General features: G+C 55.4%; 2 protein-coding genes and 4 long non-coding RNA genes across 10 annotated transcripts; 3 read left to right on the plus strand and 3 right to left on the minus strand.

Annotated features, from left to right (window-relative positions):
• Positions 1 to 39548: 39548 nt before the first annotated feature.
• Positions 39549 to 182392, minus strand: SMOC2 (SPARC related modular calcium binding 2). 2 transcript variants are annotated; one of them, XM_074367953.1, is made up of 13 exons: positions 182067 to 182392; positions 136608 to 136779; positions 127721 to 127827; positions 126558 to 126657; positions 112852 to 112899; positions 109937 to 110020; positions 108322 to 108396; positions 81393 to 81579; positions 75536 to 75618; positions 51062 to 51161; positions 48745 to 49019; positions 43174 to 43211; positions 39549 to 41047 (listed from the first exon to the last, which is right to left on the minus strand). In XM_074367953.1, the coding sequence occupies exons 1-13, from the start codon at positions 182148 to 182150 to the stop codon at positions 41030 to 41032; spliced, it is 1371 nt and encodes a 456-aa protein (XP_074224054.1). In that variant the 5' UTR covers positions 182151 to 182392; the 3' UTR covers positions 39549 to 41029. The 2 variants fall into 2 exon arrangements, with proteins under 2 accessions (XP_074224054.1, XP_074224055.1); XM_074367954.1 differs by having other exon boundaries at positions 109937 to 109987; positions 182067 to 182391.
• On the plus strand, positions 141821 to 157728 carry LOC141578306 (uncharacterized). Its single transcript, XR_012508435.1, has 3 exons — positions 141821 to 142330; positions 152823 to 152983; positions 153269 to 157728. It is a non-coding gene; the product is annotated as an uncharacterized LOC141578306 (long non-coding RNA).
• A 58985-nt stretch (positions 182393 to 241377) lies between the features above and the next one.
• On the plus strand, positions 241378 to 264949 carry LOC123619986 (uncharacterized). Its single transcript, XR_006728673.2, has 3 exons — positions 241378 to 249835; positions 250109 to 250863; positions 251122 to 264949. It is a non-coding gene; the product is annotated as an uncharacterized LOC123619986 (long non-coding RNA).
• A 204-nt stretch (positions 264950 to 265153) lies between these two features.
• On the plus strand, positions 265154 to 275885 carry DACT2 (dishevelled binding antagonist of beta catenin 2). 2 transcript variants are annotated; one of them, XM_074367955.1, is made up of 4 exons: positions 265154 to 265607; positions 271498 to 271630; positions 272655 to 272897; positions 273673 to 275885. In XM_074367955.1, exons 1-4 carry the CDS (start codon positions 265371 to 265373, stop codon positions 275283 to 275285), a joined length of 2226 nt encoding a protein of 741 aa, XP_074224056.1. In that variant the 5' UTR covers positions 265154 to 265370; the 3' UTR covers positions 275286 to 275885. The 2 variants fall into 2 exon arrangements, with proteins under 2 accessions (XP_074224056.1, XP_045380861.2); XM_045524905.2 differs by lacking the exon at positions 265154 to 265607 and adding an exon at positions 270129 to 270254.
• Positions 270135 to 272015, minus strand: LOC141578307 (uncharacterized). Its single transcript, XR_012508436.1, has 4 exons — positions 271874 to 272015; positions 271537 to 271767; positions 270896 to 271130; positions 270135 to 270269 (listed from the first exon to the last, which is right to left on the minus strand). It is a non-coding gene; the product is annotated as an uncharacterized LOC141578307 (long non-coding RNA).
• Positions 273184 to 277152, minus strand: LOC123619994 (uncharacterized). 3 transcript variants are annotated; one of them, XR_012508439.1, is made up of 5 exons: positions 276893 to 277152; positions 276702 to 276826; positions 276459 to 276627; positions 275709 to 275824; positions 273184 to 273443 (listed from the first exon to the last, which is right to left on the minus strand). It is a non-coding gene; the product is annotated as an uncharacterized LOC123619994 (long non-coding RNA). The 3 variants fall into 3 exon arrangements; XR_012508438.1 differs by lacking the exon at positions 276459 to 276627; XR_012508437.1 differs by lacking the exons at positions 273184 to 273443; positions 276459 to 276627 and having other exon boundaries at positions 275688 to 275824.
• Between the last annotated feature and the right edge of the window lie 5949 nt (positions 277153 to 283101).

A 283101-nucleotide genomic window follows, 5' to 3' on the forward strand; every position in this document is an offset into this window, starting at 1 on the left:
CCAGATGCCAGAGAGGCTCTCCCTGGGCGGCAGGAGCAGAAGTCATCGAAATTTCCCCTGTGTTCTCTCCTGTGTTTGCTTAATTCTCTGCAGTAGATAGAAATTGTATTTATACAGAACAAAAAGCCAGGAAGCATTATTTCAGAATAAATACGGGTTATTTTCTGACAGCCACCAAAAGAAAAAGAACCGATCAGAACAATTTTGGGTTTTGAGGGGTCTTTATAACAACCGCATGTGTGACTACCCCGGGGTGGAATGGCTCCGAACCCACGCAGGGGAGGACAAGTTCAGAAAAGTCAGCAGAAAAAAGGACTCCGGGGCATCTTGAAACATTTACCTTTGTGTGTTCAGTTGCCTGAGTGAAAGGAGTCTTGGGATAGTGACGGTGACGCCCTCCGGGGTGGATGTGACCTTGCCAGTCCAGGATCCGTCTCCACTCCTTGCATTTCAGGAGCACACATCACAACGCCAGGACGCTGCCCGACCTGCGGTGCCACAGGCCGTGGCGGTTTTCCCCGCACGCACACGGAAGGCAGAGCGACTCGGAGCCCCTGGGCACCAGCCCGCTGTCGCGTGAGGTGCGTGGGCAGCAGGTACAGAGGGCGGAGGGGGTCCGGGCTCTCTCTCCACGCGCCCTCCTCTCCCTGCCACCCTGCTGGTCACTCCCCTGATCTTCTGGACAGTGTTTCCTCCCCTCCCCTTCCTCTCAAACACCCCACTTGCCCTGGGGTCCCGCTAAACCTCAGCTGAGGACCTCTCCTCTGACCCCCACAGTCCGCCATCCCCTGATGCAAGGGAGTGCCCTCCTCCAGCCCGTGTCACTCCAGCACCGACGGGAGAATCCCACTGGCCACCCCTCCACTCATCCCCCTCCTTGAACCGGGCGTCAGAGTTCACACCCTCCCTTCCGGGCTCCCGTCTGGCCCAGGGCTGCCCTCCTCCTGGTGGGAAGCCCAGTGGCTTCAAGCACGTCCCCCTGCCCCCGGCTCTCAGGCTTGGCCGGCTCCAGCCCTGGCTGGCCCCGACTTCCAGACTTTCTACCGGCTGCAGGTCTGCTGTCCCGCGGGGGTGTCATGTCTTTCTCCTCCAAGTCTGCCTCTCCCAGGTTCCCCGCCTCCACCGAGGCAGCCCGGCCAGCTGAGGGCATGGCCACACCAGCTGGGCCCCAGTGCGCCCCTTCTAAGCTGCAGGGCCTGGATCTTATAGACCCTTCGCCGCCTCTGGGTCTGGTGGTGAACTACGGGTAGATAAAGCTTCCTTGAGTAGTTGTGAGCACTAAGCTGAGAAAATGCGTTTAAAGCTCTTAGAACTGTGCTGGCGCACAGCAGGTGCTGCGTAAGTGCTCGCTGCGATCATCGCTGTTATTCATCCAAGTCCTCTTAGCAAAAGCCTGAGTCACCCTTGTGCTGCAGCCCTGCCTCCTCTGCGCCCACACCGCACATCAGGACACGCCGAGGCTGACCGGGTCCCCGCCGGTGCCCCATCTTGCCCAGACAGCTCCGCCGCCTCCCAGCGCCTCCTTTGTCTCTTCTCTAACTGAGGGTCCATCCTGAAGACAATACCCAGTACTTCGCTCGAATGCATGAAATGGATGCTGTGATCAGCACACCCAGGCTCCCGGAAACTTGAGTTGTGATGAGACCTGAAGTCCTGCCCACGGACGGGGCACCTCCTCCTCCACGGTCACTTTGTGACCCCCGCCCCCCTCACACCTTCCAGCCACCCTGACCCTCTCCCTGCTCCTCACTCGCCGCGGTCTCTCCACCTGATGGCTTTTGCAGCTGCTGTTCGCTGCTTGGAGCCACGTCCCCAAATTTCCACATGCCTCACTGCTTTCCAGAACTCTGGGGTCAAGCCAGGGGCCCCTCCTCAGAGAGGCCCCTGGCCTGACCCCTCTAGAATAGCCTCTGCCCCAACCCGTGGCTCTCCGTCTCAGCGTGGTAACTCCCACCGCAGCGTCTGACATCTTGAGATTATTGACTGTGTGTTTAGTTCCGGTCTCTTTCCACTGTAACGTCAACTGGCTGAGGACAGAGGTCTCTGGGGCTTGAGGTGCTGGGTCTCCGGCCCCCAGAAGAGTGCTTGGCTGAAGATCCTTGTCGGATGGGAGGCTGGGAGGGGGTTGAGGGGTGGGGGAGGGAAGGAGGGAGGGCAGGAAGAAAGGGAGGGGAGGAGGTTGGGGGGCTGGAGGGATGGGGGGTTATTAAATAGGAAGACGGAGCACCATGTGGAAGGGGGGTCTCCAGCCACCCCCCACCTATTCACCGTCCTCGCGTTGTCTGAAGAGGACGCCGGCCCGCCCGCTGCCAGGGCTCCGCTCACTCCGTCCAGGGACCTGAGCTCCATTCGCTTCAGTCTGAACACATGCCAAGGGCTGTCTCAGTGAAGAACTTTCTAAAATCAGAACCGATTTCTTCAACCCTGATTTGAGAAACACTTCATTCTGTTTTAAAACGTACATGGTTTATAAGCACGGGTTTTATTCCAAGTCTTCCGAGTGTCACACACCTGCTTCGGCGAGAAGCCAGAACTTCCCTGTGGGCTCGCAGCCCGAGTCTGTCTCCGAGCATCCGGGGGAGGCATCGGTCTGCAAGCGGCCCAGCGCACATCTCCAGCGTCGATGTCTGTTCTGTCATTTTCCCTTTGGAGGTCTCTCACCTCTCAACCTTCCCCTCCAGGTAAAACCCTTTGTAGTAGAAAAAAGTCTGCTGCTCCTGCATTTATGAGCTGGTCGCCCCTTTACCTCTGCAGGTAAGAGGTGTCTTCTAAAAGAGTAAAAAATGGACAGTTTGGGGGGGGGGGTTGAGGGATTTTTTTAAGAGAAATTTTTCAATAGATTCAAAGGGTCCAGTGGTCACAACACATGTGTCAGCAGAGCACTGGCTGCTCCTTACTGCACCTGTGGGCCTCGCAAACCCAGGTGTTGAGACACATGCAGGCTTGGGCGTGGGCAGACGGGAGGGGAAGGTTGGAAGGGGCAGCTCTGGTCAGTGGATCAGTGTCCAAACAATGCTGAAATCCCCCCCCCGCCCCCCTCTCTCTCTGTTAAAAAACAACCCGGACTCTGGTCTCTTCCATGCTGGTCACTTATCACTACAAAAACGGGTTATGGACACAAGTAGACCACTGAGCTGTTTTAGATGTGAGCAGATAACCCCGTTCTGAATTTCAGACTTGTTCTCAGACCTCTGTGAGAGAAAGGCGGTTTCCTGGGATTTGGGGACCCAGAGATTTGGGCCAGGGGCCAGGTGACAGGGTCTTTTTCTTCAAGAGAAACCTGTCTCTAGTCTTTTTCTACCAAAATATATTTTCTATTCACATGTTTTTGCCTTGGCCATTATTACTGAGAAGCATTCCCAAACACCTCTAGATCAATGGGGTCAAAAACCTAAAACCTCAAAGTGAAAACCAGAGTTTTTGGTTCTAAAAAGGAATTTATGTGCCCTCTTCATTTTTCACATTTGATTTAAAATAATGACCTCACACAAGGAGGCTACGAAGTCTAAAACCCCTGCCAATTCTCAGCTTTTCCAACTTCTGTGTCCCAGATCTGTGATGGACAGTATAGGGTACACTGTCCCAGTGATCCCGCGAGTGGCCCTACTGGACATGGTGGGAAACTGAAAGAAATGCGTTTGTAGCCTCCACCTCCTCACCTCATCATCAGCGTCCCCTTCACCTCCAACATAAGCATCCCCCTCACCTTCATCTTCAGCATCATCCTCACTTCATCATCAGCATCATCTTCACCTCCATCATCGGCATCCTCCTCACCTCCATCATCAGCATCCTCTTCACCTTCATCATCAGCATCCTCCTCACCTCATCATCGGCATCCTCCTCACCTCCATCATCAGCACCATCTTCACCTCCATCATCATTCTTCACCTTCATCATCAGCATCATCTTCACCTCCATCATCAGCATCCTCCTCACCTCATCATCGGCATCCTCCTCACCTCCATCATCAGCACCATCTTCACCTTCATCATCAGCATAATCTTCACCTTCATCATCAGCATCATCTTCACCTTCATCATCAGCACCATCTTCACCTTCATCATCAGCATCATCTTCACCGTCATCATCAGCATCCCCTTCACCTCCATCATCGGCATCCTCCTCCTCACCTTCATCATCAGCATCATCTTCACCTTCATCATCAGCATCCTCCTCACCTCCATCATCAGCACCATCTTCACCGTCATCATCAGCATCATCTTCACCGTCATCATCAGCATCCCCTTCACCTCCATCATCGGCATCCTCCTCCTCACCTTCATCATCAGCATCATCTTCACCTTCATCATCAGCTTCCTCCTCACCTCCATCATCACCACCACCAACACTATCATTGCAGCAAACATTGACTGAGTGCCCAGTAAGTGCCGGTCACTTATTTATTAAGGGCCACAAAGTTCTGTGTGATGTGAACACCAAAGCTCAGAAAGAGTAAGTAACGTGCTGAGGATCTGCAGCTGCGAAGACCTGGCCGGCCTCACTCCTAACCTAGAAGGAACCACTCTGTGTCCCCGCCACCCCGAGAGCCCCGCCCATGCTTGGAGAAGGAAGTCTTACGTTTCCTTCCTGCCCAGCTGTGCTTCATGAGCACAAGGATGTATCCGAGGAAGGAAATGCCTCCCCACAGTGGTGACTGTGCGTAGACAGTCACTTGGCCAGGCTGCTGTTACGGAGACGGTTCCAGCACTGGCTCGAGCTTTAATTCAGAGCGGTGGTTGAGAACCGTGCTCCTCCAAACCCTGGGGCCTCCCTGGGGCCACTGTGAGGCCAGGGCTGCTCGGGGGGGAGGCAGAGAGCAGGTGCGGGGGGTCCAGCCCCCACCCCTCTGCCAGTAGTGCAGCCCGGCGGGGGCGTGTGTCCCACATCCTGGCCTTCCTCACTAAACGTGGTTTGGAGAGAGTATATCAAGGCTAAGGTGTTTGAGAGACACGGGAACTGATGACTTTTAACGCTGTTTCTGTGCTGTGGGAGTTGATGACTTCGCCGTTGGTTTCCTGGATATTCACCATCAAGGATTAGTCATTCTGCCAATGCCAGCTCCCCTGCTGTCCCTCAGGCAGCGCAGTGGCCAGGACGGGTCAGCTCTGGGTGTCGCTCTGATCTACGCAACACAACAAGAAGCCACACACCTGGCAGCTGACCCCACAGGCGACCAGGTGAGGGTGGTGACTGACGTCTTAACCCAGAGGGAAGAACTAAACCTTCCCCTGTAGAGAAGCTGCAGAGAGAAAATGTAGAACTTCAGGTGGTCTTTGAAATGAAAGATGTGCTTCATGATTAAATGAGAGTTAGAAATGCAGATTTCAAAGAGACCAGAAGTCGGAACGCACGCCTCTGCGGGCGCAGGGCTCCGCTCTGCTCCCGGGGTGGAGGGGCCTCTGCCGGCCGCTGCGTCTGTTTTTCTGTTTCTGCTTCAGAAGGCAGGTTGTTCACTTGGGGCCCCTCGGTGCTAGGTCTCCTGGCCCTGACCGCTCCCGGCCTGGTTACGGGGTGCTGTCTGTGTGTCCCTCCTCTGCTGACGCGGCAGCCTCTGAAAGACACTCGCGGATGCCACGTGCCTGAACGTAAAGGAGGAAGGGGGGCCTGTCCTCGCTGATGGACCCTACCCTGGGAAGCCTTCAGGAGGGTCCGGCTCCCAGAAGGGCCCCGAGGCTGACGCCGGGGGAGCTCCTCCCGAGGGCCGACCCCTCTGTCTCCGTGCGTGGCTGTCCTGCAGGAGGTCGGCGCCATGCTCTGTTTGCTGAGAAGACAGACGCGCAGGCACGGAGTCCAGGCGCCCACTCGGCCAGACCTGAGTCCCACCCCCTCCCTCCACCGCCATCAAGGCACCTCGTCTCTGCCACTCACCGTCCCCGGGTGTGCTGGGGACCTGCTGAACCTGCCAGGGCCCCGCCGCCCAGATGGGGAGGGGGATGCTAGAGAGTAACACACAGTTCACTGCCCGTCCTTCCTGCTCCATACTCCTCACGGCACTGCCGACAAAGCCGCGCGGCTGCGGGAAGCCGCGGCCGCTGGCGGGGCATTGGGAATGTAGACATTTACCTGCTCTGAGATTTCAGATCATATTTATTCAAAATCTGTGTCTTCATGGTCGCTTTTCCCCGGGAAGATGGTATCAGGGGCCTGACCCCCTCCGCATACCCCGTTCTCCACCAGGTGCCCCCGTGGGCTCCCTCACGGGGGGACCTCATGTCCCAGGCGTCCCAGAATACCAAGCAGAGGGGGTGGCCGTGGACCTCTGACCAAGGTCCTGGAGGAACCATCTCTTCCCCTCAGAAAACCACCACCGTCCTGGTTACTGAAGCCAGAGCCTTCCCCCAGCCTCACTGTCACAGATGCCCCAGGCAAGCCGCTCCTCCCACCCTGCCTGGATCAAAGCCTCTGTTCTGACCCTTGCCCCTCCCTCGGTCTGGCCTCCTGCAGCCAGAGCCATCCCAGCGAACGCTTAAGCCCTCCTCACGGTCACTGCACTGGGAGAGACCTCGAGGTCCCCCATGGTGCCTCCTTTGGGTCTCGATTTCTTGTCGGACACACCAAGCTGCTTGCTGCTCCCAGGTGGAGCCAGGTGTGCCCTGCCTCAGGGCCTTTGCACAGGCCATCCCTGTGCCTGGAGCACACCTCCCCTGCAAGCTGCAGGAAATCTCATGTACCTCCCCCTGGGAGCTGCCCCAGAGTTTGTATGAAATAGCACAGTGAGCCCCACTCCCCCAGATGCTCCCTGTGGTTCTTACCAGCATCTGATCACTTGTGTGTGTCAGTCAACTGTCCTTTATGTCGAACATTTAAACCCCTGACGGGAGACGTGCTCCCCCCCCGCCCCCCCGACATGGAGCAGGTGTGGCCCCCGCGGCGTGGAGTTAGTAAACGCAGCGCCTCAGCAGGACTCCCAGCCCGTCCCACTTTGCCTTCCTGTCGGGCAGAAACACTTCTCCTTGTGCGTGTTAACTCCCAGAAGGGGGCTGCGGGAGAAGCAGTTCCTAGAACTAAGAGGCACTTGGTGCGTTTATTATCAGTAACAAGTACCAGGTTTCCACTGTGAAAGGAAAATGTTCGCAAGTGAGAGACCCCGCGTTGCGCCCGGGGCGGCCGGTGGGCAGCGGGGCGCGAGGGGCAGGAGCGGGGCACACGGGCGGCTCCAGCCTCCCCGTCTCTGCAGAAAGGGGTGATTTATTTTTTTAGTGTCCAGCAAGCCCCTGGCTCTTGGTCAAGGCTGTAACTCAACATCTGACCTTCGGCGTGTCTGGAATGCTCAGAGGGACGCTGTGTTTTGTACCCGTTCTCTTTTCAAAGTTTGTTTTTATTTCAAAAACTTAAAATTATTAAAAGCAATTTAATTGCTAGATTTAATGTCTCATCTAAGCAAGCCTGCAAAATTTTAGACTAAGCTTTTCCATCTTCCCTGACGGTTTAGCTTTAAAGCACATTTGGCGCCTCTGGACAGACATGAATTTTTCCTAGACAAGGTTTTCATGGTTTCATTTTGTGACATTTAACTACATGTTTGATGAAGAGACCACAAACCTCACGGACTGCGTGCAGGGCTGTCAGAGGAGACCCGCTGATTTCGTTCTAGGTCTCAGTGTTGCCAGATGACTTCAGTCAAAACCACACAAATTAAGACAAAAGCTAACCCAGGGGCCAGATGAGGGGTTTGGAGGCTGCACCAGCTGGTGGGGGGGGGGGGTGTCACCCAGGGCCCCAGGTGACACGGTCACTGCGGCACTGCCCTTTCTAGAAAGGAGCCTGTCCCCAGCCTGCCGCGCGGCCCACCGCGGGCTCGCAGGCTGTGTTGAGAGACGACAGAAACCCTGGTTTAGTAAGTATTCCGAGAAGCAGGAAAACCCAGCAGGCAGCGCTTTCAGGCCCAGCAGCGTCCCCCACCCGCCACATGTCCCCTGGAGACTCAAGGGCAGGCTCTGCCCGCCCGGACCCCTCGGAAGTGGGGACAGCTGTTCGCCACTGCAGCGGAGAAGAGGGACACTGACCCCGATGCCGCGCTCAGACAATTGGGCAGACGCTTCCCACAGGCAGTAGCGTCATAGGAAAAGTCACCTTTGATTAGTGGGGCTGAGGTCACCCATTCCTGTGAGGAACTGGAACCTGGAGCAAAATGTGGTCTCCAAACACCTCAGCCAGACGGATTTCTGTGCGCAAAGCCTCAAACACCCCGCTCAGGGCTGTTACAAAAACAGTGACCCTGAAAGGACCATGCACCCTCCCCTCTCCTGCTCCAGAGAGAGAAGGGCGGACTCTGAGTCTGCAAGGGTGCGGGCGTCCCGCACTGCGGCTTCTGGTTAAACGAGGCCGGGACGTGGCCGGATACGGGAGGGGAGGCCCGCAGCCTGCGTCCGGACTCCGGCTGCGATGACCTGTCACGCCCCTCCCTCCGCTCCCCACCCACCGCGAGGGGTCCCCCAAACCAGGCGAGATTCAAACTCAAGCTCCTCCAGGTGGAACTCCTGCGGCAGCTTCTCTCCCTGAACCCAGAGACTCCCTAAAGGCCCCTGCCGGCCGCCCTGCCCTCCCACCTGCGCCGCTGGAAGGACAGTCTGAGCCAAGGAAGCCGCAGCCCGGGGCGGCGCAGCGCATCGGAAACCGACCGAGCGGCCGGCCGCACGGCGTGTCCCCCGTGGCACGGGGGGCGACGGCCGTCTGTCTCTCAGGCTCGGGGGAGTCGGGGAGCCACGAGCCCGCAGCCCGTGCTGGCAACTGGGGCTTCGACCTGCCAACAGCTAGGACACGATGAGCAAACCAAACGCAAAATCTGACCTGAGCCGAGCCCAGCTCGGCAGAGGGCGGCGTCGGGCTGGGTCCCTTTGAGGGGGTGGGGAAGCAAGGACGCAGGGACCCCAGGAGGGTCCACAGGCAGCCCGGGTGCTGCGGGCGGTGGTCGCAGCGCAGGCCCGGGGGCGGCGCGCGAGGACGGCCTGCCGGCGCGGCGGTTCCTCCGCCCCGGGAGGGGCCTCGCCCCCCACCCGACAGGCTCTGCTCTTGAGGTCGCGTGTCTGGTCCCGGTTCCGGAACACGTCGTGGTGTTTCTCAGCCACCCCTCTGACCGCGCGTGCGGCCTCCGGCCATACGGCGGGCCCGTTCGGCGAGGCGGCCGCCGGTCACCGAGCACTCGCCGCGAGGCAGAAGGGAGAGCGCCTCTGCCGCCCGTCCACAAGCGCCGGAGGCGGCGGCTCTGCGTTTCCCAACGGGGGTGGGGTGGGGGCGGCAGCGCCCCCCACGCACGCGCGCGCAGACCCAGGGCTCGGCAGGGCGGCCCCGACGGCCCGGTCCCGCGCCTCTCCGCCCCGCCGCCCCGCCGCTTCCTAAGCAGCTCCACTCCGCCGCCTCCGAGAAGACACGCGCTTCCGACGGAGCCCGCCGCGCCCCACCCCGGCCCTCACCTGCGCCCCCTCCTCGCCGGCTCAGGCCGCTGCGGGACGCGCGCGCGGGCCCGGTTCCTCGCGGTCGCCCGGGGTCCGGGCAGGGTCTTCTGAGCTGCTGCGCCCACTCCCCGGGCCGCGGACACGCGCCTGCTCCCTGCGCCCCCGGTGGTGGACACGGTGGGGGGGGCTCTTCGTGAAGGCACTGCTCCCATTCACGAGGGCCCCACCCTCATGACCTCGTCACCCCCTAACTAACCATCACGTGGGGGAGGGCTTCAGTGTGCAGATCTGGGGGGCACACGAGCATGGAGACCAGAGCCCCTCTTTCCCTGATTCCGCCGCCGTCACGTTCTCCCCGAAGGGCGTAGCCTGGAGTCCAGTCGTTCGGTGACGCGTCTGCCGCGCACTCGTTTCTCTTGTCAGCCCCGCCTTTCTCTCCAGACCTCACGTTATCACAACACTCCGTCTGTTCTCCACGCAGCCTTCATTTACTTTCTGATTTTGAACTGATCGTGCTTTGTTTTCTTGAAATAGCAGTCATGGTTATTTATGACACAAAATAACAAGCCTAGACTTTCAAAATAATGATGTCAAGCACATAGCCACCATTCTAACAAACGTCGAAAAAGAAAATGCAAAGAACGAGACACACAGCCGTTTCATTTCGCAATTGCAAGAGAGTGTTGCTGCCGGGGTTCTGGTCCAAAAAGCGCGGCCGTCCGCCTCCCGGGCCTGGGCTTATCAGGTACTGTTCTCAGAATTCTTCTGGCGGCCCTGCGTCAGCCAGCGCGGCTTCTTTCTCGTAACAGAAATATCAAATCATAAATATAATTCCAGACAGGCATGTAATAAATAAACAAAAAGCCCACGGCAAGTGAAATTAGAGGATGATTTAAGTAACTGATATTATGATGAATTTAAACGATGGCTTGGGAACTGTTCTTGCTAAATTTATAACTAAGAATATGTTCATATTCTAGACATTGAAATATTAAAAATTAAAGAGTATATTGAATGTGTTCTTTAATTTTTTTCCAGTTCAGATTTTCTTATTTTCTACATAGAAGTATAGCTGATGTATAATATTCTGTAAGTTACAAGCGTACAAGGTAAGGATTCACAATTTTTAAAAGTTACACTCCATTTACAGTTATTATAAACCATCGGCCATGTTCCCTGTGGTGCACAGCACATCCTTGTAGCTTGTCTTACACATGGTGGCTCGTACCTCTTAATCCCCTGCCCCCTGCCCCTCTGCCAGCCCCTCCCCACTGGTCACCTCAAGTTTTTCCCCCGTATCTGTAAGTCTGCTTCTTTTTTGTTATATTCACTAGTTTGTTTTATTTTTCAGATTCCACATATAAGTGGTAAATACCTTAGTTGTCTTTCTCTGTCTGACTTACTTCACTTAGCATAATGCCCTCCAAGTCCATCCATGTTGCTGCCGGTGGCAACATTTCATTTTTCATGGCTGAGTAGTATCCCCTTGTGTGTGTGTGTATACCATATGTATACACACCTCATCTTCTTTTCTTTGTATTTTCTAACTGAAGTGTGGTTGATGCACAGTGTTTCAGGTGCACAGCAAAGTAGTTCAGTTATACACATATATATGTTCTTTTTCAGATTATTTTCCATTATTGGCTATTAAAAGACACTGAGAATAGTTCCCTGTGCTGTACAGTAGGTCCGTGTTGCCCACACACATCTTCCTTTCCAGTCATCTGTTGATGGACACTTGATTTGTTTCCAGGTCTTGACAATTATCAATAGTGCTGCTGTGAACATTGGGGTGCTTGTGTCTTTTTGAATCAGTGTGTTTATTTCTTTCGGGAGTGGGACTGCTGGATGATATGGTAGTTCTGTTTTTAGTTTTTTGAGGAACCTCCACAATGTTTTCCACAGTGGCTGCACCAATTTACATCCCCACCAGCAGTGCAGGGGTCCCCTCTTCTCCACACCCTCGCCAGCATTTGTTATTTGCAGTCTTTTTAATGACAGCCGTTCTGACAGGCGTTGGGTGATGTCTCGCTTTGGTTTTGATCTGCGTTTCCCTGATGATTAGTGATGTTGAGCATCTTTTCATGTGCCTGTTGGCCACCTGCATGTCCTCTGGAAAAATGTCAATTTAGGTCTTCTGCCTATTTATTAATCAAGTTGTTTGGTTTTTTGATATTGAGTTAAGCTATTTATGTATTTTGGCTATTAACCACTTATTGGTCACATCATTTGCAAATATTTTCTGTGTGCTCTAATTTTTATAAGTCAACATTTTAATAGCTACAAACATACTAACTAACATTGGTTAACACACTTACACTGTGCCAGGCACTCTTCTGGATTTTACGAACAATTTCATCTTTATTAAAAGTTTAATATTACACTTTTAACCTTTAGTTGTGTTTATTAACTATGTAAGCTTCACATCAGCTTATGAAGCACGCTCTGTTATGACAGATGAACTCAGTTTCAGTCAAGGTATAAATTTGTCAGTGAGGGGTTTTTTTTTTTTTGGCCGAATCACTCCTGTATCCTTGTGCTCCATACTTGGCAGCAAAATTGTCTCCAATTCCCACTCTTTCCTTGTGATCACCCAAGACCATTCCAGCATTTAGTTACGGGGTCACAGAGTTGACAAAAGGAATTTTCCAGAAAAGCCCATGGCATAAAATAGCATAAAATGTTTTCCTTTCAGTTACTTTCTTAATTTTGCTAAAATTATTATATCGTTGTAATCATTTTACTACAGAAAAAGGCCTCCCCCAAATTCTTTAGGGAGAGAGAACCCTGACGTCACTTTGTTTAATATCCAGCAAGTCTTCAAGGCAAGAAAGGAAACTTGTCCGGGAAACAGGCAGCATCTTTGAAGCCAGTCCTGTGATTTTGTGCTTTGGTTCCTCTTGTAAAGACTTACGGGTGAGCTTAGAAGAAACACTTTTCATACAACAAAGGACAGCGTTTGGAGGCACTCTTGCACCTGTCTGCTTTCCTTCCTTACGTCATCCTCCGGGGATCAGGATGAGATCCCGTCCAGAAAGAAATCGAAACAACAGCTGCCTCTAGGCGTTTGTGTCAGACTCGCAGGTCAGAGGCGAAATTGCACTCCTACCCCGGGGGTGAGAATGCTTTGCTTCTGAAACTGCTGCCTTGGAGGGTATGAAAGGGTTAAAATCTGCAGCCTCCTTCCAGGAATTCGAGGTGGGGGAGGTTTGGTTCCATCTGTGTTAAGAGAAACGAGAAAATGTCTAAACACAATCCTGTGAGGTGGTGACACTCTAAGGACACACGTGGTCCGCGGCAGTCCTCGCCCCTCCTCCTTCACTGTCCGAAGGCGCCGGCTAAGCCCGTGCCGCTCCAGCCGGCAGCGCGCATCTCTTCACGTGGGAGCTTTAACACCTCTGTGACGGTGTGTGTACCTACATAAGAACTCTCTCCTCCATCTCAGAACTACCCTTTAGGATAATTTTTGAATGACTGATACAGAACTCCCTTGATGTTTATAAAGCTCCACTGAGGACAATTTGAAAGTTACAGAGATCGAGTAAAAGCCTTTAATGAAATTACCACTTTGTGTCTCGGAAAGTAAAACAGCAGCTCCTAATATAAACTCTGTTCTTCATAATCCATCAGAAAATTCTTGCCCACAGCAAGCAGCAGAGCGCAGGAATGCAAGTTCAAACAGACCCACAAATCACTTTAGACATACTGACCTTTGCTGGGTCTGCAAAGAGTGATTCCAGATTTGGGCTTGAAGGTCCCAGGATGCACGGACAGACTTGGCAAGGAGAAGGGCCATCCTGAAGGAAGACGCAGTATCGTCCAAGAGCTGCCCCAGCAGTTCCTGTCACCGGCAGTCAGGTGACCCTGACATTCAGGGCACTGGGGGCGGGGGGGCGATGAGCCCAGAGCCGGAGGCCCCCACCGTGGCTGGAGAGAAGCACCCAGACGCTGGACATCTGTGGAAAGCCAGCTGTGTGCCATGATTTGGCTATGTGGACCCCGGGGCCGACTAATGCTCACAAAGGAAGCTCCTTTGCGTCACGTAAGAGTGGAGAACACGCAGACGGGAGCTCTCCAAACTGTCGCCCTGGGTGCCATCATTCTCAACAAATCATGCAGCGTGAAAGGAGGGTGCCAGCCATTCAAGGGGCCCGGGAACATATTTTGGGAGGAATAAGACCGAGAGTTTGCTGAACTTCTCACTACAGGCCTTACCCCTTCCTGTCCCCCAGGAGCGTCCTGCTGGGCCACCTCAGCCGAGACCTCAGGACGCCTTGACCTCTGTGTCCAAAGCGAAACCGAGAATTTACAAACAGCAAGGCCTCGTTTTAGCCCCGACCCCTCGCTTACCACCGGGGTCAGGCTCTGTGAGGCTCTGGGGCAGGTTAGGTGAGTCTCCACACTGTAACCACAGGCACAGAGATGAGTTTACGAAACCACGACACCCACAAGCCGCCAGAGCGCTGAGTCCTCACCAAGCGGGGACATCTCCTGGAACAGCTACCTAAAAACACAAACCACGGCTCTCGCCATGCTGCCTCCCGTCCGCAGCCCGTGTCCTGCCTCCCGTCCGCAGCCCGTGTCCTGCCTCCTCCTGACACCTCTGTGAAGAGGTGACGGTCACGCTTTACGGGTCCAGATGCTGGAGTCTGGAGATGCTGTGTAGCCACCCTGGGCCTCACGCAGAGATACGCGCCCGCGTTCACCCCACGCTGGCCCTGCTAGGAGTTCTTGGGGACCTGGCCACGCAGAGCTGCTGCTGCCGTGCTGTGTCACCCGTGGGCCATGAGCTTCCCGTGACCATTTGGTTGTACTACTTCTTGTGTCTTTGTTAATCTGAACCTTTAAAAACTAACCACGGTCAGGATAAGCCAGTCTTTTCCTAGCAGCATTAGATGGTAGCAGTGGGTGTCATTTTGTGTCTGTGAGAGGACGGGGCCCAGGCAGGTCCCCGAGGGGCCACGGGAGTGGCAAGAAGTGGCTCTGAGGTCTTGGCACTTGCATTTGATTTTCAAGACCACTTACCTGCCTTCATGATATAAATCTACATGTCTCAGAGGCTCTTACAGCTTTCTTACCTGCAGAACACAGACAATCATACTCATTCTGGAGGTGCGTCCTGAGGACGGCGTGCCCTTCCCCCCCCGGGCCCTCCGGGCTGTCGCTTGCTGTCCTCTGCTGCCATCCTGTTTGATTTTTTCTTGCCCCAGAGGGTGGTTATCGGTAGGGTTTCTAAAACGGAGTTGAGCGCAAACAGAAGGTCAAACTGTTATTGTGCAGTTAGGCAGTGTAGACAAATACGGATTAATTTGGACTAAGAAAGCCAAGGGGGCAGTTGACTGAGAAAGGCCTATAAATCCAGATTGTGAAGCGCTGGTCACGCTTGCGGGTCCAGGGAAAGCTGCCCCCTCCGAGGTGCTGGCAGCCTCGTCGGAGACACTGGGGGGGGGGGTCTTCACTTTCCTGCATCGCTGATCACGCTGCCCCTGACGTCTGGAGACCTGACTGTTGCAGAGGCCAGTGGACCTGCCTTTCCCGCCCATCCTTTCTCTCCTGGCTTTTCCTTCCCACCTCCTGCCTCCGCTTCCCTGCCCGCCTTTCCCTGAAATCAGGCTTTTTCTCTGGTGTTCCTCTCAGCCCAGCATCGTCCCGGGGACATGCGCCACAGCAAGAAGCGGACGAGTAACAGCACGTCCGCAGGCACCGCGCCGGGGAGGGAGCGCGTCCCTGCCCTCCTCCGACGTCCGTGTGGACGGGACGCGCACACAGAGAAAAATGCGGGGTTTTGAACCAACACGTGAAGAAGACGTTTCACTCGGCCACACGTAAGCTGAAGTAAAAATGACTCCTGAGGCGTAAGTAGGAAGCTCGCCAGGCGAGCTCAGAGCCGAGCCCCACCCAGCCCACTGCCCGGCCCCCCGGAGAACCCGACCCGGGTCGGTCCTGGACGCCGTCTCCTGGTCCGCAGCAGAACCGAGTCGTGGTTTTCACTGATTCAGAGGACACGAGCTGTTTCTGAGCCTGTACATCTGACTTCTCCGTGTTTAGGGCTGGCCTGAAGACCGACTGACTGCACCCGAAGCCCTTACAATTCGGTGAAAACAATCTGCCCTCTCTGCTGGTGGTGGCCCAAGCTGGACCTCTTCGCTGGCTATGTCCGTATTTACTGGTAACTTGACTAGTTACTGGAAATGTATATTTGAAAAAGACACAGGACCAAAGATACACCATGCTGATGCAAAAAAAAAAAAAAAAAAGAAAGAAAAAAGAAAAGGACACAGGCTCAGCCCTCAAGGAATTTGCCTCCTGGTTGGACAAACGTACGCCAAAAGCACCAAGCGCTCTCACTCCAACCCGCGAAGCAGGGTGGTCGCCATGGCGGAACAGGCTCCCCGGAAGGCCCCTTAACCAGGGCTGACTGCAGAGAGATCCCCCCTCCAGCTTCGGGGAGGATGACAGTCTTACATTCAACTAAGCTTCAGAGCATTTTAATATCAGAGAATTAAAGCGTAGACACCAGGCCCAGGGCCTGTGGGCCATCTGCCCATGCGGTCCTGCCTGGAAAGGTCAGGGCGTCCGCCCCAGAGTCATGACCTCAGGACACGGCGTGGACCCACACAGCTCAGACCCTCGTGGCTGGTGGCCGACTGCTGCCACTGTTGGTGGTTGCAGTTCAGGGAAGGTGAGCAGGAAGTGGAACCAACATTAATTAAGCACCTACTGCATGCCCAGCACCTCAGAATTTCAGGTAAATGAGCCAAGGACCCCACCAGGCAGACCTGTTTCGTGGTGAGGAAATGGAGCAGAGAGACACAAAGCGGTTTACGCAGCGACCGCAGGGACTGCGGCTGGGGTGGGGACTCCCGCTTCACCCCTCCGCTTCCAACTCCCTTTCGTTGTCTTCTAACCAGACTTGTTCAGAGGGTGGATCTTGGAGTCTGTAGAAGACCCGGCCAACACGGGCCGTTGGTGGACTGATTCAGAGCACGTGGAGGCCCGGCCACGCCACCGGCCCCAGCGGCACTGCGCCCGAGCCACAGCACGTGAGGCGTGTCCATGTTAACGCCTCAGACCGGCCGGCCCGGGCTCTCCCTGTCAGTGTGCGGGCCACTGGGCCGTCACTGTCACTAGACCAAGCACAGCAGAGACAGCCGTCCCCTCGGCTCCAGCGCAGTGTCCCCGCAGCCTCTGCAGCTGCTCCTGTGTCCCACCTGGGCACCCTCCCACCTGGAGGCGCAGGTGCAGCCCACGGGGAGGGAGGCGCAGGGCCGCATCCCGGGCTCCAGGCTCCACGTCCGTCTTGGCACTGGGTGTGCTGGGTGGACAGGCACGAGGGAGGAGGACGCACGGGCTAGGGAGATGCAGGGCTGGAGGAATGTGTCAGGGTCTGGACTCCGCCTGCCACCCGGGCAATGCTGTCTCCAACAGGAAGCTGGCTCAGTGGAGCTGCAGACTCCATGTAGGAGCCCTCCTGCCCCTTGAGGGGAGCGTGGAGTCTGGGAAATGGCTGCTGTGCTCAAGGCATGTCTGTATGTTTGCAGGATCGGGCGGGGCAGCCAGCATCTCCGCAGACCCTAACGCACATCTCACACGGGCTGTGGGTCTGTGGTACCCACGGTGGACGGTGGGGCCTGCTCCCAGCTCCCGCCCCCACCGCTACCCCTCAGACGCACCACACGGTGGTGTGTGGTGCGACCCCTCCCTGAGCACTCCCAGCCTCCCCTCCCTCGGTGCGTTTGTAACTCCCGTCTTATTGTGTTTTGGGACTAAACGCACAGGCATGAAATGCTATGGTGTGGCGGCCTCTCCACACTTTCACGGATCATTTGTCTTCACCTCCTTGGAGGACAGAACTATGGTTCCTGTCAAAACCTGAAAATAAGTGGAATGTTAACTCCTCATTTTACATGAATTTAAAAAAGTACTTTCTAAAACTTTTACGAACCGAGACGAAAGAGAATAGGCGATCGATCCCGCCTCATGGTGCCATCCCTACGGTCTTGCCTGCGAGCTCTTAACGGTGGCCTTGTGGACGGGTGGGCGGGCGGGCGGCTGCGGCTCTGGGCTCCCCGTCCCTCCGGGCTCCCCTGGGGGCCCCCAGCCCAAGGAGGCGGCAAGAGAGAGCCCGTGCTGTTCTCCAGCAGCTGGGGCGGCAGCACGTGGTTCTCATTTGGGGAGGCTGAGAACCAGCCCTGTTCTCCCCGGAGCTCTAAGTAAAACGCTCTCCCGGAAAATTGGGGAGTACAGTGCGAGGCAGTGTCCCCGGGTCCCCGAAAGCCAAGAGCCGAACAAAAAGACACATTGATTCGAGCTCGGCTTCTGATGGGTGTCGTCCAAGGAGGCTCTCCGCTAAGCCGTCACGCCACCTGGAGCCACCCCAGCACCAGCCCAGGGCCCCCAGAGTCAGAGACATAAATGCCGAGTGAAAGTCAAGGGCATTCAAAGTCTTGGGAAATCGTGAAGGGCTGATTGAGCCTCCACTGCCCGCGTTTCCAGCCCCGAAGAAACACTAAGCCAGTATTCATCCCGCGAGTGCGGACCCACAACCGTGGAAAACCCCACCTCCGGGGCCGCAGGAAGCGCGTTCCAGGGCTAGAAGAGGTGGCCAGTACTGCGAGGGCTCTGGCCATCTGCCGAATGCACTGTGCTCTCTGCTGTGTTTACGAAATAACTACCTTTGTGAATATGTGAAGAGTCCCTTTGAATAGAAAAGAGATGTCGCCTTCTCTGTGCTTTCCTAATGTCTGTCACTCTGCTGAGCGAATGTGGGTTTTAAACATGTGTCAGCCTCTCCGGTTCCTCTCCTGAGTGAAGGGAGGTGCCGGGGCCTGGGGCATTGGCTCTGGTCACCCGCCGGCAAGCGCAGGGGGCAGGAGGCCCACAGGGATCAGCCCCCACCCCCACCCCCCGGGGTGCAAGCTCCTCAGCCCCGACCTCCGGGACAGGATCTACGTCGCATCCTGGGTGTCCGGACCCCTCGTCTCCCTCCTGTGAGGTCCAGGCTCCCATTCCCTGGATGGAGCTGGACGACCAGCTAGGTGTCCCGACGTCCCTTCATCCCTGGCCTGCTGGAAGCAGTCCAAAAAGGGTGATGACTTCTCCCCAGCACAGGGCCTTCCTTCTAGGACCGACGTGGCCCGGATCCAGGAGTGATGCTGAGGTTCGGGGTCTGCGCAGCTGTCAGCTCCCTGCTGGGGCACAGGAACCGTTTTCTGATGGATGGGAACTGACTGCTATGTGCAGCCTCCAGCAGGATGCTGCCTGCGGGTCCTCACTGGACTGTTTCCTCGGGAAGTGCCTGACACCACTAGCAGCAGAAGGGGTCAGTGGTGTTGGTGGTGCAGGGGGCCCTCGGGAGCGCCAGGCTAGGAGGTTCTCTGTGTGTTTTGCAAGAGGAGAGCTACGACTGTTATTAGCAGACGCGGCTTTAGGAGCTGCCCCGGCCCCCTCCCGCCGCGACGGTGGTGCGGGGTCTAGGGCCCTGCTGTGGCGACAATGCCCCTCTTCTGTCAGATCATGGCTAGAAGAGGGTGAACCACTGCTCAAAGTCACACAAACGACAAGTGGCGGCTCAGATTTCCACCTGGACAGTGGCATTAGGAATACACATTTTTATTAAAAACTGTAACTTGGTGAGTTTACCGACGGTCGTTGCGCGTGTCTAAGTCTCAGCTCTGCTGGGCATTTGACCAGAGACACACGTGTCCTCTGAGCAAGCAGGATGCGTTTTAGGGAATCTCGCTTTTTAAAAAGTGCTTTAGAAAAAGAAACCATGCGCCAAGTAAAATTGGAACTGAAACACTGGGGCAGAAAACGCTACTGGCAGGGCTAATTCCCTGCAGCGCTCCGGGCTCCTAAAGCACGACAGAAACCAGGCCAGCAGCCCCCAGCTGTCTGATCAGCTCGCAGCCACGAAAGGGCAGGCCCCAGGGGCGAGGCTGGCGAGGTCTGGAAAACAAGGCTTTCCTCAACTGAAAGACTGAATTGTGACGCGTCTTATTATGAAATATTGTGCAGCTACATTTGCAATTCTCAAATTTGGAAGTGAGTGTAGACCGACAGGAAGATGCACACAGAGCAGAGAGGACCCCACGTGCCGTCACAGGGACCCCAGTGGTGACGTCCGCCGTGACTCACACGCGGCAGAAAGCCCGGAAGGCCCCCGGCTCAGGCTGCCGGCTGGACTTAGACCTCACTTGGTTTTTCCAGATTTTGCAGGTGTTCTCTGGAATGTTCTGTGTGTGATCTAGAAAGATCCTCTATCACAAGTGCCGATCCAATGCGCAGGCTGTCTGTCTCGGCAAAGAGCGCTGCTCACCTTCAGGAGGGCGTGTCTGCGCTTCTAACGAGAGACGTGAGGGGAAACGAGCCTCAGAGGGACGCAGACCTGACGCTCAGGACAAGAGGAGGGGCGGGCACGTGTCTAAGAAGGGCGAGCAGGCTGCGGGAAGGCAGGTGGCTAGGAAGGAGATGCTACACCCTTTGCGCCCTCTGTTGTTTAACTTAAAATTACCGTCTTTTATTTTTGTGACTGAAAAATACTTAAACCCAACAAGTCAGTCAGTGAAGCGCAGAAGAATTTTGCAAGGAGTGAAAACTCCCAGGTGGAACTTCAAAGGTGGCGCGTGGGGCAGGCTGTGGAGCCTGCTCGCGCCCCTGGGACCGCCGCACACGCCTCTAACAGAAGGTCCCCGAGGGCCCTGGGTTCGGGATTCTGGAATGCTCCAGACAGGCATCCGGGCTCCAGAAGAAAACAAAGACGGAGAGAGCGCTGCGTGACAGCGCGTGGCCCCGCTGCTGCGGGAACCGGGGGCTGAGGTCCCCGCCGCCGATGGCGCTGGAGGCGCGAGGGGCCCCGCCTCCCCGAGCGCAGGACGCGGCGCAGGTCGGGCGGCGGCTGCGGGGTCTGCGGGGTCTGCATGCGTGTCCGCGCTGAGGCCGCGTCCGTTCCCGCTTCGCCGCTTTTCCGACCCCGCCGTCCTCCTGTCTCTCAGTCGGCTGAGCAGCTGCTGCTCATCTGTTTGCATCATAGTGTCTAACGTGACCGAGACCCTGGCGCCGCTGGCCTTCAAGTCCCCAGGCCTCCCCTCCTCCCAGCGCCCGCGACCCGCCCGGAAGGCCTCCAGGCAACCGCTCAGCGGACGCAGGCACCTGCCGTTGCGCCCCGCGCGCCCCCGCGGGTGGACGCTCAGCCGCAGCGCTGCGAGCGTGACTGGAGACGCGAGGAGCTGTTTCGTTTTATTTTTCAGAGTGAAATACGATCAATACAGAGACTTACTCAAGACAGATTAACTAGTGGCAGAAACGAGGCCAAGCTCCCCCGTCAGCCGTCTCCCTCCGCAGTTTACTTCTGTGCGTGGGCGTTGGGGAAACTTCAGTGCTTATGCAGGAAAAACAGAAAATATATTTGAAAAAACAAATTCTTGCAGGCCAACAAAATGAAAACATATTGTAAATAGTAAAGAATTTTATTTAAAACATGTGCTTACTCATTAAAATTTATATCGATAAATGGAATCCCGAGTCCCTCTTCATACCCAAAATGTATTTTAAATTCTATCCAGAAAGCTCCTAATATCACCATTGTTAATGAACTTTTTCGTTCTCTTTTTCTCTTCAGTTTTCAATTCTATTCCTTTACCCTTTGCCCTCATGCCTGTTTGGGCGGCAGCTGGAGGGGGTGGGACTGAGAGTCACGGCGGGGGAACGACAAGGGGAAGGTGAAGTGCACCTGCGTGGGTGGCGGGGGCGCTCAGGGAGGCTGCGCCCTTCGCACCTGGGGCTCCGCCCATGGGAGCAGGTGAGGGCGGGCGGCTTCAGGGAGGGAGAAAGGGATTCCCTGCTTGCAAACCAGGGCTGAAGGCGTCCCCGACACCGGAGCTTCTGCAGGAGGAAGACGCCCCTGAAAGGAGCAGTGAGACACCGGAAGAAAAGTTCTGAGCAAAGCGATGGGGGAGCCTCTCGGCAAAGTTGCCTCTGTGTGTTTTATTTTCAAAGGGGACTTGACATTTAGAGCTGTCACGTGCACGGGCATTTTAGAAGACTGTGAAACTGTGTTAAGACCCTTTTCCCAGAAGAGAGCAGAGATACGGGAAAACTCAAAATCGGTCAGATAATACCGAGTTAAATGTTGCAGTGAAAACGCTTAGCACGGCTTGGGAGGCTGTGAACACTGCCTGGGAGCACCCAGACCAGCAGGCGGGGAGGAGGGGGTGTGGAGCAGGGGTCTCCACGCCGCACACGCCGGGAGCAGGAAGTGGACAAGCGTGGAGCGGGAAATAAACCAACTCTGGTTGCGTCAGGAGGCGCAGCACAGGGTGAACAGGGCTGTCTGACCGCGTACAGCTCAGGGAACATATTTTGAAAATTTGAAAAATTGAATGACATTTTTATAAAACTTGAATTAAAATTGCATCTTTGTGCAATCTCTGAGGGACATGCTTGAGACCAAGAAACAAGGTAATCTGAAACTAAGAGGAAAGAAAACTGTGAGAAAACTGACAGCGAAAGTCTTGTCAAAGTAAAATAAAAGAAAAAGTAAAATAAAAGGCAAAACCATGTAGTAAAGAGGGTGAAATGGGTTGAAAGTGTCCATCCCCCAGAAAAGGAATGCTGGGAACTCCTGACCCCCAGTACCTCAGAAAGCAGAAAGATCTCCTTTGTATCATTTGCAAATATTGTATAATTTGGACATAGGGGTTTCACAGAGGTCAGTGAAGTGAACGGGTGGCCTGATCCAGTCTGGCTAGTGTCCTTGTAAAATGGGGACACGGGGCACAGACACGGGGACCAGGGAAGACACAAGCAGAGCTCCGTGTGGAGACGGCAGAGTCAGGAGAGGGACCTGGAACGGCCCTCCGGGAGCCTCCGGGGGGCGGCCCGCTGACCCCGCGACTGGCGCGTCTGGCGCCCAGGCCGGGGGAGAGCGAGTCGATCCCGCAGCCGGTGTGCGGCGCTCTGCCACAGCAGCCCGTGCTGAGCGGCGGGCGCCACGGAAGGAGAGCGTGAGCGCCCTCCTCCGCCTGCACCGCCTGCAGACGTGGGAAGCAGAGCCCACGGGGGCCACGCGGGGCCGTGACCAGGCGAGCAGGCGTCCCTGCCACCTCCACGGACACACGGATTGCAAATTAGGCCGCAGCAGTAAAAAGGTGAGGATCCAGAAGCTTCCAACAGCATGAGCGTGAGCTGGAGTGATGGCGCACGTCTGGGAGTGCCAACCCTGCGGGAGGGAGATGGCACCTCCTTTTCAGGCCCACATGGTACGTGTAAGACACACTTGGGCCTCCATCAGGATGACCGTGACATGGACGAGGGCAGTCGGCGGAGACAAAATCTAGGGGATGAAAGCGGGATGAGAAACGAGATTTCAAAATGGTCCCAAACCCCCTGCTGGTTACTCGTGCCATGGGAGCCCTGGAAGGCACCATCCTTACCACACGACGCGGATGCCGCGTACTCCTGGCATGATGCTCTGGGATGAGGCACCGCTTACCTGATGCTCCTGCCAGCGACGCACACCCAAAGTCGACGTCAGACGGACCCAAACTGAGACGACACCTACACAGCCCCCAGAGATGGCAGGGGCTGAGTGCGTCCGCCGGCTCCCTGGACTAGAGGGAGGTTCTGTGCTGATGTCAGCTTCACGGGTGTGCTGTGCCGGGGGGCGTACGTCCTTGCTGTAGGAACGTCGCTTACGTGTTTAGGAGCGATGGGACACTGAACCTGTGCCTGTGGCTCGAGTGGCTCGGGAAGAGTAATCAAGTGCAGGGTGGCGGGGTGGCGGGGTGGCGGGGTGGCGTGGTGGCGGGGGGGGGTGCGATGAAGGACACAAGCCGGCAAGGAAGCGAGGTAAGAATTTAGAATTTAGGAGTTCACGGCTGGAGAATCGGGCTGAAGGCACGTGGGTGTTCTGTGTGCTGCTCGTTCACCTTTCCCGTAAACTAGAAATCATTTTAAAGTGAAAAAGTAAAATGCAACATGAGTATTAATGTAAATGGAAAAAGAAGCAGCCTGGGCACAGGGGAGTCCCCCAAATTCCAGAGCTGCCCCGTCTGCCCCGCCTGCCCCGCTGTGCCTGCTGTATTAGAAATGGGTGCTGACATAGCACTGCCGTCTGTCTGGAAACTGAGAGCCCCCTCCTTGGTCCGTCACTGGTCACAGGAGTCACACAGGGGGCCACAACGCTCAGGAAAACACTGCTTACCAAGGTGTGTGGGATGCTGGTGCACGGGGCACACACTGGAGAAGAAGGAAGACGGGGTGCACGATCTGATTTCCATCCTGACAGATGAGCAAAAAGAGGGCCTTCCGTCGATCACCAGACTCACTCTTCCCAGCAGTCCTGGGAAGAAACAAGCCTGGGTGGGCGAGTGCTTCAGTCCTGTCCCTCTGCTGGGGACGGAATGCGAGGACCCACAGCACAGCCCACAGCCGCGTCTCCGCGCAGCGCTCGGGCCTGGGAGGCCGTCTCTCCGGCTGGGCGGCCTGCGCTTCTCTGCCCTGACAAAGTGCCACGTCTCCCTCTGCCTTGCTTGCTAGAGAGACCGCGTCTGTGGCCAGTTTTCCCCTGGGTTGGGTCCGTCTGGATGCCTCTGGTCCCAGCTTCATCGGAAGCTTTTACTCTGTTTCTTCTACATGTGTGTTCTGTCCCCACTGACATGCTAATGCACCATCTTTCCCCCAGTACATGGGGTGGATTTTGTCAGCTGGGAGGTGGTTTTACGTTGGGCTGCCTTGACTGAGAAAGAAAACTGTGCTTTGCCCGAAGGAAGAGTGCCCATGAATGTTTATTAAAGCTGAATTAGCCACACTCACTTGTCAGGAAATGACAAAAGCACTGCCTCGCTGTGTTTCATTCTTCAGCTTCAGCACCTTGAGTTGCCGCCTCTGAGAATCTTAACAGAACTTTCTAACCGGAAATATGGAAAGCAGCGTGGAGGGGGTGGACGTGTCCATGAATCAGGATTTCATGATTCATTATGGCCCCAGTGAGGTCGCACGGAGCCATCAGTGATTCTGAAGAACTCCCTAAACACGAATGTGCTTGTGTGGCCTCGGCGGGGTGGGGTAAATGCAGTAACCATTTTTCTCCCTAAACGTCTTCACTGGGTTTTGAATGTTCTGGATTCAGTAAGCACTTGTACACATTTGGTTAATCAGTACCTCTCTGCCCTTAATCTTTAAATGCAAGTGGGGTTTCAAGGAAATTATGACTCATACGTTTCTAATTCCTTTATTCTTGCTGAAACTTATCTAAGGGTGCTTTGTGACACTTACCTGATGTTCGAGAGTTTTTGAACCCTTAACTGTTTGCCCAGAGCCAGGACCTTACGTTTGGAAAAGCAATTAGCTCAAAACCCTACATATTTCAACTCTGACCTCAAAAGGTTTGAAATGACTTTTAGACATGAACAAATGTTATTCTCAACCAACAGCTGTGGATTAAGTCACCGAATTCTGTTTTCCCTCGCGGCAGGTCGGAAAGGACCACGGAGATTCTGTGGGAGTGGAAAGCGTGGCAGCTTTGTGTTCAGATGTTGAGATGGAACTTGGGAGGCTTGAGTGTGAAGCTCTGTCCAGCCTCTCCGGGCCCCGGAAGGGTGGCTGAGGTCCAGAAGGGGTCCAGACAGGGTCCAGATGGGGGTCCAGACGGGGTGCAGGTGGAGCTGGGCCAGGGAGCGGCCTGGACCGGTGCTCTGATGTTCAAGAACTCCATGAGTCCTGCTCCTTGTGAGGCAGGAGACGCACTGCCTGTTGGACTGAGTGTGTCAAGTATTTGTAAGCACTTATTTCCATTGCCCCCAAACCCCACCCCAGCCATCAGGTCTGGACGGTTTCTGTGAGCTCAGAGACACCCCAGATGCACCAGCATCCAAACTGGACAAATCCTGAACAAGGTGAGTGACGCTCTCACTCTGTGAGGAAGGCTGTGCTCCTCGGCACGCGAGCACCTTCGAGCCCATCCTACAGAAACACGATGGGTGGCCAGGCCCTCAGCAGAGCCATCTCCTGGAAGACGTGTGACACTCACAGCTAAAACCGTCATCTTAAGGACGACGCCCCGGGGTGGACAGGCGCCCGACCATGAAGCTCACGTGCGAGTCCCAGGGGCCACCGTGAACAGCGGTGCCTTTTAGGGGAGCCAAGTCTTTTCTTCTTAGCTTGAGTTTCTATGTTCAGCTGGAAGCGAATCCTTCAGGCACCATCCCTAACACACTGGCACCACATCCGCCATGAGCTGTGTGTGATGCTGCAAAACGCTGAAAGGACGGCCGCGTTAGCAATCATTTCTCTCTGCGACGGCCTCAGAGGGGCCTGAAGAAGGAAAGGGGAAGAGTTTGGGCGTGTTTCCTCAGAGAGTGTGCCCCCCCCACCCCGCCCCGTGCTCGCGCCCGCCCGGAGACCACCCCACCCCCCATGGACGGCGAGCTGTCAGAGGGGATGAAATGAAGGAAGCAGTCAGCTCCGAGCATTGTCCCCAAGCTGTGCGTGTCCCACGTGTGGGCCAGCAGCCCCCAACTCCACATTCAAGGAGGGGGATGCCATAGGGCCGCCCTGGCTGAGGAGGCCTGCCTTGGGTTCCTTCAGTGACACGTGGGTCTGAGAGCTGTGTGCTGCCAGTTTGAACGCTGGGTCCAGGGCCGGGCACCCAGCCCACAGAGGGTGCAGCTAACAGATCACAAACACCCTCGGGTGCAGTCGGTACAGACACGGAGCTGCCAAAGGTCCCTCGTGGCAGCTTCTGGGAAGAGTCCTTCACAGGAGAGTCCAAATAACTGTGCACGTGTGGCACGCCGGAAAACCGTCTTCCTCTGCAGACGCTGCACGCCCGGGTTTCCACAAGGGACCCGCAGGTTACATGAGGTGCAGCTTGGGGGACACACACCATTGCTGGGCCTCAGCCTCCTGGCAGCGAGCAGGAACCAGGTGGACATGGTCACTGTCGCCTCTTGCTCTGAGCTCTGTGACCCTGTGCCCAGGACTGGGGCCATCGGTGCCGTGGGCGTCTTGGGCCAGGAGGAGGCAAAGGAGGCGACGCGAGAACCATGGTGCTGTTTGGCAACACTGATCTTTGTTTCCGCCTGGAGCCTTGAGTGCTCTGCGTCTGATGCATGGATGATTGAAAGTGAGGTTAATGTTATGTGTCCAGTTGGCCAGGCCATGCTACCCAGTTTTGAGTCAAACTTCGGCCTAGATGTCAATGGGAAGGAATGTTTAGATGAGACTAATGTTTAAATCAGTCGACTTCGATAAAGCAGATGACAGCCATAATACTGGTGGGCCTCATCCAAGCAGTTGAAGACACACAAAAAAAGACTAAGATTCCCCAAGGAGGGCGGAATTCTCCTCCAGACGGCGGTAGCAGACTCCCTACTCCTCCCTTAGTCTCCAGCTGCACATGCATGCAAGCATACATACACACACACACATGCGTGCATACACGCACGCGCACGCGTGCATACACACACGCGCACACACACATACACAATTGGTCTGTTTCTCTGGAGAACTGTGACTAATACAATGAGTAAGAAACAGATTAAAATCTCCATGGAGGGGAGGACGGCTCCAATTCTGGGCCTGGACGAGGCGCTGGCCCACCTCTGGTCTAGATCTGTGACGGGTGCGTGGCTGATACTTGATAGAAACCTGTGACTGAACGATGGACAAAGGGTGGACCCCCTGCCTGGGCCCGTGATGCCTGAAGCAGACCACGAAGCAGGGACGTGGGAGCAGGGCATCGTCTGAAGGCTCGTCCCGGGAACCGCGGGCCGGCGCGGGGCAGTGACCACAGGAAGGCAGGAAGGCCCACAGGGAGTGCGGAACTCCAAGGACGCTCCAAGGACCCTTGTAAGACATTCCTCCAAATCGCCCCGGGCTGAGGCGAGGAGGCTGTGGTTCACCGCCCCCACGGGAGCCGCAGGTCTGCTCCGGAGGGGCTGGGCCGTTGCGTGGGTCTCGGGGCCAGCCCGGAGCCGAGAAGCAGGAGCCGCGTCGTTGGTGAGGGAGCTGGGAGCTCGTGGGGACCCGGCTCTGCCGCAGGACTCAGCTTGGCCAAGGGACTTGGGATGAGAGACACACGTCAATGCAGCTGCTTCTCAGGCCCGTGAGACCCGGAAAGTCCCTGCTTTGACACGTGGAATAATGTGACACAAAAATGCAGACCAGCAGGACATCCATCTGGATGTGGAGGAGGCAGAAACTGAGGGCCAGACCTGGGCTCACTGACAGTACATGGCGCTTCTGTAAATGAAGGCCAAGCGGTGGGAGGCCTGGTGAGGGGAGAGTTACTCCTGCGCTCCTGAGGGGTGCCAGCGCCAGGGACCCGGGGGGACCAGACCCAGCCTCCTCCTCTCTGACCAAGCGTACATCCTCGGGGGCAGGACACAGACCCCTGCATCTCCAGGCGGGGCTGCTGGCTTAGCCCGGCCGTAACTGGCGAGGCCGGGCCCCTCCCAGCTCGGGGAAGCAGGTGCTGATCTCAGGAAGACCTTCGAAAGCTGTTCTCCCACCTCAGCCCCAAGCACAGGGTCCTGATGGATGGGTGAGTCTGCTTTACACAGCTGCGCGTAACCCTTTGCCACGTAGATCCTAACCTCGGCTTAAGTATGTGTCGGATCCAAGACGTGCTTTCCAGATAAATCCCAGAACAACGGAAGAATGGGTGAAGTAAAGCTGACTCTTCCCATCACCAGTTCCTTTCATCTCTTTAAAGAAACAAATCGCAACCTTGACTCTCGCCGTCCAACGGGAATTCCGTATTCCGAGCGCGCAGTCTGTGCAAGAAAGCCAGTGGGAAAGGGACGGTCTCGCTCACGCTCGTTTGCCCTCAGCCTGGCTTAGACCTTCTGGGATACTGGTCTGTGCCCTCCACGTACGTGTTTCAAGAGCACGTCAGGCAAGAGAGGCCACTATTATCTCACCTCTGCGTCTTCAGCAGAGCATGAGAGCGTTTGGAAGAGCGTTTGAACATGCAAATAGACCTCAGGGAATATACACTGATGCCCAGGGATAATTTAAGCCGCATGCGCCACGTTGTGCTCATGTGACTGATGCTCACCAAGGGCAAAGTCACGTGCAAAACAGCCAAGCGGCCCAGGAACGCTCGCCCGCATCAGCGTGTTCTAAAGGGCTCCGGGGCAGTGACATACGGAACTCGTTGTCCTGTAGCCACTTTCTCTTGTGACCCCAGAGCGCTAGCTTTTGAAATGACCCCAGGGAGTCGGCTCCGGGCTGCCTCGCCCTGGCCTCCACCCGCGCACTCGGTGAGCGGCCTCACTGAGCCACAGGGGACCTGCATCTGGGGAGGCCTCCCAGGACGACAAGGGAGTCAGAGCCTGAGCCTGGTCGCCGTCTCCAGAGAGGACAGGAGGGACAGATGCTTGCAAACCCGCAACAGCATGTGCTCCTGACAGGCCTCCCGTTCACCCGGAGACAGATGGCCTCACTCGGTCCAGCTCAGAGCAAGAGACACGGTCCATGCGAGACGAGGCAGGGCCACATGGGCCCCCCAGCCCCCACCGCCAGCAGAGACGCAGGGAGGCGGAGGCCCAGGTTCCCGGGCACAGAGAGGACTTGGACACACACGTCCGCGGGGACGCGTGGCTCAGCCCCGACTGCTGAGACGCGCCTCTGGTCGTCTTCTTGGAAACTGGGCCACACCAGGTGGGGGGAAGTCACGCCGGTCTCTGCTTCTCTGTCTGGAATTCTCCCAGCACAGCTCTGACTGGTTTTCCTGAACCCTCCATGGCAATGAAACAAGAAGGAGCCCCCTGGGTCCCTCAAGCATTGAAATAATATATAGAGCGAGGTAACCGGAATCTTATTTGCATTTTGCTGGAAATACGAATAATTCACAATTGTTGAAACATGAATGAGAGACTAGAAACAGCAGGAGCAAGAAGGGGGCTCAGATGCGCGTGAGGAAACCGAAGGAGGCGTCAGGGAAAGGCCGAGGTCGAGCAAAAAAAGCCCCTTCCTTGAGATCAGTTTTCTAATTAAAACCCCAGTCTGTCTGCTGAGTGACAGACGGGCACCTGAGTGAGAGGCGGGACCGGATGCTGGCCCCGCTCCAACCGGCGATGGGACCTGGGGGGGATGCCCTCCTCCGTGCAGCCCGGGCCGAGGTGTGACATCACCCACAGATGACGCCAGCAGGGCTCTGGGCCATAGGGACAGCGAGATGAGAAACACCGAGACGGGTCCAGCAGATTAAAAATGGAGGCGGTCGGCCCGTCCCGGCAGGGTCCAGGCTGGAGGCTTCCAGAGAGACGCCCCGCGGAGGTCTGGTCGTAACAAGCAGGGTCCTGAGGAGACTCCCAGGAGAAGGTGGCCTCTGGATTGGTGGGAGGTCAGCAAACCAGAGGAGGCGGGAGGGCCTCAGACACCCAGAAGCTGCGGCTCTGCGGGCGTCACCCCGTTTCTGCCTCCGTTCCCCTAGTTTTAATTCCAGGTTCCAAAGACTTGTTGCATCCTCTCCTCCTCTGTAGTCCAGCTCCTCCTCCCCGAATTCCCTCTTCTCTGCTTGGTTCCTTTCCTGTTCAGGAACTAAGCTTTTCTCGGGACCCCGGGCCGTTCCCTCCGCCGGGAAGGCGGCTGCTGCTCTGGGGGGGGGAGGGGGGTCCAGCGCATCACGGGTCGGTGGAGCCCCCTCTCGCGCCAGTGCCGGGCTGTGAGCTAGGGGACCGGCAGGGAGGCCTCCCGGGGCGGCCCCACAGGGAGGCGACCGTGTGGAGCTGGCAGCTGAGTCCCGGCGAGCGGTCTCACCTGCCGTGTCCCCAGCTCAGGTCAAGTTCCCGCCAGGCAGGTGCTGCTTCCTTTTCCAGACACAGCCAACAAGATCCTAACCCATCAGGGATAATTTTGACAGACAGACCGGACTTGAATTCGAGTGGCCGCGTGAGCCAGTGGACACCACAGTCACCATGCACACCGACCTCCTGACCCTCAGATGCCTTGTTTACCGTGAGCGTTTGGACAGTGTGACATCTGGGGCATCTGAAAAATGGCGAGCCGGCCACAGGCATAAGTAAGAATAGCTGTTTTTAACTGAGCAGCTACCAAGCGCCCAGCACTTTGCTAAACGCCGTCTGTATCACAGCCAAGTGACTCCCCCGAGCCCTGCTGATCGTGGCTCAGCTTACAGACGCAGAAACTGAGGCTCAGACCCCGAGCGATGGGATTCCGGAAAGGGGTGGGCCCCCCAGGCTTCAGTCTCTGGGCTTTGGTGGTGGCTCTGGAGGAAGGCAGGGAGCCGACAAGCAGAGGAAGGATGATTAAGGACGAATTATTAACACAGATGACATCTTGCTCTGCTCTTGGAGACGCCGAGACCCTCGAGTGTCTGGAGCTTCAACACAGCGGGGCGCTGGGAACGTGGCCGTTCGAGTCCAATGAGGCACCAATGAAAGGGGCCTCCAGTGGTATCTCTGATAAAAACGAGTGATGCAGGAACTTCCTTTAAGAAAGAATCATTTTTTTTAGCTGCTATAGACCAAAGGCTTCTGGGAACCACCAAAAAACGACGTTTAAATGGGCACTTTGCTATTTCCTTCTCCATCAATATGTTTACAAAATAAATAAGTGAAACATGATCAGTCAAATCTTCAAAAGTTCTATTGGTATGGGGAACGGAATGTAAAAATATATATGGAATTAGGTTCTGCTTAAAGCCTTAGTATATAAAACTTACAAAGAGAAATCTACCTCGTGTGGTTCAGATTTCCTCACTCTCTTGAAATCTGCTATTGATTTGAAATATATGTTGGTATGTCTTTTAATGTCTCATTAAACGTTACCTCTCCTTTGTGTGTATTTTCTGGGGACCAGGAGCTGGCCTTGCGTGTAGGCAGTTTGTTCCTGCGAAGGGGAGGAGTCCAGATACATGAGTGGAGGGAGGTCTCGGCTCCTCAAGGGTGTGCAGTGGGGGGTGGTGAGTGGTGTTCGATGCAGGCGGCCGGTTCCAGGCACACGCCTGACCCCACGGAGTCTGGCTTCCACCCTCCCCACGTGTCTGCCCCCGCTCCAGGACTCCCCGCTGGTCCTCACCCACCACCATCACGACCTGCAGACCCCGTTCACCTCCCTTCTTCTCAAATCCGCTCTTCCTGCAGGGTTTTGTCCAAGGGTCCCACCTGACCCTCTCAAGGTTGCCTGTGTTTCTCACTTCTTGATGAGTTGACACCCTAACGGTCCGTTCTGAGAGCCTGCCATGGACTGGATGCCGGTGGCCTTCCTCCCAGTTTCCTGTGTGGAAGCCCTTCCCACAGTGGGACAGCACTGGGAGGGCTGGGCTAGCTCCAGGTGGTGCCGGAACTGAACTGAATCGTGGGACACCCAGGTGGGGGTTCAGAGAAAGGGAGAATTTGTTGGTGTTGGGGACACCACCACACGCCTGGTGCCAGGAGTGAGATGGGCTGTGACCGTGCGGAGCGAGGTGTGTGTTTTCTGTTTGTTCTGTACTTTCCTACCTCATCTACAGTAACGCAGCGACGTGTGGAAAAGAGCCAGAGAGAGTGGGCAAGAGCAACAGTCATGGCAAAAGGAGGGTGTGGGCGGCCAGGTCTTCCCCGACCAGCTGCAGGGGTGGGAGCCTGTGGGTAAGGGGCGGGGCGCCTAAGGAGGATTTTCTTCATAAGAAAAAGGAGCTACCCATCCCAGGATGAGAAAACCGGGTGGAAAAGAAACAGAGCTGTGGGACGAGGCTGGGTTTTCATCGTAGCCCCTGTTTGGAGAACACCTGGGCTCCACCAGGCATGGAGTTCGCCCTCCCAAGTACCCAACCCGGCGGACACGCACCTGTGCACCCAAATCGCTTACAACGTGCTGCGTTTGGAGCTGGAAACGCTCACGGGCAGGAGGGGAAGAGCCTCTGTCCTCCCTGCCTTCTGAATGGGGGTGTGCAACAAAAAGGACACACAGATGACTTGGCACAAGGATGCACTGTTCTGAGGAGGGTCCAGCTCCGCACCCCAAGATGCTGGCAGGAGCAACTAGATCATGGGGTTAAAAACATCCCCTCCTGGGGGAGGTGGCAGTTAAGTAAGACCTGACGGCTCTGAAGGATCCATGGAAGCTCCAGGGGGGCGGATGGTGAACAGTAGGAGAGGGCGTGGCCATGAGGAAATCACTGCCCAGAGTCAGCGTGACAGCTGAAGCAGGATGGCCTCACTCGGGATGGAAGTATTTGCATGGAGTGAAGATACCTGGGTTTGGAATTCGAAGCCACGGGAGTGCGTGAGGGCTTCCTTGCAGCACTAGGTCTGAGGAGGTGTGGGCTGGGTTCGCGGCCAGTGGAAACGGCTCACAGACCCGGGCCAGTTCCAGGCTTCACAAACAAACACCTGAGAGAGTGGTGTTTCCTGGGTTCGGTTCTGATTCTCATGCGAGGCCCAGGGAGACAGGAAAAGAACATCCCCAGGGCTGTAAAGACCCCAGCTGGGGCCAGTGTGCCGGCCTCAGGCAGGAAGGCCCGCCACCCACACAGCAAGCCCTCCCCCCTCCCCCCATTCCACTTTTATGCCCAAGTTCCAGCCGACGCTGGCGTCCCTTATTGGAGCCCAAAGCTCCATCTACAAGCACTGTCTCAGGACAGGACCCTGAGAGCTCCAGAATCTTATGATTTGATGAGCAGAGGGACAGGGGCCAAGAAAGGCTTTACCAGCTGAGAGACCTGAGAGCAGAAAGAGAGGTGGTCCATGGTCGTAGGAGGAAGGGACCACGGAAAGCCGAGTGACAGACAGGAGGAAGGGAAGGTGTCAGAGCAGGCGAGGTCATCGCCCGTCAAAGAGGAGGAAGGGGTGCGTCCCCACCGAGCATGGGAGAGGGACGTCACCCCGAGGAGGCCTGTGCGGCGGTGGAGGAGAGGAGCGACGCCCACCAACGGCCTAGAGGTGAGGTGGTGGCCGGACCAAGGTGTGAAAGGCGTGCTAGGAATCGGGGAAGGAGGGGGACAGGTGGAGGGGATAAGGTGGACCCAGAAAAAGGTGTAGAATCATCCTGGAGAAAATGCGAGGCTGAGCGGAGAGAGGACAGTCCAGTATCATCAGACGGTCATGCTAAGTGGGGCAGTTTTGTCATTTTCCTTCAGCAGCGCCTCACTGCTTGGGTGTGAGGGTGGAGGTAAAAGACAGTGGGGTCCACTCAGTGTCGGGGTCCACTCAGTGTCGGGCTCCGCCACACGAAGTTCACAGAGGACTTTCCCAAAGGGTGGAGGACATTTGCAGAGGGGCAGTTCTAAGGGCAACCCAGAGACTCTACCCTGAGTGGAGAAGAAAGCTAAGGTCCCAAGAGGTGAAAACAGAATGAGTCTGAACTGGCCGAGGGTAGGATTTGTTCATGGGACTGAAAGGTCACTTCCCAGGCTTCCTCGATTTGGAGGGAAGAGCAGCTGTGAAGGTGTGGATTTAGGGCTTTGGAAGAGAGCTCTCTGTAGGCACACAGAGTCTCTGCTGTGTCTTAGGGGATGATGGCTAAAGTGAGCAGAAAAAGTCCCTGCAGAAATAACCAAGGAGGCTACAGACGTGGAGGAAACCGGGAGGAGGGAACACTGAGCCGGGGGCTAAAAAGTCTAGGGAATGAACGGTGACCAGGAAGGGGTTGGGAGACACAGGGGTAGGACCAGGCGGTAGACGCCTCAGGGGTCTCCTTCCAGGAGGGGGGGCAGGGGGAGGTAGAGACGTTAGCAAGGACAGTACCAGTGCTCCCACCCCCCACCCCGGACATGGCTGTCCATCATCCAGCAAGACTGGTATGAATGTCCTCCTTTTCCAGGGAGGAGGCTGCAATTCAGAGGAGCTAGAGCTCCTGCCCGAGGTCACAAGCCGCAGGTTTAACCGCCCCCCCCAGCCGTGAGTCAGTGGTGGGCCCGCAGGGAGCAGTCAGCACAACTCCTGCTACCTTCCTCTTGAAAACGGCGTTACTCACGCACCGGCCTTCAGCAAACACGGATAGAGCCATGCAATATGCTGTATCGCTATACTAGAAATGCTTCAGAGAAGGAAATTTTGACTGCATAAGAGAGAGGCAGGCTGGGAGCACACCCAGTACCCAGTACCCGAGGTGCGTTCAGGGGACCCTGGCAGCAAGCCCTTGGAACAGTGACCAGAAAAGGCGCCCAGAGGCCGTGTGACTGGGGTCCACCTCGGCACATATGAGCCGTTCACAGAAGGGAAAACTTCCAAACCGAACGTGCTTTAATTGATTGAAAATGCGTCCAACTTACAATCAAATAAGGATAGTCTGGGCTCACTGCCAGAGGATATTAATCTACGGGGCTTTTCAGCACCCTAAAGGTAACGAGCTGGGACAGTTAAAAGGTCTTCCTTTCCAAGTTCTATTCATACGAATGATTTTCCTTTTAATAGTCAATGTGCATTTCATCAATAAGATGGAATGCCACCTCCGCACCTCATTCTCAAAGAAGCAGATTCTGTAAAACATGTATGTTTAGCGTTTAACAAAAAGATTAATTCTTCTACACTTTTTTCAGGCATGAAATACTAAATATGAAAAACAGCAAGTCCACTGTGAATTTATTAAATGACCTTTCTGTGTCACAGTAAGAATATGAAAAATAGAAAAATCAAAAGCAAATTGTTGCTGCTAACTAAGAGCTGTAATAATTGAAGGTAAGGGAAATAAACACGTTGAGAAGGAAATATTAATTTAATTGTGAAGGAGGTTGTTACTTGATGTGAACTGTAAACTGTAGACAGTTCTTTGGGGAGTCTGAGGTTATGGAAATGGCGGCCATCACAAGCAGATTTAATGACATAATTGATGTTATTACAAATATGACCTAAGGTGTCTAGAACTACGTCTTCTGTTTGGCATGTAGGTTTTAAAACTTAAAAGAAGGAATAATAGATGGCTGTAGTCATACCAAAATTTACAAGTGAAGGAATCCTCAACAGCCCTGAGAGAGCTGCAGTGAATCAGCTCAGCTCCACCAACTCAAAAGCCAACAAAGCCAGCAAGTTTTGCAACGATTGGTTTTAGGTTTAGAGGGAAAAGGTGAAACTGTTCACAATCTGGGCGGCAAAACAGGCAAACTGACTGACGTGGAGAACAGCTTCCGTGGTCGGACTTGACACCACAGTCCACGGAATCCGTGATGGAGCGGGGACGCTGTGTCCCTGGAGCTGGAGCTGCAGCAAGCACCTGCTCCCCTCCGGCCGAGCCGTGGAGTCGCTGCTCTCTGAAAACTTTGTCACCGGACCTTCCAGCTACCTTCTGTTACTGTTTCCCTTTCTCTGGAACATGTCGCAATAATTGTCGTTAATGACAGGATATAGCCCATTTCTCAATATTTCATTTGATGTGTGTATCTTTGAAGCAAATGTATTTGGAAAAGTGAAAAATAAGTGTGGCTGAATCTAGAGAGAAAGAGATGAAATGGAAAGCACAATCTTATGATAAAACCCATCTGTCATTTGAAATGTTCACGGAGTAACACGTCCACTGTCATCCACCCAAAATGCAGCTCCGAGCGCCTCTCTCATGTGCTCGCTGCACGCTGTGGGGACAGCAGTGCTACAGGTAGGGGGTCTGCTTCAAGGGCAGACACAGCTCGGGTGTGCGGGTTTAGGAGCGGGCGTGTCGCCGAGGAGCGGTTTCCGGTTTGTTCCGGGTAAGGGAGGCGTGAGGGCTTCAGGGCCACCAGGAGCAGCAGCCTCTCAGTACAGGTCTGGGCCTCGGAAGCGGCACGCTCTGCTCCTACGCCACCCTCTCCCCCAGGCGGGAGGAGGGCCTGAATAAGGCTCAGCGAGTACACGGCCCCGTGTCAGAAATTCAGGAAGCTACTGTCCGCAGAAGCCTCTGAGACACCCCGCTCCCTGACGAGCCCACCCCCGGTTACACCTGCCTGGCTCAGACCACCAACCAGACTGACGCCTTCCACCCATTTAAAACACGTTTAGATTATCAGTTTTATCTTACTTCTAGAAATGTGGGTTTTTTAATTATAATGGGGCTCAGTTAATAAAATGCCTACCAAATTAGAAAGACAATTTTTCTGAGATGAAAAAGCAAACAGTTTGACACATTTTAAGTAATAAAAGTCAGCTCTTCTGTTATAGTACTCAGAGAGTCATGAATACGTAGATTTAAACTGGAGCAGTCAAGGTGGCTCCGCCGGGCACACGTACAAGACCCTAAGGAGCAATAAAAAGGCCCCTTTCCTCTGAACTACGGCAGCCTCAGGAGACAGGGAAGGCTGGTGGGGAATACAAAAATCCGTCTTTTTAAACAAAGAAACCATCTGTTTACTAAGCATAATTTTAGATTTAACTTAAGGAAACCAAACGTCTGTTCTGAAGGTAAAACATGAACGACAAGACGTCGGAACCCTTTCCGCTGTGAGACACACCTGGGCTGAGTTAGCTGGCCGGCCTCCCCAGCACTGAGCAGGCGTTCAGGCGCCCAGCGGAGACAGGCAGGAGAAGGCGTCTGTTCCCCGTGAAATGTGTCAGGTGGAGGAAACGCTGTGGTGTCGTTGGTGTGTCGTCACGTGTCAGAGGGCAGGTGTGGCAGCCGCTGTGGCCTCCCCAGGGCCGCTCTCTCCGGCCTCCCTGGCAGCCCTCCCGCCCTGGCTCACCCTGTACTGGGCCACAGGTGTCCAGTTAAAACTCTGAAGCTAGAGCCTCAGAGAGGAAGTGTCAGTGGCCAGTGAAATTCTGCAGCCGTCCACTCGAGGGGGCTCAGGGCAGCTATCACAGAAACGTGCCGGGCTCAGCCGGTCTTCGGTCTTGGCCCCCGGCCCTCTGTCATGTTTGCTCACTGGTGAAGATGCGGGAGCCTCCGGCCATGCCCTGGACGAGGCCTCACTCTAAGGACGGCAGGACAGGGCCCACGACCCCGGGAGGCTGGAGCCGGGGCTGCTGGACGCATCCACCCTGAGCGGTCTGATTCCTGTTCCACCTTCCAAGTGACAAAAAAGGTTCTTCTGCCACCGTGATGTGGCTTCCTAGTCTCCATCCCTCATGAGTGAAATCGGTCCCCAACAACGGGCGTGTCAGAATGAAGTCAACTCACTCCCATCTTTGAAGTGCTCCCTCCTTTAGGTGAAGCCCGGCAGCTTCCACGTACCAGACACGCAGCACTCGGGGTTTGGATTCGAGACTCCCCGTCCTCTGTGCTCTGAGGAGGAAGATGCAGACCCATGTGACAGAGCACCGTCCCGACACACGTGGCGCCACAGCGCTGCCCGTGCAGCGCCTGCTTTGTGCCAGCGCTCCTGACGCGTGCTTTCCCCTCCTGGTCTCGCGGCTCAGAGAGGGAGGGGTGCAAGCCTCTTTCTGTGGCTGGGAGGCTGGAGTCAAGGGCACGCTGCTACTACAGGGAAGCCAGCTCCATTCCTCTTTCCCACATGGCTCGTGCTTCCTTTACGTCTGGCGCGGCAGGCAGACCCGCACCCCTTTCCTTCCTGCCCGGCTGCACCACCAAATGTGGGGCTCTGGCCACCCGGAGGCTCAGCATACACCTCGTGCTGGACTGCAGCTCGGTGGGATCTCCATCGCTCAGTAGCTTCCTTCATACCCCAGCTGCCATGGCCTCCTGCTGGGCAGCGTATGCTTCCCCACCCACGACTGCTCAGAGCCTGGGATGGTCACCAGATGTGAGCAGGCATGTCACGAGCTGAGGCTTGAAGTGTGCTTGTGCAGCGGGACAGACCACCCTGTGCCTCAGTCACAGGCCTCAGACACACACCCCCACTGGCCTCCTCATCCTGGGCCAGGTGTGAGGCACGGAGGCTACTCCAGCCACACCCAGCCAACCCGGCCAACGCCAAAGGTGTGAGAAGAACAGACAAGGGCGGTTTTAGGCCACGGAGCTTTGCGGTGGCTTGTTCACAGATTTACAGTAATATGGCTGATACAGCTTTTTAGAATGAAGAAAGAGCAAAAAATGCCTAAATATCTAATTAGTCAAAAATGCCTTACAGGTTTACACCACCACCATCAGCAGCACCATCATCATCACCGCTGTCCTCATCATCACCACCATCATTACCATCATCACCAACATCACCACCATCACCATCATCACCACCACCACTATCATCACTACCACCATCATCCTCATCACCATCACCACTATCCTTATCATCTTCATTGTCTCCGCCATTTCCACTACTACCACCATCACCAGCATCACAAGCCCCCAAGCTCAGAACTGTCTGCATTCTGACTTTCTCTCTGGAGTAGCTCTGTTGTTTGCAAGATTCGGGGTCCACACGCAGTTTATGTCAGTCATCTCTGCACATTGATTACAAAAAAGTTGACGCCTTTCATGTTGATAACTCAGAAAATTCTGGATGTGACATGCGTGGGCATGATTTATGAGTTGGTCAGTGAACTTCTAAATAATCTCCAACTTGGAGACTTTTGGCAAGGATGCAAGAGAGCATTTTTAAGCATGAGAAGGAGGGCTGCAGGGGTAGGGGGGCTTGAAGACTGAGGCATCTATCACTAAAAACAGCTGCGCCAGGTACGTAAGGGAAACAATTTCTGCTTTAGATTTGAAATCTTAATACTCCGCAATCAGAACCATCTGCTCCAGCCCCAGTGCCTTGGCCCGCTGCCTCTGTGGCTCCACCTCTTCCCTTCTGTTTGTCGCCGTTACCCAGGCTCTCAGCCTTCTCGGACACCTCATCCTCCCCTACCTGCTCCAGAACTGTCCACCCTCCGCCCCCTCGAGGACTGTTTCCTCACTGCTTCCTCCTAACTCCGTTCCAGTATCCTCTCTACTGCAAAATCGAAATGCTAAGACTGGGGGTGGGACTCAGCAGTGGCACTCGCTTTGATCACAAGAAGCTCTTCTGTTTCTTCTGTGGTCCACGTGGGAAGACCCAGCCCACAGGAAGATGTGCAGGAGGTCCTCACGGCTCTCAGGACCCAGCGGGTGAACAGCTGCTTCACAGCAAAAGGAAAATCACTCACGCCCTTTCCATCCGTGAACACACGCAGCCTTCTCAGGGTGCGCGCCACGCTCAGCCCTGTTTGACAGAGCAGGGGACTGAAGGCCCCCAGGGTTCAGTAACCTGTCCAAAGCCCCACAGCCAGAGGGGCAGGGCCAGGGTCCAACTCCAGCCCAGGGCCCCCGCCTCACCTCCCGACACTAAACACCCTTAGAATGAAGCCAAAGGCAAAGGACGGTTCTGAAAGCGTACTTTATTTCCATCTAAGAAAAATGATTAAATTCAAAGTTCAGAATATAAAAGATTATCCCATAAACTTAGGATCGTAACTGCTCCTTAAACAAAGATGACACCCACTTGAGCTGGTCTTGTGGCTCCACAGTTTCCGTTTTCAGTTTCATGCAGTTTAAATAAGGAAGACACCTCGCAAAACGTCCTCATGCGGGTTCACAGAGCATTTTACAGGTTGGTGTTGGGGGATTCGGGGCCAGGGAGACTTTTGTTTTGCAACCCAAAGCTAGAGCTGAGACAGCATTGCAACTCGCCCCTCAGCTCTGGGGCCGTCGCCCCGATGCTCTGTGGAGCCGGTGGGTGCCTGCTCGCTCAGGGATGCCCAGGTCCAGCTCTGAGGGGGCGGTCGGCTCCCACGCGGGCCAGTTCTGGTGTTCACAGGTCCCCACCCGTCCCTCTCAAGCCCTACTCAGATGACTTCCAGGAGCACGAGGGGACGCAGGGGACCACGGGCACTTGTTCCTGGCGGCCAAGACCAACACCCAGCACAGCTTATCCTGGCTGTGCCTCCTCTGAGGAGGCTGCTCAGAGTTTGCTCAGGGCATAGTTTTACCTCCCAGCGGACCCCCGGGGACCACGGTAGGATGGGCAGGGGCCGGGCGTCCAAGTGAAAGCAGGCTGACAAGCGCGTTTAGCTGGCTTGGTCAGGTCATGATTAAATTTGCTTTTCTGAACGACAGGCCGCTTTATGCTGCCTCCGGATGCAGAATTAATTCTGGAGCATTTTACTGCATGAATAATCTGCGCCCAAGGCACAACTCAAACAGAAGCCTGAAATGGAAAAGCCAGCACCAACTCTTCCAAAAACAGTTTGAAAAATACTCTTCTCTACCAGGGAGCTCCCTGTAAAGACCGCGTAGTGGTTGGCCAGCTCACGGGGGGAGGGGGATCTTGGGAAGGCAGAACAAAACAAGTCAACATGGAACCCCAAGAAGCAGACAAACCCATGCACGTGTGAACTGCGTGATGAGAACGGCTGTAGATCCCAAACTCCTCCGGAATCAACGCTTCCAACACCCGTTCAGCAATGCTGTCGGGACAGTTGATTCCGAAGCAAACCTGGCGGGACCCCTAGTGGGAGGGGGGGCTCAGGGCTGGAGCCGGAGCCCCTGAGGCAAAGGTTTCTGCTACGTTAACATGTGTAGGATGAAGAAATTAAGCTTAAATCCATTTCAAATACATCTCCACCAACTACAGATTTTGAAGGTCAAAGGAGGACACATACATTGTATGTGATTAATTTTCTGAAGCCAGCCCTTCCGTTTTCACAGATGAAAGCAGTCTGTTTCAATATCTCATTTCTACAAAGTGAATTTACAGTTTACAAAGTGCAAATACTCTGTGTTTCGTTTTTGGTTTTTAATTGCTTTTTGGTGAGGGAGTCTCCCACGTGTCGAGGGACCGCCGTGGATGTTCCAGCCACTTATCCTTGCTTTCTTGGCTGAAAAAAAGACACAAAAGAGATTGGTTAAGATGTTTGCATCACTCACCTCTGAAGACCAAGGCTCGCCTTCTAGGAATGAGGTAAGCCTAACTAGTAACAGCGAGGGAAAAAGCAATATATTTAAAAAGATATGAAAAGAAAGAGCTTTATTTGGGGTGTAAGAATAAATTAAAACACCGGGGGGTAGGATGTAGCTCAGTGGTAGAGCACATGCTTAGCAAGCATGAGGCCCTGGGTTCAATCCCCAGTCCCTCCATTAAAATAAACAAACAAACAAACAATTAAACAAACCTAATTATCCCCCCAAATTAATTTTTAAAAATTAATAAAAAAGAATAAATTAAAAAAACACTCTAGATACTTCTTAATTTCTAACACTTTTCTTCCACTCAATGATCAGGAAAAAAATAGTTGAGAAAATTGGCATTTATTTCAAATATTGTTAAGTGGACTTAATATATTAAGCATCTGCAGAATCTCCAGTCACCACAGATTTATCCTACAAAAATCCTTTTAATAATCTAATTAATGCCTCACATTTGATAAAGGCGTTGTTGTTTTTTAATTATTTTTGTGTACAAATTTTGGGGTTCACTTTTCTGCACATACCCATTCCAACCAGTACGAACCAATCTATTTGAAATAATCACACGTTAACGCTTGGGAGGCTCCCTGAGGAGTTTATGACTAGGAGGGATGTAGAGAAAGTGTATGCGCAGCTGTAGGCGACAAGAAGTTCCGCTTTAATTAGCCGTGGGTACCGACAAGTCGTCGAGGCCGGTCAGAGCCGTGGGGAGAAGGTGGCACTGACAGGTCACCCGCGTCACCCCCGGCTCGACGGTCTGGTTCTCATCCCTTCTGAATCACAGCGGGGACTGGAGAAGAGGCGTGGAGGCTCACTTTCTGGTTAAATATCAACACCGTCCATCCCATCTGCGCCTCATTTAACGTGTCTTGCCTTTGGTCGACCACACGGGGAAGACCTGGGTGGCTGCTGCTCTGCTCTTCAAAGAAATCTTCATGGTCTTCGAGTCCGTAGCCGGTGCCAGCGCAGCGGGACGGACTCCCAGGGCCGCAGTCCGCGGTCCCTGCCGTCAGTTTGTCCGTTCCAACACCGTGAAGAGCTGCCTTTTCCACAGAAAAAAGCCGAAGAGTGAGGCTCGGGCAGAGGCAGCACACATGCGCCAGTCACGGGCTTCACCTTATGAAAACAACCGTTGGGGAGTCTCTGGAGCGCAGCCGGGGTAATTGCTTTCAGACCAGCCTTGTTCTAAAGTGCGAGTGATTTGCGGTAGGATTTAAAACGTTGAAACCATAAACACTCGTTAAAGAAAGACGACGACCTGATCACACATCCTTCCTAACGAAACGGTGCTCAGTTCCATCCAAGGTGTGCACTGGAGGCCCCCACTTAACCCCACGGCAAGCTGCAGGGCCTGCCTCGGGAGGCGTCTACCGGACGTCAAGCAGGTGAAGACAAAATAAACAACAAACTGGCCAGCGGCTGGAGGGGGGCGCGGCCCTGGCTCCGAGGGAGGGAGGAATGGCCCCGCTCACGCTTGTCTTCTGGAAAATATTCTGGACCCTGGAGATGCTGAGGCACGGGGTGTGGGGAGAGAGACCACGAGATCTCCCCAAGCCTCGCAGGCAGAGCCGCGGATTCAGAGACACAGAAGCACGCTGCCAGGCACGCACGGCGGGAACCCAACACCCCTTTGGCGCTGCCCCGGACTCGTCAGGATCGAGGTGAAGAGAATGCTCACCTCTCCCTGCAGTTCCCTCAACGAAACGTAAGACATAAGTCACACATCCAAACGCTGAAGACTTGGTTTTTTTAAAAAAATAATCCACGAAACAAGGAGACTCAGAAATTTTCCTAAAAATACTAAAAGAATTGAAATTTCAAGGAGTTAAAACAATTAGGGCAAAGTCTTTAAGGTGATGATCCAGCAAGTTGATGCTTCGGACAGAGCTTGCACGGCGGACATTTGGGCGTCACAGGCGAGCCCACGGCACGCTGCTTTCCGTGGACGGTGCTCACTGTCCAGATCTACAGAACCTCCATTTTTATCGCCCACAGTGAAACCAGCAGATTATTAAGGCTCAAGTGTGGACACACTCACCTGTCTATTAGAAGTGCTGTCAGCATTACCTCTAGGGGCTAGGAGGGGAAAAAAAAAAAGATGTTAAAAACCAAATATTCTTCATTTGATAAAAGGTTAACTATAACTTTTCAGGAAGGAATACATTTCACTTTAGGGAAATGTCATCAGCTGGCAAACTTATTTATGCAAGAAAATATGTGTATCTGCTGACACTGAGCATAGACTGTAGACGTCACGAGTAAACAGCTCCCAGCAACTCAAACACTCCAGCCCAACTTTAGAAGACTATTCCATTTTACCAGAAATTCCAAAGGCATGTCGTCTGTGGAGACCTCCTCCCCCGTGTTCCTCAAACCCTCCCAGAGAGAGAGGGTACAGGCAGCGGGGAGTCAGGGAACCAACACTGGCTCTTTGAAATCTTTTGGTTTTATATATAAATCGCAAGACTCATTTAACTTGTTTGGCTGAAGATAATTGTTCCCAAATCCAGGTTTGGTTCCGTCGGCACCTCCTTCAAGACTGGGACCTGGGACAACACTATGGAGACACCTTTCCTACCCCAAATTTCCACCGAAAATTCCAGCCCTCCCCGCGGCCTGCCCCTTCTGCCTCCTTGGCAGGCATCACCGTTGCCCACGGAGTTTTTCTTATTTATCTCACTTCTTGCCTCCGCACTAAAACGTGACCTCTAGAAGGGCGTGGGTTTGGTCTGCTCTATTTCCTGTGGTTTTGCCATTGTTTAGAGCGGGGAGCACCTGATCAGTATCTTCGGAATGAATCAGGATGGAGGGCAGCCTTCCTCGTCCCCAGTGCCTTGGTTAACCATTGATGTCTATCCATTCGATTACAAAAGAGTGTAAAGCAAACTTACTCCATTTTCCAACCTGCTCTTCTCTTGCTATGCTGAAGCAAGCAGCAACAGCAGGGACACGACTGTGTTAACTAAATTGCAAAATATTAAATAAATGGTCGCTGAGTGGACTTTCTTTCAGCTGTAGGCTTGAATGGTCCAAGTACCCGGATAATTGCTGGTGTCATTCTTTACTCTGCCGGAAATGACTGCCTTACCGAGGAAGGAGGCTTTGGGGCCAGTGGTTCGAATTTAAAGAATATTAAGCTGATGCTTTGAATCTGTTCTAAACCAACTGGGTTGCCAACTAGTGCCCGATTTTTCTTGGTTTCTTTCGTGGTAAGTACCAGTCTACCAGTCACTGGAGGCGGCTGCAGATAAAAGCTAAGCTTCAGAAACATGAACAACTTTAAGCGTGTAGAAAAAAGGCCTTCGCTGTATAGGTGAAAAGGGTGTGCATTTCATCAAGGGCACTGAGGGGAATAGTCCACTCAAGACACAGAAGGGAGAAGCTCCACTTAAATTACATGAAGGGCAGAATAACAACCTGGTCACTAATCACGAGGACACAGACTGTCCATCGTCAAACTGAACATGAGGCCGCGTCACATCCACAGAAGCACTTCTGGGTGAGAAAGAGCGTGAGCGTCCCAGCTCCTGACAGAGTGCAGCACAGGCCGGGGACTGACGTCACCAGCACCAAGTGACAGCGGCTGCTTCCAGGTGACACTGCAAGTGGCCATTCGGCTGCAGGGCAGTGTGCCCAGGAGAGACGTGGCCAGAATGGCAATTTGGCTGGAAAGGATAATCTGGTCGAAAACGAGTGCTTCCTAACTGCTGAGTTTCTGTGTAATGGTCATTTTGGAGAATCACAAGGGCACGACGTAATCCTCTGCAAATTTTTTTCTGAATCTTTCAAACATGTTTTTCTAGGCTCTACTGTTTCTCAATAGCTTTCAGTTTTTTTTCATTCTTGCATTTTTTGGTAAGACTGAAAATTAGGATCAAGCTCCCAATAATAGGGCTTAGCTGCAAAACTTTAAATGCAAAAATCTTGTGTAATTGTTTAAAATAAGTGTGATTAATATACATATTAATATATATAGCATACATATCATGATGCCATTTTGTACTGAAAATCAGTGCACAGATATATGTATGTCTATATGCACAGAAATATATTTTGGAAAGCATAGATCTGGTCTGATATTGTCTCAAAATAAAAGGTCACATGTTATCTATGTTCTTTATCTAATTTCTAATATTTTTTAGAATAAAAATGTACTGTTAAATAGTGAGCAAAAGCAATGGAAACAAACCGAAAAAAAAAAAAAAAACTGTAACAGCTTAGATACTCAGAATGTTCCAACTTATCCCCTCCTGCAACTTTAGGTTTTTTGGACTTTTCACTATTTCAAATCACATAAGGTAGGAAAAAAATAAATGATAATAATTAAAAAAAAACTTACAGAAATTCTGCAAGGAAAAGAAAGGGTTTCAGGATCAGCTAATTTTGGATCCAAATCCCCAGAGCTCTTCTTTGACCAAACTGCCACTTTAACCAAATTCAGCTTATTGGCGGGGGCGGGGGTCACATGCGGTCTTCTCGGTTACTGGTGAGACCTTCAAGCTCAGACACGTCGGTTTATTCAGAGGGACGCGAAGAAGGCCACGCGAGATTCTGCGGCAATTCAGACACCGCTGATGAACGGTGACACCCAGAAAGGGCTGTTCTCCGTGCCCACGCCCCTCCTCCGGGAGCAGTCCTGCCCACCCTCTCTGTGTCCCCCGCAGGGCAGGACAGACGCCCCGGACCCTCTCAGTGGGAGGACGCGGCCTGCAATCCCTCGGCCCCTCTGCTCCCGCCTCTCGTGGCCTGTCCGTCCTGGGTGACGAGGAGGTGTGGAGCCGCCCCGGGAGCGGAGGGCAGCAGCAGCGCCCCCCGCAGCCCCGGGTGGCCCAGCAGAGGCGGCGCCCCGTCCGCGGGCACGCGGCACGCGGCACGCGGCACGCGGCCGGCCCCGGGAGCCGGCGGGCTGACCTCTGCGCACGGAGGCGGCGGCAGCGGTGCGTCCACGCGGCCTCCTCCCGCCGCTGGTCAGGACCCACGGGGTCCTCCGGCGCCGGTCCCCGCCCCGTCTCGGCGAGTCCAGGCACCCGCTGCGCAGGACGGCCCTGCAGGCTCGCGACGAGACGCCCCCGGGGAGCTGGGGCTCAACCGGCCCAGGAAGGGGTCCAGTCGGCGGGCCGGTTCCGCTCCCGGCCCCTCCCTCGGCCTCCTGGCCGGCGGGCGCGGCTCGGCGTGGCCCTGCCCGGCGGCGCGTGAACAGCAAGCCGCCCTCTCCCGGCCCCGGCCCGGCCCCGGCCCCGGCCCCGGCCGGCCGGCCTGGCCTCGGCTCACGCGCGCGTCTGCTCTGTCGGCTAGGAGACGAGGAAGCCCGAGGTGCCGGAGGCCCGGGGACGCCCTGCGGCCCAGCGGTAGTGTTTACAGGGAGGGGCTCCGAGGTAATTCTGGCTACAGCCAAGGGTGGGTATCTGGGTACGTGACCCGGCGGTGCTGGCCGCGCTTCAGCTCCCGAGGCCTCGTGCGGAGGGGGACACGTGACATCTGCCGTGTGGTTCCCGCGGCAGAGCAAGGCCGCCAGCATTCCCAGGAAGACCAGCCTCTGTTGTTTCCTCTGTTGAGCCTGCACTTAACCTGCTCTTTAAAACCACAAAACTGGACTCTTTCAGAAACTTAGACTGGTTTCCATAATGGAAGAAGGGCCACTGTGGCCCCAGACAGTGCCAGGAGGTGCAGGGGGGGACATGGCACCAACTGGGCAACAGCAGAAACGAGTCACCGGTGGGTGTCAGCCCCCTCCCTGGAGAACCATCAGGCCCACGGGGCGGGGAGGCCACCATCGCCCCACCTCCAGCTCCCCGGCCACTGGCTCCCCTGGGCTCCCCGTGATCCCCTGTGCCTCTGAGACGCCTGACTGCAGGGGTTTCTGTCTAAAACTGCAATGGGTCACTTGTTTCCTGGGACTACACGGGGGCCCAAATTGAAGAAAAACACAGGACAAGTGAGGACGACTGTCCAGGCCCAGGAACCACAGGCAGTGTCAGATGGCGGCAGAAAGCCACCCTGAGCCCCCAGTAAGGGGATGCTGGGGGGAGGTGGGTGCCTGGCTGGGTGGTCAGGCTTCCACCCCAAGGACCACGGGGGGCTGCGGGGGCAGTCAGGGCCGGCGGAGGCGGCAGGGCAGACTGTGAGCCCAGCGGGCGCTGGCTTCTGTGGCCCGGCCCGTGTGCCTGGGCAACCGTCCAGGGCAGTCCTGTTCACGGCGGGGAGTGGCCGCGTTCACGCGGGGAGTGGCCAGAGGGCTTTGGACCCCCCACCATGCCCTTGGGTTCCCGCCTGCAAAGGAGAATGAGGATAACCTCACCCACCCCACCCCAAGCCTGGCTGGGAGAAAAGGGACCGTGGGACCGTGGGGCAGGACTGTTACAGGGAGGTGGGAGCCCGGTGCAGCTGGCTCAAGAGGCTAGCCCACAGCGAGGATGCGCTGGCCCGTCATCCCCTGACCCCTTGCTCCGGGGGAGGCCGCCCCTCCCTGCCCGCCACAGACACTCAGCGGCACGCCCTGCCACACACGCGTCCCCACGGTGAGGGGCTTCTGAGTCTGACCCTATCTGAGGGCAGCAAGGACCCGCGTGCGGAGCGAAGGCGGAGAACCGCTCCCCCGCTGGAAGCGTCCTCATCCTCTCCCCGGGTAAGCTGTGTGAGCACGCGGATTTCTGCCGTTGCCCCCAGTCCAGACACTTCCAGGGTAACAGGAAGGGCAGTTAGTCTCAGAGACCCTACATGGAGGTCTTCAAAAGAATACTCAGCCCCTCGAGGTTAAAGTCTCACAGAGAAATCACAGGCGTCCTTTCACAATCTCACAGACCCAGCCTGGAAGCCGATTCAGTGGTTATGTTGAGTTTTATGACACGTGCTGGGGGACACAAGCAAGTAAAAGACGTGGTGGCTGCCTTCAGGAGGCCCACGGTCTGGGTCAGCCGCCAGGGTGCCACGTCCCAGCCGAGCCGCAGACACAGGGAGGCGGGAGACCACCAGCTCCTGCTGCTCTAGCACCCACCTCCGGACTTGTTTTACCTCCAAAGGGGCGACGAGTTTGGTAACAGAATAATAGAGTCATGAACCAGAGTCGATGGCCGAGGCCTCCGCACACCCCGCCGGCACCGTGCGGCGGGAGCCAGGAGCGAGTCCGCACGCGTGCAGCCAGCAGGCAGGTGGCCGTGCACGTGGCCCTGAGCGCGCCGGCTCCCCGAGGTCGTGGGCCCCGCTGCGACACAGCCGACACTCGGCCCCACCCCCAGAATAACCGGCTGGCTTGGGTGCGGATTATCTAGCTGCTTGTGAACTGGGCTGAACGTTTGGTGGGGGTCCCCGCACGGGGTCCCCGGGTCACTCCCCCGGCTCCCAGGTTTCTACTGCGGCATGGGAAGGTGGACGCTTGGGAAGGGCGGCCACCCCGACGGAACAGTGAGGCTGGTCCCAGACATCACTCAGGTCTCGCCTTCCCGGCCCGGCGTCCTTCTGACCCTCACGGAAGGTCTGCGTGTTTCTACAGACAGGTGACCGCAGTTAAAAGACACCTCAGGCTGTAAGGACAACCCCGACACTTGAACGGCCGACAGACAGCAGCAGGGACAGACGCGAGAGAGAGCAAAGCTAGGAAGAGGAGCCTTACCGGGACGCCGCTTTGCGGGGGTCCTGCCTTCTTCCCTCGCCACGCCCAGGCAGCCCATCAGCTCCTGCAGGGAGATGGATCTGTCGTCGTTCACGTCACAGTACTCGACAAACTTCTTCACACATTTTTTGGGTTTGGATTTTTTCCGAAGGAACCTCTTGAAGGGCTTCATCTCCTTCTTGCCGATGTCCCCGCTGGCATTTTTATCAAGCAGTTTGAAGTACCAGTGGACCACTCTCTCCTCTAGTGTGTGGCTGGGGTCCGGTTCGGAGAGCCTGGAAGAGCACACAGGTCGTCAGGAGCCTGGCCCCACGGCCATCTCTCCCGGCCCTGGCCCTGGTCTGCGCAGCGAGGTCTCCCCGGGCTCCAACTTTCCCAAAGGATGACCCTCTTCTCGCCCTTTCAGTCCTGATGCCTAAGGCTGTGTGGATTTGCCATGAAATGATTTTTAAAAGTAGCTTAGAAAAAGAGATTTAGCAAAAAGGTTTCAAGTTGGTTTCAAAACTGCAGATGGCGCAGTGAACACGTGCACGTCCATGACGCGCTTGGCATTGGCAAGTCTTGAGGAAAAGCCCTGGGGAGGTGGACGGTCAGCTCATACACCCCACCTGCAAAGCTGGGACCCCGAGGTTTGCTCCTCTTTCCACTGTGACTCCTAGGCCACAGGTAAGCTGACCGGTGCACACCAGCATACACCAAAGTCGTAACCAGACGTCTTTCCTTGGATTAAAAAAAGAAAAGCTTGACACTTTGAGAGAGAAATAAAAGCTCTCCCAGAAGGCCTGGCTTTGAGGCAGGTCTTTGAAACTGTCCCCATCACCCCAATGTGCCTCCTCACTAAGAGGAAGACGTGGGCGGGGCTCCCACACCCGTTAGCCCTCCCTCCTCGGCTGGCCGTCGGTCTCTGTGTCCCCGTGAGGGCAGAGCGGCTTAGACACCGAAAGTCCACAGGCACCAGGGCTACTGGATGCTAAGGAATACTTTTCAGACGTTCAGAGGAGCTTCTCAAATAACAATTCATTTACTGCTTTCAATTGTGCTTTTACAGATGAGAGCCATCTTTCTAAGTGTTCAAGACATCAGCTTGACACTGGGGTGAAGCTGGCTTGTTTTCTGGCTTGTTTTCTTGTTTGACTTGCATCCTGATTCATCAGCACTGCCTTGTTTTTCTTCTCTTGTCTTAACTCTTAAGCAGACAGAGAGGACATTGAACTATGGAGACCAGAAGGCTTTAGACCCACTGGAACAGATGAGATGATGGAGGCCTGGGGTGGGAGGGGAGGAGGGCCGGTGCTCTGAGGAAGTAAAGACAGTCGGATTCTCCATCAGAAACTGTGCTCTAGGGGCGGGGAGCGTGTGCTTAGCATGTACGAGGTCCTGGTTCAGCTCCCAGAACTTCACTAAAAATAAATAAATATAATCCTTGCCCCCCCCCGCCAAAAAAAAGGAAAAGAAAAAAATTAATGCTGGAGGTGCATTTTTAGAAAAAGGAAGAAAATGTGCTTTAAAATAAAGAGATTAATATTGCTGCTAATGGACAGGGGAGAGCCAAAGCTGGAAACGCCACGTCTGTTAAACACTGGGGGCTTCCCGCTCAAGAAGGGCCCACAGAGATGGAAGAGCTTCGGGGGATTTACAGTCCGTCTGGGAGCCAAGCGCAGAGGCTTGGACCCAGAGCTGCAGAATGCCTGGCAGCATGCGGAGCAAGTGTCTAGAGTCAGAAGTGAGGTTTTGGGGTGGGAAGGGTATAGCTCGGTGGTAGAGCCTGTGTTTAGCATGCACGAGGTCCTGGGTTCAATCCCCAGCACCTCCATTAAGAAACAAATAAAAGATAAATAAACCTAACTACCTCGGCCCCCCCAAAAAGTTAGATTTTGAACTGTGTTAATGTAATGAATGCCACTGGACTGCAGATTTGAAAGTGGTTGAGATGGTACATTTTATATGTATTTTATCTAAAGGAATTGAATTTTGAGAATCTTAAACTGAACATTTTTATCACTGTATTTAAAATCCCATGCATAGCTCTAGAGTATGATTCCAAAGTGGGAAGCCCTCTGGACTGGGGCTCTTCCTTCCCGGTCTCCTCCCGCCCACCACCCCCGCCCCGCCTGAGGGAACTGGGGGAGATCCCAGGGCCGGGGCCCTGTCCCGTGGCGCTGAATCCTCCCTGGTCTGATCACCTCAGGAGAAAACCTGCTAAAGGAGTCTCCTCCGGACACAAGCAGTGGCCTCCCATGCGGGGAGGGGACTCCTCTTCCCCCAGGCCCGCAGGCGCCTTGAGGCCGAGCTCCCCGCCCTGGGGCTCGGCGCGCACCTGCTGGGGGAGGCGGGGTCGGAGACAGCGTGGACCATGTCCGTGGACAGCGCGTCCAGCACACTCGTCAGGAACTCATTCTTCTTGGCTCCGGGGCAGCCTGCAAAAAGCAAAGGGCGGATAGCTGTTCGCACTTCACAGAGCGCAGGGAGCGGCGGGCTCCCCGGGACCGGGAGGGAGGCTCCGCAGGGGCGGCCCCCCAGGCTCCCCGTGCGGCCCGACGCCGAGCCCACCCGGCTCCAGGCTGCGGGAGGACGCGGCGGCGGCCGGGCCGAAGGCTGCTCACAGCCCTGTGACCGTGCGACTGCGTCTGTGTGCGGAACACACCGTGGGAAGGAGGACACCGCACTCCCCCCTCTGAGCTCCCTGGACGCCCCGCCCCGCCGTCGCCCCTCAGGACGACACGGGGGAGGCAGGCAGCCGGGGGTCCCCCTGGACTCTGAGAGCAGGAGGAGCACCAGGCGTAGTCGGGCGGGTGCTGGGACGGCAGCCGGTCGGTCAGAGGCCGGCGTGTCTACGCAGTGACAGAGCCCTGGTTTTCATGCATTTCCTCCTGACACTGGAGTTTTCGTTTTCATCACTCACGCACACGATAGTTGCTTATAGCAGGAATCCACTAACTCCAGGTCCCACTTGGTTACACACACATGTGAGAAAGCAGCTGCGCGTCCCTGTGGGTGGGGGAACGCTGGAGGTGGAGAGTGAAACCAGAGCTGTGTACCCCCTCGCCCCTTTGAACAGAAATGGGAAAGCCGATTCTGATCTATAGAGAAACCCCCAGGATCACTGCGAGAATGCCGCTTTTCAAGTAAAAGGTAATTATCTCCTTAACTCTTCCCTTGGGAAGAAACAGAAGACTTGAGGCTGCAGGTGTGCCGGGGATGATCGGCAGGAGCCGGGGAACTTCCTGCAGCCCGCCCGCGGCAGCTCCAAGCAGGACCCCGCCCGGTCCCTGCGTTGCGACTGTCCGAGAGCGGCACTCTGACCACGAAGAGGAAAAGGAGCAGCGAGCAGGCCTGCGAGTGCCCCTGCTCCCGGCCCAGGAGGAGCACGGCGGCCGGGGCACTGTCCTCCAGCTGACTGCAGGAGAACGTCATAGCCCCTCAGCAGGGATGTCCCTGGGGGGTGCACAATCCACCCGTTCCTGTTACCCCAGGGCCTGCGAATTCCCACACCCCCTGGCATCCAGATGCCCAAGGAGGGACGTGGTGTAGATGCAGAAACACACAGGTGTCTGGGGAAGGACTGAGCTGATTAAGCACTGCTCAGGGCTGAACAGCTGAGTGTGACTTCAGCAGGGGTCTACCCAGGTTACGTTTTGCTGTTAATTTAATCATATCCCCCAAAAGAGGTAAAATAATACAAGATTTTTAATTAGAAAAGGATACATACTCATCATGAAACCCAAGGCTAACAGCATCTAAAAGCTTTAGAACACTTTAATGCAAAAAAGTTACCGTAAGAATTTAATCTACTCCTAAAACAAGAAATATGAACTCAATCCTGCTGTCCTGGTTTGTTTTTCACTGCGGTGTAAATTACAGACTGAAACACACCATCTTCCTGCTAAGGATCGTATTTCACAGCTGAGAGGTACTTCAGCCCCAAAAAGGATCCTTCTCATGTTTATTGGCAAAGACACTGAACTTCATTTGAGTAAAGAAAAGGAAAAAGTGATTGAGGCCCAGAGAGACAGATGGCGGCACCTCCAAGACCAGGGGACCTCCGTCCCACACTCCGTGGACACACAGACTTTGGTATGAATAATCAGGAATCACACACCCCAAGTCGACTTGCTGATGAGTGTTGTTTGCTCCACAAGTGCTGGCTGGGCCCCAGAGGGAGGCGCTGGGATTCGGTGGTGAGCGACCCTCCCAGATGCACCGGATCCCAGCTGGCAGGCCCACGTGCTCGCCTCCCTCGACGGGAAGGCAGAGGTGCCGGGGGACCTCGAACTTTGAGAAGCATGCCTGCTAGTTTCAAGTACAACCACAAATGGAACAGGGACACCAGGGTCACTTCCAAGCAAGTGCAGGAATGAAGGGGGACGGGGCGGCGTTCATTACGATGACATTCCTGGAAAACAGTCCCCAGGCATCCAGGGTCTGGGTGGGAATCGGAGGCCAGCGAGAGCCAGCACGGGGGTGGGGGAAGGACCCCAGCTCTGCTCACTGACTCTACTTCAGCTCCCAGGGCTGAGCACCTCTTGGGGGGGCTTTTCCCAATGGGAATGCGAGGTTCCCAGTCATGTTCATCCTGACACGATGTTTGGAAAAATGAGGAGAAATCAGAAAGAAAACTTAGGGAGCTCATTATTAAGAGGAGAGTTTTCATAATTGGAGAAATGACAGAAGGAAAGTGAAATCAAAATTCCTCCCTAGGAAATGCACGCGTCCTCTCAGGAGCGGCAGAGCTGGAGGTGAGAGGGGACTCCCCCCCCAGGCCACGGAGGGAGGTGCAGCCTCCCCCCCACCACGCCCTTGGCTGGCAGACGCCGTGGGTCCGGTGATGCCCGCAGACCACGCCTCGTGACCACACAGCCTCCCACAGCCTGGGCTCACCTCAGCGAGTCGTCCACCAGGACCCCGAGTGTCCACCTGACAGGACCCCGGGCTGACAAAGGCGCCGGGCCTCCTCCCAGCACCCCACCCCCCGTCTGCCGGCACGGCCTCCTTCCCACACATCTTGTGTCCTTGAAACCGTAGCCCGCAGGCTCTGTGACAGCACAGAGGCACTCTTTATTGAGGGGCAGCTCCACCTGCAAGCTTGTTCCCTCCCGGACGAAGAGCAGAGCTCGGGCCGGGGCAGGCTCCGCACAGGGACGGCCCCACACCTGGAACACCTGCCGCTTCCACCGAGACCGTGTAGAGAAATGTCTGCAGAGGGAGGAAACCGGGCTGTCCTTTTCAAAGCTAGCAGCTGCATTACTACCACAATTTATTTACAAACCCGTGGCGACATAAAACACACAGCTTGGCTTGAAGACGCTCAGTTGATTTCATTCACCTGCAGAATCCGAGTGACATACTGACACCCTGTTAGGTTCCCGTGCCGGGTTTGGCCCTTGGTAGGCGGGCGGCACGGCCCCGGCCTTGTGCGCTCGGCCCCAGCTGCTCATCGGAGCAGGCTGGCCCTCCTCGGCCCGGGCACAGGGCCTCCCGGGAGCCTGGGTCACAGCCGATGTCTTAGGAAGCTGACTTGTTATCTGTCCGAGTGCAGGTGTCCTGCAGCGCCGAGGAAGCACCTTGTTGTAAAACACAAGCTTGTCAACAGGAACGACTGACTTCAGCAAATTTGCTCATATAGTTCCTTCTTTTCCCTTTTTCTCTCAAATGCAGGTTGAAACCTTTTCAGGGCTGCTGCCTCAACCACATCTCGCAGCTCTCCTCGGTATCTTAGCCAACACCCCCTTCCTTCGCGGCACCTGGCACACTCCCCGTCAGAGGCAGGGTGGCCATTTCCTCATCAGGTATCAGGGAAGACATTAGGTGATGACCGGTCTGGACCCATGTTAGCCAGCATCAATGCACAGCTGCGGCCTGAGCATCGCACCGGGAGAGGAGGGGGGTGCCGGGCAGGGAGACGGGAGGGGATCCCACTGGTCGACTGGGTGACAATGGGGTGAAAACTGCTGAGGGACGAAGCCACTAGTTAATCTAGCTCTAAAGCACCTACAGGGGGCAGCTTACAGTCTTTAAGTGCCTGGCTCATTTCAGATGTATAGAAAACTAGCGTAGGTGAGACACATGTTAAAGTGAAATGGAAACTCAAACACCTTTCTCTGATTTTCTCACATCCCTCTGAGGGTTTTTGTGTGTGTGTGCACCTGCGCACTTAAGTCACTCCACTATAATCATCTACTTCTCTTTTCATAGTTTTAACTCTCTAAATTTGGAAGTCAACCAATGGGGAACAAATTTCTCTAAATTTTGACCAGGTATGTGTCACATGTCTGTCAAAGAACTGTGGCATGGCATCTTAGGATTCCCTGTGAGGAGCAGCAGAGGGGCGGCTGGATGGGGGAGGTAGGAAAGCAGGAGGTGACGTTCAGGGGGTGAGACGCAGGAGGTGAGACGCAGGAGGTGAGATGCAGGAGGTGAGACACAGGAGGTGACGCAGGAGGTGAGACGCAGGAGGTGAGACGCAGGAGGTGACACAGGAGGTGAGACTCAAGGTGAGACTCGGGAGGTGAGACGCAGGAGGTGAGACACAGGAGGTGACGCAGGGTGAGACGCAGGAGGTGAGACGCAGGAGGTGAGACTCGGGAGGTGAGACGCAGGGTGAGACACAGGAGGTGAGATGCAGGAGGTGAGACACAGGAGGTGACGCAGGAGGTGAGATGCAGGAGGTGACACAGGAGGTGAGACTCAAGGTGAGACTCGGGAGGTGAGACGCAGGAGGTGATGCAGGGTGAGATGCAGGAGGTGAGACGCAGGAGGTGAGTGAGACGCAGGATGAGACGCAGGAGGTGAGACTCGGGAGGTGAGACGCGGGAGGTGAGACGCAGGGTGAGACACAGGAGGTGAGACTCGGGAGGTGAGACGCAGGAGGTGAGACTCAAGGTGAGACTTGGGAGGTGAGACGCAGGAGGTGAGACGCAGGGTGAGACGCGGGAGGTGACGCAGGACGGGGGATGCAGGCGTCCACTCTCCCATGGCCCAAGGCCGCGACATCTGGGCTGAGCGGAAGCCTGCGAGGGCTGTACTTTTCCAGACTTGGTCAGAACTTTAGTGGAGGAACTGGACACGCAAAGGCCTGTGTAGTGTCTTCGGTGAAAAATACGAGACAGAGGAACTTGGGTAGATTGAAAATTCTCCTTGCAGCCTGAAATCTCTGAGGATCAAAGTTTTATGGCAGCAAAGCCAGGATTTTAAACACACACATAAGACCAGGCCTTCTCCCCAAATTTTCAGAATTTATCAGAAATTTTCAGGGAAGCCTAGTTTGTGCTCTTTCCGCAGAGGAATGTGAACACATTTTCCCCCAGAAACGAGACCCACCATTTGCTGCTTTCAAGGCTTGTGAGCAGCAGCCGGGAAGTTACAGCTGCTCCTCTAGAAACAGAAGGAGGGTGCTGATGACTGCGTCTTGTCGAAGGATGAAACGCACTCTTGCCTGAAGACTAACAGAACCTCAAGGTCAATAACTCTACGCGAACCTCAGGCACCAGGATATTAAACCCCTTAATTTCACGTACACTATTTCAAACTACAAACAAGCAGCTAAGTGGTTTGTAAATTTTTTCTAAATCACCTTTACCTGAAAGTAAGTGTTAATCACAGGTTGCTCGTGCGCTTTGCTCTCTCCCCACGTGTTACTGGGGCCTGGGACGGGGCCCAGGCGCAAACCACGTTCCTCCCGGACCCCGGACGTCACCTGGGTCCACACGTGCAGATAAAGCGGGTTAGTGCCCTGGTGGGAGGCCCTCCTCGTGCGGACGAGGAGGGGAAGTGAGGCATCGAATAAAACCGTTCACGGGGCTGATCGTTTACAGAAAAGGGAAATAAAACTGCAGCCATTCTCATTCTTACCGTGTGAAGCACCACCATCCGGGGAGAAAAGAAGGCAAACATCCACAGCCACCGAGCCGCCACTAAGCCGGGGCTGGGGGGGCCCCCGCGAGGAGTGCGGGGTGGGGGGGGCTGAGGGGAACACGCAGTGGGGGACCCTGAGGGGAGCGCACAGCAGGGGACTGCAGCCCAGGAGCTGGTGGCCACACCCTCTGCCCTCGGCACCCACACCCCTGAAACAGAGATGCCTGCTCCTGACCTTGCCACCTGCCAGCAAGCAGCGCGACCCCACCGCCACCCCCAGCCAGACACAGGGCTCCTTCCGAGTCCAAAACCCCTCGGTGAAATGTTGAGCCGTGTGTCGTCTCCCGAGCACTGACTGTCCTCAATCACGTCCAACACGCCCATCCCAGCTGGGGCCCGCGCACCCCGCCTGGGGCCCGGGGCTCACAGAGGAGGTCCTCGCACCTGGGGTTTGTGTGAAATCCACTAACTTGCACCTTCCAGCCCCTACACTTCCACCTCACACAGCCAGTGCTTTCTCTCATATCACCTGGGGACTTGGGCCCCAGAGCCGCTTCCCTCGGGCGCGCGGTGAGCTGGGGCTGCGCGGGCCTCCCTCTGCTCTCCGCGTGGACGCGGGACGGTGGGGCCGTGGGGGGAGGACAGCACCCAGGGGAGGGGCTCTGACCACCGCACACGCAGTCCCCGGAAAGTCGCGGCCACCGTGCCCAAGGACTGTGCGTGTTCACATAAAACAACAGAAAGCTGGGCTCCTGCACCGGGTGTGGAAGCACCCCTCCTGGTTTTGGCCCCGCAAGCTTGTTTATTCACTGCCCAGCCACCCCCCACCCCAAGTGGACCATCAGTGCAGGCTTGCGTTTCTGGGCATGTTCCTGGAATAGTTCCTGAGACAATGGGCCACCTTCCTGCAGGACTAAACCAGGGCTGTCCCTGTAAGTGCCAATTACCAAGTGTTTCAGGTCTGTGAAAACAAAATAGCAACACTGTTCCCACCCCAGCCCCAGTGGTAACCGCCCCGCGGCCGCTGCACGGGGGACACAGGCACATGGACTGCCCAGGACCCTGCAGCGGAGGGGCCGCATCTGTGCCCCCACCGGTGGGATGTATCCCAGCAGGATGTCTGATGGACTCTCAGCTGTGTAGCAAGACACAGCCGGGTACAGGGACCCAGAGGTGCAGGGAGGTCTCCTCTGTCTCAAGAACTCGGTGTGAAAATCCCGCAGCCCAGCGCACACCCACTGCGCAGGCCAGGAGAACGGACTCGGTCCAGGTGCCCACACACAGCAAGGCTGCTTTCTCTCCTTTCCTCCCCCCAGGTGTAATTTAAGGAACATCTTCCGTTCAAACAGAAATCCTTCTCTCCAAACTCCTGGTTCGTTCACTTTTACTTTCGGCAGTTTGCTCTGACAGTCTCTTGTAAGTGCAATGAGGAATTCAAGAAAGAACACGGGCTTAACAACAAGATAGATGGCCCGTACATTCAAACCACAGACCAGTAAAAACCCATTCGTCTCTGTCAAAAAAAATAAGCTTGCACTCCACGATGTGCTTGTAAATTATATTTTATAGCAGCCATGACCTGGGTTTGATTTCAAGTGAGGCTGGATTTTACTAAACTCTTACAAGATGAGCAGTGAGCAAGCGTTTTTGGACCATCCCACAACGTCTAGGGGACCCTGACTTCCGCAGCTTCCTAGCGGCAGTCAGCACGCGACTCACGGCGGGCGCGCGGGCCCCGGGGTGGGTGTGGCGGGGGAGCTCCGGGCTTGGCCGCTCCGTCGAGTCAGCGGAGGCTCCCGGCTTGCCCGGCCTTCACCGTCTGTTTTCCTTCCTTGTTCATCCGGCTGGGTCAGACCCCTCCATCACCCACAAACACTGCCATGGAGATGGGGTGGAGATCCTTCCAAGAGTCATGAACCACAGAACTACCCTTGGCCCACAACGAACCAGAGAAAACAGGAGGCGAGGGACACGGCCGCAATGCCCGGTGAGCCGCAGCCAACGTCACCCGAACGTGAGTCTGAGCCAGCTGGGGTTTTAATTACCCAAAGGCATGCAGTGCTCCCCTTGCAGAGCCCCAAACACAGAAACAAAGTGAAGGTGACGGGCGGGGGGAGTCTGCACAAAGGCTGGGGCTGCCCCGCCCACATTTCTGGGGAACTCCCCCACCAGCATCCCAGTGGAACAGGGACCTGGGCCATCTCTGAGCCTTTGCCGTCTCATGATCTGGGGGGAAAGTTAAAACAGACACGAGGGGCAGGAGGCGGCAGGGACGCCACCTTCAAGGAAGTGCCCAGGTGCTTGCTAGGACGTCTACATCTTTGGAACAAGTCCCAGTTTTAGTCAGTTTTCAATGCGAGGGTTCACGTAAACCTTCCCAGATGACTGCAGCAGGAAAGAGCTGCCTCAGTGGCTTTCTCTTCCTTCCCTGTGGAAGGAAGCAGCTACAGTCTTGGCAGGACTGGGGCAAGTCACCCAAGACTGGGTCTTGCAGAAGCAGAAGGTCCGGCCACATTTTGGAAGTGACTCAAGCAACATGTTTTGATTTTTTTCCTCTACGTCTAGACCTGCCCCCACCCCGAGCCAAAAATGGTGCACTAAGTCGACAATTTGATGAATGAGATGAGAAACTGGGGCTGAATCTAAACAAAGAAGACTCTCTACACCGGAAATGTCAACCTTCTGAAACATTTCTGGGGCAGTGGAGCCAAGCCGTCGGGATCCCGCGGTCCGCCAGGGCCCGCTCCCAGGAAGCGCGTGTGAGCAACAGCCCATGGGAGCCGTTTTCTCCTCTGCAGGAAAAAAAGTGCTTCCTCCTCACATCACTGCAACTCTCTGCCTACGTTTGGAACTCTTCTCTTTGTCTGAGGTACAAACAGAATGATTCACAACAACGCAACACTGCGGACTGCAGGACCGCTCGGACGTCGGAGACGGCAGCTCCTCCAGCCCTCCTCTGCGGGCTCCTCCTCCCGCCCCGCCGGCACCGCCTTCCTGACCGCATTTCCGCAAGGAGGTGGGGAGTGACCGGAGGGCAAGAGGTAGAAGTGGCCCCACCCTCGAGGAAACGCCGGCAGACTCTGGTCAGCCGACTCGGGACCTGGACTCACCCCAGTATTTGCTGGAATGTCCACATCTTAGGAAGAAGTCCCAGTTTTAATCAATTTTCAATGCAAGGGTTAAGGTTAAGGCCTCAGGGCCACACTGATTGTAACTTGGCCCCCAGCCCCCGCCCCGAGAGAAACCCACCACTGTCGTCACCAACCGAGCATCTCTGCAATAAAGCCTCCAGAGGACGAGGCCCAAGACGGCCGACATCCGCGCAGTGCGTAGGGTGTAAACGCACACCCCCCTGCAGGGACATCCCCAAGCCGTCAGGCTGCCTGGACATCTGGCAGTTATCTGTCTAGTGGCTTGACCTTTGGGAGTCAGCTGCAAACGCTGACCTCCCGCTTCGGTTACAGGCCCTCTTTTAGAAACACATATTCTAAATAGCTCTACAATCTAAGCAAGTCCTTGCAAACTGGTGCAGCTACTATGGGGCTAGTACGGAGAGGCCTCAAAAAATTAACAGTAGAACTTCTGTATGATCCAGCAATCCCACTTTCTGGGCATTTATTCAAAGAATATGAAAACACTAATTTGAAAAGACACATGCACCCCAGTGTTCTCAGCAACACATTTACAACAGCCAAGATATGGAAGCAGCCTAACTGTCAAAAAGAAGATGACCAGATAAAGAAGCTGTGGTGTATTTATACAGTGGACTACTACTCAGCCATAAAAAAGAATAAAATAATGCCATTTACACCAGCATGGATGGACTTGAAAGGTATTACGTTAAGCGAAATAAGTCAGAAAGAGAAAGTCAAATAGCATATGATTTCACTCATACGGAGAATCTAAAAAACAAATAAACAAAAGCCAAACAAAATAAATTAAAAAACAAAACCAAAACAAACACCTAGCTACACAGAAGTTACCAGTGGAGAAGGGAGGGAAGAGGGTGTTAAATAGGTAAAGGGGGTCCACTGTGTGGTGACAGATGGAAACTAAATCTTGGTGGTGAGCACACGGCAGTGTAGACAGAAGTGAAATATAATGCAGTACGTGTGAAACTTATATAATGTTATACACCAATGGTAACTCAAAATATTTTTCTTTAATTAAAAAAAATAAAACCATGATTCTTTTTGGTGAGGTCTAAGTATCCAAGATGTCCAGTACAGCCTGGGAGGAAGTGGCGGGGCTCTGAGACCCCCACTCACTGGGAGAACATCCCATGGACGTGGCCGTCAGCCCGTCTCAGTCAGCATGCACCATCGCAGCCCCGAGCCTTGTGCTGAGCAAACCCACAGACACGGCCTCAGCTCCGCCTCGGGGAGCCTGGGAGGTGGGGGGCTTTACCCCTTCCTTCTGATGAGCAGAGACTCAAGGGACAGATTTCAGGACTCGCTGCTGGACAGTGGCCGCACCGAGGCCCCCAGGTCCCCAACCTCTGACCAGACCGCACCCTCTTCATACAAAAGCCCAGCCAAGACCAGAATGGCGTGGCCGCGCTCAGAGAGCACTTCTGCACCTCAGCCAGCCTTTGCCACTTGCCCTACTCAGGTTTTGGAAATTCATCAAATTAAGGAAGCCCTGGCTATTGGTCTGGAGTGTTAATACGGGATGTTACGTCTCATGATCCTGGGCTCAGCCATTAACTATTAACCAACTCAATCAACCATCAATCAATGAAGTATCAGACAGCCTCCTGCCACGTGAAACGCTCCCATGAAGGTGTGTTAAGATTCCAGAACTGCAACTGTGTCTATGAAGCATCGACTCTGGAAACGCTGCACAAGGGGGTGGTGGTGGATCGTGGCCCTGGCGATGAGCACTGATCTCCTGAGCCTGCACGTGCAACCTAGAGTCCACTCTGTAACCAGCTGAACGGCCGGCAGCCCCGCCCTCCCCTATTCTGCCTTCGGTGCCCGAACAGCGACAGGGATGAGCCTGACTCCGGGAGCCGAGGCCCTGGGGGGCTTCAGGAAAAGGGCGGGCTCTCTGAAGACAAGCTTACAGGTGTGTCTCACTTGGATCTACAATCAATGACAGTAACTGGACACCCCATCCTCCTTAGAAAAGTGTAACAATATGATTAAACGTAAAAACAAAACCAAAGAAGCCCCATCAACCTCCTCCTTGAATACGAGCCCTTCCACACACTCTCAGGGTGACCGATTGCACAGTTCCTTGTCTGCTTGGCGCCAGGGCGCTGGCCTCACCTGGAGCATCATCTCGGCTCCGCCCACCCCGTCTTCCTCAATACTTGTTCTCAATACTTTAGCTCAAAGCCCGTTTTCTCCAGGGACGCTCAGCGCCTCGCTCGGGTGGGGTTCACCCACTTCTCCTCCAACTTCCTGACACCAATAGCCCCGTACTTACTGGAACCAGCTCGGGGCCAGATGCTTCCCACAGGTGACTCCAGCGCCTGAGGGATCAGGTTTGTTGGGAAGGACAGATTTTTGCTGAGTTTGGGGAATCAGACCAGGCTGTGTACGACTGGTCTTCCTGCCCCACGAATCTTTTTTTTCCTCCTAACACCAAAATCTGACACACTGTAGCTGACTACCCTACAAACCTTTGACAAGGCAGCGCCAGTGAAGGAGACGGAGCCCCAAGCTGGAGATAAGCAAGACACCCCCACCAGGAGTGACTTATCTGGATCCTGACCCAGATCCTGAGCAGCAAGTTTTCCCGGGAGAACAGGCGCAGATGTGGTGCATTCTCACAGCATAACAACCACCTCCCTGTGGTCGGCCTCTGCCAAGTCTCCCCGTTTCCAGCAGGTGCCTGAATGCCGGAGGGGAATATGGGTTGGGGGATCAGCAAAGGCAGCCCTCAGGCACTGGGAACGCCTACACTTCAGCCGACGGGGCTTTACAAAACCGCTTACATCAAACTGCAGAAAGACGATGCCCACTGGAACACCCCACACCACACACACCGCAGGGGGCTTCTGGGCCTGCTTCATCCCACTGCTCCACCAGGTAGTCTGCTCACACGTGGAGCTGCACACGCAGCAGTGCGTCTGTTTACTCAAGGGTCTGAGCCATCAGCTGACCTGGATGACACGCAGGTCCCCGGGCCGTAGCACACAGAGTGCTGTTAACCATAAAAGGGGGTGGAGGTGCAAGGATGCCTTCCTGTGGAAAGTCTGGCCCAGTGATTTGAGTACCAGCTGGATTAAACTTTCCCAGCTGACAAAACACCAGTTAAATTAAATCTTCAGGAACCACAGCTCAGGTAGCCCATGCACACCAGATCAGCCTGAACTGTCTGAGGACGTGATGCTCAGGACCCACGGCCACCTGACGGTGGGGATGCTGAGCGCAGTGGACCACGTGGGAGAAAGCGATGCCCGCGTGTCTCAGGTGCCCTTTCCCAGCGTGGCTTTTACACGGGAAGAGTCAGGACAAAGCTCGTAAGGGCAACCAAAGGCATGTCGGAGACCACGAGGTTGGAACTTGAGCTCAGAGGAGGGGCTCCTCCCTACCGTGAGTTTTCAGAGGATGAAGATCACACCCTCCGGGAGCAAAGCCGGAGGGAGCAGCCAAGCGAGGGTTCTAGGAACTGAGATCTTCCTTTCGAGGCAGCAGACTGAGCTGGGAGGTCTGTTCACCCTGGAGAAAGAGGTGGCAGGAACTGTGAGTCCCCCTTCCCTGCCCATCAGCCCAGCAGGAGACAGATGTCTCCACCTGGGGTTTGTCCTGGGCGCTCGCTGACTTCGCCTCGGTGATGGGCTCACCCCAGCCCCACGGCGGCCAGCAAGAGCACAGGGGGCTGGGCAGCCCTGGAGTGAGCGCTCTGGGTGGACCAGCCCCTAGGGATGGCAGAGCCGGTGACCCCATCACAGATTCCAAGGGCATCTCCCAAGTGCGGACGACACCAGTCCGCAGGACCCGCCCAGCGCCCTAGCCCAGGGCTCTGTCCCCGACCCTCCGGATGGAAACCCCACTGAGTAAACACATGAAGTGTGGACGCGCAGACCACGATGGGCCACGGCGCGTGGTCCTGGACGCACTGCCGGTTTCACGTTAGCAGACTCAGACGACGTCTCTAAATTACACAATTTTTTCCTCACTGCTGAGACTGTGTTTATTCTCTCTGACAGACTACCCATAGGCCCGCTCCTGACACTCTAAACAGACTGTCACAAACTGGTCCTGACACGGAGAAGCTGAAATCCAGTTTCATTTTGGAATGAAACACTTTCCCTCAACGTTGCGATGTTTATTTAAATTTTTTCAGGGTTCTATTAACTTAAGGCAGGAATATTTTCCGCAACCCAGTATTTTGCCTGGGGAGGTGGCCACAGAGCAGCTCACTGTTCGCCCAGGGGTCCCGGGGCCGCACTGCTGCCTTTCCAAGAGCCTCAGTCTCCTCTCCAGGACGGCGGCCCCGCCCGCCCCCGCGCCGTCGGGGAGGCGCCGCCCGTCTCCAAGCGCACCGGAGCCCGCGGCTGCCCGCGCCGCGCTCCACTCCCACCCGTGCCACGGGCCGGACAGGACCAGGCAATCAGTCCAGTCGGGAAAAAGGAGAATCCGCTCCCTGTTTGGATTTGATCCCCTTGAACAGCGAGCATAAATCACTGGGCTCTCTCCTTGTCAGGTGCGTCGTCGCGAAGACACGCATTGCCCTCCTCGGTGTGCGTCCACGACCGGCGGACGCAGCCGCGCCGGCGGGGCCCGTCCCTCCTGCGGCCCCGGGGGCCATCGTCGCCCCGCGCGTGCGCTCCGAGCCCGCCCCGCGCAGCCGCGCCCCCGACGGCTTGGAGACCACGGGGCGTCCGACTGCGGGCCTCGGGCGGGCGTGCGCCTACGTAGCCCCGGGAGGACGGCTGAGAACGTGCCCTGCGCCAGAGTGAAACTAAATTTAAAATAAAGGGGAGGGAAATCAACACGGAGGGAAAGTAAGGGTCAAGTAGACACGGAAAGCGCGCGCGAGGCCCCTCTCCAAGCCCGCCGCCGCGAACAGGGAAGGCTGATGAAGAGAACAGGCGCAGTGAGGCCTGGGCGACTGGGGCTGAGGGACCTCCTGGTCCTGAGCCGAGTGAGAACCTTCCGTGGCTCTGCCCCGCCGTTAGTGGCAAGGAAGCCCAGCGCGCCTGTTTCCTCTGGGCCGCGAGGAGCTTTCCTGCCAGCGGGACGGCCGGGGCCAGGCCGCCTGCCCGGGGCCCTGGGCCCTGGGCCACCGGCCCCTCGCCCGCCTCCGCTGCGTACACGCCGTAGCAGAGCCCAACAGGAAAAGGACACTTCCCCCGAGGGGATGCGCAAAACCTAACGGCAAACGTAGGGCTGGTAACTGCTTCCGAGGTTCGATCCTACCTGATCTGTGTTTAATAAGGAAAGCGAGCCTGAAAGATGAATCCACCAAAACTCAATGCCAAGATGGAGGAAAGGGAGCCCGGGGCACGGGCGCGAGGGCAGGACTGATTTTAGTCCCAGATCGCGGAACTGCAGGTCTCAGACACCCCCCGCAGGGTGCAGAGTGGACGGCGCCCCCGCGGGGCTCCAGCGCTCGGATTCTAGCTCCTGTCTCTGTCGGGCTGGAAATGGGCACGGGGGGAAGGTGGGCGCCATCCTTCCCGATGTGCCCTCACCCTACAGCCGCAGCCAAGCCGCAGAGGGCGAGTTCAGGCAGGACCCCTTAGCATCTTCCGCGGCCGGCGGTCAGGCGTCGGGGAGCCTCTGGGAGGAGAAGTGACACAGCACTGCCTCCCAAGACTGAACGGACGAGGGGGTGGAGAAAGATTCCGATCACCTGTATTCATTCCGGTAACCTGAGCCTCATTCAGACTGGACACAGATGGTGTTTGGAGGGGGGGGGGTGTCTGTGTGTGTGTGTTCCGTGACATGGGACAGCAACTTTACAATAATTTACTTCTGGTTCCTTTAACAGCAAATCACATTCAGTACAGCCCACCTTATAATGAGAGCATCGTAAAGAGAATTTTGTTCCAGTAAGATTCTTGTAAACGTGTACATGTGTACACGGGTATGTTCCTGTGTACCTCTGGCTTCAGCATGACAACTGGCTTCACTGTGCTGCTGTGGTGACACCTAAGCTACATAGACCTGGCACATTTAGCATCAAGATGCACATCTCTAAAGCACAGAGACAACGGCCCCTCCTCACAGGGCTGCAGCGAAGATTAAGTGAATGAATATGCGTGAAACATCGGACTGATATGCCTTCCAAGCTCTCGGTAAATACTGACCGGTATGAATGCTGCGGTGGTTCTCAGAGCTACTGCGGTTTTGTCTTGGGCAGACATTGTCCACAAGCCTGTCAGTGAGTTTTTTAAATTAAAAATTAGCTTAAAATGGGCAGAAGACCTAAACAGAAGACACACAGATGACCAATAGGCACAGGAAAAGGTGCTCAGCATCACTAATGATCAGAGAAATGCAAAGCAAAACTACAAGAGGTACCACCTCACACCAGTCAGAAAGGCCATCATCAAAAAGTCCACAAACGATAGATGCTGGAGAGGCTGTGGGGAAAAGGGAGCCCTCCTACCCTGCTGGTGGGGATGTAAATTGGTGCAGCCACCTTGGAGGACAGTATGAAGGTTCCTTAAAAAACTAAAAATAGACTCACCGTATGATCCGGCAATCCCACTCCTGGGCATCTATCCAGAGGGAACTCTAATTTGAAAACACACCTGCACCCCAGTGTTCACAGCAGCACTATTTACAACAGCCAAGACATGGAAACAACCTAAATGTCCACTGACAGATGACTGGGTAAAGAATCTGTGGTATATCTATGGAATGGAATACTACTCAGCCATAAAAAAGAATGAAATAATGCCATGCACAGTGACGTGGACAGACCTGGAGATGATAATACTAAGTGAAGTAAGTAAGACAGAGACAGACAAATATATGCTATCACTTATGTGTGGAATCTAAAAAAAAATGTTATAATTGAAAATATTTACAAAACAGAAAAGACTCACAGACATCGAAAACAAACTTATGGTTACCAGTGGGGAAAGGAGGGATAAATTAGGAGTTTGGAATTAATATATTCACATTATTATATATAAAATAGGTAAACAGCAAGGTCCTACTACATAGCATAGGGAACTCTATTCTGTGTTTCATAATAACTTGTAATGGAAAAAATCTGAAAAAGAATATATATATGCATCTCTGCAGACGTACAGATACAGACACACACACACAACTGAATCACTCTGCTGTGCACCTGAAACTGACAACAGTGTAAATCAACTCCACTTCAATTAATTTTTTTTAATTTTTAGAAATAAATAAATGAGTCATAAAAAATTAATTCTCTAAGTCTCAGACAAAACTCCTGCAGGACACAGATCACCTTCCTTAGCAGGACCTGACCCGAGTCCTGCCCGCTGTCCTCTCTCTTTCCTGCATAGTGACCTGCTTGCTGCATGAGTCTCCACTCGCTTCTTTGGTTTCATATATTGAAAGAGTTCATATAGAAATGCCCTCGATGGTAGAGTCATAAGATAAGTAAAGAGATCATTTCATCCATATTCATTTAGGTAAAAGTAGAGCTAAGTCACTGTCAGCTAGATGAGCTACGGAATTAAACCTTCTCCATAGGGAGGCGCTGCCAAGAAAGACCACTCTTTCCAGCACTTGCCAGGCTGGCTGCCAAGAAACTCAGCCTCATGCACCAGCTGAAGAGGTCCTGCCTTCTCAGCGGTCATGGGCCTCAGAGTACCAGCCCTCCAAACCCTCGACTTTTCTCTTCTACGGACTGCATGCGCCAGGGCACAAAAACAGTCCTCTTCTGCTGAAAATCATTTTGTGTCTCAGCTTCTCCTTCCTGGAGGATAGCCTCTGCAGAGCTGTTGACACAAGAAACAACGGCACGCGGTGGAAAGGGCTTTGAATTCGTGGTGGGAGGACGAGGATTGCAGCTGCAATCTGGACACAGGGCGACCTCCCCATGTCCACTGAGTTAGGTCTTAAGTGGTCAACCAGACATCACACGGAAGTGGACTCTAGGGCAGGTGCATTCTGGGAAAGAAGGATGTGCAAGAAGAGTTGTTTCACTCAGTGATAAAGAGTGACATCAGCAAATGACACGGTGTGACCAGGACAAAGGGAGGGTTGCTGGGGACGGGGTGCGCACAGCATGGACTTTCTGGTACCTATTTTGTTCCTTTCTTTTCTTCAAAGATATTTCTTCATTAGAGAAGTTACAAAGATAGAATTCCTATTCTGTTGCCCTTGAATTAACAAATTTATCCCTGTGTAAGGTAACAAGTGGGTATCATTTAACAGGGTAACGTGTTAAACGAAACACTGACTCCAACGGCACTTTTTAAAGCCTGTCAAAGGGTGCTCCCAAAAGTGCTGTTTCATGGCAGATGCACATGTTTCTCAGGAGATTTTTAAAAAATCAGAAACTAACACTTTCTGAATGTAAGGAATCTCTGATGACAACACCATTCTGCATCAGTCAGTCAGACTCTGAGGTGTCTGAACAGAGAACGGTACCTCAGAGTCTCTGGAAATAAGGACATTACGCATTTTAAGTAAGTTAACTAATTTAACAAGCAAAAGCACAGAGGAAAGATGGATAAGTGGGATGGGAACTCAGAACTCTGAAACTCTTCTGCTGAAAATCACTCTTGAACGACTTATCTCAGGAATTTCTGAAAGATAATTAACAACCAAAGAACAGTCAATTTATCTTTTTCTGTCAGAGGGAGAAACCCTTGATTTTTTTGAAAAATCGTTCTGGATTTCACAAGTCAGAGGAGAGCTAAGAAAAAAACCTAAATCATCCTGTCAGGGAAAACATTCTAGAAGTTTCCATGGCCTGCTGTTCTTCATTATAAACCAGGTTTGGAGAAGTTTCCTACCATCATTGGTCATCCGGGAGCCTCCGAGCAGCCTGACACACAGTGATGTATTCGAGCCTGTGGTCTCGGTCTGTCCAGTTGCATTCTTGGGGGGTTAAATCAGGAAGAGCAGCGCTCAGTTGCCACCATCGGCTGCCCCTGTCATCAGTCCTGCCTCTGCTCCAAGAGTCACAACCCGGTGCTCTGGCCAACATCCAGCTCGGATAATTGGATCTCGCCTGTCTCTGCTCCCCTTGGAATTTCTGGTGGGGGAGTGATTTTTCACCCACTCCCCAGCACTGCGCCGGGCGGGGACCACCGCACACTGCCAAGGGGGTCCTGACCCAAACAGCACCGTCCAAGGCACGGGCGAAGTACTCCTGACACTGGCACAAAACCTGGAAAGGAGCTTTTACGAGTGACATCATGGCATGTTCAGATATAAAGGGAAACCTGTTACGCTCCAGTCTCCATTTCCTTCATTTTTCTAACTTCTTACAAGTTTGCTCTCTTGTTTACGAGCATCAGTCCTGGGACCAGAAAAGTGCGGTGGTCACTGTTGGAGCACAGGTCTGGGTCGTGTCTCCCAAAGTATCTGGCATTGGGCCAGATGCTCAGTGGGCTAGAATTTTAAAAGAAGAAATTCTCAGGTATAAGAGGAAGATAAAACAGAGAAGGCAGAGTGCCACCGAAGTGTTCTGATGGGTCCTGGGATTTGGACGCAGTAGAACCAGGAGGTGGGGGGAGATGGGATGACTCCGCAGAGGGCTGGAGCGCGGATGGCAGACGGCGGTGGGGGGTGGGGGCAGCTGCTTCATTTGGGGGAGAGGAGGACCACGGACACTCCTCTCAGGCCTGTGTGCCAACCAGCCCTGGGGGATCTGCAGATCCTAGAAGCCAGACCAAATCGGGGACTGTCAGGGGTGCTGAGGAAAGGCTGGGGAAACAGCGCGTTTACAGTGAAAGGACCACAGATGGAGAAGATGTAAACGTGCAGCTGTGGCTCTGGATAAAGAGGTTTCCAACACGACGGACGCCGTCGTGAAGGCCGGTCCCCGAGGCAGATGCGACCCCCGGCAGGACTGGCCCTGACACGCACGTGCCTGCGTCAGTCATGAACGTGCGTTATTTAAATGAGTCTGTAGCACAGAAAGGCTTCACGGCCTCAGTAAGTCCAGATTAGCTCTGAGGAAAACCTAAACTCACACAGATGGGTGCAGGCCAGTGAGAAGCAAGTTCATCGTTTTTTCAAGCGTGCACTGTACTTGGCGAGTTTTCACAGTGGTTATTTCAGACAAACTGCTCTAATAAAGAGACAGGAATTATTGTCACAGAATAACAACTGTTAAGCCACAAATTTAACATATTTAACTGAGCTTGAGAACACGGTGTCCTCTGAAGTTATTTAAACTGTCTCTGAAGTACTGCTGACACTATCCATTTGCCTGGGAGACGCTTTTTCACGATTAATTGAGATCTCAACTGTCTTCATCTCTCTTCTGCATAGTCGTAACTTTCCGAGTAACAGAGGCCAAACTGACCGAGACTTTATTATGCTAATGTAACTGATATTACGGCCTGCCATCTTAAAGAATGTTTTTAACTTGGCCCTTTAGATTTAAAACCTGGCTGTAAAACAAACAGTAAAACCAAAACAAGTCGGACTCCTTCTAAAGTGCCTCTGGGTGGTGTGCCGCTGGCGGGGAGTGGGTGTCGCCGTGGACCCCACCCTCAGATTTCCTGGGGCACATTGTGTTGTGGCAGATGGTTTGTCTACCTACCTTAGAACTATGCAAAAAGCTAACCTGCTTTTTTTTTTTTTTTACCATTTGTGCATGTACTTCTGTTTCACCAACCCCAGCTTCCTGCTGTCTGTCTAGTCGAGGCTAACTGCATTCTCACTGTTTCTACCACCGCGGTTTCTACCACTGCGGTCCCCAACACGCACAAGCCTCTATCCCCCCTCTGCCGTAAGAGCCCCATGTCTACCAAAGTGGGAGCCAGCAGGCCCCTCATCCAGTGAGACTGTGTGGCCTACGTCCCTGAGATACGTCGTGTCTTTTCCACTTCTCCATCTTTTCTCACCTTTTTGTGAGGTCTTTCCCGGCCCCGATCCCCAACTCAGCGACACCCTTTCCCCCACAGATGACCCTGTACCCTGTCCTCTCAAGGCCCATGTGGGTGCTCACGAGTGGACGCAGGTGAGTCATGGGAAATGCCATCATGCTGGGCGCGCCCAGCTCTGTGTGGTCCCGGCGCGAAACTGACAGTGGGGCCCCTCGCCCAAACATGACCAAGAAGAGATCACAAAACTGTTTTCAAAAACGTCCTGATGGAGACAGTGGACGGTTAAACCAGTGCAGCCACCCAGCCACTGCCAACCACAGGCTTCTGCAAACACAGCCGAGCCGCCCTGAGAAGGGAACCTGCCATCTTCTCGGACAAGAAGCAAATGCATGGGACAGAGACAGACCTGCAGACATGGTGACAGGCTACGGTTACAGGGGAAAGGGGGTGGGAGGGGATACATCTGGGAGTTTGAGATTTGCAAATGTTAGCCACTATGTATAAAAATAGATTTTAAAAAAAGTTTCTTCTGTATAGCACAGGGGACTGTATTCAATATCTTGTAATAACCTTTAATGAAAGAGAATAAGAAAACGAATCTATGTGTGTACATGCCTGACTGGCACATTGTGCCATGCACCAGAGATTGACACACTGTAACTGACTGTACTTCAATAAAAATTCGTTTTTAAATTTAAAAAAGAAAAAAAAAAGCAGCAAATGGGTAGATGAGTTGCACAGGAATCTCAGAACGTCCTGTCCCTGGTGGCTCCAGGGGAGGGCAGCCCCTCAGACACATGCGTCTCCGTTTTTAGACCAGATGGGTCACTGCAGCTGAGAGGTGGCTTCGTCGGGGGAGAGGGGCCAGCAATGCGGTGGCCTCGATGGCCACTTCCCCGGGACAGGAGCTTCAACTCGACCTGGCGGTGATGGCCGTCACCATCAGGATGGACACCTGGCAGGCCTGTGATCCCACGGTTACCACCGCTGGTGTGACCCGGGGGGCAAGAGTGAGAGAATTCGACGTGCCGCCTGCCAGCCGCGAGCAAAGTGCTTCTATTAATTAGGGTCGTGAACGCTCCCTTGGAAGAATGTGGAAAAAAAAACCCCTCTGCACTTCCCTGCCCCCTTCTCTTGCCCCTTTACCTAATCCTGAAGGTCTTCCTGAGTTTGCACCTCTCAGCCCCAGCAGGGCCCTGACGCCCGGGAAGTGCCCCCACCTCGTGCCTCCAGCCACCTCAGAAAAGAACCTCCACGCTCGCTTTCCATCCAGCGGTCAAGGTTTTAATAAACGGAAAAAGGGCCAGGCACCTTCTCGTAAGTAACGTAAAACGCTCAGTCGACCTTCATTGTCCTTCCCTCCGCCCGCGCCTCCTTGCCTTTATTTGCCCTCATTTCATGGGGGATGAGTAATTCCCACAGTTTCCTCCCAGCCTTCTCCAGTTTCTCCTCATCCCCTTAAAATGTTCTAGTAAAACCTCACCGGCTCCTGCCAAGTGCGGTGCGTGGTCAGGCTTTAGTTCTGGCCTCAGAGACGCTTGCTGCAACGTCCTAGTGTCTTACCGGCTCTTTCTTAAAGCGACACTCAGTGCCGAGCAGAGGTCTGTTCCACACACACCCGCTGCATCTGTTCAGACTTTTCCCAGTTCCCGCGACACGTCTGCGAGGCAGAGCCACAGCTCAGGACGGCCCTGCAGAACGTCGCACGCCCCCCTGGGGCCCCCGGCCCCCTCTTCCTGGGGTTCCTGTCTTACGAAGTCTTGAGCATGGAAATGACATGGCGCTTTTAACTGAGTTTTATTCACAGCATCCTTTCCTCAATAAAGCTGGGTTTAATGGTCTGTTTCTTTGCCATGCTTTCTATACAATGAAATTTTCTTCTCTGGGATTAGTAATCTTATTTAGGTACAAGTTTAATTTCACATTTAATCATCATGCTCACTGGTCAAGAAATAAAATAATGGAGCCCGGGTCGCTCTCCGAAGCATCGCTGCTCAGAATGGCCTCCTCCACATCTGGAATCCAGCCCAGATGCTGACCCTGAACAAGCACCGATCTTCAGCAGCAAAGTCATCCGACTGCTCTTAAAAGCAAAGCACTCTCTTTCAAACCCTCTCCTGCGCAAAGCACACCTGTGCCCGCCTCCACGCCGCTTCACCCGGGCGCAGCCCTGGGGAGGCGGGTGCCAGGGAGCCTCTCCGAGCCGGGACTGAGGAGAGGCCAGCCCTGGAGAGGAGACCTCCCCGGGCGGAGCACGTGCGGTGTGTCTGCAGGGGTGGAGAACCCCACGTCTGTTCCCGGCTCCGCTAAAATTGAGACGGTCTGTGAGGTCGGGTCTTGGCCGGACACTGAAATCTCAGAAGCTGGCGTTTTTAACCCGTAAAGTACCGACACCTCACGTTGTCTCTGAAAGAGCCTGAAGGCCCAGCCCGCGTGAGGGGAAAGCAAAGCCTGGCCTCTGAGTGCCACGGCGTCCCCTGCACAGACTTCAGGGGCGGGGTCTCGTCACCTCTGGGAAAACACCTTAAGCCACCCTGAGGGCAGGTAGGGGTCATTCTTTGCCGCCTCGGAAAATCATAGTTAATTTCGACAGCAAGCAGAAGGGTGCTGGGATCGCACAAGAGCAGCTCAGGGGCGCTCTTCAGGGTTTCTAGTGATTCCAGGGTCCCGTGGTGCCTGCGACCCCTGGGCCCCCAGAAAAGAGACTTTCCTCGCTGTTGACTTCAGAAGCTCAGTGTGGTGGCCTCACCCCCCGAGGGCCTTTGAGGGAGGGGCCTTCTCTCTGCTGACGACGGCGAGGACCACGGAGCTGCCGGGGACGCTGTGAGGCAGGGCTGTTTAACCAGAATGAATGTGCTCCCCAGATTTGGGCGCCAGCACTGAGGAGCTTGGGGGCCAGTGGGGGACGAAGCAGTGAAGTGAGGCGCACGCTTTCAAGTCTGCCAGAAAACCCGAGACCCTGTTCATCGCTCACCGCCGCCCCCTTGCGGGTGCTGGCGGGGCTTCAGAGTGTCAGTGTTGGGTCCCCCAAAGCCCCGGGGAGACACCAGAGCTTCCCCCAAACTGATGGAGGAAAGACAGGGTAGGAGAAGGGAGTGAGATTTCTCCCTGTCGACACACCTGCTCTCAGGCCTCTTTCCGTCCGTTAGTGAGAGCAGGAAAAATCTGCCCGAAGCCCTGCACAGGATGTAAATAAACATCTGGCAGTGAACAGACCCCTTAAAAATGTGAATGGTGTGTGAGGGTGTTGTCAGCTTGGCTTGGAAAATAAAGGCCCCGTGTGGGCTGAAACTTAGGAAAGCTGCTTAAAATGCAAACCATGCCTTTTAAGAAGAAAGTGCACTAGACTTTGGGTGACTTCAGTGTCCGCCCACCAGCACGGTGCTGGGTTGCTCTGCAAGCTGTTCTGCCCTCCCTGCAAGAACAGCCTCCTCGGTCCAGGAGTTATTTTCAGACCTCCTTGTTCTTCCCTAATAAGGATAATTATCTCCAAAAAGGCAGAGTGATGAAGTGGTCCTGAACGGCACACTCCCAAGCATCTACAATTGCAAAACAAACTGACCTTTACAGCATTGCACAAAACAGCCCATGTGCCTGAGGACGCCAGCTTCGTCTAAGGATGAGTGGCGGTCACCTCCCGGCCCTCCCCTTCCAGCGGGCGGGCGCTTTTCCACAGCCCCCGCGCGGCCCAGTCTCCCTGCCGTGCTGGATGCTCCTTCTTCAAGCGGTAAACTGACTCCCAAACAAACCAGCACTGATGCCACGACGTGTTTCTCAATATCGCACATCAGCCTCTCCCGGAAGGTGAATGCCCGCTCCAGACTTCAGTCCAGTCCCAGCCCGGGCTCCCTGTGCTGGATTCCAGCACAAAGCAGCTTCCTTCCCACCAGCGCGGCCCCCGGGGCAGCCCAGAGGGGCTGCCTCTGCCATAGCACCTCTGATGGATGAGGAGCAGGGCTTGAATGGCACTCCTATGTGCAAAAACCACACGCAGCTTGATTTAGAAGTAATGCAGTTTGGGATTATCAAAAAACAAAAATTGAGAGTCTTGGACCTCAGAGACAAAGAACAGGTTGTTTGGTGTTTGTGCAGCATGGTTCAGATCAGCTAAAAAGAGCAAACAGGCATGGAGGCTTTCCAGGCACCAAGCAGTTGCTAAATCCATTCTTTCCTGTTAGAAAAAATACTGTCCACCAGTGTTAAAACCTGACTTCAGAGGCAAGAGACGCTGGATGGGCACTGGGGTGTCCCAGGGATGGTCTAGCCGCCTCCGCCTTTGCTCATAAGCAGGGAAACGGCTTTACATTGTGGAACGGGAAACCCCTTTCATCAGCGGCAGCGCTAACGATGCAAGGACCACAAAGTGTCTCTAAACAGGAATTTACCCAGATTTTGTCTAAGACCAAGGTCCCACACACGCTCTAAAGCAAAGCCATTAGAGAATGATTTTCATGGTCGTTGAGGCTTTGGCTAAATAAATATACACAATCCGGGGGCATTTAAAGGAGAAAAAAAAGGATCGAAATAAAACAAAATAGCAAGTAGCTTTGACGCATCGTACGGATGCCACCGAATCCACCACGTGCTGCAGGAATCCTGTCTCTAAACTCCCCTGTTTCATCAGGTGAACCTCATGGCCGAACACTGAGGGGTCAGCGGCGGTGCACGGCGCAGACCACGCCGACTCCTTCAGCCCCACGTAAACTCCTGGAAGACGTGGGTCCAGGCAAGGCCTTAGGGTTAACTGTCGAAGTGATCATTTCTGTTGGACCATAAACCACTTACGGGTTTTTTGATGGAGGAGACCATCCTGAAGACACTTCTGTGTGGGTACTTTTAATAATCATAAGACTGAACTCACTGCCTCTGTGAATTTAAAATAGTTCTTTGCGGTTAAATTCACTTGACATCCTTCCTTGATCCAAAATGTACAAGAAAGCTCAGAGAGGTGGCCGGCGCACCCGAGCAGCCCCCCGCGCCACTCACCCTGGAGCTGGCGACCCTTGTACAGATCCCGTGTCCTGGCCGGATGGGCCCTGGCCGTATTGTCGCACTTCGGCTGCTCGTACCTGCGGGGAGGGAGGGAAGAGAGAAGAGTGGGTGTCTCCTCCGGGTTGTCCCATCCTCGGCCCCAGGCACCTGGGGCACCAGGCATCACAGGACACCGCTTGGGAGGTACGACCTCTGGTGACCTTTGCGACAATTAAATGTCGCCTTCCCGGCCTGTAGGAAGAAAAAAGCTACACACAGCCCTCCCTCCCCACCTCGTTCCTGAAGCACCTCGCACAGCAGCCATGCCCAGGACGGGGACGGGTGCGGCGCGGGGTGGGGCGGGGGCTGAGGAGGGCCGCGGGGGGCCTCCCCCCACCTCGGGAGGGCGTGCGAGTCGGGGAGGCCCTCAGCATTCCAGACGGACATGTCGCTCAGTCTAACCCACGAGGCTAACTCATGAAGGCTGTCTCTGTGTTAAAACAAAGAGAGAGGGCTGGGCGCCGGCCCCACAGAGCCCACGAGGACGAGGTGCAGCCCTGACGCCGGGCGGGCAGGGCCTGTGCGGGCTGCTGGTGGCTGCACGGCAGGGACTCCAGAACCGGTGACGACTCCCGACCAGTCTGCCTGCGGGGTTCCAACCCCAGCCCAGGCGAACAGCCTGGGGCAGCCCCAGCCCGGCCCCCTTCACGGTGCTTTACATAAGCCCCTTGGGTCTGGGCGCTGGGTGTGGGTGACACGGGGAAACCCACGTCGACACGGGGAAACCCACGTCACCCCGAGGACGGCCCCGTCTCGTGGGGACACCGACCACCCAATCGGGTGCGTGGCGGCTGTGAGAACCTGCCTCCCAGGGCAACAGACGTGGTCTCAGGGGTCCAGAAAGATTCTGCGAAAATGCGGGCGACACATCAGAGCCAGCGAGGGCGGGGCGCGGGGCGTGGCACTGGGGGGGACTCTGGGGTCCGAGGCCGCCAACTCTCAGCAGGTGAACAAGGTTCCTTCGACGCCTCACCCTCCCCTGCTGCCCTGGTGCCCTGCTCGCGCGCTGAGAGAGGGGTGGGAGAGCGTGTTTACTTCAGAGGGATCACTTCTGAGCCTTACACTTTTCATTATTTCTTCTTTTCCCACCATAGAAATGAAAGAATGGGATTTCTCGCCCCAGGAATGCTTCCCCGGGCCCCTCCACTGGCTAGAGGGTCGGGTCCAGCCGGGCTGGAACCAGCCGGGTGACCACCAGCTCCTCCGGCCCCTCACTCCCTCAGTAGCCGCTTTGATACCAGAGAACTTAACACCCCACTCACGCAAACTTAATATGTCTTTTCAAAGTGTTGTTTTTGAAATGAAAGCGTCTCGGACACAATCCGGCCAACAGTTAAGCGCTCATGTTTTATCCAAAGCCATTAACTCGTACTCTTGAGATGCAGCGTGGTTCAGTGCAGATGGCAGTGGAACCACGGTCACCGGGATGAGATCGGCAGGTAAAGGGACCCGTTCTCCCACCCGGGTCTCCTCTCCCACCTGGGGCTGCACCGGTGGCTGGGAGCCGACAGCCCACCGAGGGAGCTGGCTGAGGGGCAGCCCTGCGCTCACCGGTGCTGACGTGCACTAAATTCGGGGCGCCCGGGCACCTGCTCATGACCCACAGACCTCATTTCAGACTCTGGGTCAGCGTCCGTGGGCCACAAGTGACACCTTCACAGACGACTGCCCGGGAAAAGTGAGCTGTGAAAGCACAAGCAAAGGGCCCAGCTCCTGACCGAGCAGGCAGAACCAGGACGGGACTCCCAGGGACACGGGCGGCCCCAGACACTCTCAGGGACACCTCGTCTGTTGACAACGTCGGAGCACGGCTCGGGGAAGCCCGGGTGCCCTGCCGTGTTGGGAAGTCGAGCTGCTGCTGTGAACTCCATGCAGGGTCCTGCAGAGGCTCGGGTCGACACCGGTGTCCTCCGCGTGGGGATGGGAGGCCACGTCACTGCCAGCCCATTCTGAACATTCGACCTTGGAGCAGCCTGGAGGCAGCCCCACGGCACGGCCCCTCTGGGTTTGCTCCCAACCTGGGCTGGAGATGCCTTAAGAGTCCAGCACTGCCGCTGATTTGAGAACGCACGATTACACGACACCGCGTGCCCCTTGAGAGGAGCACTGAGAGATGCCCACACCTGGCAGGGACAGCGAGCTCGAGAAGCAGAACCGACGCCTTTGAAGCCTCGAGTGAAACAGCTGAGGCTGTGCTGACGCCATCCGCAGTCTTTTCAGCCGTGTTTATTCTAACATATTTGTACAAGAAAAAGCAGTGAACATCCCTTGATGGTCTGGTTGCCCATCAGATAGCAGACCCCTTGCCAGGCAGAAATTCGATTTCGTGCTCACATGGCCAGTGAGACACACGGGCCCTGCAGGCAGGCAGCGGGCCCTCAGCCTGCAGACTGGCGGCAGGTGGGCAAACCCTCATCGGCCGTCAAGAAAGGGGGAGAGAGCTCCCCATGCCGGGCCTAACACAGCCGCTGGCAGTCAGCCTGAGCCACGCTTAACCCGATAGCTCCCCCGGCGCTCCCCGCTGTTAATCGCGACCAGGCTGGCTCCGGCCCCTCTCCTCCCTGATCCTACACCCTCCACGCTTGGCCTGGGCCCCCGCCTGCACGGCATGCGGACCCCTCCAGCACCAGGAGGTCCAATTCATGATCATCCCCTCTCGAAACTCTGTGCTGGGGCCACTCTCTGCCTGTCTGTGCCCTGTCCTTGGCACAGGTTCATAACACAACTTGTGCTTTTGAGTCATCTTGCATGGGGACACAAGGAAAGGGAACCGGCTTACAGTGCTTAGCGTGAAATTTTATATTTGTGGCTTCTTCCTGGTCTCAGGTTTCTAAATTATTCTTCCCCATCAGAAGATATAAATATAGAGAGTGACTGGGGGAAAAAACTTGAAACCATCTACTCAAATATAGATCAAAACTATGAAGTGTCTCCTAGAAACTGCTTATTCCAGAAAATCACAAGGAAACAGCATTTATGTAACTGGGTATTGAAACTGTAACGCAGACGACCTTCGGCGACATCTCCACCTGACCGCAGAACCAGGAGACATCCGGGCAGGTGAGGCCGACCTGCGGCTCAGCAGGCCCCCCTAATGTGGATGATTCTGACGATTTCCTAGCATCCAGGTCTCCCTGGAGATCACTCGGATCAGTTCCATTTCTCTTGCCAGTGACGGGTTAGCCCTGGTCGTAGGACCCAATTATGGCTAATGACCCCTGAATAGCATCTGCAAGGGGGCTTCCTGAGAGAGAGACGGAGGGGCTGTGTGTCCTCTGAGCATGCGGTGTGTGGATGAGAAGCCGGATGCCTGAAGCCATCTTGTGACCATGAGGGGAGTCCGTCCAAGGGCAAAGACAACAGAGCAAGGATGTCAGAGGAAAGATTTGGAGATTCTGTGTCTTCAGTGACATCTCCAAGTCACAGTATCAACTGCAAGGGCGCGTCCCCATCTCTGCGGCTCTCCTTCAGACAGCACAGCCCTTCACGGCTAAAGCCCGCCTGCCAACGCACCGGAACTGAAACGGAGCACTTCCTAGTAACCGGCACATCCCGCCTTCTGGCCCAGACTGAACTCGACCTGGCTCTGGGGCCGCACTGTGCAAGGGGGGGCACGTTCGCCCCCTCTGTCTGGACGCCCCCATCCCACAGACGTCACTGGCTCGCTGCCCCGCCTCGTCAGGACTGGACCCCGACGTCCATGTCAGGAAGTGCACCGACCGTTCCGTTCAAGTCGCACCCCCGCTCTCCCCGCCCTCGTTCTCATCTGCTTTCCTCCAGGGCTTTGTCATCCACTCGTCCTTGGCTATCGTTTCGTTCCTTCCGTCGGAACGTAGGCCCCCCGGCGCTGCAGACCTCTGTGCATTTCGCTCCTGCGCCTCCCCGGCCCTGGAACTGGGGCCGCACCATCGAGGGAAGTCAGATGTTTCCTGAGTAAGACGTGAGCGGTCAGGTGCCAGGGCGTGGGGCATTCAGAGCTACTAGGAGATGGCATCAATTCTGTCATTCAAACAACCTGCTCTGCGTGGCCCCGGGCGTCAAGGGGGTGGCCGGGTCCAAGCCTGGGAGCTCAGCGGTGGGGCCCCTGTGGCCCTCCCCGCACCGGTGGTGGGCCTGGCCAGAGGTGACATTCTGGCCAAGTGGAGTGAGGGGAGGTCCACCAAGGGTCCACGGGGAAGGCTTTTCTTGCCGTCAAAAAAGCCAAATTATGTTGTCATGGCTGCGTGAGCTTCTGGCGCCAGGAGAGGAATGGGGCGCGGAGTGAGCTGGTGATGAGAGAGGCAGGGCAGGGAGAAGGAAGTAGCTCATTAAAACCACCCCCTCAACTGCTGAGAGATGCGAACGATTCTCCAGGGACCCTGGGAGTTGGTCACCTGGAGGCTGGGTGGGTGTGGGGACCGTGGTGGCCGCAATGGACGGCAATCCTGCGGGTCAACATGCTGTTTCCCCAACATCCCCAAACAGGACTGGACCCCGACGTCAGCGTTTCTGTCCCCAAACCCAGCATGGAGCCCGGACAGGACCCCTTCTCTGCCCGCCCTGCATGCCTCTCAGTCCTGACGGTGTCAGGGTGCGGACAGTCAGCCTCGGTGAAGAAGGAGCAGGGGGGAGAGACGCACGTGGGGGCCTGGGGGCCTCCCCCCGGGTCTGATTTAACGCCCTTTCTTGAAACTCGGAGAGGAGGGGTCACTTCCTCCCGTCGGGAAAATGAGACCCCGGGACTCTGCTCCCTGGCAGGAACGCCCAGAAGGTCTGGGCAGAGTGGAATCAGGGCGGGGGAGGGAGGAGGGCGTCTTCTGTTTCTTGTCCGGCTGTAATATAGAAATGCTCACAAGCTCCGCGGGATCGACGCGGTGCGCTCTACCTCATCCCTTCAGAGCCAGCGAGGAGTCGGGGTCTGACAGCCCAGGACGCACCTTGGCCGGCGCTGAGACCGAGTCTGGGGGACGCCCCAACCGTCCTAGAAGCGGAGTCTGGGGGAGCCTGTGGTCCCCACTCCCAGAGCAGGGCCCCTTAAACCAGCCAGACGGGGCTCCAGGTGTGCTGGACTTCAGGTGGAAACGCCGGCTGGCTTCCTGTCCTCCGGCTCCCGAATCCACCTGGGTGTGTTTCTCCCTTCTACGCGTGTCATGGTCGCACTTGAGAAACTGGGTAAAATCTAGAACGCGTCACAGTGCTCGCGCCTAGGTGAAACCAGTGCCTCGATCTGATCACACTTGAGAGAGAACATTTTCCTATATTGGTAAACGGTTTTTACACAAATTTATGAAAAACCAAAGGGCAACTCATGTAACAAAGAGCCACAAAACCATCCTCACTCGCGTTCACTCGACTTCCAGGAACGGACGGCAGGTGCTCCCCTGGGGCTGCCCTGAGACCGCGTGCTTTGCTGGAACTCACACAAAACGCGAGTGAGCAGGGAGGCTCATGTTTCAGGCCCTTGAAGGCCTGCTGCTCCTCCTGACTCTGGGCTGTCCTCCTTTTTAAGTGGTGATTTCAGGGCACACACAGCTTTGGCTGTGAACGGAGAGCCATTCTGGGCGACCGGTTCTTGTGGAACGTGGGCCTCCCTTTGCCAAAACTGGGGTCAAGAGAAGCTGCTGTTGGCATGGGACACATTCCGAGCGTCACCCCACTATCAGCTCCGGATGATGTCAGAGACTCGGTGCCCCCAGCTCCCCGGCCCCCGCCATCAAGACCACAGGCACCCCACCCAGAGAAGTGGGGTGAGGCCTGGGCGCAGGGATGCCGAGGGGCTCTGCCTTTCCGGGTTTCGCCACGCCTCTCCCGGCCCCACTGAGAGCGGCTTTACCTGGTGGACGTGCCGGGGATGGGGCGTCCAGTGTCCACCAGGACGCACCAGCAGTAGCCGGTGGAGGGGTGGCACTGCACCGGCTTGTAGAGGCCACCGTGGGCGCACTCGGGGATGACCACATTGTCATTCTTCGGCTGCCTGGCTTCCTCCAAGGCCGACTGCTGCTCCTGGTCACACGAGGATGCTGCAGGGAGAAGGAGACAAGGGTGAGCCCGCGGCTGAGACCAGTCCACACAGAGCCTGGGGAGGGACGGGACACAGGGAGGGCCCCCCAGGAGGGGCAGGGCGGGAGGGCTCTCACGGATCACAGTGACGGTCACCGTGGACATGTCCACAAGTGGACCTAATGCCCTGTGGACTGAGGCCACAGGTGGGACCCAGACCCCAGGGACGGCCACAGTCCTCTGCTCTGGGTCCCAAGGTGGGGTCGCAGTCAGCAGATACGGGGTCTAGTCCCACTGAGCCCTGCTGGGCCCTCTGGCCACAGCCCCGACCTGCTGTCCATCAACCACACGCCCCCATCAGGGTCCGGGGAGCACAGCCACCCTCCCGCCTTCACCTCCGCCAGGTCTGGTGAGGTTAAGTGTGGAAGCGACCAGTCCAGACGTCTCAGCTGCAGTGTCTCTGAAACAGGCCGTGTGCCTGGAAATCACTCAAGAAGAGGACGTCTTACTGAGAGCCGCGTCCAGGCGAGGAGCTACGCGAGTTCTCAGCTCATTCCCACGACGACAAAATAGTCACTTTGAAAAATTCCGGCACCCAGTACTTCAATGTCTGAAGGCTTCTGTCTTTTTATGTTAATAAACTCAGTCTCTTTCTCGTGTTTAGACACGATCTAACAGATCCATCTTCCACCCTGAATGGACTGAGGATGCCTTAGAATGTGTGGGTTTAGACAGACACACGCACTTAGACACACCCAGACACAGACACGCAGACAGACAGACAGACAGACGTGCGGGGCTCCCTCCCGGGCGAGCTCTAGGAGACGGCGGGCGGCTAACTGCTGAAACGCCAGGTGAAAAGCTGCCCTAGAATTCTCTGGGAAAGCAGAACAGAGACGCAGAAGAACGTTAGCTGAGGGCACGATGCACATCAGCCCCCGGCGGCTTCTGCCTTTCAGTTAAATGTTCGCACAACTTTCGACAGCAGGGAGGTCACGCACAGCAAGGTGACCCCCGTCCGGGATTTCAAGTGCAAAGTCGGCTGGTGCAGAAATGGACCCTGGGCGTCGATGCGCTGACCCCCCAACCCCACTCGTGGGCGCCTACGGCCTCGGGCCACATGTGACTCCCACCATCCGACTCACGTCGATTTAAATCTGAAGCCACCCTGGGGTGTCACACGCCTCAACCTCATCTCGCGGGAAGCAGGGCTCTGACCTCGGGGCGGAGGAAGCTGGCACCACCTGCACGAAGCCTCACAGGTGAGTCCGCTCTACGCAGTGATCCGCAGAAGCTAGTGAATTTGAGTCAGATAAAATAAACTGTGCAGAACACTTTACCCTTCACTAGACATCCACGTGAGGCTTCAAGTACCATCCAGAAAACACTCGGTGGAGAGTATTCCGAACGTTCCTGCTCTAAATCCTTCCAGCCTAAATGCATGCCATTAAAAATTCATACCAGCAAGTTAAACCTCCTCCCCACTCGTGCTAAAAAATCCCAAATGCGGGCGCTTGCGTTTAGTTCGTCCTTGACGTGGCACAGGGTCTCTCTGGGCGTGGCCTCCGACCCTCGGCTTAGAGTCACCTCGAAGGAACACCCTGCTCACCCTGGGACCAGGAGGCTCGGAGGTCAAGCTTCCACCCGCCAGTCCACGGAGCCCTGAGTCTCGGGGACGGAAGGGCCAGCGGCAGGACCGGGCCGCCCTCTCGCCCCCGGAGGCGCTGCGGGGGCTCAGCCCGGTGGTCGGGGGGCAGATCCCGGCTGAGACACAGCTGCCCTTGACCCCACACGTTCCAGAGCAGGCCCTCCCTCACCTGAGCTGTCTTTGGGGTCAAAAAATCACATTCTTTCACTTTCACATTTCTCCTTAAAAAGGGAAAGAAAGCAACAAATACATTGGGCGAATCTATTTTAAGTAAAATCTTTAGTTATTTTCTGCTTAGAAAGTAGTTTTGTTTGGAAACTAACTACAGTTTACAGGGGTTTTATGACTAAACGTGACACCAGACAGGTGGGAAGACCGGGGACCTGGGAAGGCATGTGCTTCTGTGTCGCGGCTGCCAGGCCAGAGGCGAGGTGGCACTCGGAGTAGGACGCCCGGCTCAGGGGGTGACGCGGGTGGTGTGGCAAAGACTGAAGGAGGCTCGGTGGGCGGTGCGGCCCAGGGACCCTGCTTCATGAACTTGACTTCCAGGTTCATTGTTTTTCCAGCACTAAAAAAACGCCTGGAACGTAACAGGCACTCAGCACATTTGTTTTGCAACAGTAACTCGTGCTTATGATGTTAAGAGCTGGAAGACCACCTGGATTTTACTTCTCTGGTAACTCCATTTGCAACGTGAGGATAATCAACCCGCTTAATGACGTGACCGGCCGTCTACGGGCCGCATCGCCAGCCGCCGCTCTCGGCGGGCTGGGCGTGGCCGCCCCCGCGCACGCGCGGGAAGAGCGCAGAAGGAAGCCCGCCCGCGGCTCCCCGCTCCCGGGGGAGGCGCTCACTCCCCTCTGCGGCCCCCAGGCCGGCCTCGGCCTCCTAAGACGGGCGCGGAAGGTGGAGCCACCCTGCCCTGTGCCCGGATCGACCTTTGGTAGGATCGTTCGAATCTGACCATCACGCCACTTTGTGTAATGACAGAGAGGGGGGAGCGGTGGCCCCTGGGCCCAGGCTCACGCCCCTGTCCCAGGCAGTGCCCGGCTCCCGCCACGGCGACGGCAGACCGCCAGGTGCGGGCCCAGCAGGTCCCCTCTCCGACGGCATGAGGTCCGTGAGCCTCTGGACCCAGGAGCCCACGCAGGGCCCCGAGCTGTCTGAATGGCCGTCCGCTCTCAGAGGCAAGCACGTAATTCCAAGAAATTCCCTGTGGCTTGAATTATCCAGAAGTAGATTTTTGATTTTTGGTGGGGTTTTTTTTTCTTTTTTTTTTTGATTTGTTTGGTCTGTAAGTTAAGAACGTTAAATGGCCAAGTTATGATTCTACAAGCGTCCAGCGTCAAGATGGGGCATTTGGTTTCCATCAGTGGCGAGTATGCTCTGGGAACGTGGGCGGGGTGGCGCTCCGGGAGCTCACGGGACAAGCACGGAGGGGGTTCTAACCCAAATCCACCCCAATACACAGAAATAGTTAACGGCCGCTGCATTGTTACAACGGCAGCACTCAACTTCGTGAAAATTTCACACTGACTGTCCCCTGTCGGTTGTACATTGCTTTAAACTCTACATTCAGTCAGCAAATAGAGAGGCAAATAAACCCACTCCTCACGCATCTTAAAGAGGCATCTGCTCCAACTGCAACATCGAAACCGGCATGGCACGGAAATGACAGGGACGCCGCTCTCTCTGAAGTGACCAACACGTCACCGTAGGTCACGGGAAGAAACGGAGGGGGAGGGGGCGGAGCTCCAGCCAGCCCCGGCTGTTTGAAAGCCCCCAAGCCGCGCATCTGTTCCCACCCGAGTCCCAGACGCAGGGGGACTGGCTGCAGCCCTCCTGGAAAGCACACTGCTCCCTTGCCTGTTCTCTTGGCCCCTTTTCAGCTTTATTAGTGAACAGAATTTATGGTGTGACTGTCTGGGCACAAAATGCCTCACACTCGCTCCAAGGACATACTGTAGCTACAGAAGTGGGTCTGGAAAATTCTCGAAATGTCCCTTCTGAGGGTTTTACATCATGTTTGAAAGCTCATCATAAGCAAAGTAGGATCGATTAAGTCCACCCACCCTTAACATTTGCTTGGAGGGCTATAAAATGTGGAAGCGTCATTGCCAAGCAGGAAGAAATTCCATGGTTTGTTTATATAAACATCCTGGCTGAAGTGAGAACTGCTAACTCACATGATTGTATTTGGTAAACCTGGCCCCATGTGGGACATCCAGTTTCTCTTATTGGAAAAATGCAGTTACATTTGACAGTAAGTAAGGGCCACTCTGAAGGAAGCAGATCTCCTTTAGACAAACTCACAATGGCCCCGAGAATAGACAAAGGGCCGTCTGATGTGTCCCTCTGAAGGTCACCCTCCCTCCCGAGACAGCCCAGCCCCCGGAAGAGACCACCCATTTCTGCCCCATCCCTGGGACCATTGGGGTCAAGGAAAGAGGTGACTCCTGGAGTGGGAACCTCCCCAGCACAGACGCCCCGGGATCTGTGGAGGACGTCCATCGCACCTGTAAACGGAGAAGAACAGTGAGCGAAGGACATGAGCCGGCCGATGTCCCCACGACACTGGATGCGTCCCATCACCGAGACACAGGCAAACAGGGCTCCAGGACGAAGCCCAGGGAGACAAGTCTCAACCACATTTTAGAAAAATGTCAGTGAGGTCTCGTGATGCGGTAGAAAAGGGTGCAGGGAAAGGGGCTTTTCAATGAAAGTAAAAGCATGGAGGACCCAAGCAACAATGGTGGGGCCAGGAAAGCGGGAGGAGGGGACCAGAGAGGGACTGGGGAAGGCCAGGGCACGGCCGGCTGAAGGCCAGGCGAGCGTGGGTGGGAGCAGAGACATCTGCGGCCGGCGGACCCAGTAGGGTCACACAGGGGAGCGAAGGCAGAGCTGCACGATCGTCATCTTAGCAAAAGCTAGTTTTGACTCTGTGCCAAAGGAGCATTCATCGGTGGACAAAAAGGAAAGTTTGGGATTCTGGAAAGAATTCAGCAGGAAAATAGAGCAACTGATGCTCACAAAATTCACATGAAAAACGTCCACTTTAATACATTAGATGAAAATGTTTGTTTTCTTTCCTATTCAGGAGGGTTTTAACTATGTAGTTTGTGTTGAGGAGTTAACGTGAGAAGGAAGGAGGACTGAAAAAGACGAGTGAATGGAGGGCTTGTGCTATGAGTGGCCGGGGAATAAGCCACTGAGTTTCTCCAAGAAAAACCACCCAGAGAATCTCCGCTTGGAAGGACACTGGGGGAAAAGGAGAAGCTGGGAGATTATTGAGAACTGGTGATTGGGTTGAATACAGATTTTTTTCCTAGTGGAAGAGGACTGAACATAGTTTGAGGTGAAAGGAAAGAGAAAAGCCTTTGCCATAAATGAGGTTCCTGTGTCTGGAGAAGCGGGAAGGGGACGGACAACTCCTGGGCCGTCATCACAGACGGGGCGGCTATGTGAGGCGGCGTCCCTCGGAGGAGAAAGGCAAGTTCTGGGCCAGGAGTCAGACGCTGGGTTGTTCCCTGTCCGTGGATCACCAGTCTGACGACTCTACGAGGCTCTCATCTCACAGACTCAGTGTCCTCTTCCCTGCCTGGCCCCCCGCCGCGCAGGCTCACTGGGCGAACGAAATAGCGCACACAAAGCCGCAGGGCCCTCAGCGAGTTCAAAGGATGATCCCCACTGAGCAGAAGTGTAACCCGGCCCATTAGGCACAGACGGAAAGGTCCTACAGAGAAAACCCAGTCATAACCCTAAAGAGTTCTTCACGGACACTCAGCATCACAAATGCGGGTTCCTCTAAGACCACACAGCCAGCACCAGGAGGGGAGACAGCAGGGTCTTCTGTAACCTGCAGATTCGCTAAGGCTCAGGCTTACGCTGCACTGTCCTCATCACCCGGCCCATCGAGCCAAGAGACGACCAAGGCTCGAGTGACAGACAAGGAGGAACTTAGGTCAGGATTCCAGCTACAAGTTCTCTGTTTCGGGGTCTGGCAGTCGAGGTGTCTGGTCAGTTTCTCACAATTACACATGTAACTTGTGCCACCAAACCTCAAAACTCCTTACAGAAGAGCAGCCTCCCACTCAGCGTATTAACCCCTCGGCCCCCAGGCCACCGGCTTGACCGCAGCCTGGATGGCTCTCCCGCCTCGGCTTACCCAGTCCGCCTGCTGGCACCGAGCCCACCGGGAACGCGCTGACTCCCGACGTAGCTACGGTGGCTGCACTGTGCTTTCTTCCACGGCCAGCTCGCCGCAGGCTTTCCTAGGCCCAAGCAGCGCGTCTGCGCCGCTCTCGCTCCACGACCTGGGGGAGACTCGTGGCTCGGAGACCCCAGAGCTGTGAGCGACCTCTGAGAAGTGATCAGCACTTGGGAGGCAGTCTGCCTCTGTGTTTTTCCATTAACATGTGAGACTGCAAACACGAGTACAGTTCCAGCCTGCTTCCGTCAACGTTACCTGCCACAATCATGCAACAACTGTGTTTCTAGAAAGTCACCTCTGGAGACTCGTAGCGTGTCCGTTAGAATATTGGCCTGTTTCCCACACTGGCAGATCTGGGCGACTTACAAGGTGCCTGACAGTTGGTTCAAATAATCTGACCGCCAGAGTGTCTGCCAGACATTTAGGCACTGGAAGGAGAAGGCCCGTACGCAGTGACCTCGCTGAACGGAAGACACCTGATCTTAGTGTGATCACGCCAGGGGCAGTTTACGGGGAGCAGCCGTGAACCACATCCGTTCTCAGACGACAGACTTCAGACGGGGCCGTGCTTCGGGAGGACACAGGCTACTCCCACCAGCTTTGCCGCCAGCCCTCCTTCTGGAGGACTTCCCACCGACACCTAGGGCGGTGCTGTTCTCTTTCCGACAGGAATGAAATCTTGAGAAGCTTTTTTAAAAAACGAAAATGCTCAAAACTGTCTGCGTGCCCATCCCCACGCCCCTGGCTGTGGATACAGCACTCGGCCGCCCGCAGCCCCTCGGGCCCTACTCGCTCCCTCGTGGGCCCCGCCCTTGGGGGCCCCGCACCATCTGCGAGGACTGCCCCCGAGCCCTGCGCGCGCGCTCCCCGCTGCAGCGGACGGTGGCGCCGCGCCGTTACCTGCTAAGACATCCTGTGTCCCCTTCCTCACACAGTCTGCTCTGCGAACAGTCTTCTCTCCCGGACAGACCTTGTTTTTAAAGACGTGCGGAACATTGCGATTTCCCAGCAGCCACCCCTGACAAACTCCCCAGAAATTACTGCAGGTGTGGACAGCATGCCCTGACGTGCTGACAACGCTGGACCATCACACACACAGCCACTCACGCCTAACTCACCGCTTTCTGTTTACTCTCATCTCGCTGTTCATTTCCAGGTTGAGTCACGAAGAAGCAACTCAGCAAATTTAGTTTTCAAAGTCAAAGCGTTTTGATGGAATCCTCTGGTAAACACGGCGGACGGCGTGGTACGAAATGGGCACGGCGAGCCCAGGCTCAGGCCAGCCCCCCTCCACCCTGGCTTCAGGGAGGCCATGGAAATGGAGAAACCCGTTTGCCAAACAGACTCACCCCATCTCACTGCCCCTGAGGTGGGCAAGACAAGTGTGTTGAGAGAGAAGGATAGTGTCTTGCAAATTTGAAGGGCAACTTAAAATACTAGAAAAGATACTCATAACACTTTTGGACGCTGTCATAACAGCATGCCTTAGAAGCACATGCTTTCAGTGACAGTCACACTGTTTGGTTCTAGACGAAGAAAAATTAGGTTCATTTTTTTTATTAAGGTGAGCTACTTCATTAATTAAGTGGCCAAGCTCTCAGAAAACTAGGATTGAAGGAAGCCTTCTCTATCTGCTAAAAATGTATTTACATGAAATCTGCGGTACCCCCCCGTGCTCACTGATACAAGACTGAGTGCCTCCACCCTAAGACTAGAAAGAACCTCACGCCTTCCACGCGCCAGTACACCGGAGGCCCTGGCGGGCGCCAAACAGGCAAGAGAAAGAACAGTATGAAGACTGGAAAGAAAACTGTAAACTGTCTTTAATTACACACGACAGGAGTGTGCACGTGAAAGGAACTGAAGCATCTACAGAAAAAAACTGCTAGGAATAATAAGCAAATGCAGCAAGGGCTCGAGATAGTCAGTATGCGAACCACCTGAATTCCTATGGACCAGCAGTGACGACCGGAGGACAACAGTTTTAAATGGCGTTCACGGTGCCATCAAAACCACACAATACCTAGGAATGCATTTATGAAAGGACCTGCAGGATGTGGAAACCTGAAAGGCATTACTGAGAAAAATTAAAGGGACTCTACCGAAGCAGAGAGGAATAAACTAATGTCAAAAAGTTAATTCTCCCCAGATTCACCTACGGATTCAAAATAATTCCTGTCAAAATCCCAGGAAGCTTCTTTGTAGAAATTGACATTTTAGTTCTCAAATGTACGTGGAAATACGAAAGACCTAAAATATCCAAATCACTCTTCCAAGACAACGAAGTTGGTGGACTACTGTCACGTTACTTGAAAAATAATTATAAAGCTGCCTATTGAGACAGTGTGTTGTTGGAATGAGGGTAGTTAAATAGATCGATGGGAAAGAATAAACAGTTCATAAACAGACACAAAAACACATGCTCAGTTGGTATTTAAGGCGCCCACGCAAGTCGGTGGAAGGGACCGTCTTCTCGCTGATGATTCCAGAACCGTGGGCTCGCTGCGTGCAATTCTTAAAGCCTTCCTCAAACCGTACACACACCTTTGAAATGAACTAAGAGACCTAAACAAAAAGCTAGAAGTATGAAGCCTGGGAAGGAAATACAATGGACTACCTTTGTGACGTCGGCTTAGAGAAGGATTTTTAGGGCAGACACAGGAAGTCCTAGTCACAAAAGAAACTTCGGTAAATGGGACACTACCAATACATTTTAAAACTTACATGTGCCGAGAGGCACCGTGAAGGAAGCGAAAAGACAAGCCCAGAGGCAGAGAAGACGTCCCTGAGGCGCACGCCCGACAGAGATGCAGGCTGTGTCAGCAGCCCAGCAGCCCCACGCAAGTGACAGTGATCTACGTAAATGGGCCAAAGAGGGGGACAGACAACTCAGAACGAAAGGCGTACGACTGAACGACACGCACATGACAGAACCGCTGGGCCTCCCTGTCACCAGGGAAACGCAGCGTGGACCCCAGGAGATGTCGCAGGCTGGTGGGAGGGGCCCTGGTGAGACACGCCCAGGCGCCGGTGACGCTGGAACCTGGGGCTCGCCTGTGTTCCTCACACGACTGTACGATGTACCTGGAAGCGTTAACCCCAGAGTAATTAAGACACGTCCACAAAACCCCGGGGGCAGACTGCACCTGGCAGCTTTACGTATAACAGCCTCAGCCCGGAAACAACTAAATACCCAGCAGCTGGGAGACGCACAGGTGGGGTACAGACGTACAATACAGCATCGTGCACACAGAGTCACTGCGTAACAAGTGTGGCCGACCGGGCGGATCCTGAAGCCATTCTAATGCGTAGGAAAGGCAGAAACCAGGAGTCATTCCATTTAGACAAAACTCTAGCCTGGGGAAAAGTAAGGCAAGTGGTGCAGATCCGAGCAGCGGCGCCCTCCGAGAAGATCCCGCCGGGGAGCAGCTGGGAGAGCATCCCTGGGGCGCGGCTGCCCGTCCCGGGAAGGCGCACTGCCCGCGGACACGCGTGCCAGAGCCCGCCTCAGCGTGTGCCGAGGGTCCCAGCGGACAAACCAACGCCCAGGTGCCTCCTGCTGGGAATAAAACAGGAGTCCCAGGATATGAGAAAGTCTCAGCCACATCGTACTGGGCAGCGTTTTCTGTTCCCGTGGTGAGTCTGAGGACGGAGAGTAACAGACTCGGCGAGGAAGCCAGTACAGGCGAGAGTCCGCCCTCAGCTCCCACGGCCCGGCGCCCAGCAAATGCTCAGGGGTCTCTTCCTGCTTGTCCAACGAGACATGCGACCCACCGAACAAGCAATCCCACCACGACCTATGATGCACACAGACGGGACGGGAGCCCGACTGGCCACGCTCGACTTCACGCCCCTCAGGCCAGCGCCGCCCACGAGGAGGGTCTCGGGCCTCCGAGTCCTGACCTAAGTGGGTAAAGGAGGTTTTTGCCACAGTGTGAGTGACACCATGGGAACATCCCACATGGCGTTTGTGGGTCCACGTCCCCCAAGTGAGCCTGCCTCCCAGGAGCACCTAACCTGCGGGCAGTGTTCACATCCCCAAGTCTGTCACAGAACCAGCCTGGCGTGTCCGTCTGTGCCCTCGCTCTGCTCGCCCTGTCCTGCGTACAGCCCTCGCATCCTGCCTGGACGTCCTCGGCTGGCCTCACGTCCTGTTGCGTCGGCAGGCCTGCTGCATCACCGAGGCCTGCATGGACTAGTCTGTTTGCCTTCGATGGCCTCCGCCAAGTCCAATTACAGTGGCAGCCGCAACCCGGAGGGCTCGGAAATGCACTGGTTCCATAACTGACACTCACACCCACCATGACAGTGCCTCGGCAGGGCCCTCAATCCCTCCCACTCAGGGTAATTACACCCTGAGCCCCACAAGTAAATGGTGCTGTGTGGGCCCAAGCCTTCCTCTCTCCCAGTCACCAGGGTTTGTGCAGCTCTCCCCACACTAGCAGTGTCTCCCCTATTCCATGACGCTGGGCTCTGACATGGGAACGTCTTGGCTTGGGGGGTGTCTGTAAGTGTGACACAAGCTGGGGCTTGCAGTCCGCAGGTGTTTGGACCACTCTCTTGTGCCTTAGGTATTGCTAGGAGACATCCCCCAGTCTTCTCACTCGAGCCAGGAGGATGAGAGGTGCATGGAGCCGATCCAGGCCCACGAGCGAGGTGGAGCCTCCCAGCAGAACCCTGCCAGAGGTAATTGGGGGCCCGGGACCCACAGAATGCCATTATTCTCAGATGCCTGAGAAGTGAACGCTTGTCTCTGATCACTACTGACAACCTGAGGCTATTTGTTATGAAGCGGTCACTGTCAGATACAACAGTCATTTGGGTGTAAGCTTCCAGGGGCAAAACTACATCTTCTATTTTCTTTGCATCTCCTTACAGTATTTTCAGAAATCCCTCCCAAAACATCTCTGGTTAGGGCACCAAGCACCTAGCTCCTCCTGGGGCAGTTTGCCACACGCCCTCATTAGCACGTGGGCCTTGCCTTTCACGTGCGCGTTCACCTGTGCTCAGCAAACACCGCACGGGGGGGCCGGCTTCTCACAAGGAAGCTGGGCTGCAGAGGGACAGTCCATGGTGGGTGGACTGCAGGACAGCGGGGGCCAGACCGGGGGCTCTGGAGCCTGCAAAGGAACTTCCACAAGCAGTGGAGAGCCTCGTAAGGGTTTTTAAGAGCACCAGGATCATATCTGTGCTTTAAAGATCCTGGTGGCAAGCTTTCAGACCCAGGACCGGTTCGAGGCTGTCTTCAGTACCTACAAGGGACAATGAGGACTTAATCTGAGGCCCCCAGACACTCATGATATAAAGTGACCAACCCTGCGGACGTCAGTGAACCCACATGAAATGCACAGGTAACTCAGCACCTGGCGGTGACTGCTCGGTGCCAAATTAAAGGTGTGACCACTGTTTCTGTGGGTCCCGGGCCCCCAGTTACCTCTGGAGCCCTCAGGTGTGCACGCCATGAACCTTGTCAGTACCCTGTACCTCCTTCTGCTTGTTTTAAAACGTATTAAAAATATTATCAGGATTCATAAAATGTAGCATTTTTCCCGCAGACACACCACTGCTCTGTGGTCAGACGTTCCCTCACTGGCGGCTGCTAAGCGCTCACCAGCTCCGTAGAGCGCAGCGGCCGGTGAAGCGCCGTGAGGCTCACAGAGGACCTCACGTGTAAGAATGTTCCAGGGGTAAAACGATAAACAGTCTGTCAAGTAGGACCCACTTACAAGAAGCGTGTGGGTTTCACACACACACAGCAGGGGCCGGAGACTGGTCAGTACAACGGCACCGGTCAGCAGCCACTTGGGACCACACGCCTTTCACGGGTTAACGCACTTAATCACGCGTTACTTCTGTGAGGTGGGGTCACTGCCGTCTTTTTACAAAGCCGGTGACTGAGCCCGAGAAGACAAACCCCGTGCACAGGCGAGGCCGTCAGGGACGTGAGCGCAGGGCCACCTGCCCCAGAGTCCTGCTCCAGCGTCTCAGAGCTGGAGACTCCACTTCTACACACGTCGTCTTCGTCGCTCATGGAACTGGCGGTGGGTTTCTTCCTACCTGCACAGCACAGATGGTCAAAGAAGGGAAAACACAGAACGAAGAGCTGCCCCCTTAGAATCTGATTTTGTAGAAATGGCAGCGGGTGGGGGTGGGGGGGGGCTTGAAACGCACAGTTTTACGGGGGTGTAATTATTCACGTGTTCACTTCCTGCAAGAAATCTAAGTGGGACCGATGGTGCCACGGCTTTGCCCATAAGCGACACATGTTTATGACTTACTAACTCCAAGGAAGGTTTTTGAATTAGCTTCTTAATCTGGGATTGTTGCCGTAGTTTTCAAGGGCACAGCGGACACGGAGCCCAGCCTCCTGTGCTTTGCCCTTTAATCCTGGCAACAACAGAGCGAGGCGTAGGCACACATACTAGCAGGTGTGTTTCTCAGGTGAGGAACCAGAGGCTCTGAAAGCTTGTGTCTCACTCAGGACGGCAGAGCGAGGAAAGCACAGGAGCCCCGGGGCGCCCCCGCCTCCCGCCGCCTAGGACGGGGCACCAGCCCTGCCCGGCAACGCCCACAGGACGGTAAACCGGGAACGCGGGAGGTCCACAGTCAAGCTTGTATTTCCACAACATAAAGACCTGCAGGGGATTTGTGGATCTAGTTTCTTTGGAAAGAAAATAGTGACCACGGTCTCCATCCTAATTCATTTCTTCCTGTATTTACTCTCACGGCAAAGACCTGAGTGACCGTAGCCCTAAGCCGTTTCCAGCCAGAACGCGAGTCCCAGGCCCCGGGAGAGGGGGTGACCTAGCGCGTGAGCCCCGGCAATGACAGCCACCCCAGAAGGACCTCAGAGCCCCCAGTCACACCCTCTTCCCGTCCTAACCTCTCTCTGCAGCTTCCAGAGGATTCTGTCAATGGCAGTCTCACCAACATCACTCTCGAAAACCCAAATCCAAGTGTCCGTACTCCAGTCTTTCCCTTTCCTCTACACGGACCCTCGTTCTCCACGATGCTTCCTAGACACCCCCAGCACCCCCGTCACCGCACCGGCCTTGGCGCGTCTCACCAAGGGGCGCCCCCCCCCCCGGGGAGCCTCTCCCGCTGCTGCCCCCACACAGGGGGCGTTAGACACAGCAAGACGCACTCCCGTCCCGGCACACGGGGCCCCAGGAGCCCCCGCCCCGCCTCCTGCAGGCGCAGGACGATGAGAAAGGACCAGGCGACCAGGTCACGGAGAGTATGCTGTCCCGCAGGCCTTATTTCACTCTCGGAGGAGGGGCCTGCACTGAAAGGTCTTCAACTCCCAAAACCAGGAAGAGATGACAGCCAGCTCCTGGAAACCAGGGCAGCAGACGTCAGTGATTCTCGGAGGCCTCGCGGCCATCACGGTAGAATTAGGACCCAGCACCCTTCGTTCCCCCACCGGCCCCCGTGAGCGCCCTCAGCACCAGGCAGCCCCCCAGCATCCTCCTTAGCTGTGCTGGTGCCAGGCACACAGGTCACCCCCAAACTAGGGCATTCAGCCCCAGAGACCGTGTCCACGGAGGGGGGCTGCAGGGACAATGGTGACAGCTGGGTTGGGTGTGTTTCCCTCGTCCTCCAGGGCCATGGAGCCTCTCCCCACAATGGTCAGCCCTTGTGGTGGGCGTGAGGCCGGCATCCATCCACCCCGACTCCAGGAAGGGTGTGTGACCCCGGCGTGGCCAGGGAGCATATCCCGTCCCTCTGGCCCGTGACTGGTCCAAGGGTGGACGAGTGACCTAAGAAGGTCTGCTGAAAATAACTCCTGGGACTTCCACCCACTGTGTTGCCAGCACGGCAGATGAGAAAGCCCGGAGTGCCGCGTCCCACCGGTGGGGAGGGGCTGCCTGAGAAGGAGGGGAAGCAGATGAGGCAGGGGCTGGGGTCTCGGTGACTCGGGCGGGCCTTGAAGGCCCCTGAGCCAGAAGCTGGGACACGCAGCCAACAGTCAGCACGCTCTCTTCTCTACGTGGATTATCTTTCAGTTGTGATGCAGGCGCTTGCAACCCAAAGGAAATGACTCCCTCCCGCCTCCCCGGCCTGGGCCTGGCCACAGAGCCCATCAAAGGGCCTACCGACTGGGGGCGGGGGCGTCAGAAGCGCAGACTCCTGCCCCCGCCCCCCCCACCCCGTGCAGATGCTGCATTTTAACGAGGTTGCCAGGTGACCCCAGCACACACCAAGGTCTCAAAGCCTCTGCTTTGCGGGGGGGGGGGGAATGGAGGAGGTTAACGGGTGAATGTAATGCTTAACAAATGAACAGATGGGCCAAAGGCTGTGTTGACGGGTCCAACAGAAGCTTCAGAAACACGCACCTCCTTCAGCCGGGCCTCAGCACTAGCCCCAGGGAGCTCATCCACGGACCGGGCCCGGTGTGCCCAGGAGGCCGCTTTTTCCCAGTGACCCGAGAGGGTGTGTGGGACACCCTTTTGAGACAAGCTGCCGGAGAATAATCTCGGGTAACACGGGACCCACTTACAGCCCTCTGCCAAGTGCAGGAGGAGAGGCCGTGTGCACAGCGGGGCGCAGCAGGGCGCGGCATGCCCACCAGCACAGGTGCCAGAAGTCTCTCCGGATTGTCAGTTCACAGGGAATTGTATGTTACTTTCACTGGTTGTTAATATTTCCTACTATAAGCATGTGTCATCTTTGCACCCCGGCAGGGCTGATGCTCAGGTTCTCACCACGCAGCCCACGTCGGGAGCGACAAGAGAGCTGAGTTTTTGCAGAGGCTGTGCTTCCGGCCACGGCCTCGACAAAGGGCTGCCTGGGCCTCTGCGCTTCCCCTGTCGGAGACGATGCCTGGGTACCTCATCAGTCATCACTTAATCAGTCATGAACTTCGCTGCAAGTGATGTGCCCTTGGAAAAGATGAAGGAATGAAAACCGGAAAGGAGAAAAAAATGTCCAAAAATAACACTGCAAAAAAGCAAATAAAGCAGAAATCGTTCCAAAGAAGGATCAGAAACATTCCCACCAATTGTAACAGCCTTCCACTCTCCATCCACGACAGAGCACCTACAATACACTTCTTAGTCATTAAAATCACGTTATCTTGGAATCTCCCCAGTTCTCAGTTTTCTCAAATTATCTCCCAAGTCACACGAGCCTTTCCCGCAGGCTCGTCGATGTCCCAGCCGTCTGGTCGGAAACAGATGTTGTTTTAAGCTCTTCTCTCCCAGGACTGCCTTCAGTGCCTCTGTTCAAAGAGGGGCGCTTCCCAAAGGAGCAGCAACATGACCGTGGAGAACCCAGACGTGGCGGGAGACTGGCTTCCTTCTGGCTGAGACTGAACGTCCACAGCAAGGACGTGAGTCGTGCAGAACGGGGAGGGGTGCCCGAGACCCACACTGGCAGCTGTGTCAAGATTCCTCTGGTTGCTCCTGGAGAGATTCAGCCAAGAACTTGCGTCTTTTCCGTATCTCCCTGTACAATATCTGATCTCTCATTTCCTTGCTTTCGAGACATTATTTCTGGTCACTGTTAATTCTACTCTCAGTTGTTGACTCGCCCACAGCCAGTTCCGAATATTTTTAAGTCTTCCCACTGTTTCACAGCCATGAATAGACCCACACAAACACAGTAACTGATCTTTGTCAAAGGAGCAAAGATGCTTCAATGGCATAAGGATAATCTTTTCAACAAGTGGTGCTGGAACAACAGGACATCCACATGCAAAACCAAAAAAGGAATCTAGACACGGACGTCACATGAGGAATAGCTGTGGCACGAGCAGATCCCATGCAAATTCTTTATTTTTTCTTTTACATTTTCTCATATTCTTTCCTCATTCAGACTTGCTGTCGATGTAACTTTTAGCCAGTTTCATCAGCTTGGAGAAAAAAGTTCAAGGTGGAGGGAAGAACTTCTCCAGCAAGATTACCTCCCAATTCCACTCTCAAAGCTCAGGGTAACCCATGGAGGAAGAAGGTATAAAAAGCATATTTTTGCAAAGCAATAACCTGCTGGGGGCACGAAGACCTCCATGTGAGGCTCTGGTAGTGGCAGCAGCAGCCAGCTGCCCGTCTTCCCTGAAAGGGGTCCCAACTCTGGGTGACAAAGGGGACCTTGGTTGGGCAATAGCGTCTTAGATACAGCACCAAAAGCACGGGCGACAAAAAAAGACAACGTGGCTCCATCAGAACTAAGCCCTGTGACTCAAAGGGCATCGCGAGCGAAAGGTAATCCACAGATCGGGACAAAATACTCGCAGGTCCCATGGCTGAGAGGGACCTGCGTCTAGAACGTAGACAGAAGTCCACCAGCTGCGTAACGAAGAGGCAAACGGCCACACGACAAGACGTGCACAGGCTTTGAGCAGACGCGTCTCCAAAGATGACGCGCAGAGGACCAGCGAGCACAGGAAAAGGCTCCGGGCGCCCTCAGTCGTCAGGGAGACGCAGGCACCGCCACAGCGCACCGCCACGGCGCACCCACTGGGACGACCGCCGTCCGAACGGGGAAGGTGGCAAGTGCCGGCAAGGACATGGAGGAATCAGCGCCTCACACGTCGCCAGTGAGGCTGCAAGACGGAACGTCCGTTTCGGAAAACAGTTTGTCAGCCCGAAGAATGTTCAACGCAGAGTCACCGTGTGACCCTGCAGTGCTACCCAGGGGGCGTGAGAGCGTGTGTGCTCACGGAGCCCTGCACGGGAAGGCGCGCAGCGGCCGATTCCTGCTCTGAGGAGTGGGGCCACCCAGACGTCCGTCAGCCGATGGAGAGGTGACTCACACGTGGCCCGTGCGCACGACGAACATCACGGAGGCACAGGAAGGGATGAGGCCCTGACACACACCGCTACCCGGGCGGTCCTGGTAAACATCGCCCTAAGTGGAAGAAGCCAGTCGCCAACGTCCGCACGCTGTCAGACCCCACGTGTCTGAAACGACAGAGCAAGCCCGTCTACGGGGACTGAGGCCGATTCCTGGTTCCCGGGGCTGGGCTGTCCGCGGGGAATGGCCGCTAGTGACCATGGGCTTTGGGGTTAAATGAGGTCATGGAGTGATGACCGTGCTCTAACTCTGAGACTCTGTGGAAACTTCTGAACTGTCCGCTTCAAATGGGTGAGTTAGTATTGTTAAAACGGCCGCACTGCCCAAGGCAGTCTGCAGGTCTAATGTGGCCCCTACCAAACTACCCGGGATAGTTTTCACAGAACTAGAACAAATAACCCTAAAATTTATATGGAATCACAAAAGACCCAGAATTGCTAAAGAAATACTGAAAAAAAAAAAGAATGAAGCTGGAGGAATAACCCTCCCAGACTCCAGACGACACGACAGAGCTGCCGTCACCAAGACAGCCCGGCACTGGTACGGAAACAGACACATGGACCAGTGGAGCAGAACAGAGGGCCCGGAAACGAACCCACAAACTTCTCGTCAATTACTCTTTGACAAAGGAGGCAGGAGTATGCAATGGAGTAAAGACAGTGGATCCTATTCAGTAGAGCTCTTTTGAGAATACAGAGTGCGGAGTGTGGGTGTGCAGGGGTGGCTGAGAGGCAGCGAGGGTGGGGGCGGCCAGCCTGGGGCCACCAGGGGCCGTGGAAGGGACCTGGGCCTTATGAGATGACCTGGGAAACCACTGGAGAGCTCTGCTCAGAGAGGTGGCTTTGCTTCCTAAGGATCAACGTTAAGGAAGCTGCAGTGGGAGGAAGGACGGAGGCAGAAGCACAGGCAGGGAGACCCCGGAATCTGCAGTAGTGACACAGGCGAGCTTGGTGCCGCGGTGGGGAGTGGGCGGCGGGGACACATGTCGGTGCAGAACCTCAGGATGTCCTGGAGGGCTGAGCAGAGGGTGTGAAGGGGAAGGTGGCACTGAGGGAGACCAGTATTTTTGTTGCCTTGGTCTGATACCCAAATGCCTTCAAGAAACTTAGTGCTTTGTTTTACATAAACTTATAATGACCAGAAGGAACTTAAAGATGTCCAAAACCTTGTGGATAACAGTTAACACATGTTGGAAGCAGGACTCAAATTCTCACATAAACAAAAATCACCAGAGAAGTCGCTTCCAGGGCAGAGGCCCCAAAGGGAGTTTTCAATGTTCTGATCGAGGGCGAAACCAGGAACACGCACTTTAATAAGGGCTGCAGGTCTGGTGACGCAAGACGTCTGTGTGGTTTTAACCGGCAGCCCAGTGCCCTGGGGGAGGCAAAGGGACCAGCCAGCAAAGGCAGCCCTGCCCCAGGGCGTGAGTGTCAAGCTGGGCACAGGGCACAGCTCACAACCAGTCCCCGCAAAAGGCGGGCACGTCTGTGGGCAGCACGAACACACACTCACCCACACGTGGGTGTGAGGCCACGCAAATGGCGAGCGAGAACAGAGAAGCTAGCCAGTGAGACCTAACACAGGGCCATCGCACAGCAAAGCCCGATCATATTCGCTATTGTCCTAAAGCCAGACACAGCCCAGTCAGTCCCTGGCCCGCCGAGTCTCCAGCATCCCCGCACAGCCAGGGAGGGCGGAGCAGAGGGACCAGCATCCCGCAGCGGCGCGGACGAGAGAGGCGGCAGCAGGTCCAAGTCCAGGCGGGGCTGTCAGGAGGGGTCTGTCCCTCCGTGTGATCTGTCCCCTCCTGAACTGGATCCACAGACTGAGGCCGGAGAGCCACAGAGAGATGGTGCTTGGGTCCCAGCACAGCCAGGAGCACCAGGGCTCACCCGGGATGGTCACCTGAGCAAAATGGTGACCACCTCACCATCCTGTCATGACACGGACCTGAGGGTGCATTTCTTCTAACATTTACACCCAGCCCTACTGATAAACCGTGGCACATAATTTACAAACTTATGCACCAATGATCAACGTGCAAATTAACAAGTTTAGGTAAATGCTTGCCCTCTTTTCACACGCCTGGGGCAAGACAGGTGGGTGCAGAGTGACTCACTCTTCTTGTCTTCAGTTATCTAGGTAAGTAGTTCAAGAAAATATTATCTTCTTCCATGTCTTAGTACACAGAACTTGAACATGATTTGAATATTCTGTGTTTTGATGCAGATACTTCATTAAATATGTAACTTAGATGAGATCTTTTTAAGCGACTTCCGCCGCTGCTGTTTCTGAAAGGCAGCAGCCTGGTGTACCCGGGTTTCAGCCAGCCATGCAGCTCTCAGGCAAACACAGAGGCCCACATCCGCCGGTGCCAGTGCTCACCCGAGACAGAGCGTAGGATGCAGGCAAGTTAGAGGAGAGATGAGAACCATAAGGACGAGCAAAGGTAAGGGAAAAGGCTGCATCTTCTTAAAAACACGAGGGTACTTTTCAGATAAAAGCAATTAACACACGCTTCTTTGCACATGGACACTTGGGCACACGCAAACCACACCACTCCCAGGACTGGACGAAAATCCTTAGCAAATGGATTAACATTTTCTAAACTCACCGGCCGCACAGTCAAGTCCGGCAGGTCATTATAACCGGGCACGTGTGATGCTGGCCCAGTGTGGACGGCGAGGATGACGAGACGGCCGTCGGCGGACCGCCCTCCCGCCGCCCTCACGGGTAGAGGCAGGAGTTCTGGTTTAGGTTTAACTGTGCGAGTCTTTTCCAAAGAGACCCTCCGTCGTCTATGAGCCGTCCTCAGCTCTGACTTAGTCTCTGACCCACCCGACGCTCCAGAGCGCTCTGTTCTCTCAGCTTCTGCTCCTACGTCTGACAGCAAGAGACTCGGCATTCAGCTCATGCCGTCAACCAGACCGCGACGGGAGGTGGCTGTGACCTTCACCGCGACCGGCAGGCCTTCCTCGGCCCCAACCCACAGTCTCTAGCACCTGAATTCCCCAAAGCGGGTGTCTGGTAGGCCTCGTAGTGAACACACACGCACGCACACACAGACACACACGCGCACGCGCGCACACACACACGAGATTCACAGGAAATGTCTTCTTTTATTTGCAAAGCCCAGGCCTGACCTCGCACGGGAACGGGTGGAAGCTAACCCACTCCCGTTTACCGACCGGACACAGATGCCCCCAGCTGGCTCGGGCTTCCGTGGACAGGCTCCGACTCCCGCGAGGTCGGTCTCATCCCCACCCCTGCAAAGACGAGATGCTGACGGGCACTTAGAGAGGTGGGCTGGGCCGGCAGGGGCGCGTGCGGGGACCCAGCTCAGCCCTGCTCCCTGACCACCCTCCGCGCTTCCCGGAGGCCCGGGGGCTCCAAGCAGCAGCAAGGGTGACTCGTGTTAGGATAAAGGCTGCCCTGGCCTCCGGCACTGGGGGAAGGGAGGTGGGCCCAGAGCAGCTCTGTTCACTGTGCTCAGTGCATGCACCCTCCCCCGCCGCCCCGGCCACCACCGCCTCCCCTTGTCCCCTGCGCGCCCTCCCACGTAGCCAAGAGGCCACGGCCTGGTGTGCAGGGCGCGGACCGGAGACTCTGCTGCTTCCGCAAGCCTCACACCTGCGGCCAGGCCACCTGCCCGAGGCTGCTTCTGCCCGATGTCGCCCCCATCACGTCCCTTCTGGAGCCAGCCTCCCTCCCTGGAGGACAGCGCACCCGGGGGAACGGGCAGCACCGCCCAGAGCTCGCAGTAGGTGCGTTCCCGGCGAGGCGGGCTTCCCCACCCGCCGTCAGCAGGAGAGACAGACGCCCCGGCAAACCCGGACCAACCGCCACACGAGGTCCGCGGCTCCAGAAGTGGACACGTGTCGGGCCCGCAGCGGGGCAGCAGGGCGTCTGGAACCACGGATGTCGGCTACACCCCCGGCTCGGCCACTTCGAGATTCTGAAAAGTGTGCTCGTCCACAGGACGGGAAGGGCTCGGCTCTGCTGTGCACGGGAACACTCGGCCCCCTGCCCGGTGCGCTGCAAGCCTCCTGTAAACCCTGTAAACCGCAGCTACGGTTCTACAGAGGCCACGGCTTAGCATCAGGCCTCGTTAATTCCACGACGGATTAAACCTCATGTATCCTGAGAGAATAAAGCAAGGCGAATGCCCCTGAGTTTTCACACAGTGAGCGTACGAAGGCCTGTGTGCGTCCACGGCTGGTGTGTGTCTTCAACCAGCTTGGCTGTAATCTGCTTGCTTCCATTGCTGTTTGTCTGTTGAAATGTTGCATCTCGATTCTTTAACCAGAGTCTGAATACTGAAACCCCCCTTTTATAACTAGGAAACTTGGATAAATTGTCACGTACATTTTTAGATAAATCAATATTTGTAAATAATACACTTCGACAGTTCACATTTAAAAGGAGCTATTTGATCTATTTCAATATTTTAACCTTTTCAAATGACCAGCACTTCATAAGCTAAGAATCTAGCTGGTATCTTGATGTTTTGTGGTGCAACAGAAAGGGGCCTGGGGAAGTAGTGTTTTAAACTTAGACATGAAGAAAGAAAACAGACTGTGTTATTTGCTCCCAGGGGATGCAATTTACCAAGATTTAAAGCAGAATCAAAAGATAATCATCATTTGGCAGTAACTCTAATATGTGCAATAAAACAAAAATTATCAACCTTGAATAAAGCAGGAAGATGTTTCCACCAAGGGGGCCCATGAGACTGTGGTGCATCCGAGACACAGAACATCCTTGGACGTAAACCAGAGCCGTTTTTAATGGCTTAGGGAGGAAGGAGTATTTTTCTCCCAAGTGGGAGGAGGGTCTCAGACTCGGCAAAACTGGGGCCTCTGTGTCCTCCAGCTCACATGCAAAACTGAAAACGACAGCAGATGAAAAGATCACTAAAACCAGGGGCTCACACGTCAGAGCCAGCAGAGCAGCCTGTGTACAGCCTGGTCTGTGGCTGGACGCGCTGCCCTGGAGCTCAGGGCGCTCGCCTCTGCAGGGCTTTGAGGGGTCACCTCCCTGGCCCGAGCCCAGCTTTCGGAAGAGCCACAGGCAGAGAGCGAAAGCCGACAGCCCCCTCGCCAACCTCGGGCCTGCACTAAATAACGAGACAAGTCCCCTCTCTGCCTCTGGGAAGCCACGTGCCCACCTGAAGCCACAGGTGCCCCCCGGCCAGGCCGGCCCACGCCCCAGCGGGGACAGTGCGCTGAGCGGGGTGGGGAGGAGACGCCGCAGCCATGCCGGACCGTGGGCTCCTGAGGCCAAGCGGATGAAGGTTCCCCAGCACCAAGGCTGCTGTCAGCAAGGGCACTCCCGGGGGGGCGCTTCAAAGGGACAGTCAGAGCTGCATTCGCAGAGGCAGCCATCAGGACGTGCGGCAGGACACGAAGAAAAGCCACGCTGCGCCCCCTCCCCAGAGCTGGCCAGAGACGCCCATGCGGGACCCACGCTGCGCGCCGTTAGCACTGCCTTGTCCCCGCAAAGCGCCGTGGGCCCCGGCGCACTGGGGCATCCACACGGGGCAGGAAGCCCCCACTCCGCCAAGAAGCCATTTGTTAAAATGAACTATGAGAAGCAGAGCACCCTCGGTTCCCTCCTGCTCGAGAAGATCGGCAGAGGCCGCCCCGCCCTGGGCAGGCCCCACGCTGCCGAGGGTCCCCTCAGTCCTGCCAGGAGAGCCTGCCGCAGGGTGGGGGACCCTCCTTCACCCGAAGTCAGCTAATCTAAATGGCACCCTGTCACCCTCGTCTACAAAACACCGCCACAGAATCACCTGTGTCTGACCAGGAGCCTGGGCACCAGGGCCTGGCCCCGCAGACACGAGGTCACCCCCATGCTGGCCTCCGGGAGCTGCTGGGTGGGACGTAACACGGCTCGTGAGGAGCGAGCAGAAGAAACAGGCTGCACAGGGCCTCTGTCCCGTCTCCAGAGGTGACAGACACCTCACTGGAATGCCGCCAGCCTCCACTCAACCCTCTGCCCCAGGGGTTTGGGGTGCCCGTCCGGGCTCTGCATGCGGGATCAGTCACAAGGGCAGGTCTAAACGTGCAAAACAGTGTGGGGGGGTACGGCTCAGTGGTGGGGCCCCTGCTCAACACACGCCAAGGTCCAGGGTTCAATCCCCAGACCCTCCATTAAATGTATAAATAAATAGCAAAGTCTGGCCAGATTAATGAAGGAAACAAAGTGTAAAACAGAGGCAGGAGAGGACGGATGAGGGGGGCTGGGCGTATGCGCAGAGGCAGGGCGTCGGGGGTCAGCCTGGAGGGGGCCTCTGTGCACCGCGAGCTGGGGTCTAAGGAGCCCCGGGGTGACCGAGAATTGAGGATAGTTAAAAAGCAAGGTGCGCCCGTCCAGGAGCAGGGAGAGGACGTGAGCATGCGGGCAAGGCGGGACCAGGTCTGCTCTGGGAAGAGCCCGAGGACGGGGCAGGAATTCTCGTGGAGGAAACGAGACAGGAGGCGGGAGAGGCCATCAGGCCGGATGACGCGGCTGTAAAGAGCGTCCGGACCCGGTGTTCGGCAGCAGGCCCCTGTGGGAAACACCCCTTCTGTCCCCACCCCAGCTTTCCTGGCCCCGTCCGCTCGGTGTGGTAAAGGGCTTGAACTAAAGGTCTGACTGCTGCCCACTCTGGGCGCGGTGCACGCGCCTTTTAACAGGGGCCCCATGTGTGCTGCTGGGCACACACAGTGACACCGGGACCCCCGCGTCCCAGTGGAGCTGGAGCAGCACCGCGGGTGGAGGAGCCGCCCTCTCTCTGCTGGACGTAGAGCAGCCGCGAGCCTGGCTCGGGTGGCTCAGGCGGATTCCCGTCCTCGCCTCGGGGTCCCGCACGTGTCCCCTGGGCCGAGCCGCAACGCTTCCCTCCCCCACGAACTGGCGGAAAGGACCGCGCCGGCCCCACGGGCCTGATGTGAGGGTCACGGAGGACGGGGCAGCCGTGCACCCCTGGGGGGAGCACACGCAGCTGGGACCAAGCACGGGAAACACCAGCGCCTCTGGTCTTTATCGCTGCCCTCCCAGCTGGCAGAACAACCACACTCTCTTCTTTAACACTCCGGTTCAAAGCAAATCAGGTAGAAACCTGGACAGTAATGTGCCACAGGGGAAGAGTATTCATTTAACAAACGTGTATAAATTAATTTCATGCAATTAAAAACCAATGTCACAAAACTTCTTCCCTGATAAAATTTTGTAATTGATTTTTGTAACTTCTATGAATAGAATGAAAAAATTGAACACAATAATTGAACCGTCATTCAAGACCATAGAGAAATAAACTGACTCAATTATAAACTGATAGAAACAACGGAGCGATGCGTTCGTAAGGAAAAGGCAGTCTCAGGTTTTGCTCATTCAGTGAGTATCCAGTCTCATAATGACGGTGATGCTTTCTCTGGTTCATGAACCAGCAGAAGCACGCTTTATTTATATTTATACTGGATTTCAGTCAACAGAAGTCCAACAGGAAACCGTCAGGACACTCAGATCACTGTTTCGCTTATCCGTGTCTGTTTGTTTTTGGCTTCACTGAGTTTGTTTTAGACAAAACGGCAACGGCATCGTGAAAGTGTCCACGGGACACGGTAAGCAAACCCGCGTTCACTGAGTGCCTGTCGCAGGTAGATTTTCAGACTCAGAGTACTTTGTTTTCCTTTGTAAGAAGGTCACTTCTTAGAACTACTGTCACTCGTGGGGAGGGTGCAGCTCAAATGGTAGAGCGCAGGCTTAGCGTGCTTGAGGTCCTGTCCCAAATAAGTAAATCTAACTACCTCCCAAAGAACTTTAAAAAAAAAAAAACCGCCATCGCTTTATGCTCTCGAGCGTATTTGCGCACATCCGCGTGGCATCCTGCACCACGCACAGCAATCATGTTCTCCGTGTCTGGTAACATAAGTAATATTATGTTATTTTAGTACAAACGCTGGGGCTTGGGGTTCATACTGTGAACTGATGTGAAGACACACCAGGAAAAACAAAAGCAACACAGGCTCAGTTCGGTTTCTTCTATGAAGAAATGACAAAGAGCACCCAAAACAAGGCAAATTTTTAAAAACACAGAATCACAAACAAAGCACAAATTATTTATCTTCTGTTAAATAAATGCGCCTACTTCTGCCAAAGAAGAGTATCTTTTAAAACATGTAAAATAAATACAAAGGGAGCTCCCTCGACACTGAAATCTCCGCGGCCGCGTGAAACCTGAGTGTTCGCCGTTACAGCACCAGACTTAATAAAGCAAGTTCTGCGTGTAACATCTTAAAATGCCAACCAGGTCCAGCCTTCTTCGGACCCTCAGAAAGAGCAAGTGTCTGGACACCACAGAGACAAGACCTGGGCGTCCCGCGCCTCGCGTCTGCGAACCAGCGTGGTGCCGTCTTTCTGTGTTCTCCTCGCTCAGGCGGATCTGAATCAAACTACAGTGGAGGGTACCTTGTGTAAACTGGAATTTCCTGAAACGCTATTTTCAGTCCCACTAAATACTGAAAGTCCACACTGCTTTTATTAGTTAATTAGAACTGACAGGTCACTTAAGGCCTAAAAACCTGGTAACAGTAAGAGACGGGTGAAACACGAACGCACTTGTTCTATGAGATCACACGGAACGAACTCTATCAAATCCTGAATAGCTTCCTACTGACAATTAAATTTGCTTTTTTTTTTTTAAAAAGCACATTTCCAGTGACATTTTTACGATAATTTTGTATTTCTTTCTCAAATTAAATGTAGGCCCCACCACATGGATTCTCCCATGGGAAGATCGCAAGGTCCACCTGAAAATCTGAAACAGTCGGCGTCTGAATCAATTCCCCACGCACTACGGCGCAGAGGCAAACAAATGAGTTTTGGAAATGCGGTGACAAGATGGAACAAAACTAACCCCGTTTCTAAAGATCAGGAGAGAGGCACTCAGGTTAACATCTTCACGCAATTGCAAAACGTATCCGTTATGGTCTCCTCGAGGAAGCAAACGCTACAGATCCCATACTGCGGGTCACGTTCCTGCTGCGTGAGCACGTGAGTCAGACCCTCGGGTTTTGCTGTTTCTCGTCTCAGCCCCAGGGGAGGCAGCCCAGAAAGCAGAGGCATGGTTTGGGGCGGCACCAAGGAGAAGGGGCAGGTAGGACCCTGGGGTGGGAGCAGTGACAAGGCGCGTGGCGGGGTCGGAGCCCCGTGCGGAGGGGCTTGGGCCCCCCCGCCCTCCCGCTGCACCTGCGGGGGGCCACGCCTCACGGGGCATCTAAGTGGCCCCCCCACAGTCTGCCCTGGGGCTTCCAGGGAGCCGGTAAGGTACCCAGAGCAGGGCACTTCCATCAGGAGCCGTCGTGAGGGCAGTGATGGGGAGGACAGTGACGAGGCAATCGGGCGACTCGTCGACACCGGAACGGTGGCAAACTGTTGGGACTTGTATTAAACATGCGCTTGGAAAGAAAACCCACCAGCACCGGCAGCAAAGACCTGAGGGGGCAGGTTTTCCCTCGAGGCCAGTCCTAGAAACGTCTGCGCCGGGCCTGAGCTCCCCTCGGCCAAACGCCTAAGCCTGGAAGGACCGCCACGTGCCAGTGAGAACTGACGGAAAGCTGCACTCGAAAAGGCCGCGGACGCGCCGTGCAGGTAGCGGGGAGCGTGAGCCAGCGCTGCAGGAAGCATCGGCTTCCATGAACGGGGTGAAAGCCACTCGCCCGACCGGCAGCGACCCATCTCCCGTCCACACGAGGTGGCGACTGCCCGCGTAAAAGGCAGCAGTTCTGTCCGACACTGGCGTGTTGCAAATGCAACCCATAGGTTCACGGATTTCGAACCAAATTAGCAAGTGCTGTGACGTCCCCGAAATCACGTCAAAAGCAAAGACTTCCTGCCAAGCACCCCCCTCTGTATCTAACACTGCAGTCTGCTCGGCGTCTGCAGAGGGACCTCTCAAATTACCTAGCGAGTTTAATAGAATACCCAAATTTGAACTATATTTTGGTGGTCAAGCCACAGAATTACTCGCATGGCTCCTTGGTAACCAGGGAAAAAGATGTGCTTCGCCCGTAACTTCCACAAGCCCCTCCAGGTCTGTGAACTCCATCACACGAGGCCCCTTTTTACCTGAATTCTTACTGGTTTTGTTCTGTCGACTTTTAACTTGTTCAGTCCAAAGTGTGGGGTAACGCGATGCAATATCTAATAAAGCAAAATAAAACAAAAATTATTGTAATTCATCGTGAAAGCTAAGTAAAGATTTCACCTCTCAAGTAAAGAATTCAGCAGGCATTCTGAAAGTCAAAACACTCAACATAATAAATATATACAGTACATTTTAAAAGAAACAGGAAAATGATTATGTGTGTGAGACAAAAGGAAATGACAGTACACAGTACAAAAGTTTTTAGCATCTATTTTTCTTCCTTTCTTCATCTAAAAGTGTAAATAAAAGTGATATAAACCAGACAGGCTCCACTGGGAAGAAACAGGTTTTGGCCAAAAGCCCAAAGTCCAGGAAGATATCCCTGCTCGGTGAAGATGTCGTTCCTTTAATGTGCGGGGTGTGCGCTCGGCTGCAGGATTCTATACGAAGTGCAACGTGTAAAATGTAACTTTGCCTTAAATGTTCTAGGAGCACATTTATTTCGGTAATATTGTTTAACAAATACGGTTGAATATTCACGGTGTGGGTCATACACCACGTGCCCCAGAGCCAAGCGGAGGCAGACTGGCTGGGTAGGACACGCCTCTGTCATCTGCCACGTTATGACCTCCGTGTTCCGCCAGTGGAGTGGTGTTCCGAGGACTCCGTGAGCCCACGTAACCGAGTGCGTGGCATTTGGTGCCGCACACAAGTCAGTTGTTGTCACTATCATTTGCAAACCACAGTGTAAGCCTACCTTTCTATCTTTGATTTATTAGGTGTGTTCCTCACACTTTGTCTTCAAACCCCGATCCCTTTGGACCTGAGAACGTGTGAGACAGGGGCCAACACCCACGACGATGTATCAAAGCTGAGTCACCCCTGTCATGAGCACAGGGTTCCGCGGGACTTAGAAGCATCTTTACACGTGTGCCCTCGTGAAGCTGGCCTCACGCGCCAAGCGCTGGTGACCACACGACGCAGGGTGAGCAGGGAAATGGCATGTTTTGGTGCCCTTTTCCTTTCTGTATTTTTTCACTGAAGTATAGTCAGCTTACAACGTTGTGTCAAAATCTGGTGCCCAGCACAGTGCTTCAGTCACCCATGAACACACACATACTCATTTTCATGTTCTTTTTCACCATAAGTAACTACAAGATACTGAGTACAGTTCCCTGCGCTCTACAGTAGAAACTTGCTGTTTATCTATTTTATATACAGTAGTTAGTATAGTATCTGCAAATCCTGAACTCCCAATCTATCCCTTCCCACCCCCTTCCCCTTGTACCCTTTTGAAATATCTATTTCATATCATTCAACTGATAAAATTTCAACTCAGAGACTTAGACTTAAAGAAAGGCCCTTTTCTCCCCTGAGTTTTCTGTTGCTCTTTTTCCCCTCTTCTTACTTTTGACTTAAAGAAAAGCACCGTGCCCACACTCTCCACGCCGTCAGGAGAGACGGGGGCTCCAGAAAGCTGGGAAGGGCCGAAAGCAGCCTGTCCTGCACACAGTCCTGGCGAGGTGCCCCGCCCGCGCCCGGCCCCGCTCCCCCCCCCGCCGACCGTGACCCCAGCCCGCCCCTCCCCAGGCTCACCTTCCTCGTCTCCCTGCGGCTGAGTGTCCAGCACGGGGGCTGAGGCATCATCTGAATTCAGAACGGAAAAGATTTGCAAGGAGACTACAATCACGAGAGTAAGCCGAGTAAGTGCACGCTCGGAGGACGCGCAGGGCCGCAGCGGCCCGCAGACCAGCCCGCCGCCCCCCACTGCACGGCCCGGGAGCGGCGGCCTCAAAACGCCGCCCCAGTGAGGGGGTCGGGGGGACAGCCCAGGGGTGGGGCACGCGCACTAGGCCCTGGGTTCAAGCCCCGGTGCCTCTACTTAAATAAATTAAATCAAATCAAATCAAATGCTGCTGCTCAGGGCTCCCAACAAATCCCATGGGGGAGTGTCAGTGGTGGTGCAACCCGTCGGGGCCGACAGGGCTGGTGTGGGGGGAGGAGCAGTAAAGTGGACCTGGGGGAGGGCGGGGGCAGGAGCCCCCGGTCTCCCCAGTGGAAGGCGCCCTGGGGGTGTCTGACCTCCGGCCTCCTGCGCCCACGTCCGCAGGAGAGGACACGTGAGAGGGCGGGGACAGGGACAAAGGCGTCAGAGGACAGAGGAGGGGTGTGGACGCTAGAACCCTGCGCCACGTCCCGTGTTCCACCGCATCGTCTTCAATTAGCTGAAAGCCCCCTTTGGCTCCCTGTAAAGGAGCCCGCGGAGGGTCTGGCACCGGGCCCCACGGGGACGTGGTTACGAGGCCCGCTGTAAAGCCCCCAGGACCCCCCTAGCGTTTTCACCCAGGCTTACTCATTCTGTTACATAATAATTTCAGGATCAGAACACAATAAACGGGCAGGAATAAGGGGCAGCTATGTTTAACCTCATCAGCTGTGCCCCATTCCCGCCCCCACCCCCAGCCAGCGGAGGAATAAAAATGAAGTTTCCCGTATGCTCTTTCCAGGGGAAAGCCGAAAAAAAGTTTTTAAAAATCTTTAACATTTAACCATCTCTCGAAAAAAGCTTCCCATCTGTCAAAACACTGACAAAATGTAGCATCGTTTCTTTGCAGTGCTCAAGGCTAACAATGATGCTAAGAGCGCTTCTCTGTGGATTATTGTGTACCCTTCTTCCAAGAATGAAAATGGGGAACATATTTAACATATTTGAAGCAGAACAGACTGAGAAAAAGTCTTTGCATATTTAAAAGTCCCCTGGAATGACAGCCACCAAGCACATGATTGATGCTGTACATTTTTGCTGAGGCTTGAACGGGTCACTACTAGGGGGCCACCAGCCCGACCGCTGGGGCCCCGCCAGCCTGAGTTCTCAGCAGAGCTCACCCTGGCGAGAGGCGAGCGGGCGTCCTAGAGGGCAGGTGAGGAGCGACCGCCCCCATGCCCCTACCCGCCATCCCTGGTTCCTGCCTCTGGCCCTCCGCCCGCAGGACCCCTCACCCCGCCTGTGCTCCGGCCCCTTGAGTGCGGGTCCCCGCGTGACAAGCCTGCCGACACCTGCAGAGCTCAGCCTCCAGAAAGCGACGGGGCGTGGAGAGCTCGCCCCTCCCTCCCCCGAGGGCTCGTCCCGCCCATAAGCGGCTTTGTTACTTTAGTTCAGGCAGTTCCTCTGCTGTGCGTGTCTGTGGACCAGGGGCTCAGTAGGAGGAATGTGGTCTTTCCTTAAATCCATGTCTGAGCCCACGTGCCAATTCACCAGGGACTTAAAAAAAAATTTACAGCAGATTTGACACGTATCAGCACGAACAGGACCAGGATGCCCCCCATCCCCTGCTCGGTTTCTAATCACGAACATCGCATGTCCTCTCCTCTGAGGGTGCCAGTGCGCCCAGCCCGCATCTCAGAGACTCTGATCCCAGCGTTCTGTGCAATGAATGCATTACCTTCAAACGCAAACGGTCTCCCAGCCTGGGTCTGACCCCTCACCTGCAGGATGGGCCCTTGTCCCTGGCCAGGAGGCTCTCTGTTCCACATTACACCTGTCCCCACTCTCACGCCCCCCTCTCTACAACACCCCCTCCTCCACGAGCCCTCCCTGAGTGCCGTCCACACTGGTCAGCATTTACCCTCCCCGAGTGCCGTCCACGCTGGCCGGCATTTACTCGGGGGCCAATATATGCCGGTCCCGTGGATTTATCTTAAAGTTACAGACTCTACAATCTTTTCAGGGAAGGGACGGTGCCCACCGTAGTTTCAATACACACTTAAGAGAGCGGGGTTGGATAAAACTCGGGTCTATTCGACTGTACGTCACTTTTCCTTATTACTGATCTACATACGACAGCCCGCACCAGAAAAAAGTGCCTAAGGTTTTGTACAGTCTTTTTATTTCATCTTACAAAAGGATTCTGACTTCGCAGGTTGCTGTGAGATAAAAGAAACTGTGCAGCTGGGACTAAGGGGCGGTGGCTGAGGAACGGGTGAGGACAGCGGGGCCCCCTGGGACCTGGCAAACTAGCAGCCACCGGCAAGGCGCCCGGGGCCAGGGCGATTGCAGAAGGAACCGTCCCTGCTCCGTCTGGCTCGCGTTGGTGCTGGTCCCAGAAGGAGTGCCTGTCCCAGGTGGAAATGGGCCTCTTTCTTATGAGGAGCCAGTGACGTGTCTGGATCTTGTGCTTAGAGTCCCGTGTGGAGCCAAAGTCATCCCCCGCGCCCCCCGTGCGGATGTGGACGTGGGCGGTGCTACCGTCGCCCAAAGGTGGCCCCACACAAGCCGAGTCTGGGAGGCGACCCGCACACCAGTATCTCTTCCAGCCGGTGCAGCCGGCACCCACAAGATCCCTGGCCACCTTAGGGCTGCAGAGACGTTCGCTGAACCAGCGAGTAATTAGCACAAGGGCTCCCACCTCCATCACTAGTAAAAGCTGACATTTTAACTTGAGAAGTTATTTTTAGGCCTGGATTGGACTCACTGTAATAAAATAGCAAGAAATTCATTTTAAGATAGTTACCTGTTTTCCCCGTGCCTTCCCGTTGGGGTAACTTCTCATTTACAGAACCTGAAAGGGGAAGATAAGGGGTAAAATGATTGGCTCTCAGGTGTCATCAGTAATTGTCACACGGATATAAATCAACTACACATGCTAAAAAAATTTTAAATTTTTAAAATCCATCCCCCCCAAAAAAAGAAATCTTTAGTTAGCAGGTGAACACTATATATGAATAAAAACAACACAAATTTTGACACAGGAGTTTGTTCCATTGGGAGGAATTCACGGTGCTTTGTCTAGATAAAAAACACAAGGTACCTAGTACCCCAAGGCGACACTGTCATCCGAAACCACAAGGAAACGTAAGATTATCTCCTCCCTCTGTGGTCACCTGGCTTGTCATGAACATAAGACCCTTTAGGGGACAAAATATTGCAGTTTCTTCACCCCAAAAAATGTCATAATAACCTTTTTAACATTCATCACTATGGGGGGCAGTACAGTGAATTAGATTTTAAAAACTTTAAAAAATAATAAAAGATATGCAACTAAAAATAAATAAAAACCCTCGTTTCAGCTGAATTGTGACTTATGGAAAATGGAGGAACCACTTGTAAGGGGAGAAAAGCGAATACACTAACGGTAGCCAAGCGATTTGCGACACAGTCTTAACAGCTGCACTGACAGTTCTGTACAACAAGCAGGAGGTACTGTTCCTCCTTCCCCTTCAGGCTGCAACGGCTTTGGGCACACTTCTTCCCCATCATCACTGCACCCATGCAAAAGAGGAAGCGGATTCTGTTCCACGTTAATTTGGAGCTCGTCTGCCGGTCCAGTCCGGGATCTCCCACTCAGGAGTCTCTCAGAATTCCCGTAACCGTGTGCCAGGCAGGACTCCGCAGCAAAAACATCTCAAGAAATAAAACTTGAAGTTCATGGCTTGCTTTTTTTCAGTTGGGAATATGGCATCGAAACAGACCCGCGCTGATACAAAGATGTACACTTTATGACATCTGGAGGCTGTTTATCTTGTCCTGGAAATACTGGCGGTGCTGCAGGACACGGTGCCGACCTCTGGAAGGCCGGGCTCTGCAGGGACGGTCCCACGGTGTCTGCTTCCCTCCCCGGAGGAGACAGCCCCGCTCCCGGCTGCTCGTCTGAAACAAGTGAGCTGCATGCATTTGGAAATGCACTTTGGTCGGCGGATAAAAACGACCCTGATGCTCCTGGTTCAGCTGTCCACGTGACGTGGGTGGTGCTCACCAAAGGGGCCATCGGTTGTGGCCCGGCTGCTGCTGGGATGATTCAGTGACGTGCAACCTGCTCCCAGGGTCAGAAGACGGGGCTTTACTCCGGTGAGAAGCCCCGGGGGACAAGGGGGCAGCCGCGGGGCCTCTGCACAAAGCCTTCAGGACCCTGCTTTTCTTTTCCCTCTCTTTGCACCATCTCTTTACAAATCCAGGTTTCCGAAAGGGCTTCAGGTTCTCAGTCATGAGTTTATTTTTATCCCATGTTTCTGCAGTGAGTCAACAAAATGTTTGCTATTTTGACTGGAAATGATGACATTTAAGCAATATTTCTGAATGCAACTACGCGGGTTTTACTATTCTGAGCTGAATGAGAATAGCCCCAATAGTAATGACACCGCCCCCCCACCCCCCACTGAGAGAGCCTCTCACATGAATGAAGACCCTATAACCCAGGGCCTGGGGACTCCGGCCGGCGCTGGCTCATGGCCTGAGGGGCCGCCGAGGTCTGGAGAGACATTTAGCAACTGTCTTCCTCTTCCCCCGGGCTCTCTTTCTCCCTCTGAACCAGCCAGTGTTGTGTTTCCTCATCAGATCTGAATTCCATCAGTGTTCACTTACAGAAAGCCACACGAAATTAATTCCATCTTGTTCTTAATACACAGGAGGTCATTTTAACATGGAGCCAAGTGCCCCTTGGTAACCGGCTCCATGATTCAAATATTCTGCCGCACAGAATCTGGGGGCAAGTCCAACAGGGCACTTCCTCCCACCTGTAACCACCTCTGGACAAAAAGACCCCCTGAACCCTCTGGCACGGCCTTCCCGCAGCTCCGGGTCCTCCAGGACCTGGGAGGCGGCGGGATCTGACGCCGCGCTGCCAGGCGGCCGGCAGCGCCAGTGCTCCCACCGCGTTTCCTTGCACGTAGGATTTGCTGAAGAACCCCCAAGAGCTGGAACAGGTGAGATTCCAGGGTGTTCGGTGCAGAAAGGGGGCCGGGACAGAGGACTCTGGAAAGCAGTGAACAGCCCTGCAGACCGAGGGCTGGCTGGCCGGACCTTCAAGCAAGAAGGCTCTGGCCTCAGATTCCTGTTTCAAAGGACACACTTGAATTCCTCCCACTGCAGCCCTCATCCCATTTAAAGGCTATTGTAAAAGGGTGGCTTTGCAGCAGTTAGGCTGTGCATTTCTGGTGGAGGAAACCACAAAGCTGCACTGTGAGAAGAACGCCTGTGGTTTAGGGGGGAAACAACGAGCCTCGTCACCCTGAGCCCTTGGTTCAAATCCAGCCACACCCGGCAGCTCAGGGTGGGGCCGTGTTCGCTGAGGGGGCTGGTGGTCTGAGAGGAGCTCCTTCCACAAGCACTAAATGCACTTCATAAGCAACCGAGGGGAGGAGGGTCTGGGACGTGCGCGGCTGGGCGAGCACTGGCTCAGCCAGCGGGACGGACGGCCCCTTGGAGCCCGGCCAGCCCGGCTGCAGTGACTTACCCCGCCTGGGACCTCATGTCCGGGAGTTGATCACAACGTCACGTGGCCTTGCTTCAGCCAAAGGAGGAGAGAGGGAGGGACGGAGGGAGGGAGGGAAGTGGAGTGAAGGGGCAGAGGCTAGTTCCCCCGTATCTTCTGGAAGAGACCCCTCCTCCCGCTCCTTGGGGTCAGAACACTAGGCTGACGACACTGGGCTCTGAAAGCAGAGGCCCCGTGAAGCCCTGCACCTGACCTGGCCTCAGCCCCTCCAGGCCCCTCCTCCAGGGGAGGCTCTCTGGCTTTCCTCAGCCGCTGTCCGGCTGCTCGGCCTCCTGCTGTCTGGCTGGGACCACGTCGGGGAAGGTGGACGATTGTGGGGACACCAGGAGGCATGGCATTGTAGGAAGAAGACAGAACGTGGGTGACAGAACAAACATCCCTACCTAGCAGCTCTGTGCCCTGGACAGGTGCCCCCAGCTGCCCAGACCTGTCTCCTCACCTGTAAAATGGCAGCGCGGGGAGGCCCGGCCACACGGGCTGCAAGAGGACAGCAGAGAAACCAACATGGAAGAAGCCACAATGAATGTTCACTCAAAATATTTCAGGACACTCAGCTCTGTTGTGTATTCCTCCTGTAGCCTCTCCCTCCCCGTGTCTTTTATTTTCTACATCAAGAGGGCGACAGCCGCTCTCAACAAGGAGCAACTGTCTCTGCTCAGAGCACGGAGTCAAAGCGTGCAGCCCCCAGAGGACACCAACCAGCCAGCGTGACCTCGGCCTCTCTGTGGCCACTGTCGTTCAGCCCGGTCATCGGGAGCCTGCAGCCTGCACGAGACCCAGCTCTGAGAAGCTCCGTCTGCTTTGCAGTGATAGGCATTCAACAGAAACTGTTCAAAGAATGCACGTTAAGCTACACCTGTCGGGACTGTCTGTGCAGCTCCCCCTGCGTGTTGGTCATTGCTCTACGGCCTTCACACGCGTCAGGCCATCTAACAGGCACCACTGGTGTACCCATTAGATGGATGAAGAGACTGAGGCCCAGAAAGCTGCATGATGGCCAAGGTCACTGGGCCAGTAAGCGGCAGAAGCTGGGTCCAGGCTGTGCTTTTAGCCTGGACAGGAGCTACCTTGGTCTGAACGGCCAGGGCGCCCCCACCACAGAGGAAGATGGAAGGGCCGCGGGGCACAGGCCTGCGGGGGGTGGGGGGGGTGGAGCACGGCAGGTCCCAGAGCACAGCCAATACTCGGAACACTCAGAAGCGTCTCTGTAAACGGCACGTCCTCTGTCTGCGGGGACACAAGCCGCCCCTCCTCATCTCAGCCTCTGCAGAGCCCCGTGCTGGGCCGCATGTGGAAGGCCTGAGGTCACTGCAGCCCTGGCAGTTCTGGGGGCACCGTCTGACCTCAGACCTGCTCACCCCCTCCCAGCCGTGAGCAGGTGCAGGGGTGGGGAGCAGAATCAGAGAGGGGCCGAGCCTGGGACACACTGCGAAGGTGCAGGGCCGGCGCCTCGACCACACAGGAGCAGGAGTTCCTAGAAACCAGCCCGCCCTGACCCCGGCCCCCTGGTGGAGTGCTGCCCCGGGGTTGGCGCGAGGGGTCATCATGTGGCTGAGAGGACGTGCACACCGGAGCCGTCAGGCGGACTTTCGTAAACCAGCGCTGCACGATGCCCCAGCCACCTCCCAGAGCTGACGGGGACGCAGCCCTGTTTATGTCCGTGTCAAAGCAGGTGAGAAACTGAGACGTCCGAGCATCGGGGGGCCGTGGCAGGTCCCTGAGTCTGCCTGAAGAGCGGCATCGGCGTGGCCCCATCCCTCCCAGGCGGACCCAGGGCCGGGAAGGCCCCGGGGGCTTTACTCCTGCCCACAGCACCAGCGCCTGGGTCTGATCTGTCCTGCGGTCTTTGGGGCACGGAAGGGATTGCTCCTTGGTACTGGCTGGTCCGATCCAAAACCAATTCCACGGCAATGCTTGCTGAGTGTTAGCAGACAGGGAGGCAGCTCTCCTGAAAGGGAGGTCTTCCTGTGGGTGACATGAGACACTCTGAACCGATCACATCCAGGACGTCACAGACAGACGTGACACCTGACACCAGGTGAGCGAGGTTTCCTAGAACCATGACTTCCAAGACCACTGACCCTGGGGACCCGGCTCTAAAGGAAACAGAGAAGGAAACCGCGGAAGCTGTCTGCACTTTCAACCTCCGGCCCCTGCGGACACAGTAAAAGGAAATACAGACAATTCCTCCAGATTTCCAGTCCTGCGAGTAACTGGAAGTACAAACCCTACAGTTAACGAACATGTCCAACCAGGGGAGGTCCTGAGACCCAGGGAGAGAGTGACCCACTCCTCCTGGAGTTTTCTCCATTCCCGGGCAGGGCTCTGCACGCCGTGAGCCCGAGGGGACACAGAAAGCAGCTGCCCCGACGCAGACTTCACCTGCGGCTTGGCCCCTCAGCAGCCAGCCTCCCCGCCAGCAAGAGGGCCTCTTGTCTGCACTGCAGCCCCTGCTGAGACCTGGGTGCCCACCGCGAGCTCTGCCTGCGGCCCCTGTGGGGTCCCTGAGGCTGCGCCCCGACTTCTCAGCACCCGGGTCCAGCTGCTGTCCTGAGGCCCAGCACACCCCTTCCACCAGACGCCTGAGGGGCTCAGGCCAAAGACTCCTGGTCATCTCAGAGGACGTCCAGGCAGTGTGACCGAGCCAGGACCCCAGCCGGCCGCCAGGCCACCCGGAGGGAGAGCCAGGGACACCGCCAGCATTGGAGATGGAGTCGGCACGGGGTGGGGGTCTCGGGCTCCCCAGCCCAGAAGCACTGTGTCTTCACTTGGAAACGCATTAAAAAGTGGGCCCTCAGGCCTCCTCCCAGACCCACTGAATTAGAAATTCGGGGCGGGGCCCACGAGCCTGGGTTATCAAGCCCTTTTGTGGCCCGAAATCCAGCTCCAGAGCCCTAGGGGAAGGGCCCGGCCTGCGCTTCCTGCAGTCACTATTACTATTCATTCTTCTTCTTATTAATGTATCTTTCTGTTATTACGAACTTGTCTGCCGAGCTCCAGAGGCTCCCTCTAGCCATCCCGCCCCCAGCTCTGCCGCGGTGTCTCCCATTTTCCTATTTCTATGTTTCCGTGGACAGAGAAGCCAGGCAAAATCAGACTTGTTTCCACCCAGCGAGCCTCTGGGCCAGCCCCGCTCCCCGTCCCGAAGCGGGGGGCGTCCGTGGGCTTCGTTCTTCATGAGCCGTTTCCCCTGTTAGAGATTCTGCCTTCGAGCAGCTGCGATTCCTGGGCGGACGGGCATCAGATAAAAGGAATGTTCTGAATTCACTAACTGCCGAGGTGTGCGCGCTGACCGCCCCACGGCTGAGGGCACCTTCTCAAAACGGTAAGAGAGGAAGGCTGTCAATCACACCTTTTTCTTTAAAAAAGTGAGAGATTACTTCTGCATTTACCTTCCATTAGTGTTCACCTTAGTGTCTTTGCTATACATTTTTTATTTTAACGTCTGAACGCTGCCGACTCCCTCGGCCCGAGAAGACAAGCATCCGTGCCGTTCCTGCCGAAGGGCTGCGTGCAGCCAGCAGTTCCATCAGCCTCCCCAGCATCTGACTGTTGTGACTGTGCGTTTTAAAAAGGAGCCGTCAAATAGGCTGTGCTGTGTGTTCAACAAGAAAACAGGAAGGAACATGCACACACTTGTCTTTACTGCAGAGACACGGAGAGTCCCCGCAAGAGGTCACCCACTGTCCTTGAGCGGGCTCACAGAGACTGGGGCCAGCTACTTCTGAAGACCTCAGTTCACTGTATAAAGTCACTAAATACTAGAAAATACGCGAGAAAAGCCAGTTAGGGCCGCGTGATGGGGAAGGGCCGTTCGTGCTGCTTTTAAAGTCACGGAAGTGGCAGATGAGCCAGTAAATTGTGCAGTGAAGTGCAGTCACAGAGCGAATTACAATAAAAATCAGCCACGGACACCAGAAAGGACTCTTTTTTCTGAAAGGAAAATTAGTAACAATAAAATGTTGTCCATCAGGTAGATTAATAACTCGAAAGAAGTCCAGACTGAAAAGGGAAAGGCAGGCAGCCAGCCAGCTGCAGCTCTGGGCTCAGACGCCCCCCGCACCACCGCCCGGTCCAGGGCCCTGGCCGCCCGCAGCGGGTGCGGGAAAGCCTGTCTCCTGGCCGGCGCCGGTCGGACGGGGCACTCCGACACCCTCACACTGACTCAGCAAGTAACCACAGCTTGCGGTCTTTTCCTTGAATATTTCACTTAGTTTTAAAATTTTTTTCATTATCAATTAAATTCCATCTGAAATTTCCACAATCTGGAACTTTAACAAACCTTACACATCCTGTGCTGGCTGCATCAGATTACTGTTTTGTGTCACCACAGGCGTAAAATGAATTTCCTCGATACTTCAAAAATCGTCACAGCGGTCCGTGTCCGAAGGTGACATCATGTATCTGTTTTGCTGGAAAGTCACTTTGTTCGTGAGTCTGCACTGAAGTTTGGCAGCAGAGCTGACCCCTCTCCCAGGCTTCCTGTCCCTCGGAAAAGTGGGCTCCGTCTCCGGTGCGTCTTCTCCTCCTCCTTCCTGTTGTCTGCTTCTTCATTTCCTTGCCAACGTGCACTGCAACACTGTATTTTAACAACTATCACATTTCAGGAAGAGAATTTTAAGCCTGAGGAAAAAGCCATTTTGACAGGGAAGAAAGTTCCCTCTGATCTGCATCCTTTCCAATCAAGTGATCAGCTCTGAATGTGCAAGCCCATCGTTCTTCTGAAGAGAGACTTCAGAGGCACAGCTGTGTTGTTGATTTCAGAATTGGGGAATTCAACTGTTCTGGATGTTTCTTCCAAGTTCCTCAGCTGTGCAGGGCCCTTAACTTAGTGCCAGGGAAATTTATAAGTTAAAAAAAAAAAAAAAAACAGCTTCTCTTTAAAAAGTGAACACTTTCAGAAACCCTAAGGATGTTCACACAGTCGGAGGTCCACCATTCCAGGTGGAGGCCACAACTTTAAGCACAGTAGGAAAATGCAAAGATCAGGGTTACAGGAATTAAACCATAGATTGAAGAGTTACCCAGTCCAAGCCAAGATTCTCCGTCTTCATGACCGAGCCTGCCCCAACCCCAGTTTAGAAGCTGGTCAGAGAGGCAGTCAGATTGTGTCTGAGCAGAGTGAACTCCCAGCAACGACCCCGAACAGGATCATTCCTGTCCCCAGGGGCGCAGAGCCTCCTTCCATCACGAAAATCCAAGTGCACACGATACCCTACTCTGTGAGAAAGGCTGCCTCCAACATTTGACGTGGCCACGTCCGCTGAGCAAGGAGACGCCCGCTCCTTCCCCGGCACCGCTCTCCCTACAAGGGCCTTGATCTAGAGAGGGCTGGGCAGGCTGTGGGCAGAGTCCCAGCCCCCTTGTAGGTGCTTCTCATCTGCCCTGCAACCCACGGCCTGCAGCCGACTTCAAACACATACCCCAAGCGAAGCTTCATACAGAGAGTCTGTGGGTATTGTAGCAGTGAGGGCCCCTGCATGCAGGCTCAGCTCACAGCGTCGTAAACCGCTTTGTATTCCTGCCAGGAATCAACTCTTGGCCGGGTGCACGGTTACAGAGGGACATGAGATTAAAACCCTAAAGCTATTTCCAAATAATTGAGAACGGGGGAGCTACACAAACCCTCCCTCCCTCGGGAAAAGTGTCCTTTGCTTTTCAGCTCTCCTCCCACCCCCCAACAATGTCAGTCTTCAAATCTTTAGAAAGAAAATGAAAAGGAGAAAATCCTACAGAATAAACGTAAGTCAACTGTGCAGGAGGAAGACGCAGGGCCCCGGGCCCTCGGGACCACGGAGGACGGAGGGGAGGCCCGGTCGGCTCCTGGCATCTCCTTGACCGTCCTGAGCATCCCAGATGCAGGCGAATCCCCTGTCCTCCCAGCCCGAGCAGACCCAGGGTGGGATCACTGGCCTTGGGGGTGAATCTCCAGGCCACGAGCAGGAGCACCTGCTCTCGGGCAGGGAGAGGCCGGAAGAGCGTTCGGATGGAGCTCAAAGAGCAGCTTTTTGGTCTCAGGGCAACATGCTGTTTCCTCAGAAGGAAAGCTTTTCAGGACCCCGCTCACCTTCCCCACCTGACAGAGGAGCCAAGATGCTACGGAGAAACGCAGCAAGGCCACAGCAGCTGTGAGGGTGAGTGGCAGGAAGGAGACAGTCTGCCCCTTCCGGAGCCGGTCTGTTCAGTAGTCAGATAAGTGGGGGCACCGGGAAGACAGGTGCCGCGGGGGGAGGAGGGTCTGGAAGATGGTGGTGGGCCCGCCTGCAGCATAAAGGGCCTTTACTTCCCCTAAATGAGTGCCAGCAAGACACCGGTTAGAACCCGACAGCTACAACTGCGCGGTGGCCACAAGGACCTACCAGACACGACCCAGTGCTCCTTGTAACACAATCAGCATTGCGGCTTAGCCCCACCCATGGGTCCTTCTGTGGGCATCATGGGGGAGGACATGTGCACAAAGGGGGCGAGCACGGCTAAGCGCTCCAGGGGCAAGAGCCGTCAACCAGTCAAGAGACCCCCCCCCCCCAGCGAGGGCGCAGGAGGAGGGGCGGGCAAAGGCCTCGGCCACCGCCCTTGGGTCAGCCCGCCTCCCGCTCCTGGAGGTGCGCCTTCCTTTGCTAACAAGTACTGACTACACAGCGCTCCGTCTCCCGTCTGAATTCTTCTCTTTCGGGTGAGACAAGGACCGGGCTCTTGGCCCTGCCCCCTCTGGGGCAGCAGGTCAACTTGGCCCTCTTCTTCAGGGGCCGTCTCCTCCAGGACGCCTCTCTGTGGTCTCCAGCACTGAAGCCCCAGGCCTGCGACGTGTGTCTGCAGGGCCCGCCCGGGATGCAGGCGCCTGGCCTGGCAAACGCTCGGTGGGCACTGCTGATGGAGGTGCTCCTTAACCACACGTGGCAAGTGGGCTTCTCGGGACGAAGGTGGAGCCCGGGCGTCCTCCTTGACGACTAGACCGCCAGGAATGGGCACCATCATTCACGAAGGAGAAGGCTCTGGTCGCTGTCTTAGGGGTCCCACCAGGTGTGAATGGTCCAGGCGCGCCGTGTCCATGGGGACTAAGGCGCCGACGTCTCCCCCACGAGGCCCGCTGCTGCCTGCACCCGGAGCTCCACCGAGAGCCGGAGCCCGAGGCGGGAAGGAAGGACGAGGCCGGTCACCTGACGATGTGAAAACCTGCGCTGATGAGCCGCCAGCTCCCGGCTGAGGAGGCAAAGAAGCGAGCTGACCGGACGAAAGCGTGTTGAAGGAGATGGTGGGTCCCCGGTCACCACTTTGTCACTGCGGGGACCCCACCCTGCTGGGGCCTGGACAAAATGGCCAGGGGCTGAGGGGCTCGGAGACGTGAGTTACACGCGCTCTCATACGGCACGCCTCATAAGCAGGCATCCAAGGCCATGAGTGCACCGTACGGAGTCCGGCCCTGGGGACCAAGGGGTAGATGTGAAACCCCAGCTCGGCACTTGCAGGCACAGTGGCGGTGGGTGGAGCCCTCACCTGTGGACAGAAGGCAAGACCCCGTCCCGCCTGGGCTGCGCGGCCCCGACGTACAGCTCCACGAGCGTCCGCCCAGCCGCTGCCACCGCACGGCCCGCGGCGGGAGCCCCCCGCTCCTCCGGAGCAGCCCTGGCAGACGCGGGCGCCGCCCTTCTCCGACTCCTCCTTTGCCTCCCGTTCCTGCCAACCCTCCCTTGCGGGCACAGGCCGTCCTAACCCGCCTCCCCTCCCGCAGTCCCCTGGCACCCAGAACCTTCCCCTCTGTCAAAACCCTGGGGACGGATGTCGATCCCATACGGCCTTAGGGGGAACCTAAGTCAGCGTGTTACTCCTCCAAGGGGATGTGCGTTTGTGACTTCTTGCATCTGTGCACCAATGGCCTCTGCATAAAAGCTCATCAACACACGCACAGAACGGCGAGTTCTCATCAGAGACCCAGGGAAGCCGCCTCCAGGGCGGGGAGGGGAGCCCCACACCCGCCCCTCTTTCAAATTGCGAAACCCTCCGTCTTCTAAGCCTGGCCGCTGTCCTCGTGTCTGGCCGCTGGAGGCCGCTCCTCTAAGAGCGGGCTGTCTCTGCTGAATTTCAGAGAGCCTGGCGTGCTCCAGGCTCCATCCTCTCACTCTGGACACGGTGGCCGGAGCCCGCACCTGCCGACAGCACCCCCTCTGTGCCCCGCTGCTCAGTGTCCTCCCCCTAGCCAAGCTAGCCACACGACCTGTGTGGTCGGGCACCAGCGGACACACATTGCTTCCCAGGACCCGGTCACCACGTCCAGTGTGCTCTGCACACTGCACGCATGTCCTCCTGCAGAGAGCGTCCCCGGCTGCTGGCGGGGCGCCCGCCCTCGGGGCGAGCTGGCTGTACGTGAGGCGCGCCCCCCCCCCACGCCGCACTGGCCCCGCGGGGCTCCCTGCCCCCCTGGGTGGGTGTGGGCATCTCAGTGTGACGCAGGCTTGTGTCTCCCTGTCGCTAGTGAGCCTCGCACCCTTCCCTGCGGCTGCTGGCCCTCGGGATCCCCCATATATAAAGCACTGCCCGTTCTCGACTTTGAGTGTGTTTCTGCTAGATTGCCTCACTGCTCCGTTTTTCTTATTGATTAGTAGGAATTTGGGTGCTTTGTGTTAATGGCTTAAAAACACATCATGAGAAATAGAGGACCCCTCCCCTCCGCAGGTCTTTCTGGGGGGCGTGGAGGCCGGGGCCCCCTGTGTTCCACTGAAATTGGGCAGTGAGTGGACGTCCCCTGCCTTCCCTATGCACAGTAAACACACGCATTCTAAGTGACTGTTATTGTTTACTGCTAAACTTAAATGTTTTTTTCTAATTTTCAAGTTTCCATGGAATGTGCTTATACGGTAACCTTGGTGTGAACTCCAGGGCCAGAGGTAACGGCTAGAAGCTGACCCTTTCCCAGTTTTAATAAACTGGATGCAAGTCACTCCCATCACGTACAGAGAGTGGGCAAAGCCTTCCGCTCACAGCAGGTGCTGGCTGGCCTCCCAGTGAAGGGAGGAGGGCGCCCCGGCTGTGTGCCAATGGACACTGACCAGCTGACACACACGTTACTGACCACAACCTCGTGCAAAGTGACACCATCACCACGGTTTCCCAAGTGACCTGTGAGGGTAAGTCAATGTCTGGGAAGAAGTTACATCACTTCATGCAAAACTCTGTTACACACTGTGTGTGTGTGTGTGTGTGCGCGCGCGCGCACGCTCCATCCTCCCAAAACTCTCCCTTACATTTCAAAATTCTCTCAACTCTCCCCTGCGGACACAGGTTGCCACCAGCGTCCCGAGCCCAGGCACCTGCTCTCCCGCACCCACGCTTCTGCAGAACAAGAGCTTGAATGTCACTGGGGATGAATAGAATTGTTCCGTAACTCTGGCCAAGCCACAAAACCGTGCCACGGAAGTGACAGGGACGGCACTCCTACGGGGCCAGGTCTCAGAAGCGAGCCGGCCCCGCCCACCCGCACGCGTCCTGAGGCCCCCCTTCCCGCCCCCGCGGCGTGTTCCCCGCGATGAACACCGGAGTCTAAGCAAAAAGGAATAACACTCTTCCTTCCAAAACCCGCCACTTGAACCAAAAAAGCCCACAGGGCAGTGAAACAGCAGAGAATTTCCACGCAGGAAGACGTCGCTGCTAGTGGCTGGAAAGAACACCGTGAGTGAGCAGCGCGGTGGGTGGATTCTAAACACCAAGTACTACTGGGAAACCGTAAGAAACCCCGCCAATTCGGCACACGGTTTTCCAAGACAGTTCTTCCAGACACCTCTTAATTTTTCAAAAGTGTCTCCAACATCACAGAAACAGGTGTCTCCTCTGCCGTCCCCTTCGTAAAGCCGGGCTCAGCTCGACTCAGCGGGCTGCCACGGGGGTGAGACGCGCGAGTGCGCGCGCCTCTCAGGGCGAGGGACGCGCACAGCGGCCACGTCAGGCGCTGACTTTCCTGTCTTTCATTTACTTTATGAGTTTGTAAAAGAATTACTAGGTGCAAGCGTTAACTCGCTAGAGATACATGATCCGCAATTTTTACGTCTCGGATGACAAGACGTGTTTTTTAAGTAAGTGTATTCTAATCCCACATGTGCGCACCCCGTGGCTTTCACGTGATGCGCAGTTTTGTGTTGCTGGCGGTCACAGACGACATCCTTCTGGAGCGGCTGTGAGTTCTGACCCGTCCCTTGGTCCTGGTGCGAAGGTCTGCATCACGGACAGAATTTCTAGTTATAAGAGGCCTAAAAGTGAAGCCTAAACCAAGTGTTCCGATGCTTTACATGAAGCTTCAGGAGGGTGTTTTGCATTTCCTGTGACAGTCTGTTCCTGCTCGGGGAGCCTCGCCTGCTCACTGAGCCCCCACACCTCCTCTGTGCAGTCTGACAGGCCTCCCGCAATCAGAAGTCAAAACTCGAGCTGCAGACGTTTTCAAATAAAAATGATCTGAATCATTTATAACGTTTTCGGTAAAATGCGAATGGAGACAGATCACTGTACTGGTATCTCAACGACATGATCGCCTTTAGCGCAGCAAGGCCTCACACGAGCAACAGAGCTGCGCAAATAAACCGCCTGGAAAGGCGTCCATGAAGAAGGAGCCGCTTTTTCTTTGCAAACACACACATACGAGCCCAGAAACGCTCCCCCCTGGGGCCCAGGAAGACAGCTGGTCATTTCCACTGTTGACGCCAATCCTCGCGGTGATTCCCAAACATAAGAGCCCGGTTGGCCTTAACCCAGCGCAGTCCAGACCCAGACCTTCCACTAGCAAGCTCTCTAAGAGACAAGGTTTCGTAATATGTGGGGCTCTGCGATGCGAACCCATTCCCATTACGCCTCATGATTCTCCAGTTCTGAGCAAACCTTGGCAAGACGACGAGAGCCCCGGCCAGCGGTGCCAGCAGCAGGGCCACCGGGCAAGCCCCGCACGGCAGGGCTGGTGTCAGACCTACCGGGACACCTGGGCGTCTTGTGCGCCACGGCGGTGCCGCTGACGGGCCTCCCGTTGGGCGTGACGCACCAGCAGTACCCCGTGTAGCTGTGGCACTGGACCTGGAGAGGGGACAGACGGGGCGGTCAGTACAAGCGACGCCCGCCCTCCGCAAGCCCCCTGCCTCCTGCAGCATCACCTCCGACAAAGCTCAGGAGGCGAGTGCTTCCTGCATCCGGCGTCTGAACCCCCAAGGGAAGACCATGTGATGCTCGCGGCTCGGATTTCAGAGAAGGACCAAAGGCGTGTACACGGGCCGCAGGTGCGTGCCGGCGCCTTGACTGTTCACGTCTGATCCTGTCCACCTGTGCGGTGGAGCCCAAGCCCTCGTCTTACTAGAGGCGCCAGCCGTCAGGAGACCTGCCCTGCGTCTCCCCATCGGCCTGGGCGGAGCCTCGGCAAGGGGCCCAGCGTCGGGCTCCAGCAGGACTTTCCGTGATGCCCCGACTCCCCTCCACAACCAGCAGCCAGAGTGGACACCAACTTTGGCTCTGACCTCTCTGCCTCGCTCTCCCTCCTGAGTCTTTCAAAGGTCAGATGATGGTTGTAAAAATACACAGAATTCACGTCATTTTTGGGTGGCTCACAGCAGATCCTGTTTTGTTTTGTTTTGTTTTTTCCTATCAAAAGCTATGTTGGCTAGCACTGTGTTTCGGGAATTTCTCTTCTTTAACAAGAAATAATAGCATGGCCAGTAGTAACATGGACACTCTCCAGGTGGAGAAGTAACTGGGTGACTGGACGCTGCCACTGACTTGCACTGCGGCCCCAGGAGAGTGAGACACTTGATGTCACACTCACATTACCTGACTCTTAGCATGGGCTCCACTGTCACTAAAAGTAAACCGAAGGTAGATTCTTGCCAGGAGCCGGGGTGGCGTGGCCCCCATCAGCCCTGCAGAGGAGCTGTCCCGTCCCTTTGCCAGGGTGACAGTGACCAGCGTCGTGGTCATAAACACCCGGGCCAAGCGAGGAATCACTCCTGGTTCTGACCATGGGCCTCTGGAGGAACCGCTCTAAGGCGGAAAGGAAGATGCCTGCCCCACCCCTCGAGAACCCGTTTCCCACCCCGGGCCCTGCCGCCCGGCCTGCCGCCCCACCCCACCTGGCCTCGAGGCCGCGCACCTGGCTGTAGGTCCCGTCATCATTGCATTCCGGGATGAACACCTGCTGGAACTCCTTCCGCGCCTGCTCCTGGGTGTACTTCCTCTCAGCCACACACCTGGACACGTCTGCAGGAAGGGACAGAGCAGAGGCAGCGGTCAGGGCCAGGCGGACGCACAGCAGAGTCGCAGCGAGGAGCGGGGCTGGCGGGGCCTTGCCGGAGGATGGCCGCCGGGCATCCCTTGGGTCTCTGGGTCCTGGAGAGGCCAGGCTCGGGCAGGAAGGGCGGGGTGCTGTCCACATTCAGGGAGCGAGGACACCCAGGCTCAGGGAGGCCACTGGGCTCGTCCGTGGTGCGATGTGACCCTGCTTTGCAGATGATGAAGAAACACGGGTGGGAGCCCCGCTGGCTACAGATGGGCTCTCTCGGGTCCAAGGACATCCATCTGAGCACCAAGCGCAGCTGGGTCTGGAAGCCACAGTGAAATCAGCCCAAACGCACTGGCCACGGGGAGGGAGCGCGGGCACCCGGAGGGCGTGTGATGTCCCCTCCTCTGCTGAGGCCGCGGGGACCGCCCATCTGAGGTCCAGCCCTGGGAGGGGACCCTGAGGCCTCTTCCCTCTGCGTCTGAGTTTCTCACAGTCTCAGGGAGATACGAGGCCTCTTCCAACCTCAGATGGAAAGCCAAGCACGTGGTCGGGGAAAGGGTTCTCAGGAGTCCTCCCACCCCACAAGCCCAGATCTCCTCACATTCACGTGAAAATCCTGCAACGAGATAACTGGATACAAGCTCGCTGTGCCTGCTGCTCTTAGGAAGAAACCCCTCGGACGCAATGAACTGGTAGGAGAGGAAAGCCCGCAGCATTCGGGCGCTTCTGCCCCAGCTCCGGCAGCAGGACTGGGAAACACAGGCACTCAGACCCGGCAGGGAGACGCGGGTGACCCGGGAGCGGGGCGGCGCCCACAGGGGACACCGCTTCCCAATCTGGGCTGCAGGGTCTGGACCTAGGGGCAGTGCACCAGCAGGCAGCCCGCACCGCCGGGGCCGGCTTTCACGACCACAGGCCAGTAAAACCCACTCTGTGGACCCGTGACCCTCGGGCAGCGCCCCAAGCGCACGTCCCGCGGACCGTCACACCACATGGATCATGTGAATTTTAAACTTTGAAAAGAATGGCTTTCCCAATTTGTCTTAAGTGTTTCCAGATTTAAATTACAAGTTGTCTAGACCGTAAAGGCCCTCTGGACGCTGAGAGACACTTCTTCAGACGCCTCCGCTGCCCAGCGTTTTGAGTTGCTGGCTCTCTGACTGCCTGGCAGCAAAGCCTCCTGGCCACGGCGGACACCGTCTGGGCACCAGCTCCTGGGCTCCGGGCCCCGGCCCTACTCCGGTGGCACCCGTGTCTGAGAACGGCCTCTGCTGCTGGAAGCCCTAACCTGGACCTCGCTGGGAGCAGGGCGGGGGCCGCCCCGTCGGGAGGACACTTCCATGCAGGCTCAGCGCCTCCCACCCTGATCTGCACTTTGGCTCGCCAGCCAGCACTCAGCAACATGTGGTTTTAATGCAGCCTGTGTTTTAGTGGAGAAATCACCGCTCTGCTGGACGTCTGTCCTCATGTTTTTAGTGTAACCTGTGGTTTGACTGTCTAAAAGGAAAAGTGACATGAGTTCCAGCTTGCAAGGTCTCTCTGAGGGTAGACGCGGAGTCACAAATTATTTCTAGCATTTGCACTCTCGTGGAACACGCCAAAGAGGCAGACATTTCCTGAACAAGTCGTGGGCCTCGTCCGTGGCTGGGACGCCTTCGTGACAAGACTGCACATTTGCCGCTGATCAGATGGTTCTCAAAACTCTCATACCGATGGAACGACAAATTCCAAGTCTCCCTCCGGCCCACTGCGACGTCTCAGTCACAGGAAACCAGGAAGACGTCACAGCGCGAACGGCAGGGCCTGCATCAACCACCCCCTGAGAACACGTCTACACCCACCTGTTAAACCCAGGGGCTGGGGGCCATGTGCCACCTCCGTGTTACTCCAGATTCCGGCCGCCCTAAGTCAGGGGCAGGGCCTCTGCTCCTGAGAAAAGTCTGGACACCACCCCCCAAATCAACCGTATTGAAATATGGAAAAATGCTAGGGAGGTTCACCCCAAATTAGTAACACCTCCCTCGTGTTCCTTCCACTTTTAAATGCTGCTGTGGTTGGAACACGCAGCCTGACAGCTCCCTTTTGGAAGGCTCTTCCGCGTCCAGCGCACGGCTGCTAAGCACGTGCTGTGTCCCCGCCGAGCTGATCGGAACTTGCTGCCACAGCCCTCCGCGTCCCTCACGTCACTGCAAACCACTGGGATTAACGTACACACGCGAGGAGAAACTAACGGCCCCGCTTGATAGACAGCAAAACATTAAGCACAGCCTCAAGATCGTATTATTCCCAATTTTCCATTTTTTCTGTCACTTTAAAAAGAATAAAGTAGAAGTGTTCAACATTCTTAAAGCTGAGTTTACAGGTGGTACGTTTCTCCCTTTACTATGTTTTCTCCCTCTGCTTCCTGTGGCTAGATTGAAAATTGAGCAGGTCCTTCACAGAAAACCAACGATGGTCACCAAAGGGGAAAGGGTGGGAGGGATAAACCCGGAGTCTGGGATCTGCAGACACAAACTACTGCATATAAAACAAACAACAAGCTGCTACTGCAGAGCACAGGGAACTGCGTCCAATTTCTTGCAATGACACATAATGGAAAAGAGTCTGACAAGAACATACATACGTATGTGTACGCATGACTGAGTCGCTTTGCTGCGCACTTGAAACTAACGCTGTAAATCAACTACATTTCAGTGAATTTTTTTTTAATTGAGCAGGTCCTTGACTGTTCAGTGGCCTGTTGAGACTTTACTCTGGACAGTTTACTTTTAATCGTCTGAAAATTAAATCCTCAAAACACAAGCACAATAATTTGTTCTTATTGTGGTACAACTGCACAAAGTATAAAATTCCTCACTGTAACTATCTGAAAGTGTATAATTCAGGGCGCCTGGGGCCTCCCGTGTTGTGTGACCTCTTCTGTCCAGTTCTGGAACATTCTCGTCACCCACGTGCTTCCTTCCTTCTTAGGGCTGAATCCCGCCCCGTCTGGACGTGGCAGAGTCCGTTTATCTGTCCTGCTGCTGACGGCCGTCTGGGTTGTTCGTGGTTGTGAGCAAGACTGCGGTGGGCGTCGCATATGAGCTCTTGCTGGAACCTCTGCTTTCAAGTCTTACGGATACACACCTGGCGTGGACTCTCTGGGCCACATAATAATTCTACGTCCAATTTATAGAGAAAACACCAAACTGCTTTTCACAGTGTCTGAGCCATTCTATACTCCTCCCAAAATGGACCAGAGTTCCAGTTTATCCACATTCTCACCAGTATTTGTTTCCTGTCTTTTTCGTTTTTAGTTGTGACCACCATCCTGGTGGGTATGAAGTGGGATGCCCTAACTTTTTGGCTCATAGCAAGTTTTAAACTATGATCGATTTCTACATCCCAGGAAAATCCAGCTTAACTGAAAATTATTAATATTTTAATGAAATCAAGGTGTTAATATCCTAATCAAAGGCTTGGATCACTTTTTCCTCAACTAAAGAAAAACTCTTTGATGCAAATTTGATCCTATTTTTAAAAACATTTGTTCTTATCTGAAAAGGCAGAGATGATAGAAATAATTTCATCATTGTGTTTAGCAAGGCATGACTAATGACAAGTTTTTAATAAAAATTTTTTGATGAGTTGTTGGTTAATAGTAATGAGTTTTGTCATTCATTTTTTTCTCTCAGTTGCAAAGTGAAAGAGATTTGTTTCCCAACGGGATCGTGAAACACGTATGTGCATCAGGATACGGTAGTCACAGAAACCATCAAGACGCAATGCTTGCTGCAGCTGGAAATCAGCACCCGGGCTGTGCAGGGTCATCTCCAGTGATGGGCTTCATTTAAACAGGAAGCAAATAATGTCCTGCTTTGCTGAAATCACTCAAAACAGGATTAAGCAATAACTGGAAGAGACAGCTTTGCTGCACACTTTATGCGGAAGAATTTTGGGGACAGCGGCTAAAAGGACCCGAGAAAGCTTGGCCAGATCGAGGTCGCGGAGCACCGGTGTTACAGGTGGCCCTGAACTCGACCCCACCATCCCTGAGCCCGGAGACCTCTCCTCGTGGGGTCTCCTGTCCAAAGCACACAGGATGACAGGGGCGCGTCCGGAAGAAAGTGGATCAGGTTTCCTTTACCTCTCGCTGTGTTCGTCTCCCAGGACACATCAGCTCACCCCAGAGACGGTCAGTCCGCAGACTTCTCACTGACTTGGAAACCCCTGGAGGTGGCACCATTACAGACCCACCCAGGCAACACACAAGGGAAGGCCACGCTGGGTATTTCTCTGGTCAACCACCTTAGGACCTAGAAGTGCAGCTACATGGCGGTGACAATTTTGAGCATGGCGGTGTCTGGGGACACCCGGTTCTCGCCGCCGGGTTCCCCTGGCCAGCACGGGTCCTGCACAACAGGGCTGGTGCCAGAACAGTGCAAGCTGGATGGACGAACGAAGCAGGCAAGGACGCCAGCTCTTCCCAGGTAGCGGCCACAGACGGCAGCCTGGGGGCCACAGGCCTTTCATTTTATCAGCATCATTAATGAAGGCAGACACTGTGTTTCAAAGGTGGGAGTGTTTGCCCACCTGTAATTCTGAAGGCCAGACTGAGAAAAATTCAGAATTCATTAAGAATTACAGGCAGTGGCGCGGTAAGCGTCCAAACCGTCCCTTGGCCAGAACATCTGCGAGCCCAGGAGAAGGGAGCTGAGCTTTCATTTTCAGTAAGTATTGTTGGAAGTGCGTAAGCATGGGACAGGTAAGAGCAGGGAACCCCGGGCACGCAGCAGGCTGCCAAGCCCACAGGCAGAAAATCAAGATAGAGGGTGAGCTGTTGCAGGAATACGTTAAAGAATTCAGTCTGCACAACATCCATGCAGGAAACAACTGATGGAAGCCAGCTCCATGACAGCTGGTGACCACGACCGTCAGCGCGTCACGCCAGGTCCCCTGCCAGCGGCCCAGGTCCCTCCGTGTGTCGTCTTCAAGGAGGAAGACTTTGGGTTCCGCTGGTCCGACCGCCCCGTGTAGAGGCAAGAAGTCAGGTGCAGACGCGGTCTCCTCAGACCACCCGGTCCGGAGCTCTCTGAGCTGGGTCAGTGGTCCTCCAACACCTGGATGCTCACAGGGGGCGGGTGCCAGGACCCGGCCCTCCCTGACCCTCCTCTGGGCCGGGGCTCTGCCCACGCAGAGACCCCCAGCGGCTGCCCCCCTAGGCCCGGGAGAAGGAGCAAGACCGAGAAGCACTGCTGGGAGCAGAGGAACCACGGCCGGGCCGCAGGCACGCCCCACTGTTAGGGGTCACAACTCCTGTCTTAGCAAAATTAAAGTGAAAATCCACAGAGCCCTTCAGAGGTGGCGGTACTGGACCGAGCAGGGGTGACCCGCACCTTCGGGGCTTGCAAAAATCCCGCCTGGACACCTCAGTACCCTTGAGTGTGACAACCTTGTTGATGCTGTGTGTGGGTTACGCCTTCCACAAAATTTCCAAAAATGCACCGCTCAGACCTAAGCCCTCTGCCCGCAGGACTGAGCGCCGTGCACGTGGAACCCGGGCCAGCGGGACGGCCCCGCCCTGAGGCCGGCCTGGGTCACACGAGTGGGAGACGAGGGTCCGCGGTCCTGTTGGAGGACATGTCCGCCCAGACGGCTCCGAGGTTGAGGCCATGCCTGGTTCCAGCAGCCCGGCGGGGACGGAGGGCCCTGAGGGCAGTGCCAAGGGTTGTAGACTGATGGTCACTCCTCGGCCAGAGAGCACTCCTTGGTGGGCGTCACCCAGGGTCTCACGGGCAGGGGACATGGGCTCTGCAAACTCGCCGTAACCACAGTTTTAACCAACAGCTCGCTGAGCCCTGTCGTGGGTGCGCGCTCCGTGCTGACACGCTGACCCTGCGCCCTGACCCATATGGGCAGGCGGTGCACTGACTCGGAGACCCCCGCAGCGCCCAGGGCCACGCCGCAGTGCTGACCACGGCAGGGACTGCGAGGCTCGGACCGAGGACAAGAGAGGGCCGGGGGATCAGGAAGTCCTTGGTAACAGTGTCCTCTCCTTGCCCGTTGGTCTGCAAAGCTCTGGGCACTGGAAATCTCTAGGGAGCTGTTTGTATCAGATGTTCTTTATCATTTTGTTTCCAGAAATCTCAGAACCGTTCCAAGATCTCCTGGCATCTGATTTTTCTTCTTTTTCTTCTTTTTATTTTTGTCTTTTTAATTCCGTGCCAGAAAGTTTCGTGAAAAGAAAGAGAGCCCAATGGTCTCAGATCAAAAGAAAAATATTACTGTGTTTGTTGAGTTCTAAAAATACAACTCCACACATTTCTAACAAAATATGAGAAAAATCCATCAGTGTAAACTGCCACACTTATGCTCAAGGTCAAGGGTTAGATTGTAACACGAAATGCAAAAAGCATTTTAATCCAATGAATTAAATAGGGACTAAAATATTTCAACTGTTGTTCCAAACTTGACCATCCCGAAGAGCCAGGCCTGTGGGACTCTCATCCACCAAATATGTGGAAATGCCCTCAAAACATGCAGCGTCACACTTGCCAAGTTGACACTACGGCCCGCCAGCCAATTTCAACACCAGGAATGACGGAGAACGCGCGAAGGGCTGTGTGCCTCCCCTGCAGGGGGAGGGCCGTGTCAGTCACCCTCTCCCTCCTCCTCATTCAGAGCAGCAGTCTCTGACCCGGTGTGGTGCAGAACCTGAGTCACCGTGATCCTGGGGACAGGTGGATGCAGGGCAGCACCTGCTTGGTGGAGCCAGGGCACCTGTCTCTGGGTCCGTCAGCACCAGGGCTCCCTGCGGCCCCTCCCGCTCACCTTCCCACCAAGAGGCCCCAGGGCAGGCGGGGGGTGTCAGTGCCAGACATCAGGGGACAGGGTTGGTGACAACCGGCAAACTAAACCAGCCAGAAGGGAGCCCTCCCCCTGCAGGTCCTGCTCCCCCCCCCCCCCCCCAGAGCCAGGCTCCAGGGAAAGGCTGCTCCTGCAGGAAAAGTCCGTCTGCGACGGGCAGCCCCTCCCCCGCAGCCCCGGCGCGGAGCAGCCTGTGAGTGCGGGCTGGAGGCCGCGGCTGCAGGGCCCCCACCCTGTCGGACGTGAGTAATGCCCAGTCGTTTTAAAACATGCACAACCCCCGCCGCTACCCCGGCAGCCGCGCCCAGGCCCGTGTGATCCCGAAGTCCACGGGTGTCTGTGCGCTCTTTTTATTTTAATCCTTTTGATTGAAATTAAACTTGCTTTTAGGAGACAAGTTTTGTTTTCCCCACTTCTCTCTTACCACATTTTTGTGCCACAAATTTATGGTATGAAACGTGTTCCGTGAGGTGGGAGAATCCCAACCAAGGGAATTACCCAGAAAAATTCAGCTGGATCCAAACACAAATAACCTGACAACGGCGTTACCGAGAGGACGTTTGTGCTTAATTACCATTTACCCTCCCTGTCCAAAAGCAACCCCGCGTGGACCCGGCTGGTGGACCCCTCGGAGCTCGAAGCGGGAGGCGTGGGAGAGCCGCCTCAGCAGGGGCACCGAGAGCCGGACGGGCCTCGGCTTCAGTCTGATCAGCCCGTCAGACACGCCCACGGAGGCCACGCCAGCCCAGAGGCTTAGCGCCGCGGCTTCCCCGCGCTCCTCCAGCAGGGTGTTCCACGGGGTTACCTACAGGAACGGGGCACTAAAGAGGCCCATAAAGCTCAAACTTTACCACCACCCCCACAGCAGTTGTGCTCAGAGCTAAGTCAGCCCAGGCCATTGCTTCTAGAAGCTTCTCTGAAGAGCTGATCATCTGATATTTGAATTTATTCTTAAATGATTTTTCATCCCTCAGCACAGATAGCTGAGGTGTGTAGCTGCAATTAAGGCATGAAGTTACACCCAAACTCCTCAGACAGACGTGCAAGGACACGCTAGCTGGACGCAGCGTGCAGGTGAGAGCCACGTGGACCCGCCAAGTGTGCGAAGTGTCCCTCAGGGCGTCGGCAGGAACAGCACCTGGGGCTGAGGAACAGGCGGAGCTCTGTGTCTGTCCCCGGTCGGACTGGCTGCCCCGGGACGTGCTGCCCCGGGAGCGGAGGAGCCGATGGCTCAAGCCTGGCTCAGCGTGGGCTGGAGGCTCCAGCTGCCCTGTGCTTAGGAGGAGGGCTGGAGCCAACAGCCAGACCGCGCAGAACGTCACCTCAAAGGCGCGACAGCCTGTGTGGTCTTTCCTCCTAGGTAGTAAGAAAAAGAAGGTTAAATCTCTTTCTGAAAATGACTCTATTTGTGTTTGAGACACCGCGTGCTCTGCAGAGTCAAACCCTCATTAACGTGGGCAGCATCTCAGCGTTTTGCTCTGAGTGTGCTAGTTAACTCCAAATCCACTTGTTACATCAGGAAAATTGAAAATTGCAAGTGTCAAATCGGCCCCGGAGGAACATCACTGAGAGCCACACAGGCGCCCAGCGTGCGCGCCCCGCACGCCCAGAGGCAAGACGGGAAAAGCTGGAAAATCCGAATGAAAGGCTTCCACGAGAGTCACCTGAGAAGACTCTGGAAGCATTCTGTGAACCTCCTAGATGAGTCCGTGTCGTGACGTCAGCCGCCGTTCTCAGAAAAGCGAGCGTTCCAACAAGTAAGAAAAAAAAGACTCAGAAATTACTCCTCCCCTATGTGCCCTGCAGGAGACTCACAGCATAAACCCTTGAGTTCTGACAAAGCAAAAGGGAATAACCCCCGAGCGGGCATCTCGGCAGTTCACCCGTGACCGAGCGGCGGGACGCAGCTCACCTCTGCAGTTGCCCCGGTGAGCGATCTCCAGCTGCGGGTCCTTGCACTTGGCGCGCTGAAACTCGCAGCGGGACAGGAAGGTCCTCCCGTCGGACCCACACAGGGGTTTCTGCGGCGAGCCCCCGCAGTCCAGGCTGCAGTCCTTGTCCTTGTCTTGGTCAACTCTCAGAAACTTGGAGGAGGAAATAAAAAAGAAGCCGGACACTTAAAGGCGGGTTGTATGGAGCACAGGCCCTGGGCGAGGGTGCCCCGGGAGCGGGGCGGGGCTCCCCGAGAGCGCCTCCTCCCCGCCTCCTCCCCGCCCCTGGCACCCCCGCGCACACGCGGCGCACCCACGCTCTAGCTGGGCCGCTGTCCGGGTCTGCTTGGGCACCTGCCTCTTCTGTTTGCTTTAAAAATCTGAACAGCAGTGCGTTTGTTTGCTCACTGCTGGTCCACTGCTGCCGTGCCCCGGCTCTGCCATCACTGGGGGGCTACACTCCTGACACCCCCCATCTGCCTGGAGCTGGGGGGCAGCCTCTCCTCGTGAGACAGACCCACACGACCTCATCTACGACCCAGGCACCTTCGTGTGAGCCTGTCATTTTCTGAATCGATGCCCAGCCCCCGGGGGGGCTCTGGTCTCCATGGAGCAGCTAAGAGCCCTCCACACTCCACGCACGGGCTCACAGCGCAGGACGGATCCAGGGCTGCAGGCGGTGCAGGCCCAGAGCCCCTGCCCTGGGAGCTCCTCAGACCTCGCAGGGGCCCCCACACACTGAGTCCCCATGGACCACTCTGGGGACCCATCCTTGCCTGGCTCCCTCCGATGTCCCGGACACGGGGCTTCAGAGCTCAGGGTGTCTCCAGTGGGGCTCAGATCCGACGCCTGCTCCCACACCTGCCCTCCTGAGACAGCTGATGATGCTCCCTGCCCCCCAACTTTCCAACCCCCTCATGTCCCAGCCTCAGTCCTGTCTAGTCCCCCTCACTTGAGACGCAGCACCAAACACGAAGGTGAATCCCCAAAAGCTTGGTGCTACAGGACGAGGAGTCATCGCGAGCCTTTGGTCACTGGAACGTCGCCCACCCCACACAGGTGTTTTCTTGATTCAAGGACCACTAGCAATTTATTAAAGGAAAGAAAGCAAGCAAGCCCAGAGCGGTGGTCTTCCCTCAGCACCCTGCGTAGCGTCTGGACCCCGCGGTCCTGCGTGTATTCGAGCAGGCTGACTCGCACTGTTCGCCCAGGTGACACCTACGGGGGTAGAGGCGCCCCTCCCTCGCCCAGTCTGAGCCAGAGGAGCAGAAATGGAGCTTAGCAACCATGCAGGACCTCACGGACACCTTCCAGTGCCAGCAAGAGACACGAAGGACATTCTCACACTCAGGATGCTTCGTTCCTCGGAAAGACACCAAAACCCTCTCCGTGAGTCTCCAAGTGTCCTCGCTGGTGCTGTGGGAGCGTGGACCAGTGCCGAAGCTGAGACAAAGCCACGGGGGGAGGGCGGCCCCCGGGGGACGGACACCCAGGGAGCCACGCCCCTCACGGGGAGACGGGCAGGGTCCCCGCAGCCCCCCACCCCCCACGTCCTAGGAAGGACGCGCAGCCGGTGCACTGTGGCCGGAAGGGGTGGGCGACAGTCCCTCCGCCTGCTCCTCGGGAGCTCACAACTGGCCGTTCTGGAAGAGGCTCCAGCCCAGAGACGGGCGATCAGCTCCAGGAGGTGACCGACTCTCCCACTCTGTTCACTTCAGACAGCCGCCCCGACTCCTCCCGAGAAGAGTTCCACCTAAATGACCTGCGGGCCGACACCCATCGCTGCCTTTTCAAAACTTCACAGAAACAACAATTAAAAACAAGCATTCTTTACTTAAAGACGGGCCAAGCAAGCACGTGGGTACCTTGGATTGAATTCCGTTCCTGAGGGGTGTCAGCCCCACTTTCCCACTTTCCCTGAGGCGGACGTGAACGCTCCAGCCGTGAAGGCGCAGCTCCCAGGGGAGCAGGGCCCCCCAAGGGTTTGTATCTAAGGAGGGTCCTCGCCCGTGAACGTTGTCGGGTTCCTGTCCTCGCTGGAGAGTTTTCGTAGACGTGTTCTGTGACTCATGCCGGCCCGGAACAGAGCAGCTTTGCTCAAGAGGCAGACTGACAGACAGACAGACGCAGACAGAGAACACGCTCGGCCTGGGAAGGCCCCAGGACCGCCCGCCACAGCCAGTGTGCACAGGAGCCCGCCCAGAAGCAGCCCTCTTCTCTTTCAGGTGAAAACATGGAATCACCTAAATCCTGCCGATTTTATGCTGAAAAGGTGGTCTGTCTGTGCTTCCTGAAACCCGAGCGAGGAGCTGCAGGAGACTTAGGCGAAGGCACTGTAATTATCACCTCCTCTAATTGGAAAGAGACCGCCTCTGCATTTTTATTTTTTTTAAAGGCCAGCATTCAGGCATTTGGAATTTGACCATAATTCTTGATAATTTAACGATGTAGAACCAACAAGGGAGCTGTTCGTCCTCGGAAATGAGGGAACTCACACTTTCTGCGCACCTCTCCCATTCCCCATTTCTAACAGCAATGAAATTCCAGCAGAGACAGCGCACAGAGGAAGGAGTTTACCTGAGCTGGATTCTTTACTAAACAAAGTCCTTGAAGGAAAAGAGAGTATTTCTGTTCTGAAGAATGTAGTGTTCATTAAAGAGCTCCGCTGAGGGTCTTCAAACCAGTTCACATAAAAGGCACGGTGCCAAATTTGAAAGGAAATCAATTGAACCTCGGGCAACGCCATTAAAAAAAACCACCTCAGGGTGGCAGGGGCCCCATCTCTTTTATTTTCACAGAGCAGTGCTGTTTGCACAGGTGCAGGGAGGGGCAGAAGAAAGCCGAGCGGGGCACCTGCGGTGTCTGTCCGGGCGGCAGGCAGCTCCTGCGTTAGACACAAGCAGGTCAAACGCTCACCGATGAAAGACTTGCTCTGTGTTTTGCTTAAGAAATGCGCAGGTTTAAGCCAGAGGAAAAGTCAGAACAAAATCAAACCATTCAGGAAACAGGCGAAAGCACTCTTTAACACGGATGGATTTCCCACAGCTGCCGGCGCTGATACACTGATGGAAGATGCCTGTTCTACTGATTGTAATAGGGGAGCACATGCTACCCGCTGTGAACCGCAGTCCTGCAGCTACAAGCTCCCCAAAGCAGCAGCTTTCTGAACCGTGGGGCGGGCCGCCAGAAAGGGACACGGCTTCTCAGCAAGCGCGTTTGCCCGACACCAGGACGAGGCTCGCGCGCGGGGTGGGGGTGGCGAGGTGGGACAGAGCCCGGGAGGGCGTCCGGGGAGCGGGCGGGCCCGGGGCGTCGATGCGTCCGCGACCCTGAAGGCCACACGCAGGACAGGTGGGAGGACGGGATAAATCGCACACCCTGTTCAGAGAGCATCCTCCCCACCTCACAGCCTGAGCTTTCTCCAGTTTCAGGAAACGCTCCCTACTTTTTAGTGGAACAGAAAACCCAAACTGATGACGGGGACGTGGAGACTTTCAGAGCCTGCCACCTGCGGCCAGGGCGTTAGGGGGCGGGGAACTGCTGCTGGGTGTTCTCTGCCGGGAGCCGGCCACTCGTCCGCTCACTCACCCCATCACCCACTCATTCATTCAGTCACTCAGCCATGCATTCACTCATTTGCTGGGAGTAACAAGCCAGTTTGTGCGAGTTTTAAACACACTCCACTTCAGCATTTTCATTTTTTTGCCTTTCACACCCTCTTTTGAGGACAAAGCCTCAGATCAAAAGTCAGATGCAGCTTGTGCTGGACTTGCTCAGTGTGACTGAGGGACGGTGCTGGGCCGGCTGTTTCCTGGACCCCGGGGGTGGGAATTCGGAGGAGGTCCTGCCCTCAGACCCAGAGGACGGCACTGCGGCCCCACAGAGAACCCTCACTTATGACAGCCAACAACCATCGTGTCACGCAGGACGACACGTGCTCACGGGTCCTGAAGGCAGCACACAAGTGTCCGAGAGCCCGAGAGCAGAGGCTGTTGGATCTGGTGTGGGGACATGAGCACTGTCCTGCAGGAGAGCGTCTCAGCCTGGAGGGACGTGGCATGGAATCCCAGGGGACAGGCCAGTAGCTGCAAACGCGCAGATCAGCAACACCGATTTGTGTAGGTCTGTCACAGGTCACGCTGACAGTGACCCTTGGAGGAGCAGGGCGGCACGGGTGAGCACATGGTCCCCGGTAGGAAGCAGCAGCCGCTGGCGGGAGGGCAGCAAGACACTTGGGAGCGCCGTGGTCCCCGCACTACACACAGACGGTGCCGGCGAGCCAAGCCTTACAGAAGGCAGTCTGCTTCGGCGCAGGTTTCCAGTCCTCCTAACTAGCCAGGCCAGATCGCAGCATGCATGGGTGCCGACTGTAGATCAACAAAAACTGGAGTCTGCTCCTGCTGGATGCTGCTCAGGACACTGAGCAAACCACCCCATCTCCAGCACGCCAGTGTGTGCAGACTCAGTGTGTTTACCTGCAAAACGGCAGCAGCAACGCTTTCCCAGCCGCGAGAACAAATAAACGACAAGGTTTGCACTGCGGATGAGCCGGGGAGGGAAGCCGCGGCGTGGGGGGCGTCTGGCCCACACCCCTCACAGCCCCTCTGAAGGCGCTGCCTCGCCATGACCTGACGCTTCACCAGGAGGAAACCACCACCGCAAAGATGGTGGAATGATGTCCCCCGCACGTCCTTTCAATTTGAAAAACATAGACTGTGGGCTTTGGAAGGGCACTGTCTTAGTAAGTGTAAGACCCTGAGAGAAAGAACTCACGGAGACAGAAAAGCGGTGAGAAAGCCGACACCAGCAGCGTGTGTTACGCCCTTTCATCGTGTTTATTGTCTGTAGGATTTTAAAACCAGAGGGCAAACTAGTGGGATGATGTGTTTTAGTTCTTGGGACTAGATTCAGGCTGTAAAGCCAATAAGGAAGCAGAAGATCACCAACGCTCCCTGCGGGTAAGTGCCGGTGTGTGCGGGGCGGGCTGCACGGCAGGGCCCGCACTGACTTCGGAGGCTGGCAGACCGGCCGGGTGACCTGGACAGCCGTCCACTTGGCCAGATGACCTCCGGTTCCTTCAGCTGTACGATGGGGGTGCTGTCACACTTGCCTAATCCATAAAGATCATTGTGAAGACAAAATTGAAGACTGCATGAGAGCACGGAAGAGAGACGATGGAGTCATTTGCAACAAACCCTCCGAGCAGACATTCAAACACAGGGCGTGTTTGCCGTGGGATGCCCGCCAGTGTCCGTAAACGCTCCCGTCTACCGCATGAGCAGAGTGGTCCTCCCACTTGCAGTCATTTTCCAAAAGAAACACAGGCGCCGGAAGTAGGAAGGGAGTCAGAGGAGGCGGTGGGGGAGAGGGCGGGGGGAGGAAGGGCAGGGTCTTCCTGGAATAAGCGGGAGCCAGGGAGGGGCCCCTGCCGGGAGCAGGACCCGCAGACGGTGCGGGGCGCGAACCACAGCAGCTCCGCTGGGAGCCGGGCCCCAGGGGGAGGTCCCCTTCGCTGGGGACCCAGGACGACACCGCGCGCAGAGCTAGGAGGCCCCGAGGAAGGCCGGCCCCGGCCACCCCGGGGAGCCGCGAAGCCAGGGGAGCGCGGGGACGACCAGCAGGCTCGTGGGCCGGGCTGCTAGCTTGCTTCCGCTCTGCCCCGGCGCTGCCGGTCCGTTTCGTCTGAGTGGACTTAAGACTTCTGGTGAGTGACGGTACAGACCCTGCCGGCTTCTGGTCCCCGGACCCAGCCTCTCTTGTGTCTCCTCGGGCCCCAGGCGCCCTCCGCACGGGCAGCCGCGCGCCTGACCGCGCCCCGCGCAAGCGTCCCCGCACCTCCTGCCCCGCACGCTCCTCTCCCCCCCGAAGCTGCTGCTTCACTGACCTTCCTCCCCTGCCTCCACATCAATGTTGACTTCAGTGACGGAAGCAGGGTTTGCTTCTTGTTAGTACTTCCTGGAGATAATTCAAGAAATCTCCTGGGTTTTGAATGTTCCAGATGTGTGTGTGTGTGAGAGAGAGTCAGCAGGAAATTTGTGATTTTAAAATTCTTCTTAATAAAATGGTGCCACCTTACTGCCGGAAGCGTCTTTGATCCTCACTTGGAAGTCTTGTTGCTCAGCCTTCAGCGTTGCTCTGCGGGATCACAGAGTGGGTTCCACGACACCCTCACCATCCTGCAGCGGAGCCGCACGCCTGCTCCTCGGAGCCGGGCACCGTCTGCGGGGGTCACCGTACTTCTGATCACTTGAAAATGTGTATCGAGGGCTCACCGGGCCGTGGGCGGCACTCCCTTCATTCGTTTAGCTGCAATTCAGCACCAGTTCTCATCCAGGGTCCCAGTGAGAGCCAAGGAATCGGCCAAACGAATGTTGAACAGGCTGCGTGCTTTGCTCCAGCTACAGCTCCGTGAAACAACGCAAGTCTGGGACATGGGCGAACATTACAGTGGACCTTTGACCAACTGCTTTAGAGCCCATGGGACCACATTCTCAGAGGGCAGAGATGAGTGTGGTCATCCGTGCGGCCCCAGCATCCCAGCGCAGTGTCCACCTGAACTTGATGCTCAGAGAATGCTCACTGTCTGAAGAGCTGTAGTAACGTAACCACGCGGAGCGCACCACGGGGTCGCTGGGCGTGCGGCCGGGGCAGAGGTGTTTGAGCAGACTGAGGTAGGCACACAGGAAGGGCAGACAGCACAGGCCACGAGCAGGCTTGTACAGTCCAGGACAGACGTCGGCACCTGGCACTCTGGCTGTGGCTGTGTTGGAAGGAGACCCGCCTGCTCTCTCACCCGAAGGCTTCACCTCTCATCGCCACCCTGTGAGGCGTGCCTCTTTTTCACACGTATTCATACGCCTCGGAGAGGCTGAAGCACACAGATCATAGGCACACCCTGTCTGTGTCTAAAAATAAAAGGGTAAGTCAGCTTCTGAAATAAGCGTTAAGCTTGTGTCAGGCTTTTCCGCACACCCATATCAGTGCTGCGCCGGCCGGCGTCGCCGTCAGCTGGGCAGCGGGTCAGCCCCGAGGATGCCCAGTCTCCACCCCAGGGCGGTGCTCACTGGGATTACTGGTGGGCCCGGGGCAGAGCTGGGAACTGTGTGCACAGACAGGGCACGTGAACACACGGGGACCGTGACCGTGCCCTGCGCACCAGCCCTCTAAGAGCTGCCTTCAGCTGACGTCGCTGACATGGGACCGAATGGTGGGGAAAGAGACGGGGGACCCGGCACAGCTGTGTGTCCAGAGGCGCCCAGTCCTCGGTGCCGCTCACCACGTGTGACTCACAAATTCCCTGACAGCCTCACCATCTTCCGGGACAGCTAAACGGATGGCAGGCAGCTCCCTGCTCTTTTCTGTCCTCACCTCCCTTAGGAGATCAAATGCATCCATCAGCAAAATGAATTTTCAAAGGCATTAAGCCAGAGTTTTTTTAAGCCTGTTGCTCATTTCAAAGCATTTAGAGCAAATGACACTTAAGTACATGTTAGAGAGTATTAAAGAGCCCTGCAAGGCGCGCGGCAGGCCCAGAGCAGAGACACCAGCTAGTCTGTGTCTCAGCCAAACCTCAGGGGACCGCGTGCTGCACAGTGAAGCCACTTCCACTGAGGGCGGAATGACAGGATCACAGAAGGAACTAGGAAGACAAGCCCTGAAGGCTGAAGACGCAGCAGTGAGACGGGCTCGCGTGCAGGTGAAACGGGAAGAGAAACCACGCGAGGAACCGGGACTCCCACCAAGCCTCGTGCACGCTCACCTCCGTTTCTGCTCTTTAAAAGCGTAAGTGAATACATCGTACAAGGTCGGGGGCCTTTGATCCCCCGGTAACGACAGGCAGGGTCCAGTTCCATGTCTGCATCCAAACTCGAGGGAGACTTCATGGTGTCCAAAATACTGTTTACGTCTTTAATCCCATCACAGCCTCAGATTTCTTCCTGTGTTCAAGATCTTGCCCTTTCTGGGGTAAAACGTGTGCCCAGGAAAGACTTTGGAAGTAAGGTTGCTTAGCTGCAGACCAGGGTCATGAGAATCCAGAAGGTCATGGGACTAGTTCCTGCTGGGTTCCCCCACAAGTCCAAGCACAAAGCAGGCTCCCACCAGGATTTGCTGCGTGGAGCCGGAGGAGGGGGTGACCCTGCGGGGGTCCTCGGTATCCAGAGCACAGCATCCTCTCCCCCCACCACTGAGGGATGTGGCCAAACAGAGAGGACCCCGGGGAAAGGGGGGGTCACAGAGAAGGTCCCCCTCCCCCACGTTCATCCCATGTGCCAACCGGACCGGCACCCCAAGGTGAAAGAAACTTGTGGGAGTCTGAATCCACTTCTCTGTGGTCATGAGCGCCCAGTGTCTGCTGTCCATAAGCCCTGGAGGCAAGTGCAGAGGCTGCCTCTTCAGGATGGAAAGCTGTTGGGACCTGGGGGGTGGGTGGGAGGAGCTCACAGGGGCACTGATGAAGAGACTGAGGCTCCCAGAGGACAGAGACCCCAGTGCCTCATTGGACCAAAGAAGAGACAGAGGCTCCCAGGGGAGGTCACCCAGCTTGTCCATGAGGAACCTAGAACCAAATCACGGACTCTGGGGCCAGGCCCCCGCTTTCACTCCAACCACACACGGCAGGAACCTTGACCCAGGTGCCAGGGCTGCATCTTCTTGGACCAGGACACACACTCCAAAGGCTTCAACCCACACACAGGACCCGCTGTTGAAAGACACGGGACGAGGGGCTGGGGTCTCAGGCGCCCTCCTGTTCTGCCGTCTGGTCCACACGTGAAGGCAGTTCGGGGCTGCCTCGTGTTGGCATCAGCGCAAGTGGAAAACAGCCTCTCCCCAGCACCTCGGTCCACGCATTAAAACAGACTCTGCACATTTCTAACAGTCCTTGTTTACCAAGGCCCGGGCGCCTTCAGGGAGAACCCTCTCACGGCTCTCCGAAACGGAACGTCTGAGCTCCTGGGGCGGCCCGTCGCTGTCATTATCAGCGTCACTGAAACCCATGAGCACAGTCCTGGAGATACGGGACTGGACGCGGTCTGGAAGCCCCGTGCTCACCGGCTGCTGCCGCTTCTGTGGTCCGTCACCCGGCGCCTCTCGGCTGGGCGTCTGCACCGCCCTCCCAGGTGCTGACGCAGGAGCACAGCTCTCGGCGCTCCGTCTGTGTGCTTCTCACGGACAAGAAGGATTCCACTGGTGGGACCTGAAGGCCGGCGTCGGGGAGCTCGTGACTCGCCCCGGGTACAACTCAGCTGAAACCTGGGCCCGTGGGGCCCCACCCAGCACCAGAGCCATCAGCCACACGCGGCTATTTGTATTGAAATTAGCTCAAACTAGGTGACATTTACAGGCCAGCTGCTCAGCTGTCTGTCTGGGGGCCTTTGCGTTCTCAGCGCCCCAGGCTGGAGCCCCCTCGGCTGGGCAGTGAGGGGGCAGAGCACTTCACCAGCATGGGAGGCTCCTTCAGTTGCTGCTCTGGAGGCACCGATCAAGGGTGGTTAACTTCCTAAACCAGCTCCCTAAACCCCAACTTTTAAATGGCCAGTTGCCAAAAGAGGAGTACGTATTCATTTCAGGCTACGTTACTAATGAAATAAATACAGAACACTGAGCAAAGCATTTTTTTGAAAAAGTTATCCTGAAATTCACACCTTTAATTATAGAGAAAAGAGAGGGGGGGCGCAGCGGGGGTGACAGGATGAGCCGACCATTGGTGGGGTGGGGACTCAGGACCCTCACAGAGGCCTGGGCTCCCCTGCGCCGGGGGGTACAAACCGTTGCCCAGCAAACGTGAACAGCGTGGGAGATGGGTTGGGGGTGAGGTGGGGAGGGGTGAGGTGGCCACAGGGAATGACCGATCTGATTCCCGTATTGGATCTGTTTCTGTTACTTTAACCTTTGAATCTGCTGCTTTTGCCACAAGTTAATAATGTTGCCTGCAGGCTGAAATAAACAGGACCGCCCACTCTCCAGGCTCTGATACTTAAGGGTGTAACTCTTTTCCATTCATACAGAGATAAAATGTTGCAAAACACAGAATAGCATTTGTCTTGTTGGAATTACGGGAAGATCTTGACCTGACCCAAGCGGACAGCTGCAAGAACAAAGGATTCCGGCACCAAGAAGTTTACAACCACCAACGCTCCCCGTTTAGTATAAAAGGAGCCTAAATTCTGACTCGGGTAAAATGGTTCTTTGGGACCCTAGTCCCCCATCTTCTCAGTCTGCTGACTCTCCAAAAAAAAGTCACTATTCTTTCCCCAGTACCTTGTCTCCTGACTTATTGGCCTGTTGTATGGTGAGCAGAACGAGTTTGGACTCAGTAGCTGGGGAGTGGAGGGGTCGAGGTGGGGGGCCCTTGCGACCGGGAAGGCTGGCTCTGCGCTGTGAGCAGTGGGCTCAGGGACGGAAGGTGAGGCAGGGGCTGGAGGGGCAGAGAGGCCACACTGTGGCCTCCCCGACACTCCTTGGACCTCTCACCTCATCGCACACGTGCGCTCTGCTTCCGCAAAGCATCACACACCTGACAGACAGCTCAGGTGCTATGAGGAGACATGACAGACAGGGCTTTCAGAGGAGATGGTCAGCCGTGCTCAGCCGACCCCACCAGCGGGTGCCGGACCATGAAAAGGGCATAAAAGAAGGCAGGAGCCAGGAGACGGGGGAGCAGGGCTGGTCCTCCCCTTCACTGCAGGGTCCTGGACGCTGTGGGTCACTCAGAGGAACAGAAGCCCCAGCCTGCGGGGAGTTTCAGTTACACACACAGGTCCTGCCATCCACACACACACCCTGGCTGATCTGCGTTGGAATTTGGGGGTCCCGGAACCAGTACCCCCCGTTCTCGCCAGGCTGACCCCTCCCCTCCTCTCCTGCAGGGCTCAGACGCCCCGGGGAGGGGCCCCTGCTCCCCCTTGCTGGGCCTGTCCTGGGCTCTACCATCTCTGGGGGAGAGAACCACCGAGCGCAGTTCCGTCTGTGCCTGTAAGCCTGCCCCTGCCCCGGGAAACGGTCCCGCTCTGGGCAGAGCGAGCCCGAGGCGCTGCTCGCTCCCGGGCGCTCACAAGGCCTCCCGTCCCCCCCACCCCAACCCCGCCCCGCGGAGACGTGCCCAGGAGCCGCTCCGGTGTGTCCACTCACCCAGCGGCACTCACACGCGTTCTCTGACCCTGGTGAAGCGCTGCCAGGAAGGCCCGGAGGAACGCCACCCGCTCTTAGAGTCGGGGAGAGAGAAGCGGCCTGCCCGCGGCTTTTACGTGTTCCTCGGGAGTTGGCGCTTCGCGTCCCTGACAGCTCCTGATCGGAAGGGAAGGCAGGCTCGCCCCAGCGCCCGCTCCCCGGCGCCCCGCTGCCTGGCTCCGGACCCCACACCGACCGGCCCTGGAGGATAAACTCGCTCAGAATGCGTCAGAGGAAGCAGCTCTTAATGGCGTCTGGGGTGGCTATTTAACGAACTCGCCAAGTTTGAGACCAGTATGTCTGGAATAACGTCAGACCGAGAAAACAATGAGTTTATAATGGAAACAGAGACAAAAATCTAATTTAGGATTGCTCCAAAGGCATCAGAATGACTCCACGCACAGAATACTCGGACGTAGCTGACTCTGCAGCGGCTGACGTGCAGGGCTCCCGCAGAGCGGCGGCTGCACCCGATCAGATTCCTTGGGAAGCTCCTCGGAAAACCCCAAGGGGCGAGAACCGCTGAGAAGAGCCAACACAGAGCTAGAACCGGAAGACGCGCCCGACGGACCGGCTGGTCGGAACGGGTCTGCTCAGCTGCCATGTGACTGGGAACAAAAGACTAGGGTTTATACCCTTTTTTGGAAAAAAAAAAAGTTATAGCCACATCGTCAACTTGCTCGTCTAAGGCAAATTTTAACTAACCTGGATTTAACATGCTTAGAATTTTGATACTAATATGTCAAACTACTACCACTTTAAATTGTAATTCCATTATAGGACCAAATCTTAGCGCAGTGGCGTCCATTCTAAAGATACCTTGGCCTTTATATTTTGAATGTCATTTTCTGAACAGGAGTTTTCCTTTGGTTCTGGAAACCTGTCACTTTAAAGTTTGTACATCACTCATACGACATCTCCCTCCTTCTCTGTGCAAAGCTGCACAACGCCTTGCACACAGTGAGATCATAAAGCAATGGGAACTGGACTTTTAACAAATCTCCACCAACAGAGATGAAATTCAAATCAGCTGTCGCCAGGAGGTCACTTCTGGTCCCATCCAAGCGTCCCAGCAGAAGTTAGAAGTGAGCATCATGTGTGCGTACGTGTGTGTGCATTGTGTGTGCATGCACATACGTGTGTGCGTGTGCGTGTGTGCGTGTATCTCTCAGAGGATGGCGGCAAGGTCAGGAATATTCTCCTGTGAACAGCAAGCTGAAGCTTCCACTTTACATACACTTGAGTTGCTCGGTTTAGATCGGCAGGAGCCCTATTTTTGCCTCCACAAGAAGTGTTCCCTTTTAAACACACCCTGTAATTCCTCACGCACAAGTAAAATATGGGGAGACATTATTTGGTTTAAATAAACTCCAGAAGCAAATTCAGTGTTCGCATGAATTAAAATTCAGAGAGATTGATTCAGTAAAAGGGATTCAAGAAGCCAGAAGACTCACTTCTGAAGTGAGGAAATGAGGTCCATCAAAGGAAGAGAATTGAGGGAGAACGTGTGGGCGGCCCGAAAAGAGTTAAAAATAGTCTTTCAATTTCCTACCAAAATAAAATCACCATCACGCAAACTCAAACAGCTTTTCTGCATCTATGTCCAGCCAATAAGATTAAAACATTCCTACAGCTCGTATGTGCTGATATTTTAATTCAAGTATGGAATTCATGTTTGGTTTAAGTTTTCATTAAATATTTTACTATTAGTGGAAATAATTTTGACCTTTAGATAGTCACGTGAAGGTCTGACTCTGGTGGCAGTCGTCCGTGAGTGGTTTAGGGGTGGCTGACCTTATTGTAAAGACGTGTGTGGTGGGTGATGCCATCACAAGACTCCAAGCCGAAGAAGCCACGTTCTAGAAACTTCTCAGACAGTCCAGGACTTGGAAACATCCTTTCCTGCCCTTTCCTCTCATCCCACTCTTCACGTGTTTTGGAAACTAACTCCTCCACATCATCTGGGCATCCATAAAGTTCACGTGCCCAAGTAAACTTGTGATTTTAATAAAATAAAGTCGACCTTCTGTTCAGCATTGTCTGTCTCTGGCCTCTCCAGAATTCAGATTCATCCAGCTTCAACTGGACTCGGATCAAAGGCCCTGCGTCTCTCAGATACACAGTGGGGACGGCCCGATAGGAGAAATATTTGCAGTGATTTGGGCTGACCCACTGCAAACTGCATGAGATGATCCAGAAGCATTTCCTGTTGTCAGGGACGAGCTGCCCAGAGTTACACGGGGTCATCCTTTATAAGGGAAGGCATGTTCCCTGCTCTGTTTTAAGTGGCATGTGAACATGCTCTGGCAGATGCAGAAGGCCCCCCTCCACATCCCACCCACTTAGTGTGGGCAGGGAGGTCAAATCCCAAACACAGCCTCAGCCCAGACCCTGCTGGCCTCGGCCGCAGTGAGGCTGTGGCCATGGGGTGAGACACTCCGCTTCGCCAGCGGGGTAAGGCCAGACCTGTACATCTGGGCATCAGTGTTTACTCACCCACAGTCTCAAAACTCTCCCCAGCCTAGTTGTCCACATAACAGTTTTCCCCAATTCAAGGCAGATTTCATCATTTATAAAATGGGGTCTTGCATCAAGTGATGTCTCAGGTCCCACCAAGTTTTAAAATCTGGAGTCTCCTTTAGCCAATCCCTTGCAGCAGAATGCCCGCGGTGAAGTGCAACGGGAGGCAGGCAGGCGTGCCTCTAAGGCGTGAGGGATGCTCTCCACGTGGCCTCAGCCCTGGAAGGGGCCCGTCCTCTCCGGAGCCATCTCCTCTGGGCCACCGCAATTCACTCTGTCATGTTATTATGACCGTCAAAGGAAGCTTTCCTGCCCCCACCCCCTGGAACACTTCACTCTGAAACACAGTTTTACCGGAAGGGACTGGAGAACCTGGGTCCTGGTCTCTTCCTCCTACAAGAACACAGGGAAGCTAAGATTGTCGCCCCAAGCCACACAGAAGCCAGGCAGCACGTTCTGTAGGTATTCTTGTGGGCTGAACGACCCCACACAAAAATACGTATTCCGTCCTAACCCCGGGTACCTGTGAATGTGACCTGTCTGGAAAGAAGGGCTTTGCAAATGGAATCCATTTAAGATGAGATTGTACCCAATTAGGATGGACCCTAAACCCAATCACTGATCTTAGAGACTGAATTGTGTCCCCCTCAAAATTCAGATGTGAGGTCCTCACTCCCGTTACCTCAGAATGAGCCCTTATTTGGAATTGGGGCCTTTACAGATGTAATTAGTCACGTGAAACTGAGTCACCCTGAAGAAGGATGAGCCTTTATGACCAGTGTCCCTATAAAATGGGGGAGTTTGGACACAGACACACGTGCAGGGAGAGCGCCACACAGAGACACGGGCAGAGATGGGGAGACGCAGCCACAACCCAAGGAAGAGCAAAGACTAAAAATAAACCATCAGAAGCTGACGAGAGGCCTCAAACAGGCTCTCCCTCGCAGCCTCACAATGAACCAGCCCTGCAGACAGCTAGATGCTGGATGTCCAGCCAAGAACCACGAGACAATGAACGCCTGTCACATGAGCCACTCGGCTTGTGAACATTTGTGATGACAGCCCCTAGGACACCAATACAGACAGGTTGCCTGGCAACAATAAAGGAGGGAAACAACAAAGTGACTTGACATCATCACATGAAAAACATTCCCCAGTCAAAATAACTGTAAGATTTTACTGCTTTACTTATAAAAGATGCATAGAAATCACTCAAAAAATACTTAGAAGGGAAAAGAGAGCCACACTGATGTCCAGACTGGGTGCTGTGCACACGCGTCCTTCAGTCAAGTGGCAGTTTTAAGTCAACACTCTAGTGAACCCTTTTCCATGTGTTGGATTGTCAGGTGCCTGGTAAGTCCTGCCACGCCGTCTACAGAAGCGAGCTGTCCAAACACTGGTCTGCACTTGTACACCCTAGAGACAACCTCTGCCCTCAGCCTGATGACAAGGGATCGGGTTGGGCAATTTGGAAGCTAAAGATGGGCCACTCGTGTCTGCCGCGAGTTCATTTAAGTGGCACGTCTGCCCTGGACCAGCTGACGTCAGAACCGAGTGGTGGGGGCAGGACTGGCCGGACCCCAGAGGTGGGGGTGCAGAGCAGAGGGGAAGAGGGTGGGCTCACGTCACTGAGGACAGACGTCACGCACACACAGAGAGGCCCCTGCAGGGGAGCGGGACTCAGAGGACAGGGGCATCTGATGCCCCATCAGCAGGACAAATGGCAGTAAGTCTGCTGCGTGTGGCAGAGACGGGGAGCAGCTGAGATGGACAGAAGGATCCCAGGCTTGAGTGTCAGGACCGGGGACAGGACACAGGAGGTCAGAGGTCAGAGGTCAGGACCGAGGACAGGACACGGGACGTCAGAGGTCAGGACCGGGGACAGGACATGGGACGTCAGGGGCTGCTTCTCAGGGACGACCCGGATGCCACCTGAGGTCTCATCACAGACACACAAGCACAGCAGTCCCTGCAGGGGGGCCGTGACCTCACGGGGGTGTGTGACCTCATGGGGGGGCGTGACCTCATTGGGTGAGCGATGTGACCTCACATGGGGGCGTGACCCCATAGAGGGAAGGATGTGACCTCACACAGGGGGTCGTGACCTCACACAGCAAGGTGTGACCTCACACGAGGGGGTGTGACCTCACACGAGGGGTATGACCTCACACAGGGGAATGTATCCTCACACGGGGAGTCATGACCTCATACATGGTGAGGAGTCTAAGGGCCACTTGTGTCTCCGCAGCAACGTTCTTTGACCTTCTCAGCCCCCAACCCCAGCTGCCCACCTTCTGTCTGCTCACGTGTGGTGCATAAGGGGTTAATCACAAATAAATGAATGAATTCGTTACTTAGAAAAATAAAAAGACAAAATCTCCCTCTCCAGCATCTGCCCCTCCTGGCCTAGCCACCGCACACCCACAGCTCACCAGGCCCGGCATCGTGGGGCCATGGCCTGCGGGCCAGGGGGGTAACTTACGCCTGGGTTTATGGCTCTCTTCCAGGAAGGGCAGCTCCGTGAAAGCTGAGGTCTCACCCTGGACCCTCACGCTGTACTGAAGTTACACGATGTGGATTTGGAGGGCAGAGAGCTGGAACCAGGACTATTTTTTTTGTAAAGCGCCGTAGAACCACAACGGTCTGAACGCACTAAACAGGGACTCGGGTAGGTTTGCACGTATCGGCCTCCAAAAGCTGGGGCTGATGCACGGTGAGTCACAGTGGGCTTGGACGGGTCTGCAGCCAACCCCGCTTTGGGGAAAAAGCCACAGAGCAGCTCGGAGATTAATGTGATGGAGAACAGCTCCTTCAGACATAACAGCGGGCCAGTCAAGTTCTGACCTGGGGCCACACTGCTCCCCGCTAGTCTTTGTGAAGACACAGCAGAGAGAAGACATAATCTGTTCTTTAATTTGTCTCTTTTTTTTCTCTCTTTCACTCCATCGCACAGAGACTGGTGGACTGCAGGGCTCCCACCAAGCAGAACGTGAACAGAGAGTGACGTGGGTTGAATCTGTGACTTCTGCTCAGTGGCTTTGATTTCCCGGTCCTGCCGTCCAGTTTGTTTCGGTGACGTTGTGGACGCAGCGCATTCCCCCATCCTGGCTGCTCCGTCCACTCTGAGTCAGCCTCTTCCATCTGCTGGGAGCAGCTGGACCAGAGACGCCAACAATGACTCCCATATTAGGAAGGAGCGGACATCAATAATTACAAGGTCACAGGCAGGCGCCATCCAGGAGCGTCGGGGCCCAGCCCTGGCCCCAGCCGTCCCTGTGTTCTGTGGCTGAGCCGTGAGGGGCTCCGGGTGGCTCAGGACAGTGTAAGATAACCCTAGTAGGCGGGGCCCTTTGCCCCTGGTGAGGAGTCACCCAGGCAACTCTACTGCTGATACACAGAAGCCACCGGCCCTGGGAGCACACTGTCTTCACCCTGCGAAACAGAGGAGCCTCATGATGCGGTCTAGGAGCGCATATGGCTGTTTGCACACGATGAACTCTACCTAGAAGTGTTGCCGGGGCTCCCAAGCATAAACCAAGAACGGGACCCTAAACTGCTCCTCAGAGGCAGGGCTACTGTCTGGATAGCAGGGCTCCTCAAAACCAGACCCTGTGCTTCATCATATGTTCCTTTTCTGAGCTCAGAGCCACACTGACGTGACAGCACCTGAAACTCCTCAGAGAGACCAGCGCTCTCGACGCTTCTGCCGCAAGTGAACCCCTCTGCCAGCCTTGCCGACCATGGCACCAGCCACGGCACCAGCCATAGGAGACCCGCCCCAGCACGTGGCCTTCATTCCGTTCTCTAAAAACACTCGTTTTAAACCCCCTTCCTACTGTCTCACTGTCACTGAGCAGGACCCTAAGGGGCCTTCAGGGTCAGGCCCCCCACCCCACGTCCTCTGCTGCAGCTCCTCTCTGAAGCACTGGATCACAGTATCTCCCACAGATTTCCTGAGTCATTCAGATGCTCAAACCACCACCAAAGGGAAGGAACGAACTACTGATGATGGAGAGCGCGGGGCCCCCAGACCTCCTGGCCCCCGGGGGTGGGGAGTATCGGCGCCCTGTGGCCTCGACATCAACCAGAGAACCTGCCTGGGCTGATCACACACCTGCGGCCCCCGCCCTCATCTGCCTTTAAATAAGCTTTGCTGAAGCCCTTCGGGGAGTTGGGGGTTTTCTTGGGCACAAGCTACCCCGCCCTCCCTGCTCAGCCCAGCAGTAAACCTTTGTCTGTTCCAAACACCAATGTTTTGGTTTCTTCGGCCTCACGGTGTGTTGGGCACATGAACTTGCTTTCAGCGACGTTACGAGGCCCAGGCTGACCTCCTCTGCAGGTGAAAACCCTGCACCTCTTAGATGACGCACTGGGACTCCAGCTCCCTGGTGCCACGTTCACCTGGCACAGTGTCCTCCAAGCCACACCCCCCGTCCCTCCAGCCACATCAGGACAGCTGGCGTTTTGGACTTGACTCCTGTCCCTGTGCCTTAGCTCCCAACTGGACCCAAGCTCCAAGGCCAGGAACTGTGGCTGGTGACGCCCAGTGTCTGTTAACGGGCACACGGCATATGCCCAAAGCCCCACGCTGCATCGCAGGTCTCATGGCCATCAAAAGCGTGGCCTGCCTGAGACCCACTTGGCAAAGACGCCTGAGTCCCCTCTTCCCACGCACTCAGCTGTCCCTCTGGGGGAGAAATGAAGAGAAGCCGGGGCACTAGCACCATCATCCCTGGGCCGCGAGGAGACTCAGGCAGGTTGCGGGGAGTGAACATGCTTTGTAGGACGTGCAACGCTGGGGAATCGTAAGGCAGTTCCGCTACGTACCTGGGGTTAGAGCCCAGAAAAGCAAGCGCATTTGGGGATGACTCTTTAGAACATCACATTCCAGCTCCTCCACACTCATACACATGCACACACACACACTCTCACACATGCACACTCACCCACACACTCATGCACACACACACACTCACACACACATGCGCACACACACTCAGGCTCTTCTGCCAGCTGTGACCCAGCAGCAGGCAGTGCGGCCTCACAGACAGTAAGCAAAACTATCCTGGCCCAGGAGGTGCTTCTTGTTCCACCACCTCTCATTCCTTTCAGGCCTTGAGATGTCACAGAAGGAGGAGAACGGGCTCAGGGCTGCACCCAAAGCTTCTGAACGACTCCTTGGTCCTTTTAGCAGGAAAAAAAGTTCTAAAATTACCATCAGGTCAAACTTCCCAGGGGAGAGAAATGGATGGTTGGAATGTCCGTCGAAACACACGTTTAGCAACAACGGAGCATGTGGGCAGCTCAAAGCACGCGTTTCCACGCTCAGCAAACTGACAAGGTGAGGAGCGGCGAGCTGGAGCCCGGGGCCTGAGCGCGGCCCGGCGGGGCGGCGCGGGCTGTGGTCGGCGACCTCAGACGCAGTCCCCGGGCCAGAGGCTGCACGTCTGCCCGCAGCTCCGCCCCGAGCGTGGGCTGAGCGTCCGCAGGACAGAGTGTGCTCCCGGGACCCGAGCCCGGCTGCTCCGCGCTGACACGGGGACTGGAACATGCGGAACCGCGTGAGAACGCGGACAGCAGCCTTCACAGTGAACCAGCCTTAACTGAGACCCCAGAATATTCCAGTTTAGCTCAACTTTGGCTAAAGGTTTGGAGCCGTCAGTATTATTACAAACTAAAGGCTCTAATGAGCATGGACCCTTAGAGCGGAAGCCAAGGCAAAGAGACCGGCTGATGCCGAGCCTCGAGGGCTGACCGGCTCCAGGCGCTTCCCACACTTCCAGGTGCTTCACAAACACGGAAACCCTGACTCTCTCTGTAATACGTATTCGGAGCCTTCACAGTCTTGGTGCCCCGCCATTCCACACCCAGAGTAAATGTGAAGACAAAAATCAGAAAAGCACACAAATGTATGCACAGCCCTTGCTCACTGCAATACTATTCTAATAGAAAAAACTAATCTGAAGGAAATTAAATACCCAACAATAGAGATTTGGGTTTAAAAAAAAGACTCTAATCCATGAATCAGAAGTGTTAATTCATTAAGAATCAAACTGCTGATTTATCCCTCCCCACCTTTCCCCCTGGTAACCATACATTTGTTTTCTATGCCTGTGAGTCTGTTTCTGTTTTATAAAAAGTTCTTTTGTGTCACGTTTTTAGATTCCACATATGAGTGGTATCATATGCTATTTGTCTCTTTCTGACTTACTTCACTTAGAATGACGATCTCCAGGTCCATCCATGTTGCTGCAAATGGCATTATTTCATTTTTTATGGCTGAGTAGTATTCCACCATTTGGGATTAGCAGATACAAACTACTATATATAAAATAGATAAACAAGGTCCTACAGTACAGCACAGGGAACTGCACTCACTAGCTTGTAATAACCTATAATGAAAAAGAACAAATACGTAGTATAACAGAACAACTACATCATACACCAGAAACTAGTACAACATTGTAAATCAACTATACTTCAGTTTAAAAAAAGAATCATACAAAAGATGCAGAAAATATTTTAAATAAAATGATTTAAAATGCAAATGTAGAACGTGAGCCCAATTTTACATACACTGTACAGACACGTAGATACCCATACCCAGCACAGACGTGCACGCCCCCTCCAGATGTAAGAGTGCCAGTGCCAGTGCTGGAGAGTGTCCTCCGTGCTCAGCCTTTGAGCAGCAGCGTCACAGGGGATCAGTGCTGCCTTCGTGTGCTCTTTTATTTCAATATTTCAACAGTGAACCCGAGTTACTTCCTTTTTAAAAAGTCATGTTTTATACATTTTCTTTTTAAAACACTTAAAACCTACGAAACAATGTGTAACTCTATATCCACCACCCAAAAACCCAAGTATCAACAGTAAATTTTTTAAAAAACATGACTTTTTAAAAGCAATAGCAGAAACCAAACCCTCCAAACACCAACGAAAGCAGAGAACACACGTCCTATGTCCTCTTGAATGAGTTTAGACACCACTTTCTCATCTAATGAGTGGCTGATTATACGTAATGAAAATTGTGGGTTAAAAACATATTTCCATCCTGACTGTTTGACTCCCCCAAATCTGAAGTGTGGCCAAGACCCTCTTCTGTATTTCCAGCCACGCTCTGCACAGTTTAGGAGGCTAAAGACAGAGTAGAAGAGCCTGGATCAGAAACACCTGGAGTAAAGTCCTGGGTCTGCCCCTCTGCGCCTGTGAACTGGGACCGCCATGCCTCCTCCAGGGCACGGCTGAGACCGTTAATGACACAGAACCGCCCCCGCCACAGTCACTCAGCAGACACTAGTCATTGTGTCTCAAGATGCCCCAAGGCCGCTTTGTCCCCAGCCGCCCCTCCTCCTGTGTCCACCTTGTCAAGGGCACCAGCCCCACCACAGATGACGTCCCAATGCTGAGAGGGCCCCGGCCACGCCGACAGCCCCAGCCCGCCCCCTCCCGCCTGCACCCCCGCCCCCGGTCGGAGCCGGCCCACCTGGTCCCACTGGGCTGCGCAGAGACTGCGGCTTCTACGAACGGGAGGTCTGTGGCCACCGGCGTCAAACAAGTCTGTCGGAGACACTTTCAACGGCTTCCCGTTTTGCGTCTCCGTGTCGCATTTCGGGAATCCTCGCAAAATGTCAGGCTGTTTCACTGTTACCACCTCTGTGATGGCGACCTGTGACCCGTGCGCGGTGGTGTTGCTACCGACTCACCGGAGGCTCAGGCGAGGGTTAGCACTTTCTAGCCATCAAGTATCTTTAACGAAAGTGTGCGCATTGCCTTTTCAGACACAACGGCCTTGCCCACTTAACAGGCGACAGTGTACTATAAACACAGCTTCTACAGGCACTGGAAAATCCAGAACTCTGTGTGCCTCACTTTATTGCGAGATTCTCTTTATTGTGGTGACCCGAACCACGGCATCTCTGACGTGTCCTTCGCACACAAGCTGCCCACCCACAGCCACCCGTGGTCCTAGCCCTCCACGCCTGGTGTAACCTAAGCCTCCGGCCTGCCTCCTTCCCGCAGATGCCTCGTCTCCTCCCCAAGGCTTCTGTGGATCTCTCAGAGAATCAGCTTTTCGTGCGCACCCCTGCTGGCCGGTGAGATGGTGTCCTCCCCCTGAGCTGCGGGGTGGGGTGGAATGAGCGGGTCTCTTCATCCGGCATCACTCGGGGTGCCTGGCACATGGCAGCCCTTCCACAGATGTCTCAGGAAGAAGTAAGTAAACGGGTGGCCTCCTTCTACATCCATAGGGAGAGGAAGGAAGACCCTAGAGGGCGAGGCTTACCCGCACGCCGCCCCTGCACGCCGCCCCTGGAGCGTCTCCGGATCTGATGGGAGCAGCATCGTGTTCACCGAGGGGACAAGAATTTAACAAGTCGCCAGTGACAGAGCCAGGGTGGGTGCAGCCTCTCTGGTTCCAGTCTCCGTCCTAAAACAGGAACCATCTGACGAAATTCCGGACCACGAGTGTCGGCTCGATTCACAGCAACCGAACCTGAAATCAGTCACCTCCGTCCTCCTCCTCTTCTCTTTGTTCTTGAAAGACGCATCTGGGACCTTGGTCCTCAGACTAGAAGCTAGTCTTCTCTGTCATCAGCAGGACAGTAAGTACCACTTAAAACACCCCAACGGCTGCGACACCCTCGTCACGGCCTGCCCACGCCCACGGGCTAGGAGCTGAAGACACCCCAGGGGCTGGGGAGCGAGGCAGCTGCTGCCCCGCCACTTGCTCCACATCTCCTCAGCCCAACAGCAGCCGCCACCCTGGCTGGTCGCGGTCCTCTACGGCCCACACAGATGGCGCCCCAGAGCTGTGCAGTGTGCAACCTGTGCAGCTGTGCTCCGTCGTCTCGGCCATGGAGATGAAGGGGGCAGCTGTACGTGCATCTAGAGTTTGGCTGGACGGACAAATGTGAAAATCACTGGGGTGCAGATGGTGTTGAAAGACACGGATGTAGCGGCATCATGAGGAGCGAGGGTGTGCTGAGAGGGCAGAGGGCCGCGACCTGGCACAAGATGCCATGGGCAGAGAGAGCTTGGCATGGGAAAGGGCGCCTGGAGAGGAGGATGGAGAGGACCAGGCAGCACCGGGACAAAATCCAGGAGAGGGTGGCGGCCACAGAGCCTGGGGGGGAATTTCACAATGAGGAAGCCACGCGCGCTCACAGAACGTGCCCCAGAGCCGCAGCTAAATCAGGATGCAGGGTCTTGTGGGGCCCTCAAGCTTCGCCCTCCCCGGGGCACAAACACACAGAGCGGGTGCTCAGGACATCTGAGTCCACCTGGGCATACGGGCCAGGCTCACGCCACCCACCGCCCAGCACGAGCCTGCCTTCCCCGTCCCAGGGCCAGCACCAACATCGTGGGAAGAAGGACTCCACCAGTCTGCGGGGGTGGGGCCCTCGGGATGAAGGCACGGGGCACCCTGAACCCTGACCCAGCCTGTGCACCAGGACAGCGGGTGGCTGCGTGCGTGCGTGCGTGCGTGTGTGTATGTGTGCGTGTGTGTGCGTGTGCGTGGTGCCACCTGGACAGTCACTCAGGCACACGCTCACTGGTGTGTACTCACACCTTTGCACACACTCACACAGAACACTGGCCCTGGAGGAACCCCCTCCTTGTCACAGGACGGCCCATCGCAGGGGCTGATGAAGGGCCGTCAGGCAGCATCCCTGCCGTCCAGCCCCCGGGGCAGGGCCGGGCAGTTGACCCCCGTCCAGCTGCTCTGCCGTCCACTGAGCGGCGGGCGGTGGGCCTTCCACCTGACCGTGACCGCAGCTCCATGCACATCCAAAGTCACACGTTTTGGACCTCTGGCACCCAGGGGCCACTCGGGCAGAGACAGAGCGGCACGAGAGGATGGCCATCTTCCCCACTTTGGAGAGAAGAGGGGTTGGCCCGGAGCCCCCAGACTCACTGAAGGGGCCCACGTAGCCAGGAGGGCTGTGACACAGGACAGAGACTGCGGGTCGGGGAGGAGGGAGCTGCGCCTATGGAGCCGCCCGCCGAGCCGAGGCCTGGACTCGCCACCCCACCCACTCCGGAGCAAAGACTTGCGGCCACATCCCTGCGCCCCCCAGCAGCCTGCGGCCCTTGGTCCTCGCCACCCCCCACCACCACCACCCAGAACTTGGCAGCATCTGGCTCCTAGTCACGCTGAGGTGTCGAGATTAGACTGACAGCCCCACACAGCAAACACTCTCCGCCAGAAGACTGCATCTCGCCGTCTTGGGCAACAGCCGGTGGCGAGTTAAAGCGCGTCTGAGCGCGTGAATCAGAGCTGCCCGGCTGCGCTGAAGGCACCTCCCCGCCCACGGGCGTGCTCGGGAGAGAGACCGTGTTGGGCAGAGCACGGAGGCCAGGACAGCTTTCCCCCACCTTCCCCGGCCCAGTCCCTTCCTGCTGCATAAGGCGCGAGGCCCTCCCCACCCGCCCCAACAGCAGCGGTGCAGAATGAAACGCAGCAAAATGACTTTGTTCCTGAGACACCGACCCCTTCCTGCAGCCTGGCCTCATCCACGCCTTGGAGGGAATGATGCCTGAGCGTCCGCTTTTCATGAAGGAGGATATCCAAAATTCAATTTGGCAAAGGCTTGTACTGTTCCTGGCAAATCAGGATGCCCCAAGGCAACGTCACAGTGATGTGGAAACTTCCATGGAGATCGATGGGAGACGGGGTTAGCTGGGGCGGCCCACACCCAGCATCCGCGGTGCGAGGCCGCGGCCCGGCCCGCGGGGCGCACCGCTGTCCTCAAGCTGTCTAAGGCTGATGTGTAAAGGGAGAAGTCGGTGTCACCAAATTGAGCAGACGCTGCAGAATGTGCACGTAACGAGCTCCCCGCAGCCCACACAGGGTGTTTCTTCCTTTTTTTTTTTTACGTTTTGGTAAAGGTGACCCCAGAAGAGCCTCAACGGCAACGGAGAAAACCCAGACTTCCCGCGCGTCGGCAGGGCGTTGCTTGTGGCCTCAGACGCCTCGCCCATGACTTCATTAAGAAACAAAAGGTCAGAGAAGCGCTTCACTGGGTCCTGGAACAGAAACCTTTTTCAAAATTTGGCTAGCTCAACACAGAACAGCGTCATGTCCAAGGTGGCCAAGCTTAAAACTTGGATTTTTTAAAAACAATTGACTGTACGGATGTGGTAAAACAGGTTTACTGAAAGGTTTCCTTCATGAAAAGACGCCGCCCACAGGGGCGAGGGGGAGCCTTATTTCTAGAAGCCTTTCCGTGGAACCAGCATCAAGTCAGACTTTGCCGTGCCTGAGGATCGCCGGAGATTCTGCTTTAAAAAGAGCATGTTTTGTCTCCACCCTGCAGATCTGGACTCAGGGCAGCAAGAGTGGGTGCAAATCCACATTTTTACCAGCATGGTGGGTGGTTCTGACGGACTTTGGCCCTGATTCACACCATGAAAAATTCTGCACTAAACCATATACACGGTTGCTTAGAAAGGCCAATTTTGAGAAAATGAATATATTTAAAATTCCAAATGTATTTTCTATGAGCAGATCAAGCTTAGAGAAAATTATTGTTTCTAATCTAGTCTTCCAGCCCAAAGACAAGGAAAAAAGACATAAGCACTATTTCGTTGAACAAACTGGGAATTTCCATTCAATTTTCTTGAAGAGACGAGAAAGCTGCTAATGAGACTGCAAGTTGGAAATCTTGGCAATACTCGTCCTGCGGTAGAGGCTCTTTGTCTTTGTAAATGTCATCTGCAGGGACCGGCGAGGCGGGTAGGGACCACGTGCCCTGTGTGTTCTTGCCACAGAGGCGTGGGGTTTGGCTTCGGGTATCGGCCTGAATTTGCAGGATGCTCTGAATTGCTGGCTTATTGACTTCAGGGCACCAGCTACACACAGCGAGACGCAGAAAACCGCTCCTGGGTTCAAATCCTGATCCCTAGACTCCTCCTGCTCCAACTCCACTCCGCCAACCAAACCTTCCTGTTTACATAAACCAGTGACCCTGGATGTGTTTACAAAACGTGCTCAATTGCCCCTGGCAAAACCCACCCACCGTCAAGTCTGCCAAACTTGCTCCCCAGGGAAGGCACGGCTCAGGGATTCCCGAGAGACTGAGACCCGGAGCAGAGACAAACCCTGGAAGACACAGCTCTTATCTTGGGAGAGAGACCCCTCTACCACCAGTCAGGGACACAAGAGCCAGCCCACAACTGGGGAAGAGCTGGGGGGCTGCCCTGGCCCCGCTCTGGTCCTGGACCGGCAGGAGCCCAAGCCCACGGAAGCCGCCCAGAGAGGGAGGAGCCGGCCCAGCAGGGAAGGGCAGCCGACCACCTCACAGCGGTCAGTGCGAAACGTTAACTCACACGATCAGTCGTCACGGTCGTCTGCGACCGTGGTCTCCCTGAGACACAGGGAGGCAGATTCAAGTGTAAAACTGCCTGGCAGGTTCCAGCGCTCACGCAGCCCTTCAGAGCCACGGCCTGTGTGCAGAAATGGGTCCTGCAGTTTAAAGCCTTCTCAGCATCAGCATTCAGAACCCCTTAAAAGTGGCGTTTCTGTCCCCGTAGAATGTGTGTTTCCAGAGCCGCCGCAGGCGGGCAGAGCCCTGACCTCACACGGCCCGCATCTGCCGTCAGGACCCGGACCCGGCGGGAAAGTCGTGGAGGTTTTGTGAATCCGCCTGGACAGCACAGGTCAGTACACCCGGCGTCTCGTCTCCAACGTCGTGTTTTGTTCACTGCTGTGAAGCTGATGCGGGGAGCGTCTTGGGTGAGACAAGGGTGTCAGAGCGCAAGCCTGCAAGCCTCCCGGAGTGGCTCTCGGGGATAATTATTCATGAGATGCGTCCATTAACAAAACCGGAATTAATGGTGCCTCCTCAGAGATACAGGTGAGTTTGCAATATTTTGCTACAGTTTCATTACATTCCCAGTAAATCTTTTCATATAACTGGTGTTACAGTGAGTTTAAGAAAAGTCTAAGAGTAATCCATGATCAGCGTATCGAAAGGAAAACTGTCCTTGGTCCCCAGGGAAACTCGAGTAAACTCAGGAAGGCGTCTGAAAGAAGCAGCCAGCAGCTCCCAGCGGGGCTGAGCTGGAGCTGCTCCAGCACAAGGTTCACGCGGACGAGGCGCTAGCACGTGGCGGAGCAGCCGGGCCGCGGGGACCCTACGCGCCGCACTGGGAGCGGCCGAGACCAGTCCTGCTGGGGGGCCCTTTCCTCGCTGACACGGCGATAAGCAGCCATAGATGCTCCCACGTCCAGGGGGCGGACAACCCATCCTCGGGACAGAAGCCGAACGCGCACACAGAGCGTGAGCGCAGCACTCGGAACGCGCACTTGCTCCTCGACACTCTGGTTCGCTGCCTGTGGCAGAGAACAGAGCCCCCTCGTCCTCGGAGGCAGCCCCTCCCCCCCTTCCCTCCATCACTGCCCGGGGTCCCTGCACCCTTCCCCACCCACTCCACGGGCCCTGAGCTCAGCCCAGGCCTCGGGCTTCGGGTGGCTCCCCACTTCCCCAGACCTCGATTTCATCTCATTGTGCATCAGGCTTCACAAAATGCAACCTTTGAACCCAGAATCTTGCAGTGAGGAAAGGGCACGGCTTTTCAAGCTCACAAAGCCCTGAGGTCAGTCGTCCACGGGCGGGACTCACCCTCCTTCAGCCACGGCCAGCAGCACGGGGCCTGGGGTCCCTGGCGTGCATCTGAGCCCTGACAAGGAGAGAGTCTCTCCACGGGAGCCCAGAGGCTCTGGGAGGGACTCAGAAGTGTCCAGAGGTTGAGAGGAAAGGCTGGCCTTCTGCCAGGAACCGCGAGAAAGAAAAAGGGGAAAAGACACCAGAAGTGAGAGCTGCGGGCGGATGACGCTTTTCCCTGAGTAGAGAGTATTTTTGCCCAGGGGGAAATGCATCTTCTATTAAAGAAAGAAAAGAACGAGTATGTTGAAGCTTTGGCCAAAAGCTTGCTTTTTTGTGGATTAAATGAAGCGGCAAGAAACTGGCAAACCGGTCGGTTCCCTTCCCATGACAGGGGGACAGCCAGCGCTGACACACGCGGTCAGCGGTGGGGCAGCTCCCAGGAGCAGCAGCGCACGCTGCGGGGCGGGCTTTCCGTGGCCTGCGGAGCCCCCGCCCTCCTCAGGACACTGGGCCTTCAGCCCTGCGTGACCACAGGCCCTGGGGTCGGGGTGGCGTGCAGGACTGCAGCCCACCCGTCCTGGCTGCAGAAGGGACTCTGGCTTCCGCGGAACTCGCCCACACGTCCCTCCCCGACACTCTATGAAGCTGTCCGGCGTCTCCCAGGTGGTTCCCTTCACTGCGTCCTGTCCCAGAGACGCCTCTTCTGTGACGCAGAGGGAAGTCACCGAGTGCAGTCTGAGGGAAGTCTGGAAACCTGCAAAATGCTACTACTTGCAACCTGATAATAAAAATATGAGAGTCCGTGGCACGGGATGCCTGCAGGCTGGCCTGCCTGTGGCTCGTGGGAACATCGTATGAGCCCTGACACTTTGGGTTCTAGACCCTGGCCAGAGAAGGCATGGTGAAAGAAAACAGTGGGAAACATGAACTGAATGTTCATGAAACTGATGATGCCCGACACAACGCTTGCTTTTGGATCATCCCAGAAAGTGTCGTCTGCCTTCCTGGAGAACGGGGCTATTGCTCCCAACGAGAGTAGCGCTCCTGGAGGCGGCCCGGGACAGCGGCCCCGCGCGCGGGGTGGGACGCAGGAGGAATCACTGAGGGCCAGCCCGGCGCTGCCATCCACGTGGGAGCCAATCTCAAATCCCGGGGATGAACTGAGGCACGGCAGCTCGGATCCCGGCTCCACCTCGCAGACCCTCTCTGGGGAGCTCCCCCACCCCCTAAAGATGACGCCCCGGGGCCTGCCCGGCTGTGTCCCGAGGTCACCGGGACAGGTGTGAGGAGCGAGATAACCGCTGGGGTTGGCGCTTTTCCCGAGCACAGAACATTATCCAGAAGCATCTTAATCTTCCTTGTCCAGACAGCTCACTTCGCATCATTAGTTTCCCTCCTCTGGGGCCACATTCCTTCCGCGCGTCTTTACGCTTCCTTCATATCCTGACGTCAAATGCCTTCAGCCGTCCGCAGGCGCCAAATGGAAAAGCCAGGCTACCAGGTTTTAGGAACCTCCCAAACCACCTGGAACCACGGTTCTTTCCTTTCAGTCACTGGGGACCACTCCTCACACGTGGTCAGCAGCTACCCCCCCCCCCAGTACTGAGCTGCCTCGCGCTGGCTGCCTGGAACTGTAGGTGTCTGCGAGGCCTGATGCTTCCTCTGACTAACACGAGATTATCCGCAAGGTGAACACGGGAAAGGGGGCACGTTACTTAATACCATGCAGATCCCGGCCCCCTGCACTTCGGTATTTCCTATTTTCTGGTTTGGGTCAGCAGAGTGCTTTAAGGACAGAGGACCTGGGACCTGGGGGAGGGGGAGGGAGCGGCGATTCCCCTGAGACACAAGGACCCACGAGCCCACCCCGGCTGTCCTGCAGGAACCAGGCTCAAGCAGCACCCTCCAGTAAGCGGGGGATGCTTCACCCTAGACGGCTCCTCAGGGTGACAGGTGATCTCCAGCAGTTACCAAGGTCATGGACCCTCCTGCTTCCCCACCACCCCCGCCGGCCCTCTTCCCGGGGTAATTCTTGCTTCCGGCCCCTCTCCGGGTCACGCAGCCCACAGGCTGAGTGGACATGACTGCCTGCGGACACCTGAGCTCAGCCCAGCCCCAAGCTCTCACAGCCCTTCATCCGAGCCTTCTCCCACATCCCCTGAGTCCGCCGTCCCCCCTCCTCCCTAACCTTTCCAGGGTCGTTGGAGTCCATCATCAGAGTCCCCTCGGGAAACACCAGTGGGAGCCTCATGCACGTGCAGTGCCGTGACTGGACGGGGCTCTGAAACGGTGGGGGACGAGGACTGGGCCACGAGGGCCCCGCTGGGAGGGAGGACAGATGCCCACTGCCCGAGCAGAGAGACGGGGGAGCCCTGAAAACCGCACACCAAGGCCACCTGGGAGGCACCTGGGCAGAGGAGGCCACGCCTCACAGGAAGGGGCCATTCAGGCTGCAGACACCAGCATGTTCACGACTCGTCACCAAAGCCCAGCTTCCCCGGGGAAGACCTGTCGGAAGCCAGCACAAACCCCATTACGCCTCTTGGCGCCAGACCCCTCCGCTGCCCAGGAACAGGCTGCACTGACGGGCTCTGGGGACCCGAGCCACTCAGGCAACAAAGACGTGCCTACAGGTTTTGGGGGGGGGGGTCAGAGGACCCGTGGGTGGGGGAAGGGCACAGCTCAGGCCTCTGCGCTGACGGGGCAAGAACTACCAGGGAGGTGTCTGTGCGAGAAGCTGTGCCAAAGGGGAAGAGAGAGCAGCGGGTGGCAGCCGGGGGCACCCCGTTGCTGAGGACCCGAGTGCCACCTCGACGCCCCACACGTCCTGGACCTAGAACACCACGGCCTCAAGCAGCAGCACCTGACACCTGTAAGGGCGCAGCAGTGGCGACGCCTGGGGGGCGGGGGCGGGGACGCGCTCCTGACCGCCTGCCTCGCTTCTCCCCGGCCCCCTCTGATCTACCAGCCTGAACGCTGAGAACTGTAGTCTCCGTGGAGAGAAAAATTCTACAGCTTTAAAGATGCAAGGCTCCACCGCATCCAAAGTGCTGCTGCAGCGAAGATTTTAGCTCACGTCCCAAATGCTTCCTGCTGCCCTGGAACTCAACGGCAGGCTCTCACTGAATCTTAAAGGCAGGCAGTAGACACAACACAGCCGCCAAATGAAGAGCCACAGGACTGAACCTTAACTGCCCCAAAAGGGAGACGCCCAAAAGCATCCTGCATAGTTCGTTTTCATGTGTTCTCTACACAGTGCCCAAGATCTCAAAAGTGGTTCCCCAGAAATTCACAGCGCGCCCAGTACCGCGGGGGGAAGAGGTTCAGTTTTGCTTATCTTGTGAACCAAACCCCTCCTAACGAGGCCCGGCGTCTCGGAGACAAGTCGCCCTCCTCACGCTCACAGTGCACAGACCGCTGCCTCACCATGAACTCACGTGGAAGCCAAAGGGACACCACGGTGGCACTCACGTTACTGTCCCTCGTTAATTTTAAGAAGTCGTGCCATTCATTGTCTGTGTAACGTGTTTCCACCAAAATCAGTTTTTTATAATGATGAATGGAAGATACCAGGACGATTTGGATGCTGAATTCATATTTGGTTTTGGTTAAAACCTGGCATTAAATTTCACTTTCAACCTCCAGCCAGCAAAGCAGGAAGGCGGAGGGTTGGTGACGCTGAGTCCCAACACATGGGCTGCGCACCTGGCTGCCCCTGGCTCCTGGGGCTCCACTTTCTCCTTACAAAATGAAGGGACTGAACCGACCCCTAAAAGCTCCTCTACCTCCCTGGCCCCCTAAGGATAGCCCGTCATTTCTTCCAGACAACCGCTTGGAGGCTGGCGTTTGAGGTTAATTTCACGTAAGGAGTCCTGGGTTGTTAATTGCATGGGTCTCAAGTACTTTTTTTTATGTATACTTCCTTTTTTTAACTGAAGTACAGTCAGTTTGCAATGTTGTGTCCATCGCTGGCGGACAGCATGGTGTCCCAGCCACACACGCACATACCTATGTTCCTTCTTGTACTCTCTTTCATTACAGGTTACTACTCACCACAAGATACTGACCGTGCTTCCCTGTGCTCCACAGCAGGGCCTTGTTGTTTACTTTATGCGCAGCAGTTAGTATCTGCAAACCCCAAACTCCCGTTTCCCTCCACCCCCTTCCCCCCGGTTTAATCACCGTGTGACTGTAGCCTGTAAGTCTGAGGCGAACGGGGTGCACCTGGGAAAATCTTCCATGGCGTCAGTCAATCAAAGTCAATTTTATCTTATTTACAATTAATTAAAAGTTATCTTCAAAGGATCTAGAAAGAGTTCAAAATTTCAGAGAGAGAATCACGGCTCAACCAAGATAATAAAAGCCAAACACCTGCTATCGAAAGATCCGTGTGAGTCAGAGAGGAGGGAAGGAAAGCCGGGGAGGAACATCCAGTGACGCCCCCTCCCTGACTCAGGGTTCCCACGGGGACAACTCCTGGGCTTTCCCTGAGCTGCAAAGACCCCCCAGCCCAGGGCCCGGGCCCCGCGGTGCCCAGATTGCCTCTCACCAGCCCCCACCCCCCACCAGGTCGTCCTACACACGCCGAATTCCAGGAACACATCTTCTAAGTTCCCACGGGGGGACCTCTCCCCGCAGGTGCCGCAGGAGGCTCCCGGCCAGGCTGTCCCGGCCTGTGCTTCCTGCCTGTGACCCAGATTCCGCGTTCCAGGCCCCAGCGGATTCTGCGGCCTCTCCTGGAGTGAGGTCAGCCAGGATCAAGCCCTTGGCCTGAGTGTCTCTCTCACAAAACCTGAGCTGACGGCATCATCCCGTCCCGTCCCGTCCCGTCCCTCGCGTCGGAAGCCCACCCGCCAGGCAGCCAGTGGAGTGACCCTGGGCACTTCATCAAATAGGCCCCGATGTCCTCCTCTGCAACATGGGGGTGACTTGCCCACCCACTGCACCGGGTGGGGAACAGAGGGTCAGTGCGGGTGAGTCACTGTGAACAGGGCCCTGAACCCGTCAGCCCTACATCCCCCGGCCCTGACCAACAGTCATCTCTGAGGACCGGGGATGGGACCGCAGCCAGCCGGCCTCCAGCACGGGAGCCCCGACGGCCTGGCCGCACCTGCAGAGTTCGTCATCACGAGGTCCCTCGAGTCTTTTCGGAAAAGATCTTGAGTTGTCCCAAATTCCACATCAGAGCGTCTCCACAGGACCTCCAGCGCCCAGCCAGGGAGAGAGGGCAGACACGACGCAGCTAGAATCAGAGGAGCAGCAGAAGGGCCTCTCCTAGACCACAGGGAGAGGAGAGACGGGACAAAGCCCACGGACAGCCAGGCCCTTCCCTCTGCCAGGCCAGACAGAGTCCCAGCAGGACCTCCGAGGGGATCCAGGCTCGGAAGGGAGGCCAGAGCCCGTGGAGGGGGAGCCGGAGGCCACCATCCGACCCCCACCCCACAGGGACCCCGATGGGCCAGGAGACGTGTCCGTGTCCTCAGGCCCCACAAGGTCGTACAAGGGTTATTTCAACCAGCATCCTGCTTCTCTACAAACAACGCCCCCGGGTCACTTTGCAGCTGGGAGGCAAGACACAGGGAGGGAGTCACTGCAGCTTCAGGAGTCCTGCAGGAGCACGGCTGTCACTGCCTGACAGTCACCAGCCCCTCCAGGCTCACCCAGGACATGCCGGCTGGGGAGGTGGCAGCCACGCTGCACCTGGGGTCGCTTCAAGGTTTCTTTTTGACCCACATTTTGTGGGGTCCAGTTAACCTGAAGTCACAAGTGTTCAGACGTTTGCCCCACCTGACACCCCCACTGAGGAACCCCGGGCACGAGTGTACCTCCAGGTTGGGACAGCTCTCCAGGGGGCAAAGTGGCCACTGAAAAGTCTCCAGAGACTGGGTCACCCAGGCTGGGCACTGCACTTCCGAGTTCGGCGCTGTCTGCCCAGACGACAACCTGTGCGCTTGACAGAGAGGAATGACCCCCCACGCGGTGCGTCCGCTGCGCCTGCTCAGGGCCTCTCAGAACTCCCGGTGCCTTAGCTTTGCTTTTATTTCCCTGAGCTCACCTCTCGCAGGCAGAAATAGGAGCCCACGCTCGTTGCCTTGATGTCTTGATAACCCCCCGCCGTCCTCACCGAGTGAGCGTGAGCTCCCCCCACCCCCACGGGGCCCAGCACTGCCACCACCCCCCTCTTCCCTCAGGAGGGCCCCCCCCTTCCCAGTAGCGGTAGGCATTGCCCCCAGATCCGGAAGCACCCTCCTAACAGTGTGAGAAGCCCTCTCTCCCCCAGCCCCCTAACCAGCCACCACGCTGCCCGGCCTGGCTGCGATTCACATGGAGCCCGCCCGATGGCGGTCAGCTCTGGGAAGGACAGCACCTGGGAGTGACCACAGCCACCGCCCCCACCCCCGTCGACCTGCTCAGTGGGACGTGATTAGACCTCCCGGGGCTGATGGCCCCTGACCCGGCCTCCCCGCCCCAGAAGGACCCACCCTCTGACGCGAAGGTCACCAGTTACTGCTTTCACATTTTAAAGAGAACCTGTATGCTAGCCCCAGGTCAGCTGCCCCGTCCCTACCTGCGGTGCGTGGAGCAGAGCACGGCCCTGCCATGACGAGGAGGTGGCTGAATAGCTGAGGGGTCCCGCCAGCATCACAGCTGTACCACCAGCCCCTCCCCCTCAGCAGCATGGCTGTACCACCAGCCCCTCCCCCAGCTCAGGATCACAGACGCACAACTGGCCTGCCTTCCTCCTCAGCATCAGGACCGCCTCAGGAGCCTGCCTGCACCTCTGCTCTGACCCCCTGGGAGGCTCCCCCGGCTGCCCAGCCCACCTCCTCGGGGCTCCTCCCACTCCTCTGACTCCCTGCATCCTTCCAGAGCCCCTAATGAGGCCCCACTATCTGGTGAGTGGCTTTCTGCCCAGGATGCTCCCAGCCCCTCCCACCCAGCTGCCTCCCAGCCCCTCAGGGCTCAGCTGACAGCCACCTTCTGGGCTGCATTTCCAACAGCAACATCTGGAGACCCCTCCCCAGCCCCCTGTCCACTGCTGTGTCTGCAGGATAACAGGACACTTGATGGCTGGACAGCGACCAGCCATCATGGCCTTAAGCCAGCTGAGATGCCAGGTCCCTCAAGGAAGCCCTGCCACTGCCCGGAGCAGTCCAGGCACGCGGGGAGGCCCCGCCGCGATTTTATTTGCACATTTCACCGCACCCTTGTTTACCCCTCCTCCATCAAAGCCCCTCTGCCACCCAAGATGTGCTTTAAGGGGACCCCCAAAGCACACTGCAGAGCGCTGGGGCTGGGCTGCAGGGCGGACAGGGCACCTGCCCCCCCCCCCCGGCACAGCTGGGTGCCCCGCCCCTGCAGGGCTCAGCCCACATCCTGCTCCTCCCGCTCCTCCGGCGCCGCTGTCCTTGGGGTCCCAGGACAGCAAGGGACGCCACGTCCTCAGAGCCCGGATCTCCCTGCTTACCTACCTACAGAGGGCTGTTCTGAGTCTCAATAGAACTGGGAAACCCAGAAAGTATTAAAGAAGACAAAGTGAAAAAAAAAATTGTGATTAAAAAAAGAAGTCTGGTTAGGATTTGGCTTTGAGTCAAGTTCGGGGTTAGTTCATGTACTTTCTCAGATGTTTCGGTTCACTGAGCCCCCGTCCTGGGGCCACCCCAGCCTCCCTGCACTGAGCTGGAGACCTGGGCTCCCTGGTGTGGGGAGGGGCAGCCTGGCTGGGGGCCTGTGGCCAGGCAGGGGCACAGCCGGGGGGGGGGGTGGCTGCAGTGACCACGTGCACACTGGGCGAGACTGCAGGAAGCCTAAGGGCCAGAGGAAGACAGAGACAGAGACAGAGGAGAGACAGAGAGACACACAGAGAAAGAGACAGGCAGGCAGATTAACCTCTACCATTCCTGCCCCTGGGAAATTCTTTTCTCCTTCTGTGTTGAATTTAGGGGTGGGATAAGAAAGGAAGCAAGAGATCCGGAGCCCCAGGGCCACGTGCCAACCCCCCAAGAAGACAGGCCTGCAAGCCGCCCCGCCCCAGGCATAAGGCCACAGCTCTCTGGGCGCCCCCCAGGAGCCCTGCTGGACCTGAGCACACATGGGGACACTGCCCGTGCACCCACTACTAAGGATGCAGACCTGAGCCACCACGACCTCGGAGGACCAGGGTTCAGGGTGTGTTGACAACACACTGACCTCTGAGGACAGAGGGGCGATGCCGCCACCCCGGGGTCACTAGGCGGCCCCTCGGACCAAGTGTCACCTGCTGGCTATTCAAGTATCCCTCTTCAACGCAGGACACCAGCACCAGGTTCTGAAGAGGCCATGTTGGCTAACTGGACCTCAGATTGCAGGCGTGGCCCCTCTGCCCCATCTTTAGAAATCAGTCTGCGAGGTGACCTGCCTGCAGCCAGGGCAGCAGCTTTTTCCTTTGCCAGGTGAGAAAGAACAGAGGCAGAAAGCAGCAGGGGACGGGGGGAGGGAAAGGCAGTGTGGATTTGAATGGGGCCAGTCAGGACTATTCAGAGCCTCCTTCAGATCTCTGGATGCAAAGAAATGTAAATGATTTCTGGCCAGAGGTGAGGGAGAGCCTCTTAAGGGGGCTGGTGGCTCCCTTCCCCCGCCCCAGTCCTCCTCCCACAAAGCTTGTTTGCAGACTTTCCGGGGGGCGGGGGGGAATGCTCAGTTGGAAGAGGCTTGGAGAGCCTGAGCACCCGGCTTTTACATCCCGCAGTTACAGTTCTTTCAGGTTAAAACCATCCTCATCATGAAGTTGACATGTCTCAGGACAATGCTGAAATACAATATTGATTTAGCCGACAGACAAGCGAGGCCACTGCTTTACATGGAATCCACTCACTCAGGGACCAGACCTCGTGGCAGAAAGGAATGAATACAGGCGGCAGACAGCCCACTGGGCAGCCCTCCTGACTTGGGTCATAAAACCAGAATCCTGCTCCAGGAACACAGCTCTGTTATCCATGTGTGAGTGATGGCACTGAGTTTAACCTGTTCATCCCAGACTCCAAACAAAGTTGCTAGAAAGTCACAGAAACGCGTCCCTGAGTGTTCACTCCCTCCTGTAGTGTCCCTGCATCCTGAGTCAAACCCTTAAGCCTGGAGAGTTGAGTGGGAGCCCGAGCTCGTGCTAAGCAGGCCCCGTGGGGTCTTGGAGTGGCCCAGTGGCAGGAGCTTTGCGGGTGGGACCCCCCCCCCCGCCCCCGCCCCCGCCCCCGCCCCCGCCCCGCTGAGCCGGGCTGCTCTCGGGCCCCCCCGCGTGGTCAATGCGGGAACCATCGCACCGACGCTTCGCCTGCAGGGTGGGCGCTGCTGCCGCCAGCGCGCACCTGTGTTCCCAGCAGGGTGAAAAACGCTGGACGGACGCCAGGCATGCAGAGAAGGGGTTGGTGGCTCCACCCGGATTATATCTCCGAGGGAAAGGAAGGATCTATCTTTGACAGCTCCCTCCAAGAGATAAATCTTTTAAGAATGAAGAACTGATTAGCGCGAGCACATTATCTGTGGATCCGGAGAAGCCAGGACTTAGACATGTAGGTTCAGGCCAGGGCTGTTACTCACTTTCCTTTCCCCGAGGTGTTGACAAAAGTCTAAAATACATACACCCACGAAATGAGCATAGCTGCTGGCAGGGCTGCTCCCAGTGCAGAAGGCTGGCACTCCCGACTCTCAGAGAGGAAGGGGCAGGGTGAGGAGAGTTTGCTGTGTGCGCAGACGTCTCGACCCCAGTGCCGGACGTGCTCACACCGCTACCTAGGTGAGCACATCCCTGTATCCAGAGACGGCAGCTCGCACAGGGCGCTGGACGGGCACCCGCCAAACAGACTGACGTGAGCACTCACACAGTGACAGTGACTGGCTTAGAGTCACAGTGGGGTGTACCTGGGAGTCCAAGTTAGTGTCTGATGGTTTTTAAGTCATTGATTCATGCAGGGAGGGGGCGCAAATTCAGATCTCCTGGGGCTTTTTCCTGGGGCAATGAATTCACGCAGCAGATGGAAACGGCCCTGGGTCTCACCTCCTGGGAGTGAGTCCCAGCCCAGCCCTCAGGTGACCTGAGGCCAAGCCATTTACAAGAAAAAGGAGGAATGCTTGGAGACTGACATAAGCCAGAGGGTAACAGGGTCAGGATGCAAATCTGGTTTTAACAGGACGAACATATAAAACCCCACTTATGGGCTCAAAAATTCCAAGAACCAATGATGGGGAAACAGGCTTAACAGAATCTCGGATTCAGAAAGTGACTTGGGAAAGTGGGACAACCACACACCAGCGCCATCGGGCAAGGTTGCACCCCGCTGTTCACTGACCGGCTGCTTCTGAGATCCTGCGTCTGGTCCCTGGGCCAGGCTCGTGGAAGAGTGAGGACCACCCAGAGCTCAAGGTGGAGCCTGGCGCAGAAAGGGAAGGGGAGGCGTGGGCTGCGGTGGCTCCTCAGACTGGGGCCAGGGGGTGGGGAGCCAGGCACAGGTGGGTGCGCGGTGCACTGACGTCCACACCTCGTCTCGTCTTCTGAGTCCTCTGGACCCTGGGAGACAGAACCTGAGCCTGGGAGCAAAGGGTCTGGACAGGAAGAGTCAGGAAGGGGGTCTGGCCTTCCACGACCTAGTGATCGTCTTGAAAAACCTAAATAAATGGCCCATGGAAAACAGATGATGTAAATTCTGTGGACTCATCAGTGGATGGAATTGTTAAAGTTCGCACGTGTCTCAGCCGGCACGAATCCCAACGTCGTCCCAGGGCTCCGGCCGACAGCGTCTCTCACAGGAAGAGCCCTCCCGAAGGCAGGTCTTGTCCTACAGTCGAGAGCGTTAGTGCCGGGCCCCAAAAGGCTCGCTTTCTCTCTCTTTTCATTGGTTAAAACTGCATGTGTATCTGTTTTCCAAAGACCAAGGACCCCCTGGCCTAGACTCTGTGTGGCGAGGGCCCTGGTGTGATGATCAGTTTGGTCCCACGGGAGAAGGGGACCCTCCTCCCCCGTCTCTGACACCAGCACGTCCAGTGAAGGAGCGAGGTGGCCTGGACGGCAGCTCCCGCGTGTCTGGTGTGACTGGTGGGAAGTGGGGACCCGCCTGGAGAGGGGGTCCTGACCAGTGGTGGAGACAATGGGGACTTGGCAGGGCTCTGTCTGTCCATCTGTCCTGACTCAGCTGCTTCGCTGTGAAGGCTGAGACAGTCCCTCAGAACAGGCGTGGTGACGTGTCAGTGGCTGATCCCTCAGGAGGTGGGAGGGAAGGCTGGCCGTCCACCACAGGCCGTGTGAGGCTGACGGCGCTTCACAGAGAGGATGCCGGGGTGGCGCTTTCCCCAGCGCACCGCCTGGACCCCAGCCCCAAACCTGGCCCTGAGATTCCAAAGCGCCAGTCGCCAGCCCCACGGCATCTTACCCCTGCAGCCCCACCCACGGCAGGACGGTAACTTCTGTTTGTCAAAGGTCAGTTTTTCAATTAACTTTAAATGTACAGTTTTGTTTTGCTTTTTTTTCAATTCTTGATTACACAGACCCAAGTCCTCCACGGAATGAACCAGCAGAAGACCGAAGACAAATGCGGCACTCGATTCGCTGTTACCTTCATTCAGATCTTTGGAATTGCTTTTAGAATTATAAGCATAAGTGGAATTTATTTTTTATCATTTCTTTTCCATATTTGAAAGTGGTTCTTCTCATCAGTGGGGTGACTGCGTGTGATGAAGTCTCTCTGTCTGAATTTGATGTCTAATCAGGGAGGGCACCAGTGAGGAAGTGAGGCAGCACCAGGAGGGTCTCTGGATTTGCAGATTTTCTCAACGTTCTCAGAAGAGCTAGGAAGGAGGGGTGAAGTGAGGCCACGGGTCTGCAGGTCGTGCGCAGAGAGATTAGCCCGCCCTGAGCTGGTCACGTCAGGCGCGAGAAACGGGCGACCAGATGCAAGTCCATGCTCAGGTCTTCGGAAGGCGCGCCCAAAAGCGGTCCCCGTGCGCGCAGAGGGACAAGGGTCATCCCGTGTAGAGCCCTGAACACGGGGTTCAGAGTCGGAGTCACCACGCCCACCTGCTCAGAGCTGGAAGGAGAGAGAGGTGGCCAAGGTCGTCCCAAATATCACCGTCCTCGAGCTGAAAAGGTGCCCTGAGAAATGAAAATCACCCGTCCTTCCTCAGGGTGCTGGGGACACATTTCTGATGCACTTTTCCTAGAAGCACAGAAAGGGAGCTCCCGGCAGGAGTAGGGTCACACGAGAACCAGGACAGGTCTTCCCCGAGGCCCCCGAGGCCCCAGGGCTGGCAGTGCCTCCTCTGTGGCTTTCCGGCAGAGGGAGGAGGGGGAAGGACCCTGGGGGGTCCTCCTGGTCCAGCCCAGCGTCTGTCTCTCGGATGCGTTCACCTTGGCAGCCGCAGCCCCACCGCCGGCACAGCAGGACGCCTCGGGCCCGCAAAGGAAACGCCTGGCTTTTCCATCCACCGGGGCTGGCACGGGACAGACCAGGGCAGCTAAGCCCGGGGCAGGCGCACAGAGGTCCTTAAGCCCAAGACGGCGACCCGCAGCGACGCACGCGCCTCGTGCCTGGACCGCTCGCTTCCGGGGCCTTGATTGTCCCAAGCGGAGTGAAAGGAAACAAACAAAACAACCCGCCTCGAGCAAGGTCAACCCCGAGACGAGAGCGGTTTTTTTGGCCTTTTTTGGGGGCCAAACAACGGATGAACTTAATCTTTAAGAAGAGACTAAAATCCGACCAATTTGAGACCATCCAAAACGAGGCGGGCCTAATAGTCGCACCGTCTACCCCAGGGCGCTCGGACCAGGGGTCCAACGCAGGGCAGACCTTGGCGTCAGCCAAGCCCCGCGCGCTTTCTGGAACTTCGTTACCATTGGAAGGCCCTGCCAGTGACCTCAAATGTTAGGAGCTGGCTTACCACCCCCCACAAAAAAAGAAAAAGAAAACCTGTCACCACGTGGGCTTGCTGACGGGCGCTGTCAGCGGCACGGTGCTGGGGGCGGGGGCACCGCAGGGGCCTGGCCACCAGCACACCGGCCACCAGGACAGAGCGCAGCCGACGGGCCTGCAGATGCTCTCAGGGGGAAGAGCTTGGGGTAGAGACCAGAAAACCTCTTACGGAATTCCAGCTAAAAAGGAAGTAGTGACGTTAGGGGCAGCAGCTGGGGCAAAGGAGAAGCAGAGGGGAGTAGCTGTAACTTGGGCAGAAGCGCTGAAGAAGGACAAAAGACGACCGGGGCAGAGAAGGAAGTAAAAGGAGGGAAGGTTTTACTGAAGGAAGAAGAAGTTCACTTCCCAGTGGGACATTTCACTTCCCCTTAAATGCCAGCTTCCCGGTTAAGGTCCCACACTAGGCCGGACACGACGAGTCTGACTACAACCGCAGTGCGGCTCGTCCGCCGGAGAGGGTCCCCACGATGGAAATTCGAATTACATCTGCCCAGAGAGCGCCTGTTTCCGTTTGTAACTTCTTGTTTTTCAGTCCTGACGGTGGACGTGACGTAAGTTGCCATTTCACTCGGCTCTATTTATTTGTGTTTTATTACAAAACGTTGCTCTTTGATTTTCAGCCTGGGGCTGCAAAGCCACACAAAGATGCCTGTGATTATCACTTTCAGAGTAATTTCTCCTCAGCCCACATGAAACTAGGATTTCGTTTTCTGAAATCTTTCCTCTCTTGGACTTCAGTTAAATACTCAGTATATTAAGTGTTATCCAAGCTCTGGAGATGTGCAAATATTAATCACGGACTCTCGTCCCATTACCGGTCCCACCAACTGGGGAAACAGGAGGGTAACAGTTCTAGTTTCTTCTGTAAATGAGCTCAGAAAATTATTTCTTAATTTTTCTTCTCTAATTCTCAAATCCTCATGGAAATGCATTCATTCAAAGTCTGTGACTCATGAGTGTGGAATAGTGTATCTTTTAACTCAAAAATACAAAATGTTACCTTTGCCCCGCATCCCAGTGTCCCAGTCTCAGTGCCAGCCCCACTTGCGAGTCCTAGACCGTCGCGAAGGCTCATTTTGACGTAGAATTACTGGGAAATCTGTGCGGCTCTGAACCATGTCAGCTTACATTAGTCCCATCAACACCCACGTGTGGCACAGTCTCATCGAAGCTGAAGCTGCTTGCGCTTTTATTTGCGGCCTTGATTTCAAATCACAATTGAAGCGCCTCCCCCAGATGTCTGGGTTTTGGTCGCCATGTAAGCGGGCTGCCTGGCTGGAAACCTCTGACGGTGTTTAGTTTCCTTTTCCTTAACCATCTCCGTGGCCCGTCTTCTGCTGGTGAGGGGAGTGCAGCCTTCCCAGAGCACCGGCTGTGCTCAGAGTGTCTGCAGCGGGGGGAGGCAGGCACCTCGTCATTCCCCCGAGACGCCGGTGACGAGCGCGGCGGCACGCCGGGGGCCGACGTCTGCTCCTCCGACTGCCCCGCAGCTGGGGCGCTGCTCGCATGGGCGTTTCCCGGCAGCGGCTGCGTTAGAGCCGCTCGTGTCCGTGAGGCTCACGTGGAACGTGCATGTGAGCAAGTACTGTCTCCCCGTCTCCCTCCTTCTCTTTCAGGGCAAATAAACACACACAGGGGTGGGAAACCAGTCCTAGCTCTGGCCTCGTGCTGAAGGCCAGGCAGTCTGGGAGGAGACGGTCCCAAGTGGCACATCCTTAAAGGTGGCCCCCAAACGGTGCAGGGACCCCCTCCCCGAGCCAGGGAAGAAAACCTCACGTTGACTGTGGGAGCATCTACAGCAGTGCAGTGTCGGGGCTCCGACAGGGCCTCTGGGATGTGGACACAGCAGAGCCTTCCTGGTTAGACTGCTCTGAGGGTTCAGGGAGAAAACACACCTGGAGCGCCCCGGATGTGCAGAGCACGGAAACCTGGGAGGCGCTCGAGCAGGCGGCGGACTCGAGCCCCGGGAGAACCCTCCCTGGGCCACGAGAAGCCCTGGGAGAAGGCCGTTCCCCTCTGCCCTCTAAGCGTGGGCAGGATTCCACTTAGTCGGCTCTAACCTGAACCCACTGCCTCTTCCCAGGTACTCTGCGGAAGGGGTCCCAGGTCATACTGTGCCTCGTGCTCCTGAGAAAACCAGGTCCGGGCTGACTGGTGTCTGTCAAAATCCATAGAACTGAACCGAGGACACAGCAGACGGTGATTGTCCTCGAGGAACAGAACTATGTGTAACCAATGACCTCCCCTGGCAGTTATTCCCTAGTCTCCACCATGAGCACAAATATAAGGAAAAAAATGTCAACCACTGCCATGAAAAATGGATATGACCTGGCCTTCGAAGAAGGAAGAAATAGATGTGGCTCCAAACTGGGGTAGATTAGATACACTTCGCAGCACCACCTGTTGACTGGAAATAACACAGCGCTCAAGGAGGAGCAGACGGTTATGCAAAACGTCAGAAAGTCAAAGGAAAAACACACAGGTGTCATTTCTAAAGAATAACTTCGGTGGGATGAAAAAAATAATTCTGGAGCAAAGCAGATTCTCTTAGTCTTGGACACAAAGTAGCAGGGGGGATCAAATCCAGCGACACAGTCTGGCATCACTGTCCCCCAAACAAAGGCCATTCAGTGCAGGGAGAGAGAAAGACAGATGTGTCACTCGAGAAGCCACACTTCTAACTCCTAAGAGGCGGGTGCGTCTTCTTGTTTCTACATGAGAAGAAACAGTGAACAGAAGGAGGCAGAGTCGAGTTTTCTCACTTGTCTGCCCAGGGCTACCCGCCCCCACATGCTTGGACACAGCTCAGACACACCTAGGGCCAAGCACAGCTCTACACGTCTGTGAGCAGCAAAACCACCGTGAGGCCAGTGACCCCACACCAGGATGACACAGCCATCAAGACCCATGGCATGGCCACCATCAGAAACAGTGTTAATCAGAGAACTGATGTGTTCCAGGTGTACTAAAAGCCTTCTCTTTAACCCTCACAGCCAGCTAAACGGAGGGTATCACTTTAACCCCACTTTACAGAGAAGCACACTGGAGATTCAGAAGTTAAGTCACTTGCCACACATCCAGAAGACACCTCATGATCACGCCCAGCCTCCCAGGGACGGCATTGTCTCTCTGATTTATTAAAGATCAGAAGCACATCTTGCAGAGACAAAGCCATTCCACTGGAAACAAGAGGACCCCCCCCCCAAAACTAGAAAGTGATCTGAAAAGACAGCAGGGCCACAGAAAAATATCCAGCACATCCAACATTTCCTCGTGACCCTTCAACCGACTTCTTAGGGTCCTAGACTGGAGAGTCGGGTGGGGAGGAGTCTGTCAAAATGGGTTGCAGCTTTCAGTTTTTCTCCCAGATGCAAAAGCCACACGGCATTTGATTCACGGGTATACTTTTAAGGCATAAAGTTCCCTGGGGAAGTGCAGTTGAGGTGGGGCCGGACTTGCAACACATGTGCAATCAGCTCCGGCCCCTGAATCCCACCTGCGACTGGCTTCACTGCCACCCAGGAGATCCTCAAAGCAGCCTGAGGAAGGCGGAGAGGAAGGGTTCACAGGAAACGCTTAAATAGGAAGAGGGGAGGGGAGAAAAGAGAAGACACACACAGAAATTTCCGCTGCCCCAGCGACTACCGCTTTATGCTGCTCTCCCTGGGGACCAGCAAGCCTAGAGGCTCCCTGAGGAGGGCGGCCAGGTGACAGCCAACTTCTGGCACTTTCAGAAAGTCTGTGGCCACCGTGGGCAACTTGCTGCTTCAGCTCGGTCATTGTGGGAACGGGTCTCGGTTTCTTTGCTGGGGCGGGGGCTGGTCTGAATGTTTCTATGTGTCCTTGCGTCTCTGTCTGGATTTACGTAAAACACCCTTGGATACAAACAGCGAGTATTGTTCCGTGGCCCCTCTGCAGAGATGGGCGCTCCGCAGGGACAGCCCAGCGTGTGAAAAGCCCCTTGGAGCTCCGAGTTAGCAGTTTCTAATCTACAAGTCATTTGTGAGACACAAGGCAGGGACAGGGCTGCCCCAGAAGAATTTTAGGCATGAACAATGAACTCTTCCAACTCCTTCCCCTCGTCCTGCTCAGAAAGAAAAAGGAGGAGAAGAAGGGCTCCGGGGACTGCTTCAGATTTGCTGAAAAGCAGAACCCGGCCGCGGCCCGGCTCCCCGGCCGGGTCGGTATTTTCGATACAATAAACGCCTTTAGGACAGGTCCCCCGCCACTTAAAAGCGTCTCCCCACCAGAGGTGTTCTCGCTCCCTTCGTGTTTTCTCAAGCACTTGTTCAAAAACACATTTAAGTGGAATGTTTTCGTTTCTGCAGATTGCATTAATTATGGGTTTGCGAACACCGCGAGCCCACGAGGTCTGCCCGAGCCGGGGCTGAGACACCCGGCCCCGGGCCGGCGGCCGGCGGCTTGGCTTGGCCCCTGCGCGGAGCTCCGCGCTTGGCACCGCGCGCCTGGCGGCCGGGCCCCGCGGACAAGTCGCAGCTAAGAAAGAAAAACACGCCGCGGTCAGCGCGGTGACCCAGGCGCTCGGGCGCACCCGGCCCCGAGGCCCCGGGGGGGCGGGGGAGCGCCGGACGCGGAGCCCGCCCGGTGCCTCCAATTTCTGGCTGCTCAGACCACGGAAAAACAATCTTTATTTGTAATGTCATCTGCTTCTTCTAAGTTCCCTTAAGGAGGGTCTCTGGGAGGGCCAGGCGAAACCCACCCGTGAGCGTGGCCCCTCCACCCAGCCAGCGCCAGCGGGTCGGCGCACCCACGCGCCGAGAGCCGAGTCCGTGGTCGCATCGGGACGAGTGGGACGGAGCGAGTGGGCGCCGCGTCCCCGCTGGGGCCGCCTCCGGACAGTCCGCGGGGCGGCGCCCTTGTCCCCAGACCTGGTTTCGGCGCACGGCCCTGCCCACCCGTGAGCGGGGCAGCGCGGGACCCGCGAGTTCATCCCCCTCCCGCCCACCCGCGGCGGGGGGACCCCACAGCCCGCCGCAGCCGGTGGCCTCCAGTCCCGGGCGCGCACGCCTCGGCCCCTCCCGGGGCCCACCTGCTCCGACCGCGCGGGCGAAAGGCGGCGCCACCTCCCCGAGGGTCACCTGCTCCCCGCGCCTGGGCGCTTTGGCTGGAGGGGACCGCGGGGACCGGGCCGGACCCGGGCAGGGGGCGGCGCAGCGCCACCGCCAGGTCCCCGTGGGCCGGGACTCACCGTGAGCGCCGAGAACTTCTGCGCGGGCGCCGGCGGGAGCAGCCCGGCCAGCAGGAGCAGCCAGCAGAGCTGGGGGAGCAGCATGGTGACGGGCGCGGGACGCCGGGGCTCTCGTCCCCGGGGGGCGCGGGTGGCACTCGGAGCAGCGGCCGCGCCCTGAGCGCTGGCGCGGCGGCGGGGGACCCGGCGGAGGGTCTGCTCGAGGTCCTCTCCTCCACCACTCCAGGCGGCCCGGACTCCACCAGCTGCCCTCCCTGCACCCAGAGGTCCTCCGCGTCCTTTGCGGCTTCCCTGGCTCCTGTCAAATAACTCCAGAACTTCCCGGATCCTCCTCCCGCCCGCCTGCCCGCCCTCCTCCCTCCTTCCCTCCCTCCCTCACTCCCTCCCTCCCCCAGCCCCACCTCCCGCGCCCGCCGCTGCGCCCCGCTGGCTCGCTAGGCGCCTCTTGGATGCCCGCTCTGCAGAGAGGCAGCCCCGGCGCAGGTCAGCGGGAGCCAGAGATGGAGAGGGGGCCACCAGGGCTGTGTTGTAGTCAGTGTCGTATGCGTGCCTCCTTCTCCACGCGTGCACACACAGGCACACAGATGCACGCACACCCAAACGCGGGCGCAGCCTGGGAGAGCTCCTGGCACAACAAGTTGTGCTGCACCCTCCCCTCTTTCCATCCCAGGGCCTGACCCTCTCCGTGCATAACCAGCCCTGAGGCCCGGTTTACCCCCCAGAGTTAACTTGAAGCCTAGGTCAGTCCCCAGCCATCCTTGGTTCTCCTGGAACGCTGGGCTCTAATGCTACCCAGTCCAGCCCAGATTGTCGCCTCTCAAATGTGCTGATTGATTAGCTGGCTCTCCAGTAAGGGCAGCTCTCAGCGCAACACCCAACACTGGCCAGAAGGTTGACCGGAGGGTGGTGCCTGTGGCATCTTTACGTAGGTGAGTCCACCCAGAGCTTTTTCTTGGACCTAGAGATCTGGAGTTTGACTTGCACGCCCGGGGCAAGTGTGGCAGGAATGTGGCTGCATTTAGGCAGCTCTGTCAAAGCCTTTCAGGTGTTTCTGAAGCGAGCCCAGGGGTTGTAGGCTCCCCTCTGGAGACTGGTGGGAAACCCAGAGAATTCTGCACGCCCAGACTCTGGATAGGATCCACTGCAGACAGCATTGCTGAAATAGTTTCTCCTTGGCTTACAGCTTTACAGGAAAAAGCCCTAATTCTAGCTCACAGAAAACCAAAGGAGTGAAGATTTTTGAAAACAATGCTTCAATTGACTTATCAGGGGCACCGAGAAAAAGAAGGAAACATAGAAAATCCAAATCTGATTTTTAATCCCATGTTTAATCCGAAGCTTTGGCCACGAGTTGGAGGGGTGGGCAAAGCTGTCCCAGCAAATCCTGGGACTGGTTATTGAGACAAAGGCTCTCCTATTGCAACCACTGGGTCCCACACGAGGAGAGAAGAGTGAGAGAAGTGACAGACGTAAGGCCGTGGGAAGACGGGGACGAAAGGTCTCTCTTGAGACAGGGCTGCTCTGTGAATTCCCCTTCAAATTCCAGAGCCCCGAGAATCTATGAAGTACTTAAACACATTCCTCCTGGCTTGAGGGCTCAGAAGGAAATTATAATAAAACTGGGGACTGCTCTTGGGTTTGAGAAACAGGTGAGCCGCACAGCTGCAGATGGTTAAGTAACTAAGGAATGCCATTAGGAAACGTTAATAAAAATCAAGGTTAAAATGCAGAAGTAAATACTGCATACTGCTGATTATAGGACCATCCAAAGAGGAAAATTTACATTCAAAGCTGACACGAACCCTTTCAAAGCATTTGCTACCAAAATTTTCGTTTTGACTTCTGACTTTCCGGAGAGGATGACAAGCCGATAGCCGAGCTGTTTATTTGCTATTGGGCACTTTTCTAGAGAAGCCAAAAGCCTGAAACATGTTCATTCGTTCACCCTCACAATTTCAGGATGAGGAATTAAAACAAAGGGGTGCGAATGTCTCAGCCGGATCTCATGAGCCACGAAGTCAGGACCAGACCCCAGATGCCAGAATTTACAAACCTGGCTTTTCTGCGGCACCTCCTATGGGAGAGGGAGAAGCGGGGAGGGGCAGAAGCACCCCCTTGGCTCTCAAGCCTTTTATGCAACAATCTCCACACATCTCTCCCCACCAAGCCGCACATCTCACTCTGCTCAGCCACGGAACCCTCCGGGAGTCCCAGAAGACACGTGACATGTGCTGTCCAAGACCTTGTGGGATGAGGAAGTGTTGGGTCCTTCGAAGACCCTTTAACAGCAGGAGGACCTCACAGGGTCCTGGATGCCAAGTTCTAGTTTCTCAGAGATGCTAAGAGTAGAGTTGGGAGACAGACTCAGTTTCCATTTTCATGGAAAAAAACAATACATTTATTAAAACAAACAAACAAACAAACAAACAAACAAAAAAACACTGGGAAATGGTGAGGTCTGTCATTCTGAAGTCTCCAGGAAGGTTCTTCTGGACATGAGTGCTGGGTGAGTGCTGTGTTAGGAAGAATAAATTCCCTTAATTCAAAATGAAGACAGGAAACAATCAGCTCAATATTTTCCAAACTGCTCCTGGGGGACAGACAAGCCCATTGAAGTTCTCTTCTCTTGGAAATGTGGGTTTTAAAAAAAAAATTTAAAAGTGGAAAAGGGCCCGTTCCACATTGTGACTTATGGATCCAGAATTTCAGTTTTTGTCACTGATGAAAGTTACAATGATGAGAAGCTGATAAGCCATCACTCTCTCCACCCTCCCGTTTCTAAACAGGCCTCCCCTGCTAGACCGGGAGCAGGATGCCATGCAAGACGCACTGGCTCTCTTTGTAATTTATTTCACTCAAACTACAGAAGGGTTTTCCCTTGTTGAAGGCATGATCTAATTTCCTTATGATTTCTGGATGATTCCTGTTTGGCCAGAATGTTTTGTCAACCCATTTTCCCACCTCCATATGCAGAGCGTGAGATCTTTGACCCAATGCCTCTGCTGATTTCAGCATCTTCCAAAACTCACCTCAGAGTCGTCACCTGAGGGTCAGCTGAGTCGGAGTGAGCTAGCACGGACCCCTGTGTGTGCCGTGGATGTCCCCTCCACCTCACCAATCACCGCCACTTATTTTATTAATATATTCTCCTAGTTCCTACTTAACTCTGGCAAGAAAGATCTTTGAGGTTCACTCAGTTTCCCCTGGGTAAATTCTAGATAATTGTCCCCTCCTGTGTCCCTGTGTGCCCTCTCGCCTCTCAGAATCACCCGAGACTGAACCTCCAGACCAGGGAATCATCAGTTTCCGGAAGTCTCTGGGATTTCTGGCCTCGCCTTTGCCTGCTCACCTGGAAAGCCTGTGTCTTCCCTTTAGCTTGTTCCTTTCAACCCGTTACCCTTACATCGGTCCTGGGCTTCAGCCCAGGCCCCCGACTGGAGAAACCTGAGAGCCAAGGAGGGGGTCCTGGACAGACAAAGCAGACTCTGGACTGACCAATTTGGACAGTGCCAGCCGAGCTGGCCTTACGGTGGCTGCAGGACGAGGTCGGCGGGGCATGCACGTTGTGTTAAAGCAGAGCCTGGGGTGGACCCTCAGCCCCTCTTCCCTGTTTGAATGCATATAAGTAACAGGTCATCGGCGTTTGTCTTTATTCTCAGGAAAATCACGGGGACAAGTTTCTCCCACCTCCTCACGAGGCCGTACGGTAAGTCTTACAACCACACTTTTCAGGCACTTCATGGGAATTTTTAATCAGCTGAAATGCTCTGGGTGTTTGGTAAATATCATTTAATTAATTTGAGCAGAAACTCTGCAAAGCCCCTATTTTACAGATTATAAAAATAAGGCCGAGGAGGTAGCAGGACCGGCCTGGATTTACACGAGTAGGAAGTGGTAGGGGCAGGGCCCTAACCCGGCCTCCCCCAGCCCAGGGCCTTCCCTCCACTGCAGTCGGCACCTGTCAGCACAGGGACACGCCGTCCCCACGGCCGCTGCTTTGTCTGTTCCTTGGGACCCACCGCCAGACAAGTGAAAAAAGCCCTTTCTGCTCTTTCTGATTCATTGGTGATGCTTCAGTCCCACCGCAGCACTTTCCAAGGTAAGGCTTGCCTTTTTTAAAGAAAGTTCAGTTTCGCAAAGCCAAATACAAAATTTCTACTTTTACGGTGAGAATGGTCCCTCTAAAGTTGACAGAAGATGTCTGCACTGTTATGAAAGGACCAGAGACATCCTGGTCTAACCAAGCCACCTGACATCAGGTCAGACACACCACAGCTGCCCGCAGGCTGCACAGGCTTATTGAAATCAGTTTGTATCCAGAATACCCAGAGGCTATTTTTGCCTTTCCATTCATGAAACCAGGTTTATTAGTATATGAAACTTACAGAATGTAACAGTCACAGAGCTAAAAATAGTAATAATTCTTAAAGCTCATCACTACCGAGACTGCCGATGGCAGAGGGCAAGAGAGCAGGGCTAACTAAACACGCAGGGCCAAACTACTCCTGACTCTGATGCCCCAAACCACCTTTGGGTTCTCCCTCCTCATTAGCTGCAGTCAGGCACCCTTTATTCCTTTCTTCATGGGAGACCTGCCTTTAGGGGGAAGAAAAAGTTTTTAAATGGAAACAGAATACGACTTGCCAGGAATACTCCACAACTGGCGGACCACACAGATGTGAGCTATACTGACAGAAAGCAGTGTAAGAAGATACTCCAATAAAGAAACCTTTCAATTACCTTCAGCCACCCCTCCCCCATCCCCGGCCTAGTGCACACGCCAGGACGGCATTCCATTAGAACCCTCCTTTCCCCAGCTCTGAGCTGCATATTACAATGCGGTCGCCAGAAGGAAATAACAAAGATTGGAGTAGAAATCAATGAAATAGAGACTAAAAACGCAGCAGAAAATATCAGTGAAGGTAAGAGCCAATTCTCTGATAAACTAAATTGACAAACCTTCTGCTAGACCCACCGAGAAGGAAGGAGAGAGGACTCAAATACATAAAATCAGAAATAAAAGAGGAGTTATAACTGACACCACGGAAGTGCAAAGGGCCATAAGAGATTACTATGAACAGTTATACACCAAATTGGATAATCTAGAAGGATGGATAAATTCCGGGAAATAAACAACTTACAAAGGCTGAATCATGAAGAAATAGAAAATCTGACCAGACCGATTACTAGCAAGGAGATTACATCAGTAATCAAAAACCTCCCCACAAACAGGGCCCACAGGCTTCATTGGTGCATTCTATCAAACATTCAGAGAGAATCCTCCTCCAGCTCTTCCAAAAATTGGAAAGGGGGGACACTTCCAAACGCGTTTTACCAGGCCAGCATCATCCTAATACCAGAACCAGACAAAGTCACCACAAGGAAAGGGAAGTACAGGCCAATATCCCTGAAGAACTGTAGATGAGAAAATCCGAAGCAAAATGTCAGCAAGTCTAACTCAATGGTACACTCAGAGAGCCTGCGTCATGATCAGGTGTGGTTCAGCCCAGGGATGCAAGGATGGTTTGACACCCACGAATCAGTGAATGTGAGTCACCATTGTAACAAAATGGAAGATAAAAATTATATGATCATCTCACTAGATGCAGAAAATGCTTTGAGAAAATTCAACATTTATCTGTGATAAAAATTCTCAACAAAGTGAGTATAGAGGGAATATACCTCAACATTAAAAAAGACCACACATGGCAAGCCGACAGCTGCCATCATACTCAGTGGTGAAAAGCTGAAAGCTCTTCCTCCAAGATCAGGGATGAGACAAGATGCCCACACTCGCCACTTTTATTAAACACAGTACTGGAAGTTGTAGCCACAGCAATTAGGTAATGAAAAGAATTGTAAGTCATCCAAATTGGAAAAGAAGTAAAATTGTCACTATTTGCAGATGACATAATATTACATATACAAAACCCTAAGACTCCATCAAAAACCTGTTAGAACTAATAAACAAATTCAGTAAAATCACAGAATACAAAATCAGTAAACAAAAATCTGTTGCATTTCCAATAACAAACTATCAGAAAGAGAAGTTTTTAAAAAATCCCTTGTACAATTGCATCAAAAAGAATAAAATGCCTTGAAATAAATTTAACCAAGGAGGTGAAAGATCTCTGTGTTGAAAACAAAACATTAATGAAAGAAACTGAAGATGGCACAAATAAATGGAAAGATATTTCATACTCACAGTTTGGAAAAATTACTATTATTAAAATGCCCATACTATCCAAAGCAAGTTACAGATTCAATGCAAAATTCCATTTGTATTTGTCACAGAAATAGAACAATACTAAAATTTGTATGGAACCACAGAAGACTCCAAATAGCAAAAGCAACATTGAGAAAGAAGAACAAAGCTGGAGACATCACACTCCTTGATTTCAAGTTGTGTTACAAAGCTATGGTAATTAAAACAGTATGGTATTGGCATTAAAACAGACACATGGATCAATGGAATAAAATTTACAGCCCAGAAGTAAAGCTATGCATATATGGTCAATTAATTTAGAACAAAGTTGCTGAGAATACACAGCGAGGAAGGACAGTTTCTTCAATGGATGGTGTTGGGAAAACTGGGCAGCCACACGGAAAAGAATGACATCAGATCCCTATCTTGCACTGTACCCAAAATTAACTCAAATGGACTAAAGACTTGAAGGCAAGGCCTGAAACCATAAAACTCCTAGAAGTAAATATAAATGGTAAGCTGCTTGACATAGGTCTTGGTGGTGATTTTTTTTTTAATCTGACACCAAAAGCAAAAATAAACAACTAAGAATACTAAACTTAAAAGCTTGCACACAGCCAAAGAAACCACCAGCAAAGTGCAAAGCAACCTGCTGAATGAAAGAAAATATTTGCAAATCATGTATCTGTTTCAGGGGTTAACATCCAAAATATATGAAGAACTCATACAACTCAATAGCAACAAAAAAAATCTAATTTTAAAATGGGCAGATGATCTGAATAGACATTCTTCCAAAGAAGACATACAGATGGCCAACAGATACATGAAAAAGTGTTCAGCATCATTAATCGCTAAAAAATGCAAATTGAAACCACAGTGAGGCATCACCTCACACCTGTTAGAATAGCTGTTATCAAAAAGACAAGACACAGCGAGTGATTATAGTCAAAAATGGTTTCCCTGGAAACACACCTTGGTTTACTAGCAGAGAATGGAGTCTTGACTGTAAGAGTTGAATCTGTTATCCACAAGGAGACCCAAGGAAACGAGAGGAAGCTGCTTTGCTCAGGCGGTGCGACTGGTACCGCGATTTCCTAACTGTCAGCTTAACGTTCAGCTAAGGGGCGTTTGTAAGCGCTCGAGCTCCGGAGAGACCGTAATTTGAAACGCTGGTCAGTGCAAAAGTGTGGCTGAAACGATTTGGCCGAAAAAGAATAGTCTCGAATTTTTGTTTGTTTGTTTGTTTATAGTGTTGGTGTTGGGGATCATCGGGAGCAGGTTTTAACCCTTTATCTATTTTGAGAATTTTTTTGTCATTTAAGAATTTGTCAAGGTATTTTATGACTCTTCAGTACTTTTTCACATTTCTAATTTACTTCTGTAAGACATGAGAACATAGAGGGCGCAGCCAGTAGGAAGGCTGCCGTCATGCTACCCAGCGCACCGAAGGAGAAGGCGCCGCTGACGAAGCCTCTCCGCCACGCGGTCCTACACGCAGTTTAGGGCCATCGCCCTCAGAGATGCCGAGGTGCAGGGGATCGGACGTCTGCTCTCTGCCACGGGGACGATGGAAATGCCAACGGCGGGCTTGCTCCATATTTAGGCTAGTTTCGGTCAAAATATAAGAAATGCGTGCCCACTAGAACAAACAGGGAAAAAAAGAAAGAAACAAAAGAGGAGCCCAGACAGCAGCCCGCGCTCACTTAGCGCCTGTGGCCCCTGTGGCCTGGGCGCCCCGCTCTGCAGGAGGCCCTCCGACGCGCGGGCCGCGGGGTTTCTAAAGCCGTGCATCTTCAAGGAGCAAGCGCGGAAAAGGAGACGACGCTGGAGAAAGCAGCAGAATTTGGGAACGCCGTGCACACGTGGAAAGTGACTTGACAGAGGGAAAGGCCGGGGAGCCTGACGCACGTCTGGGAGCCTTCAGGAGGCTGGGAGTCTGCCTGCAGAGGCAGCTGTGGGCCAGAGAAGCCCGTCCTCTCCCCAGGAGCAGAGCAGTGAGCCTCTCCCGCCGCCAGGCGAAAGCGAGGCCTCGGGACCGCTGGGCACTGAGACCCTGGGCCTGGACGGAGGGCAGGTTCATAGGCAAGGGCGGGAAGACCTCTGCCCACCCCACTCCTCCGGAGATGGCGTGTGGTCAGGAGGATGGTCTGCAGGAATCTGTTCCAGGAGCGCCAGTGTGACAGACGTGAAGATGCTGATCTGCAGGGGTCGGGCGGGGAACCAGCCCCCGTCCAGTCAGCAGCAGGGCTGGCGGGCCTCCCCGCACACTCAGAACCCTCTGCTCAGGCCTCAGTCTCGGCCCACAGAGCCTGGAGCCCCGGGAGAGGGGGGCAGACTCTCCCAGAGACCCGAACCCCAAACCAACCAGAGGACCAGTATGGGGGCGGGGACCCGCGCGGGTGGCAGGGACCTCAGCCTGGCGTCCTCAGGTTTATGGGGTCAACGCGCCCCAGGAACCAGAACTGGACACTTTCAGTTTCTCCAGATAGGAGAAATAGGAAAAAACTAAATAAATGAGTACGAGTACTCTCTCCACCCAGCAGAAATGAAAGACGGGCTAGAAGTTTGGAAGATAAAGGTGGAGAGACGGAGCCCAGGGCCAGGAAAGGCCTTTAACCCGAGAAGACGCGTCTCCGTCAGCACCCTGCCATCCTCCATGGCCCCAGGCCGCAGCCTCAGGGGTACCTGCGGTGGACTCCCAGCTGAGAGCCCTAAGCAGAGACTGGCCCCCCTCAGCCTCCTTCCAGTCCTGGGAGGCAGGGGTCCCCCTGCCCTGGGCGGAGGAGGAGGTGGGCACAGAGACCGCAGCGGGGGACGAGGGGAGGAACTCACCTGGGACTTTCATCAGCTCCATGGCGGGACCCAGCGTCCAGCCCAGTTGAGCCCGGGGGGAACCGGAGTTCTCTGCATCGGAGGTCCAAGACGTGAGCCTGGTAGGGGCTCAGACCTCCTGCCTTCTGCGCCAGCCGTCCTGGGAGGGACGTTCCGCTGGGCTCCATGGCTTTCAAGGACTGAGCCTCTGCGAAGGGATCTTCTTGGCTCCTCCCCCACCCTCCCTCTGCCCGTGACTTGGGGGAAGGCAGCGGCTTGAGCCAGGGGCTGAAAAGCTGCTCCCAATTCTCCAAGCGCTCAGAAAAACACGAGGGAAAATAGTCTGAAATCCAGGCACATCAGATGTTTATAGGTGGAAGCACCAGGCAGGCTGGCCCCGGGCTTCCCAGCCGTGCAGTAGAGACAAGAGACAAGTTACAAACACATGTGTATTCACAAGCAAACACACACACGTGTGCATGCACAAACACGATACACAAAAGCACACGGGCATGCACACACGCACACACACTCCCGTCTCCCCCAGATTGCTCTGAGAATGTCATGTGTTCAGCGTGCTGGGCTGGGTCCCAGCGCAGTGGCTCTGCTGTCCCCAGCCAGGGGCTGTCCCTCACCCTGCAGGCTCCCCTGTCAAAGACGCCAACTGCACGGGATTCAGAAAAGGAGACAGGAGAGGGCAACCTTGTGGGTCACCAACTTCTGGGGAGAAAAGGGAATTTTGAATGCCTTTCTGCAGAATCAAGGGCAGAAGAAAAAGCCCTTGGTTAGAAGCAGAGACTGAGACATTACGAGGGGTAAGTGACCAGACAGCTGGTCTCTTGCAGGGAGAGGACAGGGCGTGAAATTAGGGGCCCCAGAATCCTGATCGCACGGCAAGGCTGCCCATGGAAGGCTGGGTGCCGGGAGCCAGCTCTTCCTGCTCAGAGCTGTTCTCTGTCCCCACAACCTGCCCATGCTGCTCGCCACATCCTTAAAGGACGCTTCATTCTTGTGAACCCCTTTCCTCCCATCCGACCACTGCACACCCTCACTTCTTGAGGGCGAGGATGGGGAACAGGGCCCGACTGCACCCCATGACGTTTAAATCTCGTGACGGACCGGTCACTACTCTGCAGGGTGTTGGGGTGATGAGGACCATGCTGTCCACCCTGCACCCCACCCCTTGCTTGCAGGGCTCAGGGCACAGGCATCTGGAAAGCACAGTGTTCATTCAGCTCAAGAGAGTTGCCCTTCATTCGAGCAAGTCTCGAATGAAGTCGTGCTGGGTCCGGCACGCCTCTAGAGTTTAAACTTCAGTCCAGGGTTTGGGTTTCTGGTCCTTGATCTCTCAACTGCATCCCAGCTCAGAGGGACAGTTCCTGTGGGTCTGCGCGGTGCTCACTGTCAGTCTGGACTCGGCTCCTCAGGCGTCCACGTCCCTGGGGGACGGGTCTTTTGCCGACCAGGTGGAAGACCACTCCATTGTTTGTTTCTGAGCTGTCTAGGCACCCATCGAACTTGAGGTCAGGCTGGCTCTCCCCGGAATATCTCTGACCACTGTGTCTGCTGCTCTGGGACCACGGCGGCCCCGTGCTTCCCCAGGACCAAGCGCCAGCCCTCCCTCCGCAGCAGCACCCTGTCTCCGGCTCCCAGCTGTCATGCCTCATTACAGCTCTGCTCGGCAAGCTTTCTCGTGCCCAAGAGACCTGTGACAACACTGCCTTGGTGCCCCACCAGGCACGTGTCCCGGAACACACGAAGTGTCCCTGGGAGTGGTTGTTGAATTCTAAATGGAAGACTGGAGGGCCGATCCAGTTGTGGATCAAGTAAGATACAATCACAGAGGACGTGGAACGCAAACTAACTTTAAAGATGTGTAGGATTAATTAATTTTGTTTTTTTTTTAAATTGAAGTGTGTTGCTGCAAATGGCATTATTTCTTTCTTTTTTATGGCTGAGTAGTATTCCATTGTATAAATATACCACAGCTTCTTTGTCCAGTCATCTGTTGATGGACATTTAGGCTGTTTCCATGTCTTTGCTGTTGTAACTAGTGCTGCTGTGAACACTGGGGGGCATGTATCTTTTCGAATTAGAGTTTTCATTTTTTCTGGATGAAGGGCCCGGGAGTGGGATTGCTGGATTGTATGGTAACTTTTAGCTTTTAGGTAAGAAAGTAGAGGCGTTCCATCGTCAGGAAAATGTTTCATGGAGGGACGAGTTGACTGTGGTTCCGGGGAAGACACGTACGACCAGACAGAAGTGTGTGTGCAAGGCGAGCGGCTAATAAAGTTCCACGTGCAAGGTCAGGCCTAATCGTAGGGAGGCTTCTATTTCAGGGGGAAAACATTCTGTTTTTCATGGCAAGCAGTAGAGGGTCGCTGTCAGGCAGACCTGTTTTATTTGCCCACGTCGCTGCCTCGCAGACACGGCGGTTTTACAAACGACAGGTCTGCAGCAGCAACACTGCGTCAAGCAACTCTATTGGTGCCGTTTTCCCAACGACACCTGCTCACCTTGTGTCTCTGCGTCACATTTTGGTCGTTCTCACAACACCCTGAGCGCTTTCATCGTCATCACACCTGCCATGGAGACCTGTGACCAGAGGCTTCCGTGCTCCTGCTGCAATTGTTTTGGGGCATCACAAACAGCAGCATATAAGCTGTCGAACTTCATCCGTGTGTGTGTGTGTGTGTGTGTGTGTGTGTGTGCACGCGTGTGTATGTTGTGACCGCTCCACCAACCAGCTGTTCGCCATCTCTCTCCTCCCCTCGGCCTCCCTGTTGCCTGAGACACAATATTGAAATTAGGCCCATTATCAGCCCCACAACATTCTCTAAGGGTCCCAGGGGAAGGAAGAGTCCAGAGATGAGGCCGACGTCACTGTTGTCTTATTTTAAGAAACTGCCACAGTCACCCCAACCTTCAGCAGCCACCACGCTGACCAGTCAACGACCATCAGCACAAAGCCAGACCCTCCACCAGCAAAAGGATTATGACTCGCTGAGGCTCAGATGATGGTTTGCACCTTTTCATGTTAAGGGATATACATTGTGTTCTAGACACGGTGTTCTTGCACACTTAATAGACTGGAGTATTGTGACAGCATGACTTTTATGTGCCCTGGGAAACCGAAACCATTCCTGTGACCTGCCTCACTGTGACGTTTGCTCTAACGCGGTGGTCTGGAACAGAGCCTGCGATAGCTCTGAAGTGTGCCTCTATCAGTCAGGGTTCCTTAGGGAAACAGAACATAAATATATAGAGAGAGGGAAAGACTGATTGACTGTAGGGATTGGCTCGCATGATCGTGGGAGGTGGCACAGCTGACGTCTGCAGGGTAGACCAGCAGGCAGAGACTAGGAGGTGCAGATGCCGCAGCTGGAGATTCCGTCTGGAGGAGAATTCCATCCTCCTTGGGGAACCTCATCTTTTAGTGTCTTCAACTGCTTAGATGTGGCCCACCCACCCATCTGCTTCATTCAAAGTGGACTGATTTAAATGAGCATCTCATCTAGAAATAGCTTCCCAGCAGCATCTATAAAGTTCACCATCCCAGTCCCTGTATGTTCCTCAGGCAGGAGCAACGTCAACAGTAAAATCTCACTGGAGGGCAGTGCACGTGGTTCCTTAGGAAGAGGTGTCTGGCAGGACAGAGGTGCAGCAGCAGCGGCGCGAACAAGCATGATGAGACGACCAGCATGTTTCTGGCACTGCACTGGGTCAGCGCCCCACGGGAGAGCCTGCCTTCAAGGAAAAGGCAGAGCCAACAGGAAAAGCCAGCTGATGGAAGTCAGAGTGAGGGCTCGCTCCGTGCGCTATCTGCGTCCTTTGCTTTTCCCTTCTTTTGATGTCTTCTGCTCCTTCACAGGGTCAGAGGGAGGACAGGGCGTAGAGGGTTTCATCTCATCAAGGGGGGACCCCTGCTGGTCCTCGCAGGTGCACAAGCCTCGACCACAGGTGGGGGTAGAACTGGCATCTCGGTCCGTTCATTCCTGGTCGCCGCGCCTGCCCCTCCCTCCCCCTGCATTGTTCTGGAGCTCACAGGTCGCTTTGGCTGTAGTGACAAAGGACAGTGTTTCTAAGAACTAACATACATTGTTTTCAGTGTATAAAAACGAAAGCCATAAAACTAAGCTGCATGGCGGAAGGTCACTTTAGAGAAACACCAGGCAGTGCCGACCAGAGACGCGGGGATACTGTCCTCTCCCTGGGGGAGCAGAGGGGCAGCGGGAGGGCTCTCCGGGGGCTGGGGGCTGGCCTCACCTGACGTCGGCTTTGGGCCTGCTCACCGCCCGCCCTTCCCGCTGTGCGTCTGCGCCCATCCTTTGCTGCTGCCTTTCCATTCGGATGTCCCTGCAGGCCTTGGCTTCCCGGCCCCAGTGCAGTCTCCGTGTCTTGTCTGAAATGCCTGTGTTTCCTCCAAGATCATGGGACCCAGTCCTTGTCTGAGAGCCAGTCCACGGCTTGCATGAGGCTTTTCAAGTCCCAGCACGGCGTGAGGGACAGTTTGAGCTAGCCAGATTGGATGTAAGGGATTCGTACTGACTTTCAATCACTCATTTCCACTTATCAACTGAAGTTTGTTTAGTCTGTGAATTTTTGCTGAAATGTACAGTGAATAAGATGTTGCTTCAGTGGCAATGCGTCATGGGGCATAATTAAGCTCATGGGACCCCCCAAAATAGTCACAAATCCAGTCTCACAAAGGAAAAGACTCGCAACCAGAAAATGCAAAGAACTGTCAAAACAGTTAACTGTTAAAACATCAACAGCAACAGGTAAAAACATCCAGTTAGAAAATAAGCAAAAGACATGGGGGGAAAGGGTGGGAGGGTGAACTGGGGGTTCAGGGTCCGCAGACGCTGCCTGGGTCTGTAAAGCAGATGAACATCAAGGTCCCCCTGCAGAGCGCAGGGAGCTGTGTTCAGTTTCCTGTGATGACCTACAGTGACAGAGAATATGAAGAGGAATACACGTATGCACACAACTGAATTGCTGTGTGTGCACCAGAAAGTCACACGACGCTGTAAACTTGTAATACTTCATTAAAACAAAATAAGCAGAAGACGTGAGCAGACATTTCACCAAAGAGGACATGACAGGCCAGGGCAAATGGGCACGTGGCAAGGTGTCCAGTGTCATTTGCCGCCAGAGGGGCGCAGATCAGAGCCACCAGGAGATCACAACGCCCCATCCAAGTGGGTGAAAGATGAAGACCGGGACCAGGGCAGGCGCGGTGAGGACGTCGAGGGGGAGCCGGCCACTCCCTCGGCAGGTCTTCACGCAACAGACAGGAGCTGGCGAAGCCGGGAGCTGTTTGGGAGGGGAGACGTGACCCCCTCACCCACCCCCAGCGGTCCTCCCTGCTCTGCAGGGCCCAGGGATCAAATCTGAAACTCCCGACGTATCTCGACCGCCGTCGTCTTTGACGCCCTGGAGACACTACGTCGGCGCGGCACCAGAGCAGACGCCTCCCCCAGGACGCGCTCCGGCCCGCAGGTCAGCGTGGCGGAGTCCACCTCATCCGCCACCCCGGGTTTCCCTGGTGTTTTCACTCTGGGGTCACCCGCTGGTACCCAGCAGCCCCCCGCGCTCAGCCGCTGCAGGGAACTTGCTGGGCCGCGCACCGCCCGTCCCGGCGGCTGCTGTCTGTGCCTCCGCCCGGGCTGTGCACCCTGCCTGGTGCGTCTCCTCAGGGCTGGCTCCCCCCTCCACCGACGCCCAGGTCGAGGGGCCCCCGGGGCGGGCGCGCCGCAGTGGACACAGGCCTGGCCGCGTCACCACCGCCGCGTCCGTAGGGAGTGAGGTCAGGGCGAGAGCCTGAGGCCCGCTGTTTGCCGCCGCACCTCTTTCCTTTTCCCTCCGTTTTGTTATTTTTTAACTTTAACTTGATTTTTTAAAGATCGCATAGTCACACGGTACAAGATTCAAAATCCAAACGTTTTCCTCGAATGCCATTCCAGCTCCCCCACGCCCTGCCGACGGCCCTCAGCGGGGCACGGGCTGCCGCAAGCTGCTTGGCGCATTTAGTGTCTCCTGGGGACTCTCTCAGAGGAAAGGAGGCTTTAGTTAAGGGAAGCGTATTAGCTAGGGTGAGACAGGCTCCTCAATGACGAAGAAACCCCAGAATCACTCCCTGAAGAACAGACCTCGCTCCGCCGCGCCGCCTCAGTGTCGGTGCCGCGCACGCTCACCCCCGACTCACAATAAAGAGGGCACTGATTTCATATCAGACTGTGAGGACGGACCAGCGACTTCTCCACACAGGAGGGAGGTTTTGGGGCTCAACTCGGCGGCTTCCCGGGCCTCCCCTTCCGCGGGGGCCTCCCCTCCTTCACCCGCGGGGGTCCCCTCTTCCCGGCTCACGAGGCCGTCCTTCCTCTGGGAGGAGTTATTTCTGTGAAACTGTGTCTTAAAATCCGCAGCCTTCCGTCCTCAGAGCCCTGAGGCGAGCGGCTCCTAGCTCTCCGGCCGTGCCAGCCGGGCCGGACGGCCGGCCCCTGGCGCTGACTCCGTAGATCTGGCCGGGAGAGGCAGCTTTGTCCGGAACAGGCACTGCCTGAGGGGCTGGGGTGCCACCGCCCTGAGAGCCCCGGGCGCCCAGCTCCGGGCCGGGAGGGCGTCTGCCCGCGCGGGTCCCCCGCGGGCCCCGGCGCCCGGGCCCGCGCGTTCGTAGGACAGATGAATAAAGCGGGAGAGACTCGCCTGTGAAGACGTGAAACGTCCACGTCCGCGTTTTAGGGACTCGAGGACGGAAACCCCCAGCCCGTAGTCTGAGGAGACGCCCCTCGCGTCCTGGGCAGTGCTGACAACAGAGGCCGGGAGCCCCGGCGGGGGGGGGGGGGGGGGGGAGGGTCGGCGCGAACGTGACGTGAGGTGACCCGGAGCGGACGCCTCAGGTGAGCAGGGCCCCCAGGCGGGCGGCGTGTGGGCAGGCCAGCCCAGGCCGCCCGCGAGCAGGCTTGACGCTGGTGATAAAGGCGCGCACACCTGACGCGCCTCCAGGCCGGTCCCGGGCAGCCCCTCTGGGCGTGGGAGGCTCGGGGAGCCTGCCTCCCGGGGGCCGACGCCCGTGAGGGCTCTGCAGTGAGGGCCACGTGGCCCGGCCCACCCTCTTTGCTCCCTTGAGCCCTGCCATCCTCACTAACGTGCGCACGCGCTGCGTGAAGTCACGCAGGGCAGGGGCGCGAGGACGGGTGGGCAGACGGGGTGCCAGGCCCCGGCGGACTGAACGCACACTGTCGCACAGAGACACGGGGTCTGGGTCTGGGCTTCACCCCCTGCAACTGGACCCTCTTTTTTGCCTACTTGTCCTCGCCCCAGCCCCACACTTTCAGGACCTGAGAGATGCCGGGCCTCCCAGTCCTCTTCTGTGTTTGGAAATCCTGTTGCCTCGGGATTCCGTGGGGTTTTGTGTTGCTCCAGCCATGGACAGGAGGGTTACTCTGACCCATGATGTGGGCTGGGAGCTGCGGGGGTGGGAGGAACCTCCACTCCAGGTTGTCCCTGTTCATCTTAAATTATGAGATCAAACACACCAAGTCCTGCCAAGGATTCATTTCCCAAGAGGCCACATGAGAGTCAGGTGTCACCATGAACATCACATCCACCCCTGCTATGGACAGAATGTGTGCGTCCCTCCAAAATTCACAGGTTGAACCTTAACCCGCCATGTGATGGGGTTGGGAGGTGGCGCCACTGGGAGGTGATGAGGTCATGAGGGTGGGGCCCCCATGAATGAGATTAGTGCCCTCGTAAGTGAGACTCCAGAGAGCCTCCTCACCCCTTCTGCCACACGAGAACACGGATAGAAGACTGCCATCCAGGACCCAGGAAGGAGACCACACCAGACGAGGAAACTGCCGGCACCTTGATCTCAGATGTCCAGCCTCGGGAACTGCAAGGATTAAATAAATGTCTGTTATGTAAGCTCCCTGTCTATGGTAATTTTTGTTTTATCAGCCTAAAATGACTTTCTTACAAAATAACAGTCCTGGCCAGACTACCCCAAGGAGGCATCTCCTTTGTCCTGCATCGGTCTGCATCACAGCCCTGATGTTTTTGTAAAGGGGAGAAAATGCAGGCAAGATTCACTTGTCTCTGCTGTACCCTAGGATTTCTATCAGAACGACCAGTTTTTCCCACTTTTTCTCTGTAAAACATCAATCTTGTGTGTAGATTAGAACACACGTGCGCTGAACGGACTGCCAGTGCCTGCAGGGTCCCGCTGAGCTCATGCGGCGTGTCTGCATCTCCGAAGGGGAGCACGTGGGTGACTCGGGTGCCAAGGAGCCGGCCAGCTTGCAGGGCTGGGGGTTCCATTTCAGGGCTCTCTTGGGCTGGTCCTTGAATGCAGGGGTGGGAGCTTTCTCCTGGTCCTTGAGCCCGTCTAACTGGGGCTGTGGCTGTGCTTGGGTAACGCACTGGAACGGAGCGTCACCTTCCTGGGGCCTGACCCCGATGCTCCCCGCAGTCGCTCCGTCCCTCCCTCTGGTCTTTCCTCCCTTGGGCGTCCCCTTCCGTTGGTCCTCTCAGAAGGCTCGAGGGCCTGTCTTGGCCATAGACAGCAGAAGACTTCAGAAGATGTTTACTGTCTCCCAAAACATTAGCAATCTCCTTGGACTCGGCAAGGGCTCCGAGAGCCTGCAGCCCGGGCTCGAAGCACACCCAGAGAACGTGGGAGTAAGGTCTGCTCAGCCAGATGTGAATGGCCTTTCTGTCTAAGCCTGCACAGCAAGGGCGTTTAGCAAAGGCCGGAGACAACCAGCTCCCCCCGGCTCGGCTGCGCGCGAGTGCCAGGTGCGTAATCTCACCTTTCATCAGTACATGAAAATTCTTGGCTCGTTTTACACCAATTTTGCCTCTTCTTTGGCCCACCTGGGACGTGGACAGCTTTTGACATGTCTTTAAGAAAGTTTGCTTTGCAAAACGGAGGGGAATTCAGGAGGAGAAAGACTCAATTCACGAAAACTCGTTGCGCCCGGGGGCTCCCTGTGTCCACACAGCTGCACTCGGGCCTGGGAGCGCACCCGCCCGTCCTGCTGTCTACACTGCAGGGAACTCGACTCGGGTCCCAGGGTTCCTGCTGTTTCTGCACCAGGTGAAGACGCAGGCCACAGCCCCAGCCGCCTGCAGTTCTATTGTGGGCCCGGGGAAACCTGCTGACTGCCTGTGGCAACACCCAGTCTCCCCATTTTCCTAGAACTTTTCACAAGTAAATATTGAATTAATCCTCAGCAGTGATGTAATATCTCTTCTCCAAAAATAGACTGTGTGTGTGTGTGTGTGTGAGAAAGAGGAGAAGAAATGGAGAAATGGACCCAAATGTTATAATAACATTTTAACACGTTCGACTCACATCAGCATTTAATTTCTATTTTTGTTCAGTTATTTGACATAATTACACTCGATTTCCTTCTTCGCCAGGTAAGCTTCCGGCACATGGAGAAAAGCCCTGTCGTCCATCCCCCGGCCAAGCGGGAGACCGGCCGGGGTCCCGGGGCTCCAGGCAGACGTCGGGGCCCCCGGCCCGGCACCGTCCGAAGCTGTGCGGACGTCGGTGGAGTGGAGCCGGGAAACTGTGCATGGACGTGTGTGATGCGTGAGCTCGGCCACTGGCCGGGACACACAGGCCGGGGGCGAAGTCACCTTGGACTCGCTGTCTGGGGTCTGCCTGTCCCCTGGCTGTAAGGAAGTGTCCTGGTAAATCACGTGTTGCTTCAAGCCAACTTTTAAAATACCTGATAAGTATCTAATGAGGAGTTCATGTGCCAAAAATCCATCTGTACTTTTATTATAAAGATGTATTTCTGCTTCACTATGGCCTGGCAGTGTAACTCCACCTAGGTTTCTGAAGGTGTGTTGCTAGCTGTCTGGTAGTCTGCCAGAAACAGCTAGGGGGCCGGGAACGGGTCCAGGCTTGAGCAAGGGCGTCTGGGTCAGACTCTCAACTCTGGGGTGTGTTGAGGGGGGAGCGGTGTGGGGGGAGATAGACGAGGCCTGGGGAGTTGCAGGCAGAGGCATCTGACTTGGAGGCCGACCGTCTGTGTCCAAACCAGGCCGCCCTGGAGCGATGTCCATCAGCCAATGCATCCTCAGTCTGTCCTGGGACCATGGGAAGGGCACTGGGAATTAGGGCAGCAGTTTGAAGCCAAGCAAAATGCCCTCCGGGTCGGAGGCCGCAGTGACACAGGCCCCCGGGACTCGGGCCCTGTACAAAGCAAGGGCGCTGCGCCTCCTGGAGCATCCTGTGTGGCTGGGATGCGATCCCCGAAGTCTCAGCACAGAGCAGCCCCTCAAGGCCCCCTCCCCGCTGAGCACAGGTTTCCCCGAGTCCCGAGGTCGGGTCCGGCCCTGGGTCACCACCACCCCCAGGGAAAGGATGAGGCGCGTGGCTGGGGAGAAGCACCCCAGCCCGGCTCTGATTAAGTTCGCGGGCGGACTTCCACAGTCCCGCCTCTCAAAGCCCTGCGACCTCCTGGTCTTTGCGTGGGGACGAGCGCCCACAGGGCCATCTCCTGAGCGGCCGCTGAGCGTCACCCCCGAGCCCTGCACCTGACCCGGCCCCGCCTGGAGAAGCCACCTCAGCATGGTCACGCGGCCACCTTGGCTGGCTGGGAGCGTTCCTGCAAAAGCCCTGTCTTCCCTCTTCGGCCACAGACGGTGCCACCTATTCCCTCACTCTCGGCCTGGGGAGCACCGCCGGGCTGCGCGGCCAGGAGCAGAGGCCACCGGTCCCTGAGGGAGAGGTGACCACTCCTCGACCGCTAACCAAGGCACCAGGTCCCCATGTCAGGAGTCAGCTGGTCCCGCGTCGGGAGCGATGTGTTCAGAGCGGTGTCACCGCGCTGTGGGAAAGACACAAAGACACCAGAGAGAGGCCAGAGCTGATCAGAGCTCACGGGACAGCGTTGGCCTGATGAGGCTTCAGCAGTGCAGAGTGACGGTGAGACAGCCAGCCTGTCACTTGAGGTGTGTGTTGGGGGCGAGTGGATTTCTGGGTGAGGCTGAGTATCTGGGGAGGCTTTTGAAGGAACTGAGTTTCAAGCTGGGTCTTCACACAACAGACAGGAGCTGGCGAAGCCAGGCTCTCACGCACCGCGGGCCGAGGTACCAGCACCCTGCGGCCGGTTCACAGGGTCCTCCTTCGGGCTGTGACCCCGCCGCAAGGCAGGGTCCTGTGCTGAGTCAGGTTCCCTCACAGACGCTCATTGTAGCCCTGTGCTCGGTGACTCAGAACTTTCTGAAAACTTTTTGGCTGAAACCATCAAGTCTTAGTTTTTTTTTCCCTCCCCCCAAAAAGAGGTGATTTTGTGTGAATGTTTAAGACAGAAAAAAACTGTGTTTTATTTTTGACTCATGAGAGAGAGTATTTTTTTAAAAAATAGTCCTCGTTGCCCTTCGGCCTCATTTCTGAGGGGTCGAGCAGTAGTATTCAGGTTTCGTTGGCTCCGGAACGCGTCTGGGCTCTCCCGGCGGCTGGCCCGGTTTGTGTGTGGGCACGGTCTTTATTTATATCCACCAAAGGGCTCCAGATTCATCCTTCCGGTCCCCAAGTGCGCTTTCTCAAGCGTCAGTCTCTTGAATTTTCACGAGGCGAAGGCGGCGGCAGCGTGAGCAGGGCGGGGCGTGCGCAGGGCCTCGGGCGGAGCCGGCCGCCCGGTCCCCACAGCCGGCTTGGGCCCTGCGACCGCCTGGAGCGCGGCCCCGGGGCGCTCCTGCGGGGCCTCCCCCCGGGCACCGGGGAACAGCTACACCGCGGCCCCCGTGGAGGAGGGAGGGCCCTGGGCCGGGCCCTCCGCCCGTGGTCCGCACCCCGGCGTCTGTGAAAGAAGGCAGCGCTGGGAGTCGAGGGAGCTGTGGGCGAGGAGGCTCGGAGTCTCAGGAGGAGTCCTGCGGGTTGCCCTGCGCGCTGGCTGGGGCCAGGACCCACGTCTGGGGTCTCCATGATTAAGAACGAAAAAAAAAAAGCTGCCGCAGCATCTTCTCTACAAACCTCGTGTGTCTGGAAGAGGAGCGTGGTGCGGACAGCGTGGACGCTCAGCGCCGCTCAGCGTGCCCTTGCAGACGGTTGAGACAGTGCATTTTGTGTTATGTGTTTTTTGGGTTTTTGTTGGTTTTTTTTTTTTTTGCCACAATTGAAAAGGAAAAAGGAAAAGGAAAGCAGCCAGCCCCAAGCCCGGTTCTCCTGCCGGCTGCGCCCCCCCCCCACTGCTGCCCGGTGGGGTGTCAGGAACATGCTCTCCCCGCGCTGTTCTGCGCAGTCACGTAACTTCCCTCCTGTTGTCCACGGGACGTCCCTTTTCCTAACAGCGTGGGATTTCTCTCAGGTAGAGACTCGCCTCCACCGTGTCCTGCAGTGCCTACCTCACCTGCATACCCAGTGGGGTCCCAGGCATGAGGACATGGGAAACCCGGCTTTGCAGGGGCTCCACCATCAGCGGGTCAGGGACTCCCCACAAGCCCACAGCTGTCACCTGATAGCACCAGCATCTTCTATCAAGAGATCGTCAATACATCGTCCCGAGGTGGTGATCGCTGGATCACTGACTCTGAAACCCTGGGTGTAAGCATGAAGTTCTCCTAAGAAACTGGAGGGCAGAGACTGCAGGTTAAGCCTCAGTATAAAGTCCCCCTTCTAAAAACCCATGAAAGCAAAGGGAATTTTGAAAGGTATTTGTCCACAAGATGAGGATTTATCCACAAGAAGAGGAAAGGACAGAAACACATTTCCCCAAAACAGACGGACGCTGTAAGGGAGCCGAGGGAGGAGGCTGAGTCCAGCTGATTTACAGTGTGGAACTCAGGAAACGCCGAAAGTGCGGGGGGGCCCAGGCACCTCTGGAAACAAGGAGCAATGAGGGGCAGAGGCGGGGGCCGGGGACTGTCAGTGTCCAGACCCCGGCTCCAGGCAGCTCCTCACTCTGTGGCATCAGGAGGGGAACTCTGCACAGGTGATAAGACAGCGTCACTAGATGGGGGACACCAGCCACAAGGACGGGGTTGTGCTGAGACCTGGGGACGAGGGACACTGTCAGCTACTCACAGAGACCCCCGCCTCTCTCCCAGTGCAGCGTCCAGAGGCCAGGAGTGACTATGTCCCCGAGCAGCCCAAGGGAGAGACCCTTGTCCTGGGGTCCCCTGATAAATGATGGAGACCAAGCATTTGACAGAGAAGCTCACCTTCAGCAAAGGACTTCCCAGAACTGGGACCCACCTAGCTGGAGGGCCCTCCAGAGTTCCGCCCAAAGCCCCCATCCAGGCCCACCGCTGGGAGACGTAGAACGCTCCGGTCAGGAAGAGGACACAGGGAGGACCAGACGCAGATGACCACGGCCACCTGGAGGGCGAGACTTAGGACACGGAGACGTGGCTTCAAACATCCGACGGAAAATCATTTCCAGCCCAGAAACCTACCCCAGGACAGAGTGTCAGCTGAATGTAAGGCAGAGTCAAGCTGCAGGGCACTCAAGGTCCCGATCAGTTACTTTCCAAGTTCGATTTCTCTAGAAGTTCCTGAGACTAACTGTCCACCGGGAGGAGGGAGGAGGTCAAGGAGGTCAGGAAGGGAGGACCCAGTGAGGAGGGGATGGGAGGGGAGGACCAGGTCGGGGGAGGGGAGGGGAGCACAAAGAGAGGGCTGCCTGGGGGAGAGGGCCCCCCTGACAGCTTGTCTTCAGCTCAGGCTTAACACCTTTGTTATGAACTGTGTCCCCAAATTTACATATTGAAGCCCCGGCCCCCAGCAAGACAGTACTTGGAGCTGAGTCTTCAGAAGGCAGCCAAACTAAGTGAGGTCATGGGGGGGCCCAGGTCCCCCTATAAGAAGAGGGGGGACATTGGGCACCCCCAGGCCCCCATATGGAGGCGAGGCCATGCGACGACACCACGGGAAGGCGGCCATCTGCCAGCTGGGACGGGGGGCCCACCAGAACCAGCCCTGAGGACACCTGAGTCCTGGGTGGGGGAGGATCAGTGTCTGTTGTGAGAGCCGCCCGCCCATCTGTGGCATCTGTCTTGCCGCCCGAGCAGAGGCGGCAATGTCCCCTTTAAGAGGGCAGGTGGCCTCTGGGAGCGGAGACGCAGACATCACAGAGCTCCCCTCTCTGCCCGCGTTTCTGGCAAGTTGTCCAGTGCCCAGCTCAGGCCTCGCCCTGAAGACGCCCCTGATGTGGTTCTCTGCATTTTCCACAATCCGTTCGTGTCCTGACCACAAACTTGCCAGCAAAGCCTTGGCCCACGACCCAGGAGGCTGAAGCCATAGCGAGACTGTAGGCCGGACTCAGCCCCACCCCCCGGGAGACGCCAGGGAGCCTCTGCTTCCCCAGGAGGGGTCTGCGCTGCACCTCAGTTTGCAAATGAGTCGCCTTTCGCATCATGGGTTTCCAAACTGTCACTGACACAATCACCAAATGTTTCGCTGCAAAGAGGAAGACGGGGTGTTGTCAGCACCCCTGCCTTAGAAGGCGCCTCTTTCTGTGGGAGCCCAGGAAGACCATGCAATGTAATCTCACCACACACACACGTCAAAGGAAGCGTTGGAATCAGACTTTGCATAAAGAGGAACTTCCCTGCTTCAATGCAGAGACACAGGCAACAGGCTAGGGCAGCGCCGTCCGGGAGCCAGGCACCTCCTGCCCAGGGCCACACGGGGGGCGGCGGCTGCGGGCTGGAGGCCCCGTGTGAACAGCTCTTCAGAGTTGACTGGACGGCAGGCCCAGCGGGGCTCCCTCGGGTCCCTGTGCCCCCACCCCGGCCCCGGGGCCAAGCGAGGCAGCAGGGATGTTGCTCTGCTCACCCTCCCGGCCAAGTAGCAGAACCGCACTGCAGCTACTAGCCTATTTTTAGCTTTTCTCATAAATATTTGAGTTAAATCTTTATTAAATTGCATATGATTCATTGCATAATTATGGTTCAGCACTTCTCCATGAATCGTTTAGTGTTTAATAGCTTCTGGACGGAAAAGAGAACTTTCAGGTAGACTCAGGAGCGGCACCTAAAAGAGAGAGACCAGAAGCGCCGGGAAGTCCGGGCTCGCAGCCCCGGCAGGGCCGCCAGGCACCCTCGCTGGCCCGAGCGGGGCGACAGCGCGCTGCAACACCGTCTCCTCTTCCTTTCTCACACAAAGATCCCCAGTGGGAACGGGGGAAAGCAGCTTCTGAAGAGACTAGGAAAGGCAGCAATGTGTCTGCGATGGCTAAACATAGAAGCCAGGTGGATTGTGTGTCTTCCCCAAGTTTCAGAGTCTGATCCCCAGAGACCCTGGGAGAGCAGGCCTGGCTCACACGCCGACCCAGCCCAGCCCACAGGCACGAGGGACACCCGAGAGGGGACCCAGCCTCCCAGCTCCGGGAAGGCCGCTGTCCGCCACTGGAGGAAACAGCAAGCCCTTTGCCTGCCTCAGCCCCAGGCTCCCGTCCTCTGCCCCAGGCTCCCTGGTCTGAACAGCATTTCCTGGTGCAACGCCCTCCCCTGGGGCTCAGGCAGGACTGTCTGTGACCTACAGAGGATGGAGAGGTGGGGACAGAGAATGGACATGCACCCACAGCTGACCCCACGCCGGGCACCCCGTCCGTGCCCCACCCTGTCACTGCTGGACTTGCCACAGCCATCCATGGCCTGTGGGCACTAGCAGTGTTTTGAACATTCTATCAGCATCGAAGTTTATTTCATCCTCGAAAAAGAATCATGATGCGGTGAAAGACAGAGTTACTCTGTTACAGGTGAGAAAACATTGCCCGGTTCACTCAGAGTCAAACCCAGGCCCTCCGGCCCCAGGTGTCCAGCCTGGCCACCGCCCGGGTGCCCGGCCTCTCCCTGGGAAGTGGAGGGCCGGCCTCTGGCCGTTTTAGGAGGATGGGAAGGAGGCCCAGCCCAGGGTGGAGCACAGGGTTCCTCGCCGCCTGACGCCAGGGGTGGAGGGCGGGGAGCAGGGCGGGGGCAGCGTGAGGGCAGGAGAAAGGACAGGGTTCTAGGTGACCCAGCCACGACCAGGAGCTTCTCCCTGACATGTGGACGCCAGGCAGGCCGTCGGCTGTGGGGCCGGAGGAGACGGACCTTGGGTCAGGCTCCGTGAACACTCCCTGCCCCGCCGGGTCTGAGGAAACCTGTGGCTGACCGTCTGGCCCGGACAGGAAGGCTCCCTCCCGCCCCAGCGTAGACACCACCTCACTGGGGAGACATGCGAGCAGGTCCAGCTAAGTAGTCGGCCACAAATGTGTTTTCTTTGCAGGAAGTGAGGAACAAGTTTTCTATTGTAGAAACCCAGGGACCTAGCCCTTCATTCCAGTCTGATTCACTGTGAGCACATTGCCTCCAGGGCCACGTGAGGTCGCCTCCTCCCCCGAGGGCCCCAGGAAGCACCGAGAGCCGCCCACCCTCGGCATCCCGGGTTGCCCCGCCCACCGCCGAGCTCCGGATGCTCCCCAGGGCCCTGCATCCCGAGCCCCGCAGAAAGCCTGGGGCCCGGGGCCTCTGGAGCCGCTCCAACTCTGCGGCTGATTCCCGGCCCCACTCGACCTCGTGGGCCCTTCCTGGCCCCGCAGCTGCTACTTTAACCCTTCAGTGTCCCTCGGGAAGCAAGCAGCGCAGGGCCCCGCACACGGCTGTTCTCGCAGCGGAGTTCTGCAGGCCTCAGGAACCCATTAGGGGACCCCGAAAATGAATAGCAGATTGGACAGCCCTGTTTTCCAGCAACTCTGAGCTTTTAAAATGATGAAAGGACCAGTGAACATGGTTGGAGAAAATTTCAGCAACAGGGCACCAGATGGGCAGGCGGCCCCTCCCTGCCTTGCGCCCCGGCCCGTTGTCTGGTCTGGTCTGTCTGCTCTGGTTTTCAGTCCTTCTGTGGCCACATCCAGACTAGAGAGAGCACTGAGGCAGCACTAGCCTGCAGACACCACTGACTTTTGTCTAATTTTTTTCATGAATGTACGTCGACATGGCTTGAGAACCAGATTACTTGGGGTCCACAGTAGTCAGCTTCCTCCTACCTGTGGGCCGGCTCCCAGGCCCACAACCGCTGCTCGGAGTCCTGAGTCCTTCTAGACTTTCTTCATGCACACACAGGCAGATACAGAAGTGGATTCCTATTTTTAGCCTTTCTAATGCTAAAGAGAGCATCGTGCATACACCTTTCGGGACCTTGCTTTTGTAATTAACAATTGACCTTAAAAATCTTTCTGTGTCGGTACCTAGAAATGCCCCTCCTCCACCTTTACAAACCCACCCCCACGCAGCAGCCCGCGGCCTGGACGCGCATGCTTCATCTGAGCAGCCCCCAGCTGTTGGACCTGCTCCAGGCGCTGTCCGCACACGGTCACACGTTTGCCAGGATGCGGGATGCGCCCCGCGGGCGGGGTTGTTGGGGCTGAGGGCGCGGGCACGCGCCTGTCCGTCCACGGGAAAGGGGCTTCTCCCAGGGAAATGCCGACGTTGCACAGGCGCCTCCTGACTGAGCACAGCGAGGACCCCGACACCTCGTGTGGCTCCCGCTTCCCCGTGTGGTCGCCTCCGCTTTTGACGCTTTCTCTCTTTGATGCCTTACGGTGGACGGTGCCTGTTGAGTCCTCACTTTTAAGTCCAAGGGGATGAGCTGATCCCTGCATCCCTGCCCCTCCCTCTTCCTTTCCACCCTCTGGCCCTGTCACCCGCACCCCTTCCTTCTGTGTGACCCAGCCGTGACCATCACAGGCTTTTCTCTGCAACGATTCTAAACATTGAAAGACACGTCATTCTTGTTTGATCCCTGTGCACTAGTTATTCCCTGCAGAATCGTGTAACTGGGCTGCCTCCAGGGGAAAGTCTCTGCCACCAGGGTTACGTGGCTTTCCTTCCCTGCGCTCTGACTGCCTCTCAAAATCTCAGCGAGCTTTAGTTTCACTTTGCGCAGTCTCTCATTCCCACAGAAAATACGAATTGACCCTAATGATGAGCCCCGACTGCATGTGCAGGCACCCCGGGAGCTCGTGCACTGGTGGGAGACTCAGATCACACACAAGGGCCGGGGCTGGGTGGAGGGGGAGCAGAGGAGGGGTGGGACACTGCCAGGGGACAGCTCCGCACGGCCACCAGGCCGAGGAGAAGGCCTCCCTGAGAGTGACCTGAGGACCACAGCGAAGGGTAGCCCCTCGGGCATCAGGGGTAGAAAGGGCCCAGGCCCGGGGGCAGGGGCTTTCCTGTAGGTCAACAGAACAGCAAGGGGGCAGGGAAGGTGGGAAGGAGAGACTGGGTGTAAGGAACTGGCTCACACAGCCATGAAGGCCGACAAGTTCGTGGTCTGTAGTCTTAAAGCTGGAGACCAGGAGAGCCAGTGTCGCCATTTGAGTCCAAAGGCGGGAAGAGGAGGACAATCTGCTCTACTCAGTCGACCAATTCACGTTACTCTCGTCCAAAAGCACCTCACAGACAAACCCAGAATAAAGTCTGACCAAATACCTGGGCTCCCCATGGCCCAGTCAAGTCTGCTTATAAAAGTAGCCATCATGCAGCCTCAACCAGCCTCATGGCCTCACATACGACTAAATGTTAAACTCCTAAACCTGTACAGGCCTCACTCAGCTCTGAATTATAAATTCACGCATCCAACTGACTCCTCACCGTGTGTCCCTGTATGTCTAATCAGCCACCCGCTCCAGCCCATGGTCTTCCTCACCCCACAGGCTTCTCCTCTCCTGGGTTAACTCACCTTATCCATGGGCAGCTCCACCATCCGTGGAAGCCCACCATCCATGGAAGCCCACCATCCATGCACAGCCCACCATCCATGGACAGCCCACCATCCATGGAAGCCCACATCTGTGGACAGCCCACCATCCGTGGACAGCCCACCATCCGTGGACAGCCCACCATCTGTAGAGAGTACCATTCTTCCAGATGCTTATGTCCAGAATCTGAGTGCTATCTGTGCTTCCTGCTTTGTCTTGTATCTTACGTCCCATCAGTCAAGATGTTCCCTCGGCTCTGCCTTCAAGCTATATCCAGGCTTCCCGCGGTGCTCACACATTCACTGCCATACTGGCCTGAGCCACCACCGTTGTCTAGGAGACCGTGATACAGCTCCCACCCGTGCCCACGCTCCACACCCAGGCCCCCCAGGCTCCCCCACCAACAGTGTTGTCCACACCACAGGCAGAGTGAGCTTACTCAAAACCATAAGTCATGTGACATCAGTCCCCTGGTCAAACACTTCAGAGACCCCAGTGCCATTAGAATAAAGCCCCACGTCCTTAGCGTGGCCTGAGTGGTCTGCAATGTCACTGGTCACCACGTCTCCAAATACTGGCCCTCTGGCTCTTTCTCTTCCTCTTTCTTTCCTCCCTCCTGCCTTGATTTTTCTAGTTATACAGGCAGGAATCCAGGGAACATGTGGGATAGTGGTGGGAAGAACAGAAAGTTGAATCGGGTCAAAATCATGGATATGGGCCCACTGAGCTGAGAGTCTGCATTTCACGCTGCAGCTCAGGGAGTTAGGACTCTGACTGAAACGTGGGCCAAAAGGTGGCCCAGAACGAGCAAACTGGAAGTGCACGCCTGCACAGGCTTCGTACAGAGGGAGGGAGTCAAAGGCGGGGGCAGGGGTTTCTCCCTGGAGGTACGTACCCCGGCGCTCCCCGCGGGAAGTCAGGTCTGTTTCTGGGTAAAAGGCTAAAATGGAGGACTCGTTGTTTGGAGTCGGCAAGTCAGCATTCCTCATTTCCTGGAACATCTTGAACGCATTGCAGAAGGACGAAGGATTCACTCCCCCTGTTCCCCAGCTGACATTTCTGACCCCAATCAGTCACCTGGAAAACGCGTTTCATTGACCGCAGAGACAAGAGAGGAGGAAACAAAGCCAGATCAGCATGTACAGCGAGCTCGTGCGCATTCGATGACGACTGTGTCGGTGGAACCAGGACACAGCTGTTTGCGACTTGCGAGGCCTCCGCGTCCACCGGCCGGCGTAGGAAGGGCGTGTTGGCGCCCACACGCAGCTGGTCGTCCGGGTCGCTGCCCTCAGCCGGGCTGCGCAGGCGCCGGGCTCTGTCGGGAGGTGCGTGTGGGAAGGAGCGGGGCGGGGGCCACCACGCGGTCTGCGCTCCCCTGACAGCAGCCCTGAGCCTGGAGCTCCTGGCTGGGCCTGCCCTTCCTCCACCCAAAACCCCAGCCACCCAGAGACCCAGCCCTGCAGGAATCCACTATCCGCTGCAGCAGCATCTCCTCTGCTCCAGCTGAATCTGGTGCACAGCCCAGAGTTTGGATTTAACAGGAAATAGCCACGACCTGGTCTCAACAGGATGGGAAAAATCACTCGGGTGTTCTCCCGCGCAGACGGTCTGCACCTCCGCTGGAAGGATCTTTTATGTGTCATTTATAAAAGAACATCTCTCCTTCCTGGCTCATTGCAGGCCTCTAGTATTTCAATAGAATCGTCTCAGCTTAATGACACGTGTTCCCTCCGATCTGTTTATCTTTATATTCGAGTCCTAGCCCGTGATTACATCTTATTTTCATGACTGTATTGTCTGGGAATAATCACGTTGTCAAGAATTTCTTAAGCAGAAACCCCCTAAGGAGGAGACTGAGCATCCAGCTCTTGGACCCCAGAGTAAAAGGGCTCCTCCAAGTTCGTTCTTGGCTTCATCAGGCCCTGAGCTTAAAACTTTGGATCATCCTGGTGGAAACCCAGCCCTGCGGCCTCAGAAGCTCTGCGCCAGTGACCACCTCCCCGACCCGAGTGCTCCTCTGAGAGAATCGCTAACGTTCCTGGGTTCGGGACGGAACTGAGAACTCCCTATCCAGCATCTCACGAAAAGCTTAGAACCGTCTTTGAACGATTTGTCACTTACCTTTTTAGAGGAAGAAACTAAAGATCAGTGGGTGTTGTGAGGTGAAGTGTGTCTTCCCAAATAAGAGGCTCTGGAGTCCTGACCCCCCAGTGTCCTCCTCCCAACGTGACCTTACCTGGAGGTGGGTCTGCCCCAGGTGATGGCTTCAGAAGAAGGCCATTAGGCCTGGGGCCCTTACACAGACCCAGGGAGCGCCATGTGGAGACTGGAGGGACGTGGCCACCAGCACACGCACGCACGCACACACACAAAAGCAAGCAGAAGATCAGGACTGGCTGTTTATGCTGTCTTCCTCTTGAGGACTGGTGTTCAGCCTCAAAGTGGCCTCACAGTCCAGGATGGCTGCTGGAACACCAGCTGTCACCTCTGCATTTCGAGTTTGAAGCGAGAGGAAACTGGCAAAAGGCAAGAGCCCCCTGCTCCCCCCTTTCGGGAAATCTTCCTGGAAGTCCCCTTGGGTCACTGGAGCTGAGTCACATGACTGGTCTGGCTGCAGAGGCAAGAGAGCAAGGCTGCATTTTAGCTGGACTTGCTGCCCAAACCTCATTCCTGCAGAAGGCAAGGAAAGGAGCCCAAGGAGACGAGCCACCGACAGCCAGTTCAGAGTGGCCAGACCTTTCTAGGTTCTAGTTTCTGACAACTGTAGAGTCTTGGGTTTAAAAAGACCCCAGAACCTGCTACTGTGGCCGCCATGTGAGGAGGGCTTGCCCACGGTGTCCAGCAGCAGCCACCCGGGTGCTTCTGGTGACCGAGACAAAGGAGAGTTTGGACACTGCCATGCTGGGCACTCCTGACACTCAGACACCGCTGGCTGCTCTACCCTGGGTCTCGGTCTACCCACTGGTCCACAGGCCGCTGGCCTGGAGTCGTGCTCTGGGTCTCCTGTGATGGAGCACAGGCTGGATCTCTCCACGGGACGGAGTTCAGTCTGAACAGGCCCTATTTGTTGATTCTCCATTTAAAATGCTGTGTCCTGGGTGTGGCCAATGAGGCCTGCTTTTGTCTGGTTGAGTCTGTCCAGGGAGCAAGGTCAACCCCGTGGCTCAGGAGGAAAAGAGTGGAGGTCGTGGCTCTAGCAGAAAGTGCGGGGGTGACGGGCAGGTGGTAAGAGAGGGCAGGACAGAGGCTCCAGACCAGGGGCTGCACCAGGGCCAAGGAGGGGTGACCTGGCAGCCAAGGGGCAGAGAGCCACCCGTGCCAGCAGCATCCAGGCAACACCTCTCAGCTCCCGCGCTCAGGAGGCCGGTGAGGGCGGGTCTTCCACCGGGTCTCACCAGGATGCGGCCAAGCTGTTGCTGGGCTCAGGTCACCTTGGAGGACGGAGGCTGGTGCCCTCGGGTGCTGGCAGAACCCGGGACCTTTCCTGGCTGGCCCTCCGCTCCTGGGGCTGCCCGCGGCTCTCTGGCACGGGGCCCCACAGGCGGCCCACACGGGGACCTCGGCCTCCTTCCCGGGTCTCAGCAGCCCCACTCCGACCTCCAGACCCTCCCTTAAGAGCTTGTCCAGTCAGGTCAGGCCCCCATGCCATTTCCCCTGGACTGAGTCTCAGGAGGAGAGAGCCAGCCCAGGGAGGCGCCCGTCACCCACGTGCAGGCACTTATCCCGGAGGGAGGCCACCAGGCCCGTCTCAGTGCCTGCCCCAGTCTGGGATCGAGTGAATACCTTCTGAGTGAAAGAAAGAGTCCGGGATCATTCTCAAAGACTCAGAGACATTCTGGACCTCAAACTTCCTCCCTCCCTTCCCTCCTTCCTCCCTCCCTCCCTTCCTTCCGTCCTTCTTCCCTTCCTTCCTTCCTCAGGTACAGAGTTAATCCTGAAAAAGCACCCTTTAAGGCAGCAGTTCTCAAAAGTTCCTGGGCCCATCACCTAGGAGACTGTTAAAAATGTCATTTCTGGACCCCAACCCCGGAGACTCTGACAGCAGATGGGGGGCGGGCAGACAGCTGAGATCCCACCATTTGACAAAGACTCCAGTGTTCTGAGTGGACCACCGTGAGGAACTCTGACTCGGGCCACGAAGACGTGATGTACGACGGGATGTGGGCCACCTTACTGTCAGAGACGCTCTTTCCCACCTAGGATTTTTAACGTTAAAAAAAGGCCCTGAGCAGTAGTACTACAAAGTACGTTCACACAACAGAAAAATGTTCGGTCCACGCCAAAACTGAGAAGCCACCCTCCAGGAAGAGGGGAGACAATGATATGACCCTTTGGGGTGAACTTTGGTGGGGAGAGGGTCCATCTTTCATGTGGCACCTGCTGGTGCCCACGTGGGAAGGTCTGTTCAGGGAGACATGCGGTCGTGATTTGCTGTCTCCAGAGTCACATGGAAAACAGTGCATGGACCCCCGCCCCCCCCAGAACACACATCTCGTCCTGATGACAAAGGGCGTAAACGCAGGTCTTGCTCGGGGAACTCGGAGCCTCGGCACACTGTCTGACCGCGTGCCCAGCCCTGAAGTGTTTCACGTGGTGGATCCGATGGAAGCCTCGCGTCTGACTCCAATTTATCTGCGTTTACCTCCTTGAAGTACTACAGCTATTTCATGTCTAAGAAGCCTCTTAATGGCCTTTTAATCCTTTTCCCTTCAAAGCAGAACCTCGTGATTTGCTTAGAATGAACAAACACAAAACATCAAAAAAGTCCAAGTTTAGCCCCAAACCAAGTCTGTGGTGACTGGGGGGACTGCAGGCGTGGCGCGTGTGTTCCCGGCTCCGGGCTCCCAGCGGGGCCTGTGGGAGGCAGGGCGGAGATGACCCAGCCGGGCCACCTTTCTGAGAGCCACCGGACGCTCACGCAGCGGCAGGCGCACTCACACCCGGCGCACGTGCAGACCACGCGCACGCAGCACAGCCTCGCCCGCGCACAAGAGGAGCCTCCGAACCTCGGCTGGAGGGCAGACCTGCTGGGGTGGCTGCTTCGTCGCCTTTGCTCCAGCGATGCCCCTGGGAGACACACACTCAGCTCTGCCTCGGCCTCAGTGCCTCCCTGCTCTGCTCCAGCACACGCCCTGGGGCACAGGGCTGGGTCCCAGGCCCTCCACCCGAAGTCTCCGTGGGACGTGCCCGCGGCCCCCTCTCCTGTGGGATCACGTCCCTGGGGGAGGAGCAGTTAAAAGCAGAGGCTGGTGCATTTGCAGGGCAGGCTGGCAGGGGAGGCCCTCGTGACCCACTCTGCGGCCAGGTGTCCAGTGTGACTCATCACTTGTTAACCAGTCCCTGCTCCTCCTCTGCCTCTCCCAGGGACGGTTTGCTGGGCTTCTGGCTGAGCAAGACGTGGTCACATGTGGAGAACTCTGTCCAAGTGTGCACCGCCCAGACCATGCGCCCGACAGGCCCATCTGGGACCTCCGAGCGCCTGGACCGGCAAGGCTGGCTGAGACGCCCAGGGTCCCCACCTTGCAGCCCTGGTGCTGGAGGAGACCCTCGCACATCTGACCCAGCTGCTTCACCTCGCCTGCCTGAGTGGCATCAAAAGTTGGTGGCGTGTGGACGGAGTTTTGGTTCTGGTGAGGAGGAGAGGGGAGCAGGGCTGACGGGGCAGAGCAGGTGAGGACCCACGGGGCCTGCACCATCCTGCGCCACGCCCTCCTCCCGGGACAGAGAAGGGACAGCTCAGTGTGCATCTCCGCCACCCGAAGGTGCAGGTGTTGGAACAAGACCCCTTCCTAAAGCTCCAGCCCACAGTCTGCATCTGGAATCCTTCCTGAGCTGAGGCCACTGGCCACCTGGCTGGATGGGCAGGGGTCCCTGTCGCCATGGCCTGGGGAGTGGCCAGAGGCATCCAAAAGGTCCATGAGGAGGGCTCACGCAAAGCTCCACTAACAACAGAAAATTAGAAACTGCCCAACATAGAGGTTGGTTACAGAAATAAACCCCAGGGCTGATGCACGGGCCACATTCACATACGGCCTTGGTGGTGGGGGGTGCCTGCCTGTCCTGCAGACGAAACTGCACGAGGCCGTGAGCGTTCTCTACGCTGCTTTTCTCTTCAGACTTTGCCTCCACGGTGCGCATCACCACCCTGTGGTCAGGGCATCTGCAAAGTGCGGGGCTGTGCCCAGGACATGCACTGTCCTCTGAGACCTGCGTTCAGCCTCTCCGACCACAGGACGTGAGTGTGCTTACGTGTGTGTGTGTGCACATGTGTGTGCACGTGTGTGTGCGTGTGTGCACGCATGTGTGTGTGCACGTGCTCATGTTGTAGGAATGGGCTGGGGGCCTAAGAACGTGCAGGTGGGTGTCAGGATTACAGGACTTCCTCCCCGCCTACTGTCTCCTTCGCCCTGGTTTCCGTAAGCAGACAGGCATGTCGCTTGTAATCAGAAACCAGGCCGGTCAAAAACAGGGCCTGGCAGCAGAGGATTTTTATTGGCTTTTAATTTTTGTGTTTCCCAACTCAAAAGTCACTTCCTGGGCGAAGCACCCCGAGGCCACACCCAGTCCTTTGACAGCCCTGCCTGGGGTCAGCCTGCCACCCTGGGGTCCCACGGCCCCTGGACTGGACGCCCCTGCGAGGCCCGCAGCTGTCAGAGGACAAGGCAAATGCAGCTGAAATGCAGAGAAGAGCGTTGATTTGAGCAGAGTGAGTTCACACCAGTCATCCAAAACCTGACGTGGGGCTTCTGCACTTTTCTTAGCCTTGGAGTCAGAGTCTATCCTTCAAACGGATCCGGTCCAGAGGCGTAAACAAATGAACAGGAAGCAGGACTGTCTGCTGGAGGCCGGCCTGGGGGCTGGGGCTCACCCACACGCTCCCCCACGGGCCTCCGGGCAGAGGAGCCCCTCAGGGGCAGCCCAGACCCCGGGCCCTGGGAATCCGCGGGGGCGGTAATGCCAGCAGGACCTGAGGGCAGCCCAGCTAACCTCTCCACCCCATCACCCCTACGTAAGCTCTGAATTCCAACTCAGACTGGGAACCTTTAAAACTACATTTAAATTCCAGCTGCAGGGTGTGGGGCTCGCCCTGAATGTGCTGTTCGCGGGGATAGGACGCATGGGGCAGGGAGGACCGGAGCCTGGACTCAGAAGCACCCAGGCCTCATGCGGCTCCAACCAAAATCTGCCTGCACTTGTGCTGTTGTGAAAACATACGCTTCACAAGTTAAAACCAGACAGAAGGACGCGTCAGGCTTCACTGCTCCATAAAGCCTGAGCCAGGAGGCACAGAAGCCCCCGTTGCATGAGAGAAACAGGGCCGTTCTCCGCAGCGAGGAGGAGGAGGCAGCCCCACTCTGTGCCCCCTTTCCTCTTGGTTTTCCTGAATTCTGTGTTTGCATCCACAGAATTCCTCTTGGAGTCTGGGAATCATAGAAATGCAGGCGCAGAAAGTAGGTCTGCGGAAAGCTCACCTGGTTTTAAATTCAACCAGTCTTCTCTCCTGGCCTCACCCCTCCTGAAAGAGACAGGAACGCTGTGGAGGCCGGGGCTCCCCTCAGAGCCCGGGTGTGTGTCCAGCGGGGGTCGCTAAAGCCGACCAGCCTCCAATGGAGGTTAGGAATCTTCCAGTAAACCCAGCCTAACGCTGGCAAGCAAACCGTGGCTCCAGCCATGTTTGGGGTCTTTCATAACCTAAAGCCAAGAATTCTGCTGGTTTCGGAGAGGGCTGCTGTCACCGCCCAGGGGCCTCCAGAGACGTGTGCCCTGGCCTGCTCACTCACACACGCGTGCAAACACAGGCCTCTCTGGCAGCTGCATGCAGGGATTACAGCTTCTCTGCCTGTGAATGGGTGACAGTTCCCGGTCTCAGGCCTGGAGGTCTCTGCCCCGTCGGTTTCCAGCCAGGCGGAAGAGCTGGCGCGAGGCCTGTGAGAGACGCACCGCACACCTGGCGGGGCACACCTGGCAGGGCACACCTGGCCGGGCACGCCCTGCTCGCCGCCTCAGCCAAAGGCCCCGTGAGTCTGGCTGGCAGCTTGCTGGGCCGCCCTCGCTGCTCCCAGGCCTGCTCCCGAGCCGGCAGAGCCATTCCCTGCGGGCCGGGAGGGCGAGTTTAAGTGATTTCCCTTCACAAAGGTTCTGCGGCTCCGAGGTCGAAGCTGGAGCCGGGCCCTGCTTTCCCTGCAGGGCGGCTCCTCCCGGGGGTCAGTGTCCTCCCAACCCCCCGTTCTGCTCTCACTCACATTCCCGCAGAGGTGGTGTCACGTCCACAGGTAAATCGGAGGCGTCCCCAGTGCTGTCCGAGGGGCGCGGTCACTGCGGGCCGCCTTTCCGTGGTTCTGGCACAGCAACGCCGTCTACACTTATTAGACACATGACTACACCCGGGTTCGAGGTGCGGGACTCGACCTTTAAAACTAGCACCTGTCTCTCTCCTTAACGCCCCCCAGGGACGCCTGTGGCCGCCAGAGTGTCACAGAAGGGTGACCTGGGGCATCTCTGAAGAGGGAAAGTGGGGAAAAGAGCGAGCACTGTTACCCTGGGCATGTTCATTCCAGACTGAGGTTCATAAACTTGCCTCAGTTGCTTCAAATGGGCCTTCGCCCTGTCACTCATCAATATCGTGAACCCCCAGCTGTGGGGCCAGGGAAGGGCCCCCGGGTGGCGGGGGGCTCAGCTGTGAGCCGGCCCCTCCTCACCTCCGGCGTCATGCTGATGCCGACCGCCCGGGGCTGGGGCCTCCGTTACTGGAGTATTTCAGGCTGTTTCTCACATAACTTCGGTTTGATTAAAACCCCAAATATATTTGTCCAACCACATCTCCCTCTAATTTTTTAGCATATATTTATTTTAAGGGAAATATAAGCCGTGTACCTCTGACTCACTTCGCCTCGTCCACGCTGGCTGGTGGTGGTTGGAGGGTCTCTGTGAGTGCCCGGGGCTGGCCCCACGTACTTCACAGGCGCCAGCCCCAAGCCTTGCGTCCTTGCCTGCCGGGGGCTGTGCTTCCCGGGTCCGCGCTGGCCACGCGGGACGGTGGGCAGTGCACACACAGTGAGCTCGGGACCGCGGCCCTGCTGGAACCCGGAACCCACGGCCTGGAGGTGCTTCCAGACCTGGAAGAGCTCGCCTCCTCCACCCTGGACGGACAGAAAGCTCGGCTTGGACAGGCATTCGGGGAGGCCTGCACCCCACACCCACAGACCCAGCGTCTCCTCGGGCTCTTTTCCGAGCTGATCAGTGTAGTCTGTGATGAAGAAGAAGAAAACAGACACGCGTATTGAAAGCGCTCACGTTGGCAGAACTCCCAACCACCCCGAACCACGGGGCTTCTCGGCAGAAATCCCAGCCGCCGAGGCCAGCGCTGCGCTGCGGGGCTGAGAGCGTCGCCCGGGAGGGAGGGAGGCCCCCTCCTTCAGGCCAGGCCAGGCCGAGCGGGCCGCCGCTGACCCGCACAGGGGTCTCCCGCTGGGCGGACGCGGGGTGGCACGTTTTAGTTGCCAGTTCCCTCCCAGGCCTTCACCCCAGACTGGCCTCTGGGATGGCCCCACATCCAGGGGATGCTCAGGGCAAGGTAACCACAAGAGGCCGTGCGCGCCGCCCCCCAGCAGAGGCGCCCCGCGGTCCTGATGGGCCCCGGGAGCTCCGTGCACGGGGACCCCAGGCCCCTTGCTGGGATCCGGGGCTCCGCGCCTCCTCCCGTGACCTGGCGTTCCCGTGGCCTCGCTGTTCCACCACTGGAGCCACTCATGCCACCGCGCTGGCTCCTAGGGAGGCTCGCCCGTCCCTTTGTCTCTGGCTGATGTGCGTTTATGCGTTTTTGCCAAAAACGATGCCAGACTTCCTGCTGCTTGGGCACAGGCCTGACGTGAAGCCTCCTGGGCGGTCATGTTCATGCAAAAGCTCTTACGTGTCCATCAGCACCAGCACTTCTGGGCCCAGCGCCACCCGCCCAGGCACCTCCTGTCCTCAGAGCCACGTGTTTGGTTCCATCACTGAGAAGGCATCCCAGAGCTCTCCCGGGGACCAAGCGCCAGGACCCCCGTCCTCTAAATGCCGACCCCGCCGTGGCCTGTGACCCCACTCAGTGGTGGGGGTGCGGCAGGGTTGCTGGGAAACGTGCCAATCAAGGGTTGGGCGGGGGCAGGCCCCTGGACAGGGGACGTGGTTTCTGCGCGGGGGCTGTGGAGCCAGTCACCGTGGCCTGGGTCCTGGAAAGTCAGGAGGCCTAGGCTGAGGCCACCTGGCCTGGACCCACCGCGGGACGGGCTGACGTCGGGGTCAGCTTGGGCGCTGGGAAAGGGTCTCTCCCCACCTGTGAGGTCAGGGCTGCACCCTCCTCACAGGCTCTTCAGTATTAAACTCAGCAGGACGGTAAGTGCAGGGTGTGGGGCGGAGTCCGGAGTCTAGTGGGTGCACACTGTCTGGGGGCTCCAGCCTTTCCCCTAAAACCTCCTCTCACCAGCCCTTGTGTTGCCCTGTTTCTGCGTGATCAGCCCACAGAGCTCCCCGGGCCAAATCCAAGGGGCTCAGGCTTGCAGGGCCCTCCCACCTCCCACCCTCGACCCCCACCCCTCACCTCCCACCCACTGCTGCCCTGGAGCTGGGATCCCACGGCCCAGGCCCTGCCTGTTCCCGGGGCTGCCTGGGGAGTCGCAGAAAAACTGGGCTTCCCAGGCGGCGAGTTCACGCACCTCCAGGTGACACCCCAGCTGGAAAATCTTCCCACATTCCAGAATCGCACCTCAGATGTCCACAGGCTTTGCGGACTTGTGGCTTTGCACTCAGCTTTGACAGCAGGAAGAAACCCTGAAGTCAGTTTGCAGGTCTGTTCTCTGCGGCCAAGAACGGGGTGGGCGGCAGTGGAGGGGTGAGCCTTCCCCCGGGTGCCCTGTAGCCCAAGGCCGGGCCGTCTTGTCTGCGTGACACCAGATTCCCTCTGCTGTCATATTCGGCGTGTTAACATGAATTGTGCTCTGAGAGCTAGCAGTATGGATGTGTGTGTGCAGATGTGTGTCCGTGGACATACGTGCACAGACGTGCCCAAACGCACAGGGAGTGTGCAGGCTGAGCCTCGCATAGACCTGCTCAACCTCCGATGAACACGCCCCCTCCTCCTTACACTCCTTCCTCCCCCGGCTGGTGGAGGAACATCTCCGGAAGTTTCCTGTGACCCGACGCCGATGGGACAGCCGGCGCTGTCTCTCGCCTCCAGCTAAGAGTACGTATGATGTAACGTCCCGCCTGGTCTGTCCTAAGTGGCCTGCGGTCTTAGAGGATGGAGGGCGGGGCTGTTTGCTGAGCGAGACATTCAGAGAACGCACCTCGGAGGAGATGGTGGTGACTCGTGTCTCCTCACTTACTGGCCTATCCAACCCGCCGTCACTGCGCCCCTCCTGGGAGCCGGTGTCGGCCCCGGGGCTGCAGGTGAAGAGCTCTGTGCCCACAGAGGTCGCCGCCATCTACGGAGGGAGACAGCGGCCGCACACAGGGTCGGGCGTCCCGGCAAAGGTGCCGGCGTGGTGTCCGGGTGCTGGGCTGGGACCCGACCCAGGACCCAGCGTGGGAGTCGACCGCGAACAGGCGGAGCCGTGGGGAGGGAGGCCTCACAGCCCCTCAGGAGGTGGGCAGAGGCTCCCAGGAGGACGGACAGACTCAGCGCTGGGAAGACGGGAAAGCCGGGCCGGAGCAGCGCCGCGCAGCACACTGCCCACGGGGAGCCCAGGGCCCGCACGGCCGCAGGTCTCCCCGCAGCCCTTGGAAGTTTGCCGCAGCCTCGGGCGTGTCATCGAGGTCAGCTTCGGGCTTACGAGCGTCAAGTGTCTCAGGGCGAGGGCGCCGGCCGGGCGTGCAGATCCCGAGCAGCCGGGCATTTCTAGCTCATTCTTTCCCGGTGGAGCCTCAACCCAGCCCCGCGGCAGCGTGATCTGAGGTCCGTCTCCAAACTAAAAGCCAGAAGAAAAGCCCAGAGAGCGAGCGCCCCCGGGCCAGGCCGGCGAGACCGCCTCACACCCTGGCCGTCCGCATGCTGCCCCCGGCGGTCAGCTCGCCGCGAAGACGCCAGAGCAAACAGCCTGGGCCGCCGACCGGCTTGTGCTTTGTGACCTCACGTCGCCTGCTGTTTACCCGAGGGCGTCTGGCACGGGCGGGGCCGGCCAGTGACTCACGGCTCCTCGACTTGACTGGCCTGTCCTCGGAGTGACTGCTGCGCACCGTGGTGCCAAGTGTCCACAGTCCACACCCTGGACGTGGCTCACCTTCTAAATAAGGAGCCTCACTTGACTCCAGGCTCCAGCAGCAGCGAAGGCCAGTCCTCGCCAAGCCTGCCGCCCTCTCGAGCAGAGTGGTTGTGGGCGATGTCCTTGGAATTTTGGCACCAGGACAACATTCACATGGAAGGTTTGTAACAGGCCGTTTTCAGCTGAGACACTAGAGAAATAGTCCCCCCTGTGTGGTGGGCTGAAGTGACCCCAGAGGTCCCCCATCCCTGGCCCTGTGTCACCTTAGACAGCAAAAGGGGCTTTTGCAGACGTGGTGGAGTGTAGGATCTTGAGAGGAGAGACTGTCTTGGACTCTCCAGGGTGGCCCCACATGTTGTCTCAAGGGTCCTTGTAAGGACGAGGCAGAGGGAGACGCGAGCGCAGACGCGGAGTAGACGGCGTCATGACAGAGACAAGCAGAGGGGGCGTGACGCTCTCGGCAGACGGAGGAGGTCACAAGTGCAGGGACACAGGCGCCCCCGGAAGCTAGAAAAGGTGCGGACCCTCCCCCAGACACCCCGGAAGGGCCAGCCCCGCCCACATGCCCACTGCTGTCCTGGGACTCGGACTGCGGGCTTGCGCTCCCCCAGAGCTGTAAGGGAGCCACTCTGTGTTGACTTAGCCCCCAGGTTCTCGCTGACCAGTGACAGCATCGGCAGTGACCGAACAACCTGCCCCAAGAGGACGTCCACAGGCGGGGCCGGGAGCACGGCCCACGCTGCCCTCTGCCCCTATCACGTCCCATCAGGATGGCTCCTGTGGGACCTGGCCTCACACCGATTCAGACAAGGTTCAACAGAAAGAGGGAAAACTTCCTCTTACGCCTTTTTTAAAAGCAAAACCCTTCCCAGGAGTCTCCAGCAGACTTTGTTCATATGGGTCAAGGGCACCTTCAGAAATGGTCTTGGGAGAGGAGGCCGGGTGGTCATGGTTGGCTCGGACCAGGGCTCTCAGCCAGGGTCATCATCTGTCCCCAGAGGACACGGGCAGTGTCTGGAGACGGGGGTGGGGGCGCCGGGCACCCGAGGGTAGGGGCGGAGATGCTGCTAGCACGTCACAGACCACAGGATGCCCCTCACGGGCCACCTGCCCACAGCCCACACTGCTGACCCTCAGGCTGGAGCAGGAGCAGCTTCTTCGGAGACACACTGTTTATTCGGGGGGGTCTGAGCGAACCACACACTCTGGGGCAGGAGATGCGGGGAGCGGGGGCGAGGAGGGGCGTTGAGGAGGTGACAAAGCACCTGCTGCCGAGCGAAGCCCCTCATCTCGGGTGGCTCTGGTCCGTGAGGCTGACTCGTCCAGGGGCCAAGGAGGGCGTCTGGAGACAGGCTTGCTGAAACTGGCCACCCGTGACGAGTTCTCGTGGCTGGATGCTCTCTGGTTGGCCCTTGAGAAAACAGGGGACCCCGGGACCACTGATGCACCCCAGACCATGCGTCAGTGGCGGTCGGTGACGGGACAGGACCACCTCGCAGGAGAGGCTCAGCTCACCACGTCTTGGCAGGATTTGTCAACGCTGGTCAGTGAAACACACGTAGGTGTTTAATTTGAGGAGAAGAGAAAATCTGAAAGATCTGTTCACCGAGCTGCACAGCCGGAGGGAGAATTCTCACACAAGCCCGCCCACGGCACGCACGCCCACGGCACGCACGCCCCGCGGCCTGGCCGGGCGGAGCCACCTGGGAGGCCGGCTGTGCTGCACGACACTTTTCTACCGAGGTCGCGCCTGCTGGCTGCTGCCTGAGGGGCACAGGCTGCAGATCAGAAGCTCTCAGGGGTGAAAACCATGGAGACGCTGAGGTCCCGCTGAATAAAGGCAAGTGGGGGTAGCCCGCGGGCAGCGCTGACGGAGGCGACCGGGCTACCAGGGGTTCCAGGACCACCTCACCCTCAACACCCAGCGCGACAAAGGCATCGCCAAGCAGAGGCGCCAGCGCTGTATTTAAGGACCCACTGATTCCTTCCCTTTGATTTGCAACTGCAGGTCGGCGGGAAGAAGAGAAAGTGCGCACCGGGGAGGCCAGCGGGGCTGCGCGTGTTTAGCGGGACGTTGGCTTGTTCACCGCCGTCCCTCCTGGAGCGTGGGGTGCTCCAGCCGCCCAGTTCACGGGAATGGTAAGAGGAAGGCCGCCTGTGTCGATGTGGTGCGGTGACCCTGGGTTTTCTGGAAAGGGCACCAGGGACTCTCCACATACGGCCCCTCCTGAGGGAGACGGGGCCGAGGGCCTTCGCTCTGAGTTGCGTCCCATCCCTGCCTGCTTTTAATGTCAACCCTTTCAGAGTTTGCTTTGGGGATTAAATACATACTTGACTAAGTCAACAGATTACTTAGCATCTTGTGGTTATGAAAACACAAAACCAAAAACAACAACAACAACAAAAAAACCTTGAGAGATGCTTTTATTTAAAGAATGCATTTAACCAAGTGCACATGTGCCAGGGCTGCTCAGCGGGACCCCCTTTCATTTCACATCGTAACTACAGGGAGGGGATAACCTTCCGACCTTACAAGGCCCCGGAGAAAGCTGTATTAGCTTAGATATGGACGCCATTACCTTGATAAGCTGTTCGCAGACACATGGAGAAGATCTTAAAAGGAGGGAAAAGACGTATCCAGCCGTCCCTTCCACGCGGCTGTTAGAGGCAGGCGAGGAATCTGCACTGCAACCTCTTTGCTGGGAGTGAGGTCCCACGGTCCCGTGCCAAGGCTGGGGACGAGGCCAGGTGAGGAGGGCGACCAGCGGCCACACCTGGGTCCGATCTGTGTCAAGCCACCCCAAGACGACTCTACTTACAGTTTTAAAAGGCAACTCCCAGTAAAGGTGGTTAGCCTGGCTTTTAAGGCACAAAACCAGACTCACAGCTGAATCTTATTGCGGGATGTTCGTAGGCCATTTTCCAATGAGAAACCCAGTTCTCCACCTGAGCGGGGAGGCAAAAAGTGGCAGCTGAGAGCTCGCCCTGGCTTTTCCCCGGCAACATCCAAGCTCTCGCACACGCACCATCTCACACAAGTGAGAACTCACACCCACAGATGCGGTTCCAGAACCTGCTTCTCGCATCTTCTGTCTCGAGTTTGCCTTCGACACGGTTGGAGGTTGACTGCGCTGTCACAGGAAGAACGAGGCTGTGGCTTGTGTCCCCCGGTTTCCCTCCACACCAGCCTGCGGGGAAAGGGCTCGGGGTCACTGAGAGGGAGAGGCAGGTGGCCTGGGGGCAGGACAGCGGAGGCCCCTCTGGACCTGGAGGTCCTGGACCCTTCCAGGGGACAGAGGAAGGAGGTGGGCTGAAGCCATCCTGAGCAGGCAACTCAGGGGCGGCTCACAGCCGGCAGGTGTAAGCCTCTCACCTCCTCGGCACCTGTGAGGGGTTCCGAAGACATCTCTTTCTTTACTGGGAACAATCCTGGGAAGCAGGTACAGTTATGTTCATTTTGCAGATAAGAAAACTGAACCCTCCAGAGGTCAGGGGATTGTCCAAGTTCCCGAAGCCACAGCGTGACAGCCCCGAGAGTCACGTCCACCCGGTTTGCCCACATCCCAGCGCCACCACCTCCCCGACAGCCTGCGTGGGGACAGAACTCTGACCTGGGATGTCGGCTGCAGCTGGGTCTCAGCCAGTCCACTCGCCCAGGGAGCTGAGGGCAGTCTGCTTGGCTGGCCTGAGGGTCAGTGTGGGGCTTCTTCCACGCCCGAGACCCCGTGATGAGGGAACAAGGCTTTCCCTTCCCCCAGGGGCTCATGGTGACCTGGTGTTGGAGTCTTCTGTGCAAACATCATTCTTGGGAACCCCAAAATTAAAACAGGCAGGAGCAGAGCGATCTGGTTGGGGCTGGAGGTGTGGGCAGACCCCTCCCAGGGATGTGACTGTGAGGCACTTTGAGAGACCCTGGGGTTCAGAGGGCACCCTGAAACCTCCACCCAGGACCCCCAGACAGTAGCATTCTGGCATCTCAGCCACGGCCAGAGGGGACCTGAGAGCCGCAAGCCTGGGTTTCGGTTCTCGCGCCTGGCTGCAGAGAGATACGCTCAAGACCCTTGAATGAGAATGAAGCGGCCAGTGGTGGTGGACAGAGGGGACCCTCTAGCCACATGTCTGGCTCCTCCGAGCCTCCTGGGCAACATCCAGCTTGTCAGGGCTCCTTCCAGCAGAGTCCTCCCCATGTTCTCCCCTCGGGAAGAAAGGGGGCCCTGGACGGGGTGGGTCAGGGCTGGACCCCCGGCGGCTCTGTGTACCAGCTCCACCTGGTCACCCAGCTGCGCTGGCCCTGACCAGCCGGCGGCCACAGGACGCAGGATGCAGGGGAGTCACGTGGCTGGTGGCCGAGTCCACTTCCTCCCGGACCCCACTTCTCTGGAGGGCAGGTCCTCCCGCAGTGGGCGCCTGGGTCAGTTTCCGCCGCGGGCAGGAGCTCAAGCCGGTTACTTCACCCCTTCTGGGCCGTCTCCCGTTCTGTGCAGGAAGCAGCTTCTGGGGAGGATGCGGGTCACCTTCCCACCTGCCCCACGGCTGGCTCCCCCCAGGACTGTTGGAGACACCAGGGTCCCCCCCCCGGCTGGTCCAGCCCTGGGAGTCCCCTGCAGCCAGTGGTCGGGGCCCCGTGACGTGGGCATCGGTGGCCTGCCCCGTCTCCTCCACTGCGAGCACCTGGACAGCCCCGGAGAGGCCGCGCACACCCCATCCTCAGCTTGAGCAGCCACGTGAGAAGGGGTGCTTGACCGGCTCCACCACGAGACATGTCAGCTGTGACTGCGCGTCACGGGGCTCGAGGGGCTCGCTCCCGGGTGGCCCTTTGCACACGTCACTGCTACCTGGAGAGCATGCAACAAAAACAAGGAGAAAGGCTGGATGTGCCAACAGGTAGAAGAAGCTGAGGGGCCGTGTGAGGCGTGAGGATCCATGCAGATTTTGAGCCGCAAAGTGAAAAAAGAGCCACCTGGAGGAGAGCAGGACGGCGTCCAGAAGGGTCCCCTCCTGTGCAGAAGCGGCCAGCCCCCTCGCCCTCCCCCGGGGACCCCGGCTGGAGCTCGGCCCGGAGCCCACGTCACGAGTCTGGTCCCCTTGGTCTCAGCACCACTGTCTGAACTGAACCACAGCTGAGGGGGCTTCCTGTCACCCACAGTCCCAGATTAAAAGCGAAGAAGAAGAGCCATCTCGAAATGCGGTCAGTTTCTGACGGACGGGACAAGATCCGACGTGGCTCTTTCCAGGTAGGTGAGCGTCCGATTGGCTGAAAAGTGAGTTCTTCTCCCGGAACAGGGCAGCACAGGCGCTCCCTCGCTGAGGAGCAGGTGAGCCCGCCCCTCCCTCACAGTCACCCCGTTCATGCCCTGGGTCCCCTCCGGCCGTGCCCCTGCGAAAGCTCCCAGTCCTGTTAGGTATTAAATTTCCTTATCAGTAACGGCCTCTGGGCCCCATTTATCTGGCTGCAGGCACCTGCAAGGCAGTAAAAGACGTTGTGTTGCTGCCAGTGGGGGCGGGGGGGTGTCCAGGAGGAACTGCCCCCCGCCGGCAGCGGGATGGACCGGCGCTCAGATCAGCCGCATCTGCTCGGCCAGAGCACACGGCCACATCAAAGTAGCTGGGCCCTCACGGAAACCAGACAGCGGCCATAAAAGCGAGCGCAGGGTGAACGGAGCTTTGTTACCTTGTCAGGTGGCCTGTGGTGGCTGCGGGGCCTTCACAGACGCCCTGAGAGGGAGACGTGGGACCGCGAGGGTCTGGGCTACATGGACAAGGCTCCAGGACCCAGCGCAGGTCCAGGGCAGACCCCAGGCTCAGGCTGCCTCCCCTGCATGGCCAACGGGGGCTACGTCTGGGGTACAGTCCACACTGCGGCGCGCCAAAGCGCAGGCCGGTCCGCACTGCAGTGTCCCCCAGGCTGAAGTCCGCTCCCAGTGAACGCAGACGTGTGGACGCGTGTGGTGCCCTTGTGCGCACACGTGTCTGTGTGCACACGCGCGTGGGTGTGCACACGCCCTTGGGGTTCCGGGCGGGGCTGGCTCCTTGGCCCTGTGATCTTCACCAGCTCCCTCCCCTGCTTGGCCCCAGGCTCTGCTGTGGTCCCTGCACCCCGGCCCACTTGCCCACCTGTCATAGACCAGCAGTCACTCATCGCAGCCGCCCCAAACTGACCAAAACCAGCTGGGGGACCAGGGCTGCAGCCAAGGTGTCAGGCCCCAGACCCGAACGTGATGGAGGAAAGCAGACCTTCCCGCCGGCAGGCGAGCGGCTCCCAAGCGGTCTTCAGGGTCTTCACCGGGATGTTTCCCGGCTGCAGGGCAGGGCAGGGCAGAACACGCGGCCTGGGCCTGGGACAAACCCTGGGCAGCAGTGCCACCTGGTGGCGGATCCTCCCTCCCCATCCTGGGACCCAAACTGAGTCTGAGCAGAGCGCAGCCCCCGCGTGGGAGGCACGCCTGCACCTGCCCTCTCGTGATGGGGTGAGCTTGTCCCCAGAAGGATGTGTCCACACCCAACCCTGGTATCTGACAGTCAGAGTTATTTGGAAATGGGGTCCCCGCAGAAGAAATCAGGTAAGATGGGGGTCATCCTAGAGGTCGGACAGGCCCCGTCCCATGACGACGTCCTTCTGGGAGGAGCAGGGCCCCCAGAGCACCACGGGACAGGCCAGGGCAAGGGGCGCCTGGAGGGACCTCAGTTGCAGAGCTGTGGGGGATGGGTTCTGCTGTTCTGAGCACCCGGGCTGTGGGTCTTCGTTCCAGCAGCCCCGGGAAACGCAGGCACCCACACTCTGTCAGGAATCCGCATCATAGTCAGGAAGTTTGACTTTGGCTTTGGGGTGAGAACGGACAAATCCACAACCAAAATGGTGGCAGCAATGATGGAGTGAGGGGTGCAGGCCAGGTGGGAGCGATACACACAGGTGTCTTGAGGTGCAGGACCAGGGGCCGGGGCTCCAAGCCAGTGGGACGCGGACACGGCTCCACCTTCAAGTGACAACACGGGGCTCGAGGGTGGCCTGGAGCTGCCCGCACAGCCCTGGCAGAAGCAGAGCGGCCGCTGGGCCCATCGCAGCCTCCGCAGAAGGGAAGCTGCAAAGGGACTGGCCCACCCCTGTCACAGCCAAGGGACAGCCCCGTCCTGTCACAGGGAAGCCGATAGTGTCCGGTCTATTTTTCTGTGACTGTTTCGCCATGTTAAAGGTCATCCTTTGGAAGAAGGAATGGTTTTTGGAGCCAAACCAGGTCCATGCTGGGCTGGGACTGAGGTGAGGAGAGGGAGGCAACTGAAAACTCAGTCCTAAGACAAATGACAGCAAAACCAGTATTTGAAAAAAATCAAACTAAGGCAAAACTCCACAGAGAGCGCAACACCAAAGTTTAAGTTAGGACGGGGTAGGACTGCTGGGTTTCCTTTTATCTCAGGCTGCCGTGCGCCCCACCTGGCACGGCCCCTCGAATTTAGGAACAAAAGGAGGCCGCCTGTCTCTGCCAGTAAGAAATGACAACCTACAGATGCGTGGACGTCTGACTTCGTGGTGTTTGTGGGTCAGTGACTCGCCTGCTTCTGGCCCCGCCGCCGCCCCGCAGCCCTCGGAGATGCCGGCCGGGTGTAACCACCATCGTCAGAGCCACGTCCTCACGGCAGGCCCACCGCACGGTACGCGGATAAGGCGCACACCTCGCCACGACTCCTGGTAGTCAGGTCGTTTCTGCACGGTGGGCGCAACGAGGCCTGTTCTGGCCTCCCCGGCGGGCTGCTGAGCCCCGGGGAGGGGCCGCCAGCGAGGACATGCCGACGGCGTGCCCCGTCTCAGGATGCCGGTGACGGCGCCTGTGCCCAGGTGCACTTTGTCCAAGCTTCTCCCAGGAAAACGCAGCACCTCGGGGTGCGGGGAAGCATCTGCTCCTGGCACCCCCTCAAGCCACTTCAGATTAACTAAGACGAAAGGGCGGGCTGCACGCAGAGCACTGTCACGCATTTTGTGATTTCCCCGCCAAGCCCCGTCAACAGTGAGCACACCCACACGCGCAAGTCACCCGCCGCCCCGGCAATGAGGGGCACACGGCTTTCCTAGAGCAGAAACGCTGGTCGAGGTCGGCCTCAGGCCTGTCATGTGATGCTCTTTTGGGACTGAGGTTGATCGGTTATCGCAGGGGGTCCCCTCAGCCCTCAGCCCTGTCCTGTGGGCTGACGGGAGGCACTTTGTAATCAGGACCACGCCTTGGGCAGCTTTCAAATATTGCAGCCCCAGTCGTTGGCGTGGCTTTGGAATAAGTGACAGCCACGCGGGAGGCTGACCAGGGGCTGGGAGGGGGGCGCAGGCCCAGCCCACCCGCCTGGACCCGGCAGAGGCTCACACCTGCTGCAGCGCCTCCTGCCGGGTCCCGTGGCTCAGGTTTTCCCCACGGGCACCACGCGGGTCCCAGGGTCGCCTCGGCCTCTCCTCTCAGCAAACGACAGCAAGGGTCGGGCAGCTGCACTGTCCGACCAAAGTCTCCTTTCCAAGCCAGCTTTGCAAAGTAACGGTTTGCAAGGTGTTTTCCTAAAGCATGACGTCCTCACATCCCAGGTCCGCAGGCTGTGACAGGGAAGGGGTGAGAAGGCCCCAGGTCCCCACCCCCACTGCTGGCCGGGGCGGCTGGGAAGAGCCCCGTCCCCTGTCCCCATCCTCAGGCACCTGCCACTGCAGGCCTCACACCTGGACCTCCCCGGGTCCTGCTGTCCGAGGGGGCGTTGGCTTTGGCCGGCCGGGGTGAGGGGAAGGAGCCGGCAGGGAGGGCCTTTCTGCACCCCAGACTCCTTCCGACCTGGCCTGGGCGGGTCAGTCCTCCACACCCTGGACCACGTCCAGTGTGGCCTGAGTCTGCCCCCTGGTGGCACGTGGCGACACTGCACAGAGGAGGTCCCCTTTCGACCTTTACCCCCACCTCTGGAGCTTTCCAGACCCCATCGCCCCAGCACATCTCTGAGTGGTTAAAACTTTGGGGGCTACTTTATTGAAACGATAAAAAGCAACAGCAGCCCTGTTATCAAATTAAAGTAATGCCAAGTATTAAACAGATGGTTTATGGAGATACAGCAGCTCACAGTCTTCTCATGGCACTGAACATAGGTTTGCCATAGAAACACATAAACCTCATAGTCAGCTCTGATGTAATACTAATGGCTCGGTTATGCACACAGCGGAAAGTACGTGCTGATTCTGATTTTATGTTGTAGGAAAACAAAACCGGCCGCAAAAGACAAGGTGGACGTGTGTGTATCTCTGCACCAGGTCTGGCACACACGATGCGCTGACGGAAGACGCAGGCTTCCGTTTCGTGCGCACAGACCACACGGGAGGAACGGGAACAGCGGCTCCTTCCGGGATGGGGAGCCGCGGTGCGCCAGCGTCAGGGTCTGTCCGCATCCCGCAGACTCCTCCCGGCGCCTGGGAGGAGGTGAGAGAAAGGAGGACTGTGGGAAGGCGAGCTTAACCCCCGGCCTTTACAAGGGCAAATAAGAAGCCTGTCTGAACATTTTCCCTGATTTAAATGCCCGAGGGAGTCTCGGAGGATCTTCAGCCGCCTGCCCGCGCACAGGAGTGGACGGCGCTTGGGTGCGCTTTCCTTCACTCAGGGAGGACCTGAGCACCCTGTAGGGAGGAGAGCACAGTGTGCACAGGGTGGGGCGCGGAAGCACTGAGGAGGCTCACAGACACGGAGACAGAAGCCACGGGGACAGGGTGGGGGCAGGCAGCCACCACAGGGCGCAGGCTGGAGGAGGCACCTCCACTTGCAAGCCAGCGGGACACGGCTGTGGAAAGTGGGGCGAGTCCAGCTGGAGGGGGCCCACATGGTGCTGCCCAGCGCAGCCGCGAGGGGTGCCTCGGAGACCCGGAGGGGGCCAGGTGTGGAAGTGGTCACGGGGACTGCAGGGCACCCCGAGGGAGGGAGCCTGCTGTGGCTGTGGGGAGCCCCCTCGTTGCCTCACCCCCACAGCCCAGTAAATGGTAGTGGGCTGGGGGGTCTCGCCGGAGACCGAGAGGCAGGTGAGGTGGAAACGAACCATGGAGGCACAGACAGGCCAGCAGGCAGGTGGCACCAATGACTGTTGGCTTCGCAGCCATTTCTCTCCACGGGGATTCAGGAAGCTCCCTGAGGTGGTCCTGATGGCAGGCCCACTCAGTCAGGTGGCCTCGTTCCTGCTTCCCGTTGCTGCTGTGACCTTGGCCCTGGGTTTTGGTTCTGACCCTGGAATCCACGTGGATACGTGAAAGGGAGAGGACCACACGCCGACAGTCTGTCCCCGGGACACGCTCCGGGGGAGCAAGGAGGGGACCCGGGAAGGGGCGCCGGTTCTCCCGAGGCCATGCTCACAGCCCGTCTGAATAGAGGAACACACAGCCCCCACCTTCCTCCAACAGAGTCCCCCTGGCCCCTGGGGGTCCCGGGAAGCCAGGCAGAAGTGCCCTTCTTCCTCCTGATTTTAACTCGCAGCCGGATTGGAGACCCGCCGTGCAGCAGAAAGCACCTCCCAGAGCGTCTCACGCGCTCCTGCCCCCGGGAGAGAGCACGTCCTCCCGCCAGGAAGAGGCGCTTCGTGCACTGAGAGTAAAGAAACTTAAGTGATTCCCATTCTTCCAATTTTCCTTAAAATTCAAAGAGGGGACGGAAAGGACCAAGGGATGGCACACTGCTGTGGAAAGAATGAGACCAGGGCGGAGCACGGCTCTCAGCAGGTAACAGCGCACTGTTTTCCACATCCGGGTCCGGAGCTCTCTCTTGCAAAACAAGGATCCTTCCAACTCAGCACTCTTTCCTCATTTTGCGTAGTAGTTGCCAGAATCTTGCAAAACACAATTTGAAGTGGAGTTGCAAAACTCTCGGAGAGCCAGTGAGCCAGCAAATCTGCAAATAATTTTCAGGATGAAAAATGAAAATAATAATCCTGCTTGGAGTAGGGGTGAGACTTGACTGAAGCCCAATTGTAGCGAGACCAGGTGTTCATTTAGAGGCTCCAGCCAAGAACAGAGCTGCCCCTCGCCCAGCGGCGGGCTCACCTTGAACCCCTGACGGCGCAAACCAGGTAAAGGGCACTAGGAATGTCAGAGAGCTGCTTCAGCGTCCCAGGGCCCTGTCCGCACCGGCACGCCTCCTCTCCAGCCGCTCCGCGCTCCTGGCCTCCCGCTGACCCGGGGCGCCCCCAGCGCCCACTCAAGCCCAAGAAGCCAGGGGTGGAGGGGGTGACAGAGGACAGTGACCCCAACCTTGGCAGCACGTTGGAAGTCCTGATGGCCGTGCTGCAGCCGGAACCGGCTGGAACCTCAGTCAGGTCACTGTATTAGCCTCTCTAAGTTCCCAGGCAGGCCCAGTGCGACCGGGACTGAGACCCCCCCAGTGATGACTCTGCAGCTGACCAGCTCGGCCACCACACAGGGGCTGTTTCCCCGTGCGGTCAATGTCCCAGAGCCTCCCGGATCCCCGGCCTGACCGTCTCTCCTCCACCATGAGCACAGCAGGCCCACAGCGCTTCTGCACGTGCTGTGCCCGAGAGGCTGCCGTTCAAACCGGTGAGGGGCGTTTGTTAGAGGCTCCAGCTCAGTGGCGTCCCCTTCCCCGTGAGCCCCGCTCAGCACATTAGTCCTGAAGCTCTGCCGAGGCCGCAGGGTTCTAACATGTACTCAGTGTTGAAATGGCCTTGCTTCGTCTTTGCCTCAATACACATGTGTGCATACACGTGTGCTGCAAAAATACAGTCCCTACGGGAAGTACCCCCCAAAAGGTGCAGTGACCCAAAACCCTGCCGCCCAGAAGGACAGTCAGTTTGACCAGTGTCCAGCCCATAGCAATCATTCTGGGATAAGCATCCACATTTTTTATTATATATTTTTCTACCAAAATAAGACAATAATGTACGTGTGTGTGGTCAGCTTCATTCACTGAATGACTTGCTGCAGATGGACATCTCACTCTCCTGAATGGCTGCATGTGGGCTGATGTAAGAAACAGCGATAAAGTGCACAGCTTGTCCCCGAGACCCGGCCAGTGTTTTGTGAAGGAGCGAGCGCGGGAGGGAAGGGAAGGGGCCACTGGTGCTGTTTCTAACTGTCGTGACATCAGTAACGTGGAAGCAGACACCCCCTCACCTATTACCACAGGCAGACAGCTGGACATGACAGAGGAAGGGGGACACAGGCCAAAGGGCAGGAATTGGGCAGAAAGGAGGGGCCGGGCCAAATGCAGGAAACCACACATCATGTAAACAACAGGGGTCCCCGGGCAGAGAAAGAAAAGCAGGAACCTCAGGACCGATAAGCGGTCACACAATTTCTGGGTAACAAGCGGCCTGAAGGCCGACAAAGAAAGGTGGGAAAAGGCAGCAACCTCCAGGGTCTGAATGTAGCCTTTTGCTCATTACGCCCTCATTACAATAACACTAGCCTTGCAGATCAGAAGTCCCCATCATGCACCGAGGCCATGACAATTCTGATCCAGACTAAATAAGGACACAATCCCTCCTCCCCTCGGGAAGGTAGAGCTGGGGTGGAGATCAGGGAACACGACCCCAAACCACCCCCCTTAATGAATATTCCGCCCGTTCATTTTTACACCCTTTGTAACCAACTTGCCGAAGAAACCCAGAGCAGCTGCTCACCTGAGTCTGCCCTCTCTCCCCTTGAGAGTGGACTATCCATCCCTTAATAAATCCTCACTTTACTTTCTTGACCTCCACGTCTTGTCTCTGAACTCTTTCTACGACGGGACAAGAAGCTGGACGCTGGCTACATCCACCAGCGACACATCTGGCAATGGGATTGCTCCCCCCTCACCCACTGATCAAGGCCCTGAACTTGTCTTCTGACCCACCGGCCATGTGGTGAGCACCACCAGGCTTTGGGAATTTCTGGAGAGACCTTCTTCTTGGACTTGTGTCCACTGGACACTGTTTTGAGTGACCAGTTCTACTCTGCCCTGGGCTCTCCAGACCCCTGAGCTGCGCAGACTCCAGACTCTAGGGGAATGGGGGGACGGCCTCACCACGGCTAACCCTCCGGCTCTCTGTCTAACCCCGAGGCTGCTCTGTCCGCCCACAACCAGGCAGTTTTCATGGGAGCCAGACTCTTTTCAACACCAACTACCTCAAACAAAGCTCGATTTCACATGCCAGAATTTTGTTTGACAAACAAAACATACTTTTATTACATAAACAGAGAGCGTGTTCCAGAAAGTGTCAGACTTGTCATCGCCAGCACCTGGACCCCATTTCCAACATTGGCTACAATTTGAACCAGTGACTTTGAGAATGAAAAAAAGCTTTATTTCTTTTTTTTCACCCTGGGGAGTGGGGGTGGTTCCTGACCATCCTCAAAGAATATTTTTTAATACTTTGCACATTTAGAAACACACTTATAAATCATGGATCTTAAGCAATAAACTACTTTTTGAGAGCATTTGAGGACCCACTGAACTGTCTCTCTATATATGTACACACATACATAGATACACATATGCATATGTATAGTTATTAATATTTATACTATCATTTATTGTATATTAATAATTTGTGTATGTTTTCAATAAAAATGTGTGTATAGATCACACTGACGCTTCCCTGCCTCTGCTTTTTGATGTGAGGGAGATGAAGTTAAAGTTTGGACCTGGCAGACTGGTTTTCTAGTTGGCAATGTCTTCAACTTTCCTAAATGATTCTAGAGACACAGGGGCTACTGTGGGGGGACACAGTTCTCGTCAAGGTCCCAGATGGGAGCGTGCTCATGTCAACACCCCACCACCACCAAAAATGCTGTGGCAGATGTTGTGCCTTTAAAAAGGGAACAGACTCCCCGCAGTTCACATCTCCCTGGGCACCAGGAGTAGAAACGAGACTCCCAGGCCTCGGGCCTCAGGAGCCGTGTTAGATATGAGCCACAGGGCGCATGCAGGTACGGCTGGCTCCAGGTAAAGGAGAGATGGTGCTACGGGACCAGTCCTCAGAGAGGGCCCCCCCGGAGCATCCACACAGAACACACCCGGTCTCTGATTAGGAGCCACCGAGACGGGTGCAGGGACTTCGGATTCTGCGGAGTCCAAACCAAATTCCCAGTAGGGTCTTCATGCCCCACAGGCCTGACGCCAGCCCGCCATTGTGAGCACTCACCCAGGTGCAGAGCATCAATCTCCCTGCTCCTAAACCATGTGACAGCTGGGCCTGGGGCCCTAGGGAGGTCCCGACTTAACAGCACCTTATAAATCACCAGCCGACTCCTCGCCCCGTGATCCTGATGACACGCCAGGACCAGATGTCCAGGCCCGGGGAAGACAGCCCTGCCAGACCCCCCCGTGCTTGGGACGGGAGGACGGGCTGTCGGCGAGGGTGCAGCGTGAGCCCGTGTGTGTGTGTCCGTGTGAGAGTGTGCATGTGTTTGTGTGCATTACAAGTGTGTGTGTGTGAGTGTGTGTGTGTACACACACACTCACACACACACACTCCATGATATTTTCAAAAGAAATCAGTGGAAAATAAACCAAAATTTTATTTAAGGAAAAAAATGTTATCTTGATGTAAGGGGGGGTACAAGTGAGATTTCTGCAAATGTTCCCTGTTTCACAGTGGGAAGTATATACATTTTTAAAAATTGAAGGCAAATGAAACCGGCTATATTTCAAGTTGGTGTCATAAACACGGAAGAAATTACTGCTGGAAACTTTAGTTGTTTTTTAAACAACTTTATTGAGGTAGAATTGATAAATGCAAAGCTGCATATTTAAAGTACACAATTGGATGAGTTTTTTTTTTTAATTTTTTTGCAGGGGGGGTAATTAGGTTTATTTAGTTATTTAGTTATTTTTTTGGAGGAACTGGGGACTGAACCCGGGACCTCATGCGTGCTAAGCATGCGCCCCACCGCTCAGCGATCCCCTCCCCACTTTGGGTGAGTGTTGACATGTGGACACACCCGTGAAACCATCACAGTTAAGACGGTGGACATGCGTCACCTTCGGAAATGTCTCCTTGTCCCCTTGTAACTGCCCCAGACAAGCACCAAGCTGCTTCCTGTCACTACGGAGAAGCTCGCATTTTCTAGCGTTTAAGAGAACCAAAATCAACAGTAAGCACTCCTGGCCCGGCTCCTCTCGTGGCGTGTCACTATTGTGAGAGTCTCCTTGGGGTTTCGTGATCAACAGCCGCTTCCTTTCCTTCTGCGCGCTGCTGCGGTTTGTCAAGACGCCGCAGTTTGTCTTCGTCCACTCACCTCCACCTGGGGACGGCGGTCGTCTTCCGTGCCAAGCTGATACACGTAAAACTGCTGTGACGGCCTGTGTCCAAGTCTTGGCACCACGCAGGCTTTCTTTCACCCCCGATAAGCGAATCCCTGGGAGGGGAGGAGCCAAACCACGCAGCAGGGCCCGCGCGGCTTCCGAGAGCGGGGCGCCGGGCCTCCCCTCCGGCTGCGCCCCCTGCGCCCCCCGCGGCGCGCGCCCTCGCTCCCTCCCGTCCCTGGCGGCCCTGGCTGGCCAGGCTTTCTAGTGTAGCCGCCTTAATGCACATGCAGTGGGCTCTCCGAGCGGTTTTCATTCGCCTTCTCCTAAGGGTTAGTGGTGATATGCGTCTCTTCATGTGTGTGTCTGTACCCACGTGTCTTCCCTGGAGAAGTGCCTGTCCACGTTTTCCACCCAATTTTTGTTGGCTTGTTTGTTTCCTTGCTGAGTTTTGAGAGTTCTTTACACACTTTTGAGACACAGACCTAACATAGACACGTGATTAGCACTTCCTCTGTCCAGGCTTGCGGCTTGCCTTTTTATCCTCTTAACAGCACCTTTCAAAGAGCAGAAGTTTTTGATTTTAAAGAAGTCCAGTTTGTCAGCTTTGCTTTGTGTATGTGTTTGTTTTATTTTGTTTTATTTGAGATATGCTTTTGGTGTCATATCTAAGACACCTTCACTTAATTCAAGGTCATAAAAACTTTTCTCCTGTTTTCCTCTAGGAATTGTATATTTTTTAGGTTTTACATTTAAGTCTATAATCTACTTTGAATTAGCCTTTGTATATAGTGCAGTAGGTATGGGTCAAAGATGTGTTTGCTTGTTTTGGGTATATGGATATACAGTTTTTCCAGGAACATTGGTTGAAGTTATTTATTATTTTCCACTGAGTTGCCTATAAAAACACTTTTCAAAAAGCAAATGTTTATAAATGCATGGATCTATGTCTAGACCCTTTACTCTGTCCCGCTGATCTGTTCTGCTTTCACAGCAGAAACACACTGTCTTGATTACTGTAGCTTTATAATAAATCTTGAAATGAGGTAGTGTTATTCCTCCAGTTTAGTTCTTCTTTTTCAGAGTCTTTTTGTTGTTCAAGACCCACTGCATTTCTGGATGAATTTTAGGATCGTTTGTCAATTTCAGCAAAAAAATGCCTGCAGAGATTTTTAATGGAATCGCATTAAATCTAAGGCTCAACTTAGAACGAATTGATATTTAACAGTATTGAGTCTCCTGACCCACAAACAAGGTCTGTCTCATTCATTTAGATCATCTTTCATTTCTCTCACGCTGCACGCTGGTTTTATAGTTTTCATTGTATGTTTTTGCACATGAGTTATCATATTTATTTCTAAGTATTCTGTATCTTTATGCTATCATAAATGGAATTGCATTTTTTATTCCAATTTCTCAGTAATTGTTGCCAATATATAGAGATACAAATTATTTTGACCATTGATCTTATATCCTGTAATTTGCTAGACTCACTTCACTTACTCATTCTACTAGCTTTTTTTTGGATTCTATTGCATTTTATTGCCTGCAAATAAAAAATTCACTTCTTCTGATCTGGATTTATTGATAAATAAATAACATAAATAAATAGTGAACTTTAATTTTTGGGTTTTTTTGGGTTTTTTTGTTTTGTTTTGTTTTGTTTTTTTACTTTTCTTGCCTTATAGCTCTGGCTAGGACTTCCAATATGATGTTGAACAAAAGTGGTGAAGGCAGACATTTCTGCCTTGTTCCTGATTGGGGGGGGCACCCAGACCTTCACCTCAAGTGTGTCAGCTGTGGTTTCTCCGTATGTGCCCTTTACCAGGTTCAGAAAATTTTCTATTTCTACTTTGCCTGGAGGTTTTTTCCTTAATCAGGAATGGATGTTAAATTTTTAGGGCTTATTCTGCACCTCTTGAGATGAGCGTTTGTTTTCCTTTTCTTACTTTTGATTGCTTAGCAAACTCTGCATTTCTGGGAGAAACTGCAGTTGGTCATAGTGCAGTATTCTTTGTACGTGTTGTTAGATTTAACTTGCAAAGCTTTTGTCTGGAATTTTTCACTTACGTGCATGAAGGATATTGCTTTGTAATTTTCTTTACTTCTAATATCTTTGCCTAGTTTTGTTATCAAGGTCATATTGACTCATAGGATGAGTTAGGAAGTATTCAATTTTCTCTATTCAGATAATTGTAAACTTCTGATAGGATATATTCTATAGTAAAGAAAAAAAGAAATAAATTTTAAACTCATTCAGTAGCCATATTGTTAGAAAATTATTAGTGTTATAATTTTGAAACAAATACAGGTATATCATAAAGTAAAACAAAATGTAATTCTGTTAATAAATTTAGAAAATAAGATTTTCTGCCCAAGAAAAAAGACGCACATATATAAAAGCAATGAAGGTAAGTAAAAGCCATATGTTCTTTTTTTTTTTTTTTCACTACTTCATTAAGATATAATTTACTAATTAGTTACTAGGAGGAAGGAGGTGACTTTGCAGTGGGATCCTTGGCTGACCCCACCTTAACCAAGTGATCAAAAGAAACATGATCATTGATGAGAGGTGGAAACTGCCCACTGGATAGGTTGTCATGGGAACACAGCATAACTATCACTGAAGCAACCGCCCACTTGACTGGAGGAGCATCCTACAAAGTAGCCAGCTGCTACCCGCACACCCACGTGCCACAGCCAGAAATCGAAGGCAGGCTGGAGAATGTTCCCGACCAAGAAGAAACTGAAGGAGAGTCACAGATGAGCCCAAGGCTGATCCTGACCTGAATTCTTTTGCCAGATTGGGAACTGCTGGCAGCTGGCGAGACCCCCGTGGGGTCTGCGGCCCAGGCAGTGCTGACTGCGCTCACCCGCGCGCTCACCTCTGGCGGAGGGACCCGCCCCGACGTGTGTGGAGGCGGCGGGACCCGCCGGCCTTGCGCTGCCTGCTGTTTTCAGGAAGGTTTTCAGGAAAGGTTGTTTTTACTGTACTTTCAGTTTTGCCGTAAGTGTCATTATTTGAATGCAGTTTATGTAGTTTTAATGAAGCTATTTCATTCTCTTTCTCCAAAAAGTTGAGATTCCTGAGTGCAGTTCTTTTCTGTTCAGAAACTAGCCCTGTCACCCTCCCGTCCAGGGGCAGAGAGAAGGCCTTCCTTGCCTCGCCTCCCCTGCCCGCCTCCTGCCCCCTTAGCCCCCACATGTCCCTTTTCTTGCGTTCAGTCGCGCACCTGGTTGTGCGCCACCACGTGGTCCGGCCGTCCGGGAGCACCTCCGCCAGGCGAGGGCAGCAGCTCCACCTTCCCGGTGCAGGCAGCTCCTTCCACAGCCCTGCCCGGCAGTGCGCGCCGGCGCCCACGGCACCCCTGGCACCCCAGGCACCGGCACCGGCACCGGCACTGGAGTGATGACGGGACCTCCGAAGGCAAGCGGACCGGAGGCCCTCCTCAGGGCAGCCGCGAAGCTACCCGTGATTAAGTAGAAGACCTCCTCGTGAACACAAGAGAACAGCTATTTTCAAAACGCAGGTAGCGGCCAAGGGGCCCCAGTGCAGCCCCAGGGGACTCAGGGCCGTAGCGGTGGTTTAGCTGGGTGCTCCCACCGCCTCCATCAGTGCACGGAGGAGGAGAGGTCCGGGTCACCAGCCAGCTCAGGCTGAAAGCGCCCGCCGATGGGGACTCTGCGCTAATGAATCAGCAAAGGTTCCCACACGCTCGCAGACGTGCCCGGCCCACCAGCCTGGCAAAGTCATCTCTTCAAATTCTGCAGGAGAAGTAACTGTCCAGCAGACAATGACCATCACAAGGAAGAATTCTCTCCCACTAACCACGTGGTGTTTGTTACCTGGAATACAAAGCAACTTCACAGCAAGAGCAATGCCTTAATAATCAGACTGGGAGGAGGGTACAGCTCAAGTGGTGGAGCACGAGCCTAGCACGCACGAGGCCCTGGGTTCATTCCCCAGCACCTCCTCCAAAAATAAACACATAAATAAGTAAACCTAATTACCTCCCCCCCAAAATTTTTTTTTAAAAATAATAATAATCAGATTGTTATTTTAAAAAAAAAAAGGTGGGGGTGGCATTTATCTGAGATGACCAAAGTGTAGAAACGGAGCAAAGTGAAGGGGCTAGTTCAGGTCAACACTGAGTAAACTCAAGCCCCTCCTCTCCCTTTGCGTCAAACACTGGGATCTGGTTAGTACACACTGGCTGCTGTTTAGATGGCCTGATGTAATTTTTATGCTGGAATGGGCACCACTTGCATAGAGCACGACCACTTCCCACGAGTGCGGAGCGTGGGGTTTGTGACTTGCGGAGGTGTCTTCGGTGATGACGTCTCCCTCGTGAACTGTCTCATGTTCGCATAGCGAACGGAGCAAATTCCAGAAACCGGGCCCATTAAAGCTGGCACAGACGACTCTGGTGATGGCGGAGAAGTGGTGCCCTGCTGAAGACGCCTTGAGAAAGTGCGTGCTTTAGAGAGAAAGTGAGCCGGGGAGATTTCCTGGAGGCACTGTTTCTGCCTGGTTCCCCAACACCTTCTTGCTGCTGCAAACCACCTCCCCAGGGAGAGACTCCTTCCAGAGCTGAGTCAGGTGTGGCAAAAACTGAGGTTTCCTAAATGCCATTTTGTTTTGAGGAAAGAAAAACCAGGCATGCCAAGCCCCCACCCCTCCCGTTCCCCCGACTTCTCCCCTCTGACAGTGCCTTCTAGAAGAACAGACCCTTTCCTCTTCCCCAAGGCAGAAAACTTGTTGCCTTAAAATGTCCATTCACTTCTTTCCTCTGTCTTTTAAAAATTTAGCTATAGTTGATTTACGGCATTGTGTAAGTTTCAGGTGCATAGCATCAGACTTTATCCCATTATGGGTGTTACAAGGTATTGAATGTAGTTCCCCGTGCTGTGCAGCAGGACCTCGCTGTTTGTCTATTTTGTATAGAGTAGTTGGTACCTGCTAATTCCGAACTCCCAGTTTATCCCTCCACCCCTGCTACCTTTCCCCTCTGGTAACCATGAGTGTGTTTTCTATGCCTGTGAGTCTGCTTCTGTTTTGCAAATAAGCTCCTTTGTGTCATTTTTTTAGATTCCACATAGAAGTGATATCATATATTTTTCTTTCTCTGTCTGGCTTACTTCACTTAGAGGGACGATCTCCAGGTCCATCCATGTTGCTGCAAATGGCCTTATTTCATTCTTTCTATGGCTGAGTAGTGTTCCACTGTGTAAATACACCACCTCTTCTTTACCCAGTCGTCGGTCGATGGACACGTAGGCTGCCTCCGTGTCTTGGCTGCTGTGAGCACTCACTTCTGCACGAGCTCTCTTTCTCCCCACCCCCCACAGCAGTTCCTGTGCCCTGGACACTCTCCCCTCCTCCCGCCGCCTCCACGTCCTGCGCTTCTGTGCAGGGGTGTCCTGCCAGGCCTCCCAGCCTTGGCCTCCCCTCCCTCGTTACAGAAACAGCGCTGCTCCCATCCTGACAAAACCCTTTCCCACAGCCCTCCCTTCCTCCTCTCTCCTGCCCTTTGTTCTAGCAGCTCTGACCTGCTAATCAACTCTCAGCATCTCCACATCCTGGCCATCCAATAAGGACTCACCCACTGGTCGCAGCCTGAGCGGTGTCTCCACTCTGGCACGAAGATTATCCTTCTAACAGCAGGCAACTCACCTAAGACCCTCTCGGACACGACTGTGAAATACCTGAGGTTCTGGCGGAGCCGTGAACGAGCCCTGCCCTGGAATCTGACGCCACAGATGGATTCTGTGCCATTTTGGGATGTAAATTTAAAACAGTAAGATGTAAAGAGTGAGTAAGGTCTTACCTCATATACGAAGATTGAAATAAGGCAAATCCCAAAATAGAAGAAATGTGAAGAATCGCGTAATCTCCAAGCTAGGGGGCTTGTGCCCCAGAGGTACCTTTTACCTGGTTTACGGAAGTCCTGCGTGCCCGGTGAGGAGCTTGCGTTCGGGCCGGCCGGCCGGCCGGCCGGGAGGGGCGGTCAGCAGGCGGCCGCCTCAGACCGCTCCCCGGAGACCGGGCGAGACAGACTTGAAGCATCACCAACTTTCGCAGTTTGCGCTTGCCAGGAGCCTGGAGTCTGGTTTGTGTGAGGAAACGGGCTTCTCCCACAGAGACCTGTCCGCCCGCGCGCCCGCCAGGGGGCGCCCTGCCCACACGATGGGGAGCTGGCCGCCCGCCTGGACGGGACGGTCTTCATCCCGAACTGACCAAGAGCCACAGCCCAGAAGTGCTCACTGGAATCAAACGTGCGTTTCAGACGGATTTTCAAAGCACTTGTAGTTTCTGCGAGCTCTCACCTCCAGAGTGAGCCTGTCTAGAGGGCTTGTCCCCAAGTCCACAGCTTCCCTGTCTCCCAAGGGGCCTGCAGGAGCATCCTTCCAGAGGTGGGGGTGAGTTCAGGGCACCAGCTCCTTGTGGTAAAGGTCACCCTCGGGGGAGAGCCCTGGGCTGTTCTACTAACTCTGGCCTTTTCTTGAAACCCAGCGTTCCAGACAGAGCATCAATGGTCAGGAAAACATGTAAAAGATCACAGGATGCTCTTGGGGCTGGGGCACAGCAGCACTCACTCTCCATCACTGCCGGTCCTAGTGTGACTGACTGAACGTCCGGCCTGGGAAGGCTGCCGGACAGCGGGCTGCAAAGACTTCAGACATGTTTATGTCCTTTTACCTGTTAAGTCTGCTGTGGGGACTCCTGCCCAAGACAAAGTCCTCAGTATGGAAAATGACATATAAAGAGGGTCATCAAAGTGCCACCTCTAGTAGAAGTAGTTCAGAATCTCTCTGGAAGCCTTAAAAGAGGGGCAAACCATAGTCCATCCACACAGCAGAATATGGTGCGGACGGCAAGGCTGCGGCCTCCTGTTGCAGGAACATGCAGAACGTTCCGCGTTGCATCTGCGAGTGTGTGAAGCGCAGGCACAGGGCACCGAGGCCGGAAGGAATCAAACCAGGACACGAGGATCCTCGTGCTCCAATAAGGAGATCCGAGCTCTGCTTTTCTGAGCCTTCTAGATGTTATGTGATACACGATTTTATTGTCATTAAAAATGAACAGAACTCACTTCTCTTTTAAAAAAGGTAAACCTCTCTTAGGTTATATTATCATGAGGATGCTGAATATTCAACAGAAAGCCAGTCTGCCAAGAAGATGGCTTCTGCACCTCTAATTTGGCTTGAGAAAAGGTTCTTGCTGGAGGTGACCATGTGCGGCGTGACAATAAAGACAGCCGTGGCGAGTGCTGAGGTGTGAGGTCCAGACCCTCAGGCCAGAGTGGTCTCGGCACCACCAGGTCTCAGCAGAGGAATTTTGGGCAAATCACCTGACTTCCATTTGCATCCATTTCTCCATCTGCAAAATGAGGGTGGAAATGCCCCAGGCTTTGAAGTGCTTTCGTGAAGATTCAAGTGAAGTCGCTCATGTCCTAAGCCTGGTTACAGCTGAGGACTAGCAAAGCAGCGGATGCATGAGGCTTTCCCTTCCGGGCAGCTCGGTCCGACTCACTCATCACCAAATGTACGTCTCCAAACACGCTCGGCGTCCGCTAGTGTGTCGGGCGCTGCAGACTTGACAGTGACTCGTATTTCTGCAGTTTTACAAAATCCAACCAGAAGAGCCAAGCAGACCCGGCAACCGTGAATGCCATCAGGTGCTCCTCCTCCTGCAGGGCGTGCGCATGTGCTCGGAGGATCGGGACCAACTCTGAAGTAGCTTCAGGGAGGGCAGAGCTCACGCGGCCGAACCCGGCTTGGCGAGCACCAGGTCCTGGGTGCCATCCCCAGCACCTCCTCTAAGAATAAATAAATAAACAACCTAATTACCTCTCTGCCCCTAAGGAAAAAAAAAAAAAAAAAACTAAAGTAGCTTCATATCCCACTATTCTTAGGTAATTTTTTATTCTGAAATATGTGATTTTTTAAAAAAATAATTCTTGGGTTTTTCAATCATCATCATTGTTCTCTTAGCAAAAGAGGCGCTTTCCACTTGAAAGAAAAAAAAGTCGCAGGGATTCTTATGTGTTTACGGGCTCTGAGTAGCGAATAAGGAACACGGGGAAAACCCACACTGCCAGGTAAGCTCCGGTGAAGGGCGGTGCTGGACTGCGACCCGGGCTGTCAAGCCCTCGTCCCGCGGGACGCCAGGTGCCTTCTCTGCCCTGGCTGGCTCTTGGCTACGGGGCTCCCCAGACGCCCGGAGGACCACTCCTTGTGCCTGGTCCTAATTCATTTCAACACACTGAGAAATTGGGTTCAGTGTTCTACCTCAAAACTAGACATTCCAGCTCGGAATCATTACGAGGCAGGAAGAGGCGAAATGCCACTCCAGGAAGGAGGCCGAGCTTGCCGGTCTCTTTGCCCTAAAGATCCACGTTACATGTGCGGCGACTCCAGTAGCTTCCCGGTGGGTCGGGAAATTCTTTGCAGAAGGTTTTCCCGTCCACTCCTAGATCCGTGTCATTTCATTTGAAAGTGCATCAACCTCTTCACCCACAGCCGCCCACAACAATAAGCCCCAAAAGTCACACATTCTGTGTTCTTTGTCGTCCGTCAGTGGGTTTTATCAGTGATAAAAAATGGAGGCACCTACATCCTCGGTGAAGGAAAGAGGAAAACTCAGCGTTTCTGTGCATTTTAGTGTAGAAAGCACCTGGTCCTGGAGAGGCAGGTCACCTGGGACCTTCAACTCCTGGTGCTCCTCCTGCGCCTCTGCCGCCTGTTGACCCTAAGGGAAGGCTCGGTTCTGATGCACCGAGCGGCAGAGCCACGTCCAGCCCAGCCTGGCTCCCCCCGAGAAAGGATTTTCTGGGATTACCTGCAAGAATTCCCTTGCAAACTAGCTGAACATAACAAAGTTCCAGGATGGAAACAAGGCAGATCCTTCTTCCAGGCTGGTGTCTGCACTCTGCCCCCCGGGCGGGGACGGAAGCCTCCTGGTGCTCCCCTCGGCCGTGGCCAGGTGAGAGTCACTCTGTCAGACGGCCCATCCGGGCCCACCTGGAACAAGCTCTGTAAAGGGCAGGCCCTGCAGTGTCCTGAGTCACCCCTGCTGAGGTTCTTAACCAGGGTCTGCAACAAAAAATAATGAATTTTTTGAAGTGTCACTGAACAGATTTACTAACAAGCAAGAATGACTATCGGCGAGGTGAGCTGTGTGCACAGCACAGCCAACGAGCTGAGAGCGGGCCTCCATCTTCAAGGGGCTGAGAAACAGTCAAAAGAGAGCATTTCATGATGTGAAGACTAGATGAAGTTCAAAGGTCCGAGTCTGTGAGTAAAGTTTTCAATTTCATCAATAAAAATGTGTGTCTAAGTACCTGCAGGGGGGCCTCGATGTGGTGCCTCGTCCCACGAAGACGAAGACCCTTTCTCTGACCCTTGGTGGACTGTCCGCCCAGCCCTGTTCTGAGACGTCCCACCCCTGCCCAGGGAGGCTACTGCCCCCCCCCCAACGCAGTCACCACGGAAACACGGTGGCGGCTGCGCTCCATCCCTGGGGAGCCGGGGACCTGGGCTCCGCGCCAATCCCATCCTCCTGGGCGGGCCTGGTCCCGGGCCTGCTCCGTGAGGGGGGCCGTCTGGGCAGGATTTGTTTTTCTTCACGAGCGATGAGGTAGCCCGAGCGGGAGGGCAGGGCTGGGTGTGGGCGAGAGACTTGAGCAGCAGCCACACTGACACAGGCTGACCCCTCCCGTCCCCTGCACTGGGCAGAATGACTAGCAACGTCCTGGGGCCACGTTCCTTCAGCGGAATGCGGTGTTGTCATAAAGTCTAAGCTCGGTGCTCTGCTCCGTTTTGTCATATTTTTTCCAGTTGTCAGGAGAAAAAATTAATTCTCCCACCTTGAGTTTTCCTCCTGTATCTTGTCCCATAAATTCTTGGCCCATGCTGTCACCGTCCATCAGAGCGTCCCCCCCGAAAGTGCAGGCCCCTCAGCGGGTGAAGGGGGACGCCCCACCCTCCACAGCAGACCCCGGGGTGCACGCCTCCCTGGGCAGAGCCGGAGGAGATCAGGCCAGCTGTGGTGCCGGAATTCAATCCAAGGGGCCGGAAAACAGGCTCAACTGAGTCTCGGGTCCTGGGACCTGGCGGGAACGGCAGCACATCTTCCCTGAGAGGACAGGTCTCAGCCCTTCCCTCGGACAGAGTTCAAAGACACACAAGTTCACGGTCAAAAGTCACTGAGCCAGCGAGGAAACAGCACACCAGTGACATCTGGCAACCAAGGACAGAGCCAGACCCAGAGAGACAACGTCAAGTTGAAGGAGAAATGATTTTTAAGGCATTTTTTAAGAGACGTGAAAGGTGGAGAACGAACCTATGGAAGAAAACACGACTGCCACAGCTGACAGGGTGGACCTTTACAAGAATCAAATAAAACATCTCTGATGAAATGTGCGACTGACGTCAGCAATCCAGGGCGCAGTGTGAGCAGCAGGCGAGCCGTGTGAGGACGACGGCCATCTCGGGGTCACGGCTGCAGCTACGTCGGGGACCACTTAGGGTGAAGTCGTCAGAAAGATGAATAGACTCGGCTGTGTTAAACCAAGAACCCCTGCTTATCAAAATACAACACTGGCGGGGCGGGGGCACGGCTCAGTGGTAGAGCCCTGCCTAGTGTGCACGAGGCCTGGGTTCAACCCCCAGATCCATAATTAAAATAAAGAATAAATTAATTAATAAATAAACGTAATTAACTCCAACAAAAAAACAAATTTAAAAAGATAAAATTTTTTAAAAATACAGTATTGGGACAGAAAAAAAAGAAAAACCAGCTTCAGGCCAGAAGTTATTTACAACCCTAAGCACAGGCTTGGCCACCAGCCCAGATAAAGTGCTGTGAAGGCACTGGGGCAGGGACAGACACTGGGACAGAGACAGACAATCCTTCAAGAGGTGGGCAAAGCAGGAGCATTTTGTAGACGAGGGACACGGACGTCCGATTTATCACTGGACAGAAGCTTCATCTCATGATTAACCCAGGAAACGCAGTCAAAACCACAATAAAATACTATTTCACATGCAGTAAAACTGCACAAAGTGACTGCTGGTGAGGACCCGTGAGAGCAGAAAGAACCCCCACCCGAGACGTGGGCACACGGCTCCTCTCCCGGGCTCACCCCCAGAAAACCTCCTGCCTGGTTTCTGGCCTGGAACCGCAGCTCCTGGAAGGTCTTGCTCCTGAGGACCCGGCCGCGGCCCAGAAACCTGCACGTTGAACCAGTCTCCTGGCAGGGCCACCTGCAGCCAACATTGAGGGTCTGCGTGACCAGAATCTGGGGACCTCCAACCTAGAAAATGTGGCCAGAGCCGAGGATCGTGTCTGCCCAGCCTCGGAACCTTCCTTCCCTCCCTTCCCGTCAGGAACCCAGCAAGATTACTGATCCCCTGCCCGGGCAGACTCTTCTGCAGGAAAGGGGTGCCCATAGATAAGGGCCCCGGTGACAGAGCCCTGCCTGGAAGGACGCTGAGACCAGGCACAGGAGGCAGCTGAGCTGGCCCCCAGGAGGAAGCCCCAGAGTCCGGGCAGGCAGAGCTCAGTGCCACCCTGTCCGGGAGCCCCTCCCTAGGGATGGAGCCCCCCACCCAGCCGGGCTCTCGGCACCAACGTCTACACTCCCAGGTAAGGAGGCCTCTGTCCACCCCGCTCGAGAGGACCCGGGCCCAGTCTCTTGGCCCCTGCAGCCCAGGTGGGTCGGACCCTGCATCTCTTCTTCTCGGCTGGAGGGGCTGCCAGGCTCTCTGTACCCCAGCCCGTCCTGACTGGGGGTCGTCATCTCCTGGGCGGCTTGTCGCTCAGGTTGGCTTTGAAGCACCTCTGACTGGGCGGCTGACGAACGTCACAGTAAGAGGTGCTTCTGCCGCTCAGGGCTCCACCCTGCGCCCGCCTGGGCCTGCACCTGGAGCGGACGGCCAGCCGCACCCACGCTCCCCGCTCCCAGAGCCCTGCCGCCGCCGCCTCGTTCTCACGCTGCCCCCTGCTCTGTCATCCTTCGAGACTCTGAGAAGAGCCAGGACCCCCCGTCCCTCCCTCCCCAGCTCGCAGGGCGCTCGGTCCACACTCAGAGCTGTCCTCCGGCCCCGCGGTTTTGCGTGGATGTTTCCTCCTCCCTGTGAGGCTCTGGGTCTGGAGCCCAGCGGAGGGGCCTGTCTGGGGGCGGGGCGAGGGGCGCGGCTGGGCCACCTGCTCAGAGCCCACACCGCCCTTGCCCCCTGTTGGTTTTTATATCCGCACACATTGCCCGGCAGTCGAGGCTCCAGCTGTTCACTGCTGTCTCTACTTTTAGGAATTAAACCATAATAAAGAACACTTTTAAAACCCTTTGTTCAATCCCAGCCTTTCCGGTGGACGCACACCTGACGCCCACACCCCCCGGAGGGTGACAATGCGGTCTGTTTCGAGAGACCTCTAAGAAGGGAGTTCTGCCTGAGGAAGCCATTTCTGATGCAGTTTTTCCAGGGTCGTCGTCAACAATACGTGGTTTCTCCCACACAAAGCAGCTCTCCTTCCCAGGCCGGCCGCTTTCTCATCTCAGGTCCATCCAAGGTGAGCTCACGAGGTCGCCCAGAGCGTCCTCCTGTGAAGAGTCCTCTTCTGAATTCAGTCCCCACTGATAAACCCCATTTGGCTTCTGCAAACCCAATAATCGTGTTCTGCACATGTGGATCGTGTGCCCTCCACCGGACTCACAATTTCTATTCTGCTTTCTTCTGTAGTTTCACCTCTACTTGTGAGATAACGTATTAAAAGTTCTGGTCTGGTGACTGGCATAGGGCAGACCCTCAAAAGTCAGTTGTCATTTCTGGATTTGTTGTCCAGAACTCACTGTGTGGTGACCTGACCTCTGCCCCCCTGCACTGACTCTGAGGTCAGACACACCTGGCGTTGCTTTGGGACTAACACAGACCTGGAGTTGGTTACCGACCAGCAGTGTCTCTGTCGTGCTGCGGGAGGACCGACGCAACTCCACAGGTGACTCGTGGCAGCAAGCGGGCTAATGCTTACGAAATACGGTGCTTGGTGTCTGGTAAGCGCGTAACAAGTTCAGAGAAAAACATAGTCTAAAAGTTAAGACACTAGGCACACAGTTTCATTTCCTTTAATTCCTGGCTTTTTTCAGGGTTATATAATTAATTCTTTAATATTTACATTTAGTTGATTTCATGAAGTTATAATTTTTCAATTAATGACATTTTTGAAAGTAAGACCATTCAGTTTAGCAAGACGGTGCGATCGCAGCCAGGTCTCCACATCGCTGGTGGGAGCAGAATTCAGCGCAGACTGCCTGAGCGGCAGCTTTCTCAATACCATCAGCAAGTCTCTTTTCATGTTTTTATCCCTGAGACACAAACGTGGAGCTGAACAGACGCACACCTGCCCCTGGACACGCAGCAGCAGGGGTCTGACGGAGTGCACACCCAGCAGTTAACAGAGACAGGACGTAAGTCACCATCGGCCAAGGACAGCCAGCAGGAGACGCTGAGATGCCCCGAGGCCGGGAGGACCGGGCTCAGGGGACCATCCAGGAACAGGGCTGCCACACTGGCCACTGGCCCCTGGTCCGGCTCTGAGAGGTGAGCCACGAGGTGGGGCCAGTGTGGGGAGAGGCCATGCTGGGCCCCCCACCAGAGCCGGGGTGATAGAGCAGGTGGGGGGCTGGCAGGAAGAACACTCCTCCTCTTCTGGAGGAGGAGAATGTGGGGGAGCACCTGCAGAGGAGCCAGGGGTGGGCGGGGAGGCCAGAGGCCCGTCACTTCGTAACCTGCACAGCAAGTCCTAGGGTGACAAGAGTCCACGTGCAGATTAATAAGTAAAACACTGTGTCTACACAGGACAGACCAGCAGACACAAAACTACACCCACGGCGGGGGCGACAGGCACAGGAGAGCCTCCACAGAGGACCGGCGGGGAGGCCGGGCCATCAGCCAGCGTTTCAACATGGCCCGCAGCCCCAGGGAGGGTGATAGAAACCAGAGCGAGAATGCGACCTTCCACGACGCTCCGGAGTGGGGATTCTGGAACTGCTCCCTTTTCTCCTTCGTTTCTTGTCAGTAGTTTCCAAATATTCCATAATATGTATGTGTCACTCTTGTAGTAGCAAGAAAACAATAAAAGGTGTGTTTTTTCCCAAATAAACCAAATTAAGTTAGAAATGTTACGGAACACGAGCAGACCGGGTTCTCGCTCACATGACGGCCGGGAGCCCTGTCTCCTCCCATCCCGGGAAAGTGACCCGCGCCGTTTCTGTCCCCGCTTGTTAAACCCCAGGCCTGTGCGGCCCAGCGGGCCAGGCCTGACTAGGGGTCTGCTGACATCAAGCTCCCCAGCGACAGCAATGGCAGCGTGTGTGTGTGGAAGCTTCTCCTGGCCCACTGCAGTTTCTGCCTCTGTTTTCTGAACTGTTCTTTGGCATCTTAATGAATTTATTTGACTCTCCCCCTTTTCCTTTGTTTCCTTAAACAAATCTGTAATTTCCCCCGTGCACTGCATACTGATTTATCTGACCATTTAAACCCCGCTTGGTTCCCCGGTGGTCGAATTACACGAAGCTGTCAATGTTCAACCTCTTCTAAACTGAACAGCCTGGCAGCAACCCTACATGGTTCAACCCAACCGAAAACTCTTGTTTGATACTGAAACAGGCTCTGGAAATTTGTCTGGCTTTTATTCCCATTCAGCTTGTTCCCAGGTGGGATTTTATTGTGCGTGGGACAGTCTCTGGTCTAGCCTAATACTGAGGTTAGTGAATGTTTTCCATGAGAAGCTTTTAGGTCGGGGCTGCCTGTAAAAGCCACACCTTTCTTCTAAATTGTTGCTTTTATTCCTCCCCACCCCTCAAAAAAATGCTGGAAATTATTCCGACATGTTTTCTTCCCATCAGAAAGCATTTTACTCCAGCCTATTTATTTATACTCTCAAATTATCGTGGAGTTACTACAAAACATACCAAATTTTTAAAATACCTTAAAATACTTTTTATGAAAATATCACCTTATATGTACAAAATATCATAAGGAAGAAAAAGATTCTTATTTCTCCAATAATAACTAAGATTTCCAATAAAATTTCATTTAAAAAAAAAATCTGTATTTCCAAAAAGAAAGCTCACAAGTGCCCCTAGAGGTCTCCCTTCTCTTCCTACCCCGATTTTCTTCCTCGTAAATCCACGTGGCAGTCTCAACTTTTCGAAGCAGGAGGATGCTTTCTGGTACCAAGGCTGGTTCCAGGAGCCACACACAGGTATGCAGTGCGCTCGGTCGGGTCTTACGTCCAGAGAGAAGGTGGTTTGCTTGGTCCTCAGTCTTCTCTTGCCCTGAGAGGTAAGTGCTGTTCATGCGGTTCCACAGCGGCTGCCAGGAACTCTGCTGGGTCACTGCAGACGGCTCGCTCGCCCCTCAACCTCTGACTCCCCTCATCAGCAGGCCTACCTGGAGCCGCGCTGCGCCTCAGGGCAGGCACGGAAGATGAGCAGGGTGGGACTGCTGGGACTCACAGGTACCCGAGACGGGGGTGCCTAGAATTAAGGTGGGAGGGACTAAACCACAACTATTCCTAACTCACCGTGTTGGCGAGGAGGGAGGGTTGGCTCTGCTTCCTGTAATCACATGATCCAAGGCACATGTGAATAATCAGCACACCGCGTATACGCCAACAATTAGCAATCATTTCACTTAATTCAAAACAAAATTGTTTGACAATTATATGTGAACAATTATGTAAACATGCCCCAAGGTTTCCTATTTCTCAAAGATTAAAGTGTTTCCTTACTTTCTAGTCGTAACTGACGGTCTGGTTGCGAGTAATATTGCGGTTTCTGTGAAATAAAATTGTAGAAACATCTGTGTGGGACGTTGGGGACCCCGCGAGCCGTGGGCATGTGTTCAGAAGGAGTGTCTGACTCACGCCTCTGCCTAAGAGCGGAGGCTTCAGGGAGTGGATGGTCCCCGGGAGACATCCCGCTGGCCTCAGCCCTCACGTCCCTCTTTACCTTCTTTCGTTTCGATGAGCCTCTTTCCAAAATAGGTGACTCCCACTTAAAGACAATACACCCACTGTCATGAGCTGCCTCTGAAACTCTCAGGGTTTTCACGCTGGGCAATCTGTCATCGCCCATGACCTCAGAGGTTCCCGAGATCCGTCCCTTGCATTAGGTGGACCTGGATTTCTTCTCCGCGACATTACATTTGGCACCCTCTCCTCACATCTCCAATAGAGAGTTCTTACATATCCATAAGAGGTGTCCCAACTTTAGTTGACCAAAGATTTGAACAGGAAATATCAAAGAAGGCCTACAAACATGAAGCATACATCTGAAGAATGTTCAATCTCAATATTAATCCAAGAACTATAAAATTGGGAGAAAAGTGTTAATAACACCTTGTATTGGCAAGACTCTTTTTCAGCAGGTGGGGAAGAAAAAGCACTTTTGTTCAGGATGCTTTAGAAGAGTGAGAAATAACTGATTTCATAAATGTTCATCGATGGGGGGTTAGGAAATACATTATTGTTAAGTCACAAAATGGGGTATTAGGCATTGGTTTAGAAAGTGGAGAAAAACTATTAAGTAAGAAAATAAATTTGTATTAAAATTAAATTTACACAGAAATGTTTAGAAAGATGTGATATATTCAGAGCTGTGCACGGTGGGGTGGGTTTACAACCAGTCTTTTCCACCTAATGATTTAGCCATTATCACTTACTTCTTTAATAATAAGCATAAACAATAAAGTTATTTCCACATGTGAAGAGAAAATTTTTCTGATGGTGATGATCCCAAAATAGGGAGAATACGGTAGCTGCCTCCTAAAATTAGCCCAGTTCATTCATAATTAACATGTTATTGACCCTCCAAGACCCACCATGTCGGGGGGGGGGTGGACACACGTCACAGCCTGGACACCAGAGTGCCCACGCCTCCTTTGTAGGGGCTGCAGGGGGTTTATGCCACGTGGACTAGATGTGGAGCTTGGTGACACACTGTGGACAGCCAAGGTCTGGCTGTGCCAGGACATACAATTAGAAGTATACGGGCTTCTTCTGCATGGCACAGGGAACTACATCCAATATCTGGTAATAACCTTTAATGAAAAAGAATATGAAAACGACTCTATGTGTGTACATGCATGCCTGGGACACTGTGCTGCACACCAAACTGACACATTGTAACTGACGGTGCTTCAGTTCAAAAAACTGCATAAAAGTATACTAATCATCACGCCCCGATGACGGGCAACCCAAGACGGTCGTCACCTTCTGCTCTGCCATGTACACATCACAGCGTGCACGCCGGCTTTCCTTTACGGCGGAATAACAACACACAACGGGGCTGACGTTCCCAGGCAGCTTTCTCTTCCGATTCATTTCCATCTTTACAGAAGTCCACAGATTTACAAGTTTAATCTCGAACACAAATGACAATGCATTACTAACTGGCCAGAGGACATGGTGTCCTTCTGTGCTTTTTACAGAGGAGCGCACACACACACACAGACACGGCTAAATCCTGCCATTCACACCCACACCAGCACGTGCCAACACACGTCCAACAGCAGGCACGCTGAGCCCTTCTCACCAGTTATCTGCCACCTCAGAGCTCTGGGGAAGCGAGTGACCCATCTCTCCTGGAGGTCAGCCAAGGGGAAAAGCTAAGACTGAAATGTTGCTGATGTAAGACTGTTAAATGAGGAATTTAAAGAAAAGGGCAAGTGGGAGAATTGAGACAAATAAGCAAGAGGCAGGGCCAGTGGCAGCTCAGGCCGCGTGTACTCGGCTCCCTGGCTCGCGACACCAACAAATTCACTATGACTTTGCCAATCAAGTCAAAGCGCCTGCGTCTGCACGAGTGACGGCGGCGTCGGAGGTTTGCAACGGCTGCAGGAGAAACGCTCCACGTGATTTCAACCTGCTGTCTCTCCGTTTCTGGTTCCAAGGACCGGGGAGCCGTGCGCGTCGGCACAGGGGCAGCCCCTCCGGTTCACACCCTGGGAGCCGGTTCTCAGGGAGCTCCCTGGAGACATGAGAACGGTAGGTACCACTTCTAAGTAACTGAATCCACATTTTACAAAGAAAAATCCAAAACAGAAAGGATCCTTAAGGTGCCTCACGACCATCAAGAAACACTGAAAATGTGTACAAAAGCAAATTCAGGCTTAGTCAACCATCCTTTTTTAGGTTTTCTAAACCAAACGAAGCATCGTTACATAACAAACATCCATGATAAGAAACGTGGGTCTCCTCTGAGGACCTAAACCTCCAGCCGTGAGTCCCAGTGAACAGCGTGCTCACCTGGCCCTTCTCTTCCCAGAACCAAGGGCCAGCCCCATCCTGAATGTGTTTTCCAGTTCTCCCCGATGACCTGTCATTGCCTCAGGGGTGGACTGCGTTCCCCTTTCTAAGCAGGAACTGTGTCTCTGTTGCAATTGCTGGGGCCGCGTGTTACACAACACTGCGGGCGGCTTCTCCGGACCTGCCGGTGGGCGACTCCCAGCGCTGGACCTGGACCGCAGGCGAGGGAACTCCAGCCCAGGAACCGCAGAGGGAGCCGGGGGAGAACCTCTGCCCTCTGAGCCCAGACACGCAGGACACCTCCCAGGAAGTCTGTGTGGCGGGGAGATCACAGGGTCCCCACTGTCCTTCTGAGATGCTTTCACAGATAAAGGGAAGTCTATCTGCCAGCTGACGTGCCGAAGCAGTGACTAAGTGCGTAATCCCCATCCGCCTTTGGCGTGAATATAATTATTAATTTAATACGGCTGGTTTCACAAGCGTAGAGGCCAAGGTATTTGCTATAACTTTACTAATGCCATTACCTTCAATCAGAATAAGTGAGCCATGACACCTTATGCAGCTCTAGTATTTCTCTGGACTCCCGTCTGGATGTGGCCACAGCATAGAGAGGTCTGAAGACAAAATAAGTTGGTAGCCTCTCTTTTGTAGGTCAAGGAGAGTCATTACCTTTTTAACTTTTTAATTTAATTAGCCAGGTAATGCTTATAGGGAAATAAAAATCAAGTAAGAGACCGATTCACCTATAACCTCTTATCTCAGCTACAACTACTATCAACATTTTAGGCGTATGGCCTTTCATACAGCGTGCACAGAACACACCACACACAACCTTCAGTGGCGCCACAGGGGTCTGCAGTCTGGTTTCTGTCTTAGCGATATGTCACATCTAACACTTTTCCACGTTAACGATTACACACCTGCTTTAGTGAACTTCACCCGGGGCTGTGATAGTAAATGATTAGCCTCAGGACAGAAACATAGGTCAGAAGAAGAGACTGGAGGGTCCAGGATAGCTCCGGGTTTACAGGTGATTCATTTCAGTTCAGAGGGAAAGGGGTGTTTGTTTAAGAAACGGTGATGGTCCTAGAATAACGAGCTCATCTTAGGGGAAAAACGTTAGAATCCTGCCTCCCATCAGATGCAAAAATAAATCCTGAGTCGAAAAAGATACACAGGTCATATCAGAATAAAACTTACAAAAATACTACCTTCACTTTGAAATAGGGGAAAACGTTCTAAATATGACAAGAATCATAAAAGACATAAAGGAAAAAAGAAAAATATTAAGTGGTGATACGTCAAGGAGGCCACACCAACTCTGGAGAAAAACAACAGACTCAGGGGAAGGTGTGTCCAACGCACAGGACAAATGCCACCTGGAGCTCGGGAAGAGCCCTGCCGGGGACGAGGAGCAGGTCCCGGCACACGGAAACTGCAGGCAGACACTCGCTGAGCCACAGCGCTGGGCGCTGGGTGAGTACTGAGATCCCTTTGCTTATCACTCACATGAGGAAAAGTATTTTAAAATGAAGATACTCGGCATCGACGGTGACGTGAGGAGTTTGCTCTCTCACCGCTGGTTATCATCACAGCCTGAGGGGCAACCTGGCGACATTCAGACAAATAAAACTCAATGATGTAAAAAACGCTATTCCATGTGGGGGTATAACACCGTATTATAATTTTTAAAGTTTTCCTTCAGCTCAGTGATGAACAGATGACCAAGTGTTAACTCAGCAAAAGCTATTAGGCAGCTACTAGCATCTAGAATACACTAGTTTCAACACAAAGATCTCTCATCTCACTAAGCGTCCAGTCTAGTGGGGGAGACAAACGAGGAACAGTCATCACAACCAACGAGCAAAGTGTAAGCAGTGGGAGAGGATGCTGTGCTGTGGAAATGAAAAGTGGACGGTGGGGCCCAGGGGCACTGACGGGAAACCCAGACCTGAAAAAAGACATGCAGGGGGGAGGGGAGGCCACGCCTTCGGGCGGAGGACACAGCACATGCAAAGGCCCTGGGACCTGAGACCAGACAGAGACTGAGCTGGAGGGTGGGGAGTCTGGGAGGAAGGCGAGGCCCACAGGGTCCGATCGGGCAGGCGGAGAGGGTGCGTCTTCCCGCCGTCTCCTGCCAACGGTGGGTATCACTGTTCCGATCTCTGTCGGTCTGACTGGGAAACAATTTCTAGTAGCCTGTAGGGGGTGTGCGCCTGTGTGTGTGAATACTGGCCGACTGCACGGATCAACGGATCAACGAGAGAGGGAATTAACCCAGGGGAGAGAGTCACCACAACCACAGCAAACTTGCAAACAGCTGCCTTCATTTTCTTAGGCCTCCAGAGGGGCCCTGCTGGCATGGGGCGTGCTTCTTATACACGTACAGGCACTGTTTTTAATTCAGTTTGTTTTTTCTTGGCATCTTATCATAAACATTTCTCTCGCTGCTATTTGGTGTTCCAAATTATAGTCTTTAACAGCACTTTGGAAGTAAAATAACTGAATAAGTCACATACTTTGGACCCTCCAATAGTCATAAAGGCAGGTGAGGGGGCCCACCTGAAACCACTGTCACCCCTGGGGGTTTAGGGAGATAAGAAGGAGGAGATGACATCTGACATTCGAGGCCTCACAGAAGCTCAGGGCAGGCGCTGGAGTCTAGAGTCTAGTGCCTCGGGCCCAGCGTCCCTCCCGCCCCAGGACTGGACAGGGAGGTAACGGGGGACTCCCTATCCAAGAGCACTATGAACGCATGATCCCCACCACCAGAGGCTCCCAGCGCGTCTGGGTGGGTGTGTGGAGCCCCCAGTTCCCTCATCCCACCCCTCCATCTCAGAGGAGCAGAGGGCAGGATGTAGGGGGAGCTGGCCACACTGTCTCTTCATGCCGATCAGAGGTGTGCCCCCTTCAGGATAAGGAGCACGCACTGCCCCCAGCTCGGCAAAGACGGTCCAGGGTTTCTGCCCCTCCCCAGCCCCACGCCAGCATCAAGGACTTCCGGATCCTTCTCCTGCCTCACATGGAGGACAAAACCCAAAAGCACCTTCTGGGCTCTTGTTTCTTTCTTTTCTTCCCTTACCCCCTCCCTTCCCGTCCTGAACAGCTGGGTTATAGACAGATAACTAGACAGGTAGATGGACGGCTAGCTGGTAGATGGACAGACAAACGGAGGGACAGATGGATGGCAGGCAGAGCTGTGGACACAGACGAGGTGGGCAGCGTGGGCAGCATCGGGCGGGTAAGCAGAGCTGTGGGCCCCCGGGGGGGAGGCTCGGCAGGAGCACAGCATCACTTCTCGGTCTTCCGGACACAGGACCTGATGCAGGGGGAGACCTCGGCAAGATGAAACAGGAGCACCCTGCAAAGTGACTGGTTCTGGAACTAGTCCTCAAAGAGGAGCAGCCGTATGCCCAGGACTGACTGAGGCCCTGCTCCAGGCTGACAGAGGCCGGTCGGGCAGGACAGGGGACTGCGTTAGTCTGGGGGGTGGTTCTGATCCAGAGGACGAACTGGAAAAATTCTGTGTTGCATCTGAGTATTAGATGGTAACATTAGATTTAACGTTAGATGGTATTAGATGTTACGAATCAACATCAGTCTCCTGATTGTAATGACTGAATTCGCTGATTTAAGGTAACACTTTTGTGGAGAAACACACACTAAGGTGTATGGAGCCCATGTCTTCCTACTGAGTCCACAATAAAATGATAGAAAGGAAAGAAAAAAAAGTAAAATCTGCAACTACAGCCAAATATAAATAAATGTAAATGCCCATCCAGGACGCGCGGCATTGGTGCCACAGATAAGGCCCTTCATTGACGACTGGGGGACGTGTCCGGCACCCCGGCCAGCTCTGTATCCTCTAACCATCATGAACCCAAACTCAATGACCATGCACACCTCCCTGTTACTGACACGTGAACCACATCTAGGCATCCTCGGTCATGTGATCAACAGCACAAAAACGGTCAAGGATAAACAGAAAAGCTGACACTACACAATGCAGAGGTAATTAAAAATGACACAGAAAATTGTAATTTACAGACAGATTCAAGTAGCTATTATAGCCACAGAACAATAACGGAATAGCCAGAAAATGAGCCAGAGAAGAAGAAAGATCGATTAAAAATTTTTATCGTGATGGACGTATATGTTTGCAGAACAGTACGTAAGTACGAGGGATGTGGGTAATGTGATTAGAAAAGGACAGATGACAGACCTGGTGAGGCTGGAAAGCTCCTCCTCCCCTTGCAGTCGGCTTCCTTGCGCCACCAAATCCAGGATCTTGTCGTTACCAGTGAAAGATCACCGGCAGCGGCAGATCTGTTGGTTGGGAATCAGGGGTGCCAGGGAAGGAGGGCTGATTTCTGACACCCACACCCCGGCCCCCACCAGCTCCCCAGGGCCCAGGAACCGTGTTATCTGGGGGTGTAAGCAGAGAAAGATAAACCTCGAATCTAAAAACAGACAAGGATTCCAAGTTTATGGGAAATAAATGAAGGTCCAGTGACCAGAGGGATAGCATGGAGGATGGGAAAGCCAGTAAAGTTGCCAGTGGTCTGGAAGGGAGCCTGAGCTTTCGGACAAATCCAGCACGAAGGCTGAGCCAGTTCGTCCCTGCTGGGAGCCCAGGGACATTCTCCAGGCGCAAGCCCGCTCTCAGACACGCTTGAGACAGAGGCTGCCATATTTGAGGAGGGGGTGTGCATGTGTGTGCGCGTGCGTGCGTGTGTGTGCGTGCACGCATGTGAGACAGAGAGAGTCCAAAAAGCTGAGCATACTCCACTGCTGTCAAGACTCAATAACGAGAAAAGCAGAGAGGACTGTCTTTGACAAGTCGATGAAAACTAACTTTTCTGGGCCCGTTTCTCACCTATGACACTGTGTCAGAAGTAAGAAGTACAGGAGCCCTAAGAAGCCTTGTATTTCTCACGTTCTAAGACCCCATCCGAGACTGCAGCCATGACTTCCCCCTAAAGCATTCTATGCACGAGCTGGCTTCTCCTCCTCTGCATAAAGCTCTGCGTGTAGATGCAGTTCACGCAGGCAGGGAAACCCCACAATTTGTTCTTACACTCAAGGCTCCAAACACAATCTAAGACGGAGTGGAACCCAACATCTGCCCAGTTACAAGCTCTTGACCAGTATGAATGAGGTCTGAGCCAGGCCAACTGGAGGGAAGTGATGCCACAGAGACAAGAACTCACTTGAAGAAATTAGAAAAATACTCTAGTAAATTATACCCAGAGTAAATAGACTGAAGGAAATAGTAAAGAAAAGGGCAGAGTTTAATGAATTAGAAAATAAACAGAAACATAGAGGGTCACCGAAGTCAAAGGTTGGTTCTTTGAAAAGACTGATAAAATTGTTAAGCCTTTGCCAAGGCTGATTAAAAACAAAAGAAAGAGAAAGCACAAAGAACCAATGATAGGAAAAATAAAAATACTGGAGCGGGGTCCTGCATCACTACAGATTCAAGAAACATTTGTAGACAATATCGTAGAACACAATGTAAACACAATGGAAAATATGGACACAATTAAAAAAACTATGAAACAATATATCTGCAAAAAAATGACACAAGAAGAAACAGGACGTTTGAGTGATTATAAGACTATCCAAGAACTTGAATTCATAATTAAAATTTTTTACACACACACACACACAAAACCTGGGCACAGATGGCTTCATTAATGTTCTACCAAACATTTAAGAATGAAATGATCTCAATCTTAAACAAATCCTTACAGAGAATATTAAAAAAGGGAATACTTTCACTCATTCTATGGGGCCACTGATTCTGAAAACCTGGGAAAGAATTTGCAAGAAAGCAGAGTCATGGGCTGATCTCACTCGTGGAAATGGATGCAGAACTCTAGAACAAGATATTTTCAAACTAAGTCCAGCAATATGTAAATAGGGAAAATATGTCATGACCAGACTGGCTTATCCAGAAATGCAAAGTCAGCTTCAAATTTGCAAATCAATTAACATAATTTATGTTATTAATAGAAGAAAACAGGAGAAAAGTAATATAATGGCTTCAGTAGTTGTAGAAAATGTATTTGATAAAATTCAACACACATTCTCAGAATAGAAGACAATTTCCTTAAGTGGATAAAGAGTGTCTCCAAAACACACACAGCAGACATCATTCTCAGCCAGGGAAATGTAGGGAAGCCCCCCAGGATCTGTGGAAGTGATACATGGTTGTTTGATATCACTTTTTGATATTGTACTAAAGGTCCTAGCCACTGCAATAATGCAAGAAAAACAAAAGTGTGAGGATGGGAAAGAAAAAACTAAAACTACCAGTAGTCACAGATATGAATGTGTATGGAAAAAAACAAACAAAAAAATCCTACAGATGAATTATTCACATGAATAAGTGAGTTTAGCTACATTTTTAGAACTTCCTGATATTTCCATATATCATCAACAAATACAAAATACAGCAAATACAAATGCAAAATAAACTTTTAACATTGACAATAGCATTGGAAAAAGAAACACTTAGAAAACAGGCACAAACTTAATGAAAGATGTACAGGACTTCCACACAGAAAATCATAAAATGGTATTTAAAGACATTAAGAAAAACTTGAATAAATCAAGGGGTATTCCAATTTCAGGCATTAGAAGATTCATCATTGTAAAGACATCACTTCTCCCCAGATGCACCTGTAGGGACAATGCAATCCCTCGCCAAATGCCAATAAGCTTTCCTAGAAATGCAGTTGACTGTAAAATTCACATAACACAGTAAGAGCCAAGGATGCGGGATACGCCCTCGGGGAGCAGGTGGAAGAGCTCGCTGCACTGAACGGCAACACTTCGTATGAAGTTCTATACATTAACACGGGTGCCACAATAGATGGATACGCACTAGTCAAACAGAAAAAGGAGCCCAGGGCAGACCCAAACATACACATGGACACTGTATTTGTGATAAAGGTGGCACTGCAGGACAGTTCAAAAGGGACTGCTCTTTTTCACTAAAATTGCACTGGGATGTGCGTTTGAGAAAAAGTAAACTGTGGTCTCCCTATTTCATACAACAGACTAAAAGCCATTCTTGGTGGATTGTAGATCTAGAAGTTTCTACAAGTAGGTTTAAAGAGTATCTTCAAGAGCTTGAATGAGCAAACATTTCTTTAAAATGACACAAAAAGGACCAATGATAAATAAGATTACATAAAATTAAAGATCTTCTGTTCTCCAAAAAAAAGACACCATTAAGAGAGTCCATAGATGGGGGGAAGACAGATTACTAATAAAGGGCTCATATCTGGTCTCTCCCTCTAAGTCTCTTTGGAATAAAATGTAAAGGAAAAATCACACTTTTTTTCAAAAAAAAAAAAAAAAAAAAAAAGGTAGCATCAGGAATCGTCTTCAATACACTCATTAAATAGTTAAGAAAACTGAAGGCAAAAGATCTTGGAACTGACGCCCCATGTCTCAGCCCGACGTTTTTTTCTCCAATATTAGATAAAGAGAGAGAATCAAGGAAAAAAATAAATGAAACATAAAACAACCTGAAAAACTCAATGATAAAAACACTCAAGAAACTAGGAATCAAAAGGAACTTCCTCATTCTGATAAAAGGCATCTAAAAAACCCTGTAGCTAATATCATACCCAAGGGTAAGAGACTGCATGGCCTCCACCCCCAAGAACAGGAGCAAGACAAGGGTGCCTTTCTTGTCTCTTCTACTCAAGGTGTGCTGGAAGTCCTAGACAGAGCAATTAGGCAGGAAAAAGGAATAAAAAGCATCCAAGTATGAAAGTAAGAAGTGAAAATACCTATTTCCATATGACATGATCTTGTAAATTTTTAAAAATGTAAAGGAATCCACTACAAATCCATTAGAACTGATAAAAAATGCAGCCAGCTTGCTTGGATCAGTATACAAGAATCAACTGCTTATTTCTATACACTAGAAACTAACACTTTGATAACATAACTAGAGAAACATTTCCATTTACAATAATTTGAAAAAGAATAAAATATTAGAAATAAATAACAAAAGAAGGGCAAGACTTGTATACTGAAAACTACAGAACACTTAATTACAGAAGGCCAAATAAATGGGAAAACATCCCATGTTTATGGTTCAGAAGACACAATCTAAGGTAGCAATACTGCTCCAACCAATCTACACATTCCACTCAACCTCCATCAAAATCCTAGCTGGCTTCTTTGCAGAAATTGACAAGCTGATCTTGGAATTCATGTGGAAATTCAGGGGACCCTGAATAGCCAGGATAGTCTTGAAAAAAAGAGAACAAAGTCAGAGGACTCAGACCTCCTGACCTGAAAACTTACTACAAAGCTACAGTAATCAAAACAACATGGAATTGGCATAAGAACAGACATGTACACCAGTGAAATGGAATTGAGAATCCAGAAATTGAATTTACTGAATCAACTGATTTTCAACAAATGAGGGGTGGGATGGAAAGTGTCTTTCGAACAAATGGTGCTGGGACAACTTAATATCTATGTTAGTAAGTGAAGCTGGACCCCTACCTCACATCATGCACAAAAACTAACTAAAAGCAGATCAAAGACTCAAATGTGAGCACTAAAACTGTTTAAAAAAAAAAAAAACTTACAAAAAAGCACCTTAGATTAGGCCCATGAAAAGCTCCTCAGCATCATTGTCCATCAGGGAAATGCAAATCAAAATCCGAATGTGATACCACTTCATACATCCTAGAATGGCTAAAACAAGAGATGGGCACTGGTGAGCGTGTGGAGAATTTTGACCCTTCACACGGTGCTGGTGGGGATGTAAAAATGGTGCAGCCACTTTGGAAAGCAGTCTGGAAGTTCTTTAAAAGATTCAACAAAGTAGTTACCTACAATCCAGCAGTCCCACTCCTAGGTAAACACCCAAGAGAAATGAAAACATATTTTCACACAACAACGTGTACATGAATGTCCATTGCAGCCGCACTCACAACAGCCAAAAACTGGCAATAACCTGTTAAGGAATAAATGGACAAAGAAAAGGTGGTCCTACCATACAGCGGAGCATTGTTTACCCATAAAAGGCACGAAGTGCTTGTACTTGCTAAAATATGGATGAACCTTGAAAAAGAATCCAGTCGTAAAAGCCCACCTCGTGTGTGGGTCTGTTCATACAAAATGCCCAGAACAGGCAGTTCAGTGTTTGGGGTGCAGTCGGAGAGCTAGTCAGAGCCGTGCGACTTTGTGAACGGACTCGGGGACCTCGGACGAGTACACCTTAAATGAGGAAGTCATTTAGAGTGTGAGTCGATCTCGATAAAACTATAATGTAAAATAGAAAGAAAAAGAAAAAGACAAGCTAAGGCTTCCAAGAAAAGTGGAGATTTTTTCCAAAGTTCTAATGGGTTGATAGTGGTAACGTGGTCCTTACAATGTGATATTACCCAATAATTCGTCTTAAACATTTTTTTAACCTGGACAAAACCTTTCACCGTGTTTGTCCCACTGCCGCCACTTCAGGTCTCCCGCCGGGCGCCTCCCTCCGCTTGGGTCCCTCCGAGGTCACAGCACGCATCGTCGCCGTCCTGGTCCCCAAGGCCGCGGGGCTCCGCCGACGGGGCGGGCCCGGGGGCGGCCGCTGTGACCCCGGGGCGTGTGCAAACGCCGCCTCCGCGGCCACCGATAGGTCGATAGGTCCCAGCCTACCTTGGCGACCCGCGGGCCGGGGGCGGGGAGAGGCGGCGCCGGAGGCCGCGCGCACCGCCGTGGCGCCGCTCGGGAGGCCGGGGCGGCTCCGGGGAGCTCCGGGGTCGAGCGCGCTATGTGGGCGCCGGGCGGGCCGCCGGGGCCCGCGGGCTGGGACCGCCGCAGGGTGGGCGCCCGGCTGCGCGCGGCGCTCGCGGGGCTGCACGAGCTGCAGGGGCTGCGCGCCCGGCAGCAGGCGCGCGTGCGGGGCGCCCTGGCCATGCAGCCCCCGCCCGGGCCCGCCGCCCCCCGCGGCCCCCGCGCCCACGAGCTGCGGCTGGAGGCGGCGCTGGCGGCGCTGCAGGAGCAGCTGGTAAGGAGCGCGCGCGGGGGTCGTTGGGCTGCTCGGGGTCGCGGGGACGCGGGGACCCGCTTCACCCGGGCAGGCGGGAGGCGGCCGGGCCGCCCGACCGCTGGAGGGGCACCCTCGGGGATTTGAAAGGACGCGATTCGGTTCCGAGGAGACGGACGCGGAGGCCCGAGGCGCAGGGCTAAGGATCCGGATCCCGAAAATAGCCGGGCCCTGCTCGCCTGCGCTTAGAGGCGCATCGGGACTGCGCCCGGCTCTGCCCGCTTCCCCGCGCCGGCAGGCTTTTAGGATGTTTTCCTGCTTGATGGAGTTTCCGTGCTGTGCAGATAAGAACGCATTAAGTCGGTTGCCCCTGGTGGGGGCTGCTTGGAATCCCGGTGTCGTATTCCCGGTGCCAGCGCCTCCCTGCTGCGTCGGTTCAGGGACAGCAGCTCCAGCGTGCGGAGTGCACCCGGGTTGTCCCCAGTGATGTGCGCAGGCTGAGCTCGGGGGCCGTGTCACTGTAACAACATAATGGGGAAAACAGGTATCTGATGAGGGCCTCTCCAACTTTAAAATGTAACCTGACCTATGAAAAGAGGCATGGCGAGGCGGCGGAGCCGGACCCCTAGCATTGCCTTCCCGCCGCGCCTTCTCCCCAGTGCCCGGCTCCTCCGAATCCGGTTCCTTACGTAGCACTGAAGACACTCTCCAGATGACCGCGCCGGTTATGAAGCCGCTGTGTGGTTCGATTCCACGTATTGGAAGCAACTCAAGAGAGTTTTTTTACACTATTGCAGCATTTTTTTTTTCTGTCTTTCTTTTTTTTTTTTTTTTTTTTTGGAATTTTTTCCCCTTAAGGGAGGCACTGGGGATTGAACCCAGGACCTCATGCACACCGATCATGGGCTCTACCACTGAGCTATACCCCTCACCCCGGATACAGTATTCTTTAAAGAAAACAAAAATTAAAAGGCTATAGAGAAGAATGTCTATTTGATACAGTAGACTCTATTACTCCAAGTGGAATTTCTTGTAAATTAGAAATCAGATCTGTCCTGTTTAAAAGTTGCTGTCTTTGCAAAGGAGCCTGGACAGAGCTGCAGCCGTCAGCTTAGCATAGTCACGTCAATGACTTGCTAACTGCTTCTGGATTAGACAGTTAGGAAGGCAGCGCCGGGAGGTGCCTCCCAGGGTCCTGCTGTCTTCCCACACTGCTGAGACGGCCCCTGTGCAGCCTCTCCTCCTGTGGTTCCGTGACTGCGGCACGGAGGGACCGAGCTGGCTACAGAGTGGAGCTTCCGTTGGCTTTCCACTCACCAGTTTCTCAAGTCCCAGCTGCTGGCTTAGCTGGCCTGTGTGTGGGCACCCAGACCCACCCTACCTGGGGAAGCACACAGTGGCCGGGCGGAGAGGCATGACACGCATGTGACTGGAAGGAGCGGTGCAGTGCTGCTGTGAATTGTCCTGACGAAGGGGTGGGAGCCCAGTTGATGATTAACTTGGCCTCAGTAGTGTACAAATCAGACTTGTGAGTGCCCAGCCTCTAATTACAAGTAGCCTTTTGGGAGAGAAGATCAAACAGGGTTTTTTTTGTTTTATTTTTTATTTTTTTTTAATGTGGGGACCAGAAGGAACACGCACACTTTGTCTTGCAACTTTGTTCTTGGAACAGATTACGGGATCAAAAGGGAGGAATAATTGCAAAGGTGTGACATCAGCCCAGTGATTAACACCTTCACATTTTTTCTTACAGGGAAAAAATGAGGAGTAATCCTAGTTCTGTGATGACAAGTACAATCAAAAGACCTGTGTGGGGGAGGGTGCAGCTCAGGGGTAGAGCGCGTGCTTAGCATGCATGGTCCTGGGTTCAATCCCCGGTACCTCCATTAAAATAAATAAGTAAATAAGCCTACTTACTTCCCCCAAAACAAAAACAAAATAATAAATAAATAAAATATTTTTAAAAACACCTTCATCTCCAGCGGAGCTGCACACTTCAGTAACTCCCTGCTCACATAGGGCCTCTTCCCACCCCCACCCTGGTGTTAATCTGGCCAAGGGGCACCTTTCAGGTGTGAAGACAGGAAGAACTTTTATCTGAGTCTTCATAGCTTTGTCCCACAGAATTCCCAAGTGAGAATGAGCTGGAGCATTTGGGGGGGATTTAAACTGCAGTTAGAATCACAGCTCCTACCATGTTAACGCTGACCAGAACGTTCTGCACCTTCCTTTAATTGCTGTGCCTCCAATCACACGAGGAAGCGCGTAGTAGGTACTCAGTATCTGTGGAGTAAGTAAACGAGCAGCTTTTCTTGCTGTCACAAAGGGGAAACGGTTTCAGCACTCACTCTCTCCATGTTCTAGGTTTCTAAGATAAAGAACCTCCCGTGACCTCCGACCAGAGCAGCCCTACCGCTCTGCTGTCCTGGGCTCACCTGTCTGTCTTCCCGGGAGGGGTTCCCCCGGAGAAGCGGCTGCCGTTCCTATTTTTAGAAGGGCTAATTCCCAGCAGTGATGTGGACTCAGGAGCCCGAGGGGCCCGGGAGCCCCGTCTGCCACCAGGAGGCGCTGCAGGGGCCGGGGAGACAGGGGCCCTGGGTGGGAAGTGAGGAAGCGGATCCTGGGGAATTTCCTGGCGGCTGGCTCTGCTGGTCACAACTTGCCCTGAGCCTGCGTGGCAGCAGCGTCTCCCGGCCGCCAGGTGCCGGCGTTAAGGGCTGGAGGTCTGACTGCAGGTGTAACACCCCCCACCCCTGCCTGGTAGTTTCCTGGGATGGACCACACTGGCTCCTCAAATTACCAGGGGATCGAACTCGCTCAAGGTCTTGGGGGGGGGGGGGCATCCTTCTGTGATGCTAGCGCTCCTTATCCCGAGGCCAACCTGTGACCTTGGCCCTTTGGCGGATCTCTTCTCAAGCGAGGCCGAAACGCTTACCCAACCACAGGGCCCTTGTGAGGCCTCAGAATTCCTGTGGAAGATGCTTCCTTTGCTTGTTCTCAGCTTTCAAGGAAAGAACGCAGGTGTTTTAGAGGCCACTTCCGTGTCCTGAACTTTGGGACAATTTTCATTTTTGTCCTCCGAATCTGCTGGAAAGCTGAACGGCAGACAGGAGCAAAAGGCGAAGCCGGTGGAACTCAGGTCCCTCGTGGCGAGCAGAGGAAACGTTTCCAAAACGTGGGGGATGAGCCAGGTATTTGTTCTGAATGGCATATCCTTGAGCAGAAGTTTGAACTAATAAATGTGAATCCTTATGCAAAACCAAACAACAAACTTTTTAAGACCACAAACTTCTGTGGTTGTGAAAAGTTGGTTCTTGGGAGCTGGTCAGAGTGCAAGGGCCCAGGCATGCCCTGGAATGCCCTGGAGTCTCAGGTAGTGGCAGGGAGCCCCAGAGTCTGTGTGGACGCCAGGGTGCGTGCTCCCAGTTCCTGGGACCTGCGTGCTCTCCCTTACACGGGACCCCCCTCGCCCAGGTTCGGGGGCTTCTGGCAGGATGTGGTATCCTGACCATGAGCTTGAGGGCCTGCGGTGAGTGGGGAGGGCGGCTGGCCCCCAGCTTGCGGGCTGCTCTGTGGGGAGTCCGTGTGATGGCCACGGTCAAGTTGACGGGGCATCGACGTCTCTGTCACACATTTTCTCTGCAGAGACACGTGGATGGAGCTGCCCCGTGGCTGGCTCTGCAGTGGGTCATGCCCGGTCCTGGCCACATAAGGAACTTTGACCGAGCACAAAGTTAGAGGCCCAGGAAGAGTTCTTGAGAAGCAGACACAGAAAGCCCACATGAGGGACGGGGAAGGCGACAGAGGACGGCATAAACCCTGATGGTGAAGCCCCGTAGCCGTGCAGTGGGGTCCTGAGGGCTCAGTAAATCATCTGAGAGTCCCAGAGGGCCCGGCGCCCGTGCGCTCTCAACATTCATCAGAACCCGCCAACTGCAGGCCTGGCTGGGCAAACATTAATCACAAAGCAATTATTCTAGCACAAACACACAGGGCTCCGGTTTTTGGGGGGAAGGGGTGTGGAGAGGAAGGAAAGAAGCCAACTGTGGGATCCAGAGATGACCTCCTTCAGAAGAAAGAGGATGCCGTGGTTTGGAGGAGGTCAAATTGATGTTTTTGAGCGAAGTGTGGTCTAACAGAGGAACTTGATTTTCTGCTGGTACCATGGTCCTGTTTTACGACAGGAGAAAAATCACTTGCAGTAAAAATCCCCTTTGTTTGAATCTAAGTGTTTTCTGCCCGGATGGTGATTGGCTGGGAGCCCATCTTTGCCGCCGCCCCCCCCCCCCCCCCCGGCCCGGCTCTCAGGCAGTGCCGTCCACCTGGGGGCCGGTTCCCTTTGTGAAGAAATGCAGGTGGGAAGCCGGGGTGTTTAGGCTGATCTGGGTGCTTCTGAGTATTTAAGTTTTGATTAAACTCCGGACTGTTTTTGGCCGTGTTGTGTTTACAGGGAGATGAGGCTGGGAGACTGTGGCCTGGAGGTGGTTCTGAGACCCCTGGTGTCTGCTCCTCACCGGGTGCTGCGGGCCGGGCCCCCGGCCCCCCACCCCAGCCCTCACCTGGGCTGGTCAGGACACCCTGGCCGACCCGGTCCTCCCAAAAGAATGAGAAATTACCACCACCTGCTTCTCTCTTGGACCGACTTCTCATACTATTGAAATGACTGAAGTAATTCCTCGTTTCCTGTATAAAAATTTGAAATACAGTTAGTTATTTTCTTAAACAGGATAACCCACATCATTACGTTCATTAGTTATTTGCCTTAAACTTAATTGTTAATTCAAACAAGAAACTTAGGCCGCGGACCTAGGAAACAGGGTGAAGTTTGATCATTGAAGGAAGGAAGTCAGCATTTATTAAATACCCGGTGTTACACGTGACTTACGTGTGTGTGTGTGAGCATATACGTGAGCCCTAACCACATACATGCGTTATATGTATGTTACATGATGCACACACACGTGTGGTTAATGCGCACAGTGACCCGTGAGACAGCTGGGGAAGCCGAAGCCTGGAGGAGCTGGGGCCCAGGAAGGCAGAGCAGAGATGGGACCTCAAAACCAGACAGGTCCTGGGGCTGGTGTTCAGGCTGCTGTGACCCCAGGCACAGGGCCCTTTGCTCTTGCAGTGCCCCCCCAACCCCAAAAGTCTGACAAAACTCAGAACAGTTCAGAATGCCACCTGTGATATGGGGGCTGAGACCCTGCAGAAGAGGGGCCTTGTTTTTCTTTCCTGGGGACTTTCCTGCGCCCTGAAAGGTAGAAAGGTCAGTCCTCCCCAGGTGCCATGGACAGGCCGCCGTGACAGACCCGGTGACGCACCAGACGCAGGGTCCACGCAGCACATGCCCGGGAAGCAGAGTCTCACCGAGACCGAAAAGGAAATAGGTGGTCACCCCGGACCCGGTGCATCGCACAGGGAGCTGCGTTCCAGAGCTCGTAGCGCCCCGCGGTGGAAAGGAGTCTGGAAGGGATGCGTGTGTGTGTAACCGAATCCCTGTGCTGCACACCAGAAGCTAGCACGGCATTGCACGTCACTGCACCTCTGCAAAGAAAGACAGCAGTTGAGAATCTTACCAGCGGCTCCTGCCAGAGGAGGGTCCTTGTCCCGTTTTTGATCCTGATTCCACCCTAATCAGCCGTATTTCTCCGTGTCCTTATGAAGAAATGTCTAACTGGAAATTGTTGATAAAAAGCCGTCTGCAGTTGGGAGGCCGGCTGGAGGTGGGGGGGTGGTGTAGGTTCTCCTTCAGGCGTGAGTGAGGAGGAGCCGCCTGGCAGGCGCCCGGCTGCGGGTTTGTGGGTTTGCGGGTTTGCGGGCTAGGCCGCACCGGCGACGCGGCGGCACGCGGGGCCTCGGACATCGGTTTCTGTGCCCGCAGCGGTTTGGCATCTCCCTCTTCCCTTCTTAGAGCCGCTTAAGGCGCCAGGACGTCGGCCTGAAAACCCACCTGGACCAGCTGGACCAGCAGATCAGCGAGCTGCAGCTGGACGTGCGCAGAAGCTCCAGTGAGGCCCCCGACAGTGACAGCAGGCCCAGCTCGGGTACGGCGCCCGCCCTGGGCTCGGGGCAGCGTGGCCTCACGGAGGGACACTCTGGTCTGTCGCTTGTCCTGGGGCCCCGGCCTTCAGGGGTCAGCGCTCTGGCCTGACGGAGGAGACCTGCCTCTGCCCTCTGGGAGCTGCGTGCAAGCCCAGAACAGCACGTTACTGACGCGTGCTGAAGAGGGACTGCTTTTACTTAAATGTGCTTTAAGAGGGAGGGGGGGAGCGATACACACTGTTTACCTGGGAAAATACTGCTTTGGATGGAGAGAAACCCCAGGAGTTTCCCACCTCTCTCTGGGCCGAGGCAGATGCTTCTGGGCTCTTTTCTGTTGAATCAGCATGCAAGTTGTCAGTAGCCACTTTTACGTGACAGAAGTATTTTTTTAAGTCTGTAGGCTTATTCAGTCTAAAACCGGTGTAGTGAGAGATGCTGGTTTCCGCCCCTGCTGCCCGAGTGCCTTACTCCAAGGTCACACAGAGGTGGCTGGAGAGTCTCTGACCGTCACGGGCCTGGGTACATGGGCTTTCCATCCAGATTACACTGTCAGGCGGTGGTTCTGATGGCAAACCTAGGAGACCAGGGTTCTCCCCAAGGACAGTGTTTCTTTCTCTTGTTTTTAATTTGCAAAGTCGTGCCCCAGTCTAGGTTGTCATGCCCATAGCAGGGCGGGGCTGAGGGACCTCCCGAAATGCAGCTTCTTGTCTGGTTGCTTCTCTGGATGAGCCTGGCAGGCACCGAGGACGGAGGGGGACGGAAGCCAGAGTCTCTCTCCCCAGGGCTAGAGGCCAGTGGTCACATCAGGCAAAATGAGCCACTGGGCAAGGATGGGGATGGGCAGATGGTGGGCGTGGGTGATGAGGGTCCCACCAACCCTGTCGTGGGTGATAGGAGACGGTAGTAGGGAGGCCTCCTTGGTGTTCCAGCCCTGGCCACTCCCAGGCCGGCTTCCCTGGGGCCCTGCAGTCCCCTTAGCGCAGGGCTACCCAGGGAGCTGGGCTGACCGCCCTGTCCCCGGTCCAGGCTTCTACGAGCTGAGCGACGGCGGCTCCTGCTCCCTGTCCACCTCCTGCACGTCCGTGTGCAGTGACCGCCTGTCCTCCTCCCTGGGCACGCTGCTGCCCGCCACCGCCAAGGCCGGGCCCAGCGCCGGGGACTGCCGGCCCCGTTCAGCAGACGAGACCACCGTGTGCGGGGTCCCCCTGCCTACGTGGGGATTCCAGGCCAGCGAGGAGGGCGAGTCCCGGCCCAGGCCGGTGTCTACAGGTAAGGAGAGCCAGGAGGGTGGGCGGTCCCAGCCCAGGCAGTGGGGGCGGCTCTGAGCCCCTTCCCAGGGGCGGGGGCGGCCGCCGCCCTGCTGAGCACCCTGGAGAAGCCCTGTGCGTGTGGGGCTGGTACCACCCCCACAGGTGCTGCTCCAAATTTTCTGTAGGCTTTTTTGGGTTTTGGATGGAGGTAGAAATCAAACACCCACTTCTGCTCATTATAACAGGGCTGTTGTAATAGAAAGCATTTTTTCTTATTATTTAAAATGAACATCCTTCCACACCCTTGCACGGCTGTCCCAGCTCTGCCAGTGACCAGAGTGGGTGCAGCGCTGAGTGTGGACGTGGGGAGAGAGCTGTGCCCCCACAGGCCAGGGAAGAGCCTTTCTGTTACTTCCAACGAGCTCAAAGGGAAAAACTTAATCTTTTACTCCTAATGCTAGACCCGGTCTGGCGAGCCTTCTCTGGCTGAATCTGTGAACACTCAGGGAAGTCTGTTCCAAGGTCTTGTCCGGTGTTGGCTGTCCCCTGGGCATCCTCCGCACCTCTGGTGCACAAGGGCATGGAACTGAATGTTTGGGTCTGCGACTTACCTTCTAAGCTGTTGCTGGAAGGGGCCTGACTGGGGCCGGGCGAGGGCGCGTGTGCAGAGGACACTCTGTCCAGGCACCGATGTGAGAGGCTGGGGTGGCTTGTCCTGTGGCCTTCTGCCTCTAGCCCCAGGGCCACACTCACCTCTTCCCTTATTTACCTCTTGTTCTTCTTTTCCTCTGCAGGTGATCTTGAGAGAGCCCTGCCGGCTGAGGTGAGGCTCCAGAAAGCCAGTGCGCACCCCAAGGCCACTTCCCTCCTCTGCCACGGCGTGGACCCCAAGTTCCAGCGTGACCTGGTGTCCAAGGGGGGCAGGGAGGTGTACCCGTACCCCAGCCCCCTGCACGCTGTGGCTTTGCAGAGCCCCCTCTTTGCTCTGACCAAGGAGACATTGCAGAACGACAGCCCCTTGCCCCCAGGCCAGCCGCCTCCCGGCCCCTCAGGTCCGAGCTCCATTCGGGCTTCTCTGGGCCCGGATGCTGGCCCGGCCGGAGCCTATATAGACAAGCTGCTGCGACTGCGGGGCCGGGGACCAGCCCCGAGGGGCAGCGTGAGTGAGCGGGGCCTCCCAAGACAGGAGGCGACCCCCTCCCTGCCGGAGCTCAGTGGCCAGAGGGCAGATAGTGAGGGTGGCCTGGAGAAGCTGGCCTGGGCCCCAGGAGGGGCAGAAGGGGGAGGGCTGGTGCAGAGGGGGGACGCCGGTGGGGACAGCCTTCCGCAGCCAGGCCCTGCGCCCCTTGTGGACACCCTGCACCCCAGCAGCCTTCCAGATAAGGGACCCCAACCCTCGCGGGAGGAGGCTGGTGCAGGCTCCCCCTCAATGGGGTGCGGCCAAGCCCCCTCTCCCCGCTCCCGGGCCCAGCAGCTGGCACCCGACGGCTGGACGGGTAGAGGCAGGTCCCCGTGTGGGAGGGCAGGGGGGAACAGTGTCCCTCTGGCCCCCGGACACTGTGCCCACCCCCACTTTGTTGCCAGCAGATCTTCCCCGACAGGGCAGAAAATGCCAACCCCCAAGACAAAGCCTGTGAAGGTCAGGAGGGGCACCAGTGACAGGGCGGGAAGGTTTGGGGAGCAGCCTCTGCAGTGGGGTGCCTTCCCAGCCCCCCGGCCTCCCCCTGCATCAGGGGGTGGTCTCAGGAGGCCCACCCTCGCCAGGGGGGCGCCCGGCCGGTCCTGCTCAGAATCCAGCCTCTACCCCGTGTCCTTCTTCGTCCCCCTGCTGGTGGCCCGACGGGACGGTCACCGGGCGTCAACCCAGGCCTTGTTCCCCCTGGAGGCAGCCCCCCTGGTGGCGGCCGGCGGGGAGCCCAGGAGAAAGCAGCACCGGTGGCGGTCCTCCGCGGAGATCTCGGCCCGACCCCGCCTGGACCCCAGCCCCGGGCCCCACAGGCCGGCAGTGAGGAGAGGGGGCGGCCCGCAGCCTGTGTGCGCCAGGGCCAGGCCCCAGCTGCCCCGCCAGGACGCCCAGGCCAGGAGCGAGTCGGGGGGCTCGGAGCCCACCTCCCCCTTCCACTCCACCATCGCGGAGACCAGCGAGGACGAGGCCAGCGACCACACCGCCAACCGCTTCGGGGACGCGGAGTCCGGCAGCAGCGACTCGGAGGGCTGCGTGCAGGGCGGGGGGAGGGGCCCGGCCTGGGCTGGGGCGGCCCCCCAGCTGCCCCCACGGGCCCCGGCTGGCTCCAGACCCCCCCTGCCCCCGGTGCCCAGGCTCTGCCGCGTCAAGGCCTCCAAGGCCCTGAAGAAGAGGATCCGCAGGTTCCAGCCGGCCGCCCTGAAGGTCATGACCTTAGTGTGAGGCTGCCAGGCCGTGGCCAAGGGCGTCCAGGCCAGCGAGGGGCCCGCGCTCCTCCGGGAGCCACGGAGGCGGGGCGAGGAGGGCACAACGGGGCTCCTGGCCAAGGGCGGGTCCAGCCTCATGCAGGGCGGGGGTGTGGTTTGTGTCCTGTGACCATTTCGCCAAATCTCTGAAGCCACCGTTTGAAAGGGGTCTCCGTGGAGGAGATGATTCAGCAGGTCCCAGGGCTCCCCCCACAGGTTAGGCTGCGGCCCTGGGGGCATCGCCTCGCCCCTCCCAAAGGAGACGATCCCATGGAACTCTGAGATTTCAGACCTGGCCGACCTCCCTGGCACCCGTTTCCTCCTCTCTCAGCCTCTCCCAGCACCGATGTCTCACCCCGGCCTCCCAGGTACCTGTGCTGTGAGCCTCGTGGTTACTCACCTCTGTCCTGTTCCGTCTGAGCTGGGCGGTGGGTGTGTCCCCAGGCCTGATGAACCATTCCTCCCCAAAAGCATCCTTTTAAGAGATGGTTGCAGGGCTGTGTTCTGGAAACTGGACTGGAATGTGAATCCCATGTTAAACCTTCGACGTGAATAAACACCAGATTATGCCATTGTCCTTGCAGACCAGTCTTTCCCTTTTAGCCTCCTGGCCCTCGAGGGAGTAGGTGGCCAGCAAAGCCTGGTTCTCCTCATCGCGCGGGTGGACATCCTCTCACCCAGGCTGGGAGAACGCATGTCGTGTGACAACACCCCAGACTCTTTCCAACTCTCATAAATTGGTCATAAAAGCGTTTTTGAAAAGAAACTTTTCTAGGTCTTTATTTTTTGAAGAACATTTCCCTCAAGTTTTCAAGAAGGTAGGATTTTCAGGGAAGCAGTGCTGAGAGCTGCACCGTCTTCAGTTCATAAAGCAGCTTTATCCTGAATTGCTCAAAGCTGCTGCTGCGGTCCTGGGTGGGGGGTGCAGGACGTCCACCCTGTGGGCCCTCGTGGGGGTCTGGACCCCCTCAGCCCCTCCCTGGGGCTAAATGCAAGGTTGGTAGGAACTTCTGAAGGAAAATGATTTAAAAAAAAAAAAAAGCTACAGTAGTAGATTTATAGCAGACCCTAGTTAGTACTCATGGAGCAGAGAGCTAGTTTCAGGGCGCCGTTCAGAGAGATTGACATTTAGATCAAAGAGGAAGCCCACCTGTTTGACCTGGGCTGGGGTTCCTGGGGGTGGAGGCAACGTTGTGGGGCCTGCTGTCTGTAAAGCCTCAGACACAGCTGTTGCAGGGGCCCGGGGCAGACCGAGACTCAGGCGTGTCCCAGAGTCTGTCCAGATAGCGTGCCCGCTCGGGCTGCGCGGCCTCTGCTTACTGAGAGAGGTGACGGGGCCTTCTGAAGTGCTTTGCAAAACGGCATTGATATTTGAAGAAAAATTCAAACCCACCTGTGACAGGTTTTTCGGTAAAAGTTGTTACTCGGGGCATTTTCTTCAATGGTGTCATTCTCAGCTTTGTGGCAGCACAGGCGGGGGGAACTCCGATTTTGTGGGGCCACCTAGCAGGTGCAGCTCTGGAGAAAGGTTCCAGCCCCACCGGGGTGCCTGCGGTTTCCCGTCCACATCCCTCACCGGCCCACCTGCAGAAGCGGCTGTGAAACTGCCTGCAGAGTGTGTTCTGCTGCCTGACGTCACATCCTGCGTTTGCTGGAGGCTTTCTCACTCACTTCAGGGGCTTTGAGTGCCACGTTTGGAAAGTGCAGACTTCCCTAGTCGTCGTGGGCCCATCCTTGGTCCTTGTGCCACCAAAGAGGACACTCGGGCTGTGTCTGGCCCAGATGTGTAGGATCAGTGCTGACGGGGCCTCAGGGGTTCTCAGACTGTCTGTCTCAGAGACCAGGCTCCACTTTCTAATGATTCAGGTTCCAAAGGGCAGCCAGGCAGGAACGCAGCCCCGCCCCGGGGAGCCCGGGCCTGTCTATGCAACCAGGAGGCTAACCGTGCCGGCTAACCGTGCCAGCTAACCATAAGAACTATGCAGACCCTGTGGCTTCTGTGGACAGAAGTGTCCTCCGGGATGGGACGTCAGATCGTCATCCGTCTCCCTCCCCACCCCACCACCACCCCCTTCTCTGACTCAGACTCTCTTGGTCTCTCCCCAGCCTTGGAGACCCAGGCTCACGGGCGTTTGCCCAGGGCAAGCTGCTTCCTTGCTAGCGCCTTTTCCCTCGGGCGGGTTGGGAGTAAACAAACACAACTCTGGACGCCATGTCGGGCCCAGATGCCTCTGCTTCCCCCCACATCCAGCAAAGACCCAGCACAGGGTTCAGACCCCAGCCTGGCCATCAGTGCGCCCTCCCTGGGGCTGCTCCTTTGTCTAAATTGAGGTTGGTGAGCCCTCGGGGTTTGGTGGGAGGAGGAAATGGAGGTGTGGAAAGTGGGCCCGGGGTGTCTGCCCACCAGGTCGCATTCCTGTCTGAGGAGCAGGAGGGAGGGCGGAGAGGAGCTGGGGGCGGGAAGAGCGGGCAGGTGGCCCCCTGTCAGGGAGGCGACAGTGAGAGTCTCTGACCCCTGTGAGCATTGCTGGCGGGACGAGCGTCTCCCAGGGGCAAGTACCAGGGGAGAGGGCTCTTCGGGGGAAGTGCCTTAAAGAACAAAAGTAAAGCTGAGAACATCAGTGACAAGAAGGTGGTCGGGGTCCGGCCGCAGTCCAGTCCTAAGCGACAGCGCATCTGAGGTCCTGTCAACTCAGAGAAGAGAGATGTGCGAGAAAAGCAGACGGTTCAGGCAGCATGCGCAAAGCAGAGATGGAGACCTTCCGTTTATTTGCTTGAGTATTTCATATTTTTAGCATATTTTCTCTGAACAGAAATGGTTGTAACTGCTCAGAATGAAGGGGAACTAAAGCAGGAAGCTCCCATGAGCCGCAGGTGACCTGTGACGAGGAGGGGGGAGGGGATGACAGGACGATAAGGGCCCGTCAAGTGCGTCTGAAGACAGGTGGACTATTTCCCCAGCCCTAAGGCTTTTCTTTTCTTTAAGACAATTTACTATTTGACTTTTGGGATCATTAGAAAGCATTTGAAACTTCCAGCATGACTGAAATACAAAAATTTTAGCAAACAATTAAAAAGATAAAAGGATGAACCAGTTCTTCCTAAGTATCAAAGTCAAGCTAAGGTAGAAATTAAACTTAGAAGGATTGCTGATTCAGAGGAGTTAGAAAAACAGTGCGATTATTTCAGAGACAATACCCCAGGTATTCAATCAAACCATCTTGTATAATCCAAGGAAACAGGATATTTATCATTTATTGTGGACTGAGTGTGCTTGTCCCCAGGCTTCATGTGTGGAACCTCTAACCCCAGAGGGGAGGCGTGTGGAGGCGGGGCCTTGGGAGGCGGTCGGGGGAGCTGAGGCCCTGGGGGTGGGATGGGAAGGGGTCCTGGGGGCACAGGTGGCTGCAGGCGCAGGCCAAGAGCAAAGGCAACCTGCCCCCGGAGCCCCCATCGCGGAGGCCCGGCCCCTGGGACTGCGGGAAGCACACTCCCCGGTCCGGTGACGGCTGCGCAGCCGAGCGCCCCTCCGCGCTCACAGCGGGAAGAGCTGCGGGAGGAGCGCCTGGGGAAAGAAGCACACGGCCTGCCTGTTTCTTTCAAGACCAGGAGGGTTGCTTTCACCGAAGTCCCTCCCTGAGCACGTCTCCTACAGGAGCTGTGCTGCACGCGGGTGGGGGCTGCAGGCCACAGGCGCCAGCCCGGGGAGGCGGGCTGCGCCCGAGAGCAACACAGCCAGCAGGGCAGCCCAACAGCCCCCGAGAGGCCGGGCCCCGCGCGGGGCCCGGGAGGGAGCGCTGTTTGGACTTGGGGCCCACGGTGCAGTTAGGGGTTTACCTGGGAGGAGAGGGGCCTGTGCTGAGAAGGGGGGCGGAGGGGAGGGGGCGGTGCAGGGCAGGCAGAGGTCTGGAGCTGCGGTGGGACACAGGTGAGGGTCCCAGCAGGGTGGTCCACGGGGGTCCTGATCCTGGCTGATGCACGGGAGTCCACGAGCTGTGGGGACGAGGGCAGGCGGCCCACGTGGGAGCAAGCAGGGGCTGCTCAGGTGGTGCTGCTGCAGCGAGGGGCTCGGCCACCCTCAGTGACGTCACTAGTGTCACTAGCATCTGGCAGAGTCTGGGCACCGGGGATGAGAGAGCTTCCGGGGGGAAAGGGGGTGCAGGGGCGGTGGAGGCGGGGGTTACGAGAAGTGGGGCTCCTAGGAGGTTGGTGAGGGGAGCACTTGGGGTTCCTCCGGTTGGTCCTGAGCTGGACGCGGGGAGAGACAGTAGGGCAGCTGTTGGCCGTAGGTCAGGTCCTGCCCGGTCGGGGTGGATGGTGACAGACCTTCCTGTTCAGCTTTGCTCACAGACGTCCCTGCAGACAGCGACCTGCCTTCCCGCAGCTCTGACTCACTGGCTTCCTGGGATGTTTGCTGCAGACGGAGGCTGGGGTCAGCTTCCTGGTCACGTGGCTGCCAGCTGGGGGTCAGAGCCCATGTCACAGGGGGTCTGGTCATCGTCCAGTGTATGCTCAGCAGGAAAACCTGTTAGACTTGTATTTGGAAAGGCATGTGGTCAGCTGTGCTGAACTGGGTCTGGGCAGAGACAGGTGGTCCTGCCCAGGGGCGTGGCCAGCGCCACCCCGGGAGGCGTTGAGGAGGCCCGCGCACGCGCGTGGCAAGAACGCTGGCCGTTCTGTGGTTTGAGGGCCTCCCCCGTCTCTGGCAGGAGGCACCCCAGGCAAGGGGCCTGAAATGCAAAGAAACTCAAGAGGTTGCCTGTGTCACTCATTTAAGAAATGAGACAAGAACATAGCCTCATCTCTAAGAACATCCTGATAAAAACAAGACTTTCTAATCAGAATTTTTGCTTCCATTTGAAAATTCTTATTCTGTTTTATCTTCTACTCTATTTTATTTCCATGTTTATGTTTTTCTCAGCCACGCTCTCCTGGCCAAGGATAAAATCCACAGCAATCGAAACGGCAAATCATTAACTCGTGAGCTTTAACTTCACTTTCCTTAATTGTGTTCCTTCGCCTCCATGCCCGTGTCCTGTGACACACTTCACCTGCTGGGTGACAGGTAACGATGGTGGCCTGTCCGGTCAGTCTCTGCTAACGGGTCAGCCATGCTCAGAGATACTCGTGCAGGGGTTGGCATCTGTGCCGACGGAGGCACTCGCCATGAAGAGAAGGGGAGGAGAGAGCATCTCTGGAGTCGAGGAGCGGAGGGCACGCAAGGGACCCGTTCCAGCCCTCAGAGCATCCCTAACGCGGTGCGTGGCAGAAGGCTGTTCCTTCTCCGGTCCCCTCAGTCGAGGGAAGCCTGCAGGCTTTCTGCGATGAATAGAGTCATTTTTAATCCCTAGTGCCGCTGAGCCCTGCACAGCTGATGGGCTTGTCGAAGGCTGATCCCCAGAGACCGAGGGAGGATTTCCACCCTCCCGTGAAGGGGTTGGGTACAGACCAAAGCCCCGCGTTCCCAAAGTGCTAACTTTGCAAAGCTCTGCAAACAGCAGCTCTCTGAGCTACGTCCGGAGGACGCTGGTCCTCAGCTGAAAAGCGTATTGTCCCTTGGCATTTAATTGGCATCTGTCTAGTCCTAAAGGTCCTGGAAGACACACTGCACTTCCCCTCATTCGCAACACCCAATGTTCCTGGAGCTTTTAGACTATTTTCCCGAGTCTCCGAGACCAAGACTCAACACTTCAGGAACTTTCTTCGGTGAAGGCTTGTGTTTGATGTAGAAACAAGCTCCTGGAAAAAACCATCAAAATACAGAGTCTTGCAGGTTCCTCGCTGAACCAGGTTTGAGAGTCCAGGTAACTAGCTTGTATAGGCCTCAAAAATGCTAGCTTCTTGGGGAGAAGGGAGAGGTACTTTGATTGACAGCTCCATTCCCAAATCCCACGGGAAGGGGAGGTGGCAGTTCCCCAAAGAAAACAGGTCACCCGAACAAAGAGGAAAGGCTGCAGCGCATGAAAGGCAGCAGGCGTCTGCTGCACCTGCTCTGCTGTGCGCTCCACCCCATCAGTGTCTCCTGGCGACATTCAGTATTCCTGCATGCCATTTTTGTGGTTAAATACTGTTCTGTTATATGGATACATCGTACTGAATTTAGGCACATTGGACATATTTTTTCACCTCTGTACCCCAAGCCCTTAGAACAAACCCTGGTACAAAGCAGGTACTTAATAAATATTTGTTGAATCTTTAAAATTAAAAAATATACAGAGTCTTCCCTTGGGACGTTTCCAGCAACAGCACCAGAGCACGGAGACAGTGGAGCACGGGGACAGCGGAGCACGGGGACAGCGGAGCGCCTCCTCGTAGCTGCCGTGGGCGCGTGGGGTCGGCAGACTGCGCACCCAGCTCGCCAGGGCACGGCGCAGACACGTGTGTGTCTAGGGTGGCCGGCCTTCACGATCTGCCCGACCCTGCTAACCAGCGCTCATTTTGCCCAACTCCGGCAGGGGCCCCGTGACTCTGGGGGAGAACGTGCACCTCGCTCCAAGCTGTAGAAATTCAGGTGGTGAAATGATAGTTTCTGGAGCAGAATTTCACTTAAATTTGATTTACATTTATTTGTTGACTATCAGATGTCTTTCTATTTTGCCAAAGTTCAAACTTGTCGAAACAGTGGCGTTTTTGGGACCCCGAGCTGAGCAGGGCCAGAGTCTGTCTGTGTTTAAGACGGTCCGTGAGGCTCCTGTGGCTCCTGCGCAGATCGCAGTCAGCGGAGCCAGCAGAAGTCACACGGGAGACATGCACCGTCCTTGTGACTTGCTGCAGTCACACATCACGGCAGGCCGTGGGGACCGAGCCAGCCGCGGGGCTGGCCGGGGGACTGGCACGACACCAGACGCCCGGTTAATGTGAAGACTGTGCTTTCACGTGTGATTTAGGGAGAGCAGTGTACCAGAGCCGCCCTAGGGGCCTGTGGCCCAGAGGGTGTCAGCTCTCTGGGTTGAGAGAGGTGTTAATTACCTCAGATTCCTCGCGTGGTTGGCAGTGAATGAAGTTTGTTATCTGCTCTTTATTTTTTACGAGTATCTCTGGTTAGTCGTTAGTGTTTACTTAGCACTTCTTACAAACTGCTTCTCCCACAGTCTCCCTTCGACTGTCAGGACGATTCTGTGAGGCAGACAAGTGGGCATTCCCATCTGCCCCCGTGGGAAAGCTGAAGGAACCAAACCACACGAACCTGTGGATTTGCCAGGGTCACCAGCCTGTGTTTGGGGGTGTCCCCTGAGCTGTCTTGTCCACGGTCAGGCTCAGGACCGCCCCGCAGACGCCTGCCAGGCCCTCAGGCTCCTCTGTAGCCCCCACCAGGCACTGGTCTCAGCAGCAAGCGGACAGGAGGCCCCAGCGTCGCAGTCGGCGCCAGAGGTGGGCTGGCCCCCAGGCTGACCAGGCCCCGAGTGCCCCGCCCGCCTACGAGGATGGCAGGAGGCTGGACCACGGCAGGGCCCAGTGAGCATCTCTCTGTCTCCTCGCCCATGCACGTGAGTGGGAGCCCTCCCCGGGTCGCCAGCCGGTGTCCCCAGAAAGTCTGCAGGAATTTCCTCTAGCTACTATGGCACCTCGCACAGACTCAGTGGCTGAAACCAGCACAGGCTGATTGTCCCTCAGTGCTGGGGGTTCGAAGCCGTCGGTAGGTCTCAAGGGCTAACGCCAGGTGCCAGCAGGGCTGGCTCCTTGTGGAGGCTCCAGGCAGTGTCTGTCCCCGTCCTGCCCCAGCCCTAGAGGAGCACCCACTCCTCCAGCTACAAAGCCAGCAACTTCGGGCTGCGTGCCCCTCACAGCGCCGT

The sequence above is a fragment of the Camelus bactrianus genome, chromosome 8 (genome assembly GCF_048773025.1).
Source record: "Camelus bactrianus isolate YW-2024 breed Bactrian camel chromosome 8, ASM4877302v1, whole genome shotgun sequence".
In the NCBI taxonomy this organism is placed as follows: domain Eukaryota; kingdom Metazoa; phylum Chordata; class Mammalia; order Artiodactyla; family Camelidae; genus Camelus; species Camelus bactrianus.

Coding starts and splice junctions, on each gene's coding strand:
- SMOC2 (XM_074367953.1), bottom strand. CDS start 182,150: ATGCTGCTCCCCCAGCTCTGCTGGCTGCTCCTGCTGGCCGGGCTGCTC. Junction 126,658..127,720: donor ATGACGGGACCTACAGCCAG/GTGCGCGGCCTC, acceptor TCCCCTCTCCAG/GTCCAGTGCCACAGCTACAC. Junction 108,397..109,936: donor GCCGCAGGGAGACGAGGAAG/GTGAGCCTGGGG, acceptor TTGCTTTATTAG/ATATTGCATCGCGTTACCCC.
- DACT2 (XM_074367955.1), top strand. CDS start 265,371: ATGTGGGCGCCGGGCGGGCCGCCGGGGCCCGCGGGCTGGGACCGCCGC. Junction 265,608..271,497: donor CGGCGCTGCAGGAGCAGCTG/GTAAGGAGCGCG, acceptor TTCCCTTCTTAG/AGCCGCTTAAGGCGCCAGGA. Junction 271,631..272,654: donor TGACAGCAGGCCCAGCTCGG/GTACGGCGCCCG, acceptor TCCCCGGTCCAG/GCTTCTACGAGCTGAGCGAC.